The 259,332-nt window shown below is 37.8% G+C and overlaps 15 protein-coding genes and 3 long non-coding RNA genes across 47 annotated transcripts; 8 read left to right on the forward strand and 10 right to left on the reverse strand.

Moving 5' to 3' along the window:
- Positions 1-8,103: 8,103 nt before the first annotated feature.
- Positions 8,104-73,587, forward strand: LOC124300829 (choline O-acetyltransferase). The gene is made up of 12 exons (XM_046755241.1): positions 8,104-8,319; positions 27,745-27,833; positions 36,537-36,725; positions 60,381-60,553; positions 62,103-62,283; positions 63,128-63,302; positions 64,801-65,039; positions 65,641-65,852; positions 65,940-66,062; positions 66,139-66,322; positions 67,499-67,699; positions 68,954-73,587. Exons 1-12 carry the CDS (start codon positions 8,211-8,213, stop codon positions 69,158-69,160), a joined length of 2,082 nt encoding a protein of 693 aa, XP_046611197.1. The 5' UTR covers positions 8,104-8,210; the 3' UTR covers positions 69,161-73,587.
- On the reverse strand, positions 25,816-26,494 carry LOC124300832 (uncharacterized). Its single transcript, XR_006907340.1, has 3 exons — positions 26,458-26,494; positions 26,067-26,185; positions 25,816-25,826 (listed from the first exon to the last, which is right to left on the reverse strand). It is a non-coding gene; the product is annotated as an uncharacterized LOC124300832 (long non-coding RNA).
- An 864-nt stretch (positions 73,588-74,451) lies between the features above and the next one.
- On the reverse strand, positions 74,452-88,047 carry LOC124300828 (mitogen-activated protein kinase kinase kinase 4). Of its 7 annotated transcripts, none has more exons than XR_006907338.1 (19): positions 85,646-88,047; positions 83,718-83,852; positions 83,266-83,542; positions 82,920-83,108; positions 81,878-82,074; positions 81,377-81,790; positions 80,322-80,564; positions 80,027-80,251; positions 79,496-79,912; positions 79,027-79,134; positions 78,571-78,727; positions 77,954-78,407; positions 77,275-77,643; positions 76,977-77,164; positions 76,681-76,849; positions 76,438-76,560; positions 76,189-76,340; positions 74,695-75,953; positions 74,452-74,595 (listed from the first exon to the last, which is right to left on the reverse strand). XR_006907338.1 is itself a non-coding variant. In XM_046755236.1 (19 exons), the coding sequence occupies exons 1-18, from the start codon at positions 85,726-85,728 to the stop codon at positions 75,798-75,800; spliced, it is 4,056 nt and encodes a 1,351-aa protein (XP_046611192.1). In that variant the 5' UTR covers positions 85,729-88,047; the 3' UTR covers positions 74,452-75,177; positions 75,761-75,797. The 7 variants fall into 7 exon arrangements, 6 of the variants coding, with proteins under 6 accessions (XP_046611192.1, XP_046611193.1, XP_046611191.1 ...); XM_046755236.1 differs by having other exon boundaries at positions 74,452-75,177; positions 75,761-75,953; XM_046755237.1 differs by having other exon boundaries at positions 74,452-75,177; positions 75,752-75,953.
- A 714-nt stretch (positions 88,048-88,761) lies between these two features.
- LOC124300831 (moesin/ezrin/radixin homolog 1) lies at positions 88,762-121,343 on the reverse strand. 2 transcript variants are annotated; one of them, XM_046755246.1, is made up of 10 exons: positions 121,077-121,343; positions 118,134-118,190; positions 112,700-112,879; positions 96,723-96,845; positions 96,360-96,632; positions 95,939-96,268; positions 95,469-95,711; positions 94,130-94,305; positions 93,693-93,912; positions 88,762-93,265 (listed from the first exon to the last, which is right to left on the reverse strand). In XM_046755246.1, exons 2-10 carry the CDS (start codon positions 118,143-118,145, stop codon positions 93,101-93,103), a joined length of 1,722 nt encoding a protein of 573 aa, XP_046611202.1. In that variant the 5' UTR covers positions 118,146-118,190; positions 121,077-121,343; the 3' UTR covers positions 88,762-93,100. The 2 variants fall into 2 exon arrangements, with proteins under 2 accessions (XP_046611202.1, XP_046611201.1); XM_046755245.1 differs by lacking the exons at positions 118,134-118,190; positions 121,077-121,343 and adding an exon at positions 114,517-114,924.
- Positions 121,344-121,986: 643 nt separating this feature from the next.
- LOC124300950 (cyclic AMP-dependent transcription factor ATF-6 alpha) lies at positions 121,987-138,110 on the forward strand. Of its 3 annotated transcripts, none has more exons than XM_046755467.1 (8): positions 121,987-122,227; positions 132,777-133,001; positions 133,328-133,482; positions 133,674-133,884; positions 134,037-134,536; positions 134,640-134,794; positions 135,017-135,624; positions 135,786-138,110. In XM_046755467.1, exons 1-8 carry the CDS (start codon positions 122,149-122,151, stop codon positions 136,271-136,273), a joined length of 2,421 nt encoding a protein of 806 aa, XP_046611423.1. In that variant the 5' UTR covers positions 121,987-122,148; the 3' UTR covers positions 136,274-138,110. The 3 variants fall into 3 exon arrangements, with proteins under 3 accessions (XP_046611423.1, XP_046611424.1, XP_046611426.1); XM_046755468.1 differs by lacking the exon at positions 121,987-122,227 and adding an exon at positions 124,929-125,817; XM_046755470.1 differs by lacking the exon at positions 121,987-122,227 and adding an exon at positions 131,164-131,181.
- A 198-nt stretch (positions 138,111-138,308) lies between these two features.
- LOC124300956 (sulfiredoxin-1) lies at positions 138,309-139,471 on the reverse strand. Of its 3 annotated transcripts, none has more exons than XM_046755484.1 (3): positions 139,383-139,471; positions 138,704-138,907; positions 138,309-138,608 (listed from the first exon to the last, which is right to left on the reverse strand). In XM_046755484.1, exons 1-3 carry the CDS (start codon positions 139,441-139,443, stop codon positions 138,460-138,462), a joined length of 414 nt encoding a protein of 137 aa, XP_046611440.1. In that variant the 5' UTR covers positions 139,444-139,471; the 3' UTR covers positions 138,309-138,459. The 3 variants fall into 3 exon arrangements, with proteins under 3 accessions (XP_046611440.1, XP_046611442.1, XP_046611441.1); XM_046755486.1 differs by having other exon boundaries at positions 139,280-139,400; XM_046755485.1 differs by having other exon boundaries at positions 138,365-138,608; positions 138,678-138,907.
- A 530-nt stretch (positions 139,472-140,001) lies between these two features.
- Positions 140,002-142,134, reverse strand: LOC124300955 (iron-sulfur protein NUBPL). The gene is made up of 4 exons (XM_046755482.1): positions 142,060-142,134; positions 141,614-141,969; positions 140,719-141,092; positions 140,002-140,293 (listed from the first exon to the last, which is right to left on the reverse strand). Exons 1-4 carry the CDS (start codon positions 142,132-142,134, stop codon positions 140,124-140,126), a joined length of 975 nt encoding a protein of 324 aa, XP_046611438.1. The 3' UTR covers positions 140,002-140,123.
- Positions 140,288-141,064, forward strand: LOC124300957 (uncharacterized). Its single transcript, XR_006907370.1, has 2 exons — positions 140,288-140,642; positions 140,863-141,064. It is a non-coding gene; the product is annotated as an uncharacterized LOC124300957 (long non-coding RNA).
- A 277-nt stretch (positions 142,135-142,411) lies between the features above and the next one.
- Positions 142,412-150,979, forward strand: LOC124300949 (protein SMG7-like). Of its 3 annotated transcripts, XM_046755466.1 has the most exons (9): positions 142,412-142,552; positions 142,888-142,957; positions 143,635-143,973; positions 144,962-145,701; positions 145,842-145,985; positions 146,130-146,525; positions 146,628-147,610; positions 147,731-148,162; positions 148,340-150,979. In XM_046755466.1, the coding sequence occupies exons 2-9, from the start codon at positions 142,926-142,928 to the stop codon at positions 148,550-148,552; spliced, it is 3,279 nt and encodes a 1,092-aa protein (XP_046611422.1). In that variant the 5' UTR covers positions 142,412-142,552; positions 142,888-142,925; the 3' UTR covers positions 148,553-150,979. The 3 variants fall into 3 exon arrangements, with proteins under 3 accessions (XP_046611422.1, XP_046611420.1, XP_046611421.1); XM_046755464.1 differs by having other exon boundaries at positions 146,628-148,162; XM_046755465.1 differs by having other exon boundaries at positions 146,628-148,135.
- On the reverse strand, positions 150,888-153,256 carry LOC124299624 (E3 ubiquitin-protein ligase sina-like). Its single transcript, XM_046752890.1, has 5 exons — positions 153,233-153,256; positions 152,304-152,507; positions 151,884-152,117; positions 151,333-151,575; positions 150,888-151,025 (listed from the first exon to the last, which is right to left on the reverse strand). Exons 1-5 carry the CDS (start codon positions 153,254-153,256, stop codon positions 150,888-150,890), a joined length of 843 nt encoding a protein of 280 aa, XP_046608846.1.
- Positions 151,613-159,441, reverse strand: LOC124300953 (deoxyribonuclease-2-alpha). 6 transcript variants are annotated; one of them, XM_046755480.1, is made up of 9 exons: positions 158,321-158,659; positions 157,432-157,689; positions 156,124-156,301; positions 155,393-155,897; positions 154,851-154,953; positions 154,619-154,757; positions 154,345-154,451; positions 153,233-153,931; positions 151,613-152,117 (listed from the first exon to the last, which is right to left on the reverse strand). In XM_046755480.1, the coding sequence occupies exons 2-8, from the start codon at positions 157,539-157,541 to the stop codon at positions 153,925-153,927; spliced, it is 1,149 nt and encodes a 382-aa protein (XP_046611436.1). In that variant the 5' UTR covers positions 157,542-157,689; positions 158,321-158,659; the 3' UTR covers positions 151,613-152,117; positions 153,233-153,924. The 6 variants fall into 6 exon arrangements, with proteins under 6 accessions (XP_046611436.1, XP_046611433.1, XP_046611435.1 ...); XM_046755477.1 differs by having other exon boundaries at positions 153,233-153,433; positions 153,551-154,451; XM_046755479.1 differs by lacking the exon at positions 158,321-158,659 and adding an exon at positions 159,145-159,441 and having other exon boundaries at positions 153,233-154,451.
- A 1,357-nt stretch (positions 159,442-160,798) lies between these two features.
- Positions 160,799-168,681, forward strand: LOC124300951 (protein SDA1 homolog). 4 transcript variants are annotated; one of them, XM_046755472.1, is made up of 11 exons: positions 160,799-161,066; positions 162,413-162,630; positions 162,765-162,879; positions 162,964-163,068; positions 165,315-165,413; positions 165,484-165,999; positions 166,162-166,396; positions 166,493-166,628; positions 166,733-167,048; positions 167,150-167,716; positions 167,796-168,681. In XM_046755472.1, the coding sequence occupies exons 3-11, from the start codon at positions 162,793-162,795 to the stop codon at positions 167,994-167,996; spliced, it is 2,262 nt and encodes a 753-aa protein (XP_046611428.1). In that variant the 5' UTR covers positions 160,799-161,066; positions 162,413-162,630; positions 162,765-162,792; the 3' UTR covers positions 167,997-168,681. The 4 variants fall into 4 exon arrangements, with proteins under 4 accessions (XP_046611428.1, XP_046611429.1, XP_046611427.1 ...); XM_046755473.1 differs by lacking the exon at positions 160,799-161,066 and adding an exon at positions 162,135-162,300; XM_046755471.1 differs by lacking the exon at positions 160,799-161,066 and having other exon boundaries at positions 162,135-162,630.
- LOC124300952 (origin recognition complex subunit 5) lies at positions 162,962-165,066 on the forward strand. Its single transcript, XM_046755475.1, has 2 exons — positions 162,962-163,068; positions 163,510-165,066. Exon 2 carries the CDS (start codon positions 163,672-163,674, stop codon positions 164,983-164,985), a length of 1,314 nt encoding a protein of 437 aa, XP_046611431.1. The 5' UTR covers positions 162,962-163,068; positions 163,510-163,671; the 3' UTR covers positions 164,986-165,066.
- A 14,394-nt stretch (positions 168,682-183,075) lies between the features above and the next one.
- On the reverse strand, positions 183,076-189,061 carry LOC124300551 (uncharacterized). The gene is made up of 3 exons (XR_006907241.1): positions 188,970-189,061; positions 187,473-187,678; positions 183,076-184,159 (listed from the first exon to the last, which is right to left on the reverse strand). It is a non-coding gene; the product is annotated as an uncharacterized LOC124300551 (long non-coding RNA).
- On the forward strand, positions 189,059-194,850 carry LOC124300549 (nose resistant to fluoxetine protein 6-like). 2 transcript variants are annotated; one of them, XM_046754767.1, is made up of 13 exons: positions 189,059-189,713; positions 190,813-191,057; positions 191,145-191,338; positions 191,434-191,552; positions 191,678-191,905; positions 192,042-192,258; positions 192,518-192,683; positions 192,918-192,997; positions 193,115-193,210; positions 193,760-193,889; positions 194,095-194,269; positions 194,350-194,492; positions 194,626-194,850. In XM_046754767.1, the coding sequence occupies exons 1-13, from the start codon at positions 189,497-189,499 to the stop codon at positions 194,749-194,751; spliced, it is 2,136 nt and encodes a 711-aa protein (XP_046610723.1). In that variant the 5' UTR covers positions 189,059-189,496; the 3' UTR covers positions 194,752-194,850. The 2 variants fall into 2 exon arrangements, with proteins under 2 accessions (XP_046610723.1, XP_046610724.1); XM_046754768.1 differs by lacking the exon at positions 189,059-189,713 and adding an exon at positions 189,979-190,090.
- Positions 194,851-201,627: 6,777 nt separating this feature from the next.
- Positions 201,628-206,702, forward strand: LOC124300880 (nose resistant to fluoxetine protein 6-like). Its single transcript, XM_046755342.1, has 13 exons — positions 201,628-202,198; positions 202,688-202,932; positions 203,020-203,213; positions 203,309-203,424; positions 203,549-203,776; positions 203,913-204,129; positions 204,386-204,551; positions 204,786-204,865; positions 204,983-205,078; positions 205,598-205,727; positions 205,933-206,107; positions 206,188-206,330; positions 206,464-206,702. Exons 1-13 carry the CDS (start codon positions 201,982-201,984, stop codon positions 206,587-206,589), a joined length of 2,133 nt encoding a protein of 710 aa, XP_046611298.1. The 5' UTR covers positions 201,628-201,981; the 3' UTR covers positions 206,590-206,702.
- A 686-nt stretch (positions 206,703-207,388) lies between these two features.
- LOC124300883 (myotubularin-related protein 2) lies at positions 207,389-212,564 on the reverse strand. Of its 5 annotated transcripts, none has more exons than XM_046755351.1 (10): positions 212,360-212,564; positions 210,820-211,022; positions 210,475-210,591; positions 209,582-210,034; positions 209,047-209,494; positions 208,702-208,877; positions 208,500-208,607; positions 208,211-208,395; positions 207,908-208,112; positions 207,389-207,767 (listed from the first exon to the last, which is right to left on the reverse strand). In XM_046755351.1, exons 2-10 carry the CDS (start codon positions 210,943-210,945, stop codon positions 207,615-207,617), a joined length of 1,971 nt encoding a protein of 656 aa, XP_046611307.1. In that variant the 5' UTR covers positions 210,946-211,022; positions 212,360-212,564; the 3' UTR covers positions 207,389-207,614. The 5 variants fall into 5 exon arrangements, with proteins under 5 accessions (XP_046611307.1, XP_046611305.1, XP_046611306.1 ...); XM_046755349.1 differs by lacking the exon at positions 212,360-212,564 and adding an exon at positions 211,853-212,333; XM_046755350.1 differs by lacking the exon at positions 212,360-212,564 and adding an exon at positions 211,853-212,224 and having other exon boundaries at positions 210,820-211,067.
- A 923-nt stretch (positions 212,565-213,487) lies between these two features.
- Positions 213,488-251,092, reverse strand: LOC124300886 (uncharacterized). 4 transcript variants are annotated; one of them, XM_046755359.1, is made up of 5 exons: positions 250,950-251,092; positions 248,429-250,479; positions 218,356-218,530; positions 217,340-217,397; positions 213,488-216,950 (listed from the first exon to the last, which is right to left on the reverse strand). In XM_046755359.1, the coding sequence occupies exons 2-5, from the start codon at positions 248,502-248,504 to the stop codon at positions 216,210-216,212; spliced, it is 1,050 nt and encodes a 349-aa protein (XP_046611315.1). In that variant the 5' UTR covers positions 248,505-250,479; positions 250,950-251,092; the 3' UTR covers positions 213,488-216,209. The 4 variants fall into 4 exon arrangements, with proteins under 4 accessions (XP_046611315.1, XP_046611316.1, XP_046611314.1 ...); XM_046755360.1 differs by lacking the exon at positions 250,950-251,092 and adding an exon at positions 250,596-250,814; XM_046755358.1 differs by lacking the exon at positions 250,950-251,092 and having other exon boundaries at positions 248,429-250,814.
- Positions 251,093-259,332: the final 8,240 nt, after the last annotated feature.

Below are 259,332 nucleotides of genomic sequence, written 5' to 3' on the forward strand. Positions count from 1 at the left end.
CATCAACGCACGCCCGCAACAATTCCCGTTACGACTTTATCATTTACTTCCTTATGTGCCTACACAGCTACTCCGGTCTATTATATCTCGATTTGTCAGCACAGCCCGGAGGGGTCGGTCTTGTTCCGAAACAGGGGTGCTGCCTGGTCGCAGGGTGCGGTAGAAACAGGGGTGCAGAGGCGAATGGCGCGGCGAGGGGGGCGAAAAGGCAGCGGGAGAGGGAGGGGGTGAAATCCAAGAGGGGGCGTGAATAAGATATGAATGGTCGCTGATGGGTTTCCGGATAATTGTGGATTTTCCTCGAAATAAGCGAGCCTTGCGGGGCTTCATTCATAGAACATAACGCACAGGACTGCAGAACGTTGGCTGTTTTAGTGGCTGGATCGTGTCGTGTGTTCCAATTCGAGTAATGAGTGTCGGATGAGTATGTAGGGTGTGTTTTCCGGAGTACTCGTTAAGCTCACTTTCCCGAAAGCAGCTGCAACCAGAAGCTCTGCTATTCACGACTACGATCACACTAAATACGTACTTGTGCCATATCTTTTTTTAATATCGGCAATATTTGATGCGTTATTGTAACGACACTCGTTACATTAGAATTTTCTTTTAACTGTAATGCCTGAAATTTTGTTTACTAGTACGGCTATGTCGCGAGAAATGAAACCGGAGGACCGAGATTCTTAAAGTGTTCGAAAACTGTTTCAACCTGCTAAGCTTTGATTCTCGGTCGAGGCTACAAGTTTATACCAGCATTTGGGTCAAGGTGATGAAATTTAATCAAGGGTGCAGATTTAATTCCCATCATCCCTTTTAATTCTTCCTAACGCCTGTCTGGTATCTGCTCGTTCGCCTGGAAAGGCATGCCGGTAACACGTGCAGCTTTTGCTACTACTGCTAACCTCGCTTCACCCTGCTTAACTGTGTGCATACCACGTACGTTAGCACTGTACACACCCCGTGGCATTTTTGTATTCGTAGAAAGGAGCCTCTATATCTTGTCGATGATTACGCCAACTCGATATATGCTCGAAATTATTGTGCGAATTCAAAATTTAGTGAACAAGCGTTGCGGATATCTCAACACTAATATCGGATATGAAATAGAGATGATTTCAATACTGAAAGAGAATTATTATGACTTTGTGAGATTTCTTGATTCAATGAGCTATTACAAACTGGTAAAATTCAACACTTCAATAATGGTATTCGCAAACGAGACACTGTTTGAGAAATCATGAGTACATGTTTGCATTTTTATTTTCCGAATCTCTACATTGTCCGTAAAATAATGACGCGCTTAGTATTGTTCGACAAATAACTGGTAGTGAGTGAATCGCGGTAATTTCAAATGAAATCGAGCACCCAGTCACGCGTCACGCGAATACAATCCATCCGCATTTGTGCACGCTACACAAGCCGAAGGAAAGAACAGATGTATCCGTCTCAACAGCCACTGATGTTCACCCTTGCTGCCAATTTGTCACGTTCTTGCTCGTCCGCCTCCGTGTCGCGATAAGCTTGAATTTGATAAATCGTGCGATAGAAGCAGGACATTGTAGACCTTCCCCATAACGCCCCAAAATCACAAAGAACCGAGGGCAGCACTCAGTTCTTTTTCCTCTCCTTGGAGGATTGCATTTTTTTACACAACGCCGTGGTATTAATCACCCGAGAAATCCACCAACGATCTATACTTCAAGTTATAAGGTGAATTAAATAAGCTGACACGCGATTCTGAGTCGACAATCGAAGAAGAAAAAAAAGAAACTAGTAACCCAATTTCACGTTACGAATTTTTCTTTACCACTTCTACCGTTTTTCTCGCTTCCTTGATTTGATTTTTACGAATAGAATAACGACTCTTGGCGAGGCTCCGTTCGTAATGATTCTCAATTCTCCGCCGGGAAGAAAAAGTAGACCCTTGAGGGAAAAATCCCGAAAGACGAAGGGCTTACTTGACCGTGCAACGCCATGCAGACTCGGAACTGGAGATGGAGCGATCCCTTTTTCCCGGAGGCTCTGCCCTCGAGTCGGAGTATCCACCGTGCTTTATCTCGTACACACTGGCGTGGTGTTCGCATTAGCCGCCTCCGTGTAACGGGGCTTCGAGACCACGAGGGCTGAGGGGGTTCAGGAAGAACACGGACGAACGAGGACGAGGAGAGGCTGAGAGGAGGAATAAAACGAGAGCGCGCAAGGGAGGAAAAAAAATTACTACATCAACGATGGCTCCTGGAACACGATCCGAAGATGAAAGCGATGAGTGGTAGATTCGCCTCGGCTGATTTATTCTCCACTCAAGATATCTCGCTAACCCACCTACGGTATTTTCTTACTCACAACTTTCACGAGCATCCAATTCAACGAAGATTGCTATCAGCTCTTCGAACGTTATTGAAATGAACTGATCAGAAATGATAAGCTTTCGTTCATAGTCGAGTCAAATTGGCAGATTATTATCTACGAGTCGGTATAATCGCCAATCGACATTCTCCTCGTTAACGAGACACGTTTCGCACCTCTTTGACTTACGGACAATATCCCAATCCAGCGTCTTCAGATGTTCGCAAATCACGCGAAGAAGTAAGAAAGAATCGATGTGTTACGTCGGTCTCAGACCGCAACGACATTCCCCTATCCCATCACTCGGGTCTGATGTAACGAACGCGTATTTTCCTAGTAACCCCGGTACGGATGTACAAGTCGCAAAGTCGGGGAGCTCAACTGTAGAACCGTACAAAACGGAAGAGACCTGGCCTCTGGTGCAAAGGACAAGCCCCGTCTAAACCTTGATAAAAGAATGTAACGTGCCTCGGGGTTGAAGGGGGTTGAAGGAGGGTCGAGGCGGGGGATTCAGCGGGCTGCTCAGACAAAGGGCCGTTTGTAAAGTGGGCTGGCGAGCATTGTGACGCCCTTCCCAGGGGATGACCCAAGAGTCTGTGCGGAAACACTTGGGAACACGAAAAGGAAGCGAGCTTGTTACAAATTTCCTGTGCCGTTCGTCCGCACCTCCGTTCGTTCATTCGGGCGATCGTCTGGCCTGAAACGGCGCCGACCACTTAACGGAATTCGTCGGTGCACCGCAGCCATTAGCCGCTGGACCTTATCGGCGTCGAAGATCAAGGCGGACGATGAGCCGCAGGCCCGATGAATCTCGTGATATATTTTTTCATCGCGCAAAGGGGACACGTGTGCGCTCGAGTTGGTTCGAAGTTACGTCAGGAAGCTTTTAGGCAATTCGTCGCATCGGCATGGAAGTAAATAAGGAATGGATGCTCCATTTCTTGTCATTCTACCATTTTCTTTCGTTGATTGATTCGTGACGAAAATTCGATTTTTAGCAAGTTTTGGCCATCTCTATAATCGGAGTGTTACGTCGAATACAAACGCCTGTTAGATATAACCATATATATATATATATATATATAAGATATAAATATAAGATTATATCTAACAGGCGTTTATATTCGACGTAACACTCCGATTATAGAGATGGCCAAAATGTTGTTTTGCCTGAAATAAGAAAACTTACGTAGGTATCGTTTTCCATATATATAACATGTAATATGTAATCGGAGTGTTACGTGGAACATAAACGCCTATTGGATATAATCTTATCATCTAAATAGTAAATCCAACGCTTTGGTCACCTTAGTAGCTGCAATTGTGGCCAGATTGTGCCAGATATATATATGTATATATAAAAATAAATTTTTTTCTCTTTGGGCGGTGACAAGTGGGGTGCAGACGGCGTTCAGCACACACCTTCATTTTTATTCCATACGCAAACCCCGATGCAATATTTTCCGTCGCTAATACGTGGCTGACAACGGTAATACAGATTGATGGTCCAAGCAAAACGACATCCTTCCACCGGCTTACATGCACAGATACACGCGCGCTGCACCCTTGCAGCTTGTCATCGTACACAATGTCATTGTCCGGACACGTGGTTAAAGCGATTCGCGAGTAACGGAGGAATTCGCGAGGATAACTAGAGGTCGGTTTTTTGACGGCCTGCTAGTCGGGAGAGTCTGTCGTGCGCGTGAAAAGTGCATACATACCTGTTTGAAACCCGGATGGAAAAACGACCGGCGAGCAGAAAATACGTAATATAAGCTGATACTCGTAAATGTTGCGACGACGGTGCAAACGGACGAGGTTCCGATGCTCCATCATCTTCATCTCCCATCATGGCGCGAGGAGCCATTCGGCTAAGGTCTTGCGATATAAAGTTATCCCATCTTATGAATAAAGTAGCGAGATGACACCGGGACCAGTTCTGCACCGAACCCTCGCACCGCGTTATTACCACTTCTCGGGGGTACCATGTTGCGTTATGGGTATCTGTGTGCACATAAAACCGCATTAGCACGTCCCCCATATGCTGAGTTGGGACAATATATTTCAACTCCGTTTAGGGTGTGACGTAGCCGCTGCATGGGGATAAACTTTGCCAACTTATTTCCGTAACGGTGATGCTCAAGAAAATTGTTGCCGTGGGAATTGGCCTCGCGTTTCTTCTCCCTAACGCTCGTCCAGGATTATTACTAGCCCTGCAGTTACTCGGCTACCAAATTTAGCAACGCACTTTCTTTGCGTACCGCAGCCTCGAAATCTAGACAAGATCGCCGCTTGCGCTTCGGGCGAAAAAGGGAAAGAGCTGGCGCAAGATAAACGCAGGATTTATGGCTTAATTCGAGCGCCACGAACTCTTAATAAAACCATTTACGAGCTCTTAGCCCTTCCGGTGTCGCCTGATCCTCAAAGACTTAACGACGGACATTTCGGGGCCGCGAAATCAGGACGAGCCCTGTGCCTTGATTATCGAGGAACCAGCGCAGCCTCCGTTGTATTTCGTTCCTCGAAACCATCTCGACCTGTCGAAGTCACCGACAAATGTTTTCAGTCCTTCGAAAAGACTGACGAACAAACCCAACCGCCGCAGAGATGGGGACGAGGAAAGGAAGAAACTGAAGAACTTTCGACGCGGCAATTCGATCATGGTCCGAGGACGGAATGGCTTGATTAACTGACAACGCGTCGTTACACTGGCCACCCCAACCGTCTAAGCCACGGTCTGCAGGAGGGGTGAAGTAGAAGAATGGGATTGTGGCCGTGGCTGTGGCCTGCGGGGATACAACCGACTCTGTATCCCTGTGTGGGCACATACAGAGCGAGAACTAGGGGGTCGTTTTCCCGAGCAAGAAGAGAAACGGGGAAAGGCACCGTATTTTTTTTACCTAGTAGATGCAATCACGTCTGCCGTTCCATTCTTTTCTCTCTTTCTCTCTTTCCCTTTTTTCGGGGGTGGATCCCTTCCCATATTTAGATTCGTCCTAGGCGCGATAAGACATGTATTCGATGGTGTCAAAAAAGCTTTCATTCCGTAGATAGTAACACTTACGTACGTTTTGTGTTTACCTTTGAACTATTTAAACGAACCGCACTTGGAATAATACGGTCATCGGGCAGTGTGCAACGCATGAATATTCATCATATTCAGTGTTTGGAAAAATACTGTCGGCTCGGCAGGCTCGATTTTATTTGTTAACGTGTCGAAGCTTCCGTTAATGTGAATCATAATTATTTCCATTCGCTTTATTTTCGTCGGATACCTAAACACCAGAAAGTACAGTCCTCGGTGCAGAAATTTCCGCCTTTAGCCGAGGCTTGAAAGCGAAACAGCTATTTTGCGACACATCTCTGGCGTTTCTTTGTTCTGTAATTGAAATGTTAATCAGTGTAAATTATTAATTTTTTCTCCGCGAGGAGTTTTGCAAGTTTGTTGAAATTTTAAATTGAAATGCGACTTTAATACAACTTCCAAGCATCATTTAATTTCTTCGCTTTAATAAAACTCTTTGCATCGAGTCGCAATACCGAAGTAATTCTTTAACTTTTTCTTTCGTGTATTTCTTACAGGTTATTTTTCTCTGTTGAAATAATTTACTTAAAACTGTACAACAACTGATGCAATTTTCAAAAAACCGGCTTGCTTCACAGACTCATGTCGAAATTAAGAATACAATACTTTTCAAAACTCGTATCACGAATTATGTATTCACGATTAATTGCCTCTCTCAGTTAAATATCTATAATCGGAGTTATCTAAATCCTGATACGACGGTGAAAACTATTACAAATTATACCATTAGACGTTCACTGTTAGAGTGAATTTAGGTTCAATTGAAATGTCCACGGGCCTTGCTAGGCTAGCTTATGGTCAAGGGTGTGATGTCATCTAAAATTTCTACATTGTAATATATTTAGTATTTACGGCGTAATGAAGTAACCTTTGGCCTTGTCTCATGGGTGTGGCTGCATTTTCTGTAAATTTTTAATAGTCTTTACCAAGCCTTCAAAGTGTCAACAGCGCTCATTTAATTTTTCTGGTTGAATTTTTTAAATCATTCGAGGGGACATTTCAGTTAGACTCAAAATTTTGTCGATTGTTATGTGAAATTTTGAATAACATCAGAGTCTTATGAGACAAGTATTATTCTGCCTGTTTCGGTTGATTGAATTCAGTAAGTTCGTAGATATTGGCTCATACGACTTAAAAATTTGATGTTCTTCAAAAAGCTCCCAATTGCTTCCAATTATGATAGAGAACAAAAATTGGTATCTAATTTGCAATAGGATGATGAAATTGTTATTATTGAGATAAATTTTCAACTGAAAAATGTTTAATAGTCTAGAAAACAAGGTTAACCTTGGGAATAATTTTACTGCTACATTTCGAGATTTTTGTCATATTCTTTTCAATCCATTTTCGTTTTTTTGATGAACATCAATTGCTTACGCTATTCGTACCAATATATAAGAAACTCATTGAATACAATTTACTCAAACAAGCGAGAATATTCTTTTTTGGATAAATTTTACTTCTTCATTAACAGTTAGAATTTCGTGAAAATGAAAAAAGTTTGGTATTGCAATGATCTGACTCTTTAATTTAAAAGTATTCACAATTAAATATATTTATAAATATAAATTGCACAATTCAAGTGTGCAGTTGTGAAAAGCTGTGAGAGGAATGCAAAGACCAAGAAAATATTAAGTACGATGAAAAAATATGGATTTATTTCCTCAAACTTATCGAAAACCAAGTCTGCAGATTTGGCATGCACAATAGGGTGGTCTTTATATGAGGGTCGGAAAATTTTTCATCAAAAAACCCCCCAGATCTGTTCCAAATTATTGAAAATAAATCTGTGTAAAGTTTAAAGTCTCTCCGTTAACTGGAACACGTGCCGATAAGTTTTCAAAGTTTTAAATCTAAAATACATGTAGTTTTTATAACTACAGTTATTTTGTTTTCTATGACTTTGGTATGTATATTAAGAGACCGATTTGAAACTTGACAGAGTTGTTGATTACAATAAAAGGATAAATGCTGGTCAAGTTTGAAAAAAAGATCAAGAAATGTCCAGCAGTATTGATAGTTCAGGCTGAATTGCAAATTCGCACTTTGTGAGACTAGTCCAAGACAACGGACTTTTGACAATGGTTACGAGGCCGAGTGCTGCTGACTTAACAACTTTCGCAAGGAGTCTGCTTTTTCGCACGAGTATCACAAGTATGTAAAAAATGTATGCCTTTTGTAAAAAGTACAGAAAAAATATATCTTATGGTGTCCGTGAAGCGTGCGAAAAAGTAACTAGGTTGTTAAAATAGCGTGCAAAAACGTAACTAGTGGATTTATAAGAGACTGTAGTTGTTCTACGTAACTCGTGACCTCGTAAAAAGCGCCACTTCTCACACGCATTAGAGGCATCTAAAGAGGGCCTTATTAAGCCCATGTTATAAAAACATCATTCTCATGTTTTTCTACCTCGCAGTAATTTTCGACCGATCACGGTATTGGTCAACAAATTTCACGTACCGACTCAAGAATTGAACAACATATTATAACCATCCGGATCACGTTTCCCTATTGACTTTGAGTATAGTTGAAGGTCGAAAAGCAAAGTTATTAACGTTCGTTAGATCGTCATCGTCATGTGTGCGCGTATGGTGTAATTCGCGAACTGGTCACTGACAACGTTATGAAAAACTCGATACCGAACATTTGGCGAAATATAACCGGCTACGATCGACGGTGTGCGCGGTGAAGGAGGACCACAATATCCATCGAGTGGTTGCACCAATATTTCATTACGAATTGATTTTTAACAGTGGTAAAATAAAAATAGTATCTCGGTATCATGGCTGATTTTCGTTCACCAAAAAACAACAGCGAGTGTGAGAAGGCTTGGTTTTCGAAAAAAACTACCCCACGGATAACACCATACAGAGTGGATTTAACAAAATATGGTGAGTTCTTAATTGTTATTTGTAATACGCTGGCTGTTCCCATTCGCACGGTTAGTGTGGTGATTGCGAGAGATTGTCGCACGTCGTCCGTATTTTAAACCCTTGGGGCCAATAATTTTCTCAGAATACGAAGATACGGTTGTTCCGGTTAGCAAAAAAACAAAAACGATATTTTGTAAAACGTGTTGTGACGGGACGGAGTACAAAAATGCGAAAGATCAAAAGGTCGACGGGACAAAATTCCGAAAGTGAAAATACCGACAGTCAAAAATGTAGAAAGAACATAAATACGATAAGTTGTCTTGTATAAAAATAAAAATTGGGACCGCAAAAATGAACAAATAAATGACACCGAATTTTGTTTTGTTTTGAGAATGGGCAAGATTACCAAAAGCAAAATATTGAATTGCGAAAATACCGAACAGTCAAAATATCGACTTTTGAAATGTCGGACTCGTGCCGTTTTCGAAAATTTACGAATCCGAATTATTTTCCTTGTCCGCCCGTCTATTTACGGACCTTGCGACGGATCAAAGACTCGAAAGGTCAAAATCCCGAAACCGACTGAGACAGAATGGTCAAGATATCGAAAGGCTTGAAGCCGTCAAAAACACATTTATTCTTTCCAACGTCGCCAGTTTCAGATAATAGATAGCATTAGGCTTATGAAGTTACACAATGTTGCCTGTTCCTTTGCGCTCTAAATTTTTAATTTCAGAATTTTCATTTTTCTATATTTTCACATTCTGTGCTTTGTTCATTCGGAATGCAGACTCATCTGAACATACTTTTGCGGATAAAAGAACGTTCGGTTGAATGAACTTTCGGGAAAACGGTTATTCTATTGGATGATTTATCGAAAATCCCAATTTCGGCTTTTCGACCACTCGACTTTTTGGTTTTTCAGGATTTTGACCCCCACCCTTGCGACGATACGATAGAGACCGAACTTGTTCCAACTTCTAACTAGCTCTAGCGTGATGCGCACAGCGTTGTTCACCATAAAAATTGCATGTCCAAAAAGAGTCACTCTACCGTGTGAACGCAAACTGAACTTGTAATAACAGATATGGGTATAAAATGGTGTCTTATGTAGTGTTTCCCTATGCGAATTTATTTACATACAATAGATGCGTAATGCGTATACATGAATACATGTTTCATCGTCTCACCATCTTCCTAATTTTCGATGTTCAGATCATGGTTTTTCTACTTTTCGATGTGCGGATCACCCGCTGCATGTTTCGCGACGCGGTCGTGCAAACTATAGTTTTCGTAGTTTTCGATATCCAGATCATTCGTTTCACATTTTGTGATGTCGAAATGGGAACACATAAGACGGCTTTTCAGGTAACCAAGGTGGACATACGAGTCCTTTCCAGAGAAGAGGTAATTGTTTTCCTTCGTGTCTGTCGTATAATTAATCATGTACCGGGTGGTCACTTTTGATAATTCAAATGCTTCTAAGGTATGTCTTATTCATCGCCGAAGAATTTTCAGTCTATTCTGTCGCATAAATTTCATGGTTTTATTATGCGCCGTTCTAAAGACCGTGCATTACATATTTTTGAGTGAGTTTTTATATTCATCGCCATTTCACAAGCCGATGAGCTTTGTCTCGTTTATATATTTAATAAATCGATGCAAATAAAATTTAAGTTTTCACGCAGACGAGTGCCCGTTCGTCTTGGTAACCGGTTTGCCTTAAGCTCCATTGAAAATAAAGCTAATCTTGTTTGCAGCCAGTTTCCACTAAGTGGATTAAGTCACCAGCTATACCCATAGGCAAGGAGAAATCCGCCGTAGGCACCGTGCCCAAGACTCTGGGCAAATAAAAGGGCAATACCACCCCATGTAACAAAGCTTGTTCCTGCGGTCGTAAATTACACAGTCTCGCAAACTAGCTAGAAATTAAAAATCTCTCATTTTGCTACCTAGCTTTCACTAGCTAGGAATTTAAAAGCTTTCATCGCACGCATGCCTTGAAAAATACGGCCGCACATATGTGTGTGCTTTATAATGAGGATGAATGAGCCTTGCCGTCTGAACCAAAAGTTAAGAAAAGAAATAAAAACGTTAAAATATGTGTCCTGATAATGGTGGTCGTAAATAGGATCACATTCCTTGTACCGTGTGATAAAAATTGTTCGGAGCTAATTCGAATAACACGAGCTGAATATCAAAATTTTGAAGAAAGGTTTTATAATCATAACTCTAGTGTTTACTATATGACGTTAACATTTTTGGGTCTATTTTGGTTACTAAAGAGATCTTCAGAGGTCACCTGAAAAAAGTTTTACAAAATGGTTATCTTCAGAGTTACCATCTGATATTTTCTAAATTTAAAAAAATTAATTTCTGAGGATCCTTTTAGTGAACAAAATCAGCCCGAAAATATTAAAATTGAATCAAGAACACCTGAATTCTAATTATAAATCTATTTCCATGCATCTCAGCTCGTGTTATTCTAATTTGCTCAGCTTCATTTCCGTTACTATTACTGTCTGGGTTGTTGTTCCATTCGCATTCACCATGATTTGCACAATTAACACCATACCAAATTCTTCGAACCCAGTTTTCACTTCTTTTCTATCTTCTAATTTAGACGAAACTGCCTATCGATCCTTAAATGAGAATTTCAGAGGCTTTATCACGCGCATCCCAGTGTCCATTATACCTACAGTAAAAGTGATTTGAGTCGAAACAAGTGAAAGTAGTCATAGAATAGAGCGAGACCACAGAATACAGGCAGTTAGAGTTTTCGGGTACGTAGGTCAGAAGCCGTTCGGAATTTTCAATATAAATTGTATATATCGACACGCGCCCGAAATGAGAATGGGAATGTAGCTGTCGCACCCACGTGCGTTGCATGTGTTACTTACTTACGATAGGCGAAGCATCTCGCCCATACATATTTATCGTCATACTCCGGCTGTTACCCGCTAGAATTTAGAACGTGACTTTTAACCCTTCTTATGCTCTCACTTCACCTCACCTGCAACATTTCACGGCTTTAACGTCGCTACTCGATGGACGCGACGCGACGCGACGTGACGCTGCTCGTGAAACTTACACCGTGATTCATTGCACGGGTCGACATACGAGGTTCACCAAGCACGAAATTACTTGGTGTATTTGTTTTTTCTAGATTTTCTGACGCAATAGCCAAATCTGCTCGACAAAATCACTTGCACTTCTAGTTTTACGGCAGCTTTAATTAAAAGTCATAAAACACGCGATTTCAACGTTCTTTGACTTTATCTACACCGAGGTCGAAGTATTCCGAGCATTCTGAAACAGTGCTCGAAATCATCATACATCATACATCATACATCATACATAGTACATAGTATCAAAGTTCGAAACCAAAATTCGGATGTTCACAAAGTGACGTCACCCAAATTTTTTTTTCTCTTGACGTCATCGATCTATATAGACGAAAATCGGCTAGCCGAATTCCTCAGTCTGGAAACAACCGCGCAGTAGAGCGGACGGATGAAAATCGCGCTCCGCAGATTTCGTGTAACGAGTTCTCTACCTCCTGGATTCTACGCTCCGGGTCCGTTTCCTGGTGCAACTCAGGTTCCAGGACAAGCGCTCCGTAGTTTTGGCTATCCAGGTCCTTGACCTGATGACTTTTGACCTTCCGGACTAATTTAAAAGTTTACAAGTTTGATCGTTGAAAACGTCATTTTTTTGTACTATCAAACCAATATGCATACTTCAGATAACATTTTGAATCGGAAAAAAAACCGAACGACTAGGATCAATAAATTTTAATTTGATCACAAGATATTCGTTCATTGAGCATTTAGCAAAGTTATTACATTTGTAATATTTGTGAATTAAGAAGATCATCTTGAAAATTTTAAAATAGAAAATCTCAGAATTATAAACTAGAGCGCAGATATGGACGCTTCATTTCAAATCACTTCAAAATTGTTAAAAAAAAAAAAAAAACTAGAAGATCGTCCGATTGCACTTTACGGTGGCTCATTTTATTCAAAGGACTATTTTCTACAAATTTTCGTTTCTTATTCAGAAGTCAACTCAATATTGTTTTTTTTTCGAACATAATAAACATCGATATACTGTTGAATTAATCATTTAACAATGCCAACATGATGAGGAAAAAAGTGTTTTCGTAACTCTGTAGATAAAAGTCTCCTAAACAAGAAGCGATTTGAAATGAAGCATCGATATCTAAGATTTATACTTTTGCTTATAATTGCAGTGTTTTCTTTTTCTAAATATTCTAAAAGATTTCCATAGTTTTGAAATATAATGAATTGACAAATACTCAATGTACGACTATCCCGGAAGATGCTTGTTAAACGACGTTATCTGACAAGAAGTTTTTCCCACCTAGATTCAATCTCTCGAAAAAAGTAATTTCATTTTGCAGAGATGTTTATTTCGCTCGTGTTCGAAGCTCAGAGACAAAAGCAACTTTTTAAGTACCAGCCGTCATGATAAGCCTTCGGAAATAAATCGTGTTCGCATTGTTAAATTGCATCAGCGTGACGAGGATAGAAAGAGATAGGCGAGAAGAAACCTTGTCTTAACAATTGTCCCTTTTACTGGTGCCCCGAAGGCCCGAGGCCCTCCGACGCTTTTGGTATTGTTATTCAAATGCACCGCCACGAGGGTCAGGGAAGGAAGAGGGCTTTATAATTTCCGCCCTCCCGGCGTCGTCCGGCCCCCTTCAACGCCCCCACAACCCCCGTAATCCAACGGCTGAAAGCCTCGTTTAATATTTATGATTTATTTCGGTTTAATTTGACGCGCCGACGAGACTCCCAACCGGATTTATCGACGCGGATTTTCGGAAATACAATTTCATGTCACTCGGCAAACGGAGGTGTTTCGATTTACTGCGAAGCTACAAAGCTCAGAATTTCAATATAAATATTTAACGGATCTCTCTTTCGTCGTGTCGATGTTATTCCAGATTGGTTCTGAGAAAGGAAATCCGGTTTTCTTCGTTCTCCCAATCATGTGTCATGTCGTCTTTTCCATAATAAAGAATAAATGAAATTCGTAGTAATATATTTATGTGTTCATTGGGATCTTTCGTTAGGAGGCGACGTTTCTTCACACCCACCTAGAACGTTTGTTATACGTAGCAAAAAAGGGATCCTCATACAAGAATTAATTGTGATTAAATGTGTGTTGATTAAACTTGGATTAGGAAGATATCCCTTTGCAAGGATTCTGTTTTGTCTATTCGCCTACAATCAGATGAAAGTAAAAAAGAAATGTTGCTGCTAATTGAAAGACCTCAGTGCTGACACACAAAATTCGTGCACAGCTGACATGACTTTGGATTCTAAGAGCGATTTCTTTCTTCGTACCCAGGTAAAGCCGCAATTCCACATTACTTAACACCGTCGTTGATCACTTCGTGTTTCAAATAGAGACGAAAAAGAAACTGTCATCCAATTTTCTTGACAAGTGATAAATTTCGCTGTCAATTTAAGTAATTCGGTCACTATGGCAAACAATGCCGGACGATATTGGTTACGCGCGGAGGGCAGGGATTCTCTCTTACGACTCTCTTACCACGGTTACCATGTAGGACATTATGGCCGGGAATTAACTTCCATCCATCAGTGTCTGTCCCTGGACCCCTACACCGCCCAAATCTACTTCTATTTCTTTTCTTCTCGTCTCTATTTGCCGTTTCCCTCATTCCCTGCGTCCGGCTCAATCTTCCTAGCGATCTTTCAGATTGTGTCGTAGATTGGCTGCGATCCGCCTAAGCTGCGTTCGCGCAAAACGATCGACCAACACCAACTCGTCTGTGATCGCATCGAGAATGACAAGCATGATCTTCCTTAGAAAAAAAAAATTGAACATACGTATCTCTCTGTTCTTCATCCGGGAAATATAACGCTTTGAAGCATGAAAACTAGTGGATCATTCGTGCAGTTCAACAGCCTCTGCAGAGTAAGTCGTAATTCTTATTTTCGTTATTTCGTCCTACCTGATTAGTTTCGTAATGCTTATAAATTTTCATATTTAAAAAACTTTGATTTTGCCATTTTTACTAATTGCGAAATAATTTATTATCCATAAGATATGATTTTGGAATTTTGATGAAAACAATTTTTCGCCTTTTAGAAATTTGGTCCCCACCCTGAGAAGCAGCAACAACGATTCTCCCAGCCAATTCGGCACCCGGTTTTTAGCAGTATGTACGGAAGAGGGGAGATTTCGAGAAAGGGTCCGAGTTCCACAGAGTAGGTATAACATTACGGGGTGCGTGTGTGAGTTACATACACGTGGTTCATCAAACCACGATGATATAATCACGTAATTAAGTCAGTTTACGGATTTAACCGAATCAAGGCATGATCTGCATCCTCGGTCGTTACGTTACATCCACGCGCCACCCGAAGAAAGTTCCCCCCATCCGATGACCAGTTTATGATTTTCACTCGCGTGCATAATGATCAATCTCAACATCTACACGCGTTACGTATATTATATACTTATGTGAATAATTTACTAAAGTTTCGGGAGATTTGATCAGCCAAGTGCGACGATTTGCATATTATTCGTCAATTTCGAATCCCGGTCAACGTGAGCCTGCCATCAAATGTTCGCTAGAAAATCTAATATAATGCCACCCACGTAACTTCTGCATTAACGCGTGCCACGTGTGTCTTTCATACGAAGCTAGCTCTCACATGATGTCATAATCCACCTTTTGCATTGCTGATCAGTTCCTCCCAACCCCTTTCCAACTTCCCCAGATCTGATTAAATGCAGTTTTAGCTATAGAAAGATCCTTGGGTTCGCCAAAGAGCGTTCACGTCGCGTTTGCAACTCTCTTGGGCACGTGCAAAACCGGAAGCCCTTAACGGATAGAGATGAAACGATGTGGTCCAGCTCCGGTATATCCCCGTGCATAAGTCACGCTTCCACAATTACCACGAAAGTTAATTACCTTCGTTCATTACATTTTCATGAGTTAAAAGCGCTGCAAATGTTTCATCGCTTCCTGGGGTTAATTACCCGGGCTAGAACATTAACTCTCGTAATTGAGATTTATTAAAACGAAGGTTAGTATCCCACTGTACTCTCCGTGAAGCAATATCGTCACGGAGGGGTGCGGATCATGTGCTGTTCGCAGTGGTAAAAATTCCAGGGATATCCTTTTCACTTGGAGAGAGATCATTTGATGGTCGAAAATGCTTATTTTTTTCCGTTAACAAGCCTGTTCTCCGAAACTTAATTTATCTTTAGCCACGGCGAGAAATCATTCGAAATCACAAAGGTCAGTTTTATCGAAAATTTTTTACTTCAATTATTACAGTTCTACAATGTTTTGATTTTTATGGAAAAATACAGATCTGTGAGCATCAAATATTATTGGGAAGAATAATATTATGAGTCGGAGCCTTAGCTCCGACTGACGACGAGAGAGAGGGAATGTGACGAATGCGAGCGAAATGACGAGTGAGTTCGACGACAGGCCCCGTGCTGTAAACCTCGCCTAATAAAGTATCGATCATCTCTGACAAGAAATCTATTATTTCAAGCTCACCCTATCAACTCACATATAAAATAAACCCCATAGTTTTACCCTTATAGATCTTGGTACAAATAATGAAAATAGGTTTTGTAGCTGTACCCAGAAAACCCAGTATGTGTTAATGTTCATCATGTTTACGGTTACTCGTGTAATAAATTAATGTTAAGGCCTTATATTTAACTGAAACAATAGTAAAAGTCAAATGTACAAATTTAATGTTGCAATAACCAGAAAAATAAAATATTGTACCAAATTTCATTGTCATTCCATCAATACTTGAAACATCATTGTAACGATATCCATTTTACTAAAATTTTATAGTACCTACTATAACAATTGACATTTTTCACAATGAGAAGACCGCTATCAATTTAGAATCTTAAAATTATGAGAACATTTAAAATCAACTCTAAAGTGATAGTCATTTGTTCAGTTAAAATTTTGACTAGAATCCAAAGTAAATACAGACGCAGTTCTGTTGACAAACCGAAATGACATAACGAACAACGAATCTGGAATAATCTGTATGAAAGGGAAAATGAAGTGAAATGTTTTTCTGGTCATGCGTTGACTTTTCGGTATAAGCCGGCCAAGGCAACGAGACGATCTGTCAACGTGACGTTTAATAAGAAACCGCGTCGTAAGTCATGATTTGAGCTAGAAACGAAACAAAGTCTGGCTTAATCCACGGCCCATGGAGGCCGACGGTTGGAGGGGCTTGTCGGCAGCTTACCTCGTCACAACTTACCGCCCTAGTATAACATCGTTATACGAGAATGCCTTGTTCTCTGTAACCCTGTTATGACTGCCACAGCCAAGGTATGGAGCAATTCGATTCAATTTACGAGGTATTCCTACGCCTGTAGCCTCCGCACAGTTGTAATAATTATTAAAATAATCGATCCTTTTCATTGTTCAGCGGCTTTCCAATTCGATACATAATGTAACTCAAGTATACATCGTGTAAGAACAAAACTTTTAAAAGCAGAATTTCAAAAATTTTAATTAAATATTTATCTCCCTCCTGGCGTTGGATTTCAATCATCGAAAAGCTGAGTTTCGAACATGATTTCTTCTTTTATTCTGCCGGATAAGATGTGTGGGAACGGCTTCAGATGCGGACGACTGTGAACCGACCCCAAGCCCTGGGATACTTACACGTGTCCCGCAAACACTTATTTATCCAAGCATGGAACGTCCGCAATTATATCTGAAATATTCGCTGCGGATACATGGTGTGCCTTGAGAGATTGCAGTTAACATGCATGGAACTTTGGACAATAATTGAGACTCGGGAAGGTTTGATTCATATGGGAGTCGATCGTAGTGTAGATTCGCCTGTTCTTGCTTCTTAGCGGTTGAGCAACCCGATGCGTAATGACAGACAGGTTCTCGTTTTTTGGCTTTAACTGTAACTTCAGATGCGTTGATCGCAGCGTATTGGAACTGCGCCCAATCGATTTCTCTCGCAAAATTACGTCGGAAAAGTGAGTAAGAGAATTTATTTTGGCACTTTTGAAAATCGCGATAATTTTTGCCAAAAATGCGAAGGGGTTAGCCTTACTTTTTCTTCATTTGTGGAGCCAAAAATTTTTGGTCTCAGATTCGATTTGAATGACCCTTACCTGACTAATTGGACCCTCAGGAACTCAGAAAACGCAGCAAAAAGAGCGTGGGACCAAGAGGAGAGAAATGGCGAGCAAAAAAGCACCTGCTGAAAAATGTCGAAAACTCAGGTTCTCGTTTTTTGGCTGTAGCTTTCGATGCGTTGATCGCAGCGCATTGGGACTGCGCCCAATCAATTTCTCTCGCAAAATTACGTCCGAACAGTGCATCAAAGAATTGAGTCCAGCATTTTTTTAAATCGTTGAAATTTCCGTCAGAAGTCTAACGTGGTTAAGTTGAATTTCTTCCGTGATTTTCAGAGCAAAGAACATTTCGACTCGTTAGCTGACTCGTTAACTGAAGAATGAATCTTTGGTCCACGCCTGGCGATCGAAGGGCCAAGCCGCTTCAGTCTGCAATTAGCAGGAAAGATAAAGTGCGTATTTCTTGTCTGGAATGTGAGAACTGAAATCATTATACGTCATATCATATCATCATACATCATACATCATACATCATACAACGTACATCATACATCATCATACATAGTATTAAAGGTCGAAACCAAAGTTTGGATGTCGGATGTTCAGAAAGTGACGTCACCAATTCAAAATCAGCTAGCCGAATTCCTCAGTCGGGAAACAACCGCGCAGTAGAGCGGACGGATGAGAGTCGCGCTCCGCAAATTTCGAGTAACGGGTTCTCAACCTCCCGGATCCCGCGCTTCGGGTCCGCTACGTATTTCGAGTACCGGGTTCTCAACCTCCAGGATCCCGCGCTTCGGGTTCGCTACGCGGTGAAACTCGACTTCCAGGATAAGCGCTCCGTGGTTCCCGGTTCACGTTTACAATACATAATTTCAATTCGTTTTTCGCGCAACCCCAAATTCGGTAGCTGTCAGTCCGCTAATAAAATTTCTCGACTTCCAGGATAAGCGCTCCGTAGTTCCCGGTTCATGTTTACAACAAATAATTTCAATTCGTTTTTCGCGCAACCCCAAATTCGGTAGCTGTCAGTCCGCTAATAAAATTTCTCGACTTCCAGGATAAGCGCTCCGTAGTTCCCGGTTCATGTTTACAACAAATAATTTCAATTCGTTTTTCGCGCAACCCCAAATTCGGTAGCTGTCAGTCCGCTATTTAAATTTCTCGACTTCCAGGATAAGCGCTCCGTAGTTCCCGGTTCATGTTTACAACAAATAATTTCAATTCGTTTTTCGCGCAACCCCAAATTCCGTAGCTGTCAGTCCGCTATTTAAATTTCTCGACTTCCAGGATAAGCGCTCCGTAGTTCCCGGTTCATGTTTACAACAAATAATTTCAATTCGTTTTTCGCGCAACCCCAAATTCGGTAGCTGTCAGTCCGCTAATAAAATTTCTCGACTTCCAAGATAAGCGCTCCGTAGTTCCCGGTTCATGTTTACAACAAATAATTTCAATTCGTTTTTCGCGCAACCCCAAATTCCGTAGCTGTCAGTCCGCTATTTAAATTTCTCGACTTCCAGGATAAGCGCTCCGTAGTTCCCGGTTCATGTTTACAACAAATAATTTCAATTCGTTTTTCGCGCAACCCCAAATTCGGTAGCTGTCAGTCCGCTAATAAAATTTCTCGACTTCCAAGATAAGCGCTCCGTAGTTCCCGGTTCATGTTTACAACAAATAATTTCAATTCGTTTTTCGCGCAACCCCAAATTCGGTAGCTGTCAGTCCGCTAATAAAATTTCTCGACTTCCAAGATAAGCGCTCCGTAGTTCCCGGTTCATGTTTACAACAAATAATTTCAATTCGTTTTTCGCGCAACCCCAAATTCGGTAGCTGTCAGTCCGCTGATAAAATTTCTCGACTTCCAGGATAAGCGCTCCGTAGTTCCCGGTTCATGTTTACAATAAATAATTTCAATTCGTTTTTCGCGCAACCCCCAATTCCGTAGCTGTCAGTCCGCTATTAAAATTTCTCGACTTCCAGGATAAGCGCTCCGTAGTTCCCGGTTCATGTTTACAACAAATAATTTCAATTCGTTTTTCGCGCAACCCCAAATTCGGTAGCTGTCAGTCCGCTAATAAAATTTCTCGACTTCCAAGATAAGCGCTCCGTAGTTCCCGGTTCATGTTTACAACAAATAATTTCAATTCGTTTTTCGCGCAACCCCAAATTCGGTAGCTGTCAGTCCGCTGATAAAATTTCTCGACTTCCAGGATAAGCGCTCCGTAGTTCCCGGTTCATGTTTACAATAAATAATTTCAATTCGTTTTTCGCGCAACCCCCAATTCCGTAGCTGTCAGTCCGCTATTAAAATTTCTCGACTTCCAGGATAAACGCTCCGTAGTTCCTGGTTCATGTTTACAATAAATAATTTCAATTCGTTTTTCGCGCAACCCCAAATTCGGTAGCTGTCAGTCCGCTAATAAAATTTCTCGACTTCCATCAACCATTATCGATGGTTGTTCGAGGTGGTTGAAGGTGGTCGGAGGTGGACGAGGAGGAGGACGAGGAGGACGAGGATTTGTGCTGGGTGAGTAACACACTTTTATAATATTTGATGGCAATTGTACTTATATTTCATCTGAAATATTACAAACTTGTCACGTTTACAATAAATTATTTCAATTCATTTTTCGTGCAAGCACATATTCAGTAGCTATGAATAATCTTATACAATTTATTATATTACTAATTAGTCAAATAATATTCTTATAATATTTAATGGCAATTGTACTTATATTTCATCTGAAATATTACAAACTTGTCACGTTTACAATAAATTATTTCAATTCATTTTTCGTGCAAGCACATATTCAGTAGCTATGAATAATCGTATACAATTTATTATATTACTAATTAATCAAATAATATTCTTATAATATTTAATGGCAATTGTAATTATATTTCATCTGAAATATTACAAACTTGTCACATTTACAATGAATTATTTCAATTCATTTTTCGTGCAAGCACATATTTAGTAGCTATGAATAATCTTGTACAATTCATTATATTATTAATTACTTGATTAATTACATTAATCCTTACACAATATTTTTGATGTGTTCCTATACTAAAAATATTCATTACTATTCCAGGTATTACGCGAGGTGGTCGGAGGTGGACGAGGAGAAGGACCAGGTGGACGAGGTGGACGTGGAGGAGGCGGGGTGGGTCGTGGGAGAGGACCTCTCCTCTCCTCAGAGGAGGGGAGGGGGAGGGGCAGGGAAGGGGGAGGGGTAGGCGCGGAGGGGGAAGGGAAGGGAAGGAAAGGGATTGGGAGGGGGTGGGGAAGGGGAAGGGGAAGGGGGAGGGAGGGAGGGCGGGAGGGAGGGAGGGAGGGCGGGAGGGAGGGAGGGAGGGAGGGAAGGCGGGAGGGCGGGGGGGTGTACTGCTCTATTAACTCTAACGGGCTCGCATTGACATCCGTCCTCTACTCTCTCCCTCTCTCCCTCCCTCCCACCCTCCCTCCCGCCCTCCCTCCCTCCCTCTCTCCCTCCCCCTTCCCCTCCCCCTCCCCCTCCCCGTCCCTACCCTTCCCTTCCCTTCCCCCTCCGCGCCCACCTCTCCCCCTTCCCTGCCCCTCCCCCTCCCCTCCTCTGAGGAGAGGAGAGGTCCTCTCCCACGACCCACCCCGCCTCCTCCTCGTCCACCTCGTCCTCCTCCTCGTCCACCTGGTCCTCCTCCTCGTCCACCTGGTCCTCCTCCTCGTCCACCTCCGACCACCTCGCGTAATACCTGGAATAGTAATGAATATTTTTAGTATAGGAACACATCAAAAATATTGTGTAAGGATTAATGTAATTAATCAATTAATTAATAATATAATGAATTGTACAAGATTATTCATAGCTACTAAATATGTGCTTGCACGAAAAATGAATTGAAATAATTTATTGTAAACGTGACAAGTTTGTAATATTTCAGATGAAATATAAGTACAATTGCCATTAAATATTATAAGAATATTATTTGATTAATTAGTAATATAATAAATTGTATAAGATTATTCATAGCTACTGAATATGTGCTTGCACGAAAAATGAATTGAAATAATTTATTGTAAACGTGACAAGTTTGTAATATTTCAGATGAAATATAAGTACAATTGCCATTAAATATTATAAGAATATTATTTGATTAATTAGTAATATAATAAATTGTATAAGATTATTCATAGCTACTGAATATGTGCTTGCACGAAAAATGAATTGAAATAATTTATTGTAAACGTGACAAGTTTGTAATATTTCAGATGAAATATAAGTACAATTGCCATCAAATATTATAAAAGTGTTTTACTCACCCAGCACAAATCCTCGTCCTCCTCGTCCTCCTCCTCGTCCACCTCCGACCACCTTCAACCACCTCGAACAACCATCGATAATGGTTGATGGAAGTCGAGAAATTTTATTAGCGGACTGACAGCTACCGAATTTGGGGTTGCGCGAAAAACGAATTGAAATTATTTATTGTAAACATGAACCAGGAACTACGGAGCGCTTATCCTGGAAGTCGAGAAATTAAAATAGCGGACTGACAGCTACGGAATTTGGGGTTGCGCGAAAAACGAATTGAAATTATTTGTTGTAAACATGAACCGGGAACTACGGAGCGCTTATCTTGGAAGTCGAGAAATTTTATTAGCGGACTGACAGCTACCGAATTTGGGGTTGCGCGAAAAACGAATTGAAATTATTTGTTGTAAACATGAACCGGGAACTACGGAGCGCTTATCCTGGAAGTCGAGAAATTTAAATAGCGGACTGACAGCTACGGAATTTGGGGTTGCGCGAAAAACGAATTGAAATTATTTGTTGTAAACATGAACCGGGAACTACGGAGCGCTTATCTTGGAAGTCGAGAAATTTAAATAGCGGACTGACAGCTACGGAATTTGGGGTTGCGCGAAAAACGAATTGAAATTATTTGTTGTAAACATGAACCGGGAACTACGGAGCGCTTATCTTGGAAGTCGAGAAATTTTATTAGCGGACTGACAGCTACCGAATTTGGGGTTGCGCGAAAAACGAATTGAAATTATTTGTTGTAAACATGAACCGGGAACTACGGAGCGCTTATCCTGGAAGTCGAGAAATTTCATTAGCGGACTGACAGCTACCGAATTTGGGGTTGCGCAAAAAACGAATTGAAATTATTTGTTGTAAACATGAACCGGGAACTACGGAGCGCTTATCTTGGAAGTCGAGAAATTTTATTAGCGGACTGACAGCTACCGAATTTGGGGTTGCGCGAAAAACGAATTGAAATTATTTGTTGTAAACATGAACCGGGAACTACGGAGCGCTTATCCTGGAAGTCGAGAAATTTTATTAGCGGACTGACAGCTACCGAATTTGGGGTTGCGCAAAAAACGAATTGAAATTATTTGTTGTAAACATGAACCGGGAACTACGGAGCGCTTATCTTGGAAGTCGAGAAATTTTATTAGCGGACTGACAGCTACCGAATTTGGGGTTGCGCGAAAAACGAATTGAAATTATTTGTTGTAAACATGAACCGGGAACTACGGAGCGCTTATCCTGGAAGTCGAGAAATTTAAATAGCGGACTGACAGCTACGGAATTTGGGGTTGCGCGAAAAACGAATTGAAATTATTTGTTGTAAACATGAACCGGGAACTACGGAGCGCTTATCCTGGAAGTCGAGAAATTTTATTAGCGGACTGACAGCTACCGAATTTGGGGTTGCGCGAAAAACGAATTGAAATTATTTGTTGTAAACATGAACCGGGAACTACGGAGCGCTTATCCTGGAAGTCGAGAAATTTTATTAGCGGACTGACAGCTACCGAATTTGGGGTTGCGCAAAAAACGAATTGAAATTATTTGTTGTAAACATGAACCGGGAACTACGGAGCGCTTATCTTGGAAGTCGAGAAATTTAAATAGCGGACTGACAGCTACCGAATTTGGGGTTGCGCGAAAAACGAATTGAAATTATTTGTTGTAAACATGAACCGGGAACTACGGAGCGCTTATCCTGGAAGTCGAGAAATTTAAATAGCGGACTGACAGCTACCGAATTTGGGGTTGCGCGAAAAACGAATTGAAATTATTTGTTGTAAACATGAACCGGGAACTACGGAGCGCTTATCCTGGAAGTCGAGAAATTTTATTAGCGGACTGACAGCTACCGAATTTGGGGTTGCGCGAAAAACGAATTGAAATTATTTGTTGTAAACATGAACCGGGAACTACGGAGCGCTTATCCTGGAAGTCGAGAAATTTTATTAGCGGACTGACAGCTACCGAATTTGGGGTTGCGCGAAAAACGAATTGAAATTATGTATTGTAAACGTGAACCGGGAACCACGGAGCGCTTATCCTGGAAGTCGAGTTTCACCGCGTAGCGAACCCGAAGCGCGGGATCCTGGAGGTTGAGAACCCGGTACTCGAAATACGTAGCGGACCCGAAGCGCGGGATCCGGGAGGTTGAGAACCCGTTACTCGAAATTTGCGGAGCGCGACTCTCATCCGTCCGCTCTACTGCGCGGTTGTTTCCCGACTGAGGAATTCGGCTAGCTGATTTTGAATTGGTGACGTCACTTTCTGAACATCCGACATCCAAACTTTGGTTTCGACCTTTAATACTATGTATGATGATGTATGATGTACGTTGTATGATGTATGATGTATGATGTATGATGATATGATATGACGTATAATGATTTCAGTTCTCACATTCCAGACAAGAAATACGCACTTTATCTTTCCTGCTAATTGCAGACTGAAGCGGCTTGGCCCTTCGATCGCCAGGCGTGGACCAAAGATTCATTCTTCAGTTAACGAGTCAGCTAACGAGTCGAAATGTTCTTTGCTCTGAAAATCACGGAAGAAATTCAACTTAACCACGTTAGACTTCTGACGGAAATTTCAACGATTTAAAAAAATGCTGGACTCAATTCTTTGATGCACTGTTCGGACGTAATTTTGCGAGAGAAATTGATTGGGCGCAGTCCCAATGCGCTGCGATCAACGCATCGAAAGCTACAGCCAAAAAACGAGAACCTGAGTTTTCGACATTTTTCAGCAGGTGCTTTTTTGCTCGCCATTTCTTTCCTCTAGGTCCCACGCTCTTTTTGCTGCGTTCAGATATATTCTTCAGTGAACGGGTCGGCTAATAACGCTGCCGTTCTGCGACAGTTGGATGATGAAAAATTTCGCTCGTATCTTTCAAATGTGTGTTAAAATACACTTGAAGTGTTAAGAAGCGTCGTTCTTTCTCTCCCTATCACCTTTCTAGGTCTTTAAATCACTACGCAGCGTTAAATACCGTCTCATATACGAAGCATCCATTTCGTCTCGTTCAGAATTAGCGCATCCGTTATGTATTGCAGTTACTCTGAATTTTTTTCCATCCGAATACTTTTCGAAAAACAATTCCGCTCCTCCACCCAACGCAGATGCTTTACTTGCGACGAGCTAAAACAGCGTTTCGATTCTATGCCTATGAAAATTCAAGATCGAGAGAGCAAATGAAAAGTTGTTGGAATAATTATGAATACTGATGTTATGGAATACATTGAGCGCGCGTTGAATAGAATCCCATTTCGAAATGAATAATTCTTCTCTTTTCATATCATAGCTAATCTAGTAATATAGGTAAATAGGATGGTTGGAGGTGCTCGGAAATGGTAGGAGGTGGTCGGCGCTGGCAGAAGGTGATAGGGGGTGGTCGAAAGTGGCCATTGACGGTCAGAGGTGGCAGGGGGAGGTAGGAGGTGTTCGAAAATGGTAGGACATTTCAAAAGTTAAAGTCGACGATGATCCGGTGCATCAATTTTATCGTTACAGATTTTCTTTTCCCATGAGGCATAGAGTATTCAACAACGATAATGCAGTCCTTAAAATTCATCATTCATCTCTGTCTGGAAAGCTAATTCGCAGAGCGTGGTATTCTATTCTATTTGCATTATTAGAAAAATACCCGTACTCTACATACACTGTTTCTAAACTTTTGCTACATTTGGTTTAATCCCCATGCTTCCACAGCACGAATAGTCGGAAATGTTTTTGATTATCCATAATAAAATAAAAGAAGTAACAAAGCTTAAATTTATTGTTAAAGCTCTAATGAATACATCAAACTGCGGTCGAATCAATTTATTTATTATTTGCACATGACCTCTGTATATTTGATAAATTATTCCTAAATACATTGACACATACGTATTTATAATGAAATATCATGCAATGGGCTGTGTAAACTATAAACTATAATTTCTATCGAATAGCTGCTTTTATGTCAACAGGGCTTTGAGACTCAGTTCCGTTCGTCCTCCTCCTCGTCCACCTCCGACCACCTCCAACAATCGCCAACCACCTCCAACAACCACCGATAACCGTCTCGGGTTATACCTTGAATAGTAATAAATATTCTCAGTATAAGAACACATCAAAATTACTGTGTGAGGATTTATATAATTAATCAATTAATTAATAAAATAATGAATTTTATTAGCGCATTTATAGCTACTGAATTCGTGCTTACACGAAACATTAATTGAAATAATTTATTGTAAACATGACAAATTTAAAAAATTTTAGATAAAATATAATTAACATTGCCACCAAATATTATAAAAATGTTATACTCACCATGCACAAATCCTTGTCCTTCTCCTTGTCCTCCTCCTCGTCCTGCTCGATCAGCCGCAACCACCTCTAACCACCTCCGACCACCTCCAATGACCACCGCTAACCACCTCGGGTTATGTCTTGAATACAAATAAATATTTTTAGTATTAGAACACGTCAAAAATATTGTGTAAGGATTAATATCATTTTTTTATCGACAGATTTCACCAAGAAGATTATGAGAAAATTATAAAAAGTAATAGAACTTTTATTAGCGCATTAAAAGGTACCGAATTTGTGCTTGCGCGAAAAACGAAGTGAAATAATTTATTGTAAACATGACAAGTTTAAAAAATTTCAAATAAAACGTAATTACAATCGCCATTAAATATTATAAATGTGTTTTCCTCACCGTGCAGAAATCCTCGTTCTCCTCGTCTTCCTCGTCCTCGTCCTGGTCCACCTCGATCATCTCCAACCACCGCCAACCACCTCGGGTTATACTTTGAAGACTAATAAATATTTTCAGTATTAGCACACGTCAAAAATATTGTGTAAGGATTAATATAATTTATTTATCGACACATTTTACCAAGAAGTTTATGAGAAAATTATAAGAAATTATAGAAATTTCATTAGCGCATTGATAGCTACTGAATTTGTGCTTCTGCGAAAACTGAATTGAAATAATTCATTATGAACGTGACAAGTTTAATCAGAACTACGAAAAATTAGTCCTGAAGGTCAAAAGTCACCAGGTCAAAACTATCGGTTTGGCTTCAAAGTTAGGACTTTCACACCATCGTAAAATTGGGGTCGCTTCCAAACCTATAACGACAAAGGTTATTGAAAATGTGAGACGCAGGTTATCATAAGCGCAATTATTTATTCAGTGGAGGCTACAACGATTGACAACTTGCGTGATTATGTGTAAGTGCTTGAATAGATATGAATTGAAGTTGAAGATTATGTTTCTAATAAGTTTAAGGATGCCGTTATCACAATGAATGAAGTCTGATACTATTCTTTTTTCTACAAATTTCTGCTATTCCACAAGGTAAGAGCCATTCGGCGAAAAGCTTGCACCATAGCCAAGCCATTGATTTTACACCATAAGGATTTGAAAAAAACTGAGATCTCTTACAAGCCCTCATCGTGCACCTCATGTCAAAGCAACTCCTTGTCGTCGATAAAGAATTATTTCTATCTACAACCTAACTGTTCGCAAAATGAATCCTGTACACGTTGAATTGTGAACTTGTTCTTACGGATCCTCGGATGTTCTACATGCCTTTTTTGAATTCCAGATGATCTGCAATTAGTAGGAAGAGGCTCCAGCGAGTAGATTCTGAAACAGAAAGTTTTTACTCTTCAAAAAAACGCTAGAAACGAAGGTTAACTCGTTTGAATATTTTTTCGATTTCATATCCGATAATACCCATATTTCGCAAAATCTATATAACTTTATCTTACACCGTACAACGTAATTTACGATACTCAAGTGAACAAGATGTGTGTTATGCCAAGCTGTTGGTACAACTCGCGTTCGAAATGGAATAAGATTCACGATTACAGACAAGCCTCTTGCATACGACAGTTGCGTGAGTCAAAATGCACAATCGTTTAAATTCCCACATCACCGACGTATAGTTAAAAATGAAAACCATTCGTAAATCATAAGGTATCTCATTTGTTGCAGAGGGATGGCGAGATTCAGTGCTGGGGGCTCCGCGTCGACTTCTTGTGTCTCTTGGCAGCTTTTCAAGAACCGCGTCACCAAGCCCAGCGGTAAGAAATTTGCCCGTATAATAATTATTCATGAAAAGAAGATTGAATGAACTTTAGCGTATGAAAACGATCCGCGACATGCTCTGAATGGGCTTTGGGATACAGGAGAATGGAAAAGGTGCAGGCTACAAGACGCTAAGTTGTCAGGGAAACAAGAAATTCAATACTGCACCGATGCCAGTTCAACTCCATAAAACCTTCCCATACCCCTCTAAATTTTGGCCACACTATGGCCAACATCTTCAGTTACTTCATACCCACACCGAGCGTATTTCTACATGCACATACGTCTTCGCAGATACTTTGAAGGAAATTTCATTATAACCGTCTGAAATTCGCACCCCGACGTTATTCGAGTCATGTGTGTGGGGGGAAGGCTCAGCGGGAGTTCAGGAAGGTCTGAGGGGTCAGAGGGTTCTATCGAAACTCGCGAGGCTCTGGGATCTTTGGGGGCTCCAAAGTTTCGCGTTGGCAAAGCTAAAGCCAGCGTTAAGGCGAACCAACTCTGGTTTCGAACGAAGGCGGTTTATATCGCTCGAGTTTGATACATCGACGGGGAATTTTGTTCCTTTTATTTTTTTCCTGCTTGCTCAACTGCTTCTAGAAAGATTGTTCACCTGCTTCTCGACTCATAATTTATATGGGAAGCAAAAGTTGAGGCGGACAAAAAATAACTTTCAAGAATATGAATAATTTAGACTGGGAAAAAATTTGATATGGGGGTTCTTGATGGCACCCCGAATGTACGTCGTTTCCATATTCAACCCTCGAGCCAAACTATCTTAGATCTGACATTTCTAAATATCTTCATGCCCAAGGGCAAGAGACCCTTTTCGTGCATTTGCATGTACATCAGGGCCAGTTCTGCCCCAGGGGACTCTGCGAAGGGGAGACCCATTTAGCTATCATAAATTCGGTCTGAAAATAAAAAAAAAAAATGAAATAAAATAAAAAAAAAAAAAAACACGAATAGGTTAGCTTGGGTTATAGCCAGAGTTGTAAAACTTCATATCTTGCATCTAGGTAAAAGCATAGGTGATTGAGATGTGTCTATGTACAAGTGTTCGGGTACTTTATACACACCGAGAGTAGTATAAATAAAACGCGAATACGGATGAATAACGAATAAAAACAATGAGATTCCAAATAAAATGTTGCGAATTAACGTCAACTGAACAAATTTTGGTAATCATTTGCACTAATGTTGATGCTTCAAAAATTGACTGGCTGTGGTACCGTAAAACCCAAACTATATATGTACAAAGGGTACAGTTTCTCTCAAATCGTACCTACTTACCGGTAAAGGCGCTTATTGTTAAAATGTGCCTAGTTGTACAAAAAAGTTACTGTACAACTCTGGTTTCAGCATAATCGACTACTTACCGCGTCTCTATTTTCCCCAACTAGAGGGACAACTTATGCAGTGCCCGATGTAACTGCCATAGCAATAAACTGAAACTGAAACTGCAACTCAAAGGCAACTTGAGCCAAAGCTTATCTGATTATAAGACTGACAGTTCTGCTAAAAGTTATTTGAAAAAGTATTCTTTCCAAGAGATGGTAGGCATTGTCTTGTATGGGCATTAGGCACGGTTTGACGAGCAACGCGTTCACTTGTTCTAACCGAACGCCTCGAGGGTGTTCCCCCCTTGTTCGGACACCCATCGGGATAACTTAATCTAATCCAGCCTAATCTCACTCGAGTTCGCGGTCCAGAAAAGGGCGTTCGGTCTGCGATGCGTCGTTTTATAAACCCGTTCGACGGATGGTCTAGCAGCGTCATGATTCGACCATAAATAAGGCAATATCTCGACTTCTGATAGCGGCTAATTTATTTATGAAACGAAGGGTCGGTCGCGGCGTGAGTCACGTGCCATCTGCCGTTCTGCGTTCATTATGATACATGATTTGCTATCACAACACAGCGGGTCGGTTGGTACCGTATAGTCTCTACAGCCATTCCGAGTAATGACTGATGCTTTTTCTAAGTTACAACCCTCAGCTCATTAATTGCCTTATTGCGTGTTCGTTTACTCGAAAACTGATTGCGACAGAATAATGTTAAGTGTGACAGAAAATTGTCGAATCTTTTCACTGGTTTAACCAGTACTGAGCAGTCGCTATTGCTTATTAGGAATCCATTGATAAATGTTGAAGGTCTGATGTCGAATGAACGCTTGGTAATGCTTTATACCGATGTGAAAATTTTCAGCAGTGTTTAGTCGTTGTAATCGTTGCAAATTGCATTTCTTCATACAAGAAAATTAAAACTCTATGAAAATTAGACACGGTGGGCTGGACATGTGGGTATTTTCCCTTAGACTGTAACCTAATCACTAAATGGACCAGGGTTCAAATGGTTGCGGCAACTGACATATCCATACATTTGCAAAAGCGCGCGGCGCGCTTTGAAGTTACCCGTTGGTTCATCTCTTAGTGATATTTACCGAAGGGCGATGGGCGCGTGCAGAGCCTTGGATTACGTATAACGTTCAGGCAGCGCGTGTGCAATTACAGAGAGACATGGGGGGAGTCGGTACGTTCACTGTATCGGTTGACTTATTGGTTGGGTTAGGGTGAACGCGAGTTCATCGATGAAAATACATTTTTCGCTTGTTCACACAGGCGTTGGCTTTGGGAAATCCTCAGCAAAAATTCAGACTCTGCGGCATGCAGCATGGCGAGAGAATTTCTGTAAGATTGTTCAAGATCGTCTTCGTGAGTCAGAAACCTGGGATCCAGAATTCATGCACGAGAGGGTTCAGAGCCAGATCGAAACCGATTGTTAATGGTCGGTTAAATTCATCCCGCCCCTCGACCTCTTTTTCCTTAGCACGCACGTATTTCCCCCAGCATAATACGGAGGCCTCCGACACTTCCACATTCACACGTACAATGTACGTCAATGTACACATGTGAAGCGCGTGAGGAATCCCCGGAGAATAAAACGGAAGTGCAAGAAGTTGGGCAGTTGATTAGAGTTGCAGGTCACGCAACGGCCGATATTGATCACGAGAAATTTTGTCTAGATAGATCTCTAGCTCCAGATGAAACGAAGCAAGTGTATTTAGTGGTTCCGCAGCGATATATCTTCCGACCTTCCGCCGGTTTAACATTTTCCTCTTTCTGAAATGAATTTAATCTGACATCTGACACGATACAAAATTAACGTACACGTCCGACTAACTTCATTACTCACTGCTCTCTGCAATGCTCTCAGTCTCAAATGTGAAATAAAAGTGTAAGAATATTGAATAGAATTTCTTTTTTGCGTTATACAGTTGAATATTCGTAATTTTCAACTACGCAACATTTCCGCTATTATTTTGTTGGACGAACTCGTACTATCGTCGACACTACCCAATTCCTCAAGCAACAAGTTAAGTGAAAACTACGTTGGTACGTGAACCTAAACAAACCAGGAACGTGTAATAATTCTTCTTGATGGTGCATGAAATTCCATCTCCTCGGCAAAAGTTGTAAAGAACAAAGAGAAAGTTTCTGGTATAAGGTACCATCTGTATTCGTACAATTTTCAAAGGAGATGGAGAGATGATGAAAAGATATCAGGATAGCCTTGAAAATCCATTGTGTATTGATCAGCTAATTGTTACCAAAAGGGTATAATTTTCGATCGAATTGTGGATATCTAGCAATGACATTCATAAAAGGTTGACCCTTATTGCCAAGCAGGAAATCTCTATTGTTTCATATGTGCCCGGAAAACATTGAGTTGCCTTTACAGTGCTAAAATTAAAAGCAAGTTTACGCAAAGCATTGTTAGGTAAAATCGCCAGATAATAAACGCCAATCAGGAAATGATCGCAAGTTTGAAATATTAATATGTTGTAACGTTCAACTTACTGTACATTCATTCACAGTACTGTACGACGTCCGCTGTAATTGAACATTCATGAAGACTCAGACTTGCGTATGCCGGACCGGGGGGAAATCATTTCTAAAAACAAGAAACTTGTGAGAGATGAGTTTTACCAGACGAACGATTCAGTTGCCAGTCATAAAAGTGGAAGTGAAAGAATATACGAAATGAGAATATTTTTGGGCAGTATTATCTTTGCATAAGTATACAAATGTATCTGTTGAACCATCCGGTTCGGTTTACACCATTAGTAATCCGGCACCGAAACAGAAAGGAATCACTTTGTTTTCGTATCAGATTTCTATCCATTAACTTTTATTTCGTAACCTATACCATCTTTGTCGTGCACTAAATATTCAGCGAAACCTGCTGCTTCTGTAAAAATTAACTTTCATGTCAGTTTTCCACTTTTTAAATGTCATGTAATACGAATTAGATGCGATTTCAAGGGGTCACGAATTATCATCATTGCACACGTGATATGTATTTTCTCACCCCGAGATGTTCCCTGTGTTATGTGAAAAGCGGACACGACGAAATGACATTTTCAGAAGTCAAGTACTCGAACGTTGGTTGAACTTCAAGTATCACCGCAGAATCTCTCGAACCCATGGTTGAGGAGTTTAAAGGGGAAGATTCAGGATGCAAAGTGATTTCTCCCAGTCGACTTGAACTCAATTTGAGCACGAGCAGAGCAGCTCGACCGTCCAAAAAACGTTGGATTGAAAATGGAAAAATCTGTTATCCGAAATCATTTATTTAAGCCTAAGACTCAAGTTCCCTACGAACCGCAAGTTTACGCATCAAAATTTTAACCGTGAGTTCAGTTGACTCTCGAAATTAATTTCCTGCCATAAGTTGTTGATAAATTTTTTCTCCCGAAAGCTTCGACGCGACTAAGAGGGCAGCTTTTTTACACATCAAAAAAGAGCCTCGCCTCCAACATCAGCGGCCGGTAACAACGTCAAAGCTTTGCACCATCGATAGCGAATGATCCGGTGGTACAAAGAGGAGTTAGTTAACGTCAAAAAGTTGGAGTACGCGGACTTGAATAAATTGGCACACGGCCGGGTCAAGTTCTGGGTCGACTCATTAGGAACACGAGAAGGTGGTACGCCCGGGATGGATCGGCGCCCTCGCGAACCCGTGAACCCGGCCGCGAGTCCTGCTGCACCCCCTAGGCTCTCCAATTACGTTTGGCTGGTGCGGAGAAGCGGAGGCGCACCCTCCCTCAATCCTCCTCACCCTCCAGCGTCGATTCTCGCCCGCTCACCCGGGCCTTCCGATGTTTGCACAAAGAGTTAGCACGCTCCTGGGTTCCCAAACACAACCATAATTGCTTCGCTCCGCTGCACGTTACTAATGCACCCGACCGAGTTCGTTTGTCCGCCAGCGTCTCTTGCCGTTAGTTTATTTAGTTTACTCTCGTTTTCGCGTCCCGCTAGACGGCCTATCGTTCATCGCGTTTCGAAGAACTTTTCTTTGTTTCAAGCCGGACAAGAAACTCCGTTCGTGAAACTAAAATCTGAAAGGAAAATAATCCCGAAGAGCGAGGGTTGACGGTTCACTGTCACTTGTCAAACGGCGCGGGTAGAAATGCCGGGGGTATAGAATACAGGGTGGAAATCTCTGTAGGTTTTGCAAGTGTAAACGTAGTTTGATCACTCCACCTGGCGGCCGCAATTGCTTCGGGCTTTACGGCGAACTTTGTACTCTGGAAAATTAAGTTCTCCGCGCTTTTTGCAATTACCAGAAAATACCTTTCCCAGACTACCGAGAAGATTGTCGTCTCCGTACTCGAGTGTTTCGAGAGAAACATCGTGCACCACGACACTCGCCCCGAGAGTTTGCTCTCTGACAATGAGTCCCATAAATCTCACGATGGTACCCGTGTCTTTGGCGTACAAGGAAACATCCTTCCGGTTTTCGTATCACTTTGTTGGAAAACGCGATTTGAAACTCCGATTTTGACTCGAGTATATCTGGTATAGTAGCTCATGGGAAATTAGGTGCAATTTCATAGTGACTGGTATCCAAGTTTCATGGTGTAGAATTTTAGAATCGTTGTAAATAAAATTTGAGTCAATACGAATTACTGAAAAGATAAACCGGCATTAACCCTTGATACGTATACTGTAAGAAAAATGTGGTGCGTACTTCCGCAGACCATGTTATGATGTCAATCTGACACCACCTGATGTCGAATTAAAGATCTTACCGGAATAACTCACACCAGTCAATCTTGGACAATTTTACCACCACCATTTTTCCAAGTGTGCCGATCTAGGAAATAAACAGGAATTTACGGACTATTGGAAAAGATAGATTTTCCATCTACACCACAGTGACAGAGATGATGAATCTGCTTCCATCCCCATCCGTATATTTTTCGTTCACTTTATCCCATTGCCCGACACCTTGCTCGACAGAGACTCCCACCAGACCGCAGCGGTATGCAAACATTATAAGGGTGTGCAGACGGGGTTGGTGAAGACACGTTTGTAGATGGGGAATAGAGGGCTGAAGCTGGCAACGCTGGCGAGGCTAGCAGCGCCATCGAGAGGGTGGGCGGCTTGGAGTGTTACTAATTGGAGGGGTGCCGAGGGACAACCTTGTTATCTCTTAATTGCTACAAGCCCCGTATACTGTTTTGCATTGATAAGAACGATGCCGGTGTTCGTAAGCTTGCCTTATCTCTTATTGCGGTGGTCTGCAATCGCGTCGTCGGGGTGACATCTATTGCACAAAAATAAGTCCCGTTGTTTTCCCTGACCCATCCGTTCCGCCGGGCAAGTGCCTACCCGTGCAGGATAACATTCACGGCCCCTCCTTGAATGGCACCAGCGTAGACCAATAGCTCGTTTTTTCCCGACCAGGGGGTCGAAATGCCGCGTTCGGTGTTTATTTACCGTGTTTGTTTCACGTCCCCGGTGCCCGTACAGATGTTGTTTGAATTCATATTCCGAATGCATCGGTGGCTTTCGTCAAAGGCCCTCGTTTGCTTCATTCAATAATAATTAATTCGACGTCCGTCAACTCCATTCGGAATTACCGAATTCGAAGTAATTGCCCTCGACGACTGTGTGATTCCAAATGCGAAACGACTGCTCCATCGAAGCCCGACTAATTAGAAGAGGATGTCTTTTTTTCTCTCACTTTTGAATACAGCGAATTACACTTCATCTTTCTCCATTGTCCCATGCGCCATATCTATACACAGCTTCCGGCAGAAGATTTTGCAAAGTTTTTTCAGGAGTGTATTTGACACGCAAAGCACAACAGAAACGTAATAAAATTTGTTTTTTGAAAAAGGAGGTGCAAGTCGTTCCTTTCGTGGTATACCGAAAGATATTTGCAATAGAAAACTCGAAATAACATTCTGCATTTCGAATGTATATGATTAAAATGAAACCACTTCCAATGTTCCTCGATTCTCGTATCTGGACGCGGTTCGATTCGCAAGTGGTACGAAAAGGAGATCTGGAAGTGCGTTAGTGAACTCGAAAACTACCTTTCGGAGCAACGATACAACCGTAAAAGACTAAATCTCTCGCAGTGCTCGTCCTTCAGCCATCGCAACCCCCGTGCACGTTGCGGATACAGGCTGACATATACGCGTGCAAGTGTCGTGTCGATGTAAATCCACTGACGGAATGGATATAGGCTGGGCGTGCGAGAGGTCGTTAGCAAGTTTCGAGCGGTGCATAGCAATGAGCTCGAAACCTCTTGGGAACAGGGACACCCGGTAGGTTACTACGGATGTATGTATACCTATACCTGCACGTTACAGGGCGCAACAACGATAGGCCATGCCAAAAGAAATCGGAATGAAATCCACAATGCCGTCAGCTGACTCATGGCGGAAAAATCGAGATCACGGATTCGAATTGCGAGTTGAATTCGAATCGGGCGTAATCGGATTCTCAATTTCGGTTCAGCTTGGGAGTGAAAATTAATATAAACGAGAATTTATGAACATGCTTTCGTCGCAAAATGTCATAACGCTCTGCGGACAATGAGCTTAGCAAGTAAACTTGTAATTAAAATTTTATTTTTTTCACGTAATATGAATCAATGGAATATTAGAACGAAAGAATAACTGTTCCGTTACACGTTGACGAACACTCGGTGACTTCGCCCTTGTAGGACGTCCCTGTTGGTCTTGTTAGGTTGTCAGAGGGGGTTCTGATCAACCAAGCGCACCAACCCTCTCGGACACGCTTCGTTTCTCAATTGATTCTTTATTTTACAATTGACAGAGTCGGCTAAGGGCCAAGCTATAAAGAACGTTCACGAATATCGATTTCTTTCAAAACTGAATTTGAAATACGTAGAAAAAGCAGGAGCATTCTCCAAATCGTTTTTCACTCTTTTCGCCTAATTTTCTCTTCGAAACAGCGAAGTTCGTCAGGTTTTAAAAATTCTGTTCTATTTCTGCCTTCAGGTAAATCCAAGCAAACTCTAAACTTTCAAAAAATTCGTACAGTCTCGGTTGTGCAAATGTCAGTGCTCCCAATTACCGCACTTTCACTATCTACAGGATTCCCATTTCGCCAGTAGTTGGCGTGTAGAAGTTAACAGGTTTACCGTCACTAGCCTTTGAAGTCTCGTCTGAATATCCGGTTCATGCTCGAATAGGAAATTCCTGTGAGACCGAAGACGGAAATGGTTCTTTCTTCAGAGAATCGCTCTGATACCGCAGTAACTGGAAGACTTGAATAATTCAAGGACCCGGATAGACTCGTTACACGTTATACCTTCCCATACTCGAACGAAATGTGCATACACTCGTAATTCCATGCACATAATATAACTTGTTGCAGAAGGAAGATCTACCAAAGCTCCCGGTACCGGACCTCGAATCTACTATGCAAAAATACCTCGCCCAGGTCGAAGTGATCGCCCCGAAGTGTTGGGAGAAGACCCAATCTATAGTGAAAAGTTTTTTGGCAGGACCTGGTCCCAAGCTTCAGCAACGCCTGTTGGATCGTAGAGAGCAGACGATAAATTGGGTGAGTTTGAAACTACGTTACAGATACACTTTCATACCGCCGAACGGCTTGAATACATACATAATTCGTTCGTCCACGAATCCCCGTAACATTGAATTCAAGTTACCATTGAACGATATTCAATGGTTCCTTAAAAGATCACATGCTTAATTCCCGAATTGATTTTAACTCTTTCTAGTGCAGGTTCCGAGCTTTAAAATAGATCCTCAGGGCTGTTCATCTCTGTGATGAGTCTTGTTGTTGGAATTTGAAAGATGCTACTACCGGTGATTTTGAATTTGAAGTATGTCGAAAGTGATAATTTTCTAAACGTGAGCGTCACTGCTTGTGACGTATCTCGCTGCTAAGAGAGAAAAGATTAAATATTCAGGAAGAATTGAGATGGAACGGAATGAAAGAAAAAAATACGAGCTATGACTAAGTGGCACAACAGCATTTTCGTTTCAGCCGTTCCCAAGAGATTCTCCCGCCAGCCTCATCCACCTTGTCCTCCTGCCTCTTGCCTCCTGCCCCATGGCTGACTCCGGGACCCCCTCGCTCCCTCGGGATCTATGCTATGCATAGGGCACTATACGCCGTACGTCTCATCCCGTAAACCTCCGTTGAAGACATAAATAAATAAATAAATGGATTTAGTACGTGCACCGAGCGTTTCCCATTCGACGAACAAAGCGAGCTTGGAAAATAGGCGCGGTCTGAACTTTGATCCTTGGTAGGAAGCAGTCGCCGCATCAGAGATTACACGAGTAACGCGATTTCCTCAAAATTAGCAGAGTTTAATTGGACAGTTCACTCGCTTTGGAGGTAAGGTTGACGAAGTCAACCGGAAACATCCCTCAAATTTTACATCAACCGCATAACGCCGGCCTAGAGAACCTCTAAATACGTTACGTCCTGAGCTTTATCTTTAAGTTGAGAAGCTTTCCGTATTCACCGGGTATTTCTCTTTTTTGTTTTTTTGTTCTTGTTTTTTTTTTTTCTTGTTCAGCACTCGTAAAAATAGCTGTCGGTACAGGGCTGAGGAATAGCAGAAAATAAAATTGCAAGCGATTCAAGAAGTGTCAAGAGGGAAGGAAATATATTTTACGAAGATTGGCCCTGCCTTTGTGCCTCCGCTCAGTGGATTGCGGGGGCCGAATAGTCTGTCTGCCCGTGAAGCGAAGAGGCGAAAAAGTATTTCGATTTCCCGAGATCGAGGCGACAACCCGGACAACATCAACTCCAAGTTTACCCGTAGTTACACATGTATTGAACGAGTGTTGCAACGGAACGAAAATTTTTTATGTACTTTTCATCAAGTGGCTTTTCCTTCCAATATCGCTCGTTTGAAAATTTGGGGTGATCTCTTTTCGATCCGTTAAGTAGGTATAAAACGCTCGAAGCGATCAGGAAAACAGGGGTTTGAGGAGAGTATTTTTAGCTTATCTCGCGTTTTCGTATTTTAAATTTCGATCGCAAGTTTTAATTGCATTTCAAACGCAGAGGAAACCTCGAACAAAGTACGAATGAGATCAGAGCTGAATAATAGAGGCTTCAATGATATTTCCCACAGCGCCGCAGGGCACCGCAAAATTAACTTACCACCCAGCGGTGCGTATATCAGCCTTGTACAAAAAGAGCGCCTACCCAGCAGACTATATTAAACATCTCAACACAGTCGGGTATTTTACTTTAGCTTTTTACAGCGAACGAAGGAAAAGAGAACATTATTTTTCGATTTAGATCGTTATGCGAACTTGAAATAAAATATTTAAACACGCTATTTCTGAGTTAAAAAATAGCCCCACAAGTTTGAATTAACTTAGATTCGGAGTTTTGGACTTTTTCTCTTCACACTGTTCGGTATTGACGTTTTCAATGAAGAAAAAACAAGGGACAAGAGTCGGGACGCTTGTACTTACACTTTGATTACCTGAATAAAATTCTACGTATGTTCAGAATCGTTAATTATAACCACGAGTTTTTGGTAAGGATTTAAAAAAAAAAAGTGTTGCTTCGGTATGTATGTTCTTTCATTACAGACATTAATACCGATTACTTTCCTTTGGGGAACACATGTCATTGAAAATATTTAATTATACGTCAACTGAAACCATTCTTGATTACTGATTAAATTACCCAGAATGAATGCCGTGTCAAAATGAAAATTAAACAACCAACAATGTTAGTAGCTACTTTAATGAGGAGATGGCTCATCGCTCGCCAAAATCCGCGGATAACCGTGTAATAAATATTGAATAAAAAGCGAAGTTTCACCTGACAAAACCCCCTTAATAAGCTCACGGCCTCCATCGAACTGGATTCCATTGTCTCTCGCTTCAAAGAGAGTTATCTACCTCCTCGTACATTCGCGCTCGCTTATGGTATGTAGTATACGTGCGGATACGTGACAGCGGACACCCCCGTGGTGAAACAGCAGAGGGAGTGAGCCAATAAACCTTTACAGAGCTTACCAGAGGCGGGAGGCTGCAGGCGTTGCGCAAGCATTGTTGTCATTCTTGAAAGCTTCCTTTACTTTTTTGCAAAATAACTCAGCAGCTCGTCCCGGTTGCCGGTCCCGAGGAAAGTGTAGATAAAAATAGCCCGATGCACTTTCCGTTAAATTATTTCAACGAAGTCGGAGCACTCATCTTTACGGCTTATAAGGAAAGGTCGCGCGTTAGGACGGGTTGTTTTCAATAGAAAATGCTGACAAATTCTTCAGTAAGAATAAAGTGCGAACTTGTTTTCGACATTTTTTTCCTATTCTCTTTTCTTTTGAGCAAAGATTACGTCAAATGTTTTTTGTTGAAATCGGTGTATCCTATCGGGTGACCTCTCCTTGTTAGTCAGTCGCACTGCACCACACATAACTACCACCATGAACCAAGGCCTAACGTGATTCCGGATCGCAAGGCGATCCAATAACGAATTGGAGTCATCCTCGTCGGAGCCGAGGATCGGTCCAAGGCTAGGATCGAAGCGGCAAATCCAATAGAGCCATTCCTCTGGGGATTTACTCCTTGGACTCAAGTTCGTTTGCCGGAGCGATAGGGCCATGGGTAACTCCATAACGCGTTGCCAAACTTTCCTGACGGTTCCCCCGAGGACCCTTTCCCTCCTGTCCCTTTTCTAGCTCCCTTCGCTCCTTCGAGGATGCTCCTGCAAGGAACGCGGGACGGAACCGGAGGTGTCACAAAAGCGCGACGTGGCCTTCTCCTTTTTTAATGAAAACGCAGTTCGTTGACTGTAAACCTGAACCAGGAAGAACGGAACTTTACGGATGCCTGGACTCCTGGTCAGGGAATACATCCGCTTATCTAGTTCGAATCTGATTATGAACGATTCCATCGTTATTCAGCTGTCAATTCAACCTGCTTAAACAGTTACGTATACCACCATTTACGTGCCTACACAGTATTAAGTAACCTCTATTTATTAAGCGGCGAAATTTCCGTTGCGGCAGAGTCTCTACTCAAATAATGTAGTGTTTATACGGTATAACTAAGTATACGTACGTACGCATGTATGTAATTTCACCAAGGCGAGCACCTTGTGTGTGCCTTCGGATGTGTAATAACTGAGGTTCACCTCGGACGCTAATTTTGATCTCAAAATACAATTACAAACGCCACCGTACGGTCGTTGAACGTACAATGAATATGAAAAAACGATTGAGTTAGTACGAAAACGAGAAGAAAAATGGATTTTCGAAATAGGTTGTTCAGAATGTGTTATTCGGTATTAAGCTTTGCTTGGCGTTAAATTTATGTCATTCGCAACATTAAGATGGTGGAAATTGACACACTTGCGATTTAATTCACAGCGTATCATCAATTCCAGTGCTGAACAATTTTTAAACGGTACTCCAGACCAAAGAAAATGATGGCAAGAGTAGTTGATATCAACGATTTCATCTTCTATAAATGCTCGAAAACTAAGAATTCAGCCGTCTTTTAAACACGTGTTGCCTATGGTTAACTCATAAGACGTTAATCGATTACAAACCTTGACCGAGAACGCGTGTCTATTCTCTTTGTTTGCATTCCCCCCGTTTTCTTCCAGGTGGAAAGCCATAACTACACGCTTAGCGTCACCATGCAGTGAATCGATACCCTTGTCCGACGTGTGAAAAGAACTTTATTCTATCCTATTTTGCTCGGGCTTTTCTTCAAGAGCTTTCCGCTTTGTTGTCGGAGCAGCTCTTTTTAACGCTGCTATTTCGTTAGACTGGCTCGAATTGCGTACGTGGCGAATGCCCGACGCACAGACCCCTCTTGGCTTCGAAAGGCAGTCAAAGCAATTTTCAGAGAACCGAAGGGCGGCAAAGAAAACTCCGAAACTCAAGGGAAAAAAAAAGAGTGAAGAGAAGCGATGAAGAAAATAATAATAAATTTCGTCTTCCGCTTTGTTTATCCTGTGTACACCAATACATACGTGGAGTATACCAATTATAATTAACAGTCGTATGTTTTTATACGTAGGTTGTGTTTTAATGTCGAACGTTATATTTTGCTATATGAAATACGTGTAACAGAAATCTAATCAGCTTTATACTTACGATTTCGGCGATCAGCTATTCACACGGACGAAGCTGCATGCGACCGTATTTTACTGTTCCGTAATGAATTTCGATGTATACTCAAATTATAAAAAAGCTTTGGACTTTAAATGGTACCACATATAAATTTATTAAAAAACGCATTATGCAACCCAATATATATTATGATAGCAGTGAATATTTTGACCCAGTAATTTTGGGGTAAATGGGAACTAGCTAAGGCTGTTTTCGGTGTACGGATCGCTTTATCATTGACTACGATTCGAAAAGAGCGTGAACAATCGATGGAGTATTAGGCATTTGCATTTAGCGAGCAACGATCCAAGTACCAAATACTACAGGGCACATGTTAGAAAAACTCGGCGACAGAAGGAGCATACATTGTCAACGAAGTAAACGAAGTTTTACGACCCGGAGAAGAAATTAATCACGCACCGATGAAGAATTCATGCGGATCAAAAATAGAGGGTCATTTGGGGCTAACCTTGGAGCGTGCAAAATGTGAATCCCTCAGCCACGAGACAGTTTACTGATCACAAATTGAAAATAAAAAATAGATTTACATCGTCAAGTAAAGTTCGGATAATTGATACGAGATTTTCAAAACAATCTGCTGGCTGAAGCTCGGGTAAAAAAGCAATTGAAGTCTACCGTTGGAATTCGCGACCGAATCGAAAGTTAGGGAAAGAAAAAATCTCCACCAATGAACATGAATAAAACCACATTCCTACCATGTGATACATAATTTGAGCAAATTCAAATGATACAAGATAAAATACAAACAATTTGAGAAAAGTTTCATAAATAGAACGTTCCAAATCCTTAAACTCTGAAGCTTTCGATCCAATTCTAACATTTTTAGATCCATTTTGCTCGCTGACCAAAGCTTTGCGAATGAATGTCGATAGGGAGGTTCTTTCATTCGCGTTCACTATTATTGAGTAAAATAATGTCGATGGAGATTGTTTTTGACTCTTGAAACTTTTGATTCGTACACTACCGACTGGCATTGACGCCTGTGTTTTTGTACACAGTGGTCACACTGGATAATTCACGTGAGAGCCGCGTATTTTTTATGGATATATTTATTTTATTTTATACGTATATTATACTTCCTACTTTCGTTACGGAGATATCTTGTGACAATATAATATTATATTATGAACACGAAGATAACCAAGAAGACATACCGTAGCGTCAAAGTGACAGTAGAATGTGACACGTGATGGAGAATGTCGGATGAAGAAAATCCGTCAAGTCACGCACCGATGACTTTAATCCCAGATCATATCTCACCTCTTCCATCCTGTCTCCTTCAGTTGATACTAAATTTTTTTTCTTTTTTATGCGAGTGCTGCCAAAGGTTCATAATATGTTTTACAAGTAGAAGTAACAGTTATTTTTAACTAATCAAACATACCTTGGATTCTCATTTTTGGTTCAAGGATCAGGCGGTGCAAGTTTACCTTATACTTAGAGAATCTAGCGGGTGCTTGATCAACGCAAAGAAAATGGTAGTAACAATAGTTGAAAAGCGAAACGGACGTTGACCGAGTTACGCTGTACTAAAAAAAAATTATTTTTACCTGTAAAGAAAATAAAAAAGTGAAATTCAAACGAAGAAAGTTCAAATATTTGGTTGTTCTATAGAAAGATTATACCGTTGTTCTAATTTCTTTGAACCAGCACCGTATTGTTTATTGAGTTTTTACGGTTCAGGGCTTTTTCTTCTCGTGAATAAATTTTCTCAGAACTAGCCAACATGAATTTCAGTCAAGAAGGCAGAGCTTTGTTTGTTACAATCTGTAACGATTTCGCGATTAGGTAAAGTACTAAAAAAAAAAGGATTGTATGTGTGTGTGTTTTTAAATGTAAAAATGTGTTCATTAAAAATAAATAAAAATGATAATATCTTCGAGATTGGTTGAGGGATTTTATATGACATGTAATTACCAATATTCGACAACTTCAGGTTTACAATATCGAGGAAAACATTGTGTCAGTAAAAAATCAACACAGCCACTGTTGGACACACTTGTAATAACGTGTTCTTCTCCTCGTTGAGTTTCGGAGCTTGTTAAAAAATCAAATGTAATTTAATGACAAACAAAGTGGAGCTAGAGTAGCTGAAACATAATTTCACTGCCGGCCAAACCTGTAATAACTGTAAAGAATTCAGTGCATACATTTGTGCAGGCAAAAGGAAACCGGTAGATAGAAATGGACTTTAGAAAAGCCGTTAAAAAAATAACGAAACGACGCACTGACATCTTTTTCTCGTATTATCTGCACCTCTGCGGTAGTTTCCACCAGGAACAATTTCACGACACGGTATAACCGGGTAGGTATATTGCATACAATAACCGGGGGCTTGCAGGCGAACGACTCGAATAGATAGGCTTACTTGCAACCCTTCGGTTGTTTTGCGTATCAGCGACCAATCCAGCAGACAATCCAGAAGGCTTAAGCCTGTTTCAACAGGGGATTATGCTACGCGATATGCCATTCTACCCCTCCGACCTCGCCCTCGGGGACAAACATTTAAATTACTAAGATTACGCCGGGCACGCACACGAGACGCTACATGCACGGTCGCTGATGCGTTTCATCCTTGACTCTTGGACCCCGTTACAAGCCAACTTGGTAGTATACGATGACAGAAGACAAGGATTTTCACTCTCATGGTGGTTTTCGTTTTAACAACCCAAACTCACGGCGAACGGCCTGCATAGCATCCGCTGCTCGCTTCGAGGCACCTAGCGAATTATACCCAGGGGGGTTAAATAAGCGCGAAAAGGGGGGAGGGCGAGTGGCGAGTGCAAGGCGACTTCTCTCCTCGGGGTTCGGGGCAAGTTTCAGGTTTTCTCATAGAACATACACTAGCGTTTACGTTATCTCAATTTTTCGGCTCATGCTCATCTACCAAATTTCAAAACATACCTGGTGCACTTACCCGAGTGTTTAATTTCGGCAAAGACACTGCAACAGCAGCAGCGGATCAATTCCGCCCTCGATGCAGAGGGACCGAAGTGTGATTAATCGGTTATCTTAATTGGAGGGAAGGAGTCTCTCTTTGATCAAAGTTTACCTTCCGATGCTTTAATTGCAATTGGCTACTCAATGGTTCAAAGTAAACCCGTTCAGCATGGAGGGAACTGAATTTCCCTGCAGACTGGAAAGACGTGCTTGTATTTACACACCTGAGATCTCTGCGTGAGTCGGCAAATGCGTGGACAATTGGACATGTGTGAAACGGTATTTCGGGATCGCGAATAGCCAGAGGCAATACGGCTTGGGACTATAATAATTCGCCCACTGTATAACAGTCCATGGTGATTTAGCGACACTGGAAGGAGCAAATATTTACGGTACTCGTTGCTCGGTTCAGGCTCTGCTTTCATGAAAATTGGAAAATTTAAACCGACACAATGCCCGGCTGTACTTTTGGACGAAAAAGCTTTCTTCTACGCGCTGCGAAGGATTAACCTTTAATTTTATCCGCACCCCCTTATATTCCTCCCGATCCCTCGAGCAAGAAACCCCTCGGCTTGAAAGTGGTGGAAAAGGGCAGCACAGAAAGATACCGAAGGAATTGTGGGCCTTTCCTCATTCCACTTTCTTGCTTATTTGTATCATATGCCTGCTTTTTTTCTTATGCTTACGTAATCCATTTAGTTCTGCCTCTGAGTAAATTCTGAAGGTATTGCACCGCGTTCTCTATGTTTCGACGAAGAGGAAAAAATTGCGTGATCTGATGTGAGAATGTGAGAAACATTTATTTTTAATTTTTTTATCATTCTATCTACATACGTACCTTGAAGAGCGTTTGTGCTTAAGGTTAATGTTCTCACACTTCACAGTTTCAAGGTTACACTTAATTTACGAATGAAATACGAGAATATGAGTAAAAAAAAACACAATGTTACCTCGCGTCTATGCTATTTCTGTGACGATGATAATTATCAATGAGAACAAACGTGGGTGTAAAGCAATAATAAGCTTGGTGAATAATGAAAATAAAACGGTACAAAAGAAATAACCAACAGTTTCGCATCATCTAAAATTGGACAATCAATTACCCGCAGGAGAGGATATTCCCAACAAAGTGTTTACCGTTTCTGTTTAAATACGTATATGTCAAAGGTACGTGGCCGAAATCGAATAAAATTACGTAACACCAATATACGATGCGTTAAAAATAGAGTGTACGGATGTCCATATGTCCCGTTAAATAATTATCAGCTTTCATTGAAATGCTATCTGTCCCAGGGATATGAACGGAAATACTATACATCTATAAATATTTTCCTACGTCAGATCCAACCGCTACAAAAGGCATAAAGCTAGAGAAACCGCGAAAGGGAGACCAGGTGTGCTCGAACCAGTAACACAACACCGTAGCAAATTGGTAACCTGATTTCTGCCCGCTCTTACGCCCGAAGCTCTAGCCTCGGAGGGATGAAAATGGCAGAATTAGCCTTCGAATTGAATCGACATCGACGTCGAAACAACCGGATAAAAACTGTATCTACGTAAGCAAATTGAGACACAAAAGAGAAACGGATGAGTGCCGCGCAGGGCGGGCAGAAGTGCGAACCTCGTGCCCAGGTCAAGTGGATCGATGCAACCGCGGATACGCCACTCCGGTGGAAAAGGTGCTCTTGTGCCTACCTTGGATTACCAGGGTTTAACGGAGTTTCCCAGATAAGAGCAGTAGAAAATTATCATTCTATTGTTTCATTGCCGTTAGACTAATGGAAGGAATAGAATGAAACGAAATGCGTTCGAAATCTGAGAATTTCCGCTTTGAAATTAGCATTTTTTTAATTTTCTTAACTATGTTAAAAATTAAATCCTGTACGCTGCGTCAGTTCAAGTAGAGCACTGCGGAAAACAATAGGCAAAAACCAAGGTCTTTAGAACCGTCGATATATCCTCTAAGTTTTTGTGAAAGGGATTTGCGATTCGACCTTTCGTTTTTGAAAAATTGATAAAAACGTTCCCGAAGGTACAAAAAAAAAAATACACACCCAACCTGACGAAAAAAGTCGCAGCTAAATTTTAATTAAAAAAAAAATCCGTTCCACATGAGGTTCGAGGATATATTAACGATTCTAAAAAATCTTGGTTTTTGTATTTCGGATGGTCCGTTCATCTACAAACGTGGTTACCGATTTGCCATTCATTTTCTGCAGAGCTTTACTTGAACGAACGGACGGGAGTAATTTGTAAGATGATTCGAAAAAATTTTTTTGTGTCATAGAGAGAAAATCCACAACTTTCTAATGCGTTTTGAATCACTCTGTTCCGTCCATTAGTCCATTCACCATAAGCAATTAATTAAAATGTTAATTTTCTACTGAACTTAGCTTAAAGAAGAGTGAGAAGCTTTTTCGAACTAATCGGTGTACAAATTAATTTCACAGGTTTTATTTCACCGATTGTTAAAGTCGTTTTAAATTGGAAACTAGTGTAGCCACCCCTTTGTGGTTTTGAAGTGCTGACATCTATGCTTTCAAAACTGTATAATGGACAATAGTGGAGCAGACAACATGTGAAAATCACGAAAAGATCGGTAGATAATTTGATTTAAAATTGTTTCTATGATTGGCGAATGGAAAATCTAATAAGCCAAATTGTTTTCATCGGGGGAAAAAAGGCTCCCGTCCTCTTGCGCAAGACGATTTTCTTAAACACAAGCGATACCATCTTGCAGCTTGTAATATCAGCTGCACCATGGCTATTATTAGACACGTCTAGAAATCGATCAGCCAGGGGCATATGCTATCTTGTCTATTACTAGGACTTGATGTGAACCGAAATTTGATGAGCCACGTTACGTCACTGAAACCGGACAAATGGCTGGCAGTTTGTGGGAGAAAATTTAAGGTCAGATACATTCGGGGTGAACTCACTGAAACTGATACGAAATTTACGGATTTTGATGTTATAAATTGTCGAATTCTAAAAGCCTTTTCGTAACTTGTTGCGGTAAAAAAAAAACAATATTCCTTTTGGCGGAGCCCGCCGATACGTGAGACCACCAATCTAGACAGACGAAATAATTAATTTCATAATTAGATGTACGATCAACAGAGAGAAAAATATAGTTCATGCATGGTTGTGCACGGCTGAAACTTTTGATTGGTGTTCCGACTTACTAAAAGGGTGAGGGGTAAAATTACAGAAAGATAAAAAAAAATCGAAGAGCCACAATATCGAATTTTAAAAAATGCGGGAACGTAATTTATAGAATTTTGAAGTGTTAAAGGTCGAAGTATGCAGAAGTTAAAGAATAGAAAGGTGAGAACATAGAATACCAAACTAGAATCGTCAGAATTCCTCTCGATACGATAGTATCGTATACAGATTCTTGATTTTGCCGTTCTTTATTTTGACCTTTCTATATTCTGTCTTTCTGTATTTCAACTTTTGATATTTTCAATTTTCTATATTTGGACCTACCACATTTTTAAATTCTACGTCTATGAAAATTCGATATTCTGGTTTTCTTTTTAATCGGCAATTCGGCACAGTTGGCAAGAGTACGATTTCCGTGGTACCAAAATTTGATAGAGAATGTTGGGTTTTCGAGTCGAAACAAACAAAAGGTAAATAATGGTAACAGGTGATATTTCCATTATTTTAGGAGATAATTATTACTAAAAACACATTGTTATACGTAGTCGACCTACGTACTTGTGCTAACCTTTTTCGGACAAAAATCGTTGCATTTTGGCGTATTCCCAATCAATGATAAACGCGCTTATATCTCTTTAAGAGGGCCGAAACAGCATATTTTTTATTCTTGAAATTCTCATTATATCGTTAATACCAAAAATCAATAGTCAAAAATTGGCGCCACGGTTATGCCACTATCTCCGGCAATTCTAATTTTTTACCCCTACTTGGCTGAGGACTGATAACCGGTATCTTACAATGAAAAACCTAAATTATACCGCAAAAGATGTCTCGATCAACGTTTCCTCTGCACAACGGAGACGTGGTTCTGACTATTACTTTTCCGACAAACCTGAAGCTTTCCCTCTTGCTACACCGTCGAACAGTCTTCGAGCGTATAATTCCTTCTACAGGGAGCAAAAACCCAGGTTCCAAACGACGAATAGTGGCTGTCGACAGAGGCGTCGCATGCCGTCCGCCGGTTAAACCGCAATCTTGAGGCTACGGAGAGTTCAACAAAATCCCCCGGCGCAGGACGGAGTGGTGGGTAAAAAGCGACCTACAAAGGCAGGGTGGAAAAGTTTTTAGAAATAAGCCAAAGTTCGGGAGGGCAGTGGGACGAAGCCAAGTCGAGACACCTGGTGCGCAGGCTCTGAGCTAACGATTCCAAGGCTGGCTCGTACGGCAGGTGAGGCGGCGAGGAGAAGATGGGCAAACGCAGCAGGTACACCCTGTCTCCGTCAAAATGCCTCGTCGATTTGGGTCACGCCGTTGTCCCGTCCAAGGGTCGAGGGATTGTTAATCACCATGAGACCGTATTACAGGGTCAGCCGATTGCAATGTTGCGGTTACTCCCGACATCTCGATAATCATCCACTCGGGCAATTCTCTCGCCAGACGTACCTTGTACTCTTTGAAAACGCGTCTGAAAGTGGCGATCGAATTAGAACCCAACGCGGTTACTGATGGACTTCGGGGTGAGGGTACATTCGTACTTTATACTTACGTTATGAAACACGTCATTGATTGTATCTTTCAATTTTTATTGCAACGCAGTAATTTGATTTTTTTAAGAGATGCACGGTTCATACACGCCATCTTCGGTATCTCACCAGTTTTTTTTTTTAATTACTTTTTTGTCGACTCGTTCAACGCAACAATGTTGGAACGTAAACTCTGTACGCATTGACGACGATACAGGCATTGCGAACTGACTACCCCGATCTCCTACTGATTTCTATCCAAAAATCACCGCGACTGTTTCATTCAAGTTACCTTTGACCGTTTTGTCCCGGTTTCCCCAGTCATTTGACAGCTACACAGGCTTACCAGGGTTCAGGTGGAAGGAACATGCCAAGTGATCCTGTCTGCTGCTCGTGACTGTTGTACAGTGTCACGCGTTGCGCTCATTAACTTAGAGCGATTAGAAATGGGGTCATGTTCCAGTAAATTGGCGCACTTGACACGCGATTTGTTTATGTGATTATCGTTGTTATTTTTACACGCTGAGTATGGAAATAAAAATAATTACAGACGTGTAGAATAATTCTCTTCAAACCGCTATCGCTAATACCTGTCACAGGGTTTTCTATATATCATGAGAAATTATCACATTTTTCATTAAAGAATGTAAATTCCAGGGGACATAAAATATCTTCAGCGCGGTTATTTTTTTGCAATTTCAGTCCGAGGCGAGAGAAGACCGACTTCCAGCCTCTCCCTGTCTCGGGACTCTCTGGAGGGCAATTTAAATTTCAAGGACAATTTCACAATTTATCGTTACCAGCGAGATTCATCTTATTGTTGGTTAATTAAGGTGATTCTCATCGTACTTGCAAGTCTTTCTCGCATTTCACGATGCCTTGTAGAACGGGCTTAATAACGTCATATTCGCAACTTTAACGAAGGTAATTCTCGGTAAAATTCTGTCGAGCGATTCTGACAATCCAGAATACTCAATTTACGCATCGTGTGAAATATAAGGCCACGTTCGAAACGATAAGTAAATTGCGATTCCTCAGCCTCTGCTCATCCCTCCAGCAATCGGCGGGGATGCAGGTCGGATTACAAAGTTTCCGGTATTCAAGATTCAAAACGGACTTGACGACACCCACTTCTTTAACAAGTGTCGAGTTCAAAGCTACGGAGCTCCCGTCGTTTCATTTCGTGACTGAATTTCGGTATGAAACACTCGTCAAGAATCTGTTAGATAAAGCCAACTGGTTAAAGTTAAGATAACGAAGTGGGTTCAACATCGTCGATTCCTCCATGCATTACACATTGGCACTTAGAGTTTATGTAAACATAAGCCAGACGCAGCTGTTACGTCTATTGAATGTTATAATTTCTACAAGGTTATTGGCAACCTACATTGAATTACGCAACATAGCGGTATTGAAAACCGTAATAGTTCTTCAAAATTTACGCAACATCCAGTCCAATAAGGGACTCTGAATAAGGAGGTGCATTATGTAAATACCTACATACTTCAAGCAGCTTGAAACCAAAGGATTTCATACGAGACAACTATGCGAATATAGTAAAAAGAAGAAACAGGAAGAACGATAATGGGAACGTCCATCCAAAGAACTGCAGAACACACACGATACTGTCTTGTGCAATCGCTCAGAATTGTCTTATATATCCTGGGACCATCTGCTAATCTGTTTAACTATCTCTCTATAAAGAAGAACTGTCGTTCATAATACTCAAACATCTACAAATAATCAGATAGATTGACCAGAAAACTTGTGCTGCATCATAATGTTTAACATGTATTTTGTCACAGTTTCCGATATTGTTCAAATGCAGTTACATCCTCTGATCTAACTTTAACCCTGGATGATATACGTGAGTGCTCACTTTGAGCGACGTGATTTATTACTGTTTACGACACATCTCATGACAAGAAATACGTCAAGTAATCGTACCAATAGTCCCGTTTTAGGGAAAATGACGGTTATTTAATTGGGATGTCCAGCAACTTGCACAATTTAGGGTACAAAAAAATACAAAAATAAAAAATTAAACTGCATAATTGAGAGACTTACCGACTTGAGAATGTTTGTCTCTCGAAGATTACAGTGCACCACTTGCAAACAATTAACAGGGATCGTTCATTCGGCTCAAGTTTCATTGTCAGTTACGACTTGGTACCCGTCGGTGAGCGACTGCACCGAGGCAACGGAAACGGGGCTAGTCATTATTTTCCATCCCCCGATACGATACCAAGAGCGAGCTGAAATCTCAGAAGTCAGTGATGCGTAAAATCAGTGAGGAAATGCCTCATTTCGTGCGCAGGTCACATCATCGGGTCTAACTAACCGCACATCCAATTCTGCACCGCCAGAAGCGCTTCGTAGATACCAGCGTTGCATTAATGTGTGCTATATGCGCGATCACGTGTGTCTACGACGTAAATCTGATCGAAGTTTAACTTAGGCTGTTAGCAACGGTGTGTAAACTGGACGTTTCGATTTTCGTTAATTTGCGAAAAAAATTCACGGAACTCGTAAACTCAATTCCGCTGGCAAATACAACCCCAATTTCGGGTGATGAGCTACTCCTTTAATTTTCATCCCACGACGATGTGGTTGGAGGCCCGACAGTTTCCGTCCATTTATCCAGCGAATACGTTAATTAAGCCGTCCCGCGTCCAGGACAACTTTGTTCAACCTAGAGCGCCTCCGAGTCACTTCTTTCTCGGATTATAAGCTTCGCACCAACCCAATACAGGCGAATTAGGTTATCTGGTGAAGAAAAATTCAGAGGTATAAGTAATTACCATTCGACTTCTAAAAAAACTCTGAGGAAAAATTGCACGGTTTTATTCAATCGATATTTAAGATTCGTATGTTGATTTTCATTTCAAAGTACCAAAGACGACAAGTAGAACTTAACAAGCCGTGAGACTCGCTGATGGATTTACCACCGATTTCATCAGCATTGCAGTTAATAAGACACTAAAATCCGCCGTTAGCTAATTTGAGTAATGTGAGGTTGATGGTGCTATTTTATCATACATGGAAAGCAATTTTATCGCTTTGACGAAATTATACTCTTCTCGGAGTATACATGATACCACATTTTTGAAGTAACCTTCGAAACGAGCTTCTTAAATTAATACTTCTAGGCATCACTCGATGAAACTTTTATTTCCTATTTCGTTAACATTTCACAATGTTCAGTCAATTTATATTCACAGGTTAAGTTAGCGATTGGTTTTAAAGCTATTTGTTTACGTTTTCGAATTCTATGCAGGACTTACAAAATCAAACCATGAATCGTTGAGTTTGGTAATTCGTACGCGATCAATTCTTACGGAAAATTGAAAATTGTTAGAGACAATTTTTTTCAACGAGCAACGACAGTTCGTACCGAACGTACGTGAACTTTATTTACGAATTACTAATTTTTGTCAAAATGTATAACTTAACATGAAATATACATGACGCAATCGAAATAATCAAGAGGCGTGTTTGAAGAGTCTCTGTTTTGAGAATTCGATTAAAGCTCTAATCACAGAGCCGAAGTGCTGAGTTGAAAAAATTTTCGTTCGCCTGATTATTACAGACAGTCAACTTATTTGACTACATTGAGAGACGTGAAAAAAGAGTTCAAGCTGTTCAAGGGTTCATCGAAACACCGCGGCACCTGGTCTTGATACTTTGAAAATGATCTGGCCGAACAGGAGAAAATTATTGGCAGTGCAGCGAGAGCCCGGCTAATGAGTGAAAGTTTGAGTAATTCCAAACCGAAGAACCCCTGACGAAGGCCGCAGGGGGAAATGGAAATTCGGTTGTAACGGAGGTGCGTTCGCCGCAGGTAATCGGAGGTTCGATCTATCGGAGCAGCGTCGAATACTGCATTCGACACGCGAAACGGTTAAGCCCTTGGGGCGCGGGGATCCGCAGCGGAGGCCGCGTGGTCGATACGCCGGAGTTTGCGCCAAAACTGTAGAGCAAGCTGCAAGATCTCCGCTGGCGTGATCCGGCATTGTGTTGTAGCTTCTCTGTTGAAATCTCCGTAACTCGACACCGTTCTACAACCGTCTCGATGCCAACTCGCTTTAACTTGGCTGCGGTTGATGTCTCCGGGTGGGGGGAGGGGGGGAAACGTAAAAGGATTAGAAAATCGAAGTGTTGCGATAAAAAATTTTCAAAGCAAACAAGGTCGGAATGTAGAAAATTCGGAGTACGTGTACATACAGCCAGAATATAGAATCGTCGGAATTCTAGTTTCTAAATTTTGAGATTCTATGAAATAGATTTTTCCATTTTTAAAATTGGGTGTTGCAAACCTTTGATTTCTGTTGTTTCTACGTTTTCACCCAGACTTTGATGTTTCCTCTGACACTTGCTGCCCCCTGGGATTCACGAAAGATCCCGAGTCTTGTAGGATCGAAGAAATGCCCCAAAATTATGTCACCATTTTCTTTTTCCTTCAAGCTTTGTCACTTTGCGGTGACACTTTTCTTTGTCTCTTGTTCTTATCTTCTTTTTTACGACCGCAAGTTGATTGCACGAGTAATTACACTGGAACGCTTATTGCTCCAAATAAAAACTGATGAATTAAATTCACTCTCCATGACCTTGCGGCGAAGTGGTTATCAGGTTTGCTTATGATTGAAATAAACCACACGTGCAAGGCTTTTAGGTGCCCGTTTTTATTTCACAAATTTTATTTTCCTAATTTTCTTCGTATTCAAGTCGCATACGGCAAAAAACTCTTATACTTACGAATTAACTTGGAAAAATAGGGTAAATATTGAATAAGTTATTTTGTTTTCGGAAAAGCTTTGAATTGTGAAACTAATTCAAGAATATTGTAAAATGTGAATTCACGGTCAGACTCTCCGAAGTGCGTTTTAATATACTGATTATAATTATCAGCACTTGTTGAAAATTGAACAGAAATAAACGAATGATAGTTTCTGAGCAAATAGCTCAATTTCATAAGATTAAAAATTGATAACTAGTCGAAATTTTACCTGTTTGGATTTCCTCCACAACTATATAAGTATAAATCGTTTCTGAATCTTGGTAGAAGTATGTAGAAGAATATTGTTTGTTGATTGTTGTTTCTTGTAAAATGATTACTAGCTACCTGAGTTTTAAGTCGTGACCCACTCAAAATGTAACCTCGGAACGATTTATAGTATAATTTAGGTTGACCCCGTTGGGTTGACTAGCTATAATTTTAGGAATTCGAGAGTCGAGATAAAATCGCGCCAATAGTGTTATGCCGAAGGCCTTAAACCGGCGTTCCACGCACCCCAAGCAGTCTAAATAAAGCCTCCGTAGGAACAATTTGACCTTTTCCTGAGCACGGGGAAGGGCATGAAACCAGACTGCTAAATATTTCACGACGCGTTACTGGCTGCACGGCAGAACTGCGACCAACGGGAAGAACCTTAAAGGTGACGTTCGAAAAGCCGGCCCTGAATCTTCGATCCTGCAGTAATTTCAGTCTAACAAGGAGACGAATCAATAAGAGTAATTGAAAACACATCAAGAAGTAGTAACTTAAAAGGAGAGGTCAAGCAATAAGACGGGCTGATTTCAACCAGAATTTCTTAACGCGCTCTTGGGTCAATATAAAGAGAGCCGTATTTCGGTGTTTCACCGAACGGGTGTTTCTTCGCGAGAAAGAAAACATATAAAACGTGGTTCCGATGTCTACTGAATAATGTTCTCATGTATGAGTTACGTGCCTAAAAGACCAGCCGCATGTTTTGATAAGATTTTCAGGAAGATAGAACGTTCCTTAGATGAAATCGAAAACACGTTCCCAACTTTTTTTTCTTCATAATTAATGCCCGTTTCGTGAAACACCGAAACACGGGTCTCACATTATCATGGCGCAGCAGTGTGTAAAATTTTTTTGCCTCAGCTCAACCTATCAATTTCAATACGGCAGAGGATTTTGGCGCGCGAAAAGAGAAGCCGTGGCAGTGTTTAAATTTACCTTCGTTAGCGTCATCCTGTCGCAGAGAATGATAACAAATCGTCGAAACGTGCAGCCAGTCGCACTCGCGAGTCCCGACATTAACTGTCACGTTTGAAATCCGAATTCTGCAAACGATCCGATTACCTCAACCCGATCGACGAGGGTCGATACGGTACACGGGCTTCTGTGGTCTTTCGGAAACGCGATTCCAACGAAGCGACGCCTCGCGAATCCCGGGAGACGTTTAACCGTATAACCGATAAACTTTGCAGCCAATCGCACTTAGCTACAGGAAGCCAAAATATCACATGACGCCATCTGGCGTTAAAAAATATATGATTATTGAGGAGAGTTGTGTCTTTCCTGCTTCTCCATCTTTACATGCGTAATATATGTATGTAGCAAACTCAAAGTCGTTCTAACGTATATTCGGTACATAACTCCAAAGCTACAGAACCAATTTTGAGTCTTTTTTTCTGTCAATAGCTATAAAGTCTGTTCAGGTTTTAGGATATATTTTGCTACAACCAGATTGATAATTTTGGAGCATTAGCGATATTTGTAAGCCAAGACAGAACGAGATCACAAACTTATGCGAACGCTACTAAATTGTTATAGATAGAAGTTGGGTTAATTTCGGTACCAGGTTAGGTCGGATATTATCAGTCTTCATTCAAATATTCTTGACTTTAAGAAAAATTTTTTTCATCTCTATAGAATTTTTGGTTATAAAAATTTCTGCCATTTTATGATTTACTCTATTATACTCGCACAGAAAGGATTTCTTGAATTTATCAAATACGGTTATCAAACATGGCGAAGGAAATGTTTTTTTCTAATTCTAAGAAATGTCATTTGACTCGAGAAAAAAATGGTAGAACAATATTCAATGCCTGTTTAATCACGAGAAACCGCATTTGTTTGAATTGACAAACCGTTTCTTTCTCCATATATTTGCAGATGAATTCGACAATTTTTTAGTATATACGAACTCGCCACTTTTATCGAACAACAAGACTTTACAATCCAACCTTCCGTCTAATGATATTAATATTTGAACCAATTGAATGCGGCTTATAAATTCCATAGAAACGTGAATTGAAATCCATGTGCTTCTTGCAACCGTTCGCTAAAAATTTAAAGCAAGCGCCGAGCAACTGTGTGTGTACACTTTCCTTAGCACCTAGGCCATGTACTATTTTTATGCGAGTTTGCAGAGAAACCATTCATGACCAGAGTCGTTACGACGCGCTTGCGGCAGTTAAAACCAAAATTACTCCGTGCCAGGCTTCGAATGAAACTTCCCGACAGTTGGGTGATCAGCGATCGCTTTACATGATACAAACTTTTTCTTTTTTACTCGAGGTTGACTGGAAGCACTCGCATCGATAGGCAATAAGCTATAAAAAAAAAACACAGACACACACTGAGAAAACTGCAATTTCTTAAAGTTTTCATAAAAATCTAGTAAAATTAGTATTATTACAATTTGATATTACAGGAAAATGTGACACTAGTAACTATTTAATCTAATAATAGTTTTCAATGTGTTCTACAATTTCTGGTTATTGCAACGTTGACTCTGTTTGTACAGTTCACCACATTTATCCGGTTAAATAATGCCTGACCGTCAATTTCTTACAAGTTACATCAAAATATTCCACGAGTGACCGTAACTGAAAAGAATACTAACACATACCAGACTTTCTGGTTAGAGCTACAAAACTAATTTTCATTTTGTACCGGGAAGTGTATTTTTTGGTTACGGTAAGAAAAATCGAATTAGTTTTAAGGACTGTAGAGTAACCAAAGTTGGAAATTTCGCTGTCGTATTTCACACGCAACAATCAACGTGTCTATCATAGCTGTTATGTACACGAATGTTGAGACCCGATTTGCAACGCGTTCACGTCAAACCACCCAAGACTTACCTCCGGATTCAGTTTCATGTTCCTTTCCCAAGGATCGACTCTGCTCCTCGACAAGGATTCCCGTTTCTCCCACTTTACCGTAACATTAATCTCATCTCTCGCATACCGCGAATTGCGTTGTGAATCATCCTGCCCGATGTAAAACTATTTCGATTTTCGTAACTACGTATTTAATTCGTTATCCCGAAAAGTGTAATAGTCACCGATTTCATTTTATATTGATGCATGAACAAATCGTAATCAAAAATGTCTCGGAAAATATGCTGTCGAAGATTTTTTAACATTATAATTTAATCACGTTCTAATTTTCTAGATTGACGTGAACAAAAGGTTGTCATTTAGCAAATCGCGATGAGGAAGATTGCACGAGGAATATAGTACAAGCTGCGCTCTGATTAACTCGAAAATTCAATTGGGGTGTTTCAGAAAAATATAATTTACGATTTTTCTTTCGATTGTGTGAAAAGATGTGCGTTCCACGTTATGTGAAAGATCCCGCTCGCTTAATTTTTCTCTTGTTCTCACATTTTTTGAGTTTGCGAAAAAACATGTTGCGACAACTCCGTATTAAGTGAGAGAAATGAAAAAATCCAAAACTCATGAGACATCTGAGACACCGTAAAATTGAATTAGCCGATTACGGAACGATTTCGCAATTACTTAATACCCCAAGTGTTATGGATGTGAAAATTACCTGTAGTACGTGTCGTAATTAAACTTCTTTCGTTACACGAAACGAAACGTGTATCGGCATAAGCACGATCATTGCCTGATTGCATAAAAAATAATGTGATTACTCAGGAACAATATGATACGTGCGAATAAATGATTCCAGCTTTACGTAGGATTTTTCACTAAGGGCCTCGAAAATCCCGTCAAAAATTCCATCCCGATTCCCGTTCATTGATGGAACCTTACACAAATGTCAAAGTACTTCTTAAAAAGACATCGTGAAGCGGTTCGAATCACGTCGCTCAGAAAATGCATAACTCTTCGACCTTTGAATACCTCGGTGTTAGCTGCAGCGGTAGACACAAAATTACAACCGCAATGCATGTATGAGACATTATAAAATTGTCAACACAGCGATACGGATGAATAAACGCACGCAAAATATAATTTATATAAATTCCAATAACGAGATGGAATGAATTTGATTCGCGATTTCTTAGATAACAGTAAGCAGCGTCAACGGATACATCCGTTTATCACGAGCGGTGTAAATGCTGCATAATACGTTAAATTTCAGCATGTACAATTCTTAAGTAAGAGGGACGAGAACGTGCGTCTGTGCAATGAAGTGAAGAAATGCCTGCAATTTTACATCCAGCGACCCCCTTATACCCTGCATGAGAGCCTTAATGACCCTATAATCAAAGTGTTATTAATGTAGCCAACGTGATGCCCGGATCCTTTACAGATTCCCGAGTAACCTACACACTCGCAAAGTGCACTGTGCATTGAATGCGGAATCCACTGAACAGGTGTAGAGAATTCTGCTGCGGCTCGGAGTCTGAAGATTTTTATCCTCAGATTCGTGCCGCATTCGCGGATGTTCGAGACCCCCTCACTCGAATCCTTAATCCCCGTTGCTTTAACTGAGAAATATTCTTAATTATTGTAATCTGAGAAAACGTCGCCGCTTCCCTTCAACCAGATGTCAATCAGAGACCCTGAAATAACTCAATTACGGTACGGCTGGTAAGTCTTAGGGGATCAAAGGCGGCCCTGGAATAACTTACGATTGCCTACCCTGTCTCAAGCCCCCCTTTAATTCAAGCTCGTTTTCAAATTTTACTCACCTTCTTTAGAGAGAGAGAAAGGTAGAGAAAGAGAGTGTGAGGATTTTAACGACTATGGACAAATTTCCTCAGACGCATTACCGCGCGTATCTCTATGTATTAAACATCGAGGTACGCGAACATGTATTCACAGTTCGCAGATGTAAATCGCACGTCTCCGTTCCTACGGCGCAAAAATTAGGGACAAGAATTTATCGCTCTTGTAGAATTGATACTTCAAGTATCAAAGGAAGATGCGTCGCTTCGTCAAAGATTTGGTCGAATAAGAATTGTCCGATTCTGCGGAGTCTGCGAATTGAACTTAGAGAAAGCGTAATCGGTTTATAACAACCCGTAACATAACTGCTTACCGAAACGCAATGGCGATAAATAATCGTGTTAAAGAGCTTGACACTCTAGTCGTGGTGTTCTCAGGGGCAGAAGCGTATTTATTTTTTTTTTTTTTTCAATTTCCTAACTCTGATGACAGAGAAATTCAAGAAATTAGAATTTGTCCCTTTGCAAACGTTATGAGGAAGTGTGAAAATAACCATGGCTGTTTCCTTACGATTCAGCTTTTCGTCGAACATTAATAATTGCGTAATCTTATAATTATCTGTATTAATTCTGTGCATATATTAATATTATATCATCTTAACTCACGCAAATTCGCAGAGATATTTTAACTTCAGCGAGAGTTATAACGTCATTCGACATATGTATAGAACTTTACGGTGACCCAAATGCTGGGACGTAATAACTATCGATTGCCAAGAGTACCCTGCGGTATTCGGCGATGCTTGTATACTTCGTGCTGGAAATAGATACAATTCTGGAATATTTGATTTGGTCGATGTGCGACAATTTTGGAAAAATTCGAGTCATCGTTATTTTCTGAAAACTTGATTTTTCACCCTAACGAAGAAAATCGTCGCATAAATGTACAAAATTTCGCCTTTCGTATGTATATGTATATATATATGTATAAATACAACAGAGGTCAACAAAATTGAATTATGTGCAAGATTCTACGACTCGATTTTCATTTCATGTCAATTATTAGTGTTTATAACTCATCTGGAAGGAAGTAATTGTAATCTCATCGAGCGAGAATATTATTATCGATGAAATTATTTCTGTCACATTGTTTAGATAACGTTTGGTCATGTGTATATATACGATAGATCTCATGCTTTTGAAGACTAACAATTGGAACCAGAATACCGCACGCTGACGTCCAATGAACCCAAATAAACATGAATATTCCATTATTTGCCTGCTTATATTTATATGTCATTAAAACTTTCTACAATGTTATAAACAGATTAGTGAATAATAGAGAAAATATAAATCGAGAGGCATTAAGAGAGAATAAGCAATATTCAGTGGAATTCCATTGTCGTGGAGTCAATTTTCACAAAGAATCGAAGCTGAAGCTCCTTCCCTAATCGTAAGCTTCGTACTTACTCTTCGCTGTACGGGGCACGATGCGAGAGACACGCTCGAGTGAAAGATACACGTGAAAGTGAGAATTACTCGCGTCACATTACGCGCACGCAATGCGTAAAATCACAAATCGGAGAAATCATACACCTTGGATATTTTCATGTGTACCGATAGACCGCAGCATCGTTTGACGAACGTGCCGACGACGAGTATTCGGTAAACGATTTCGTCACTTACCAGTCGTGTAACAACGCCTGTCACCTGGATGCGAATTCATCAATCAAAGAGTCGTAAAATTGCACCGTTTTCTTTTTTTTCTTTATTGCAGGCAACAGACCTCTGGCTCAAAGACATGTACCTCTCCGTTCCTCTGCCACTGCCCATCAACAGCAATCCTGGACTGGTTCTTCAACCGAAGAAATTCACAAATCAACGAGAAGCCGCCTGCTTTTTAGCCAAATTTTTAAACGGACTATTCGACTATCAAGAACTAGCGGACAGGTGAGTTTACGAATTTTAAAGGAACGAGTTCTCTCGAAGAAAAAATGTATTCAGCGTTCTATTAGCCTAACGATGCAGAATTCACGCAAGTATTGTCGACATTTAGTTCTGAAATTTATATCTGCATACGTATACTCCGAGAGATAAAGTTTCATTAAATTTAATTGTGATTCGTGTTTCTTCGTCACTTGAAAATGAGATTCGGATTATCGGTTATACGGTTTTATAATCGCGACATCGAGATATCTCACATATTACCGTAGAGACTGGAATGATTTGAACTTGGTTATACATTTGATAAAGGGGAATCTTTTACGTTGACCCGATGTTAATTGGTTAAGGAATTTCCGACGTCAACTGCGCCGTAAGAGAAAGGAACATCTCTGATCGTGTGTCTCGAGTACAGAATTATGTAAAATTTTACCGTACACTCTGTAGTCTGCAGTAAATCGCTTTCAACCTATGCTCGCCGCATTTCCAGTCTGCGTGCATGATGCTGGTATATTTTATCCCATGGATAGGTACAAGTACCGTACCTATCAGCAGTCCTCTCATCCGTCGTTGGAGAAATTCCTCTTACGGGGAAGTTACGGGGCCAGAAGGATAGATTACACAATGTTCTCGCCGATGCGCAGAGAAGTACTGCAACAGCAAATCTCAACAGTCGCGACAAGTCTGCTTAATTGCTTTGTACGGAAACAGATAATGCTTTGATCGATCCAAAGCGGTACAACGTGAGGCGAACAATTGAAAAATTTTCAATTTCTGAACAAACGTGGGTTAGAATCTAGGGTTGTTTTACAAGGTTTGAAGGTTTGAACTTCTGGTCCAAATCGCGCGTCGTTCATAAAAACTTGTCGAAGAGATAAAACCAGTTAGCATTCGCTGCAAGCTCACGATCAGACCCCCGAATCTTTTGGCGGTGGCTGGTATGTAGGGTAAGAAAAACGATGGGGTGGGATTCGGAAACTCGTCACCCTCGTCTCGCGAAGATTTCGATTACTGACGCGCACAGCGCGGAGAAACACGAAACGAGCTTTCGCCAGAGGGGCAACCGAAGAAAATGGAAAAAATCGAGCACCTACATCTAACGTAATCTGCAGTCTGAAACCGGTCGTTAACTTCGTCTGTCTGGTTTCAATATTATACAAGCGGATATTGTAATTCGAGATTATCGCGTTGATAAGATTTTTTACCTACTATGCGAATTATTTATAGTTACGATAGCGAAATTCACGAACCTTTAAAACACGTCCAATGACGTCCTAATTTCTCGCGTCATTGAAATGCTAATAACACATGTTCAGCGAATATGGAATGTTTGCGAATCACTGCGTAGCCTGTGCAAATTCGAATTATTTAAACACCGCTGCGTACGTAACAAATGTCATAAAATCGATACTTATGAAATAGAAATCTACAATTTTTGCGATGACTTCAATGACTCGATTCTTTCTACTCAAAATGCGTTTGCTTGGTTTGAAGTTTATTGTCACTAAGTTTTTGGAATCGTTGATGAATCGTTGTGCATTTCTGAAACTACGAATAGGGACGAATTGCCAGTAGAGCGGCTGAGATCAACCGATGGAAAACCCGGACAACCTTTGTGCATGATGCAGCATTACAAGCTCTTTAGCAAATATCGTCGTCCAGGAAAAGAATTGGATGAGCAGCTGGTACTGGACAGAGCATCGTCCGGTAATCACGTCATCGTTGTAAATCACAATCAGGTAGGTTGCCCGATAACAAGTTTAATTGATACATACAGAAAATTGGAAACCCCTTGCTGTCTGTGATTCGAGTGAATGCATATCGAGCACCTTGGTTATATATAGGAGGAAATAATGCCGACGGAATATGAAATACGAGATTATCAGAGCCAAGTTTGAAGCCTTAAGCGCGCCGGCCATTCTCGGTCTTATAGTTTCGTTGAAGTCAAGTCAAGTCGCGAGCTAATTAAATAGCTGTCTTTTTTTACTATCTCTCCACGATCCAGCGCATATTGGAGAAACTCGACATCACCTTGGCTTCTCTGTTCTAAAAAGTTTTGTATGTAATACATTGGGCAGTGGCTGCAGTGGAAAATAATTGCGTTTGAACAAAATTAATAAAACATTTTTCTCATACATTCATTTGTGCTGTGAATAAACCGAAAACTTGATAAGTATCCGATGTATTTGAATAACGCTCATAATAACGTCGAATTTGAATCGTCTCGAAATGTTTCTGCCTTCGTTATTTCTGTAAGCCAAAAGTCAATTGCGGAGTATGTGCGAAAAAAATTGAAGCATATATTCAGGGGATGGAAAAGTAACACAAAATGACGTCATCCATGCTAAGGTGTATGATATACATCAGAAAATCAACAAATTTCAATTGCTCGTAATTTACAAATAACCGCAATTATATTCTTTGCCGGGCAATAAAAATAATGTAACCTGATTATTTTGTGTTTCTCTTCTTCATGCGGTACATAAGAATTGGATTTTTTTTTCATACAAATACCCAATGCTAAAACAGTGCATTCAAATTTAGCACATGATGTATTTCAATCATCGCGCTTCTTCCTCACAGTTTTACAGCGTTCCGGTAAGGGCTTCCGACAGAGGTCGTTTGACGGAGGCAGAATTGACCCAACAAATTTTAAAAATAATGGAAATACCAGCTGACCCGAGAACGCCGCCGGTTGGAGTATTGACAGCAGCAAGAAGGCCCTTTTGGGCAGCCGCAAGGGAGGAATTGGCCAAAAGTTAGTATCTCTTTTCACGTATCTGAGATGTAACACGCTGTCTTAAAATGTGTCTGGAAGACATGCTGTCCATTCGTCCAACGTCGAAACATTAAAAAAATCAAGAAAAATTTTTCAAAAAGTATTAAAATCTTTTCTTTACAACATTCTGGATAATAAATCTATATCTAGTTAATTTAATCAATATTAATCGTTTCACAATAATTTTTCAAACATGTTCGCAATCTTCTTTCTTCCGTGCCTACGTAAATGCATTTTTGCTTAAGCCGAAAAGATTCTTCAACCGACAAAGAGTTCCAATTACCGTGGGTTCGAATGGTCAAATTTTTACGACCGTAGATGGTAATTTTTGAATTACTATTGAGGACGTCGCAGTGTTGCCAACTTAATTTCAAATAAAAAAGAAATCGATACTTGAGGTAGCGTCTTTCCCCATCTCATGTTGAGACTGCAATTCTCGTAGTCTAGAGGAGATTCTTTCCTCCATCGGTCTCGAATGTTTTTATTTCTTCTTTTCTTGACATAGCGTAACTTGCGATTTCGGCAATTTTATCGTTCCGGTGCCGGGCCGTTCACCCGGTATATGGAATTTGCAACCCCCGCGCGTCTTCGTATCTCATAATTATCCTTCCATCCTCTTTCCTACCGATATTCGTAATAACTTTCATTAACTCCCTCACCCGTAACCCGACCTAACCCAAGCTACCCTAACGCAATCCTAGACCATCGGTTAAATCGAATCACTAATGCAATAACAAGTTAGCGTTGACGACCCTTTTCGAACACATGCGCAGGAATTAATATACACGTGTGCACGTATGTATAATAATTTCTAATTTGATGAAAAGTTTAAAAAATTAGGTATTACAATTTTTTCACGTGGCACATGATTATATAAGTGTAATTAATACTAATTTTTACATGAGATTAGCTATATTATACTTTCACCAAACTCGGTGGGTCGCAGTTTTAATATCGAAAGTATAAATGGCGGTTTGGCAATTTTTTTACCACGACTAATTTACCAGCTAATAATTTCTACGAATTTATTTCTCATCCGAAAGTCATTTGAATTTGATGATTTTCAAGTGGTTTCAACTTTTTGAAACCTACCTGTGAATGTAATACTGGAATAATGTAAAACAGTTATTTATCGGCTACCGTCAGAACGTTACCTACCAAATGTAACGGAAATTGATAAAATTACCTATTTCCCACATCTTCGGATATTCGTCGTTTTGTAGCCGAATTTCGCGATGTCTGCGCGAATAGTTGAATGCCTGAGCACTTTTTTCATCCGGTAGTTGATTTTTCAACGAAATATCAACCGAATCGATCAAATCCAGAAATGACATAGAGGGCAAATCTGTTTCGGAATTAAGACCAGCTTTTTTTGTTTGACTTAAAAAGATAAGACTGTGGTACGGAAAGAAGTGAGACGATAATTACTTCCGTATATATGATAATTAATTGAGCACGAGTTGGAATTTTTTCGCAGACGATTCAAACAGACGTAATCTGGAGCTGCTGGAGCGTTGCTTGTGCATCATTTGTCTCGACGATGACGTGCTTCCCACCACGTTCAATGACTCAATTGGTAAAAAAAGGGAGGTCGGGCACTGGATCGGTGACAGAGACGAAACGAACCTATTCCATCACGCGTTGCATGGCGGGGGCTCGAGACACCTGGGGGCCAATCGTTGGTACGACAAAACGCTACAATTCTTCTTGGGTAAGGTGAGTAGTAAGTTTTTTTAACGCTCAACCTATCAGGGAAGTACATCCTCGTTACCTTGACACGGATGACGCGTATATTGAAAAAACTTGCAGACATTAATGCAGAAAGAAAAGCCCCCGGGCTTAACTGTGCCGTGCATGCAGGCACGAATGCTGAGTTATCGCGGAACTTTTTGCTGTAATACTTAAATAGCGATCAGCGACCGCATTTTTCGATTATGGTGAAGCGAAACTAGTCAGGGACCGCGTAGTGACCATGACTAAAAAATTTCGCACGGTGTAAATTGTATGTATATGTGTATAATACTCACGTGTATAGTCGACATCCGTAGGATTTTGGGGAAGTTCAATCGTCCGGTTCGTCTGCAGATCGAAGTAACGCAGGTGGACCTGAAACAGAAAACAGAAATGATGAAGTAACCGTTCTGCGCTATGAAGAAAAAAAATTTCCGAGATTATTTATAAGATTAATTTCAAACGTGGCAGCCCAAAATCGTGTTGTTGAGTTATTTTCGATCTGCACGAATCGATGGACCAAAATTGTGCCTACACGTTACATTCTTGAACTGCGGTAGCAATATTTCCAATTTGTCACTGTCAGGATGGAGCTTGGGGAGTGAATTATGAACACTCAGCGGCCGAGGCACCGGCAGTATTTGGAATAATCGAAAGCATCGAGAGCCAGATAGCCGCGATGTCGCCACCGGATGAGAACACCATTCCCAGTCATCTTCCGGCTCCGGAAAAGCTGGAATGGCAGCTGTCCGAGCAAAGTTTGAATGACATCAGAGATGCGATGACTTCGTTCGACGCGTAAGTCGGAATTCCTGAGTATAGTTGTCCTGAATTTACCTGACCCATGCGTATAATTACATGATCTCTTTGATTCACCGCCAACAGAATGGTCGAAGACCTTGACCTCTGCGTCTTTCACTTTACGGAGTACAACAAGGACTTCATAAAGTCCTGCAAAGTCAGTCCGGACGTCTATATCCAGCTAGTTTTGCAGCTGACTTACTTCAGGTATGCAAACAGCGAGTGCTGTGAACGAACGGAGGAATATTCAAACGGTAATTGTGCAACTGGGACTGATTTTTAGACTGCATGGTACCTCGGTGGCAACTTACGAGAGCGCTGGGCTTCGGAGATTTGCCTTGGGGAGGGTTGATTGCATCCGATCAGCGAGTGTCGAAGCACTGGCTTGGGCCAAAGCGATGTGTCAAGGTGACCCTGGTGACCAACCTCCGCTATCCGCCGTGCAGCAAGAGGAAGGCGCCAAAAGAGTACAGTTCACCATTTACAGTGTAACTATTGGTTCATGCGAGGCAGTGACAAAAACGGCAACGATACCTCACTGGATGATAAAAATCTCTTTTTTTCCCACTTGCCCTCCATTTTTTGGTCCACTTTTGGGAAAATAACAATCTTAAATCAATTGCATTTTCGCTCATCGTTACAGCGTAAATATTTTCATATCTTCAGTGCCTGTCACACGATCATTAACCGGGTATCTAATGGTTCAGTTACCGTCACCGTTGATGTTTCTGGCTCCCTAACCCCCATCCAACTATCCATATAAATATAATCATGACTGTAGAATAGAAAATTCCTCGCGTATTTATGCCGTTGTATCTATAAATCGTCTCGTGCACGCTTGTTTAGCGGATACTGATTGCATATTGAGTCAGGAAAGAAGATGAAGAATTTTCGGAAAAGAATGTACCGTTTGTTTGAACCGTCTAATTGATTGGTGAAGTATAAGGTTGCCTCCGACAGCTGTAAGGCTTACTCGGATTTTTAAAATTTAAAAACTGAAAAAGTTGGAAGAGGTGCACGGTTGCGAAATGGTCCACGTCTTCAGATTTGAAGAATCTTTAAGAGAAGGCGGCAGGATCCTACAGTCTGAAAAGACCAACCAATTACTCTGTGGTATTATGACAGAAATGTTTACAGAATGCTTGACGATGTATCTTTTCGTAGCCGTTGGCAAATACTGGGGTGAACAAGGAGGATGAGTATATACGACGAATGCGGGGAGAACGAGGGGAGACGACGGTTTCCCATTTATTTTCTTATTTTCTTATTTTCCGCCTTAACCGCCCTGCGCCCATCCCTTAAGACTCTGTTGTTTCTCGATTACCATGCTGTTGTTTCAGCACACTACTTTTCCGCCTATCCATGTCCTGCGAAAACAACGCACCACGGCTCGTTGATACTCCGCCTATATATTTTTCCGCCTACGTTCTACCCCGAGCTGAAACAATAACAATCAAGAATTCGATTGCACCGTTCCCCGATAACGTTTCGTTTAATGATTCATATCAATTAATGACGCAAAACACAGTAATTCGTTAAAATTTCGCTTAACGATAAGACTAGGAGAGCATAGCGTAATGCTTTTAGTCGAGCTACGTAGGTACAATCTATAGGGATAAATTACTGATTTTAATTAATTTCAGGACCAAAAGATACGTCAGCTCTTTGAACTCGCTGTCAAACGCCAGACCAAGGAAATGAACGATAACGTTTCCGGTCATGGAATTGACAACCACCTTTTGGGGCTACGCGAGTCAGCAAAACAAGCCGGCGATCCAGTTCCGGAGTTGTTCACGGACGAGGCTTACCGAAGAATCAACCGTTTTGCACTGTCCACGTCACAAGTGAGTGTTCAACGCGATAGATCATTTTAACGCTTTTAGTAAATTTTTGTACTTGCAGAGTTGACTGCACTTTCCAACACCATTATAATTAGGTTCTCACGTTCCTTGACTTCGGATTCACACTTAAACGCTTCAAAAGTATTCATCGTACCTCTCCCATTGTGTATAATTGATGAAGATTGCCTGAATAATGATATTGAATACACCAATTTTTAACTCGGATGTACGCAGCGTTACTCCATACATTACAAACAATTGTGATCAACATACACTGTGATGCTGCGATTGTTTGGTATAAAACAAGATTGATAACAATTAATCGGTTCGCCTCAATCAATTCTTCTTTGCAGTCAAATGTCACTAATGGCGTAATATGTGCGATTTTAATTGGATTCTATTCTATAACCGACTGTTGTTGATTACATTAGCAAAGTTTGAGAGGTCTCGTTCGGAGTTTATGACCGATGTGCAGGTCAATTTAGCAAAATCTCATTCTAAATACGTATTCTTCGACATATTGTTCAATAAAATATCGTGCCCTTACTTTCTTGAAAGTCAAAAGAAGTTTGCTAACAAATTTGAAGTGGTTAAGAAACGTTGACTCAAAATTTTTATGTTTCCTGTTTGCATCAGAAATTGACCTTCGATGATAATTGTTTTCGAAAAAATCAACAGTGGCTATGGCTCTGAGTTTTTTCTTTTTTGTTTCGTTACCAAAAACAATAATAATTAATATTTTGGCGAATATGCATAGGTAGTTGTTTTAGACGAGAGAGGATTAATGACCACGATATAAAGATCCCTCAATTATCAAAGTAAGGGGAAAGGTAATCAAGCCCGAAGACAATCGCGCCGTGTCAAATTTCAGTTTGCCGTCAAACTGCACCCTCAATCCATTTCAATTTGGCAACAAAGGCAATTGCTTCAGTTTCCCGGTGCGTTAGAGGACCGGATGCAATTGTTCCGGGGGTTCCACCGCTCGGGTTCCCCGGGAATTCCGGTGAGTTCCCGAGGGGAAGGGCGGAAGTCATTTCACCCTGCAGAGATGAAAGCCAGACGAAGCTCAAGAGTCGGCGAAAGATTACGCGCGTAAAATGAAACCTAATTCTGTAAAATATGAGCGAAATCTCTCTAGCGCGTATTTTTCATAAAAATATAACTCGTATGCGGAGGAAACCTTCGCCTCGAACATCCGAAGCATCTTTTGCGAAGAGACTTTTTTTTACGACACAACGCGCTCTTCTTTGCTTTCAGATAACCACGCTGAACGATATAATGGCCGGATATGGACCGGTAGTTCCAGAGGGATACGGCTGCGCCTACAACTTCCGGAAAAATGGTGTATTATTTTACATCTCCGCTTTTCACAGCGACGGCCGTACAAGCACGTCTCGATTCGCTAAGGCTCTTGAATCTAGCCTGCGAGCAACAGCCGCCATGTTACAGGATTCCCCCAAGTAATTTAGCAGGAAGTTCAATAATTTCCATGTGCAAAAAAATGTATGCCGCGATTTCCAGGCTCATTCGGCATACGGAGTATGTTGTTCAATTGCGGATCGGTTGGAAATTGCCGAACTTGAAAAACCGTCTCTATGAACGGATACAAGGATAGTTATCTGAATTCAGGTTTTAGCTTTCTTTTTTAGTTAATGCAATTTTAAATGCAAGAAGAAGTACGAGAACAGATGTATATATATATATATATATATATATACACACAATATATATATATATATAATTCAGCTGTGGAATTGGACCTCGTATTCGTGACAATTGTAACAATGAAGTTGATAAATACCAATTTTCTTGGTTGGCTGATATTTTTCATTTTAGTTTAATATTGACGCATCGTCGTTATCCGAGGTAACCACGAGTATCTTCTCATCCTCGTATTGAAAGGCAACTGTGGAATAATATGTTTATCAGAACGTCAATTAATGTAATTTATAGCCAATCAACGATATCACTATTCATATTCACGCGTCGAGTTGTAGGGAACAGAAAATAAATGTTGTACGGTCTCCGTTCATAGCTGAGTGAACGCGTAATTATGCGAGAAACGCGGTTACATCTGATCAGCCGAGTGCGTATAAAGACGATCGTTAATTCACACAAGTTCCTTCCACGATCATTGGTGAAAACAGTATATTTCGTAACATTTCGTGGGTAGGTACATTACAAAAGGTATATCTACCGAATGAAATTGGAGTGTATATAAAAGCAAAGAAGAGAGAAACGAAAAACGGAACAAGAAGAACAAGCTTATTGTTAGACCAATATTATTGTAACCTGATACATATCAATGAAAGTATTTAATCTGAATAGAACTGAATAAGTATTAACGGATCTATAATATATTATTTATTTATTTCTTATGTAAAGATTGTTGGTGGAACAAACATTTATAATTATATAGAAATAATAGTAAATATACAGATATAATATATATATATATATATATATATATATACATATATATATACATATACAGATATATTTATATATATACGTTATATTATCGGCGATGCAAATTAATATAGTAGTCGCAGCGTGTAGCAGGCAATATAGGTTGATTGTTATTTTAGCTGTTATCTAGTCTTTCAAAAAAAACTTTCGAGCTCTCGAAATTCGCCGATCTATTGTAATGTCCGAGAAAAACGGTACGTAATTCCATCGAAACGAACGATGATACTCCGTGTAGATGTAATAAAAAAAATTACCTACAATCGGGATGTCTCAAGAGGTTTGAAAAAGACAAAAAATGCAAATGAAAAAAGGAGTTTCGTTTAGGCAGATATCACGTACTAATGGTTCGGTCGTAATTTCAAGAGCTCCAAGAGATCTTGTCTATTGCAGCAGCGTTAAGTGTAGCCAATTAACTTGATTGGCGCCCGCACAGTAAACTCTTGTCCAATTCTTAGGTAGGTTGGCAGATCGAATCTTATCCGTGATCGCGATCTCCGACGGTAGCACTATTCTCTGTCTATCACACTGTGTAAGCGTAAACGTATGTCACGTATCACTGTTCTTGTAAAGTTATACGAATTTACTCACTACTCAAGCCTGTAGGTCAACTGCAGTTAAGACGAATCGGTTCGATTATAACAAGTTGTTATTTAACCAGAATATTTGTGTCTCGTAAATAGGTGCTGCGGAATTTTACAATTAGATTAGGTTGTGTGATATTGCGAATTATATGACACAGGCGTGTTTCGAACGGTCGACGAATTACGTCATGTTTCGTAACTTTGTACGACGTTTACCTGTTAATTATGTTATCGATTGTATATTTAATTCTATACACATATATGTATATTTATATTTATATTTATATTACTGATTTGTTATGTAGGTGAAAAAAAAAAACACAACACATTATTCTATAACACGAAATTCTGTTCGTGCAGATTTAAATTTTACATACTGCATTGTTTACCCGTATCAAAACATTGTGGTAAATTTCGATTAGATACCTACATTGTACGTTCAGCTCGAGGGTCAAAATTACCGTTCTTATTTATTGGAGTATATTTAAAATCTGGATTTGTTTGAAAGAAACGTATACTGGGAATCTAGTGAGTGATTAAAGAATACGAATCTACCCTGAGCTATCAAAGACGTAGATAATATACCTCATCTATGTATCTGTTAATATTTGCGACGGACAGAAGCGAGATAATTTAAATGGTTTTTATCATATTGTGATTCTATCAAGATTGCTGTGACATTTTGTTGAATACCATTATCGCACAGCAAAACTTCGCGTTATAACGTAAAATGATACTGTTGATGATCTGTTTGAATTTACTGAAAAATATTAATTTATTCGACTGTTATATTTATTAGATATATCTGTCTAGAAAAAAAAAATTTATAAGACAAATGTTCCTCATATAATCGAACTATAAACGATTTGCTTGTATATCATGGCTGTATAATAGTTATGCAATATAGATTATAATATAATACACACTAATACACGGTGTATGCGGTAATATATCAGTAGGATAATGATGAGAAAGCTCTTATACTCTCGGACGAAGAGTGCGACAACGTGTACTTAAATTACATTGTGTAGATCGCAATGAAGGCTAGAAATCATGTATTGTCGTAACGGTTAAAGTAATCGATGTTCAAATATTACCCAGCTTTTTACATACATATCTAATATCGTGCCGTCGAATGCGCAGTAATAATTTGTGAACAGTCTGCATAAGCCTTGCATCTTCGTAAATTCTACATTTCGCCTGGCTGCAGTAATTTGTTGATCCTAGTCGCGGTGAAAAATGCTATAATACCAAATCACGATCGTGAAAATGAAAAACATTAATTCTATCATTAATAAATGATCCCGATTTTCTATACATCTATTTCTCACAGACTGCAGCTTGGCAGTTATGAATTAACATTGCGTTACGAATTCCACACACATTTCCGATTGTTGAACAAATATATTATAAACTTTCCACAGCACTGTGTTGAGATCCGACGTGAAACTCCTAAACGATAAGGTCTAATATGTGCGATGCACTAATTTCGGCCTGTATGACCGCACTGATTTGACATTTATTGCTAGTGCGAAAAATTTATACTGAAACGGTATTTCATCACCCGTCTAAAAAGTACCACACTTTTACAGATTCACGGTGGATTTTTCCAGAAATATTCCAGAAGTAAATTATAAAATTATACAAGGATGACTAATTTTATCAGTTTGATGAGCAAATTTATTTCAATGTCATTGTAATTTTTGGAAATTTTATTTATTTAGCTGTTTTTCGTTTTTTTTTTTTTTTCTAATTTTCCAAAGAAATTCACAAAATTTATAACGAAAGATTCGCTCAAATGTTCTCACGCTATAATAGAATTAATCATCTGCCGCTTCTTTACGTTCTTCTGCAACGTATTTGAAGTTTCAAAACATATTTCGGATTTCATACGGAAACGTGGAAAGAATTTTATTTTTATCTGGAATTTCGTTTGATCACGTGAATTGAAAAGCTACAGCGTTACATTGTAATTGTAACAGAAGCGCTGTAACGTATTACGAAAATGGTCAAGCCGTATATACGTAGATGTCTATAATAGCTAAGAGCATGAGCTCAGATAAAACGATAGTCCTTAAAAGAGATACCAAATACATATCGCTAATTATTATTGTAATCGCTTCGATGCGGCCAGGAATATCACGTACATATCAGGCGTAAAGCCGTTTCGTATCAGTGAATAATTCTATTACCTAGATTATACCAATTACCAATTAGAGTATAACTGTACGCTAATGTATTATTGTGATGAAAGGGAGTGTGAAATTCATATTCAAGTGAGGAAATCAACGCAACGTAAGTAGTACGTCAATTAAAAAAAGAAGAAAGAAAACGAACATCATTTCTTAAGTGAAATACACTTCAAGTGTGGCATTTGTTGCATGTGGAAAATCTGCAACTCACTGCAATACAGTACATTCAGAGTTCTTCGTTTAAATGTTTAGTATTTTCGCTTTTACAGGTTTCTAAGTCTTTTCATTTTCACACAAGACCGTCAATATTTTCGTAATAAATGAAGCTATGCAAAATATTTTCAGACCACACTCAAACACGCTATTAAATGATCATTGCACTATTGCACGAAAGATATTTCGTTGAACAGAAATAGTGATATTCGAAAAAGAGTTGCAAGATTTGTCGTTTTTTAAAGCGAACCCAACGCAGCTTCACCTTGTGATAAGTATCCGTACTGTATTCTCACTGAAATGTAACTCGCACGTAACCACTTCCTGTTTGTACAGAAAGTATACAAATCATACCTCTAAGAAGTAAAATATATGATATATACATATACATGAATGTACGCCTATAAATGTGAATAAAGTTTGTTGCAGTATTTAATTTGAGTAGAGATAAATAACATTTTATATCACGGACAAAAAGGGTGGCAGAGAGCGAAGGATTTGAAAAAGACGTTTGAAGAAAATTGCTTACATATTCAACTAGAATATTATTTAAAATATAGATTTTTATACATTTACTGAAACATGTACATTGCCTGAAACGTGAATAACTATAAGGTAAGTACAATCATGCACAATTTTTAGCTGTCTATTGTGGCGTGTTATCCGAACTGAGAATAACAGGAACGTGAGTTGCCCTCCGTAAAAACAGTCTGAACGGATTAAGTCTTGCACCGCTGGGTGATATTACCTAACGCGTACTGCACTTTCTAATCACTCGAGATCACCAAATTTAGCAGCTACCCATTTCAAATGCTGATATATTAATTATCAATCAATTTTTTGAGCTGCTCCACTTCATTTTATGAAGTAATTAATCACAAATATCTAAAATAAATAAATTAAAAAAAGTTGTTTTATAGCTGAAATGTGCGGAACATTTTTCAAAAATAATATTCAAAGAAGAAAATGTATGACGAGTGAATGATATTTTTTCCGCAAAGTAATTTCTGATAATTGAAACGCGAATCATAACGCACGATGATTTACAATAAAATAAAAATCCATACGCATTTAACTAATCTTGCTTACAGATTCGAATTCTAAAATAACTGACACAAATATACAACAATAAGTTAGAACAAAATGTTCTATTCAAATAATAAAACGCATTCAATTCTTGTTCGTTCATAATTTGTTCTGTTGTTATTTTGATCAGACGGAATTTCTTCTTATATTTGTTTTCGAAGATTATAATTTTGATGACATTATATTACAGCAGGTAATAATATAACGTATCAACTTCCTGCAGTTATTGCTTTTTATTTAAATATCCTGTAATTAATACTCTACATACCAAGTCGTTAAACAGGGTGGCCACTAAATCTCCATCACGAAATTCCCTGCCTTTTCCAGGTTTTCCAGACAAGAAATCTTATAATTTTTCCTGAACAATTTGAATAAATTCGTTATAACAAATTGAAAAAAAAATATACGTATTTTCTATACAATTTTTTTTTTTTTTTTTCTAGACGAAAGTACGAACCGTCACTTGGGTCACACTGTCCCATCTAGCCATCTAGCCGATGCACAGTCGTTTGTAAGGTAATATTTAGGAGTATTCAAAGTTTGAAGAGAACCTTCCGGTGATGGTAAGAAAATTCGTATTCGATCTAATTTATCTAAAGCTTAAAAAAAACTGTGGGACGTATTTGTATGAAAAAAGTATATAGTAAACGATTCCCTGATTATTCGAGAATTGCAGAATTCCATGACATTTCCAGGTTTTCCAGAATTCCCTGACCAGTGGTCATCCTGAAAAAGAATCGTCCAGTGATGGTAAAAAAAAATTCGTATTCTATCTAATTTATCTACAAGCTACAAAAAAAATTGCGGTGCGTGTTTATACGAAAAAAAATCAATTTCCCTGACTTTCCGCAAAACCCCCTGACTTTTCCTTGACTATTCCAGAATTTCGGAATTCCCTGACTTTTCCAGGTTTTCCAGTTTTCCCTGACCAGTGGCCACCCTGTCAAACAATAGCAAAATCATTTCAAATGAAACTATTACGTCAACATCTATTATCCATCAGGTGCTTGGATTCAACATCTCAACGTTGAATTTTGTTCGTTAAATCATAAGTGCAACATATCGAACTTAAGCAAACAATTTGTTCATGCCATGGTGCTAGTACAAGGCACTTGGTTTACTACTGTCATTCACTGAATAAAGAATAGGATTGCTTAAATTATGGACATGTTACACTTATGATTCAACGAATATAATTCAACATTATATACATATACCTATACATATATATCACATATGACAATAGCACATATATTATATACCGAAGAAAGAATTCTTTCCTTCTTTGTACTTTTACAATGAAATCATAACGATATTGGACACTTAAAAAATATGTAATCAGTAATGTATATGTAACGCATGCGAACATGTAGATACGTCACAAATACAAGATTGTATGCTCAGCATAACCCTTTCGCGCTAATACATCACTTGATGAATCATCAATAAAATGACTGAGTTCGAATAAAATAATTCAAAATACTTAGTACTGGTAAAATAATAGAAATACTAACAAAGCCTACCGTAGCGAACACTTTAGTCAGTGGGTTCTTTCGTTATTCACCTATCGTCGTCGCTTAACCGAGCAAACGTATCTGTGAGCAACACAGCCGCTGTTGGCCGTAGCTTTGAGTCATGCTGTAAGCATTTAGCAATAAACTCATGACCCTCCACTGACAGATGTCTAGGTGGTGTTGGACTTTCGCCCATACCAACCTAAAAAAATAATTAAATTTTTATGTCGGTTAAAAACTTTGCCAATGTATATATATTTTATTTTTATATAAAATTACCACAAACTTTGGACTAATTTTAAATTTCTCCAACAGCAGAATTATGTTGTAAAAGTATTTGGCAAGATAATTTATATGGATGTTTGATTTTGATAGTAAGAATAAGGTGTGAAACCAACAAACTGAAAGTCTTTGAAAAGGCTGATGTGGTGACTTACTTTGAACATAATTTGGTAATTTGAGTCATATTCTGCCCAAGGCCTTTTTCCACTGGACATTTCTACTACACAGCAGCCAACCGACCAAATATCGGCAGCTCGTCCATGTCCTTCGGATTCCGTTTTCATGAACACTTCTGGAGCCATATAAGCTAAAAAATTTAAATAGTTCATTTCTGTATAATGAACCAGGTGAGAAAATGATTTATTCTAGGCTGAAATAGTAGAAGCTTGTTAATGAACAGGTACCTTGAGTTCCAACAAATCCTTGGAGTTCACCTGGCATTGTCGTGTGTGCCTTTATTTTAACTGCTGAACCAAAATCACCTAGTTTCAGGCAATTCTCTTCGTCGGTCAAAAATATATTCGCAGCTGTAATTAAAATGCAGCATTCAGAGGGGAGATGTAAAACTGTAAGCCATTTCTGAAGAGTGCAATGTTTTTTTTTATAACGGAATTTCATATCAAAATTATTAGCATGCATTGACTTACTTTTGATATCTCTGTGTACAACACCATGCGAATGTAGTACTGAAACAGCCAATAGGAGTTGATGGGTATATTTTCTGACCAGTGGTTCAGGTAGTCCATTTCCACTGCCAGCCACCAAGCTTTCAAGTGTGCCTTCGGCACAAAATTCCATAAAAATGAGCATTTCTTCCTATTGGGTTAAAAAAATTATTGAAATTGAAAGTTGTGAGAAATTTGTACTCTTGAAATATATGTTAAATATCCTTGATTAACAAACAAGAGTTACTCAGGTCACATAAGACAGGCTCACAACGTACCCTATGAATTTCAATACCGTGGTAGCGAACCAAATGTTTATGTTGGATTCCTTCAAATATCTGCAATTCTTCAGCTACCCTTCTAATTGCTCTGTGATCGCCTGGCTGGAGCTGAACTTCTTTCATGGCAAGAAGCTCACCAGTTATATTATTTACAACGGTGTAAACTTTGCCAAATCGACCCTGACCTGAAAGAAAGTTTTTACTGCAAATACTTGGATAAAAATATTCTAAATTCCAGATTTATGTATCACAGTATCATTTAAAACGTTAATTTTAACAACTATTTGTTACTCACCAATTTTTATACCACGCTGCCAGGTAAAGGTAACACATCTCGATTTAATATGAACCCTATCAGCTGGCCGCCTCTCTGTCACGTGACCGATAACTTGTCTGTTTATCAAGTCCTCATCCAGTTTTTGTTCCAATTTTTTGACAGCAAGAGATACCCGCTGGTGTCTGGCTAGTAATTTGTGTTCAGGTACTATTAATGTTACAGCTGATACTCCATCTGTCAAACTGGACGAATTATTCTTTTGTGACACTGTTGCCGGGTCCGGAAATTCTAGATTCTCTCGATATTTTTGTACGCTGCTGCTGTTTGGTGTCCTGCTTTTTGGACGAGCTGGAGAAGCTGTTCTCGAACGCGGCAGTTTCCTCAAATCTATATTCGATAACGTTTAAACCATATCTATAACAATTTACGAACACCTCCACGTCACCTCCTCGACTAAGATAATATTTTGCCAAAAAGGTGTGTTCCAAGCAGAAATTGATTGAAATTAATGTAACAGAAATATGTAGACAACTCAACAAATTTAAACATAAAGTGCTTACGTTAGACTTTTCTGGAAAAATAAAGCTTCGAATCTCCTTTTGTTAACTTTGCTTGTAAGTCTTATGGCACTGTAATAATATCATGGTACAACTGTCTACACATAAATTTATGTAACAATAATCATGCATAAACTTACTTTCGACATCAGCAGGCGAAGTGGGAGTGGCTGTTCCAATGACATGTGAGATACAGCGGTCCATAGAAGTTTTCAGTTCCTCAAACTCTTGGTCCGTTAAATGTTTTGTGTTCAATGGTTCACAGACTGTCATAAGAAAGTCCAGTCCTTGATTTGCCCACCTCGGTCTTAGGCCACGGCCTCGGTCGCAGCAAGATCTAACAAAGTCCATCCATAAAAGAGCAAAGCTAACCAAGCCACGAACTAGCACCGATCTTTCCTCAGGTAAGAATAGCTTGCAAAGTTCCTTGTGGTATTCAAATCCCATCTTATAAGCTTGATGTAAGACTTCCCTTACTCTGGACCTCAAAGCCAGACGATCAGATTCTAATTTTGGTTCTTCTGCTTCATTTACTCCCATTTGCACATTTTCAATTGTCGATGTTATTTGGTGTCTCAGATCCATCACTGCGGTCTGTTTGGAAACAATTCTATAATTGAGGCTATAATATCGTATATGTTGGGCAATTTTTCTTATTCGATACGCTTGAGATTAGTCGTTACCATCCAGTCTGGAGAATTAGGTTCTTACTCAAAATACTAAGTACATCAAGAAAATATGTGTAGCCTGTACTTACTTTCAACTTATTGATCGACTCTGCAGTTTCAGGGCTATTTGAAAATTTTTGGATATCCCGTCTCAAGCATTTGATGAACGTAATATTTCTTATCACTTTGTCTTTAGCAATAACAAACATACCCTGCACTTCTCTGGCTGCAGTCATGATTTGGTTTCTGTACAAATGAATGAAAAATTATTATAATATTTCTTAAGACATTAAGATGTTTCAAAGAATGGATTTAAAAAAAAATCTCTTTGCTTTCTCATTTTCTTCCATTAATACGAGATTTGTGTTTCGTGAAAATAGGCAAAGTAATCGATGGACATACATCGCTGAAATTTATTCTATTTGGATATCTGATTTTTAAGTATATATAATAAAGCAATCAAATGATGAAAATTCTAGTAAAAATATACCCGTATTTGTAATAGTGTTATATAGTTGCAATAGCCGAATGAGTTTTATTCTTACTTCAACAACTTAACTTCGTCTTCCTCTGCCGTAGCTTCTTCCCAAATTTCAGTTGGCCGACTGGTTAAAAATTCTTTGGCTTGTTCTATCATGGTACATGCCATTTCACTAAAATGTAAAAAACAATACAATGAATACAGTACAAAACTTTGAGTAGTCAGGTGCGGTTCATCCAGAATGTGGATTAACCGGGCATGATGTGATATATGTATATTGTTTTTTTCCCTGAAAATCTGTTTAACCATTAATAGATTGACTACATATGATATGAAGAAATGCAACAAATAGTTATGATTAACGTACAAAAAAGTTAAGGACAGATCAAATTCGAATACTTTTTCAAGAAAAATGTCTAGATCAAATTCAGATTATCGGTGGATATATTGATATAATATATCATTACAGTAAATTACAGAAACGAATATGTGGATCACATTGGTAAATACTTTCAATTTAATAGATAACATACCAAAATTTTACGCTGGCTATATCGAATCCATCAGAGATATTACCAGCAATAGAAATGATGAACGACCATTCTTCTTCAATAAAATTCTTTTGAAAACTTTCGTGCTGCACCATATCAACCCATTGTTGCAAATAATTTAAGTACAGTTCAAATACCGCCTTTAAACTTTTGTCGAATTCTTGGATTTCTTCGTAAAAAAGTATTTCGCTAGTATTTTTATCAGCAGCAACAGCAGCCAGAGAGTGCTCTTCAAATCTCTGTCGATGTACACATGCGATTTTCAAACCTTCACGTAGTTCTCGCATCAATTGCCGAACGGATAGGGCACTAGGCTGCTCAGGCTTCTGTTCTAGTCTCATTCTCAGAAATTCGTGTACTACATCCAGCGGCACACGAGAAAGAAATACAAATGCTGCCCTGAAATCCAAATCCCCATCATTACTTGAGAGCTCGTTACATCAAAATTTGTCAATTTTTGTTAAAAGACATTTATGTAGCCACAGTTCACAATCAGTTTACGTGATCGGATACCTGTAAGATGGGAGATTCAGCTCTTTTGATTCAGGACTCCAAGCTCCATATCGTTTTAGTTCTGTATCGCCTTCATACTCTTCAGTAGCACTGCTATCCATATCACTGGCGTCATATTTTTCCAAAGTCAATCTGACTTTGCGCAAAACTGATGTATGTAGTCGTTCTAAAAACTGGAGACTTTTTCGAAGGCCTCGAATTTTTAATACATCTTCAATGTACTTTCTGAAACAAACGTATTTTTTTGTGTCACATGCGAAGGTTTTCTCGACGTTTGATTGTTTCTTTCATCTACCTGTAAGCATGCCGGTCTAATTCCATTAGATAAGAGTCAAGATGGTTTTTGTCGTCATCCGTAGGTGTAAGAATTCCTGATTCAGGGGTGGAGGGCCAAAAACGATGAAGTGATGACGTTTCTATAGACGATGTACTGGTGTTACTGTCGCTGGGACTTGTATTCTCTTCCGTCTGCGATAAATTAAAGCGAACCAAAGTTTGACGTGCATCTACAGAGTCTATTGTATCTGATGACCTCGAACTGTAAACCACATATTAACATCGAAACACAATATTTCTTCCCATCCCGTTTTTCAAATCTATAACAATCTACAAAGTAAAGAATGGTGCCACTCATAAACTAGGCATTAAGGGGGGTTTCTACTTCGTTAGATCGAAATAGGTTCGATTCGTTATCAGTTTGTTATGCAAAAAATATTAGATATAGAATGTTGATATTTGGCATGTTTACTAAGCGGTCTTTATTGAACATAACAATATTTCTTAAAGTTTGACAAAATATAGTCTGGGAATGTGAGGACCCACGTATGTCGGTGTGTTATTTTTAATATTTCTTTTTCATTCTTATACGCAATATCGTAAGAAGTAAAAATATGTTTGACGTTTTCGGCTGAGATCACCTGTCCCGGACTTATACTTTCATAAGCGAAGAATGTCATTGCCGGCGCACCAACATACATAGCTCCTCCCACACCCAATACCATGTTTTGTCAAACTTTAAAAAATATTATCACGTTCAATAAAGACCGTTTACTAAACATACCAAATAACAAGATTTTATATTTCATATATTTTGCATAATAAATTGATAGAAAAAAGAATATTTTTCTGCCCAGCAAAGTAGAAACCTCCCTTAAGAACTTTTCACCCGAGCCGATACAGTTCTTTTACTATACATGAGGAAATGTTATAATTCTTTAACTTGTGAAAAATTTTCAATTACATACATTCGAGCGTCAAGTGAATTCCCTACATACGTATAAGAATTCTAAACGAAGCAAACCATAAGGTTAAACAAACTTTTCATCAACTTTCACAAACGAAATCAATTACCTTGTGCCTGAATCAGCCGATTCTTCTTGTCTCTTTTTTGTATTCAAAAGAGTGAGAAGTTTGCCTAGGATCAACAATTTCAGTTTTTGATGCTTTGTCATATTGTACCAGAGGCACAATGCCTTGACTCTACCCATAAATTCTTGGCTTTTGTACATAGGATACTGAACAGCCAATGCATGTGATGATGGGTAAAGAGCTTCAGCTGCTTCCAATCTTCCCAAAAGATTTTCTACTTGCTTTAACGCCTCTGCTTGAGCACGTGTGCAGGCACGACAGTACATTGACAGGCAACCAGGACACAAACTCATGTCAGAATTTGCAGTCAAAACAGGATTTACAGCATCTTCAATTCCGCTGTCACCTGAAATTGTGGACAATGATCCAGTATCGGAGAGGCTAGTTGGATCAAATCTGTCAAAAATAAACAATCGTCATTTAAAGAACTAGAAAGCCTTTGTCCTAATACGAATGATACATAGCAAGTACTACTCCAATGACCTGAATTCCATAATTTCAGTCAATAATGATCCGACGGCTTCCCGCTGCCTGCACAGATATTCATCTTGTGCTGTTGGACTACGGTCTGCGTGATGAGCTTGTAATTCAAGCCATATCAAGTCTTTCAATTCGTTTTGCCACAATGTCTCTTCGTGACTCATTTGACGTCTACAATTTCGTTCTTTGTCGTTACTGCCCTATTTGATAGAAATACTTGCATATTGAGTTAAGTTTATAATGTAAGACAGTAAAACTAGGAACTTCTCGATTTTAAGAATATCATTTATTGATTTCATCGTAAAGTTTCTGACATATGAAAACCGTAGAATGTTATAGTCTGTAATCTTCACCATTTCTGAAAAACAAGTTAATTAGTTTCATCACTTATGCCAAATCGACTTTTGTCTTCGAACATTTTTTTAATAATTTGAAAGCTCTCTAATGATTATACAAATTTATTCATGATCCTATTTTCAGTTCACTCTGTAAATTTCAGGATATACCTTAAATGATTTACTTTTTGAAACAATAAAACAAAAACCATTTATTTTTTGGACCTTTGCATATACGTGACTCAAAGTCAAAAGAAGGTGTTTTTTGGCACTTCGTCAGAATCTATCTCAAAATGGATTTTGTATTCGGAAAGATCAGCTTTTTTCACAGGAATAACGCATTAGGTCCCATTTTTTTTACGAGGACAGGAAGTGTAAGAATTCGAAAATAAAAGTCCAATTCAAAAAAGTGATAAAATTGATCATCAACCTTTTTCTCGGATACTGTGAGGATTAGAGATGCGACAAATGGAGAAGTTTTAGATCTCAGTGTGTAGAATATCATATCCAAATTTCAGCCAACTCAACAATGTGACTTTGCAAAGCTGGTCGATCATTCGTGGATCAGTTCATACATCATAATTATTTTATATCGTTTTTACTTTGATTACTAACAAGTAGCAACTTCACTGTTATCCTTCGCATATACTTGGAATGAAACAAGATTTTACTCATGACTTATAACTCTAAACGAAGTTCAAGCTACTCACCAGTTTGATTAAAAACGAAAAGGTATCATGAAAAATTTCTCTTTCTTTTAAACTTAGAGATTTTGGAGTCTTAGCGGATAGAGCGTCTCTTTCTTTAAGAGTTGTTTCAAGTGTATCTGTTTCACTCTTTATTCCCTCAACATCCACTGGTTTTGAATGCAAACTACGAAATCGGTTTCTAGTCTCAACCTATAAAAGAAAAGTTTTCGTACAAACAATTACTAGCAGAAACAATAGCAAAAACCGATGAATCGAATGATATGAAGATAGTCTTGTTGTATGAATCTGTTCCAAATTCGACTCAGAATGAATGAAATACGGTCATTGAACATGTTCAATATCATACCCTAATAACAGGTGTTTTAACTAATGGTTTCTCTGCTTTTTTGCCATAACTAACAGCTGTAGAAACATCCAATTTTAGATCTCTTTCAGAACCTCGTGACAGCTTCCAATTCTTTTTATTTCTACGACTTCCCTCTTTCAGCACTTCGCCCTCAGTTTCTCTATCTCTATCTTTGTCAGCTTTATCACACATTTCATTAAACAACATAGTGTCGAATGTGTTACGTCTACTTATTTGTGGTTTGCTGTGCACTGACTTTGAAGTAGACTTGAGCTCTCTGCAACAGAAAAAAGGACATAATTGAGTATTGATGAACAATGCGGTGAGAAAGTTAGCAACCAGGAGGTCAACCAGGAAAAGATGTTGGAAAACATAAAGCCTGCCTCATTATTCTGCATGATGAAATAGTTCTTAATGTTTTACGCTTAGTTTACTGCATATTTTATACCTACGATTGAATGTCTTTCTGCTTTTTTTCCTTCTGCCGTCTGTTGAAGCGTGTTCTAGGAGGTGTTTGTCCATAAAGATCGGTCATGTCGTTAAGTGAGTCTTCAAATGCAGCATCTGGGCTTATGTCCTTTTTTTTACTGCAGAAATAGAAGAATTTATTTTTCATCATGCAGATTAATTTTTCAAATAATTCTGGTCATAATTTATTGCCTCCTCGATAAAAACAACAGATGAATCGATGCTGTTTGACAAGCAACACAATTCCGTTCCAACGTTCATATTGATTATAATACTATTATTTCACAGATCTACCGCGTGTGATTAATCAATTATTAGTATTATGTAATAACAAGAACAAAATTCTACACTTTTAAATTTAAACACATGTATTTCATTTCTTTAAATTTTGAATGCTCATTTATTAGCTGTAACGATATTCAATCTCTCTGATAATAGTTCATTAGAAAAACTGAACACTCTGCCGATTGTAACAACAGAGACTTAATAATGCATTCAACTGATAGGTACATTCTCTTATCACTCATATATCAAAGCTCTGTTGCGATATAAGCGAGCCAAGATAACGCTAAAAAAAAGTATCGTAAATGATTCACTTCTTTCCGCGTGAGTTGCGATGCTGTAAAATAAAAGGCTTGTTAGATTTAGGGACAGTCGTCAAGTTAGTTACGTAAATTGTGTCTGCGACAGTTCATTTAATTTAAAAAAAGATCAAGAGTATAAATGTAAGAAATCAATGATTATAGTCGCTCTGCAGAAGAAAAGATATAACGGCATTATGTACACACATTCCATAAATTGTAATTCGATTTAAAAAAAATTTGACACTTCATTTCATGTGCATTCTTTGAAAGTACTCACAAAATATTTGTTGAATCATATACGATTGATTAAACTTAACCAGCTTTTATTGTACACAGCTTTTTGACATACTTTCAATAGACTTGTAGATGGTTTTTTTAATCATGTGCATATGATATTTTTGCTTCAAAATTACAAGGCATTAAGAGAGAAAAAAAACTAAATTGTTTCATCCAGCAGGTTATTTAAGTTAAATATAATAAATATTTGATTCACACATATCCTATTCAATATTATTCAAAGTAGCCAAAATTTTATCTCATACTATAGAACCAAAAGTTCTGAGATACGAACCGAATGTTAGGAAATGCTGATTTCATACACCTAATTATATAACGTAAATTTTCTGTAACAATTACCTCTTGAGCTACACGTAACACTTTACTGTTGGAACGTTAGCTAATGTTTCAATTAATACATAACGAAACAGACTACAAGAATTTTTGCTACAAGTTCAGCAAAATAAAATTTCCAATTTTTTCAGTCATACGTACAAAACTTGTTTCAGTCTATAGGCTTAAAACTCGTAAATTAAAACATTTTATATCAAATCAAAACACTCAATTCCTGTGATTTTAATCTTGAAAAATCCGACGATACAACATAGATATTCACATATCAACACCGTGTAAAAATATAAAACAGCACTATCATTACCCGCCGACTTGCGACGCTGTTACACCATAGTTCAATTGTTTGTTTGAACTTGGCGTACTTTTCGAGTGACAATCGTACTTGAAACGTACCGTGTAAACATAAGCACACAAGTAAAGTGTAGTTTGAATATTTGGCGGAGTTTATCCGTCAAAAAATACTTCGAGAGTTGAATTTACTGCAGGTACTGTTAGGTTAGGCGACATCAGCTGAATACGAAGGTAGATGATAAGCTAAGCGCGACGTACTCAGCGCAAGAGGCTAGTTGACCATCAAGTATGCTGCTAAGTAAACACAGAAATTCTCGATGTGTGAATTGCTACATTTTTCCAGTTCTATTTATAATGAAGGTCTAATAGTCGCGTGAATTATTACTCGGCTGTTTGACGGAACCCACCTGTCGTCAGAATCATCCCCGTCTAAACTCTCGGCGCCTGTTGTACCGTCGAAACACATCATTAATCCCTCTTCAAACGACATCTTTTTCCCACTTGTTCCCACGTCAACGACAGACGAAATAAACTCGAACGCCGACTGTCTATCGTCTGAGCGCTTTTGTTCCCCTACTTACTCCCCAAGAGCGATGGAGTCGACCGCCCGACTATGCTGCATTCTCGCACGCAAAGTAAACACACTGCGACACCGACATATTCTCTTCGGCACTGAAAATTCCGACTTCGATGATGAGTGGCGACAATTACCCGAGTCGCTACCGCGAAATCAAGACTCGGTTCTTGGATCAACGTATGGAACAAACACTGCGCAAAATGGGTTTCTATTATTCCGTTGAACAGAACTTGTCGGATATGAATTGTGCGGATTTTCCCCAGGGCATTGTAAATTAACGACGAATTTCATGCTATTTGTTGAAACGAAGGATACGTGTTTGTCACGTAGGTATACATATGCATAATTGTTTCCACGTACGAACATAAAAGATGGTATAAGATGATCTCTGAATCCTATCTAGTGGCAAGTGGACGCAATGTAGCCAAAATATGCTGCGAAGTACGTTTTAATAATTAGTGGAAATATCGTATATACAGTAAATACATAAATAAAACAATAATTAAAATGGAGTTATTGAGTCATCATATCCTTTAAACTCCACCGAAGGAAATTCTTGAAAAAACCTCAAACGGGTTGTAGATTTTGTAATGAACGACATGCGAAAGCTCTGACGAAAGTGTTGGGTAAATTAATAAAATTAATGACTCATGCGCCTCGATAACATTCGCGGATCATACAGTTCAAAAGTCAGGGGCTTCAATTCGCTCGAACGTCAAGGCGTAAAAGCGATGCCAAATGATTCCAGAAACTTTCAACCTGATTTACTGTTAGTCTGATTTTACGAGATTTATGACCCAACCACCCCACCAATTATTTACAATAAAGTTGTAAAATGCAGTTTTAAATATTTTCTACCGATCGTGCACGAAGTTCAATTTCACAGCGGAAACATAGCGAAACTTCCCTGGTGAAAATTATTACTACTACGATTTTTTTGGCAGGAATTGGGCCATTCCGTATTATTTCGTACAAAATTGTAAACATGCATAGTTTTTCATGAAAAATTGTCAATTTTCTTTAGAAATCGTGGTGGCGTATCGATTTTTTACTGAAAAAATTCAAATTTTCACAAAAATCTACAAATTTTTATGAGAAAGTATGCTTATACACAATTTTGTAGGCAATGTCCCAACTTTCCACAAAAATTTGTAGAAAACCGTAAAAATCATTATCACCAGGGATATGAAAAAAGAATCATTTATGCTTTTGCAACGACTCTATAGGGAAAGATGAGTATAGAAATTTCGTTTTTCCCGTAAGTTACGGTTTACCGCATGACTGACGGTTTCAAGTTACAAAATAGCAATAAAATTACGCAGTTCCGGGTTTAGAGGGGGGCAACCGGGGCTGACACAATTTTTGGTAAAATTTGCTAGCAAATGGTATGTAAAATTACTCTTCTGACAAAAAAAAAATTTAGAGCTACATTCCCAAACGTTGAAATTACATTGAGAATGTATCTAGTGTTGATGGTGTCGAACTGCACTGGAGAGCGCTCATTTTCCAAAATGAAAATTATAAAAAATAGGTTACGAACTACTATAAGTCAAAGCCGTTAGTCAAAGTTATCCGTACTCAGCATTGAAAGTGATTTTCTCCGGGATTTTACCGATATCATTGATGACTTTGCGTCGAAAAAAGCTCGCAAAATTCCATTCGCCTAACGATGTAATTTAATGTGGCTCATTTCTTGTATTTTACAATATCGACATGTGTTAGTTGACATCATTGCATATGTCTCACAATAAATTATTGTTACACTATAAAAATGAAATTTTCCTATCTTGTTTGAAAAATAATTAGGGGCCTCCCACTTCTTTGTTGCCCTAGGGTTTCCACAACTATAAATCCGCAACTGACATTACGAATGAGATTATTAAATTCGACCTCATAATTTTACATAATTTCTAATCATTTAAAATGATTTCAGATCACGATTTCAAAGGCGTTTAATAACCGTTTTCCTGATTTCAAATTACTGCAAATCTGTCATAAACACATTTGCCGTACCTGAGATTTCCGAAGATGATTGAATATTGTCACCAAGTTATCTATATTTCGTTCATAAATTGATGGGTAATTAAATGGCTAATATCTCTGACTCAAAAGTCTTTTAGAAATATCCGTGTAACTTATTTCGTTAACGGATATTTACATATTTAGGAATATCCATACACTTATAGAGGATTGACTGCGCGATCTGTTCACCACTGTTCACCGAGCTGAAGCCGTAATTAGACAGAGAGAGAGCTCAGCTGGAACCGGATCTCTCTGTTGCATGATAGAAAGATCGGCGGGGGGGGGGGGAGGTACATGCGTACGAATTTATACCCTCCCCCCCGCCAAGTTTCGCAATCAGATTAGAGTGAGATATCCGGCTCCAGCTATTGCTATCTCTTTCTAATTACGAATTCAGCTCACAATCAGTGAACAGACCGCGCAGACTATCGGTATAAGTCTATGGGAGTATCTAACCTGGTCAATGATAATCACTTAGGTGATGGTTATTCAGCAAGTCTGAAGTACACAATTTTAAAAGCTTGTAAAGAACAGAGATAATATGTTACGCGTATAGGTGTAGGAAATATCGCGTAAGAGAAACAAAAATTTCTTTTTTTCTGTAAGATACGAATTTTATTTAAACAATCTCTATTTTTTTTTTTTTTCTTTTAGCAAGTACAGTAGTTTCCATATATCCTTGCACCAACGAATTCTATCTATCGATATACGATACCCATGTATATGTATATCATATTCAATGATTTACACAAAATTTCACATTTTCATATTTTAATACTGCTGGAAACCATTGCCTGGTAGAAAAAAAAAGGAAAAAAAAAATAATCAAACAAACTCAGTAAACAAAGATTGTACAGTTATTTTTCCATAGATAAAATATCTGTTATTTATAATAATTATAGACTGAACGTCGCGTCGGTGCAATGCTCGCACGTGAAGTACTATCGTATTATTAATTCTCGTTTTTTTCTTTTTTCTTTACATTTTCATGTTTTTTTTTTAGTGTAAAAATTGTATAACTCAGTGTTCTAGCACCTTGATTCATAATCAACGCAGTAAGAACAAAGACAAACTTTTTCTGTAAAGGGATAATAATTACTGAATATGTACCTAGATGTATTATTGTTTCTACAGAGCCCTTGATTAGATTAAGCAGATCATTGCTAAGGGGGATCGGGAGACCTATCGCTGCGTTTAAAAAATTAATAACAATATAAAAGGTATGGTTCTTCTCTTGCGTTTGCATAAGGGGTATGTAAATGGGGTATTAACACTTCTCATCAGCCTTACGAATAATTTAGCTTACGAGCATAAGAAACTCTACCTTATTACAGTAAAAGTGTTTCTTTTTTTTTTTTGTATATCGAATTTGAAACTTTCATTCAGCTTCTATAGCTGTGTAAATGTTCGTTATGATTTCGTGAATAAAGCATACTTAGAAATACATTGTACTTCATCTAAATGAGAAATCGGGGGGCTCGACGGCCTCTTTTCACTGAAATATGTTAAAATTCAACTTTTTTTTTCGCTCGTAAGGTGTTCATAGGACCTTGTGGATGAGAGTAGCGCAAAGACTTATATATGGTTATAGTCGACTAAAATACAATAACACGTAAAACTTTTGTGTTTTCTATATTTAGCTAAAACCATAAAGTTGAGAAAACATTTAAAACTCCGCACAGAACTAATTCGGGTCTTTCAGGATTGATACGCTTTTTCGAATCCAGGATTCCCCCAAGTACCCTGGTTTCTAGGTTTTCCCTGTGCGTATCGGCCCTGGCCTGTGTGCATCGAAAATAATTTCCAATTTTTATATGTGTATAAAGTAGAGAAATCTACAATAATTAGTTCCAATTTTTCATTAGCGTTACTAAAAGACAATTGCGATCGTTACATGCACCTGAACTTTATTGAGTTCGTAATATATAGAAATACCTTAGCATAGGTGTGGTCATATATTTTTTTTGGTTTTCAACATATGTGTTTGCTTCAATTTTTGTTCAATTGCAAGAAAAATAGAAACTTATTATTTTTATAATTATCTGCTTTATACACAATGACCAATACCTAAATTGCCTTACAATCCAATTGATTTACGCCTTATGATGTAAAATGTTTTTGTTTATATTCTATTTTTGTGTGATTTATTTGTTCTCGTATCTCTTCAAATGGTAAACTGAAAAATTGTCAAACGAACTTGGAATTACATGTGTTCTGTCAAGTTTTTAATATTCTGAAAATTTGAATAAAATAGTGCTGAGTAAGCAAGTCTACTGGTAAATATCGAATTTTTTTTACTGCAGAGCTTGGCATAATAATGAATAAAATTTCGATAATTCTTCAGATCGACGTACTCGCATTTCTACGCGATCTAAAAGACAATCAATTAAAGTAATTGTGGTTACATACTATGTGTGACTTTTAAGAAAAGCAAGAGTGACAAACTCAACTTAAGCTTTAGAAAAAAATGCTAATTTATATCTCCGGCATAATATTATATTTTAATTTCAATATTTAATCCGATATAATGATGGACGAACTTCATAAACGACTATTTTCGTCAAATTTTTGTGGAATGTCTTGCATTAATATTGCTATTAAATTTTGCGCCACGGATAAAAGCTGAAGCAATTGTTGAAAATAAAATAAAAAAAATATCAACTTGCTTCGTTCATTTTTATAGATAATTTTGCATAAATTATTTCTAATATACCATCTTGCTTCTCGTTCCGAATAGAAAAGGACAGCTATAAAATCCGTTGCTTTAGTATATTTCTAACATTAACTCGTAGTAATAATAGTAATAATAATAATATTAATAATATTAATAATAATAATAATATTAATAATAATAACGCTACTGAATTGTAAATATTAATATTAAATATATTCCAAAAATATCTATAATTATTCAATTATGCCTTATTATTTGTAGCAATAGTGGTGGTCTTGGTGATCTTTTTCTGTTTTCTTTTCTTTTTCTTTTTTTGTAGTGTGGCAATGGTAATACTAATAGGAATAGTGGTAGTAGAGACAATACTAATATTACACATTGAATGGTACATCAGATTTTCAGTCGTTTCTGTTAAGAATATCCAATTTCATTTAAGTTGAATAGAAATCGGCAGAGATTATTTTAAGATTTTCGACTTTTTAGTTCAATTTTTCTTTGTTTTTATTTTGTTTGAAAAGTTAGAAAACAAATATCTGACACGCAAAATCTCCGAATCTCTTACCATAAAAGTTGCAAGGTCAGACTTACGAAGACCGTGCAGTGTGTTTTAATGCAGTATAAAACAATACAAATGTTGCACACTTTTTTGTCTATAAGGTTTATATTGTCGTTAAAAATATTCACATGAGATTTTAAGGTAAGTGGATAGTATTATTTACTTCAATGTTTTTAGTTTTTCTTTATATATCGTTCAAGGCCACGAGTGTTCAATATAAAATTACTCAATAGTAATTGTACTCCGTTCGTATTAATCTGTAAATACCTTACAAGTAATCCGCAGGGCATTAATGTTAATAAAACGTTTTTCTTTTTTTTTCTTTTCTTTTTTTTTTCTTTTTTTTTTGATATCTGATATCACTTACTTAATGTAACCAGCATGTACATTGTCATTGGTTGTGTTCAATTTCAGTTATTACTGATATTACAGGATCTATGCATTCATAGACTTCGATAGCAAACATTTCAACAAACATATAATATTTACATATCCCTATATATGCTTCAACAATCTATCACCCTTCCGTTCACAATTCCAGAAATGAATTTTTTTTTCTTTAGAGAAAATTTAAAATGTATACTTTGAACGATTTTTTTTAAATAATGAGACATCTTCAAAATTGGAGCGCATCATTACATAATTTAGTTGTGTACATAAGAAGAACAGTTTTCAATAACACAATGAAAATACGATCTTGTTTGGGGATTCGAAGATTATCGTACAGAGTTCAATTTTCGACGAAAGCTGTTGTAAAATTACGTATAAAAGATAGCATGATCGTCATGATAGTACATTTGTGAAAATTTATCAAAACTCCATTTACAACTCAATGACATGCATTAATTTACTCAATCTATACGTGTAAATATCTTCTATAAAAATGATTTATAATGCATGTCGTGGAGCAGGGTGAACAACGCGATGAAAAATTATTCTCTTATAACCTTTCAGACAGTCAATAAAAATTAATGTCGAAATTTGAGAAAAAATTACTGCAAATAACAAGTGAAATTCTCTGTTCAAGTTGAAAATGGTCCGAGTAGAAGATAAAAAAAAAAAACAACAACTACAACCAATGTCAGTGTATTTGGATAAACACGCATTTTGTAACGTAATATTTAAATATCGGGGTAGAAGCCTATGATTATTAAGAACCGAAAGGGCGATATATGGACAGCGAATAAGGTGGCAGACGAGACAGGTATAAGAAAAAAAGTATACACGTCGTTATTATTTAATGGCCGGCAAGGCGTATCAGCCATAATGGTTTTTATCAGAAAAAATAAATTTTACAAGAAATACAGCTGTTCCTTGCAGTATTCTAACAATTTTATAAAAATCTGTAGGTAACGGATTACATCGTAATAGATCTTGTTAGAGCTATTGCGATGTATAGATGATGGGGAAAAAAGCAAACAGATTGTGTTTCGATGTTTACATGTAGTGAGTAAATTAGAAGCATTGGCCATCCATAGAGCCGGAGTAAGAAAAAAATTATGGATGTGTAATGTATGGCCATTTTGGAAGAGTGAGAGTTTAAAAAATAAATACGGCATCAAACGAAATAAGATGAGAGCACGGCTTATTGTATGGTACACAAACTTAAGATTCGAAAGAAACCGCTGAAAAAATAATTATCTGCCGAAAGTTGATGACATGAGAATACGTAAATCATTAGCTATTGAGAAATTTCTATAAGAAAGTGGAATTTAATAACAAGTGAAGTATAATCATAACGAACGAAAGTATCACCTACTACGCTTAGAAAGCCGTTCAGGTTGTAATCTGCCACTATACACTATACAAAATACACCACAAACTAATCACTTATACAAAATGGCCGACAAAACTGATTTCACAAGCACTGCTTTTTTACAAACTTTAGCGATGCAACGAAAAAAAACAACGCTGAATTGTAAAATCCTAAGTTTTGTTTTAGTGTACGTGAAATAAAAGTAAATCGTAAGGATGGAAGTTCATAATAACATAGATATTAGGGGGTGTAATTAAGAGAAAAGATTAGGTATAATCTACATGTTCTCAAACTGGTCAACACGACGTTTAGTATTGCCCTTGCGAATCTCACGTAGCGTTTTGTATTTATCACGTCCTTGGCGTACGTTTTCCCTGTGAATTTTGTCCATTGCAGTTTCCTTGGTTTCGTCACGAGACTGAGCCAAGTCCTGTTTCAAAGCCTATTGAAGAAAAGATTATAATCAAGATGTAAAATTCATTTCGACTTGATTTACATTCTTGGAAGATACACAATATATTATACTTAAGGACTCATCCCTTCAAGTGCAATGCATACATGGAATAACAACTGAATAGCATTTCAATAAAGCACAATTCACTACATTATAATGTTGATAGAGGTCATCAAAGTCCTAGCAGCCAATTTAAAAGTGAAAGTAAGAAGGTGAATTTGGGGAAAGCATATTTCACAAGCAGGTATCTGCTATTGTAAAAGGTGACAGGTACCCGTGGATGGTCAGAAATTAATACAGAGAAATCCAGCATTTCCTTAAACGAAAGTTAGTATATTATCATTATTCTTGGCCAAGTTTCTCCAAAATATTTTAATGGTGATTATCTAGAACAGCAGAGTAGAAAAATATTTACCTTCAATTGATCGTGCAGTCGTTCATTTCTTTCTGCCAAAGTACGTCGCTCTTCAACTGGATCGATAATCGATTCGTCAGTAGCAAGATCTTTAGTAACTTGACCCTGAGGCGATTCATCTTCTCCCTCTTCCTCTCCCTCTTCTTCGTTTTCTTCAACATGATGATGCTGGGGAGTCGAACTGGCTTGGAATGCCCTATCAGCCTCCTCTTGTCGTATTCTGTACAGTAACGTCGATTCACGTATTTGTTTTATGTAAATTATGTTATCATAATACAATCGATCAACTGCATTTGAGATACGATTTTTTTACCATTCAAACTAAAGCCAAATATTCTAGCAACTTTCATACTAATTCGAATATCATATTTATATTTTAGTTTCAACTATATTTTACATTCTACAATAAAATAATAACTTTGGTATTGAAAAATCACCTGGCTGCCTCTACTTCTTCTTGAAGTCTTCGAGCCTCCGCATCTTTCATTTCAACTTCAGATTGAATGCGTTGAACCTCCTCCTGCTTCGCTCTAATTTCCTGTTCCAGCTTCATACGTTCAGCAAGTTCCATTTCTTGCGAGCGTTCTAGTTTCTCCATCATCACCGTCAGTTCCTAAGAGTATCATCAAATCAGTTTTAAATTACAAGACAATACAATTACTCTATGACGCAATTGACAATCTATTTGCATATTCAACTAGACAAAAAAAATCTGAAATTTGCAATCCTTCACGTAAAAAAACCCTTCTAGTCACATCTGCTTTACATGATTTTGTTGTGTTTGTATTCATTCTATTTAATCAAGTTCATCAAACAAAGTATGTCAAAAATTGTTCAGTAAGTAGAGTATGTGAAAGTCCATAACACACGGTAATAGCTGAATATACTCAATACAAAAACAGCAGTCGATATAAAAAAAAGTTTTGTCACTCGGAAGAGACTTGCGACCCAATTTTCAAGTGACCATTAGCATATCACTTATAACAATAACGTGTGATCCAAATCTACGATAAAAAGAAAGCAAAACGAAAAAAAGTAGCTACACGAACAGTCATTCGTATAGGCAATTGAACTCTAGTAAATCAATAATTTGTCCAATTAATTGCTATGTAATTATAGTCTATTCTTATTGTGAATTGTATGGTTGTGGTAAAGAATTCTCGTTAAAATAACAAATCTTTTTTACAAATCAGATTCTACTTGAAAATCATCACTAGGTAATTTCGATACAAAGTGTATTTTTGTGGCGCAAAAAAAACGCAAATAATTATATAAAAGTTATCGAATATAGCCAAGACAAGCTTGATGATTTTGGTCATGCATTATATACAAAAATATATGGATTAAAAATGATTCATTCAACTAAACTCACTCCCGAAGTAAACTTATAATACATATTTTTTTTCAAACTAAAACAATAACCACACTGGTAAAAATTTGTGAGTCAAACATTATAAGTGAAGTTACAAAAAATAATATCATGAAACGAAATTGAAAGAGAAACATCTAGAATGGAAACTGGTGTCTCACCAATAAATATTTGGAATAACGTGCTAGCACTGCATTGGTAAGACATGCATGCGCTATTGCCATGATTTGCAAAATCGCCTAGAATTTTAAACCCTATTTTAAAAGTGTGTCAGTACGCGAGGGCAATATTTTCGAATGAATTTCAATTATTCCCTATAATTAGTTTGACAGAGTTAAATTGTTTTTATCGAAAAACATCATATGTGTAAGATCATCTTTGGCGAGGCAAATTGTAGCTAAATTTACCTTCTGACGATCTTCAAGCTCTTCTTTAGCGGCTTGAAGCTGTTTCAACTGTTCCTCTAAACGTCTAATCATTTCCTGAGCTTCTGATAATTCAGCTTGCCGTCTCTCCATCTCTTCAGCCATACTCCTCAGCCTTTCCTCGTACTCCTGCTGTTTCTTTTCAGCTCGTTCTCTCGCAGCTATCTCCAACTGAAGCTTTTCTCTCTGCTGTTGCTTAGCAATTTTCTCCTCACGGGCTTGTGCCTGTGATAAACGATCAGTTAGTCGATTCACGAAAAATTATAAGGTATCAAAGATACAAGGATTCAGAAAAAAAAAAGAAAAACAGGAAGAAACAGTTTTTATTTACCGCCCTCAGGTAATAATTCACATCATGGCAATCAAGAGTAGCAAATACAAAAGTAAACATCATAGGGCGGTAGAAACTATAATCATCCATAGTATTGATAAATGTATAAAATTCAACGCACCTTCATTTGTTGAACATCAATGGTATCGGGCTTACGTCTTCGCATGTACAAATCGTGATTGCCCATACATAGTGCCAAAATTCTCTTGTTAATCCTAACTCTAGGTGCAAAGAATACGAAGTCTGGAGCTTTCTTATCGATTGGTTTAATGATAAACTTTCTATCATTGAAGGAAATATTGCGGATCTCTGACCACGGAAAGCCGATTTTCGGCGTCAGTTTGTCATCTTTTTCATAAATATTTAGACCAAGAGCGTCGACACCGAGCCAAAGTTCGGTACCCTTCTTGTTGCGAATTTCGAAGTAATTCACTCCGTACATTTCCAAATCCTGAATACAGAAGAATAATACAATTTTGAACCACTTGTAAAGTCGAAATTAATGCTAAATCGTTAATCAATAGCTCTGACGTTTCCAATACCTGAGCGATCTTGAGATACTCCATCATTGCATCTTCACGAAGCATTCCCCGGTGTTCCTGCCACCAAGTTGTGACGGATCCTTCCCATTCATCCTGGCTCATTTTGTGCTGATCCATAACACGTTGCGGTAACAAACGATCATTTGCCAAAAATCCAGAACTATGAGTACTCTTTACAAAGTCACCGTGACGAGCTTGAACCGCGTACGACGCCAAAAGTACCGACGTCTCCGGTGGGCAGTAAATTTCGTCCGTCAAGATCGTATTTTTCACCTAAAACACGGAAAGAATAATTCAAACGAATACCTACGTGAAGTAACTTTGGCTTGATATTCAATTTTGAAACTTTGTTTCAGCCACTACCTGAAGGTAGAAGAGACGAAGCGTGATGTCCTGAATAATTTCCTCGGCAACATCTTCTGGGTAGAATTTGGCACGGAATTTGAATTGCAGCGGGTTCTCCTTCTTCACGTCTTGATTCATCACCTATAACCCAAGATTCAACGACATTATCGTCATGTGCTGTTCAGGCAGCCTGCATCAACGACAGAGCTGCAGTTCAAATGACAATTTTATACGAAAACAAGTTTCTATAAAACGAACTTTGACTTTAATCCAAGACAATTGGAAACCATGCACAATGAGAAACCATTTGTAATTACTGTGAAAAAAATTCAACGATTAAACAATTAATATCTAACCATGTATGAAGATAATCAGAAAAAACATACTTCATATTAATAAAGTGTGATGAAATCAAACATTTGTAATATTTGTTTTTGAACAAACAGAATAGCAAATCATTCGTGCCTTTGATGTTGTAAATTTATTAATAACATGCGTAGTGACAAACAAGTCGATTTTAATACTCTGCCAACAAAAAAAGTCAACCATTGGTCGTCATGCACAAGACAAATCTATTTTTCATGCCATTTAATCCCTACAATGCATTCGTGAAAATTAACCGATAACAATATGTGAGCTATTTTTTCCTGGTGGCAAATAATTGAAATTATAATATCCTGCATATAAAAATGATTAGAAAAAAGAAAAAGTAAAACATACTGATATCAAGTGCAGATTTTGCGATTTGACTATTGAGGCAGCGATAATTTGTTTAATTGACGTCACGCGGATGAAAGATAAAAATTTGAAGATTTAATTTGAAAAATATTAATAGCACGCGAGTAATTTCTAATCCGATTTTAGATAAAGGTGGATTTAGAAAATGATAGGACGTGAAAAAAATTTTGTGCCACTAGAAAGCTTTTAATGCAGTAACACGTTTGACAAATACAACAAATCGAATTGGTTAATTTATCTTACGTGCCAAATTTTTCGATGATTGAACAAACCCACCTGTAATAATTATACGCCAATGATACACTGCATACTCAGCCTTTAGTAAATGGTAATTTGATTTTCATTCACATTATTCAATGTGTGTAATATATCGATATAAGAAAATTTATTACGTCTATGCAAAAACAATATAGGTATTAGATCTTTTTTCGTTATTGCATTAGAAATATAACGTCAAAGAATATGATTATAACCATAATAATGATGATTGATGTGAGAAATCGGGAGAAGTAGAGTCGGATAATGTATTACATGAAAAAAAGTAAAATAATTATACGCTCTTACTTTAATTCAATATCTATAATTATATATCTAGAATTGTACGTTTTCATTTGGAATCGGTGTAATCATATAACAAGTTACTATCATTGTTGCACGTATAATTGCATTACACTTGTTCACAACAAAAGCTGCAGATGATCTTATAACATGGAAATTGCAAACTTTGAAAAATGTAGAATACGAAAGCATCGAGAATAAAACGTACACGCGAAATAACCGTACGCAAATGTATTGTATGTACCATATTTATATTAATACGTCATTATTTGTTTTTATTTGGACGTTAATCTTACCGAATTTTTATTTGTCGACGGTAAATAATTTTCGGTAGATAATTATGAAACTTTCAATATGTGACTTTCCCGTTACGTTTCAATTAAATATTACATAAGCTGTTAAATGCGAAAACACCCGGAGGAAAAATCCACGTATAAATAAAATTAAAACGCACTAAAGTTACGATCTATACACAACTTACCAAGATTCAATATCTTTCCAAAATGCTACTAGGCAATCATGCGTCAATTATTTATAGATCCAAATATACTTCAGAACTATTGTATAAATGGTGCTTTTGGATTAACGTTATTCTGCTTACCCTAGACAAGAATGAAAGTCCGGTCTGGTAGTTCATCATTTTAGTTAGCATGCGTTTCGAAAATAGAAAGACATAGTAAAATTAAAGCATTAGGTACAGAGTACAGTACGAAATGATTATAATAACAAGTTTGAAGTTTCTAACGTTTGTGCAACAAACACGATAGACGAAAGAAATCCCGTTACTGCGACCATTGAAGCTTTACGAGATGGCGAAAGGTCACGAATATACAATTGTTATTTGAATATTCGTTCGTTTTTAAAGAATATTATTTGTCTCACGAACGGAATTTTTTTTTTCATTAGATTGCCTTTATTTTATGTTGTAATTTCATCGCGCAAACTATGCGAACTTCAACCTCATTTATAAAACGATGCTTATCATACGATAAAATTAATTCTCTTCTCATCGACTTTTTTTTCGAATCAAAAACTTCCGAACCGATTAAAATTACCTAAACTATATATTATGTCAATATCGTTATACGGAATAATATCTTCTCTTACCACACGTGGTCTGAAAACGATATAAATCACGATACTGGCAGACATGCACGAGGTTGAAGTTAGTAACTTTACTGTAACAATGCATGTTTAGGAAAAATCGATACTTCGCACTTTTAGGATTGTCTGATGTTCGGTAAATCCTAATAAACAAAACACAAAAACTCGACTCCTAGAAAGTCATTCTTGAATTGCGCAATAATAATTTATTCCTGACGTTTCGTTACGTTAGCGTTACGAACTTCAACCTGATAAAACTGCCTAGAAGGGTGAATCGCAATTTGCAATTAATAATATCAATCAAAATTAATTTGCAATTAATAAATACAATTTTCATTCCATTTCAATTGAATTAAAAAGTACAATTATAATTTTTGCATCACGTGCCTCCGACAATAAATGATATGTATATTTTGTAATTTATAAAATATGACGAACAACTATTTTGTCCCTCGCCGTTTCCGTGCATCAAGACGGGAGGAATGTACAACCCCTCAATAATATCGTAGTAAAATCTCTAATCGTAAGATTACGTGCGGTATCGGACCTAACGAAGCGATCTGTCCTAGGTATCTGCTCGGAGTGTTAAATTACGTCATACGCCGAAGCTTAAAATCGATAAGATTATTCGTAGGGCATTACACGCACAAACACACACACACACACATTAAAAATAATCGCGTATTATCGATTCACGTGAACGGCAAGTTTTCTCCGTCGTCAAGCCATGGTCGTCAAATCGTCCGTTCACGTGTCTGGCGCCTTCGACAAGACAAGAATCAATTACGTCATTGAATGCCGCTATTCCGACATGGTATAGATATCGGTGCAGGTATGCTTGGATTTTCGATGTTAGTTAGTTTTAACCGTAACTGTCTCGCCAAAAGTCGCCAACCTTCTCGATGACCCAGAAATTATCTACCTACGACTAAAAGTTGCATCGCGTCGCCTGCATAGCCATGCAGGTACAACACCGTTCGATGCATTACTGATTTCATCGAACTCGTTCCTATTACCCGGATCCCGTTTCAGATCCGCTCATTAGCCATTCTGCGTCGAGTGCATGATATTTGCTTCTATCAAGCTCGATTGAAAAATCAATTTTTCACCTACGCCGAAATGTTACTAAATGTTCAGAGTCGTACTCTTCAAGACCTTTTTGTCAGAGTTTGCATCAAGCTTGATCCATAGAAACGAAACTTCAAATACATGAAGTCTGTATTCTTTATTTTCTGTTTTTTTTTTTTTTTCTTCATCAGGAAGGATTTTTTTAAACCACGGAGAAAAGAGTAAAATAACAAACGTTCATCGACCAAGATCATAAGCTTATGTTGTCGCGACAAGTGTTGTAAAAGCGGAACTGTGAATCGTGACGTGGGATTTAAAATACTCATTTTACAATTCGTCGTTACAGATTATTACTACACACGGCTATAATCACACGGCGAGATTATCGTAAGCCAATCCAATAACTTTCGAATGTCATCTAACGTTTGATCGATAACGACCGAAATACCAAATTCTATCAAGATAGATACCTATATCTTGCTCGACGTTTTAAACGATAAAAAGAATCCCATCGTCGTATAACTTTGTTGATGTGTGTCAGAGAAATAATTATATTACCGATGATTATGTACATATACTTATACTTTGCAGGGACACGTGTTCGATGCTGCTTCGATAAAGCCAGTTGAAACAAAAATAATAATATGTAAAAACCTTGACACGAAATGTAATCAATATTCAAATTGTATCTGACTCTTCTGTAAATTTTCTAGTACAATTTAACATAACCTGCTGTTTACTTGAGAATTTAAAACGTTAAACTGCGATTTTTTCGTCATACTTTTGATGCGTAATATAGATATGAAAGACCAAATGAGGTGTGGAAAAGTACGATGATGAAAAAAAAAAAAGAAAAAGAAAAAAATTGACCGATTTAATTGGAATAAATCCTTTCTTATCTACAAGGAAGTGGAATAAAATAAAGAAATTGAGCGGAAAATTAATTAGCCCGCAATAGTGCGGAATATTCTTGAATTCTTTAGTAAAATGGCAGCGGCTGTTTTTTTTTCCATATCAAGTCCCGGAAGGGTGGTCGTCTCTCGATAAGATAAACGTTACCGTTGATTCCGTTATTTTACCACGACAAAGGAAACGAGAGGTAGAAATCGGAGGAAGCGGCTCCCCCTCCGGATTCAAATATCTTGGCCGGACCTGCAACTCGAGTTATCGTCTTGCTTCTTCTCGTCTCTTCACAATCAGCGTTTGGTTTTACCCAACGTGTGTGTCACGAAACCAGCTAGGCGTCTAATAAAGAAGCGTCGAGTGAAATAAAAAGGCAAGCCCCTGCAGGCGGAGTACTCGACATCATCATCATCATCATCATCATCATCATCATCATCATCATCCACTCGTGGGATTTAACTTGTTATACCGCGTTTCATTTCGTGGTAAATTCGGTGAAGTAATCGCAGAGTCAGGCTGCTGTTTACCAGACGAGTTAAATATGATGAATCGGTCTCAATGAAAATTTAGGGAGCGAAGTAAAAACGGTTTAAAAAAAAAAAAAAGAAACAAAAACTACACCTACAATTTGTTAGAAATAAATTTGTGCAAGTTAGAATAACACTAAGAACCAAAAGGGAGTAATCCACTGTCTTTTTATTTTAATTTATCGGACCCGCTAAAAAATTTTCAAGCAGTTTGTCCGGTCAATTCAACCTCAAATCGTCGAGATTGGAAAAATTTCTCAACGATCAGGAAACTGGTTTTGCTAATTTTTTCTTTTCTCCTTCCTTTTTATTCACCAAGTAATTCTCTTTTCATTTTGTCGTCACAACGGAAGACTCCAATCGCATCACCGTTCTTTTTATTCTCTACACCGAAGAATTTCATTCTACCGTTCGACCTAATCGGAGTTTGCAGCTGCAACAGGTTCGGAGTTGCTTTTTTTTCCCTTCTTTTTATCGCAGTTTCCGGTTCTCAGACGGAAAATATGTACACAATAGCAGTTCTACTTTCTAGAAAATTCCAATGAATGTTTCGAGATCTAATTCAATTGTTATACACCTCGATGCTTTATCTTATTTCTTAGTGAATTGGTTGGTGGTGTAAAAAACTTGTTAAATATAGAAGAAACGGTGAGTTTACAAATTTTCGCGAGTTTCCTTGTCAAGGTCAAGTCATGGTTGAAGCTTAAATCTCACGTATTTATAAGGTTAAAGTTAGTAACGTTATCGTGAGAATACAACTGTGGAAAAAAAAATTGATCGGGCAATTTTAGAATTGCACGAAACTTATTATTAGTAAACCACAAAAAAGGGAAATATAGATACTCATGTTTCGACAATTTGACTTCTTTAAAGTGTCATAATTTATACAAATGTACCGCATGTTAAAAACGATTAAAACCAACAATGAATCCGACGTCATTTCCGGATTTAATTTAACAGCGCTTCAAACGATGAATATTATCACACAATGTACAATTGCAGGGCGATGAAATTGGAAAATAATAAAATAATGAGACTTTAATTACAGATCGAGTCAGCTATCTATTTTCCAAAAAATTCCCGTTCATCAGCTTTCATTTCTCGTGTAGGAAAGATAACGCAAAGAAAACTGAAAAGGAAGTTTGAAGAATATTCCCGGCGTTGATCATGACTTTAGAAAAGTATAATATGTGCAGATTTCTCGAATGAATGATCTTGAACGACCTTCGAACGGAAATCATTCGACAATGTCACTGACTTACATGACTAACAACATGAAAGAAGTTTTCTTCTTCTTCGTAATGGCGGACGGCCCGTTAACATGACAAAAATACTGCATAAAATTAAAAAAAAAAAAAAAAGTTTTCTTTTACGCTCGCAAAAATGATCCACGACAATATCGTCTAGATTTGCATTCTACCTGTTGCTTCAAATCTCGACATTATAGACGAATCTGCACGCGTGTAGATAATTGAAGTATCGGTATGTGTGATATAAGGGATAGAGAGGGGGAGAATTGTAAAGAGAGAAGAGGAAGACCGACTCGATTACGTCACACGGTCGAAAAATGACGTCGGCATGTGATATATGAGTCACGAGACGGGCGTATCTACACGCACAAATGTGCGAATTAGCGAATCACACATGCGACGATCACATTCGGCTTTAAATCCATACAAAATATGGTATTTTCTTAGCGCAAGAAGCTCGAGAAGTGGATTTTTATTTTATGTTACATGGTTTATTACACATTGCCAGTACTAAACCCTTAAAAATTGCGCGTATGTAATTATTTGGCGGAATGATCTTTCGTCAAAGTGAGCAAACAACTTGAGTATATGATGTACAGATTTACTCAGGCTAATAAATTATTTCCTAAAGAAAAAGACTGCATTTTTATCACTTTTAGACGAATGTACAATATCAAGTGAGATAAGAGTGAAGGTTTGGGTCTTCAAAAACCCTCTTCGGCTAATTTCTATATATAATAATCTAATGAAAAAATTACAAGGTAACGAAAAACTGAAAAATGTATAAATTCTCTAGATTCCTAGTGAAAATTCCTAGTTGTGTAGTTATTACCCAAAACCCTAACATGTGTGCGTGTGCGTGTGTGTGTTCGAAGGAAAAAAAAAATTTTTTAAATGTTTTGTTTAAATTAAAAAATTTAAAAAAAAATGGAATTTCTTTTCAGTAGAGCTTCTGTCTCTGGAAAACAGCGAGAATCCCTCCTTCCTAACTCCATCCAACAAAGGATAGACACATGGACAACAAACGGCAACGCCCTGCGTCGGTCGTCGCGTCGACTCGGCACACATTTATCATGTATATACATACATATTCATACATGTATATGTATATACATGGATATATATATATAGACTTTGCACAGGTAAACCACGAGAGTAACACGCTTACGTAAAAGGCAACCGCGGTATTCCGGATAACCGAGCTTCGAGTCTGTCTCTGAGGGAAAGAAGGGCGGGGGCGGGGGGGGGGGGGGGGGGGGCAGAGAGGATAGAAGCTGCTGCGGTTACAGGTGGAAGACACCTGTGGCCTTGGAGCTAATTATACCGGGGCCTTCCATATCTATACGTTATGCATATATTACCGTAGCCTGATTACACACGGTGGTACATATGGTGTACGCCATTTACGGAAAATCGATGACCATTGGCGTGGAAATTTCTTAATCGCATGTTCATAGGGATGTGACAAACGGAGGTAGGTAAATAAATAAATAAATAAATAAATAAATAAATAAATAGATGTCACAGCATTTGTGAATTTGTGATGCAAAAAGGGTTTTTTTTTTTTTGTATTTCTTTTTTCAGCATTTTCAATTTTTACAATCCGATCTTGAGAAAATTTTAACCGATTAATCATCTCCCCCCCCTTTTATTTTACTCTTTTTCTTGTTCGTCGGACTGTATCTGAATGAAATTTTATAAGCGAAAATGATTACGCTTATACTTTCGTCAGATAATTGAAGGCTTGTGTATACTATTTGAATACAAGTAGACAAATAGTAAAATATGGGTATAATATAATCACGTGTTATCGTACGCTGGATATCTGCGAGACATTCTAATTATACTTTTACACGTGAAATTAATGGCAATGTCAATAACGCGGTGACAACGGTTTTCGTTCGTTAGGAATTATTGCCACTCTAATTACGCAATACTTGAAATTTTTAAGAACGAATAGCTCTGGTAGAACATAGAGGAAGTATTAAAGCTCCTTTTTATAAGTGTAAAATATTTCAGGATAAAATGTCTCGTATTTTAAGCGAGATCTTAATTTCTAAAATACACTCGAGTCGTTGTTAATGCGATTCCTTAGTTCGCTGCAGAACTGCTTTTACTTCGATGGTATATAAAAAAAAAAACTTTATATCCGTGAGAGGTGACATCTCATGGATTCCTGTTAAACTACTTTCACACGATTCTAGTTCAGAAGACCAACGAACTTTGCGTATAATAATAAAATTGCAATGCGCCTATTCCTGGCAAAAATAGCAATGAAGAAATTCACTTGCAGTGAATGGAAAGATAGCGGTTGTTGAATCGGCCCGATTTACTCGGTTGAAAAAATTCTACCTTCATTCTTCTTCTTCGGAGAATGCTGAAGTAACGACGAAATGCTCGCAACTAATACCGACTTACCAAATCGTCCTCGAAATCGTCATCGTCGTCGTCCGAATCGGAACACCCACGAAGTCTGCGCACCTTTTTCTTAACCTCCTTTTTGACGACCCTAGTAATCATGCTTTCTGGCTGCGTGAAATTAACACAAGAAGAACACAATGGAACAAGTAGAGAATAATATCCTGTCACGAAAGTTGGTAGACGGATATCGATAAATTTCTACAAGTACCTACCACCTTACAGCAATTTTCAAAATACTAACGGATCGAATCTAGCCATCAGGTTACTATACTACACGATTCAACGATACTCTGGAATCGGAATGAAATCTAAGGGATGTATTTACAAGTGCTGCCGCTAGAAATACTGATCGTGATTACGAGGTTGAAGTTAGTAACTTTATCGTAACGAAACATTGGACAAAGAGAAGTTTTTTAATTTTAAAATGACCGAAGGCGCTCAATTTTATAAATATTAGAATGTCTTGCTTTATTATACGGTTTAATGAATTTCAGACGGTTAAAAATTCGCGAAATCGAAGTTTTTCTTCAATATGCATCGGTTTACAATAACGTTACTAACTTCAACGTGATTCGTGTTTCACGTTTTTCTATTATACAGTTTCAAACACTGCATCAAATTTGGATACTATTTTTAAGTACTGCAGTTTACTTTCACATTAGATTTGTGTTTATTGCATGGTAATTAAAAGGTTCAAATAATTCCGAGTGATTTCAAATGCGATTTATTACTAACAACGAACTAAGCATTAATTGTAGACAAGCGCCGGACTGTTAATTCAATCATTCGACATGATTTTCGATGACGGAAAGATTTTTAAAAAAAATGTATATCAAGGCTTGATCAATTTCATATGATACTACGATGTCATAAAATTTCAAGAGATACATCAATGATATAATCGACGATTAAAAATCTTCAAGCCCATCGTGACTGTATGAATTTCAACGATCTTAGACGATTCTTAACGATTACGAGTGACGTAATTCTGATTACGTATAAGGAATGGCCAGACGCGCCCCTCGGATTATTTGATTCCAAAGAGGTGCGAAGCCTCGTTATTGTCATAATTATTATCATTGTTAAAAATCACAGTAAACAATAACGCGACGAGAGAAGAAGAAAATTATTATCGGTTTAAAATTCAACCAGCTTTCAATGTGTTCCACAGAACGCATTGAATTGTCTGAAATTTTTCGGTTCGAGAAGCGTGAAAATGCGTCCAGCGGTTAAACATTCTCCTACACTGTTGTATAACAATATCCAGCGAACATGATTATTAATGTACTCGAAAAGTCATTAGGAAGCTAAAAGTTCTGTCTAATCCAACTGACGCTTATAAACAGGTATATGTATAACTTGACCGCCATATATGATTAGGTTGAAAAAATTCTTTGCCGGATTATTTTAACGTTTGAACAACGTGTTCGCGTTCAATGAGACCGAGTCATTGGGCGCATTTGTCAGAATATAATTTTATCGCGTATATACTAGAATCATGCGTATGCCTATCGTAACAATTCAATCTCCTCGTTGCGGGACTTGCCGCAAAATTAAGGAGGTCAACTAATTAACTCTAATAACTAAACACACCACGCATAACAGTCATTACACGTAGTTAACTATACAATGGTTTGGGTTTGCACACGAGTAGCTCATTTTTACTTTCAAATATTAGTCTTAAGTTATAATTTTATACCGTTATAGACTATATAATCATTTCGTACAAATTCAATGTCTCTTCTTTGTTATCTATATTTATACTGATATTATAAAGAGGTAAAATCGTTTGCGTGTAAGTGAATCGCTGAAGCTAAACCGATTTTAAAAATTCTTTTACTTCTTGAAAAGCTAAACTATCCCTGGGCAACGTAAGCTATAATTCATTCTGATAAAAATGAGTTTTTAGTTTGAATTCTCACTATTTGTAAATTAAGTCGGAAGAAAATTTTTATTAGCGTTTCGAAGAATCATCAGGCTTTTAAAATTATACATGCATAAACGAAGTTCATCCGATGTACCTTACGTTACAAACGAGTTTATCGTTATTCTTTTCAGGGGGGAAAAAAATTGCTGGAATAAATTTGCATACATGAATAAAAATTAAAAACCGAGAAACAAACAAAACTCAGAAAACAAGTCGGTAAGTTTTCCAACTGCATTTTGTTGAATACATGGAATTGTTATTGATCCAAAGTCACGGCCAGTATAATATCCTCCGCATATAAACCACAAAAATTATTCTAAAGATCTAAAAGGATTGTAAATACAGGTGAGGCCAAGCCGTGAGTCATGAGCCACGAATTAACAAACTGTAAGTGAATGGAGTTTTATTTTAAAAGATGAGCCTCGAGGATCGCGAGATAAAGAGATATTACACATGTTCTCGTTATATGCGTATACATATGTTTTTTACACGAATAACGAGGTACTGCATCGGTTTCATCTTACGAAACTATTTCGAATTTATAGCCGATTATATACTAGTTAATTTCTTGTTTTTTCTCCACTTCCACCACACGTATTTTTAAGGTAAAATCGAAGAGTGATAACAATCTAGAAGAATTTTTCTTAGATTTATTACACGACTTACGTTACTGTTGTACAGATTATACAGAAATGTACGAGTTATTTATCAATTTCTAATATATCTTGATCGATCGTCGCCTTAAATCCAACGCTGATGAATTGAAAATATTTATTCTCGCAAAATATGATTGAAAATTTACTATACTCGGCAGGCTGAATAGTTCGTTCTGTTTCTGTTGTAGCATGTGGATATAGAAAAAAAAATAAAATAAATATCGCAGATGAATAACCGACGCACAAAATTGCAAAGATGGAGGTAATTTGAAAATAGTAAAAATACGCAATAAAAGTATAAAGAATTGTTATACTGCGGTAACAATAACTCTATAAATTCATGGAAATTAATATTATTGTTACGTGACGAGATAAATAATTGTCACCATGGAGCAGAAAATACTGAATTCCGTCGTTTAATCCAATTTGCATATCTTCCGCGTATTATAGGTATGTGAACAAAACGGTCGTATACAATTATACATCCATATCGAGAAAAACAGAACAGATCAAATGAGTTACATACGTTATAAGTTATTTACGTAACTCCACCTGTTTGCATAATTACACCGACTACTAGTGCTACTGCTTATACTACTACTACTGAAAACGGGGCATTTGACTGTGTAGTTGATCGAACTTTGATCAAAGTATTAATTAGAGACAAATATGTTTCATTATTATAAGTGTGGAAGGCTAAATGAGGCAGATTGGTGTCGCAAATTGCTCGTTGCGTAATTTAGAAACAAAAACGACATGACGCTGTTACGATGCCGACTTGAAAATGCAGGTAAAAATGCAAAATCTAGTTACCTGATTTAAATAGATTCCCTGTATTTGGATAGAATAATACGTCGAATATGTACAATAAAGTCTCGGGAATTTTAGTTCGATCTCTTGTTCATTTATATTATTGTTCGTTCAAATTTTAAGATTAGAAAAAAAGTAAGAACAGTGAGGTCGAATTGACGCAGAATGCCCCGTACATAAAATCTGCGTCACTTTATTGTAAATTATAATTCTTATATAGCAGCTGAGATAAATAAATTCAAAAAACTTGTAGTAAGAAGTGAAGAATTTTTTTGTCGTCCATTTTCCGTTTTCCTTTTACCCATTACCGCAAGATAATTGTGTGTACTTAATTGAAAAATGCGGTGAAGTAGGTAAAGGAAGGGAAAAAAAACCGTTACGCTCGATGCGCGCGCAGATGAATATGGAAGTAGAAATGAACACAGAACCAGTGAAATCGAAGCAAGATTTAAAGAACTGATAAAGAATATCTTTAATCTGCATAGATGCAAATTTGCATATTATAAAAAGGTATATATATATATATATATATATATATATATATATATTTCATGCTTGTTACAACCATCGTGACATATTGAATAAAATTTAATTTCTCGTCGACGATCAGGATCTTACGTAATTAATAGGTCAAATGTGTGTAGCGTACCTACAACGAGAGAAATTTTTACTTGTGGCAACCGCACAGTTTTGAACTATTTTCATTTTTAACCATAAAATTGAAAATAAAAAAAATCCATTCTTTGGTACAAAATAAAAATAAGTTTTGGGACCGTAACCAGAGAATTTAATATGCATAAAGTATTCTTTTGGATCACGAATAATCGTACTCGTTTTTTTAAATTTTTTATTTTTATAACTATTGAAACGATTTGATGTTGGCGAAGGAATAAATCCGTATTTAGCTGAATGTGGTATAATGAACTAACAGATTTAACGTCAGCATAACAAGAAAATTTAGTATCGACAATTTTAATCGCACTAAATACATACTCGTATCAAATTTTCCTGTAACGCCAACGATATTCAAACCGTTATTACAACGATATTCGTTCTACTAACATTTTTTTTTGGTAATTATAAAACGTCACCGTTTTCTGTTAGTGATACGAGGCATAACGTGCACATAAGCTTTTCGAAGAGTAGCGAATAAACCGACAATCATCGCTACAATCGCGACTGTGTCAAGGTGAAGGTGCGTTGCGAGTGAAAGCCGCCAACCATGACGACTACCGACCGACATTCGCGTGCAACTAGGGATTCGCGATTGTTTAATCTTGTTCCGAATCGAAACTCGAAACGGTCGTTAAGAAAAAAACACAAAAAGTTGGGCAGCTAAATTGCGATCGAGAGATATCACGTAATATGAAAGAACCGTGAAAATTTTGCATAAAAATCTAGCACTTCGGCTTGAAGCGAATAAAACACGGAAACAACATTTATTATACAGCAAGATGTGTGGTTTTTTACTGTTTTTTTTTTCTTTTTTTTTGCAGTAGATACGTACTCGTGTACAATTTTACATTTTAATCGTTTCAACAGAGTCTAGGAATAATCACGAGTTACGTGAAATCACCGACTGAAGTTCGATCGAATTGAGGTGAAAAATCTCACAGTCAACGGATCGTACAATTTGTTTATAACGAATAACATTATTGGCTATATGGGACATTTCGCGCGTCGACTGATCGAATAATTGTTTAACAGCCTGTATAACTTATACTTGATCCGAGTTATTTTCACGTTTTTTGTTACCACGCAATTATTAATTCAAGAATCCTTTGAACTTACAAAAACGTACGTCAGTTAAAAACACTTTTTTTTTTTTTTGGCTGCTACATTTATTGCTGTACCGTCTTTGATGAACGTTAATCAGTAAAATACATTTTAAAGAAAGGTTCAAACCGTTCAACAATTCATAAGTATCAGGAAAAAAAGACCTGAGTGATAATTAGTCGAGTTCTGAAAAACTGCGAAAAAAAAGTTTCAAGAAAAATTTTTATGAAATTTGGTCTCATCTTAGAATTAGACAAGTATCAGAATTTTTTTTCTCATTAATAGCAAAACTCATGGACAAAAATACCCGGCGTCAAACTGACATGGAAAATGGCCTACTTATCCGAGATTTTCTTTCGTCGCAGTTAGGCGACTACACTTTGCGGCGCGTATGGTTATAGAAGTTCAGGACATGAGGCAATCTGGGCTGAGGACTGCGGAGAGATAAGGTAAAGTGGATATGTATAATGTATATACCTTATACATATATGTATAGTTACGCACGTATCCGGCGAGAATGGCGGTGACATCACAAAGTGTCCCACACGTGTTATTTGTCATTTCTTTTTTTCTGATTTTTCCCTCTCTCTCTCTCTCTCTCTCCTTCCTTGCATACGTACATTTTTTTCCTTATCGCGGCGGAGAAGAGTGGTTCATCTCAAGAAACCCCAACGGCAGAGACGAGGACTCGTTCGACTTTTTCTCGCCTTCTTTATAAATATATCCACACACACGATGCGTGTTACGTCTACACGTATAGAGGTATACAATATATAAGGTTACAAATTTATGTGGCAAAGTGGCGTCCATGTAATCACATAATACAAGGTGTAAAGTGGACTATTTTTTGTTTTTTCATCCTGAATATAAAGATAAATTAATATCGTTAATTATCGTCTAAAAATTTCCAACAGTTTGAAAAAGCGAGGATAATAGGCTTCGCATTTGGATCCTAAGGACGGTACGTGTACGTACAAGCGGTAAATCCCACGTGACATGGACCGGTTTTGTGGCCGATGCAGTCTCGCCGCGCTCACATATTTCATTAGGTACCTACTCGTCAAGAGAATATTTTTTCACCGAATGTACAGGCGAGCCGAAACTTTTACCACCAACTTTTGCAGCCGATGTAGAATAAGTTTCGTTTCGTGTTGAGGTGACCATTACAAACTTAATAAAGTTTTCGTATAAACAATTAACAGCTCTTTGCAGCTGGTTATGGAAATAAAAAAAGTTATTGAAAATCTTCCAATTTTTGCTGTTTTAAGTTTTTTTTACATACCCATTATGTATTATTCCAACTAAGAGGAAAATTTCAAAGCTAAATTTATCTTTTCGTACTGTATACCTATTATATGTAATACGTAAACTATTATTGCAAAGAGCAACGCTGCGGGCAAACGTTGTTTGTCAATCGCGTTACGTAGAGATGTTAATCGAAACGACGTTTGGGTTATCGATAATTAATCGTCGATATTGAAACGGTCGGTCGTGCGGTTGAAAAAATCCCTCAACTTTTCCTGCACTCGCAGGCACCAGACCATAACAAAGTTCATGTACACAACATTATCCTATAATGTATGATACTACCGTACAATTACGCTACGCCGTAAAATTACATCATTTTCGAGCTCTACGCGTTGTAACTTCGAGGTCTATATCACAAACGCATACATACAAAGAAACAATAATTGTCATCAAAATTGATGATGTATAAACGTGGGATTTGGAATTTGACAATTATACACATTAGTAGCAGGTTGGTATCGAAGCGGATTGATTAATTACCGATTAAGCCGAGTGACAAGCTCGTATTTTTTTCCTAGCATACATTGAATACCGAAAGAGAGTTGTCAGTAAAAACACTGCACAAGCTCGAGTACGTTCACTCACAAAAAATATTACTCAAACCCTGGAAGATGAAAACACTGTGTGTATCCGCGTGTAATATATTTTTCAATCATTCAAAACACAAACGAAGCAAACAGTGCGCTGACACAAGATCAAGATGGCGGCCTTTGCGGTACACGCTTGCGATCGTATTTCGGCTCTAACATTATTTTCAACGCTCGTCCGTCGCGAAACGTTCATTCACGCCAGAGAATACGATGGCAAGCGTAGTTTTAGCCAGTGAATTTCATCTCCGAGAGACTTCCAAGTATATAATTGATGAACGAAAATTCACTCAGGATCGTTGTAATGGGTTCAATCTCAAATCAACAGCTTCGTTATTATACATCTTATTACTCGGTCTTACCTTTTTGTAGAGCTTAATCCACGTGAGATCGCCCTTGCTGTCTGTGTACTGCAGACCGAAAAACCAGACCTCCCTTAGACCGATGGTCTTGACAACCTGGTCGAAGAGTTGTTTCCCTGTCGTCGTCTGCTGGATCGCGAACTCGAGTTCCGCGTCCATCGTCGTCACCCTCACGTTCGTCTGTTCCCAACGAACAAAAAGAAAATCGATTATACTTTTTTCAATTTTCCCCCACGTTCGTCTTAAAACGTATTTAATACAGTTTTATTGGTAACGACATATACTACAGTAATAATGCATAACGTGAAGTATTACAGTTGTAAAAATAAATTGAAATCGATCAAATATTTTTTCAAAAAACTTCTTATAACTCACGAAAGAAATGTAAAGTTTTTAATATGTTACGATGTCGAGAATACATATCTCTATATCTATATATATATATATATATATTATTATTATAAACAGTAAGAACTAAAGAGCAAGAAGAAGAAGAAGAGAATTCTCGGAGTACAACAGGTGGCCTTCGGGGCGAGAAGCTAAAGCCACAGCGGTATAGCCACAAGGTAATACCTATACATATAATATAACCACACGATTGTTAATCGTAAGATTTCAATGCTGCTGGCGGGTATAATACGGGACTCGTATATAACAGCTATTACGAAATGCATCTTGGCGAATAATTGGAAATTATTATACGTTACGCAACGATCTGCTATACAGAAATACACGCATCTAATTATATCTACATCGGCGAATAAAAAAACTAATATAAGTATACCGCATATATAGGTAAGTTTTGACCATCGTCATGCAGCCATTTACACGCGATTGCATTTTTATACATCTTCGAACCTTGATTGCTGTTATTACCTGCGTTTTTTTTTCTTTTTTTTTTTAATTCATTTCTTACGTCTAACGCGGAAGTAAATGGCATCCCAGATTTTATGTCCAAGTAGTTAATGTGGACGCCTCGGCTAATTGTCGCCAAGAAAATATATGTTAATAGGCGCAAAGCGATATTAAATTCTTGATAATACGATGGAAAGGCGTTACACATATGATATATATGTACGTTACATATGAAACTTGAGTGGACTTTACGCCGAACAAAATGAAAGAAGCAGTTCTACGTTGGTATGTTATAGCTTGAAGCTGCCGTGAGAACGAAATTGAGGCTTCTTTTGTTCCTCGAGACTATAAAGGTGTATATAACACGCACCTTTATGCACCATACTGATTTTCTCACGCAGGAATTCTTTCTTTTTTCCCCGATTCATGATGCGTGGTACCAACAATGAATTCCTAGGTCGTTAATAATTACAATAGTCTGATTCGTGGATATCGAATTTCATTTCGTCCCGTATTAATACGAATATTGTTGAAAATTTGGAAAAGAAAAGTGACTAAATTTCCGAGTAAATTTTATTTGCAGCATATTGTAATTCGATCAGAATTGCCGTTTCGTTTGTCAAAATCATGCAAATAATATTTTCTTCCGCACCATTATCGACGAAAAAAAGTTAAACACCTGTATAATTATCGATTCGATAATTCCCTGGTCATACAAAACTGACTAACTGTGTACAGCATTCCTTATACATCCGGTAGAAACGAGTGGCATTAATTGCGCTCCAAATAACGCCGCCCGTTTGTTTAACAATCAGGCATTAATTGCGTGTAACGGAAGAATGCAAGCTCGATGAGTAATCAGGTAAACCGAATTTTAAAGATTACCTTATTACAGAGTAATCGATTAAACTGATTTAATTTTTTTCTTTCATAAATATGTATATGGTTTCGTTGAATCGTACCATTTTAGCACCGGCCACCATTGTAGACGAGATCCCGAAGGAGAAGCAAACGGATCGACGACGCTACGCCACAGGTATCAAAACGAGGAGTAAAAATTTGAAGAGACCGATATCCGTCGATTGTCAGATGTTATAATTATCCAGGGATGCACGAGTTTGAAATTATCCACACAAAAAAAAAAAAAACCGAACAACCACTTTTATTGAACACTCTCGCTTTTAGTTCCTTCTCCGGCACCTTGTCCTCTTTCGAAAAAAGAAGCAAAATCCAGGAACGCGAAATTCACCCCCCCACACTTGATAAAACCCGCGACAATGATAAGATTTGAGAAAAAAAAAAAAACTATTTGAAAACGAAACTGCAGTGAGAGCAAAAGGCTTGATCAATCGTTCGGATGAGGTGAACACAAACTGCGCCCAACTTCTCGCCGTTCGAACACGAAGAAAGAAGACTTTGATCACGTGACGACGCCGGTTAACCGCCGGCTTTTTTTCTCTCCGGTCGAGGTGGGGATAGGAGTGATGCAGGTTGGCCAATCCCCTCGACCGTCGACGTTCGTTTGTTCGTTGAGAACGACGAGCGCCTCTTGAAATTTAAGAAGAAACGACGGAGTACGTACGACGTCAAAGATGCGTCTCCACCCCGGAAGATAAGAAAAAGAATCTAAAGCGGACGTGATTAGTTTCAAGTTCCGAATTTGATGCAACGATCAAATTTGAGTTATCGACAGAATTGCAATTGCAATTACAAAAACACGCGCCACCTGTTTGATTTGCCTACACTGTTCGATTCTAGTCTTTTTTTTTCCCCCCCCCATTATGTTGACGATACTGTCGCGGATTATTTTTTTTTAAATGTCAATTTTGAGAATCTGACTACCGTCGGAACGTTAAGGCACGGGTTAGTTTCAGTTCAGACCAATTGAAGTGGTGGATTTTTTTACAGTACATGCGGATTACAACTTAAATATCGTCCTTAGACGACTTTTCTGGATCATGAGGTTGAAATTTGTAACGATAACGAAACGATGCATTCGTGCGAAAAATCGTTTGAGATTCTGTGAACTATAACAATATTATATTACTGACAATTCTCATATTGTAGAATAACATTTTCTCAAAAAATGCATCGTTATATTAACGTCACGAACTTCAATAATCATATAACGGCAGCTATCTCAAATCTCTGCCGGCGTTTGAATTAGATTATCAGATGTATTTTAAAAAAATCATTTTTATTTATGGATCTCTACAAGTTTAGTTCACGGAGCTTGTACGTTTCCAATTGACTCGATCCATTATTCTAAGTCAAACATATCGATCTGAGTAAACATCCCTGCATCACAAGTAAAAATATTCTTCTCGATTGTATATTCAAGAAAAAAAAAATAAATAAATAAAAATCAATATGCGTAGATCCGATTTTTTAAAATAACCGTATTATTTTCCGTCACAAAACCCTGCACTGTCCCGTTGGAATAGGAGCATTGTACCGATGCTTATATACATATAATGATTCGAATTTAATGTCAAGATCTAGACCCCGGATTCTACAAACTGTTAAAAATCGCGTCATGGACATTACTAAACGTCATTATGTATACTACCTATATAGCTGTGTAGACACGAAATGAGTTATCGTCATATGTATTTAATTCAGCTCATGACTCTCCAGCGAATTGAGTATAGATCTGATACGCGAATGATTCACACCATAGCAGCGGGATAAGGTGTCACCGTTAAATGCGGCATCTCGTCTTGAAAAGGAAACTGTAGCCTGTTTCCATTAACTTCTCGCGTGTGTTATTATTATACATTATACACATATCCGTATGCGAAATGAAAGTATAAATGTATTATACTTATGGATACAACGCATCTATAATGCGAGTTTAACCTGGCGTTATGCCATTACAGATCTGATACAGTATACGACGAAGTTAAATTTCAAAATTTCTGTCACCAACTATTGAATTGTCTGATCTCAACCAATCCAGCTAACGGCCAATAAACTGTCGGCGGTCTCTGTCTCTTCGTAGTACATAAGTAAATGGTGCTGCAACGTACGTGCTTCGATTATGATGCATACGTCACAACATTTGCAAAACTCACGACGTTGCCCAGCTTTGAAACTTGCTACACAAACGCCTGCAACGAGCTGGCGAAAAGGCAAGAGAACCGATAAGGCTTGCGAGAAATTCGTAATATAACAAAAAAAAAATAGTCAACATGCGGATACATTTCATTCATCATTTGCAAAGAATTCCGATGAAATTCCTTCGCTTAGTGGCCGGTGGCAAGATGACGAATTCTGAGTCACTTGCAGATAATGTACATGTCAGAAATGAGTCGATTTATGCGGAAGGTAAATGGATTATTGGCCTAACGAACAATCGCGGGGAAAACTTTAAACAAATTCATTCTTTCCTGTCGTACTTTGATAAATCTGCTTATAATTAATTTCATCAAAGAAGAAGAACGGTTGCCGTCAACTCTGCGATATCTTATCTCAGGTAGAAACCGCCCGCTTTTGCCTTCAAAGTGTCTCACACCTCAGAAAATATAATATACGTCTTGTAGTAATATGTATACATATTTTTTTTATTTATCAAACTAGGTTATTGCAACGAAATACGTGTAACGATGATATACAGCGAGACATTATTATCGTCATCGTCCAAGCGGATGATGATTTTTCCCATTGTTATAAAAATACAAGACAATTTGAAACAGAATTTACAAATACGATATGTATTATAAATATCTGCAAGATTCAGTTACCGACGCGGTATAAAGATAAAATGCATTGATTAAACATTTGCAAACATCGATTGAAATTGAAAACCTGCAACGATGACGATCAGCTAAGTAGGTGAGAAGGGAAAAAAATCTTCATACGATAAAACGAGAATCGCTTCGATCAGATTGTCCTTGTCGTCTGTTTTATGTGTAGGTTATACATATTATTACAGAACCGATTGGACAGGAAATGAAAACCCAATTACAAACCTGTGTGCAATAAGGTTTCGCGGCCTAACATCTTGCTGGAGTAAAAAAAAACAACGTATATTACAGAATCGGAAGTGTGGAAAATCTCGGTAATTTTATACGAGTATAATACTTATTAATTAATTACTGCTGCCTAAGAATAATAAAAAAACGCCCTTGTTTCTAATACTGTAATTCTTCACGTGGAAAAAACAACGCTCGTCTAAATAGTACCTATTACAAAAAGGACTTGTATTACAATTAGTAAAGCTGATTGGTTCAGACATTTGTCCTCGTATTTTCTCGAGTATACCATTGCAAACAAACTTTCGTAGCACACAGCATTCGAATGGATTGACACGGTAAAAAATCAAAAAAAAAAAAAAAATCATTTTAAAACAGAAATGGAAATGAGAATATAGGTATAAGCGATTGACGTCCTTGTCCCGACAGAGATAACGAGATTATTTCGTAATTAGTGCGAGGAAGGAAATCGTCGTCGAGGAGGTGATTTTACAGCGCGATAAAATGGCCTAATTCTAGTACCCTGAACACCTAACATTGATAATAACAATGGCAAAGAGTAGTGGACGCGTTATCTGGTCTCCGTTATTCTACCACACACTTACCGACTTCGGCATCTTGGCAGCTGTGCTGGGCTCGTTCTAGGCAGTGAAACTGTCAGCCTGAAACAGATAAATTATTAGCACTGTTGCAGAGTTACATCACAGACTGGATAACAAACATAGTCGAACAACAATCACGCGGCAGGCAAGTACAGGTTGCCGATGCTTGATGCAGGAGAAGAAATAATTACCGATGAACCGCAGGGATCGGAATCCGCTCGCACGCGATACAAATTTCAGTTATGTTCCGCTCGGTTCGTCCCTGTGCACGGGAATGACTCTTCACTATTGAACGTCAATCTCATTGTCGGACATCCCGAGCGATTCGCAACGTTTTTACTTCCCTTCTATTTTTATTTATTTATGCTAATTTTTTTTTTTACCACAAGTACGTATCGTACAGTTTCACCGTGTTTTCATCTCGGCAATTTTCATATTCTATTTCCAACTATAAAATTGGATCATGCCCGAGGTGATTTTCGATATATGAAAATGGTCTTCTACCCCGTTGAACATTCATCGATTAATTGATTTTGAAAATGGGAGAGACTTATGGAAAAATATAATTTGCTGTTTAAAAGCAAGGACCATTTTACACGATGCCTCGAAAATTTTCTGTCAAATTATTAAGTTGAAAGCATTATCCGATCGACAAGTTTTCGGTCAGTAATTTATTGTATTGTTTTTTCCCCTCAAAGGATTAGGCACGTCGTATAAGATAACAGATGCAAGGCTGCTGAATAATCACGATTATTTGTGATTGCAGTATTAAAAAGTTTTGCTGTGAATTGAGTATTTCAATGAAATTTTTTTATTTCATATTCTTGTAGATTGGAAAAAAATATTTTGGACGTATTTTATATTCTTTTGATTGAATCAAAATTGCCATTAATATAACAGATTGAAAACTATAACATTGTGACGTCACCCATGTTAAGATATATCTATATATATATATATATTAAAATCAATGAAATTCAATCACCTACAACATGAAAAATTATCATTCTTAACGAAAAACAAAAAGCACGTCCTCGTTATTTTGGCTTGAACTGCATTATGCACCCCTAAAAATGGAAAAAAAAATTTCATTCAAACACTCAATTATGCCGAACGAAATAATTCGGTCACTGTGCTGCGCCGCATCTTTTCGGAGCGGCTCGACCGAGTCGTCGTCGTAGTTTTGAATTTTATAAATGCAAATCCGTGTGACCGAGATCCAAGGTATATTATATATGTATACAGCGGGACGACGAAGGCCCCTTCCTACGTGTCTCGAAGGCTTATCTGTGCCCCACTGCGTTCAGTGAACCGGGTTTCAGCGTACACATAGGCAATTAGGTACGTTTCTTCGATTACAAATTTCGAAAACTCTTTTCGTACCGTTCGCTGCTCGCGCGCGTTAGAATCCTCGATTTCCTCTCTCTAATCGTTAAGGCTGCATACACGCGATACATGCACGTTATACACTAATGTAAGCGCGGTTCTTACCAACCAACCGGTATTTGTCAGGTGTGCCCGTTTCATCTCTCTAATACACGATGAAAAACCCGTTGTATTTGCAAATTCAATTCCCGCAAAATAGCATGTTTTTCTATCTCGGTTTCGTTGCTCCAACGTTACCAACTTCAATAATCATTAGTCCGTAAAAGTATTTCGTTAAAAATATATAATTTTTTAAATAAATTTTAACGCGGCATGTGTTTCCGCAGGGTCTATTTTTCAACTCAACGTCACAGGTACAGACCCTTAGATTCATTCCGGCACATTCAAGGCCACCGGTATGATCCGCTACCACTCGTTTAACATGGGAAACTAATACTACCGGTGGTCTCGAATATGTCAGATTCGATGTAATTGTAAGGGTCCGTTCAGGCACAGCGGAAGCTCTTCTAGTCACACACATTATACCTATATTGTTTACTTACAATAATATATACATATAATCGTCTTCGGCTTTTTCGTATGAGGGGGATACGGATTATCCTACGCTTTCGGCACAAGTGCGTGTAACATGGGCTCTCGGATCACCTATCTACAGCAGCAGGTAAGCTCTCAGCGGCCAAAAGGTCACGGAATATGAATCACGACATTAGGAGAAAGAAACAGCAAAAGGCGGTTCGGCTCGGATCAATGAAGGCGAAATAGAGAAGAGGAAGAGAACTGCACGGGATTGGAGAAGCTACGCCGATGTTATACCTACGTGATCGAAGTACCAATTGGTTCCCGTAGGACTTGAGCGAGTGGAAAACCACCTCGGAATACAGCGTTGTGCCTTTTTAGGTCATCGACTGCCGATGAAATCGGACCTGAATATCGCCGATGGGCAAAATTGAGCGCGGACGTTTCTAATCCTCGTCCGAGAGTCACGGAAACTAGTGAAACGACTCGACTGCCTGTCATTTGCAAATACTGCGAGATGAGGTGCGTAGGCGAGCGGTTAATAAAGGGGTTTTTTTTTATTTACACTAGCATGAGTAACGCTGGGTAACACCTATCTATACCTGCGAATGAATGTTCGTGCGAAAATTAACTTGCTTCTGGAATCGCGCGCGAAGCCGTCGACGACGCTGTTCGATCAAAAATCTCGAATCATTTCCAGCCAAGGTATATTGATGCCGAATCATATTTCACGTAACGCACCGCTCTGTCGACCAGGAATTTACATATTTCTGTAATAAGCGGGCGGGCAGGTTGGTAGGGAGGTGCAAATTCCAATCTTGCTCTGAGAAGGCGTCGAAATTCATTCGTTGATAATAATTACAAGGATATTTATTTTATCCGGCATTTGTATCGTGCGCGATTCGGACATTCGCGAGGGTCTGGTTATCATTCAAACCGCGGATAGAACAACCGGTATCGGGATAATCGGCGGTGAAATACGGCCAGGGAGAGGTCTATTAACGCCGCCTCGGTAATATTCGTATAAAATATGATTGTACTCACTTTGATTTTATCGATATGAAATATCTCTCCACTCCTTAACACCACATTTACTGGGGTTAGAGGCACACACTTTTCCCGGGACAAATCCGTGCAATCCACACCCAAAAAAAAAACCGTCACGTTGAGCAAATACTGACACCTCACTGATAATATGGCCGCCGCCCGCCTTTGAGGTGGGGTGTTAGCACCATGCACGTACTCTGGAGGACTTTCGACGTACTGAATTTTCGCTCGCGAACACAGATGAGCGTCTGAACTCTACGGCCGCAACCGAACTACTGACTAACTAGTAGCGACGGATCGAGCCGAGCGTTCTTGCGGGAATTTTCGGAATTACTCGCCAGTTTTTATTTTGAAACCGTTCGGAAAGTGAGACCGGGACACCTGCTCCGTTGCGTTTACTGAAGAATATAGTAAACGTATCCTATTTGGCGGAAAGTCGTTAACTCGAACCGTGATTCAAACTCGCGCCTGGCACCGCGGACAACGGAAATTGTGTACCAGCAGCGGAACGCATTCTGCGCATTCACTGTGCGCAGCTGTGACGTGACTAGCGCATGTAATTCATTCAATACCACTAAATTTGTTAATAATAACGATCTATAGACCTGTATTTTTTCATGCAATTTTAATAATTTTCAGATCAAGTTCGTACGTGTGCATGCACGCATATCAACGTAAACGTTCTAAACGAGTTGTTTCAAATAACTAGAACCTATTCAGGAATGTTTCAGTAAGCATGCTACGGTAAGCTCGGCATTACCTACTGTTTTCGTGATGGTAAGTTACTGACGTGCGCTTACCTGCCGAAAATTAGTTCCGCTAGACTATTTCGTCCCAGAGGGCGTTAGTAGTTTACGGCAGCCCACCGATAGCAGCCAGATCTACGTCGCTATTTATTTTCGGTCGTAACGTCAACCGCAGTCGGCGTAGCCGAAAGCGGAGTGTCTAAGTTTACTGACATATATCGCGTGCCGTGAGGTGGTTCCGAATTTTTAGACACAATTTCTCTAGTTAAACAGTACTCGGCGTGGTAATGTTAGTGAACATCTAACCAAAGTAAAAAATTGACATGTTAATAAAGGAAGACCCGCAGTGGAACAATCTCATGGATCTGGATTTTCAGATGTTTCCAGAGCTCGGCAGTCTCGGTATGTAATACGAAAATTTGTATTTTCCACGTCGCAGTTAAGCAGCGATTGAATCAAAATACGTTTATTCCAATTGTAGGTTTTTATTTGCATAGAAAGTACACACCCCGTAGTTGTAGGATAAGTAAATAAGTGTTAGTCTTGATAAATAAAAACACGTCCACGGGGAGGCGTGACTCGGCGGTACAGTCCGCGATGAAATTCGGTTGATTGTCAACTCGTAGAGCACGTGTAGAGCCGTTTGATGTTTTTATTTGCTTTTTCGTTTGCACTCTTCCTTTTTGCACCTTTTATTATTTTACCCTCTGTCACAAAACTCGTACTGCCACAATAAGCTGTTGAACAATTATTATTCATACACTTCACCGGTTTCTCTTGCTTTTATCACAATAAATAATCGCAACCATATGTCTCGCCGTTCGCGCCGGCCGTTATCAGAATTCAGATATTCGTCAACGACATTGGATAAAAATAATGGTTTCGTTTTCTTTCGACAGATGTTTAAAAATTATTTTCCACAAAACTCGAGTTATTTATCCGATGTACATCTTTGCTTTCTGTTTGTTATTTTCCTTTTGTCCATAACTCACTCGCCACGTGCTACCAACTATCATCATCTTTACCACCGGCATCTGTTCAAATGCCTCGTCACGCAATGTATTCATCAATACTCTAGACATATACACTATATACGAACGAAAAAAAAACAGTAGATCAGTTACGAAATGCGAAACCCTTTATCTCGTTATGTAATTGGAAAATCTGTTATCCTCCAATCGTTATGCATTCGTGGAAAACTGTTCAGCAAGTCGAAACGGCGCGCATCAATTACTTTTGTATTTATTAATATTTGTGTAAAAGAAGGCTTTTACGGTTATTTATAATTACAACGTATTTATCCTGGACGCGTGTACGGCAAGGCCGCTGTTCCTCCTCGAAGTATGTCTATTTTCATGCTTGTACACAATTCTACTTGTGGAAAGAAAAACTGTATATATGTGAATTTCTTTGTCTCGTGCGCGCGAGCTGAATTTATTAGCCGCATAACCCCGTGAATGGTGAAACGTTAAATTTTTGTAGCGCTCATGGTTAGTTTGACTACTTTATTGCAGTACACACCACAGGAAACCAGCTGGACCTCGTTATCTCAATTATACGTTTAGTCGTGTGCGCAGCGCATCGTGCAAGCACTTGTACTAGCCGTATTCTAGCAAGCAATTCGGACACTTTAAAAGTCCGTATACATATATGCTCGATGAACTAATGGGTGGTTCAAAACGAGTGCGTGATATTGCGTGCGTTGCAGCTGAAAAAACGCTGCTGTTTTTAAAATCAATAGGGCGGAATGCGCAAAGTCTAAATATTTATTGATGATCGAAAAGTCCTTGATACCATACATATTTTTCTGCTTTTCTTGCGAGTATTTCATTCTCAGTCGCAATCTTCTTTTCAAGTGCTCGCCAATTCTGAGCTAAAACGCTATCACGATTCTTGAATGTTTAAATCACCCCGGAGAACAACTTGTGTAGCAATACCGTGTTATCATGAATTCTTATAATATTTCGTAAAAGCATCATACACCATGATGATGATTCCATGTGCACCGAATTTGTGCCGACGGCTCGAAGCCAATGTGACCCTCCCCCCCCCCCCCTCTCTCTCTCTCTCTTTTTATCAAAACCCTGAACAAGCCTTTATCGCGGAGGTTGGTTACCAATGGCACGTATTTGTAAGACCGGTTTATCGTCTCATATGTGTTCCTTCCTATTTTTACAGCTTATGCTTGGATTTTACGCTCTGTACTTTCTCACAAATTTATGCACTAGCTGCGATCATTGTACGTAATATTTTTAAACCATCTTTACGTAATAGATACTCGATACAACTTTGTGTGATGTTTATTAGCGCTTCACCTAAATTTTGACCTGACCTGTATATATTTTCCGTGTTTCAAGATTACAATCCCCTCCCATCGCGGTGTCAATAATTAAAAAAATTATTATTATAACTCGGACGCTTAATTACTGTATGAAATCTGTAAAGTGGATACGTATACAAACGATACTCATAGGTGCATGTTTAGCCATACACCACCTATGTATAATCGCACAAAGTGCGTTTCAGGTCCAAGGCCTGACACCTCGTAATCCAAAATAACGATATAGTTTACTGCCAATGTACTGTACAGTCCACGATCACATGTGTTCGCATTAACGAAGTCACGGACATGTGTAGTTCACAATATACAATTGTCTGTATAGCACAATCTCGCAAATCGAAGAATAATTCACTGTTGCAGGGAAACAAAATTTACAAGCCAAAGTATTGTCGTACGTAATTTGCACGACGATGGAAAGGAGGTGGGTAAAAATGTGGTTTGATAATTCAGCACAGCCGGAAGTCAAACCACCATGTGTACAAAACTTCGCAGTTGGCACTTAAAGTATTTGGCATTGCTTTTGAATTTGAAACGGTGACTTTGTACGAAGTTTCGCTCGACTTTTATCTATAATTGCTGAACGAAACGGTAAAACGACGGCTAGCGCTCTCATATTCTACCTTATCTAGGGATCGTGAGCATATTCGAAGCTTCGAGGTTGAAGAACTATTGGCCGCAATAAGTTAATCTGGAATTGCACGTATATCACATACATATGTATTGCGTTGACTACCCGATGTGCTGACTTAACGGAGTCGCGATTTCAGGCTGCAGTCCCTGAAGTTTACAACAGCTTGCGTGTAGGCATAGCTTCCATATCGCACCTCTTTTACGGTACATCCCCACTTCTTGTCTCCCGGCAATGTCGACGGCACTTGCCGGCTTCTAGCAGTAGAATCGAGTATATTGAAATTCATTCCCTTCCGAAGAGTGACACGTTACGTTCTAAAAATTACGTCCAAAAATTTTTATAACGATATAAACAATTTTTCCGCATCACGCCAGGCGTGTTTCAAAAGTGTATAAATATTACATGTGAAATGAAACCGTTTGTAAACTAGGCGAATAATATTTTACCTACCGTTCACGTACAATATTGTAACAATGTGCATGCTTACTGAACAGTCTGTGCAGTGATATACGGTGCTTTGAATGACAAAAAGTTCATACTTGAAATAATTTTGTTGCAATTGAAATGTTTGCGGATGTGTAATAATAACCATGTGCAATAATTTTGTCGAAATAAACTTAATTTAAAAAAAAAAAAAAAAAATTATTAACGATACCTTGAAGTGTGCATCGATACAGTACTACCATGTCTTATCGTCGGTCCCACAATATTTGAATCATTGCTTCAATGAAAGAGCTGTTACTTTCTGCGCACAATCACTCTGATTTTACGTTCGATTAATCATTATCACGATACTCTAAATATAAATTGGCGAATAATGTTCGCGACTTAATAGTGTGATAACGTTTACAAAACGTACCTGCTTTGTACATACCAGTAATAATTTACGTATCGTATCATAACTTTCACGTGGTAGTGAAGTTTACCTTTTCGAACTTGGTGGGGTTCGTATTATGAGGGGAATGACGGATCACTGCATTTTGGATATAATGGACTTCGACGACAATAACTGGTCGTTGGGTAATTAAATTTACATTATATACTCTTCCGCATATATTATACATTTTTATGTTACTCCCGACTTTGCTGCAGCAAGCAATAAAATCCCACGAAGCGCACCAGCGCATTATTACATGCCACCTTTATGTAAAGATTATTTGCGGGAAACGTGCTCAATGCACGAGCATGTAACGTTCATCGCTGCACAATCCTTGGCTCACTTTCAGAGAGCCACCGCAGGTTAACAGTAAGCAAAAATGATTGATCAGCTAATATAAATTTAAAATTGATCCGAGGAATGATTATAGAATTCTGTAACAACACCGTGGCGTTTATAATAAGATTTTTCGTTGCTTTGTTTCACGTTGTAAATAACTAATGGCGATACATATACCTACATCGATTTCAGCTGTAATTAACATAATTTGTTTAACCATCAAAAAAATCAAGTATTTTTTTTTTTTTTTGATCCGACACACGAAAACTAGTTCCTAGGTACCTTTATAAAGTACTCACCAAGTGTGAGCTCTTAATATTAACGGGAAGATTATGCTCATCATAGTTTTCCATTTTCAAATTAGTATCATATAAAAATGGTCATATCTTATCAACAATAGATCTTTTAACCAATCGCAAAATCAATATTTATAGGAAATTGAACGCTCTACAAAAATGGTCTCTTATACTTTTTTCATTAATCCAACCATTTAAAAGATATTCAAGGTCAAAGATTGAAGTATTTTAAGGAAAATAAATTTTTTGTTTTGAATTTTGTAACTTGATAAAAAATAATTATTGTCAAATGAGTTTCAATTATTTCTATAGGAAATTGAACGCTATACAAAAAAGGTCTCTTGTGGTTAATCGATTACTCTAGCCATTCAAAAGATATTCGCAGTAGAATTCCAATCCCTACTGATTTTAATAGTTTTTCAATAAATATTTCCAATTTATCCATTTAATTTGTGAATTTTGTAATAATTTATGTTCTATTTCAGGAAAAGAAGGTTTTTATTTAAGAAATATCATTTAACATGTCAGCAGAAAAAAAATCTATGTAGAGCGTTCAATTTCCTATAAATATTGACTATAAACAAGCTCAAAAGTTCCATTCAAGTATAAAAATCCGCCTGTTAAAATTTGAGTTCTTAATGTTAACATCAGAGAGTTTGCGTATCGCACTTTTCTAATTCCCGTAAGAACAACGCGGGAAAAAAGATTTTTGCTCCTTCTGATTTTTACAATTAGCTAACGATGCGTCGTGCAGAAAATTCACAGATATATTTTTGTCGAGAATGGAACCCTCTACAAAAAAGGTCTTTTATCATTTTATGATAAATCTAATCTTTAAGGCCCTTAAATAACTTTTGACCTTAAATAACTTTTTACGAGTGATTTTATCACAAAATAATAACAAACCTTTCTTGAAGAACGTTCAATTCTCGACAAAAATATGTCTGTAAATTTTCTCTACCACGCATCGTTAGCTAGATATAAAAATCAGAATGAGCACATATCATTTTTCCCATGTTTTTCGTCCGAAAAATAGAAAAGTGATTGCACCTCACGCAACCTCTTAATGTTGATATTAAGAGCTCAAATTTTATCAGGTGTATTTTTATACTTTAATTGAATTTTTGAAGTTGTTTTGAAGAAAAAAAAAACATTTTTTTTTTTTTAAACAACCCTACGTATACATACATATACCGGGCAACAATCTCACAGATAAGACTCGTATCGCTGAAACGCCCTTTTGAGTCTGGTTTACAGATAAAACGGTACCAATATTTATCTCTAATTTCCGGGCGGAGTTCGTCCCTGTAAGAATTCTTCGTTTATACCAATATGCGCAAACATAACTAATGTATGGACGATTATTTTGAGATAATAAAACAATCGGAGAATAACACAATATAAAGAAACCAATGCAGGGATACGGCTTAAAAATTAACATTTAAAGATGTAACACGGCATTATAGTATCAATGCATATCAAATCAGGTTACACGTAAGAGAGCAGTCGTTAAAATTAGTCGGTTATAAATTTGAATTGAAATATTTTCGTTGATAGAATTTCACAGCTCGATCGTATAGCATCGGTTTTTTAAAATCGAGTTTTATGTAATGCGCATTCTCTTAATAAATTAATATCCGTCCGACCAGCGAATTAGGGAAGAGTCACTGACGTTAAAAAGGTTGTCGATCGCTTCTCAGGAGCAGGCGGCGAGAGGGGCAAACCTATTGCTTATACATAGGCCCAACCGATGGTTCTCAAGTAATAAAATTTTTTAAAAACTTGCTAGCAAAGCTTTTCGACAAATGACTAATGTAATATGCATAGCTCGTCTGCTAATCACTTTTTCCAAATAAACTGAAATGTATTTCGTATAATATACAATTCCGAAAAAGTATTTTATGCGCATTCCTTGTGCAAAGCACTTCGTATTTTTTACTATTACTCGCAAACGACGCGGACAAAGGTCTTCATACATTACGAACATCTTCTTAAGAGTACCATTTACATAGTTTTTCATTGAGAAGCCTACATTTTTTTGTCTCTGATTTTGACGACGAGCGATATGTCGCCGGTGTATAAAAAGTACAACTTCAACCGTTAATTACTCGAAATCTATGTAGACCATCCGTATGAGATTTTGCGTAGTGAGCTAATTAATCAATATTGTGTAAAAACGAGTCGCGTACCTAAATTCCAATTTTTCTCACCAACCTCTTGCAAGTTTTACTATGTAACAGTCCTCGATAGAATTGATACCGATCGCGTATCTATTTTCAACAGCGATGTTCATGATTGGGAAACTCTACGGTTAATACTGTTATCATAGAACACATGGCGTGGTACACGTGGATGATAATAGTGTTGTGAAATGAGAAAAATGTGCACGGTGTATTGCTCTGTAATACTTGAATGATTCTCCGTAAAATAAAAATACAACACGATGATCGTTTTCAGGAATAATTAGGCTTTACGACAAATATTCCTCTTTATTTATATTTCTGTGTGATGACTATTGGTAAAATTTTTCGTATTGATTGCGCTTTCCATTTTACATTACGAAAAAGAATCGGCACGCTGACATACGATCCGTACTTTAAATTTTACATCCTTTATAATACTTATCGCAAGTAACTTCGAACAATAGTATAGGATATGGTAGATGCCTATATGTATAGCATCCACACAATTCCGGTTAACCTATTAGTGACTTTATCCGTGAGTTTCGTCGGGTCTGCGGATCAAGTATAACTAATTCGTTGATACATCACGACGTTTTCACAGTTATATATCTATATTCATGCTACTTTCCGAAAAGCAAACAATAGACGAACAATGTTTTATGCGCTTCCTGTGAAAGTCGCTTTTTCCGCTGTAAGTATGTACAAATATAATGTCACTGCCGCAATTTGTCTATACTCGCGATATTGCCGTACAGGCACAGTGATTCGTTATTCTGAAAGCAAACATCGTAGCCTATATTTAACTTATTGTTCACTGATTTTTTTCACTGCATCTATACCGCGCGAATATATGATAATTATAAAAATAGTCGGTGCGACTGATGTTCTTGCTTTTTTCTTTCAATCTTATTGTTAAATAAATGAAAAATGCATCCCGATTTATTGTTCGTTGTAGTCTCTGTGACTATTTATTGAAAAAAATTTTTTTATTTTTATCGTAAATCGGTAGAAATTATGAAATTGTTTATTTAATTTGTGTAAGTTGCCCGAATTTTCCTTCAAACGATCGTTCGGAACTTTCAACACGTGATTCTACTAGAAAATAAAACTTTTTCAGTAATAATGACGATGTATCTGAATGTCTGTACCTGTAATAAGTACAATATAGAAATGATTTACTGAAATTAAGTTGGCAATTGCACCGTTAGGATATCTCGTTCGAGGTAAAACAATAAAAAGCAACTTTCACCCGTCAACGACGTCATTCTTCTAATTTTAAGTCAAATTATACGTATATCTACATATACCCACATGTGATTATGTATTTATCTCTACAGTTTCCGAATGATCGAATATGCTTTACGTAGAATCGTGGAACATTGCAGGTATATAACCGTCGGACACTTCGTCGTTAACTGTAAAGTAAAACTGAAGTACGTGTGTAACAAAAAGTGACACACATACAGCATGTATGTACAATCCGAAGTCACATACTCCTGAAATCTTCGACCTACGGTGTCTCAGCCAACCCGCGCAGTGCCTCGCCTACGATATTTTGCACCTGATGGAACTTCTATGGCTGCACGTTTATATTCATGATTGCGGTAGAAACATACTTCGCAGATTTATCAAAATCGGTCGATCCGAATCTCCTTGTCAAATTATTCCATCTACTGTTATGCAATAACATATTACAAGGTTACAGATATTCGTGCTTTGCAGATATCAAAGGCGACAAGAATCTCTACACCGTCGTACAATTTCTTACAATGCCTATTGGGATATAGGCCAGATATACCTATATGTATATATATATATAGGCGATACGGTATTGACGCGGAATAAAAATAGCGAGCGGCAGAATTTGACGATGCGATGAATAATGAATGAGATGGAGTTTCAGATAATTGTGCATCGTCGAAGAAATTTCAACCGCGGTTTTACGGATGCTCGTGAACTTTCGCCGGTGTTATTATTTATATTGTCCTCTCAACATGCAATTACATCATAACAATTTAAAAAATGAATGAATCCTCAAGATCGACTCTTGATAAAAAAAATTGATAGCAGTAATCGAGTTTGCAAATGGAGTATAAAAAATGTGATATATATTAAATGCATCAAAAGCAGCTAAAGACGAAGGAATCAACGTACATCGATAGTAACAATTTCCTTGCCAATCATCCGTAAGCAAAGTTTTCCTTTGCATTCTTCAATTCTGTTGTGTTTTTTTTTTTTTCGTCTAATTTCGGAAAGAAAGTCGTTCCCTGATCCAGGCCTAGATTCGCCACTGCTGATCGCAACTCCGAATTCTAGAGAGTGGAACCGTAGTTCGGAGATACGTGTTATACCTATAGAGGTACAGCATGACGAGAAAAAGAGGATAAACTCGCTTGCCAGTCTGCAGGATGGTATGCCTAGAGTCTAGAGTATAGAGTCTGGTCACGAGGAGATTGTTGTTGAACTTCCATTTGGATCTCGTCATGCGTACGGTCGGCTGACTCAAGGAAGCAACCGAACAACCGGCTGACCAGCCGGCGTAGAGTTCATTGACTGCCGAGTTCGCCGGTTCACCTTACCTTACCTTAGCGGACAATTATCAACTCTTCCGAATAACTCGGAACGTGCCGGAATGGGGGAAGAAAAAGAAGAAACAACGACGGGAACTTTGCACGCTAATTTATCGAAGGTGCCATCTGTAAATTTTAATTTAATTGTCGCTTGATAATTTTATTTTCACGTATTATATGTATGCACATGTACATGTATCTTGCGTATTAGGGTGTATAATCGACTCTTTTCATCGATCACGATGACGAATATTTTTATTGTCAATTATATATATATGTATATAAATATGTGAATATTTTTTAACAGATGATGCTATATTTGGCACGTGATGAAAGTACATGTCAAAATTACGTGCAAACAACAATTCTGTTGACTAATTTTTATCTTCTAACGGATGAGTGTGGGTTTTGGAAATTGGAAAGGTCAAATATTTCGAATGGCTGATACATCGAAATTTCAAACGTGGGAAAATGAAATAACGAAATATTTCGAGCAATTCATCTTTTGTCATTTTATTTACGCGTGTTATACAGATCGAAATATTGAAATTTCATGTTACATGAAATATTTTTTCACTCTTGTAACCTTCAAATTCAAGATCCATGAATGTTTAAAAGATATAATTTTTTTATATTAGTCAACGCGATGTTAAAAATTGAACAGAACACCGTGAGAAATACTGTTTTTAGTGTTCTTTATTAATTTTACGATTGAAAGCATTACATTGTACCGTCGTAGATTGATAGATAAATTCGAAATTATTCAACTGTTACTCACGTCGAGTATAAAATTTCCCGTTCGTTTCGTTCGGTTTTCGAGTGAAAGACATTTCTAAGGAATACTACGTTCCTACAAGTTTGCAAGTTTCCCTGAAGTTGACTCAGCAATTGCGCATGGCGTTATTTATTCCGAAACAAATATTCATGCATGCATAATAATTAACACTTTTTCCGCAACCGACGAAGAATTCTTCGGTAAATTGCAAAAGTCCGATTTTAGCCACTCTGATGTATCAACTCGTGACATTTGATGGGTTCAATTTGAATACCTCTCGATACCCACGTATTATATGACGCGCAACTGAATAGAGTTGAATTTCTCGTCTTTTTACCCTAAAAATACAGGCAAGCAGCCAACAAATCGTTCTCTTGTATCCCGCATTGTCTACCGTTAATTGGCTTAGTCGATTTTTTATTGCTTCATACACTCTTCGAGCTGGCTAGTTTTCCAAATCGTTACTTCGAAGCGAATAAAAGCGGGCTTGTGTTAAAAGTCACATATCAATTATTACGAGGAGGAAGGATTAGACTTTTTCTGCCGAGGATCATCCGATCCCGTATTCCGAAGTTTATAACTTGTATGCATCAAATTTAGCAGAGATTTTATCAGCTTCTCGTTTGACTGTATTATTCGGTATGTGATATATCGTATAGTCTCAGGCGAGCGGAGCATATCAATGAACGGCCTTGGCCTTGCATAATTTACATGATTATGTTATACTTGCCCGACTTGCAATGTCGTGTTGGGAATTATAAATTTTTGCATCACTCGAGCGATGCTATACTGGCTGTGTTGAAAATTCCTGTACAGCGTTTTGTAATTAAAAATTATGATAACTAAAAATTTTTTCGTTTACTTTCTTTTTCTCCCGATTACATAATAAATTTGTGTGATAAATATCACGTTTTTTTATTTTTTTCTTCATTTTTACAGATGGGGAATGTCTAATGGCGCCAGACGATGATTTCCTGCAAGCACTGAGCTCGGAATTGGAGATACCTTCACTTTTAGGCGGTGAAGGATCTCCGAGTCATGATGAAACTCCCGATGAAATAATGAAGGACGCAGTGTTGCAGGAAAACTTGCCTATTCTTGACGAACTCGGAGTTGACCCCATGCAATGGGGTCCAGATGCCTTTCCTAATCTTTCTGCTGCTGGTATGATAAGACTTCTCTCGAAAGCACTAACTATAAGCGGTCTCGTCTCAAGAGATAAAATTCTTATTTAAATACTCACGAATTAGTAAATGTACATGTCTCCTGTTTACTTATATTGTTCGTTCTCTTTTCCTTGCAATCATCAATTGATTTTTTATTTATTTTTTTTTTTTTGTAATTCCATACACTAAGATTTGTTTTTACAAATTTTACATCCACGATCAGAGATGATTGTTATTATTATGTGACGCTATCATTGTTCACGTTCGATGATGTGTGGTATGCGATTGTGGTACAATAAATTTAATTTTTTATGATTCTCAAAGGTTTGGATATAAAGAATGAAGTCAAAGATGAAATTAAAACTGAGCCGGGAAGTCCACATTCTCAACTGCCGCCGTCGCCTAGTCCAAGCAATTCAGACTCGAGTGGGTCCGAATGGCAAAATGATAATTCTACTAATTCATCTACAGACTTTAAAGTACAAATATTTTTCAATTATAAATTAGTGACTATATTCTATATACTATCCAATCGTGATGGCAAATAATGTGCAAACATTAAACCGTGCAGTCTTCACTTGTGTTTTATACCAAAGCCTAGTTGAAACTCGTTAAAATATAAGTAGATCTAGAATGTGTGAGTTGTATACTGATTTCCCATGTGTTTCAGTGTACTTTAGAAACGCCGCCAATATCACCACCACAAAACGATTCACCTCCAACATCTCCGAAGCCAGGTTTGAACCCCTCTCTTTTACAGCCAATTAAATTGGTTTCCATAAACAGTCCCAATCCTGCAAATTTCGTATTATCCAAAGGAAATTCTGCAAAGAGAGTTTGCATTCAGCCAAAGCTGAATACGACATTGAATGTCGGAGAAGGTGAGCAAGTACAAGTAAAACTGTCAATATCTCGAATGTAATGTAAACCTTTGGTCAAGTTTATCTTCAGATGTTTGTTGGATATTTTGCTGAATGTTTATTTAAAATAAAAATATTGGTTGTACAAATGTATTTAATCTTATGGGTTTTAGATGCGCCTAGGAAAACAATAGTTCTTAGTGCTCAGGATTTCGCTGCTCTTACGCAGAAGGTGAAGCAAAACAATACTGGCCAGCCATTAAAAATCCAATCTGTAGCACCACTGAAGCTACCGCCAAATGCACAGATAAAAATTCAGAATCCTAGAAATGTTCAATCCACACCACAAATAAAAACGGAATCAAATACAATTAAAATCACATCATCGAGTCAAGTTAAAATCCTAAATTCAATTCCAAATGTCCAAATTCAAAATACCGAGCCGCTTGTTTCCATGCCTAATGGTTGCACACAGATAATGATAAAAAATGAACCAGAGCTGATGAATCTGAGTGGCAAACAAGAATGTGAAATAAAAGCATTAAAAAGGCAACAAAGAATGATAAAAAATCGAGAATCTGCTTGTTTGTCACGGAAAAAGAAGAAAGAATATGTGACTTCATTGGAAAAACAAATTGCAGATTTGCAGGATGAAAATGCACAGTTGAAAATGGTAAGGTATATACTGTAGTCATTTTAGCAGGGCAATTAAAACATGGTGAAAATTAAATCTAGAAAATAAATAACAATCACGCATTATATTTTTATTCAAAAAGGAAAATATTGCATTGAGAGAAAGATTGTGTGCCACTGAGGAAATGACTGGAACAAGTAAAAAATTAGGAAGCCTAAATCTTGGAGCCAACAGAAAAAATACAGCAATCTTACTTGCCATGGTTTTTATGGTTTCTTTGAATGTTGGAAGCTTAGGGTAAGTTTTTTGATTACGATATATGAAGGACGTTAAAATTAATATTCTATCTAATTATTACTCTCAATATGATGAGTCACGTGTATTTTTATTGACGGCAAATTTGGCAAATCTTATTCATACAAATATTATTTATGTTAAGTACTATTTGGCATGCTAATAACCTACAATATCATATGAGAATTATATTTATCATTCAACTTGTTTAAATCTAATTTTTAGGGGATTATTTTCACAAAACAAACGACTAGATTCAATGTCGAATCACTTACCCGTCTCCGTGCCTAATGTTAGACATGGCAGATCACTGCTTTGGACAGACATAGATAAGCAGGACAGTGGAGAACATAAGGAACAGTTTAATCAAACAACATCTATCCATCACCCAATGTGTCCTATGTATATTAATCAAACAGAATCTATCAGACTGGATAGTGAACTGAGACGTTGGATTGGAGGAGACCCGGATAAGGATAACTGGACCAAATCATCCGAAACAGATTTAGGAACTAATTCTTTGGGAGAATTACTTTTGTCAAAACCGTCACTTGTAAGACAACGGTTGAACAGCAAACCGAAATTACCCCCTCAGAAAAAGATGGAGCCAAAACCAAAGACCGACAATATTGCCACATCGAATAGCAATGCTGTTGAAGTGTTTTCACCGACTCTTACAGAACATGCTTCGTTGTTTGATGCTTTGAGAAGACGCGACGACACTTTTTATGTCGTCTGGTTTAGCGGTGAACATTTACTCTTACCTGCGTCAAGACAAAACAAAACAGCAAGGCCTAGAATGTCCCTTGTTCTACCTGCTGTACCTGTCAACGGTAATAGATGGTTTTTCCTACTGCATCTACTAATAAAATTTCATCAGACTAAAGCCTGTATCAATTTTAGATTTTACAAAGAGCCATCTACTGATTGATAGAATTTATTCATTTCTAGCTTTTAATCAGTCAAAATTCAAACAATTTTTCCATATTCTTAGGTACATTTTCCACTCCTGCTAATCACGTGACCATGATGCAAATAGATTGCGAGGTAATGAATACACAGTTGCTACACTTGAAGGAGTCTGTTATTCCCGAGCATCTGCGTCGCAACCAGCAATCTACAGATCATACCTCTAAAAATGATAATGATCATGTGCCGACAGCTGCAAATGGTACGAAAACTTATAAACCCTATTTTGTTAAAGAAAATATTACGGCGACCGATTTTAATGATAAAAATTATAAAAATCCTTACATGATGAAAGCTGAGGATGCTTATCATCCTAAAGAACCATCATACTTACTTCGAAGCAAGTTTATACCAAATTTTGGCCTAGAAAACTCAAAAGATAATTCTTATGATGTGAAATCTCAAGATGACGCAAAATCAGAAATTTTCACTCCTGGTATTGATAGTTCAAAGACGCCGTATTCTCAAACAGGCAGAAAATTGAGACGGAGACGAAATCTACTAAATTCTTGAATTATTTTTAAATTATAATGCTTTGTAAATAGTTATTATTTTTTTTGTTAACTCTTGGTGCATTAATCACCAAAGCACAATTGAATCCTGCGTGTAATAAGTTTGACAAATTTGTGTAACAATTAATATATAGAAAAGTTTTATGTGAGATGGAAAAAATTGTTTAACAATTTTCTTCACTCAAGGTACAATTGTATGTACCTTTGTGAATTACTATTGCACTAGTTATTATTACGGTAACACTTGTTGTACAATTACTGGAAAACTACATCTATGTTTACTTAGCATTAAGTAAGAAATTGATACTATAGTACATGATATTTGATATTCAGTATTTCCTAATCAATGTGTCAGCATGTATAACTGATTGATAGGGTCATCAGTTCCGATCTGATGATCGACGAGACAAACTTATTAACTAAGTATACCGAATTTAATTTAGTACTTCGATTCGTCTTAAAAATGCATTTTATATCACGAATTCATAGCAGTTACTTCAATTGCAAGGTAATCAAGTTTTTTACCCCACGTACAATATCCAGTAGATAATATTGTTGTTTTGGATTTAACATATGTGAGACTTAGTAAAGGTTAAAAGTTATCGAATTACTTAAGCCACATGAAAAATACATTTGTAAATAATGGAAAGTAATGAGAATAAACTACGCAAGAATGTATACATAGTCTAAGTGACACATCTACAATTATACATAATATGTATACTAATCAATTTCACAGAATGTAATATATTAAAGGGATTATTTCTCGTATCTATCGACATCTTTATAGTATCACTTTCACAGAAAATAAGATTTAAATTTTCATGGTAGTAGTCGATTTCAATGGTATATGTTACGTACATAGTTCAGTATCAACTGCAATATTTCTAATGACTAAATTTGTGCTAAAGAAAAAGTCGCCGAAGTGCGGAAAAAAATTTGGTAATATTATCACTTGCCTACTTACTGCAATTTGGATATATTATTTACTTCCAAAGTCTTTTGGGTTGTTTATACTCATGCACTTTTCGTACGTAATCAACTACGCGTTCCATGCAATACGGAAATATCGACGTAGCATGTGATTATTATAAATGTGAAAATATGTTTGTCCAGTAGCCCAGCCGTAACAGATTGTTTTTCTCTTGGAATTTGAGAAACATTTCATGAATACATTATCTGCAAAGTGCCAACGTGCACTTTAAATGTATACTTCTTTAACACTTGGTAGTCTATAAGAATGCCTGGTCTAACAGCATTACGTTTGAATTGAATATCTTTTTCGCATCACACGTGATGTATGAAATTAAATCTTCCTCGTACAAAATGATATAAAGAAAATGTCTACAACGAGGACAGTGCGTGTTCAATCCACAGCGTAACTTCTGTGATATAGTAGTTTAATAGTAACAATATGAGCAAACATTTGAATTTACATACTAATAATTAGTGTCACCAAAAATACCTCTATCGATAGCATCAGTTTGATTATTATACAAATACGTAGATTAGGTAAAATTTTATTTACAAATACAAACCAAATACTATTATGCGAAATACCGCATAAATGCAAGTATACATACGCCAAGCCCAGCTTTCACTATTATACTGAATTAATGTGATCGGATCAACAATGTAAAATACAACTCGGTATCATACAAATTACGAAAACATCCTGTGACTTAGTTATCACAGAGAATGTCATGAAAATATATACATATAACTTATCACCTTTATAACAATAGAAGTTTTCATTATTTCATCAGCATTTTAATCAAGTCCTTTAAATATTTAATTCGATGCACAGTGTAAATATGTATGAACATGCAGATTCTTGTTGCATGGAACAAAAAAGAAAACAAAGCACTTATTTGCCTTTTTAAATATGCTCAGTAATTCTATAAATAAGTATACTGGAGAAACCAGTTTTATCCGAATAAACAACACAGTGTACTTTTGATTGGAACAAAAATTTTAAGCATATTCGATTTAAATCTCGTCGATATTAATTTCCTACATCGAATTGTGTAATGTGGATATCATTGATTGATTCACTGTATATATTATAAGGATGGAATTCTATCAATCACTGATATTTTTTATACTTTTTTTTTTTTGTGATATTCAGTTGGGCAAACTGATAAAGTACTAATGATAAGATATTATTTCTCACATGTTAGTCCGTCATTATATGAGATCAGGAGTGGAGCTTCCAAGATAACTGCGCAAGTCATTTATCGTTGACTTGACTAATTTAGCTTTTATTGTTTCCTTCCCAAGTCTCTGATGTGCCGTATACCGGTGACATCCTCCAAAAGAATAATAGTAATCTCCTCCTGAAGGAAACAAGTTTTTACAATTAATCTGTATCAAACCTTATATAATTTAAGATATGATTTACAAACATTTCGACTGCGGCATGGTGAGTTACCTTCTCTTCCTTTGATCCATAAAATATCGACAGGTGGTACTAATGACTCTCTATCGGGATCAGTCAATGTATCCATCAAACTTTTCACCTTTTCTTCATTAACTTCCGGAGGGAACGGTCTTGTCACAACTCGCATAGGGACTTCGTGAATCTCTGTGATGTTTCCGGCATGTATGCTCGTTAATTCGTAACTCATTGTTGGGTCTAAATGCATATTTTATCCATTCAAATTTGAAAACTTTTATATTATCTATTCTTATGATGTTATAATATGTTAACAAGAGTGTAATTCTAATCCACCCTTCATCAGCGAACAGAAACAGGAAAAATGTTTTTTTTTTATCGTGAACTTGGGATCATCTTACATTGAAAAACAAAAATAAGTACAGATACCGTTGAAAATTTCTTATGTCAAACTAGTATCAGTATGATTTGAAATAGTTTGATAATTGTACCTAATCTCAGTTCTGCAAAACAATGAATGGCAACTTGGTGAGCATTGATATCGCAGAAAATAAAATCTAGTTAACAATTACATCATTCCAGTTGTAACTTTCTAAACATTAAACGTCTTACTTAAGTGCTATTTTCGGTCGTATGATATTCTATCCATGCTATGCAGTGTATCAGTTGTAACTTAGGTTTCAACAAAATTTAGGACACCACATGTTTTACTCACAGAGACTTTGAAATGCTGTTGACATCAACGCCTTGTACTGTCTCTTTGGTTGCAACGACATTACTGACAGAAATTGTTGCCTCACAGCTACGTGAAACTGATGAGTCATTTCTTTCCCCACCCTTTCACCTGTCTTTCCATACGTTTAAGTTTGAAACTTATGAAGACAATGCTGAACCTGATTATTTTATTTTCATTCTACTTATTACATCAATGATAGTTAAAATTCTATAATTAATGTGAAGCAAATTTTATGCGCGATACCATTTTTGTTTCCAACCGTATTTTTTAAAAGTCGCAAATAAAACCAAGTTAGATATAGAAAATGAAGTTCTCGACCTTCCTAGGGTAAGGATTGGATTTTTTTCGTATCGCGGGGTTTATTCTTACCTACGACACTAAAAAATTTTAACCAAAACCAAATTACCTTTGATTTGACTAGATTGTTGATCTGTACAGCATCCCAAACACTAGAGCGGAGACAGGATAGTTTTATTTTTGGATAACACCTCATGTGCGAGGGCAAATTGATTATTGCCATTTCTATAATCAATTAAATAATTGTAGTTGCCCCTTGAGTATATGTATGACATAGGTAAACGTATATGGATTCAATGAATAATCGTAACATGTATTTATTACATAGTAATTTTATTACAAATTATATATATACAACCTATTTTACCAAATAATTCTAAATCACAGAGGGTAGAGTACAGATTTCGATAATTAATTATTACGCTATGTATTATTAATTGGTTGTTTCTTTAGGAATTCTATCACTGTATGTGCAAGCCTGTAATAAGCATTTGCAATCAAGCTTTGCGGCATTGATAAAACTATTGGTGTTCCATTATCACAATACTTCGATATTTGGCTGTCCATTGGAATTTTTTCCAAGAAATCTATATCTGTGAAAGAAAACATATTGTATCGTCAAGCATTTGAACATATTTTTGTCTAGATACGGATTTTCAGGCTTGGGAATACTTTGGTATAATAATGATAATGTAGTTAAAATTCTATTATCAATAATAATAATAATCATAATCATTGTCGTTTCCCGCCATACCCGGTAGAGTATGTCCCCAGAAGTCTACAGAAGACTTGTGCGGGGCAAGGGAAGGGATGGATTAGTGACCATCATCATGCGACTGCAACCGTCTAAAGATGTTCAATAGAGACACCCGCATTTGCACATGGGACAAGGAAAACTGTAGAAAACCTTTCCTAGGTGTAGCTGAACCGAGTTTGAACCAAGTATGTATTTCAACTTGAATTTAATCCCCCATGCAAATTTTTATCCTAGAGTATGATTACGAAGTGTAATAATTACCGAGTTCTTCGGCTAAGCTCTCCGTTCCATCGCCGAAAAGTTGTACTTGGTGCGAACACACAGGGCAGGTTACACTGCTCATATTTTCAACAATTCCAGCGACGGGAACTTTCATTTTTTGAAACATAACTGCTCCTCTTCTAGCTACTTGAAGGGCTGCAGACTGTGGAGTGGTAACTATTATAACTCCAGACAATGGAAGATTCTGGATTAATGATAAATGAGTATCGCCTGTCCCAGGAGGAGTATCTACTATAAGGTAGTCCAGTGGCATCCAGGCTGTCTGACGGATTAATTTGTCAAGAGCACTCATCACCATCAGACCTCGCCATATAACGGGAGATTTTTCGTCAATCAAAAATCCCATTGACATACTGTGTACAAAAAATGTCATCATAGTCTTAAAATATTGGCATAATTGTATTCATTGAAGCCAGCTAGTACTTTCAAGCTCAAGATATCCGAGACCTGACTCGTGAAATTTATTACTGAACCATTTATAATGAATCGGTGTAAAACTATTGTGGCAAGTCAATTTACCTAATTAATTATACCTGTAGTCTGTAGGATTAGACGCATGTCTGACAATTGCGTTGTGTAGAGGAAAAGTTTCTTCGCATGACAAAGCATTCCGAATACTAAAAACTAGCAGGCCAGAAAATGGATATGTTAAACTAATGCAGGATAAAAATATATTTGTTAGGTTGCTCTTAAATGTTTTTAACTTTGGTCAAGTAAAATAGTATTAGCCGGAAAGAGGATGTAATCTTTTGTTTTTTCAAATATTTTCATGCATTATCTTGGAAGTATGGACCAGGACACTAATTATTCAATGACATAAGTCCAAATACTTCAACTCAAGCGGCAAGGTCTAAGACACAACATAGACAGTTACCATTTAACACCATAATTGAGGAGTGGTTCCATTAGATTTTCTTGATTCAGAATCGGAGTGTCGTGTAAGTTCATCATTAACGGTATGGATGGACCAAATACATCTGCATCTAATAATCCCACAGACTTATTTGGCTCAACGGCTTTAATAGCAGTAGATAAATTAACAGCGGTTGTCGACTTTCCGACTCCCCCTTTACCAGAAGCAACAAGTAAAATTTGCTTTACACCTGGGATTGCTTTTTGCTTCGGCAAACCACGGGCCATGATCTCCTTGCGTCTGGCATCTATTTCCTCCTTTTTTTTATTATCATATTCAGCAGATGACGCTGATGACGATGATGATGATGTATGAATCTATAAAGCGAAGAATCCGCATAACTTATACGTGTTTACTACTTTTTTGGGTGGCTTTTAATTTGGATTTATCATTCGTCCTTCACTTACTTTTTTCAAGCTTTGGCATACATATCTGCGAGTGACAAATCTTACCGAAACAAACGTCATTTTAAATTGTGACATATGTTTTTAAACCTGCGGAAAATAAATTGATTCTAACCTGAAACTGTACGTCACGACACCTCAGTAATGGAGCGCTGTGTCGCGTACTTACTTAGGACAATAATAATATCTCTAAATTCTTGATATATGGTAGAAATGTTCTATTTGATGTTTTTTTTTTTTCTTTATAATTATTGGAATAATTAAACGATTCAGGAAACGCGTGACTTGTGTATTTATGTTGTACAGAGACCTATTCGTTGAGAAAAAGTTTTGGGATTATACAATTTGTATTATTTCTCTTGTGTTCTTCGACTGCCGCCTCCACCTACGCACTGGCCAGACGTTTTTCGATAGTTAAAGAGCCAGCCGTCCGTCCGTCGTTTAATGTGTTTTCACAAGTTCCCGTAACTTTGAGCCCCGAAATAAATATGTGACAGTACGTTTTTAAACTGATATTAACTACCTAGAAATCAGCTTCAACAATTTTGACATAGCGTTTACCTTATTTTAATAAAGTTTCCTACGTTCTTTCAACCATTTACATCATTGTATCCGACGAACGTACCGGACCTAACCTAAAGCATTCATTGGATTACGTGTGTCGAAAATTTTTTTTACCTTTTAATTAATATTGCGTCTATTTTTCGCGATCCGATCAATTTTCGTAGGTTCATAAAGAGAAATCGAATGTTCTTGAACATTTTTGTCCCTCAGAAAATTAATCTAATTGTCACAGTTAAGCATTTATTCTTAAACCTTTCCTTACCGCAGGTCGGCCACATCGCGCATAAACGCGGCTGACGCAGAATATGGGCCTGAAAGCAGCTGTCCAAGCACTAAAGTGAGTATAAACTTTCAATTTATTAATTTATAGAACGTTAACAATGGCAAAAACCTCTGGGGGCCCCGAAGTCGTGCATTGAAACTCTTCTTATTTAAAATTGGTCTGCTCATTTATCCTCCAAGATGAATACTTGGATAAACGTCTCGACAGTGTGTTATGATGTTTAACTGAGTGGAACTAAGAACTATTACTCCAAAAATGAGACCTGCCCGAAACAGCGCAGTCAGAGTTTTGTATCATTCTGGGTATTTCGAGATGAATGTTTTGTAGTCAGGGGCCAAAAACTATAATCTAAACAAAATATTGTATGCTGTCGGGATCAAGGAATTTCTAGTGCTTTTTGATAAATTTCACTGTAAAGATATTCTAAAAAAATTCTCTGTTTCAAATCCTGTCTCATAACAATTATTAACAGTAAATGCAACTAATCTTCATCCATAAATACGCAAAATTGTAACAGTAGCCCCATGTACACATCTCAAGCATTAAGTTTGTTGATAACGAGTGCTCTTTGTTTTCTGGTTTTTTTAAAACGTTTCTGTATTATTGGTTTATTTTTGCTCAAAGGGGACTTGATCTCTACTTAAAACATTGAGAATGGTAGTTGCTCGATTGTTATTCTTTGCGATCAGCATGTATGTGTTGATAATTCATAACTTTTCTTTTGACTTCAGGAAGGCAGAACCGTTAAAGGATAAAGTTCAACAGTGCAAGGATCTTCTAAATGACAACGATGCATGGGTCTGCCAGCAGCAACTTCAAAAGATTTATCAACAGGTCCTTATCTTGGATCTCGAATATGCACTTGACCGCAAAGTCGAACAAGAACTCTGGAACCTTGGATTTAAGAATTACATAGCCACTCTACAAACACAAGCAAAAGATCGAAAAAATCCAAAACGGGGTGAATCCCAGGCTATGTTGAGTTGGTGTCTCGAAGCAGCAAGTGGTTTCTATTTAACTCTTCTGCAAGAAATATGTACTGCCTTTGATTTGGATCTACCATTCAGACGGTGAGTTTTTACTCTTAATAATTCTATTCATATCGGATCTGGTGGTAACTTCATATTTTTGTTGAACATCTCTTCGGTGAATGGCAAAATATGGACTAGTGCTGACTCATTAAAACGATATCATTGAAATTATTATTGTTATCATAATAAATATACGTATTTGCAACTATGTTTTAAAAAAATTATTTAGTTTGCTGTCAAAATGTGCCTACTGTAAATGCTGGTAATTTAGTCTTCATTTTCTTCTCTGCAAATATGTGTGGAGCAACAAACTTTTCTACGTTATTAGGAAAGTTGCTTTTATGAAAAAATGAGAGCGGTTTTGGGTCTGCAAATTACAATGGAATGCACAGTTAAAGACTTGTACAAATTTCCTTGTAAACTTATTTTTGAAAAACATCGCCGTGGTAATTCCCATTCATAGGAAACCTTGTTTCATTTTTCAGTCCCAGCACTGTCCCGTAAGCTTTCTTGCAATAACTTGAATTACACGCTGAATCTGTAAATGTATGTAGTGTAAATAATATATTGTAGTACAGACTGTATTGTAGTCGACATCTCAGCGCAAGTATGCTGGACTAAAGATACAGCAAAAGGCTGGTATCTACAACTGTGTTCGATTTGGCTGATCAACCTCGATTTCCGAGCACCCGGTCATCCAAAAGATATACTTAATAAATCATTCAGTAAACCAGATAATGTGTACCATCCTGGTTACTATTCTTCACTACTCTGTACTATATATCACATACAACACTTTGGCATCAGTATCAACGGAAAGAAGTGCAGGCGAAATTTACAAGAAGTCATACTAGAAATACTCCATCTGAGAATTGAATTACTCCTGCCAGAAGATGCCTGAGAACATCTGTCGCATCACTAGAGCACTAGTGATCCACATTTCTTCAATTGCAATTTTTGTTATTTTCATAGTATTAGATAATTTCTTGAACTATATTTTCTTATTGTTAATTCTTATGTATTACAGCAAGAGCTATGTATATGGATGTACCTCACCATGGAAGGCAGTAGAAAAGTTATCAGCACCACATAAATCTTCCTGTTTCTACGTGTGCCAATATTGTCTTGTTCACTTGGGAGATATAGCTCGTTATAGGAACGAAAATAGACAAGCAGAACTGTTCTATCGACATGCAGTATCCTTGTCACCATCTAGTGGCCAACCATACAATCAGTTAGCATTATTGGAAGCATCTCGCGGTGATAAATTGGGCACGGTTTTTCACTATGTGCGATCGGTAGCTGTTAAACATCCATTTCCTGTTGCGACAGCAAATCTAGCAAAGACCTTATCTTCTGCCCTGAATGACAAATCGTTCAATACTGAAGGGAAGACTAAACTAACGTCTCAAGAATACATAAGTGTTTTTTTGAAGCTGCATGGCGTACTGCACAATCTAGGAGAAGTGAGTGTGGCTGCAAAGTATGTGACCATTCTTACTGAAACTATGACTGCTCTTGTAGCAACGGAAAGCTTTAGCTCTTGGCGATTGGTACAAATGCTGTCAATCAATTTATACGCACTACAACACGCTGTTGGAAATATAACTGATAGTGCAGACATTTTGAATACAGAACAGTTGAGTTCGGATGAAAAAATTGCGAGAAACTGTGTGTTGGATTTAATAGCTGGAAGTCTATCAGCTTTACTTTTACCTGTTTACACAATTAAAGGAGCTGTGATGGACTACTTTGCATTACCGACAAGTGAGTTTTGACAGTATTATTGAATTCTGTAAATGGTGAAACAGATACACTACTGTGCGATATAAGTGTGACTCAGAAGTATTTTGTTTCAAATAATTTCAAGGTGCTATATTACTTCAATTATTTGATAATATTTGCAGTAAAATTGTGCCTTGAGTGGATTCGTCTGAAACCAAGAATTCTGGAAGAAACAGCTTTTGCATCTAGATTGCAGATTTGGCCCAGTCTTTGTTTACTTTTAAATGGACTACAACAAAGCATTGGCGACTTCAAATCTGATCACTGTAAGTTCGTGGATTTTTTTAACAATGTGATTCAGTGATGGCCGATATTCATTTCAGTTCTCAGAGTTGTATAATTCTTTGACCTTTTATCAATAAATTTACCTAATAACAACATTTATTTACGTGACAATTTTTTTGTCACAGATGGAAAAGTCCCTTTACCAGAGGATCGTGATTTACAAGGCTTCTTGCCTCTGGAGAAAGCCTTTGAGGCTCTTCGATTCACTAACACAGATTTCGATGGTGATATTGTATCTTTGAACAAATTACGTGCTATACGTATCTTAGATTTGGGTCATCAGTTGACAGAACAACAAGTGAATGGCACAGCGTTGATATCCATTGTAAAAGGTGACCTGGATGTACAAGAGAAATTTACAGCAGGAAATGAAACAGCCGGACTTAGTAAAGAATTGTGGAAAGAGTTGGAAGAGCTGAGCCTAAACAAAGACAAACAACCACTAGTAAATACCAGTCCAGTTCCGTCAGAGTCAGCTAGCAGCAAGGGGTCATGGGAAGCAGATATTCCTGAATTGACAGGTGAGTCAAACTTGAAAATTTATTACCTTAAAATGTTAAAATAAAAGTCAAGCATTTTAAATTAATCTAGCTGATGCAACTAATATATTTTGTTATTTATAGTTGAGAAACGGATAGGTATACTAAAGCCGCAAGGTTCCCTAGAACGCAGTAGGGATTCTGCAGTGACTGGCACTGAAGGTAGCAATTCAGAAACCAACTCGATACCGTCAATCAGAAAGCCAAGACAAAATGTGGCTATGCAGGCAATAATGCGTCGTGCAGAAACTGAGCAGAAGCAAGTGACGTTCAAGAATGTATCACCAGTAATAATTGAGGAGGAGGATGTCAAGGCTAAGCCAACACCTACTTCACCGACTAAAAATGGGGTCAATAAAATTGTCCAGATGAATTTACAATCATCGAATCAAAATGGTCTCCTGAATTCAAATCAGGTCACAAGTGGACAAATTCACTCGATACCCCTTATAAGTAGAGTGGCTAGTGCAAAGAATAGTACGCCAGTACAAAACCAAGCTACATCAATTTCAAATCAATTAAAATTGAAATTAGATATACCACAACCATCACAAGTTAATCAGCATCCGCCAAATGAGCCTCCTCACAACATGACGCAATTTGGTTTTCAAAATCATGTTTCTGGGCAGACTGCGTACCAAAATCAGCCCTTTAATGTACAAAATCCTCAATTCGGTAAAAATTTCATGACTGGACATATGCAGAATTTTCCACAATACCAGGTCCCAGGGCAATTCAATATGCCTCAAAATATTACAATGTCTCATGGTGTAAATCAGAATCAACTAGCTCATCAGAGAATGGGCCAAAATGCGCCTCAGAGTGGAACGTTACAGCAAAATGTTGGACCAAATTCAGTTCCTCAACAAAGTTTTGGAACCAACATTTCCCAAAGTGCTGCTCTGCAGCAAACTATGATTCAGAATGCCGGAATGCATCAAACGATGGGAATCCAAGAGCAGGGTATAGTCCAAACTAATTTGAGGCCAAATGGTCCTAATTTGCAGGGTCAAATGAAGTTACCAATGGCTGGTATGACTAACGGAATGCAAGGATTACAAAATATGGCAAGTTATCAAAACACTTTTCAACAAAATGTAACATTGCCAAGTATTCCGAACGCCACAATAAATCCAACAAATTTATCAAACGTCCAGAGTATTAATTACAATCCTAATTTTGGACAGAATGCGTTCAATCAGATGTATCAGAAACAAATGTCTCCAGCAGCCTACACTAAGGCAACGGGTCAATTCACGTTTCCGACTCAGGCCACTACCAGCAAAGGTCAACAATCTTCAAATAATTATCAAAGATTCTCTAGTTACGAAAACAAAGACTTCAACTTGTGGAAGGATAACCAGCCGCCACAACCACCAGTTACTTGGTGGGGAAATACAAGAGCATCTCAAATCCCATGCAAGGATATGACAGGTGATGTGTTCCAAAATTGGCCAACAGCAAGTCCTCCTGGATCAGCAAACATATTTCCTACAGTACCACTCACACCAGGAAATAATTATCACCAAAATCCGATGCTAGGCAGACAGCCGTATAGCAGAAACAGTTTTGACGAAGCTAGGTCGTATGAGGTGCGAAGTTTCCCAACAAATATTCAAGTAAACTTAAATATTGAGATTAATGAGTTATCCAATTGTGAAGCATAATAACATTATTTACGTTAAAGTCAATTGCCGCTCTTATTTTTTTTGTTTTTCGTATTATCAACTTACAGAGACATGTACATAAATATAAATATTTAAGAACATAATGTATATCAATTTACTTATTTTCAGATAGAACAAAAACAGCCACAGTCACCAGGTGCTGGAAATACATATTCTCTATTTAGTGGTAACACATGGGGAGCAGCACCTCAACAAAACCCATCTAATCAGGATCAAGTGAAGAACAGACTTAGCCAGCAATCTCTTTGGTCAGGTCCTGGCCCTTCACCTTTGGAAAGACTTCTAGAACAGCAAAAATCGCTTCGTGAGGGTGGTACTTGAAGGAACGTGTTGAACGCTAACGCAACATGGAACAAACTTATCCTCTTACCCAACACGCGGGCTAAGTAACTAGACATAATCACAGCAAAAGCTATGATAACGTAAGTTACAGAATGAAAAAAATTTCACACACTAATAAATCCCCTCCAAAGAGAAAGAAAAAACAAGTCAACAAACAAAAACCACCAATTGACAGGAATATCGGATGGAATAATAGATTACCCAAAACTTAGCATGAAGTATGGTGAGATCCACTGGGAACATTGATATTCGTTAATAAAGGTTAAAAAAACACGCATAATGGTCGAATCTGGGTATGAATATTATTACCAGAAACAGAACATGGACAGTACTTCTCTATCACTATTACCAAGTTGTTACAGAAATTCGAAAGTATACTATTTGAGTAGGGACTATACCCTGGATATGGCGATAGATTTTCGTACGTCAGGATCTTTAGAATTAGTAGCACGACTTGGGTCCTGATTACTATTCGATGCGACATGGTTCCATTAAAGCCAAAATTATTTGGAACTTAAGTAAACACAAGTTTAGGCTTGTCAGTAATTACCTAAATAACAATAAGCATGAATGGTTTTAGGGAGTCCATCATGCAGCCTTGATGTTATCATAGCGTTGAATTAAAATCTATATCCAAAGTATTATAAGCAAGGAAACTTCAATAAATAGAGTTTTGCTAATACATTTAGGGCGAGCATTATTTAAATTCTCTGTCGTGAAGATCTATTTTCAACTGATTATAGGTACGACAGCATAATGTATTTTAGTATGATAAAAGAAGAAACGGCTACCCTCATCAATAATATACTTGGATTCTAATATTTGTTTCAGGTGAATTACAAACTAAATAAATTTTATAACATAACAACAGCTAGAGTAGCTGGAGACTGATTCATTAATTATATCCCAAGCTTGAATAGCAACACAAAAAGTAAGAAAAGGTAAAAAAAAAGCACTGTCGTCATGAAGGCATATGTAGACTAATGAAATATTCATAAAAACTCAAAACTGATATCTTAAAGATTATGTTTTAATGGTTAAAATATAGAAATTTATAGAAATATTGAATTACCTGCAAATATATTATGTTAAATATGCAAAACTGATATTGTTTTAAACCTATCAATATAGTAATTACAAATTTTCCAATAATTTGTAACAATTTGATTTCATTAGTAATTGAAGTTATAGTAGTATTAAACATTAAAAACATGCATATAGTCCGTGAACGTCATTAAGTGGCATCGCGCAGGTACTCGCCCAACCGCAATTTCTTGAAGAAATGCAAATCTTTCTATTCATTGATAGCGTAGTTCTATTGGAAAATCGAATTCCTTTGGAAGAAAGAGTAGGAATGATTGGAGTTTGGGTAATGCAATTGCATTCACTATGGGCAGTTTTATGTTCAGAAAAAATATATTTCGTTGTAAAATTATGTTCCAAAACTACAAGGATGTAAAATTACGTAGGCAAGTTTGCCACGGATACAAAGGCACTTTAGGTAGTTGCATTATTCATTATAGTGGGCCATAAAAAGTAAACTTACCAATTATACGCAATAAAGGTTGCGAGGAACTGTCTTAACATATTTTGAAGTGCTGAACGTTATTTTAATTGAGTACAGGGTAATTAACCCAACCAGCCGTAATTCTTAACACTTCGATTTCTAAGTATACATATGTCATTTTGGCACTCTACACATAAGTAACAAAAATGTTTATTATTCGATGTAGTGCAAAGAGTATTAAAATATATTTGGTAGTTCGTCCTGGGGAGATTTATATGCTTATTACTATATGTATTACCAAACTTAAGGTTACAGGTACAAAGTCAGAGCAATATTTGCGTCATTCGATAGCTTGCCTCATACAGTGAATTTGATTCCAGAACACTTTTTCATAGATAAGTGAAATATCCCTTATAATTAAATCACCGCATTTCTTAAAATAATTCGAAAACTTAAAGTAGTCATCAATGTTCATCTTAGTTTATTAATGAATAGAATATGAGCTTATTTTCTTATACATTTTCATCACAATCATTTAAATGTCATTAGAGTGACAGGTAAAAAAGTAACAATTTAAGCCTACGGTAACCATCTTTGAATCATTTTGAAATTCGCATTTGATCATTTCAAGTCTCCCACTACGATGCTGGCTTCAATGTATGCTATTTTAAGATGGATCTTTGATTGATGATTATGAAAATTTACACATACTTCTAGTGTGATCAGCAATTTGTATTAAAATTTCCATTAGTATGCATCCACGACCATCATTGGAACGAGTGAAATTATTGAAGTTTTGGCAACGGTTTATGGCAGACGAGTCAAAATCATGATACATGTGAAGGTATCGCTGCCAGCTATCATGCGAGTCATGTCCTTATGGTTAATGGACAGGCAGTCTATGTTTTCAAAAAGGGACATCGGACTTGTAACACAGGAGCGTACCTAGAGAAAGTAAATACAAACGATATAATAGTACTGACGCAGAAAGAAATTATAATTGGGTTATATATATATATATATATATATATATATATATATATATATATATATATATATACAGCAGTCAAGAAATGCTGCATAATTTTATACGAGTTGAAATCATTAGAAAAATTTCACTTCGAAATTCGTGTAGGTACCAATTTATCAATGTTTCTAAAATTGTTCCCTGTATTTTATAGCTGATAAATATTCGTTCCCCGAAACATTAATATCTGTTAATAATTTTTTTTTATGTACAGTACTGACTCACTTTGTCTTTGAAGATGCTTATTCTTTTGCTACTCATAATCTTGAGTTCATAATTAAACTCTTTGCCGATATAATTAGTGCCCACGATCTGTACAACTCCAAACAAATCACCATTGTCGTCTATCTTGATGTGCATGAAGAATAATCCCATCTCCGCAACTCGAATAGCCAAGTCATACTTTACATTTTTATAATACTCCATTTCCCATACTTGCTGATACATGTTTTCAGAAGTGCAGTTAGACTTCATAGAGAATATGAAAAAAGTTCAAATTGAATGATTACTAATTCTTATGTCTAATTTAATATATTATTTCTCAACATTACATAAGTATTTTAGAATTAAGAAAACTAGAAAAATATTTTCCAGATCTTGATTAAAAAGACCTATGACAATTGGTAATGCATATTCAAATCCGTAGCACATATTTTTGACTTAAAATTTCATTGATTTTCAACATTCAAATTGTAAAACTATTGTGGCATCTCATTATCTAAATTAAGCAAAAATTGCAACTGGAACAAGTAAAACACACTGTTATCGGTTATCACCTCATGAAATTTATTTTTGTGATAAAAACGAATGTGTGGAATCATTCGACCATGTGGCAATGTTTCTACACAGGTTCCGATGCGACATGGAAACTTTCCCTTGGGAGCTTCGGGAGGAGCTCGCTTGGTTATCTTGGATCCATTTTTTGCAATTACCACATTGGTTTCAGTTTGTGATCCTACACTGTTTCGACCTCTGTTGTTGAGGCTATGCATTGGATGTAGCAATGAAAGCTGCAAAATTAAGTAAACAAGTTTGAAGTCATTAGTTCGTTAATCGATTATGATAAATTTCATTAGACTTCGAATAGTTCAGTTTTATATCAAGCGCAAGGTAGTACAGAAGTCAATTTTGATTTGGTTTGTGCATGACAGCAGCATTATAAATAGTATAATCAAATACCACTTATAGACCGTTACCTTTATGTCATCAAGTTTTATTGATAATTCTTCAGCAAGATAGCTTCTGGCATTTGAGAATCTAGATTTGCACAAAGGACATTCCGTTATTAAGTCTTTGCAGACGTTGCAAATATGATGTCCGCGTTCACATTGTTTAACTGGAGACTCGGGTCGTTCAAAACAAACAGGACATTGAAGTAGCTCCTCTAAATCTTCACACCACTGAAGAACAATAAACGTTACTGGTAATATGAGAATTTATAATGAAAACACGTATTTGTCTTACAATTTGTTCATACTTCTGTACATTTTTCACAACGTACAAGATATAGCTAGTATACGAGCGTTGCTACTATTATTTCATTGTGTCTAGTTGCACTACAGAGTGAACTTACATAGGGTATTCGACATGTGCCAAATGTTGGCATGTCACAAATTTTTCGACAAAAATTGGAGTGTCCAAAGGAGTTTTCAGGTGAAGAGAACTTTTCGGATCATTCCTGAGGGTGAGACATTTGCCACGTAGTTCGTATCTCTGTGCTGTATTATCGTTTGGGATAGTGAAAGATACGATCATTTATCAAAACTCAAGAATAACTATCGACACTCTAATTTTTTGCTAATAATTCGAAACATTCATTTGGTATATCTGAAGTGACCCGTCAAGGTACACTCTGTACTGCGAATAGACAATTCGTTATTATTTTCAACGATGAACCCAAAGAATTATCTACTTTGTTGCGATTTATATTACCGTCCAAACGACGTGAATATCGCACTGTATCAAGTAAGTCTACATAGGTATGTAGCTATTTAATACGGCGTCATAACGTCACATCGTGAAGAAGTTTCAAAAATAGGCAACGGATTTTGAATTGGCTGGTAATGCTAGTATGACGTTTAAAGCCTAACCGATCATAACAAATATATAATTGCAAACTTAGTACCTTTGCTCTCATTTCCTCAACCATGTTGACTCGGTACAAGGATACTAAATTAGAGATGGATGCCTTGATCCCATAAGTGCAATGTTAACGGTCGAGCTCAGTGGTGGGGGTAGATTGAATATTACGTTAGACCGTCGTGGATCCGATAGATGTGGTTTTTGACGGTTTTTCATCATTTTTATCATGATGACTCCATTATAACTAAATTATTCAATGGATTACGTTAAAACAATGTTCTGTTATGATGTAAACTTTTGCTAGTGCCATATGTTTCGAGTAAATGTACTCGTGACAACAGTGATTCGAAGTTAACCGTACACATTTTCTAGTAGCAGCAGCGATGACCACCAGGGCTTTCGTAATTCGAATTACCTTGAAGGAGAAACAGCAAGCGACGCAATGGTCTTATCATTTTTTTTCCCGGATATGTGAAAAGGATTAAATCTAATCTTTTGATGTGACCACGACGTGATCACGATGTGAGGTAACTGTGGACATGGTGTAAACTGTCAATGGTATGAAAGAACGGTTTTTCAGTAATTTTTTTATTCTATAATATTTATTTCTCAAATGCAGGTATGCAGAAGTAATATTAAATCATTATATACTAATCTTGAATACTATTGTCTAGACATAAATGTGTTATTGACTTACTTTTTACCACAAAAGTTTCGTACTGATTTGAGATTCGCCTACAACCTGGAAAATAATATGGTCCGACTCCAATTTCATTCATTAATGACGCTGTGATACATGCATTTTTTACTGAATTTGACCAGAGGTAGATTTAGTAAGTTAAATACAGTATTTCCTCCGAATATGGCCCTTCTGAATAGAGCTACTTCTCGTAATCTTTGCTCGAGCGCTTTCGTCACTATATATTTCTGTTAATGAGTGTTTAGATATTTACATATGTAAAGAGACACGCACTCCTATTCAGAGGTAAAGCCAGCTGAGTCAAGTCATGGCTCGACATATTGGTAGGGGAAGTAACTTCTAAGAATCATATTCCCCTCACCGCCTTCGAGCGGCCTTATTTGGAAGTAATACTGTAAGTCAAAATTATATCTATTTCTTAAATTAATCTAGATATCGAGTTCTAGAAACGAGACCATTTTTTGGGGCATGCTTCCACGTCGTTTACAATATGACGATAACTTGTCCATAAATTCTGTGAATTTAAGCACACCGTTCCACCCCCTCGCTCCAATTGTGAACTCTGAAATGTGAATAATTTTATTAAAACGAAGTATCGTTTATCACGTATTGTAACGGCAGAAAAATAAAAATTATCACGAGGTGGCACTTTCCTCGTACAAGATATAAAAGGAAAAGAAGTTCAGTGACAAGTGTGAGAACCTGAAAATATGAGTTTAGAATACTCACAGCTCTGTTAATGTCACCTATGCATACCCAATTGTGATTTTTGTTAGCACTATTAGATACAGCCCATTTTGAATGATCCTGTAATGATGTAAACATCACATTTGCCTCGGGAAAATTAATGGACTTGATGTTCATCACTCTGCAATAATCGACAACAATATTGTACTGCACGTTTGTAAGATAAATATGTTTATGAACTGTGCGTATCTAATAGGTATGTGCCAAAACTTACTTTGTACCACTACAATCTGATGGCAATATGCCAGGACCATGTACCCATGTCTCAGCCAAAAGATCTGCTCCAAGTTGCGGTGCAACAAATTCATCATACAGGTCTGCAATTACATATAAAATTAAAATTGTGAAGATTAACTACACGGTACTGTTTTGTAGCAATATATATATGTGTATATATATATATATATAAGTATAAATATATATATATAAGTATAAAAATCCAAAGACAGTAAGTATTCAAGCTATTGAACGATTCAAGGAATGCCATTGAAAGCCTGGTTATTAGGTTTCATATTAATAATAAGAAGTTGTTCATGTCATAATTAGTAAATCGTTTTGTTTTGTTGTAAAACCGAAGCAGAACCGGAGTAATTTTAATTGTTCTTTGATCATTCGCAGCCACTAATTGTATTTAGAATTAACATTTCCATCATACATTGCTAACAATTTTCGTCAAAAAAGCATTGTCAAAGTAAAGCCTAATCTGCAATTCCTACGGAAAAGAAACATTGAAGCTGAGAATAAAACATTCTTTACCCTTTTCCCACTTGTCACTTTTGGCAAATGATATAAATTCAGTTCCACTCAAAGACTGAATTGATGTTTTATGGTTGTACGGAGCATTTTTGATGCGAATCCTGTTAGCTGCTTTTGTCAGAACCGGGTATTGCTGAGTAAGGTCTTCTGGCAAATTATTCTTGTATGTAATAATTTCATTGTACATCAATTGCATGCCTATAAGATCAAACTGATCTTTATCTACAGAAATGCACAAGAAGCTTTGTCCATACAGTTGTCCAGTTTTAGGATAGCTGTAACCTGCATCTGAAAGTGATTTTACATCCACAGATCTTTCTTTGCGAGCTCTTAGTGGAGGCTCAGTGCCATGATCGGGTGCTGGAGGATATCGAGGCACACTGTGAATCAACCAGAAACCTTGGTGGGTGTCTGCTATCACTACACCTTTGGAATGCCCATACTTTACCGTAGCAGTCTTATTGGGCGCGTGGTCGTTATATAAAGTCCAAAGAATTGAGTTGTTCTAATGATTATAAAATAAATGTTAATTTCAACTTTTTCAACCCATTTTAAGGTATTTCTGCAATTTGCAGAGATCAAATGGCTTACTAATTCTTTTTCATATAATATGTTCTAAATTAATATTGCATATAATGTTGTGTATAATTTTGGCACCAATTTCAACATTCGTGAGGGAACAATATTTTATTAGTTATAATGATATTTTAAATGATAATGCAAATACTTACTTGGTGATACAAAGGTTCTAAAGTTCGGCCGGGAATCGAGGATTCTAATCCGATCGATTTTTTGGATAATTTCCACCCATCGATTATCGTATTACTTGTCATGTAAACATATGCCAGACCTTTCCTTATTAAATCGTTGCTACTTTGCGATATTTTGGGAAGTTTGTACATAACAAACCTGAAATATTGTACACCATATGTGAAGCATAAGATTTATAAAACAAATCAACGTCATATAAAAGTTATACCCTTAAAAGTAAAAGTGTTCATTCTCCGAATAGAGATGTATTTTAATTAATTTGTACTTGATCATTGATAGTTGAAATCTAGTTTTGGATAGGTCCTCAGCATCAGCTGAAAACCATGTTTTCCATTGAAATGCTGTTTTTTAAGCACCCGCAAATGAAAAAATTGTCTTAGTAATTTGATCGAAATACTAGAAATTTTTATCTATAAGAGTTTCATATTTTCAAAGTGGGATATCCATGAAATTGCCGGTACCGCTCAAACGCATGGATTGATAGCGAATTCCACTCACAGGAAACGTGCGTACTAATAATGAGTCCATCTCATATCTTTCTTGTTAGTTTTCTTCTGTGTACATTGATTAAAAACTAGGAAATATGCGCTAAGTGAGCACGTTTTTTGCAAGTTGAATTACGTCACTTATATCCGCGTTACTTTACTTCGCTTAGGAGTTACCCGAAAACCGATTAAATATGCGGAAAGATAGAACAATTTTACACAGAAAACGCGTTGTGTCATTTTTTTCACATGCAGTGCTGAAAAATAAGGCAAACTTTTCTAGAAATATTAATCAACGTGTTTCGCGTAAACGAAAAAGTAAAAGGGGAGGCTGAGAAATTTCAAATTTGAAAATATTTTCGATACTTGATCGTTTACTTATGACGAATTCGATTTACAGCCAAAGTGCGCACTAATTATGAGTGCGGTTTTCATTAGTTTTCTAGCCTTTTCAGTGCTTGAAAACCAGGAAATCTGCACTCGGTGCGCACTTTTATGACAATTGACACAATTACTCAATAAAATTAGCCCACCTTAAATCAGATTTAACCAGTCATACCGCTTTGTCTCTAAGATCTACAGCTGAACATTACTAACGAAGTTTTAAAAAAAAATGTTCGTACGCAAGTATATGGCGATGGAATATGATGCATATGCGTTAAACGCCGAGAGAAATAGATTATAGATCTTATGATACAAGTATGTATCATACAATTGGCTTCTGACTCCGAGAGTGAACAACGAATCAAGCACAAAGCAAACGAGATATGGCAAGTCACTTACCAGTCCACTGGCAGATTTCTTTCATCCTTACATTGCAACTGCGTGTTTACTCCGATTAAAAGTTTACTGACAATAAAAACGAAGAACACGACACACGTTCGCATCAACATATCGATGTCTAATGTTTCCGAAGAAACGATTTTGGTGCTATAATTACGGCAGTTATCCACTGGAACTGCCCGTTCGGTTACTGAAAGACACTGCCAACCACCGTTGTGTATTAACGCGTGGTCGTTAGAAGCTTATGTGCGACCCTGTCTGAAAAGTTACAGGAAATTGTGGTATATGTGAAAATGAGGACGACGATAGCGCGATCTATGTATAATACACGATCTGATATCATCCTAACTAATTAGGCATTATAAGCTAATTTTGAGAGTGAAAATATTTTGTTTCGCGATGCGGTAATAATTACTAGGCGAAGACAAATGGATAAAGATGTGAAGAACAATAAGTAATTACAAAACGATCATATATGATGAAGGCTTGAAGGAACGCATACCCAATTATTCAAAGGTGCAAGCTTTACAAAATATGGGGACAACTTCGACAGTTTACCGAAATATTTTCAATACAGAATGATTTTTGCATCGTGACATTTGAACCAGCAAAGCCGAGGGTAAAGCACATTCTATACGAGAATCGGAAATGAATTTGCGATGTTACAGCGTTTTATCTGCAATAAAAAGTTTGTGCTTTCTCATTTTTATTAGACATTTATCATTACTTTTTTTTTTAACTAAAATATATCTTAATGCTCAAAAACATCCGGTTACATACGACCTTTTGCCTTTAGTTTTTCAAATTGCTTATTTGAATTATGTATCTATGTTGTTCTCAAGTTTGATTATTTTAACAAGTTTAGTGTAGTAATAAGAAATTATACGACCTTTTGTCATCAAAATATTTATGTTTGCCGCTCACGACCTCATTCCATTAGACACATGAGATATACATATTATAATATCTCAAAACACTAGTCGCGTCACTCTAGTCGATAGGCCATCGTTTTAATCGCTAATGGTTGTATCTTTGAATTTATCGCTGATATTATGTCGGTCTCGTAACGTAGTCTGGTCTACGGTTAAATCGAATCCACTACGTGTAATGAAATGTACAGATATTTTTGACTCAACTGTATAATAAAATTAATGCTGTCTCGATTAAATTACTGTACGAAATAAAATTCTTCGAAGGACAGAGAGACAAACTTAATCGACGAACCGGTAACGTGACAAGGAAACGAGACGACTGGCAAGTGTCAGTACCAGTGTTAAATGAAGAATTACGACTTCAATCCATTCTCAAATGGCGTTGGCAACACAGGAATTTTCATTGCCTGGGTGCGGTAATTCCACTCTGAATAGCTCGAGATCGTTACTGCGTATATATTTTACAGTTTGAAAATTCATATAGCATCGAGTAAATCGAATAAACAGATATCAATTGTCAAACTAATCTATTATGTTATGGTTAGAGTAATTGCAATTCCCAAATCCATAGTTGGTTGAACCTAAGGCTATGGATATATACACACAAGAACATTGCCATTGTTGCAAGTAACGACAAATTCTGCCTGAGGTACGCCATGGACGTTCAGATAGGCTTCTACGCGTTTGTCACGAAGTAATACTTTCGTGTTGTTTGTGCACCGAGCTGAAGCCGTCATTAGAAAAAGAGAGCAACATGTACATGTAATTGCATGAGGATCACCTCAAAGAATAAATCGCAACTATTATCTGTAAAGAAATTGGCCCACTTTCACAAGCCGAGTTTGATATCCCTGATTTTATTTTCAGGCCGGTATTCTTCAATAGAATGTGTTGATGAATAACTAAGAAATAAAAGTCTCTTAAATTCTTCTTTCATTGCAGCTGAATCTCAGTAGAGCAGGCGTTGACTGAAGAATATAAAGACAGTTGCCCTAATGGGCTTTGGTGTGACAAACGAAAATTGTCGTGCGCTTGCGCTTCCTGAGATGTTCCAACCACAGTGGTTCCAACATACATGTCAGTGGTTCCAACGGTAGAGTTGAGAACTTATTGCAGAACATCAGAGTGGTACTTACCGACTTGTCGGCGATACGAGAAATTAATAATGAAAATAAATTTGTTCCAAAATTCGTAATAAAACAGTGATTTAATTAAATTATAGGTACCCGAGAGAAGAATGTATAAATAGATCATAAATAATAATAGATCAGATGTAATAATGATGCAGAGACCAAAAAGTATATATGTATAATGTATATGCGGTCCATGTAAGATATTAATAAGTATGTATATGATCCATTTACGATTAATATGTGATGCATACTATAAATTTTATAATTTTCCATGAGATAAACTAGATTACCTACAATAATACCGCTATAATATGGAAATAGAAGAATTATTCATTTCGAAATGGGATTCTATTAGACAAGCGCTCGATGTATTCCATAACATTAATATTCATAATTATTCCAACAACTTTTCATTTGCTCTCTCGATCTTGAAGTTTCGTAGGCATAGAATCGAAACGCTGATTTAGCTAGTCGCAAGTGAAGTATTTCCGTTGGGTAGAGAAGACGAATTGTTTTTCGAAAAGTGTTCGTATGGAAAAAAATTCAAAGTAACTGTATTACATCACGGATGCGCTAATTTTGATTGAGATGAAATGGATGTTCCGTATATGAGACAGTCTTTAACACAATGTCCTGATTTAAAGACCTAAAAAGGTGATCATCGGCCATTAAATTTTTTTATGAGGAGAGAAAGAACGAAGATTCTTAAAACTTCGAGTATATGTTAACTCACATTTGAAAGGTACGAGTAAAAATTTTTATCATCCAACTGTTGCAGAACGGCAGCGTTATTAGCTGACCCGTTAACTGGAGAATACATCTTTAGTAGACGGCTGACCATCGAAGGGCTTAGCCGCTTGAGTCTGGAATCGGCAGGAAAAATAAAGTGCGTATTTCTTGTCTGAAATGTAAAAACTAAAATCATTATACATTATATCGTATCATCATACATCATACATCATACATAGTATTAAAGTTCGAAACCAAAGTTCGGATGTTCAGAAAGTGACGTCACCCAAAATTTTTTTTTCTCTTGACGTCATCGATCTATAGTAATCAGCTAGCCAAATTCCTCAGTCTGGAAACAACCGCGCACTAGAGCGGACGGATGAGAGTCGCGCTCCGCAAATTTCGAGTACCGGATTCTCAACCTCCCGGATCCCGCGCTTGAGGTCCGCTACGCGGCGAAACTCGACTTCCAGGATAAGCGCTCCGTGGTTCCTGGTTCATGTTTACAATAAATTATTTCAATTCGTTTTTCGCGCAACCCCAAATTCGGTAGCTGTCAGTCCGCTAATAAAATTTCTCGACTTCCAGGATAAGCGCTCCGTGGTTCCTACGCTCCAGGTCCGCTACCTGGTGAAACTCGATCTCCAGGACGAACGCTCCCTAGTTTTGGCTGTCGAGGTCCTTGACCTGATGACGTTTAACTTTCCGGACTAATTTTCAAGTTTACAAATTTGATTATTGAAACATCATGTTTTGTCCTATCAAACCAATATGCATGCTTCAGATAACATTGTGAATCGGAAAAAAAAACCGAACGACCAGGATCAACAAATTGCAATTGGTGAGTGGTTGGCATTGTATACATAGGAATACGTGACAATAACGTCGTACAATTAGAGCTAAAATTGCTGTGTGTGGTGTGTCAAATCAGTTAGCACTTAGCTGATTGTTCTGTGGTATTTTTTGACGAAATTTATTGTCTTAAAATCACAATACGTTATACTTACGTGCATGTGTAAACGTGATTTGTAGCATTATATAGACAAAATCTTACGGGCAGATTCGGTTTGCGCCACATGCACAAAGACAGTGTTTATTCTGTATACTGTGAAGCAAATACCAGAATTTTTTCCAATATACCTAACATACCTAACATAAGTAGAAACATAACTAAGAAGTAAAGACGCCTAACTCTGACTGTGAGCCAACCCACTTGCTTTCGAAACTGTGTGACACGCTCATCACGCCGCAGAGTAAAAATAAATCTAATTGTATTATTAAGCAATCACTAGAGATAAGAGTTAAGCTCACCAGTCAGATCATTATGTACCAAGTAGCAATAATCGAATAAGGGAAAGATTAGTGCAGTAATAAGTTTAGCCCTAAGTTTGCACGATAGCGCATTTCGATGATGTTTGAGCCACGATACAGGGAGAAATTAACTTTTTTGGAAATTTGCATAACATGTTTACGCCAGGACAAATTAGATTGCATAATAACTCCGAGGTTGCGAACCTCGTGAACATAAGGAAGCACTGTACCATTAACCGAGATAGGGGGCAGATCCTCCAGATCGATACGATTCAGATGCGTGCCACTCCCCGTAACAAAAACCTTGGACTTATTAAGATTGTGCTTGAGGTAGTTTTCAGCCGCATAATCGGCTATGACGCCAACATCGTGTGCGATCATGGCTTAACCTTCTCCTAAATCAGATGGGTGGCAGGTTAGATAAATTTTAGTATCATCAGCAAAAATAATTTGCTTCGAATGAGCAAGCTTAGCGCCGATATCATTGATGAATAATGAGAATAGCAGAGGCCCAAGAACGGACCCCTGGGGAAGGTGGTCGAAGGTGGAAGGAGGTGGTAGGAGTTGGTAGGGGGTGGTTGGAGGTGTTAGGAAGTAGTTGGGGGTGGTTGGCGGTGGACGTGGTTACGCGTCTTTTCGCGGGGATAATTGAGTTGATCGACATTTCTAAGTGGACATCAGGTACTCACTCTGTACCGACTCAATCTCAAGCTTCCATTCGGACACTACTTTGGCTGCTACGAATGTCGGTGCGAGCCCGTTAGGTAGAGTCGATAGAGAGACCTTCCTACGCTCCCAGGCCCATCTGCGGCCACTTGCCCGCCGAAAATTGGTCACAAAAATTTACACAGGGGTATCCGTCTTTATGTTCTTCAGTTAACGTCTGTGTGTTTGATGATGGTTTGATGCGGGACTCCGTCATCTTTCATCTTTGGATGCCTATGGCGGGAACGTCGTTCGGTTTTGCAATCAGCGTCACAGACAATTTGTAGGTTATGTTTAGCGCTGGTTAGCACAACGACGCATCAAACGTGCACGTGCTATTTCAAAACGTCTAGATATCGTTTGGATGGTTGCAAATAAATAATAAACTTGTAAGTACTCAGAAATGAACGACTTTCCATGCATATGTGGAAACAGTGTACACATTTGGGTGAATCATCGACTCAACTCTGAATATTCTGTTTGGTTAAAGATATGATTATAACCTCCAAATAATAATTTTCAGTATTTTGTTAATTTTTCCGCAATAAAAAATGGTACGACACAACAATCAACTACCGGACAATCTTCCTCAACTGCAAAATTTAATCAAGCGTGATCCGGAGTCATACAAAGACGAGGTAAGCTGGTATATAATATTTTGCATTGAAATAAATATATTATGCATAATAGTCTGAGATAACAATGAATGCTTGATAATCTAGTTCTTGCAACAACACCGTCATTACAAATCAACTTTGGAAGTCTTCCGACTAACGCCTGATACATTCAACAAAAGTCTCGATGAATTGGTGATTTTTCTTGCACAGGTAAGGCTGATGTTTATAGCAATCTCTACTGTAAGTCCGTCCTGTTCGCATTTTTACTACTTAAACTAGAACTTAGCTTTACACTTTAATGCTTATAAATTTATAATAAATAGTAACTATTCTCATAAGCAAAGCTTTATTAACAGCAATTATGCAGAACCACTTCTTATTACACAAAAAGACATTATTGCCCTAGACTAGTGCAATTTTCATTTGCGATAGGTGGTGTTAGGTACAACAGAACGATGTTGTTTCGAATTGGCTACATTGTAAACAGCCAAAGTCTGCACTTTATTTCTCTTAAGCAGCGGTCTGATTTTTCGATGTAGCTTGACAGAACACGTTTAATTTCAATCAGAAGGATATCATTTTTTCAATTGGCATAATTATTCTCAACACCACGAAAGATAATAAACAGAATCTATTGTTATTTTCTTTCAGGTCTGAGCAGCGTTTTGTCAAGTTGCATTGGGATCAGCAGTGTTGTATTTTGAGTTGATAAAGCATAAAGACTGTTGCCGAAAGCTTTAATAGATAGTTGGAGAGTATAATTTGTACTCTTTCAATTGTTTAATAAGTGTGCTTGGACTATTAATATTAACAATGAAGAAAACTATGGAAAAATGCCTGAAATCTCTCGGACAGAAAATAATATGCAGAGACAATCTTATAAAATGCTTGTTTTCTCTAATTGGTTTTTCAGATGAGGAAATGGTGCAAAGCATTTTTGTATATGGCCATACAGCAAGTGGCAAGTCTCTGGTTATTGAATCTCTGTTGGCTTACCTTAAATATAATGTTTGCATCATCAACTGCGTTGAATGTTACAGCAGTAAACTCATCTATGAACACATTTTAAATGACTTGTCTCTGCATGAAATGAATTCGAAAAATAATTTCACAGTTTACCAGAAATGCGATAACATGATGGACTTTATTACTTACCTACAAATTGCAGTACAAAACGATAAGCGTCGTATAGTTATTGTGTTTGACAAATGTGATCGGCTGCGCGATATGGATGTGAATTTATTGCCTGCGCTTGTGAGGTTGCGAGAACTGACTGGTTTGGATCTTTGCACAATCTTTGTCAGTGACATTGTTTGGGAAAAGTATTACTCAAAAAATGGTTTATTGAATCCTATTAAAATTCACTTTCCACAGTACACACGGGAGGACATGTTGAAAGTATTATTTTTATACAAGCCTAAGGATTACGAGGATGGATTTTACGTGAATTACTTAAATTTATTTTTATCTGTGTTTCTTAGATGTTGTAGAGATTGTAATGAGCTACGGTACATGGCTAAAATAAATTTTGATAAATATGTTGAACCTGTTGAATCGGGTAAAATTGATAAGAATGATGTACGCTCTTTGTGGCGGAATATATCTGGAATTTTAAAATCAAATTTAGAAGTTGTTTATCTTAGAGTGTCTACTGATGATTCTGAGCAACGTACTAAATTGTGTCAAGAGATTGAATCTACAACAAAATTGGCTTTGAGCTTTGAACTGCCGTTCTATGCAAAGTACATGCTCATAGCTGCTTACTTGGCTTCTTATAATCCAGCCAAAGATGACAAACGCTTATTTGTCAAACGTAGTAGTAAAAAGAAAAGGCGAAACACTGTGACTAAAAAACCTGCCAAACTTAACACACAGTTAGGGCCAAAGGCATTTACTTTGGACAGAATGCTCGCGATATTCTACGCGATTCTTGACGAAAAAGTAGGATTGACTGCCAATCTATTGGCACAAATACCCACCATGTGTCAGTTAAGACTATTGAGCATAGTAGGTGATAATAATTTAGATGGTCCCAAATATAAGTGTTGCGTCAGCTATGATTTCATCGTTATCATTTCTAAGACAGTTGGGTTCAATGTTAGGAATTATTTGTATGATTTCATTTAATGTATGTATTTAATGTGGACTTGCCAGTTTTCATGTTTCTTTTAACTATTTTCTATGATTAGTGGGAACATAATATTGCTGTTAAGAATATTTATTTCCATTCAATTATTTCTTTAGTTGTATTACTGTAGTAGTATCTTTGTATTTCTTTTTTTTTTTTTTGCTATAAATAAATGTGAAATAAGATAAAGACAAAATCCTTGGAACACTTAGTTAATGATCTGACCGTTCACGCAAGAGTATCCAAAGTATGTAACTTCAGTTCATTACTCAAAACTCATTCATTCAGAATTCGTCGTATTATGTTTGCCTTGTTTCTATCATTGTAGGTAGCTCATTGCTATTCGGAAGAGTTGACAACTTTTCCTCAAGAGCTTGTGGATATTCTGCAAACACAAAACACTGTTCTGGACACTGGAATGAGAATGGTGACCAAAGAGTATTGATGTTTGGTGTACAGGTGTGGAAGATTGCAAATTAACGCATTTCATTTTACAGACGTTCTGCAGGGCACTAATATTACTTCGAAATAAAGGACTTCTGGAGCCAACTGCACTCTTGAGCTTGTTTTTTCAGCTACTGAGATGCCAGGATAAAGCTTTAAGACAATTCCTCGAAAACCACATTATAACAGACATCAAGAATGTTAATTCCAAGCACAAGAATGCAAAAATTAATACTACGTTGCAAAATTTCATGTTCACCATGTTGAAAGACAGCAATGCACGAGCTGCAAAAATGTCTATAGATATAATGATTGAACTGTATAAAAAAAATGTCTGGAATGATGCTAAAACTGTAAATGTCATTTCAACTGGATGCTTTTCCAAAGTAACCAAAGTCATGGTCGCTAGCCTCAAGTTCTTCTTAGGATCTGATCCAAGTGAAGCTAATAGCGACGACAGCGACAGTGATGATGAACCAAACGTAAAAGAAGTAATGATGGCTAATAAAGTCAATAAGAAATCAAAGAAGAGAGAAAAGCAGCTGAAAAAAGTGAAACAGCTGTATGTGGTATGTTGCATTTGTATGTTTAAAAACGAAATACTGGATCAGCTTGTAAACTGGCTCGTATTTATTTTAACGTAATCAAAACAGATGACGAATACCAGATTTTCAATATTAATCTGTCACGGATAGATCACAGTATTTTGATATATTTATATGCTCTTATAGAAATCGAAAAAGAAGAAGTCACAAGCACCACAGTTCAACTTTTCAGCGCTACATTTAATTCATGACCCACAAGGCTTTGCAGAAAAGTTATTCAAGCAGATGGAAAAAAATAATGATAGATTTGAAGTGAAGCTAATGACCTTAGATGTCATATCCAGACTCATAGGCTTGCACAGTTTATTCTTGTTCAACTATTATCCATATTTGCAGAGATTTTTACAGCCGCATCAAAGAGGTAATACAAATTTTTCGCACTAATTCAATATAAGTTTAGAATATTTTATGTGATACGTGTTTATGTAATAATTTCTTGAAAACAATATTATTGCAGAGGTAACAAAACTACTGCAATTTGTTGCACAAGCATCTCATGACTTAGTGCCTCCAGATGTGCTAGAACCAGTTGTAAAGACACTTGTTAATAATTTTGTCACTGAGCGAAATTCTGCAGACGTAATGGCCATTGGGTAATTACTCAATCTCAACTATGAAACTATAATTTAAATGAATTGAAAACTAATAATTGTCTCTGATTTAAATTTTCCTCAAATAAACCATTAACATTTTGCAGATTAAATGCGTGTCGTGAAATATGTTCACGCTGCCCCTTAGTCATGAATGAAGATTTACTGCGAGATTTAACTCAATATAAAAATTATCGCGAGCGAAGTGTCATGATGGCGGCTCGATCTTTAATATCTCTGTTCAGAAATACAATGCCAGATCTACTGCACAAAAAAGATCGAGGCAGACCGACAGAAGCTACAGCTGAATTACATACCTTAAAGTATGGAGAAGTAAATGCCAAAGGATTTGTACCAGGTGCCGAGGTTTTACTTGATAAAAGTCATAGTAACACAATAGAAATAGATAGTGAAAACAGTGAGGTTAGTGCAAAAATGTTTTAACTGACAAAAAATTATACAATCATTGTGATTTCATTTTCGTATTACTTTTGTCTCTCACTTTATTTATTTTTTTTGTAAAGGATGAAAATGAATGGTGTGATGTAAAACATAGCAGTGATGAAGAAAACGGTGGGGAATGGGTAACCGATGATGAGGAAGAAGATGAGGAAGATGGTGATTCAGAAGAAGACAGTGGAGGGAACAGCGAAACAGAGGATGACGAAAGTGGCAGTGAAGATGAGGAAGAGCATGAAGGTGAAACTGAAGATACTAAAATCACAAATGATAAGAAGGATAAGAAGGCTAAAACAGAAGGAGCTGATATCACACCTATAAAATCGAAAATAGATAAGAAGAGAGAAAAATTGGCAAAAAAATCACAGATGAAAGCTGATAAGAGAAAGGAATTAACGGCAGAGAAGAAAGCAAAAGCATCCCAAATTTCGGTAGAACGGCTTCTTGGTGATGAAGATTTTCGAAAAATTGATGCAGAACTTGTTAAACAACAGGTGACTCACTTTAAACGGGGTATCAAACGACCACTTGAAGTGGATCCCAACAAAGGAGAGTTGGTAAAACTGGCAGATATTGAAAACATTTATAAAAAACGTAAACATGATAAGCAATCCAGGATGGAAAGCATAAAGGTTTGTTTAATATTATTACTACATTCAATTGTTCTAACAATGAATAAATTTTATGTTGCTCCGTAACTGTTTATTGCAGAAAGGTCAAGATGGAAGAGAAAAATTCGGCTACAAAGACGGAAGGCAGAATCCACTATGCAGCAAAACAAATCGCGAGAAGAAAAAGACGAAAGCTTTCCAGATGGTCAAGCACAAAGTACTTGGTAAAGTCAAGAGATCGTTTAAAGCTAAACAGATCGCGTTGCGGAATCACTTGATAAAGCAAAAAAGGATGAAATAGTTACATACTTAAAATACAGTGTATTACGACAGCGAGGTATTTTAATGTCGATAAATAGATCTATTTTTATGCTGAATCAATTCTCTTAGAAACATTTACTACTAACAGTTGGTACGATTGACGTAAAAAGTAAACGGTGTATACCGATCAATTTCCTACATCAAAAACGGCGTATAAACTTCACAGCTAATTCAATACTAATCAGTAATGTTTCTGGTGATGGTGCAGACGGAAATCCGGAGTGGCGTATCTGAACTGTTACAAAGTAAAAAGAGAACACATGAGAAATACCGTAATTTCACCGTACCATGTAGGATGGTAATTGTGTTTCAATAATGATTTCTGATTTATTCTGAATATATTGGCTAATTGTAGCAAATTGATATCAACTTAACTTTTAATTTCACTATTTCGGTAATGTCACTCAAGTTTGGAAAAAAACTATCGCGAAGATTGTTTGTAGTGTATTAGCGGTAGAATGATAAAGTGGAAAACAAAATTCAACGATAAAGAAGACACTGCTTTCAGTACCAACCGAAATGATATTATTTGCAGTATTGAACTGTGAATAGGATTGCCTTGACTTTTTATTTCTTCTATTGAAGCTCTGCCGTTGAAGCAAATAGGAGGTGGCAATGTGATTTGGCTTTTATTGTAATATTGAATAAAAGTCTGTGCACGAGAATAACATCAAAATCCTTCATTGCACCCAAGTAAATATAGATTTTATTCGTTCTTACTTTGCACCTGTCGTAGTACTGCCAAACACTGTGTATTTTAAAAACTAAATAAATTTTTGTGACCCGGTTTCGGCGGGCGAGTGGGCCCAGGTGGGTCTAGGTGCGTACGAGGGTTCTGCTTCATATCGACTCTAACTGACGGGCTCACACCGACATTCGTAGCAGCCAAAGTAGTGTCGGTATGAAAGCTTGAGATTGAGTCGGTAGAAAGTGAGTACCTGAGACTACTTAGAAATGTCGATCAGCTCCATCATCCCCGTGAGAAGGAGCGTAACCGCGTCCACTGCCAACCGCCTCCGTCAACCACCTCCCGCCTTTGTCCTCCTCGTCCACCTCGACGACCGCCGATCACCTCCAGCCACCACCAAACACTTTCTACCCCCTGCAACCAATACCAAACACCTCCGGCCACCTCCAAACACCTCGTACCATCTCCGACCACCTACCACCCCCTGCCACCTCTTGCCAGCGCCTACCACCTCCTACCATTACCAATCACCGCCAAAACCTCCTACGTTGACTGTTGAATACATATAATGACAGTTGCCCTAATGGGCTTTAGTGTGACAACCGAAAATCGTCGTGCGTTTGCACTCCGTGAGATGTTCCAACGGTAGAGTTGAGAATTTGCTGCAGAACATCAGAGAGTTACCGATTTCCACATGATGCTGGCTGCATTCACGTTCCCAGTAACACAATCTTCGCAATGGTAAGCCCAAGCCAGTATTTACAATTAGCCTGTCTACTTATCGACTTGTCGGCGATACAAGAAATTGATAATGAGAATAAATTTCTTCCAAAATTCGTAGCAAAACAGTGATTTAATTAAAGTATAGATACCTACCCGAGAGAAGAATGTATACATCGATCATAAATGACAATAGATCAGATGTAATAATGATGCAGAGACCAAAAAGTATATATGTATATGATCCATTTACGATTAATATGTGATGCATACTATAAATTTTATAATTTTCCAGGAGATAAACTAGATTACTTACAATAATACGACTATAATATGAAAATAGAAGAATTATTCATTTCGAAATGGGATTCTATTCGACACGCGCTCGATGTATAACATTAATGTTTCAACAACTTTTCATTGGCTCTCTCGATCTTGAATTTTCGTAGGCATAGAATCTAAACGCTGATTTAGCTAGTCGCAGGTGAAGTATTTACGTTGGGTAGAGAAGCAGAATTGTTTTTCGAAAAGCGTTCGTATGGAAAAAAATTCAGAGTAACTGTAATAAGTCGTGGATGCGCTAATTTTGATGAAGATGAAATGGATGCTCCGTATATGAGACAGTATTTAAAGCAGTGTCCTGATTTAAAGACCTGAAAAGGTGATTGTCGGCGATTTTTTTTTTTTTATGGGGAGAGAAAGAACGAAGCTTCTTAAAACTTCGAGTATATTTTAACTCACATTTGAACGGTACAAGCAAAAATTTTTATCATCCAACTGTCGCAGAACGGCAGCGTTATTAGCTGACCCGTCAACTGGAGAATACATCTTTAGTCAAAAGCTGACCATCGAAGGGCCTAGCCGCTTGAGTCTGGAATCGGCAGGAAAGATACAGTGCGTATTTCTTGTATGAAATGTAAAAAATAAAATCATTATACATTATATCATATCATCATACATCATACATAGTATTAAAGTTCGAAACCAAAGTTCGGATGTTCAGAAAGTGACGCCGCCTAAATTTTTTTTTCTCTTGACGTCATCGATCTGTAGTAATCAGCTAGCCAAATTCCTCAGTCTGGAAACAATCGCGGAGTACAGCGGACGGATGTGAACTGCGCTCCGAAGATTTTGAGTAACGGGATCTGTACTTCCTGGATCCTACGCTTAAGGTCCGCTACCTGGTGAAACTTAACTTCCAGGACAAGCGCTCCGTGGTTTCTGCGCGCAAAGGCCACTACCTGGTGAATCTGATCTACCAGGAAAAGCGCTTCGTGGTTCGTGCGAAGCAGGTACGCTACCTGGTGAAACTCGAGTTCCGGGACAAGCGCTCCGTAGTTTCTATGCTCCAGGTCCGCTATCTGGTGAAACTTGACTTTCAGGACTAGCACTCCGTGGTTCTTGCGCTGCACGTCCGCTACCTGGTGACACTCGACTTCAGGGACAAGCGCTCCGTGGTTCTGGCTGTCCAAGTCCTTGACCTAGTGACTTTTGACCTTCGGAACTAATTTTCCGTAGTTCTGGTTAAACTTGTCATGTTCATAATAAATTATTTCAATTCATTTTTCACTCGAGCACAAATTCAGTAGATATCAATGCGCTAATGAAATTTCTATAATTTCTTATAATTTTCTCGTAAACTTCTTGGTAAAATGTGTCGATAAAAAATTATATTAATACTTACACAATATTTTTGACGTGTTCTAATACTAAAAATATTTATTTGTGTTCAAGACATAACCCGAGGTGGTTAGCGGTGGTCGTTGGAGGTGGTTGGCGGTGGTTGGAGGTGTTCGGGGGTGGACGAGGAGGATAACGAGGAAGACGAGGAGAACAAGGTGGACGAGGAGGACGAGGATTTGTGCACTGTGAGTATGTCATTCTAAAGTATTGAATAGAGTAGGAGTTGGAGCGTGAGTAGGATCAGGAGTAGTATGAGGAGTAGAATCAGGAGTGGGAGTAGGAGTAGGAGTAAAATCAGGAGTAGGAGTAGAAATAGGAATAGGCCCTACGCTACCTTTTTTTTTTTTTTAGCGGCGAAGGGGAAATCTTCGAAAGACACCCGGATTTTCTTGAATTGGCTAAAACCCCTCCGCCGCTCCTCACCCAGGACGGAGCGGACCCGCTCTCGCATTACTGCACTTCGTCCCTGTGGCCGGCCGTTCTCTTGGCCTCTCTCTCCCGCTTACCTCGACGTGGCGTTGACCATCTCGGCCAGACTGTCGCGCCTCGGTCAGCTTTCCTTTTCCTCCACTCTACTTGCCTCAGTTAGTTAGTTCTTGCCGTGTCACTAGTACCCTACCCTACCCTACGCTACCCTACCGCCGATTATAGTAGATAATCTAGTATGTTTTCTAGAAAATTATAAAATTTATAGTTTGCATCACGTATTAATCATAAATGAATCATATATATCGATGTCGTACATGGACCGCATATACGTTTATACTTTTTGGTCTCTGCATCATTATTACATCTCGTCTATTTTTATTCATGATCTATGTATACATTCTTCTCTCGGGTACCTATACTCTAATTAAATCATTGTTCTGCTACGAATTTGGAAAGATATTTATTCTCATTATTAACTTCTTGTATCGCCGACAAGTAGGTAAGTACACTCAGGCCAAGTACTGGCTTGGGCTTACCATTGCGAAGACTGTGTTACTCAGAAGGTGAATGCAGCCAGCATCATGTCGAAATCGGAAACTCTCTGATGTTCTGCAATAAGTTCTCAACTATACCGTTGGAATACCTCACAAAGCAGTTTTCGGTTGTCACGTTAAAGCCCATGAGAGCGACTGTGTTTATATTCTTCATCCAATGGTGAGGCTAACCCCTTTGTATTTTTGGCGAAAATTTCCGCGATTTTGAGAAGTGCCGGAATAAATTCTTTCATGCACTATTCCGTCGTGATTTTGCGAGAGAAATCGATTGAGCGCAGTTCCAATTTGCTGCGATCAACGCATCGAAAGTTACAGCCAAAAAACAAAACCTGTGGTTATATGAATCCTTACGCAATGTTTTTGATGTGTTCTTATACTGAAAATATTTATTGCTATTCCAGGTACAACCCGATGTGGTTATCGGTGGTTGTTCGAGGTGGTTGGCGATTGTTGGAGGTGGTCGGAGGTGGACGAGGAGGAGGACGAACGGAACTGAGTCTCAAAGCCCTGTTGACATAAAAGCAGCTATTCGATAGTAATTATAGTTAATAGTTTACACAGCCCATTGCATGATATTTAATTATAAATACGTATGTGTCAATGTATTTAGGAATAATTTATCAAATATACAGAGGTCATGTGCAAATAATAAATGAATTGATTCGACCGCAGTTTGATGTATTCATTAGAGCTTTAACAATAAATTTAAACTTTGTTACTTCTTTTATTTTATTATGGATAATCGAAAACATTTCCGACTATTCGTGCTGTGGAAGCATGGGGATTAAACCAAATGTAGCAAAAGATTAGAAACAGTGTATGTAGAGTACGGGTATTTTTCTAATAATGCAAATAGAATAGAATACCACGCCTTGCGAATTAGCTTTCCAGACAGAGATGAATGATGAATTTTAAGGACTGCATTATCGTTGTTGAATACTCTATGCCTCATGGCAAACGTGTAACATGAAAATCTGTAACGATAAAATTGATGCACCGGATCATCGTCGACTTTAACTTTTGAAATGTCCTACCATTTTCGAACACCTCCAACCATCCTATTTACCTATATTACTAGTTTAGCTATGATATGAAAAGAGAAGAATTATTCATTTCGAAATGGGATTCTATTCGACGCGCGCTCGATGTATTCCATAACATCAGTATTCATAATTATTCCAACAACTTTTCATTTGCTCTCTCGATCTTGAATTTTCATAGGCATAGAATCGAAACGCTGTTTTAGCTGGTCGCAAGTGAAGCATCTGCGTTGGGCGGAGGAGCGGAATTGTTTTTCGAAAAGTATTCGGATGGAAAAAAATTAAGAGTAACTGCAATACATAACGGATGCGCTAATTCTGAACGAGATGAAATGGATGCTTCGTATATGAGACAGTATTTAACGCTGCGTAGTGATTTGAAGACCTAGAAGGGTGATAGGGAGAGAAAGAACGACGCTTCTTAACACTTCGAGTGTATTTTAAGACACATTTGAAAGATACGAGCGAAATTTTTCATCATCCAACTGTCGCAGAACGACAGCGTTATTAGCCGACCCGTTCACTGAAGAATATATCTTCAGTCAACGGCTGACCATCGAAGGGCATGGCCGCTTGAGTCTGGAATCGGCAGGAGCGATAAAGTATGTATTTCTTGTATGAAATGTGAAACCTAAACTCATTATACATCATATCATATCATCATACATCATACATCATACATCATACATCATACACCATCATACATAGTATTAAAGGTCGAAACCAAAGTTTGGATGTCGGATGTTCAGAAAGTTACGTCACCAATTCAAAATCAGCTAGCCGAATTCCTCAGTCTGGAAACAACCGCGCAGTAGAGCGGACGGATGAGAGTCGCGCTCCGCAAATTTCGAGTAAGGGTTCTCAACCTCTCGGATCTCGCGCTTCGGGTCCGCTACGTATTTCGAGTACCGGGTTCTCAACCTCCCAGATCTCGCGCTTCGGGTCCGCTACGCGGTGAAACTCGACTTCCAGGATAAGCGCTCCGTGGTTCCTGGTTCATGTTTACAATAAATTATTTCAATTCGTTTTTCGCGCAACCCCAAATTCCGTAGCTGTCAGTCCGCTAATAAAATTTCTCGACTTCCAGGATAAGCGCTCCGTGGTTCCCGGTTCATGTTTACAATAAATTATTTCAATTCGTTTTTCGCGCAACCCCAAATTCCGTAGCTGTCAGTCCGCTAATAAAATTTCTCGACTTCCAGGATAAGCGCTCCGTGGTTCCCGGTTCATGTTTACAATAAATAATTTCAACTCGTTTTTCGCGCAACCCCAAATTCCGTAGCTGTCAGTCCGCTAATAAAATTTCTCGACTTCCAGGATAAGCGCTCCGTGGTTCCTGGTTCATGTTTACAATAAATAATTTCAATTCGTTTTTCGCGCAACCCCAAATTCCGTAGCTGTCAGTCCGCTAATAAAATTTCTCGACTTCCAGGATAAGCGCTCCGTGGTTCCCGGTTCATGTTTACAATAAATAATTTCAATTCGTTTTTCGCGCAACCCCAAATTCCGTAGCTGTCAGTCCGCTAATAAAATTTCTCGACTTCCAGGATAAGCGCTCCGTGGTTCCTGGTTCATGTTTACAATAAATAATTTCAATTCGTTTTTCGCGCAACCCCAAATTCCGTAGCTGTCAGTCCGCTAATAAAATTTCTCGACTTCCAGGATAAGCGCTCCGTGGTTCCCGGTTCATGTTTACAATAAATAATTTCAATTCGTTTTTCGCGCAACCCCAAATTCCGTAGCTGTCAGTCCGCTAATAAAATTTCTCGACTTCCAGGATAAGCGCTCCGTGGTTCCCGGTTCATGTTTACAATAAATAATTTCAATTCGTTTTTCGCGCAACCCCAAATTCCGTAGCTGTCAGTCCGCTAATAAAATTTCTCGACTTCCAGGATAAGCGCTCCGTGGTTCCCGGTTCATGTTTACAATAAATAATTTCAATTCGTTTTTCGCGCAACCCCAAATTCCGTAGCTGTCAGTCCGCTAATAAAATTTCTCGACTTCCAGGATAAGCGCTCCGTGGTTCCCGGTTCATGTTTACAATAAATAATTTCAACTCGTTTTTCGCGCAACCCCAAATTCCGTAGCTGTCAGTCCGCTAATAAAATTTCTCGACTTCCAGGATAAGCGCTCCGTGGTTCCTGGTTCATGTTTACAATAAATAATTTCAATTCGTTTTTCGCGCAACCCCAAATTCCGTAGCTGTCAGTCCGCTAATAAAATTTCTCGACTTCCAGGATAAGCGCTCCGTGGTTCCCGGTTCATGTTTACAATAAATAATTTCAATTCGTTTTTCGCGCAACCCCAAATTCCGTAGCTGTCAGTCCGCTAATAAAATTTCTCGACTTCCAGGATAAGCGCTCCGTGGTTCCTGGTTCATGTTTACAATAAATAATTTCAATTCGTTTTTCGCGCAACCCCAAATTCCGTAGCTGTCAGTCCGCTAATAAAATTTCTCGACTTCCAGGATAAGCGCTCCGTGGTTCCCGGTTCATGTTTACAATAAATAATTTCAATTCGTTTTTCGCGCAACCCCAAATTCCGTAGCTGTCAGTCCGCTAATAAAATTTCTCGACTTCCAGGATAAGCGCTCCGTGGTTCCCGGTTCATGTTTACAATAAATAATTTCAATTCGTTTTTCGCGCAACCCCAAATTCCGTAGCTGTCAGTCCGCTAATAAAATTTCTCGACTTCCAGGATAAGCGCTCCGTGGTTCCCGGTTCATGTTTACAATAAATAATTTCAATTCGTTTTTCTCGCAACCCCAAATTCCGTAGCTGTCAGTCCGCTAATAAAATTTCTCGACTTCCAGGGTAAGCGCTCCGTGGTTCCCGGTTCATGTTTACAATAAATAATTTCAATTCGTTTTTCGCGCAACCCCGAATTCTGTAGTTGTCAGTCCGCTAATAAAATTTCTCGACTTCCAGGATAAGCGCTCCGTGGTTCCCGGTTCATGTTTACAATAAATAATTTCAATTCGTTTTTCGCGCAACCCCAAATTCGGTAGCTGTCAGTCCGCTAATAAAATTTCTCGACTTCCATCAACCATTATCGATGGTTGTTCGAGGTGGTTGAAGGTGGTCGGAGGTGGACGAGGAGGAAGACGAGGAGGACGAGGATTTGTGCTGGGTGAGTAAAACACTTTTATAATATTTGATGGCAATTGTACTTATATTTCATCTGAAATATTACAAACTTGTCACGTTTACAATAAATTATTTCAATTCATTATTCGTGCTAGCACATATTCAGTAGCTATGAATAATCTCATACAATTTATTATATTATTAATTAATCAATTAATATTCTTATAATATTTAATGGCAATTGTAATTATATTTCATCTGAAATATTACAAACTTGTCACGTTTACAATAAATTATTTCAATTCATTTTTCGTGCTAGCACATATTCAGTAGCTATGAATAATCTCATACAATTTATTATATTGTTAATTAATCAATTAATATTCTTATAATATTTCATGGCAATTGTACTTATATTTCATCTGAAATATTACAAACTTGTCACGTTTACAATAAATTATTTCAATTCATTTTTCGTGCAAGCACATATTCAGTAGCTATGAATAATCTTGTACAATTTATTACATTATTAATTAATTGAATAATTACAATAATCCTTACACAATATTTTTGATGTGTTCCTATACTAACAATATTCATTAATATTCCAGGTATCACCCGAGGTGGTCGGAGGTGGACGAGGAGGAGGACCAGCTGGACGAGGCGGAGGACCAGGTGGACGAGGAGGAGGCGGGGTGGGTCGTGGGAGAGGACCTCTCCTCTCCTCAGAGGAGGGGAGGGGGAGGGGCCGGGAAGGGGGAGAGGTGGGCGGGGAGGGGGAAGGGACGGGACGGGAAGGGAAGGGAAGGGGCGGGGGAGGGGAGGGGAGGGGTGGGGGGGCGGGAGGGAGGGAGGGCGGGAGGGAGGGAGGGAGGGAGGGAGGGATGGCGGGAGGGCGGGAGGGCGCGGGGGAGGGAGGGTGGGCGGGCGGGGGGGTGTACTGCTCTATTAACTCTAACGGGCTCGCATCAACATCCGTCCTCCACTCTCTACCTCCCTCCCTCCCTCCCTCCCTCCCTCCCTCCCTCCCGCCCTCCCGCCCTCCCTCCCTCCCTCCCTCCCTCCCCACCCCGCCCCTCCCCACCCCCACCCCTTCCCGTCCCGTCCCTTCCCCCTCCCCGCCCACCCCACCCCCTTCCCGGCCCCTCCCCCTCTCCTCCTCTGAGGAGAGGAGAGGTCCTCTCCCACGACCCACCCCGCCTCCTCCTCGTCCACCTCGTCCTCCTCCTCGTCCAGCTGGTCCTCCTCCTCGTCCACCTCCGACCACCTCGGGTGATACCTGGAATATTAATGAATATTTTTAGTATAGGAACACATCAAAAATATTGTGTAAGGATTATTGTAATTATTCAATTAATTAATAATGTAATAAATTGTACAAGATTATTCATAGCTACTGAATATGTGCTAGCACGAAAAATGAATTGAAATAATTTATTGTAAACGTGACAAGTTTGTAATATTTCAGATGAAATATAATTACAATTGCCATTAAATATTATAAGAATATTAATTGATTAATTAATAATATAATAAATTGTATGAGATTATTCATAGCTACTGAATATGTGCTTGCACGAAAAAAGAATTGAAATAATTTATTGTAAACGTGACAAGTTTGTAATATTTCAGATGAAATATAAGTACAATTGCCATGAAATATTATAAGAATATTAATTGATTAATTAACAATATAATAAATTGTATGAGATTATTCATAGCTACTGAATATGTGCTTGCACGAAAAAAGAATTGAAATAATTTATTGTAAACGTGACAAGTTTGTAATATTTCAGATGAAATATAAGTACAATTGCCATGAAATATTATAAGAATATTAATTGATTAATTAACAATATAATAAATTGTATGAGATTATTCATAGCTACTGAATATGTGCTAGCACGAAAAATGAATTGAAATAATTTATTGTAAACGTGACAAGTTTGTAATATTTCAGATGAAATATAATTACAATTGCCATTAAATATTATAAGAATATTAATTGATTAATTAATAATATAATAAATTGTATGAGATTATTCATAGCTACTGAATATGTGCTAGCACGAAAAATGAATTGAAATAATTTATTGTAAACATGACAAGTTTGTAATATTTCAGATGAAATATAAGTACAATTGCCATCAAATATTATAAAAGTGTTTTACTCACCCAGCACAAATCCACGTCCTCCTCGTCCTCCTCCTCGTCCACCTCCGACCACCTTCAACCACCTCGAACAACCATCGATAATGGTTGATGGAAGTCGAGAAATTTTATTAGCGGACTGACAGCTACGGAATTTGGGGTTGCGCGAAAAACGAATTGAAATTATTTATTGTAAACATGAACCGGGAACCACGGAGCGCTTATCCTGGAAGTCGAGAAATTTTATTAGCGGACTGACAGCTACAGAATTCGGGGTTGCGCGAAAAACGAATTGAAATTATTTATTGTAAACATGAACCGGGAACCACGGAGCGCTTATCCTGGAAGTCGAGAAATTTTATTAGCGGACTGACAGCTACGGAATTTGGGGTTGCGAGAAAAACGAATTGAAATTATTTATTGTAAACATGAACCGGGAACCACGGAGCGCTTATCCTGGAAGTCGAGAAATTTTATTAGCGGACTGACAGCTACGGAATTTGGGGTTGCGCGAAAAACGAATTGAAATTATTTATTGTAAACATGAACCGGGAACCACGGAGCGCTTATCCTGGAAGTCGAGAAATTTTATTATCGGACTGACAGCTACGGAATTTGGGGTTGCGTGAAAAACGAATTGAAATTATTTAATGTAAACATGAACCGGGAACCACGGAGCGCTTATCCTGGAAGTCGAGAAATTTTATTAGCGGACTGACAGCTACGGAATTTGGGGTTGCGAGAAAAACGAATTGAAATTATTTATTGTAAACATGAACCGGGAACCACGGAGCGCTTATCCTGGAAGTCGAGAAATTTTATTAGCGGACTGACAGCTACGGAATTTGGGGTTGCGCGAAAAACGAATTGAAATTATTTATTGTAAACATGAACCGGGAACCACGGAGCGCTTATCCTGGAAGTCGAGAAATTTTATTAGCGGACTGACAGCTACGGAATTTGGGGTTGCGCGAAAAACGAATTGAAATTATTTATTGTAAACATGAACCGGGAACCACGGAGCGCTTATCCTGGAAGTTGAGAAATTTTATTAGCGGACTGACAGCTACGGAATTTGGGGTTGCGCGAAAAACGAATTGAAATTATTTATTGTAAACATGAACCAGGAACCATGGAGCGCTTATCCTGGAAGTCGAGTTTCACCGCGTAGCGGACCCGAAGCGCGAGATCTGGGAGGTTGAGAACCCGGTACTCGAAATACGTAGCGGACCCGAAGCGCGAGATCCGAGAGGTTGAGAACCCTTACTCGAAATTTGCGGAGCGCGACTCTCATCCGTCCGCTCTACTGCGCGGTTGTTTCCCGACTGAGGAATTCGGCTAGCTGATTTTGAATTGGTGACGTAACTTTCTGAACATCCGACATCCAAACTTTGGTTTCGACCTTTAATACTATGTATGATGATGTATGATGTACGATGTATGATGTATGATGTATGATGTGTGATGATATGATATGAGGTATAATGATTTCGGTTCTCACATTCCAGACAAGAAATACGCACTTTATCTTTCCTGCCAATTGCAGACTGAAGCGGCTCGGCCCTTCGATCGTCAGGCGTGGACCAAAGATTCATTCTTCAGTTAACGAGTCAGCTAACGAGTCGAAATGTTCTTTGCTCTGAAAATCACGAAAGAAATTCAACTAAACCACCTTAGACTTCTGACGGAAATTTCAACGATTTAAAAAAATGCTGGACTCAATTCTTCCATGCACTGTTCCGACGTAATTTTGCGAGAGAAGTCGATTGGGCGCAGTCCCAATGCGCTGCGATCAACGCATCGAAAGTTACAGCCGAAAAACAAAACCTGTGTTTTCGACATTTTTCAGCAGGTGCTTTTTCGGTCGCCATTTCTCTCCTGTTGGTCCTACGCTCTTTTCGCTGCGTTTTTCGAGTTCCTGAGGGTCCAATTAGTCAGGTAAGGGTCATTCAAATCGAATCTGAGACCAAAAATTTTCGGCTCCAAAAATGAAAAAAAAGTAAGGCTAACCCTTTGCATTTTTGGCGAAAATTTTCGCGTTTTTGAAAAATGCTGGAATGAAGTCTTTCATGCACCATTCCGACGTAATTTTGCGAGAAAAATCGATTGGGCGCAGTCCCAATACGCTGCGATCAACTCATCTGAAATTACAGCCAAAAAACGAGACCCTGTGTTTTCGACATTTTTCAGCAGGTGCTTCTGGACTATTGTTGACTATAAGATACCTGAAAATATCGCAACTCCACTATAAAGGGAGTAATTCGGTCCAAAGTTCTGGATTCCGGGCTTAAAATAAAAAACAATAGGCATATCTTTACAATCCTTTTTTTCACAGAAATTTGGCCCTAGGGGTATAAGCATAGTGAATTTGCCCTTGAAAGATATGAGCACGATACTGAGAGGATTCTTAGGTACTAATAAGATAATCAGATCCTGAAAGTTTCAGATCTCTAACCCAATTGGTTATTGAGAAAAAGCAAAATGTATGAAAATCGGAAAAAATGAATATTCTCAGGAACGCGTGAATCGATTGATTTGAATTTTTGATATGTTTTGGGGGCTGATGTTAGCTTTGAGGAAAAAAAATGTAAACTATATCGGTTAATAAGAACCTCAAAAATAATGGCACTTTTGTTTTAATTTTGATTTTTCATTATGATGCGATTCTGGTACAATTACGGAACCATTTTTTTCGAATTCCTCATCCATTTTTCTACGAGTATACGAACTTTCAAGATGTTAAACAAAGGTACGCCATATTACAAAAAAATAAAAATCATTTTTTATGCAAATATTTACTTTATTTGTGTATTTTAAGCTTGAATCTTTATTTTCCTCGCTAACATATATTTTCGTAATTCATTTGAAATTGTCATTTCTAAATGAAGAATTAAATCATTAAATATGAATGAAAATAAACGAAAATATGATAAACATTTCACACTTATAACATAAGAAACAGATTTTAGTTCGTAAATTATAAATAAATAACAACAAATGTTTGAAAGATATATCTTTAATATATAAAAAACAATGCTATGTCTTATTTTATCAGTCTTCATCACTATCATCTTCAATCACAGGTGAAACATTGTCTGTATCAAATAATTTTCTTAGTGTTTCAGCAGACCTCAGAATCTTTGTCAAATATCTTCCGTGTGACAAATAATAAACAATAGCAGCAACGTGAGAGCAACATCCAATTGTTCTAAGACCATTTGCACACTCACAACTATGCCTCAATATTCATCCGAAACAGAAAAACACCGAGTCTTCTTGATTAGTAATAATGTTGCTACAGCCCGTACCAAGAAGAGAAAGAAAAATTACGAAAAGCCCACTGTTCAACGGTTTTGAGATAAACGCGCTTAAAGTTTAACGTTTTGACCCCGATTTTGAGGCTTATTTCTAAGTCAGCTGCGCGATCTTCTGTCGCATTCGCAGCTTTCGTATAGGCCGATTTTTCTAGCCTCGAGGCCGAGCGATCGTACATTATTTCACTCAAGTACTTTCTTCATTTTTGTAAATTTGTCGTCAGGTTGAAGCCAAAATATTCGTAAAAGATGTAGCTATAATAGTACGCAAAAAAAAACAAACAAATCAGTTTCTCCAAATTTCTAGACCAGAATACCCCCTTAAAGGCCTAGGAAAAATTATCCACTCTGCAGTATTTCAGTATATTCGCACAACAGTGCATTGCCTTCAAATAAGATATATGTAATTAAAATGAAGCTGTATGTGCAGTTTCAATTTATTCTGTACATTACATAACGTACATGTTAGCGCACACAGAACAAACGCAAGGAGTGAAATGATAATTTTGCTATGTATAATTGCGACAAGTATAGTTCTTATTTGTTATAGAATATTAAAACGATGTACCGGTTACTTCGTAATATTCCTATATGGTAGAAAATATCACCTGGTTTCCATTGAATACCAATTTATTCCAATACCAGCCGACTTTCTTCGATTACGTCCAATGTAGTGCTCACCTTAAGCGAAACGTAATCATGCTAACATTACCTTACTTGAAATACACGTATAGTACGCGGCAATGTAGTGCATCCGAGCGATTATACAATTCGCTACAGTATACTTTAATTTGAGAAGTAAGAACCATGGAAATAATTGATGATAATACTAATTTCGAATTGGCATGATGCTATCACTTCGCTAATACGAATTCCTGAAATAAATAACGTTAATGCAATCTCAACGAAAAAGCTTCGAAAATTGAAGTGTAGCGAAGCGAACCCCATACGAATATTTCAAGTTATATTACGACATAGTTTATAAACTACGATGATATACGCTTATCAAAGTGCAATTGTTAATCAGAATAATAAATTCAATATATTATTAGTAACATATTTGCGTATATTTATTTACGATTTGTGTCTCGTTATTGCTATTTCTATTACACCAGCAAAGCCATTACTAGCACATCTCGGTGAATGTTTGGAAGCGAGTAAAATGTATGACACGATTGTGATTAGGAATATTTGAGTACGTATTTTGGAAGGAATAACAGTCCAAGGTTTAATTACTGGTTCTTAATTGAAATGACTACATGTTTTGAAGGAATCCGGATTCAATCATACAGTAGGAAATGTATGCATTGTTGGGAAATAATACCGTATATGACTCGTTGTAACTCGAAGGGTTTGAAGAATGGAGTAACTGGAAAATCTCCTTTCTCTGTTGCAATTGTGTCTTGTGTATTACAAAATAGCCGAATCGAAACGTACCTACCATTTTTTTTTTATAGGAGGAGCAAAATAAAGACCCAGGTGGAAGAACGACTTAACATTTTGTCGAAATGGAAATTTACAAAGTAACCGTTACGGTTAACGCCAATCAAAACAAGTAGAATAATACAAGTTTTGATAGAGAAATTATAATCGGAAGTTAAAATTAGGTTGTCTTAGCTCGAAAGAACTGAGTTTCACCATTATTGTACAAAAATCAAGTAAATTCTTTCTAACATGCCAATGTACATTAAATACTGAGATAAGTACCAATTAAGTTCAGTAAATGATTTCATCTTTGAATCGCATATGAAGGAAAATAGCTGAAATCAAAGTAACGACTATTACACCTATCTTTAAATAGCTTTAATGATTTCATATATGGATTTATGTGTTCATTTTCCATAGTTCTTAGAAATTGCAAAATTTCGTCGCATGTTAGAATTTTCCAGTATGGGCAAATAACATGGATTTATATTATTAGAATAATAAAAGTATGAAGAAAATTTGAACTAAATGAAAAATAGCTTGTCAAAATCCTTGCGTTGAGTTACATGATGTAAGAATAATAGCGCCAGTAGTGTCAGTACTGAAGTATAACAGTTCTCCAGCTCGTCACCATGTATCAAAGCGTTATTATCGTATATGCGCCGAAAATTTGATTTTCGATATCTGTAATACGGGCCTAAAACAGCGGTGTGCAAAGCTGTTGTGGAGCATGAACCGTATAAAGCACTATGCACTGTTGCGCGTGCGCACTTTGTCGTATTGAGCACTGCGTGCTGTTGCGCACGCGCATTAAAAAGCACTGTGCACCACTACACATGCGCACTCGAAGCGAACTGCGTAACAGTAGAGTCTGATCAGGAAGAAGAGATAAGGAGAGGAATCTCCGTCGTGCTGGTCTGCAAAAAGTGATTCACGTTTCGAAGTACTGGTAGTGCTGATGCCTCATCTTTGTATTCTGAGTAGGTGTGGCTAGTGAGCGCGTGTTGTCATCGTCCCCATTTACATGTTGACACAAACAATATCACAACATTCCTGAAACATAATCAACAACTGTTATTATATAACGTTATTATATTCAGATATCTTATTCGAGGATGGATATGGAATAGAGATTTGATTTAAATTTGTTACATGATTGCGTATTCGGTAAGATTATAGTTTCGTTGAACAAGAATTTCCAGCAAAAGATGTCGAAACAAACGAAGAACAGCGGTTTTGTACGTCCTTAAGGTGTACGGTACAACTCCTGTGCCCACAAGGCCAACAGCAGAACAAAACCACAATTTTTTCCCCATACAGGGTAATGGACTTTCTAGGGATAGACCCACGTACACGCATGTGACATATTTGTAATATATCTGTATGTAACCGCAAATGTTTTCGATACTTATTGGAAGATTTTGCTATGCGACAATTCCGACAGTCGAGTACTTTCACCAACCCCCACTCAGATACTATGCATCAGGATGAAATGATGTCCGGTATCTGATGCCGGAGCTGTTATAGTATGATGACATTTTAATGTATTCACAAGTAATCTGAAGAGATAAAAAAGATAAATAACTTTCACAACAGGAATCGATAACGCGGACTATCAGTCTACTTGGGAAAGGTATTTCTCGTGAAATGCACTTCCTGAAGAGACAGAAAAATGTTTATTTGCACTGGGACGAGTCCCCTCAGGCGGTATATAGAACATGCGTCATATAAATATAAAATGTGTATAAGCACAAAATACAATAAAACCAACAACAGAATTCAAACTAAAGTTGAAAAAGAATAACAAAAGAAGAGAGATAAAAATGGATTGGACTAAAATGAGCAGTAAATAAAGATGAAATAAATAAATAAGAAAATAGATAAAAGTTAAAATAACATGAGTCAAGACAGAAGAAATTTGATAAAAGAATTGGTACAGGTGTAAAAAATAAGAATTAATCTAAAAAAAAAATGTTGAGGTAAAAATTAAAAATAAATATTAGTTTAAAGAGTAGAAGAAAAATGCGGAGTGAATTCGCGGCGACAAAACAGAGAAGACGACGTAAAAACTAAGACATACCGTAAGTATTTGAGCATAACAACTCGGGGAACGTAAGAAAATATATGAGTAAATAAGTAGATGACTAAATAAATAAACAAATAGAGCCAGGGCGAAAATTAACTCGTGACAATGGCAAAGAGAGGACTAGTAAAGTAGGGAACAATAAATAGAATAAATATAAAAATAAAGATGATAAAATGAAATAAAATGAAATAAAATAGCCACGAAATGACGAAGAAGGAACACAACTACTGCAGAGAATTGAATCTTTGCTGTTCGAGGTGTACGTAATATGTACAAAGCTTGGCCTTGGATGTAGCTAACGTATCACTGTCAACAATAACCGATGGAAGTGAATTCCGCAAGTTGAAGGTAGAAATTATAAATGACTTTTGAAAACAGACAGCGTGGCAAGGCGGAATCCAAAGCCGAGCAGTAGCACCCACATTAGCAACAATACGTTGCAACCACACATCAGCTAGATAAGCTGGCCTACCAGAGCGTAAAATAGTAAAAAGATAAGAAACAATTGAGTATAAACTCCTACATCGCTGAGTTAGCCAACCCAGCTCAAGTCGGAATCCCATAATGTGTTCATTCTCCTCGCAACACACGAGATAAATCTAACACAGACTTTAATAAGTCGTTCGAGCTTGATATCGAATGCACCAGGTAGGTTGGTATAAACTGCTGAACAATAGTCGAGGTGAGGAAATATAAGAGCCGCAATCAATCATTTACGAAGAGGATCCAGAAAACAGTTCATTGTTGGTCTTCAAATGATACGAAACCCTGTTCACCCTGCCACATAGGTATATGCCAGATCAACGTGTTCGTTACGTCATGCTAGTGTCGGAGTCATAATTATAGATCAAGATTCCGGAATTTATTAAATTATTGATTGTACGATTTCCGATAGTAATCAGTGGGCGCTGAAAAGAATCTAGCCTGTTAATGAACTTGGAACTACCGCAAAACATTCCCTTGATCTGTTGAAAATTAATTCTCAAGCAATTGTTACCGGCACAATAATTAGTCGCTCTTACATCAGGTGGGACTTTACTAACGCCGTCGGCAATATTCGATCGCAGGAATGTAATGTTAATTTGAAGTTCATCAGCATGTCAAACATGTTACTGAATCGTGTCGACGAGGGAAAATCGTTAACAAGAATGAAAATAAGTTAATAGGTATCTATTAGGATAGAATTATGAGTAAACCTAGGGATGATTATAAGTACTAGGCAGGCACGCATAGAAATAAATTAGAGTAGGTAAATACGTGAAAATTCAATAACAATAAATAAAGTAATGCAGTACACTCAAAAAAAATGTGAAAAAAGAGAAAAGTGAAATGAGCGCAATGTTTCACATAGCGTAGAACGCTGATCTTTTTGACAGAATCACTCTTTTGGCCTAAAAAATTTTTCAAGAGGGTGCCACGGTAGAAAAGCGCAAGTTATTTTCTTCTGTAACACCCTAATCACCCTACATCCTTGTTACGAGCGAGCAATGCAGTTCATGAGCGCATGATTCGCACTCACTGATTTGACTGGTTGTTTTCTGACCGTCAAGTCAATTATTGGTTTATTTTCATGAATGAGTGTAGATTATTTCTTTAGTGTGAGGTTTGGACTGACGACGGCCACTAACAATAAGCTAAAAATAATTGATGCATCGATTAATCGAGTCCAAAAAAATCGAATATGACTCGATTGAATCGATAAAGACGAATCGATTAAACGATTATTTTGAATTTTTGTGAAACGGTGCATCTGAAACCAAAATTTCGCAAATTTTATTGAACAATATATACTGCTTTCGAAGATACGGCATCGTGAAACAAGCAAGAAGTTAGGACGGATAAATAGTTCTTGGCGTTGATTCGCTAGCGTGAATCTTAATTCGATATGTTTCTCGTTCGGATTTCTACAGGCACTTTTATGACGGAATTATACCTTTTCGCAGAAGCTCTATAATCAGTAATTTCGTATGTGAAATAATAGGACAGTCGATCTGCCTCTTTCTGCAATGAACCAACGGATCTTGAATCGACTCTACAGAGTGAAGTAAATACGTATAATATAATTGAAGAGAAAATTTATTGTGTAACAGGCAGGATGCGTTGCGTGATAGATGCCTTATTGCGTAAATTCGAGGACTCTAAAAATATCATACTGAGGATTTCAAACTCGGTACTTTCAATGTACTTGTGATATTTCTTAATTTCGATTGTTTAAACTTCGATCACCTACAATGGACAATAATTGTCCATTCAAAAGCATATTCAAATTTGGGACAGTACCTTTGCTGTAATGCTGAATTCTTTTCCTTGCCAACTCCCGTTTTCTTTCATCCGTGAACAGTCTCAGAGCGTACAGAGATCATTCTCCTGTAATGATGCTACTCTGGTGTCAGTTCCAACTCGCTTGACCTCGTACTCAAGCTCGTCAATATCTGTCATGTTTTTTGCCGGTTTGCACCGTTGTCTCGACACTCCTTCCCACTGGACTTTAGTAATCAGCGATCACCACCTTTCAAATTGAAAACAAAGGATTAGAATTCAACAGACTTTACGTGCTGTGATGAAAACAGTAACTTCCCTATTCATTGAATATTTTCAACTTTCTTAGCGGAATTTGGAAATTGGCAAGACATAATGGTACTTAATAACCTTAGAAACAATGACCAAACTTGCGCGCAGGCTTATTATAAGCAGAGTCAGCAGAAGTTATTAGTAGAAATTGTCCGGAATACTTGGAAAAAGCTAGAATCCGGAAAAGTCCGTATTTTTTTATGTCTTGCGGTATTGTTTCTCAAATCTGCCGCCTTATAGGCCTTGGTCTACTCGTCTTATTGATAAATCTGATACCGAATCGCTTTATAGCTGAGTCACTTCAGAAGTACAAGATTCCTCTAGGTTTCAAATTACTGCAGTTTTATCAATATAAATTACAGAATAAAATTTTCTTCCTCATCCATTCGCAATCACCTGTCGTTGCAATATATACACTGGGAGAAATGAATATTGAAGCAATTCATTTAATTGTTGAATAATATTAATAGAGGGCAGAAGAACGTGTCTACCTAATATTTACCGTAGTACTGCTTGGTTTAAAGAACAGCAATAAATGTAGGAAGCTATTCGCGGCTTGGGGTCAAGTGTAAAACCAACAATACCATGAATTCATTTCGAAGACTACCGTATGCAGTCTGCATTTGATAAAATTGATACGCAAGCTTGGCACAACCGTTGAGTAAAATAACATCGTTATGCTTACTATAAATTTAGAAAGTTGTATGTGTGTTTCAGCTGCAATAAAATTGTGAGTACACGAAGCCGCGAATATAATGATGAGTTTTCTTCATGCTCACTATAAATCGGAGAATATGATATTGCTGCAACAACTATTTTCCTCAAAGTTGAATTTCGCAAGTTACACGACGTTGCCGTGGTGAAAAATATCCAAGAACCCTCAGAGAATAATGTCATTACAGTGAATGCAAGACCGAGCTAATTGGCTTTAATATAAATTTCCACTCGACCGTGTAACCATATAATTTTAATGTCGAGGTCCGAGTATTTTTTTCATAATTCATACATTCGTGGGTATAAATGGAAGAGTATGATTGGTATATTATGGAATTCAGGTGATTGACGATAAGATACCAAAATCGAATTAACAATAAGTGAGGAGAAGTGGGAATCAAATTTATCGTGCACAGTCCTGTAACTACAAATGAAGTGGTCGTAAATTACTAAGCGACTCCTGTCACGGATTACGTAAATATATAAACGTACGAGCCCCGAGTGAGGAACAGTGTTGACCCCACCAGATCTCGGCGCTGTTTTCTCTTGGATTCTGCAAAGAATTCTGCGGCACCAGTCCTTGCTTAGACGCCCGGCACCTTGGCCGTATTTCGCGGTTTTTTTTCTCCTCTGTGTTGGGGTCTGCAATCGAGTGAATTATTCCGACAATAGAAACGATCGGAAAGGTTCATTTTTCGCGCTCCAGTTCACCTCTAGAACGCTATGAATCAACTTGTGGTAAATTTTCCTGCGCGGGATGGTTTTTGAATATTATTTAAATTCGTAGCACAAGTGAAACTTCTTAAGATCGCGAGTCGACGTTTTATCTCTCATAATTTTAGGAAGTAAACCTCCGTGATTAATTCAAGAATCGTTACTGACATCCCCGCTTATCGATTATTTTACAACACAGATTGATCACTAAACAAAGCTCTCTTTCATCGTGTCTTTAGCGACAAATCTAACCCTCGTGAAATTGTAAACGAAAAATAAAATACTCGCTCCGTTAGTAAGCCAACATGGCACTGTTAAATATGTGCAGTATCGCGTTGTATTTAACACTTTTAACCACCATGTGCGTCGAAAACATATCAGCGACATCGGAAACAATGGAGCGAACGCTTCCGGCTTACGCCATCGCGCTGAAAGGCAGCTTGCTAAATTCCAGCTTGTGTCATGAAGAACTGGAAATCTTCAGGACAGCCGTTGATCAACGCAAGCTATGGGCGCTGAAAAGTTAGTATAATCAATTCTATGTGATATGAAATCCAGGTATGCGACAAATGAGTATGGGCACTTATCTTCAAAGACCATAACGCGCTATAGTAGCTGGACTAGAATGTTATGTGATTTTCTGTTTATATTGTAAATGCGAAAATTGATCATCTCTTGTACCGTTAGTAACATTCGAGAGCGAATTAGGATATGATTCGGTTTTAAGGAGAAAGCTTTCGTAACATAATGACGGCAGTCTGCGCGTGAGTTTGTTTGAACAGGGTAAGCTGGTCGAATGACCGCGAGGTCGTCGAGATTTGTTGACAGAGTTGAAAGTGAGACGATGGAACGAGAATTTCGGAAAGTGGGATTCTACGAAGTATTACATCCGATTGTAGGTAAAATCCGGAAATCAAGTACAATAAATCGGAAATGTCATCATCATTAGCTACTCAAACATCCTAAGAATTCCAGCATCGGTATTGGGATTCAGTTAATACAGATCAACTTTCACGCCTTGTGCGGTTACGCAAGTAACTTGTTTTGCCAGGACGATAGAAAAGTACACGATACCTTATTCACCGTATTTTTGTTTTCATGCAAACGTCAAAACGGGATCTTTAAAGGGAAAGAGAGAGTAAAAGAGACTCGACAAATGTAGAATGCGCGTAGGAAAGTGAATGCATACCTGTAGTTGCATAATCGGTTTGATTCGTAAACAAATGACCCGGACGTAATACGTTGAGTTTCACATAATAACACAGCCCGCGGTGTCTCGTAACGCACTCAGCTTCATCTACCCGGCTCTATACGGAATACCGTTGAATTTTCTTTGCCTCGCAATACTAAATCATTTCTTTCACTACGTATACCTGTACAATATTATACATGTACTATAATATCATACATGCATGCGCCTGAATCACTTTCATTTCATGCAATCACTCAACCAATTCTCATACCTGGACATTCAAATTTTGGTCGGTTGATAAAATCTGGAAGTGTCGTCGTAGTTAAATTTCTACAAATATGGTTGTAGATTCAGTCAGAAGTATGGTGTACCGAGTAACGTGAATAATAATTGAAAAACAAGTAACAGAAATGACAATTTGACACACAGTGCTGGACTCCAGCGGGGCGGCCAAACCAGGTTTCATTTACGGCAATAATTATTGGCTGGGAAGCAGAAGCCAGTGCGAAGATGCGTCCAATACGAATCCGTTGATCATCGCGGACGAGGAACTTCGAAATAACTCCAAGTACCGCGATCCGGAACAGGAATATCCACCGTTTCCGCTAAACTACTTTGTCACACATTTCCGCCACAACAGCACTCTTCAGTATCACGTCAGATTGCCAAACGAAGTAAGTACCTTAATTTGTTCCGAACCACAAAATACACCAACCAATTTGTTTCTCTTACGGTCCGCGTTCATCCGTTTCTTCTTCCAGGATCTAATCACGTTGGGACTGTGTCTGCCGGCGTCTTGTTCGTCGAAAGAGTTGAGTCTGATTTTGAAGAAGATATTCCAAGAAAGAACGCTTCTGGCTGGAAATCTGTACTCTGCCGATTTCAAGTTGGCGGAAGTCAGAGATCTCAATGACGATCATCAATGGCTGGTGGATGGAAAAATAATTCTTGTTGCGTGAGTACCATTTTCTAACAGTCACGCACTTCGCGATGGATTTCCGTATTGTAGTGATAAAAGTACTGTAATTTTTCACAAGTTTCCCTTCTCAGAATACTTCTAGTCCTCACTATTGGAATGGTAATTGTCGGAACAACTTACGATGTTCTCGTCCGTCAAAAGCAGATTCAGGCCCAAAAAATATCTTTGCATAACAACAACGAGTGCTGCTGTGAGTCGATTTCCACGTATGCTACCAATATGGCCATGTATTTAAATGCAAGAGTTTCTGCCTGCGCCGTGGAGCCACGAATATTCTCACTCGAAATATCTATTTATTTCAAACCCATGTTACAGACGTGAAAAAAACGGCGAACACGACAGAGTCTGCGGTTGTTCTTCCAGAATTCAAACAGACTACCATAGCAAAATTTATACTGTGCTTTTCGTGTTATACCAACACAAAGATCATACTTGATACAAAATTGAGCTCTGAAGCCGTACCTGTGATTCATGGTCTTAGATTTTTGGGAATGATGTGGATTATCATGATACACACGATTTTTTACATGGCTGATTACGTCGGTGAGTCGTTCTTCCATCCCTTTATATCATCAGAATTAGATGCGATTCGTGTTTCAAGGCAATTTACCAGATAACATGATTTTTCATTCCATTTGTATCCAACGACGATCCAGATCTGTAAGCTTGTTAATTATAGATAATAAGCCGTGGGCATGGCGGAAGGCTGAAGGATTTGCAGTCCAGGTAATAGGCAACTCAACTTTGTCAGTTGACACGTTCTTCTTCATGAGTGGATTTTTAGTCTCTTACTTGTATTTGAACTCCAACAAAGGCAAGAAAGAGGATAACAAGTCGGTCGATTGTGTTGGCAAGGTAAATGAGTTTGCCCTCACAGTTCTCAGAAGATTCATTAGGTAAGCATTCGTACGTAATATTTTCTCCATGAAAGGAGAACATACGGATTGTGAACTGTAAGCTTAGGTTTCCTTTCACGAATATACAAGCGAGCCTTTTTTTTGTTTTTCGTATCAGCGCGTCTTGGAATATTAGAGGGCAAACAATTTTGAATGCTGAAAAAAAATAAACCTGAATTGACTATACCGGTTTTGTTAAATAAATTTGGATATTCCCGTTATCATTGACATTAAATAATTGTAAGATGAAACCTTGCAGGCTGACTCCAGCATACATGATGGTATTAGGTTTATTACAAATAAATGCTGGTTGGTACGGAAAGACATCACAATTCTACATGACGGAAAGACCGCAAGAAGTTTGCGACAAGTATTGGTGGCGAAATATCCTGTACATCAACAATCTTTTCGGCAGAGAAGCAATGGTATGAAATAAGCACGCTTAGATATTATTCCGCACCCATTATAGTCTCTTGTAAAGAATTGATCATGATACGTGATTAAATTTCGCATTAGCCGATGCAAAACTAAACGTAAAATTTGTATCTTAATTTTTATTACCTTTCTGCTCACGCTTGGTAATTCGAAGGTACTTTATCCATCGGGTAATACCGTTTATGGTTTTCAATTACACATTCTTAAAAATTTTTATGTCACAGTGCATGACATGGAGCTGGTACTTGTCGAATGACATGCAGTTTTTCATCATTGCAACGTTCACGTTGATTTTATCGTCAGTGTAAGTGGTATAAATAATGTATTTTTCAAGATAAATAATCTGGATGAAAATGCTTTGTTAGATCAGTATAAATGTTACACTTTGCTTTCAAAATAATTTGCATCATTCACGTTACAGATTTTTCTACACGGCAGTTGGCGTGCTGATATCTCTTCTGATTTCCTCCACAGTTTTAACCGGATACATTTCATATATTTACGGATATGTACCAACGTAAGTGTATATCTGACTCAAACAAGATCGTTTTCCGTTGACTTCATAAATATACGTTCCCATCCGGTCACAAGACCGGATAAGCTTAGATTTAATAGTTTCATAATACAAATAAACTGTAACTGCTCGCTGGGTAAAATTTCCGTGTATCACACGTAAAACAGTGTCGTTCAATTACGGTGACACTAAACAGAAGTCCATAAAACACTTATAAACCAGCGGAATCAAAATGCGGAAGTTAGCTATGAATTCGTGGTATTGTACAGGTTCAAATGTACATTAATTTTCGACCAACTAGTTTAACTGAAAAAAAAGTGAAGAAACCGATCAGCACAATTTTACTTGTCCTTAGGAACTAAAATTTGTCGTAGCCGACGACGACGCAATTTAGGTTTCAATTCAAGTTTTTGAGCCCCGTTTTATTCGATATGAGAAACAGGTTTGGTGAACGAAAAATGTGAAAATATTCAATATTTAGTATTTCTTGAAAAAACATCAATCGGAAAAGCTCCACAACTTCCACTGGAAAATGAGAATTTTTTTTTACAGAATGGACGCGCAGTTTAACATGTTAGAAATTTTATATGATCCACCTTGGACGAGAATCGGACCTCACATAATCGGAGTTGCGACGGCATATATATTGATAAAATTGAACAAGAAACTGGACGTGAAGAGGGTGAGTTTTGAGCAAAGCCGTACAGATAGGATGATTCCGGGTGAGATGGCCATAGTTTACACCTCACCTATGGCCATCTCACCCGGAATTAATGCGTTAATGTTCGTTACCTCGAGTATTCAGCATTCGAGTATTACTCGTCGTTACACCAGATGATCCGAGAAGTGACACGATGGGTAATGAACACTAAACTTAAAACTTGCAGAGAAACATCGTCCTGGGCTGGTGCCTTGGCAGTTCGTGCAACATTTTAGTCCTCTTTGGTTTGTGGGAGAGACACATTTCCGTCCTAACGTCAGCCTTTTACGTTGCCCTGAGCAGAACCGTATGGGCCGTAGGGATTGCATGGCTTGTAATAGCCTGCAGCACGAATCATGGCGGTAACTACGTCAAATCAATCGAACGTAGAGTTGAACGATTTAGATATAGCAACGTAACTCTGAATTTTTGTTTTTGTTAGGAATCGTCAACAAAATCCTTTCATACAAGGGTTTTGTACCGCTGAGCAGGCTGACATACTGCGCATATCTCTTAAATCCATTTCTCATCAATTCGGTGTATCTTCATGCAGAAACGCCGATACACGTGGATTTTCTGCCTATCGTGAGTAGACGTGTGATTCAGTTCTAGGAAAAAGTGTATCTAAAAAAAATAAGTTATCTCACACAAGTAGATCTGGGTAATAATGGATACGGAAAATCTATTCAATTTGCAACATTGTGATTTGTTTTTCAAGGCTACGCTGTTCTTCGGGAACTTCGTCATCACGTACTTCTGTGCTTATGCATTGTCATTGCTGTTTGAAACTCCCATTGTGCTGTTGATGAGAATGCTAACCGCATTTATGAAGCAAAAAAGATGAGACTCCTATTGCTGTCTTGTTTTATGTACATTGTATAATTTAATGTTAAATATTATTATTTTTACGAAAATCTGTGAATTTTTAGTCGGATGCTGGATTGTTTGATAGTAAAACATTGAAAAAAAATTAACAGTATACAAAATTTATCAAAAATTATTCTACCAATATTAAAATAATTCAGAAGGGTGAATGCTGATATCCAGGCGCAATCGTAACACGGATCACCTATTGTATTAACACTGCGAAAAACCTCACCTTGCAAAAAAAAATTCCCCTCTACTTCAAAACACGTTTCACCATACACGCGACTGTTGCCCGTCATTTTCCAGCATGCGTGTGTGCTTGTGTGTGCGAACGCAGAAAATGTCATATCACGAATTCCGGGAAAACGCTTTCATGGGTTAGGATGAAAGTTCGTTCTAGCTTGAAAAAAATTCATAATTTTCCTAGAATTTGGTACGTAATATTTCATTTTCAATTTTGAGGTTACTCTAAATTGACATATACAGGATTTTATATTTTCAGTGAAATGGTCAAACATCTCGAGAATAGCATATTGCACCGAAGAATATTTTAGACAAGTCTTGTAGGGTTTCGGGGGGGGGGCCATGAAAAAGCTCCATTTACAAACTTGTTTTTTATGCGTACTTTTTTCTGTCTCGGTATTGTTTATCACTTTGAAATTTTTTGCGTACAACAGTTAGCCCCGGTCTCTTCGGTTCAAACACCTACCAAACCAAACCGAGCCGAATGAATTCATTATAAACGCACTTGTCCTTCCTGCCAGAACTCGCAGAAATTTTTCCATGTTAAACAACGTTCGAATAGCTACAGTTTATCACTTATTAACGCGTACTTTATACAGAGTTAGAGGCCATGGTTGAATTTAAAGATTAAAGATTGGCAATATGCGTATCAGTCGAAGTGGTAGTTCCATGTGTGTATCGCATACCATTGTGTGCAGAGATTCAGTATTTCACGAAGAAAACAGTCAATTAATTAAAGCACTATAGGTACGAATGACAGTGACAAATGCGAAAAAATAGAAATTGTTACCATTACCTGTTGAATAGGAAGGTACCGAATCTACATGAGTGAAGACGGTTGGTATGGTAATTAAAGTGCTCGTTGAATTGAAATGAATCAGGAAATTGCTGAGCTATTTGCCAAACGCAGTCTATGAACTGTAGAAATACCGGAGACCTGCCGGCATCACTGTAATGCTCGGCTCCATGACCGATTCTCTCTAAAAAACAGGAAAGATATCGTAGCAGGGGAATAGGACGGATGAATATTTAAAGGACGTTCAGATACTTAATATGTACTGGTGTCTTTTTTTCAAATCTTCACGTTTCTAATCCGCACATCACCTGGGCGGTTAAGAATACAACAGGCGCGTTTGAGCATTCGCGTCCATTATAAGTTAAGTGCGATGCCTTATCCCAACATTCCTATAGTCGTAAAACGCACCGTACTTTGTATACTCAATTTCATTGTGACAAAGTCAGGCAAAAATCGAAATTCAAAATACAAGTATCAAAATTTTTTCAGTTTAGACTAAAAGTATAAATATATACACCGTTACAGTTTTTTTCACATTCATTCGTTTCTACCAATGTTTTGTTTCATATGCGGCATCTATTTGTTCGTTACATTTAGCAATCTTATCCGTGAATGGATATGGAAGAGAAACAAACCAAGTTCAAAACTACAGGCGATATTTGGGGATCCGTGCCAGCCACAGACGTCTGATATCCGTCAAATAAAGCCACAAGTACACCTTGAACGGCCAGATCTTGTACCCGATTAGTCTACTATAAAATCAGAACCACTTTTGTTGTGTCGAGATTCCTTTCCTCACCTCTTACTTCCTGGGTCTGATGCACAGTCGGCGTTGCAGGTCATTTCAGGCTCTTGTTACGGGCATCAAAACTTGTTTTTAACGCATTAATGATAAAAAATGTTGCATGTAATCGAGGTCGAAACCGGGAAACGGTGACTCACATGCGAGCTCCGGACTTGTCCCCGGCTCGCGCGCACATTTATCGCCATTCCCTGGCTTACGTTACTTGATGCGTAAAGTACTAGTAGAAAGAGTACAATTTCGAAAATCTTCAGGTGAGTTGAAAAATTAAGGACGGAGCCAGGGATCGAACCTGGTATCTAGAGATGCTTTACCGGGGCCTTACTCCACTAGACCACCTAGCCGCCCTGACTACAGTGTCATTAATTTCTCTCATCGCCTGTATTCGAAATTGTTTTGTTTTCGTGTGCCTTGAATATCTACATGTTCATATATTTGTATATATTTATTGTAGATTTTAATAAAATTTACTAACCAAGCTCATTCGTGCGGGATATCCAATCTTGGAAAATTTATTGGAAAATGTTCACTGGTTCTGGAGATACTACACCATGGAACAAACAAAAAGCTGGGCCAAATAAATAGTTCTTGGCGGTGATTCGTTAGCATGAATCTTGATTCGATATGTTTCTCGTTCGGATTTCTACAGGCACTTTTATGACGGAATTATACCTTTTCGCAGAAGCTCTATAATCAGTAATTTCGTATGTGAAATAATAGGACAGTCGATCTGCCTCTTTCTGCAATGAACCAACGGATCTTGAATCGACTCTACAGAGTGAAGTAAATACGTATAATATAATTGAAGAGAAAATTTATTGTGTAACAGGCAGGATGCGTTGCGTGATAGATGCCTTATTGCGTAAATTCGAGGATTCTAAAAATATCATACTGAGGATTTCAAACTCGGTACTTTCAATGTACTTGTGATATTTCTTAATTTCGATTGTTTAAACTTCGATCACCAACAATTGATGATAGTTGTCCATTCGAAAGTATACTCAAAATTCGGACAGTACCTTCGCTGTTATGCTGGAAGTATTCCTTTCCTCGCATACTCGCGTTTTCTTTCATCCGTGAACAGACTCGGAGCGTACAAAGATCGTTCTCAGATCAGTTCTCGCTCACAATCAGTTCTCAGTTTCAAATCGCTTGAAGTCGTACTTAAAAATTGAAAACAGGATTAGAATTCAGCGAATTTTACATTCTGTCACATTTACTTCTGTTTCTGCAATTTGTTGAAAGTTTTTATTGACTGAAACACAAATGGATGGATAGCAAAGTTAACGTTCTACCCTTTAGGCTCATTCGTACCCTCTTCTACCAACAATTATACGTAATATACATATAGTAGATAAATTGATCAGACAGTCTACATTTTTATTGATCACACGGAATGCAGCTAGATTAGAAGATTTATCTAATTCAGCCATTATTAACATAAAATAATAGAGTTACGTATATACTGTATTAATTATCATATTGACATTTAAGAGAAATTATGTACCTACCATCTAAAAAGCGCGCTTAAAAAACTTGTGGAGAATGAAAATTTGCAAAGATATTTGAGGAAAAAATATCTAAAATTTCGAACAATGTTACGATGAAACACGAACGTGGAGAAGTTTGTAATGACTTTTTTCGTGTGTTTCATCAAAATACATTATATATGCATGCCTTTTTGTCGAAGACTAGACGGAAACTATAAGTGGTCCGTGAGCTGTTATGGTAAAATAGAATTCGAATAGGAGACAAAAAATTTTGATGCATTGGGTAATGATACGGACGGAGACCTGTTCGATTTATGTGTATATTTTTTTGGCAAATTTTCTTTCAACGTGTAAAACACTGCATTCAAAGTTATTTGCATTCCAAAAAGTGCTGTCCATATAAATACAGTGGCGCGCCTAGACATAAAAGTTTTTTTTTTGCAATGTAGCATTCACTGCAGTGACGGATTAACAGATTTCTTAGGAGTAGGCCGATAAATTTTTGCTCGTCCAAACGAAACAAAATTGGGCAAGATAAAATAAGTAACGTGTATTAACGAAATAATGCACAGACAGAAAAGAAAACACATATGTTTTTATTGCATTGCAAAATCAAAGTTCCTCTTTCATATTATTTCAGTACCACCATGAGGATATTGAGTTAAAATTGAAAATCTGGAAAACGGTTGACTCTGTCTGCCAGCCTAAAAACTTTCTGCTGCTTTTGAGCTTATAGAGTTCGATGATATTATTTTTAATTCATCTTCGACGTCTCCGACTCGAAAATACTTCCTTGTACACTGGTATTTTCGAGGTCATCGAGTATAAAAAATGGTTTTTTCTGACTCAGAAATGAAAAAATCCAAAAAATTGAAATTAATTAACAAGTAAGCAATTCTCCGATTTACATTCCAGATCAGTCTTGGTAGAATAAAATAATTAATATAAGAAGGCCATGAAAACAGGTTTTTTGGAAAAAAATTTGCATGAATTTTATTCGATCTGACTGTGAGGTGATGGAATATTCGAGAAAAACGGTTGTTTTTTAAATTCTTCACTGACGATAAAGATTTTTTATAATTTTCCAATCAGTTGGATGCGTACCTATATTATAAATTATTCGGGAAAATTGATCATTATGTTATTTTCTAAATTTCACACCAAATTTTACCGCAATTGACATGGTTTTCTCAAGTTTTGTAGAGTAGTTATCCAGAATAATCAAAAAAACTCTCTTTGCGCAATTTTGTTTTGAAAATAACTCGAAATATCCTTAACCGATTGATTTCAAATTTCTACAAATATAAGTTTTAGTTAGCCCTTCAAAATGCTGCAAAGCAGATCTGAATATGTAAATTCGTACGAGTCATAAAGTATTTACACACACGCTTAACCACACACAAACAGATAGTCAGGCACTAAGGCATTGCCTTGAAAATAGTCAGAATAGCTCTATAAGGACTTAAGAAATTGATGCCTGATGGAAACTCAATTTTCAAAAATGTGATTAAAATCTATAACTATTTCTTATTCATGGAAAATATTGAACTTTCTTAGCGGAATTAGAAAATTGACAAGACAAACGGTAATTAATAACCTCAGAAACAATGTCCAATCTCGCATACACGTATATTATGAGCAGAGTTAGAAGAAGTAATTCAAAAATGAAAAGGTACATAAGAGAAAAGATGTAACTTGTACACTCTACTATAATTTGATCTATTCGATAGTAAATTAGGTTTTCATAATGCCAATATAATCGAAGAAATTTGCGATTCCATTCATTCAAATGAATCTTTGAATTGTTTTTTTTCCGAGATCAGGATTATTTCAAAAGTATGAGATTCCTCTAAGTTGCGAACTACTGTAGTTTTATAAAAATTAATTACGAACTAAAATTTTGTTCCTCATCCATGCGCAGTCACTTGACGTTGCAATACATACACTGGGAGAAATGAGTATTGAAGCATTTTATTTAGTTGTTTTGAAATGCTAATAAAATGCGGAAAACGTGTCTACGTTTGTTTACCGTAATCCAACTTGGTTTAAAAAACAGCAATAAATGTAGGAAGCTATTCGCGGCTTAAGGTCAAGTGTAAAACCAACAATACCAGTAATTCATTTTGAAGACTACCGTATGCAGTCTGCATTTGATAAAATTGATACGCAAGCTTGGCACAACCGTTGAGTAAAATAACATCGTTATGCTTACTATAAATTTAGAAAGTTGTATGTGTGTTTCAGCTGCAATAAAATTGTGAGTACACGAAGCCGCAAATATAATGATGAGTTTTCTTCATGCTTACTATAAATCTAATACAAAGATACCAAAATCGAATTAAGCGAGAAGAAGTGGGAATCGAATTTATCGTGTAGAGTTGCGTAATTAGGGAACCTGGGATGGAACGCGGTTCCGAATGTTTCAAGCTATACGATGGTTCTGACATGGAAAAAACTTGACGATCTCTTAGAAAAAGGATTTCTCGTTATTTTGATAAACACGTCACACGGCATATGGAGTATTTATCGATAGGACCTTTTTGGCATACCGTTAATGGATAAAAGAGCGTTTACCCCGTTCCGCCTCATATGCGTGGCCAAACGGGGTTTACTGTTTGATATTAATTGAAATAGGCTAGATGTGGTGAATTGATTCGGATTCGTCATCTTCGCTGCCCACACCTACGCATGAGTTGTGGGACCAACTTTTGGCACTAAGAACAAGAAATCCAGCATTCATCAGAAGTCGAATATACCCTGGGAAAAATTTTCTACGCCAAGCTACGAAAGCGTTCCAAATGACGCAGAAAACGATCACGACCAAAGTTTTTTACGTCAGTTGGAACATTTTCGTAGTTTGGCGCAGAAAATTTTCGCCAAAGTAGCCCTTCACAGAAGGCCCTTCGCCCCTCGCCGTTCCACCACGGCGCGCGCTTTTAGCTTATTTATTTAAAAAGCGGTACGGTTGGAATGAATGGTCGGAATAATGATGTGATAAGATTGTTGAGACCCTCTATATTGAATATATTGACTATTTGAAATTATTTCGTATACGAAATATCACTTATCTTTAAACAAAGGTCACGTGTTTCATACGAGGTTGGTGCATGAATGTAGGAAATTTTCGGTACCGACTTGTAACGTAAGACTGAATATGAAACAATGGATGCTTACGTTACCTAGTAAGTAACAAACAAAATTAGTGACGGTTCTGATAAATGAAGGTGTTTTACTAAGAAGATAAGAGGGGTATCCCGTTCTGCCCCGGGTTACCCTACAAATAAACAGTGTTTGGAAATTACTAAACCACTTCTTTCGAGGATGACGCAAATATATAAACGTACGCGCCCCGAGTGAGGACCAGTGTTGACCCCACCAGATCTCGGCGCTGTTTTCTCTTGGATTCTGCAAAGAATTCTGCGGCATCAGTCCTTGCTTAGACGCTCGGTACCTTGGCCGAATTTCGTGGGTTTCTTTCTCACACCTCTGTAGTTAGGGTCTGCAATCGAGTGAATACTTCCGACAATAGAAACGATCGGAAAGGTTCATTTTTCGCGCTCTAGTTCGCCGCTATAACGCTATATTTCAACTGATGGTAAATTTTCCTGCGCGGGATGGTTTTTGAATATTATTTAAATTCGTAGCACAAGTGAAACTTCTTAAGATCGCGAGTTGACGTGTTATCTCTTATAATTTTAGGAAGTAAACCTCCGTGATTAATTCAAGAATCGTTACTGACATCCCCGTTTATCGATTATTTTACAACACAAATTGATCACTAAACAAAGCTCTCTTTCACCGTGTCTTTGGCGACAAATCGAACCCTCGTAAAATAGTAAACGAAAAATAAAATACTCGCTCCGTTAGTAAGCCAACATGGCACTGTTAAATATGTGCAGTATCGCGTTGTATTTAACGCTTTTAACCACCATGTGCGTCGAAAACATATCAGCGACATCGGAAACAATGAAGCGAACGCTTCCGGCTTACGCCATCGCGCTGAAAGGTAGCTTGCTAAATTCCAGCTTGTGTTATGAAGAACTGGAAATCTTCAGGACAGCCGTTGATCAACGCAAGCTATGGGCGCTGAAAAGTTAGTATAATCAATTCTATGTGACATGAAATCCAGATACCTTGCCAGGACGAGAGCAAAATCATAATCAGCTTGATTCGTAAACAAATGAGCCAGACGTAATACGTTGAATTTCACATAATAACACAGCCCGCGGTGTCTCGTAACGCACTCATTGTCAGCTTCATCTACCCGGCTCTATACGGAATGCCGTTGAATTTTCTTTGCCTCGCAATACTAAATCATTTCTTTCACTACGTATACTTATAATATTACACATATAGTATAATATCATAGATGCACACGCCTGAATTACTTTCATTTCATGCAATCACTCAACCAATTCTCATACCTGGACATTCAAGTGTTGGTCGTTTGATAAAATCTCGGAGTGTCATCGTAGTTAAATTTCTACAAATATGGTTGTAGATTCAGTCAGAAGTATGGTGTACCGAGTAACGTGAATAATAATTGAAAAACAAGTAACAGAAATGACAATTTGACACACAGTGCTGGACTCCAGCGGGGCGGCCAAACCAGGTTTCATTTACGGCAATAATTATTGGCTGGGAAGCAGAAGCCAGTGCGAAGATGCGTCCAATACGAATCCGTTGATCATCGCGGACGAGGAACTTCGAAATAACTCCAAGTACCGCGATCCGGAACAGGAATATCCACCGTTTCCGCTCAACTACTTTGTCACACATTTCCGCCACAACAGCACTCTTCAGTATCACGTCAGATTGCCAAACGAAGTAAGTACCTTAATTTGTTCCGAACCACAAAATACACCAACCAATTTGTTTCTCTTACGGTCCGCGTTCATCCGTTTCTTCTTCCAGGATCTAATCACGTTGGGACTGTGTCTGCCGGCGTCTTGTTCGTCGAAAGAGTTGAGTCTGATTTTGAAGAAGATATTCCAAGAAAGAACGCTTCTGGCTGGAAATCTGTACTCTGCCGATTTCAAGTTGGCGGAAGTCAGAGATCTCAATGACGATCATCAATGGCTGGTGGATGGAAAAATAATTCTTGTTGCGTGAGTAGCATTTTCTAACAGTCACGCACTTCGCGATGGATTTCCGTATTGTAGTGATAAAAGTACTGTAATTTTTCACGAGTTTCCCTTCTCAGAATACTTCTAGTCCTTACTATTGGAATGGTGATTGTCGGAACAACTTACGATGTACTCGTCCATCAAAAGCAGATTCAGGCCCAAAAAATATCTTTGCATAACAACGAGTGCTGCTGTAAGTCGATTTCCACGTATGCTACCAATATGGCCATGTATTTAAATGCAAGAATTCTTCCTGCGCCGTGGAGCCACGAATATTCTCACTCGAAATATCTATTTATTTCAAACCTGTGTTACAGATGAGAAAAAAACGGTAAACACGACAGAGTCTGCGGTTGTTCTTCCAGAATTCAAACAGACTACCATAGCAAAAGGTATACTGTGCTTTTCGTGTTATACCAACACAAAGATCATACTTGATACAAAATTGCGCTCTGAAGCCGTACCTGTGATTCATGGTCTTAGATTTTTGGGAATGATGTGGATTATCATGATACACACGATTTTTTACATGGCTGATTACGCCGGTGAGTCGTTCTTCCGTCACTTTATATCATCAGAATTAGATGCGATTCGTGTTTCAAGGCAATTTACAAGATAACATGATTTTTCATTCCATTTGCATCCAACGACGATCCATATCTGTAAGCTTGTTAATTATAGATAATAAGCCGTGGGCATGGCGGAAGGCTGAAGGATTTGCAGTCCAGGTAATAAGCAACTCAACTTTGTCAGTTGACACGTTCTTCTTCATGAGTGGATTTTTAGTCTCTTACTTGTATTTGAACTCCAACAAAGGCAAGAAAGCGGATGACAAGTCGGTCGTTCATGTAGGCAAAGTGAATCAGTTTGTCCTTATTATTCTGAAAAGATTCATTAGGTGAGCATTCGTAAGTAATATTTTCTGCATGAACGGAGAACATACGGATTGTGAACTGTAAGATTAGATTCCCTTTCACGAATATACAAGCGAGCCTTTTTTTTGTTTTTCGTATCGGCGCGTCTTGGAAAACCATAGTGTAAATAATTTTGAATGCTGAAAAAAAAACTTGAATTGACTATACCGGTTTTGTTAAATAAATTTGGATATTCCCGTTATCATTGACATTAAATAATTGTAAGATGAAACCTTGCAGGCTGACTCCAGCATACATGATGGTATTAGGTTTATTACAAATAAATGCTGGTTGGTACGGAAAGACATCACAATTCTACATGACGGAAAGGCCGCAAGAAGTTTGCGCCAAGTATTGGTGGCGAAATATCCTGTACATCAACAATCTTTTCGGCAGAGAAGCAATGGTATGAAATAAGCACGCTTAGATATTATTCCGCACCCATTATAGTCTCTTGTAAAGAATTGATCATGATACGTGATTAAATTTCGCATTAGCCGATGCAAAACTAAACGTAAAATTTGTATCTTAATTTTTATCACCTTTCTGCTCACGCTTGGTAATTCGAAGGTACTTTATTTATCAGGTAATACCGTTTATGGTTTTCAATTACACATTCTTAAAAATTTTTATGTCACAGTGCATGTCATGGAGCTGGTACTTGTCGAATGACATGCAGTTTTTCATCATTGCAACGTTCACGTTGATTTTATCGTCAGTGTAAGTGGTATAAATAATGTATTTTTCAAGATAAATAATCTGGATGAAAATGCTTTGTTAGAGCAGTATAAATGTTACACTTTGGTTTGAAAATAATGAGCATCATTTACGTTACAGATTTTTTTACACGGCAGTTGGCGTGCTGATATGTCTTCTGATTTCCTCCACAGTTTTAACCGGATACATTTCATATATTCACGAATATGTGCCAACGTAAGTGTACACCTGACTCAACAAGATCGTTTTTCGTTTACTCCATAAATATATGTTCCCATGTGATCAGGAGACCGTTTAAGCTTCAATTTAATAGTATGATAATACAAATAAACTGTAGCATATCGCTGGGTAAAAGTTTCGTGTATCACACGTAAAACCGTGTCGTTCAATCACGGTGATACTAAACAGACGTCCATAAAATACTTATGAATCAGCGAAAATAAAATTCGGTAGTTAGCTATGAATTCGTGGTGTTATACAGGTTCGAATATACATTAATTTTTGACCAACTACTTTAACTGATAAAAAAAGTGACGAAACCGATCAGCACAATTTTATTTGTTTTAATTACGTTTCAATTCAAATTTTTGAGCCTCGTTTTATTCGATATGAAAAACAGGTTTGGTAAACGAAAAATATGAAAATATTCAATATTTTAGTATCTCTTGAATAAACAGCAATCGAAAAAGCTCCAAAACTTCCCCTGGAAAATGAGATTTTTTTTTGTTTGTACAGAATGGACGCGCAGTTTAACACGTTAGAAATTTTATATGATCCACCTTGGACGAGAATCGGACCTCACATAATCGGAGTTGCGACGGCATATATATTGATAAAATTGAACAAGAAACTGGACGTGAAGAGGGTGAGTTTTGAGCAAAGCCGTACAGATAGGATGATTCCGGGTGAGATGGCCATAGTTTACACCTCACCTATGGCCATCTCACCCGGAATTAATGCGTTAATGTTCGTTACCTCGAGTATTCAGCATTCGAGTATTACTCGTCGTTACACCAGATGATCCGAGAAGTGACACGATGGGTAATGAACACTAAACTTAAAACTTGCAGAGAAACATCGTCCTGGGCTGGTGCCTTGGCAGTTCGTGCAACATTTTAGTCCTCTTTGGTTTGTGGGAGAGACACATTTCCGTCCTAACGTCAGCCTTTTACGTTGCCCTGAGCAGAACCGTATGGGCCGTAGGGATTGCATGGATTGTAATAGCCTGCAGCACGAATCATGGCGGTAACTACGTCAAATCAATCGAACGTAGAGTTGAACGATTTAGATATAGCAACGTAACTCTGAATTTTTGTTTTTGTTAGGAATCGTCAACAAAATCCTTTCATACAAGGGTTTTGTACCGCTGAGCAGGCTGACATACTGCGCATATCTCTTAAATCCATTTCTCATCAATTCGGTGTATCTTCATGCAGAAACGCCGATACACGTGGATTTTCTGCCTATCGTGAGTAGACGTGTGATTCAGTTCTAGGAAAAAGTGTATCTAAAAAAAATAAGTTATCTCACACAAGTAGATCTGGGTAATAATGGATACGGAAAATCTATTCAATTTGCAACATTGTGATTTGTTTTTCAAGGCTACGCTGTTGTTCGGGAACTTCGTCATCACGTACTTCTGTGCTTATGCATTGTCATTGCTGTTTGAAACTCCCATTGTGCTATTGATGAGAATGCTAACCGCATTTATGGTACGAAAAAGATGACAATTCTATCGTTGGCTTTTGTTTTATGTACATACATTGTATAATTTAATGTTAAATATTATTATTTTTATGAAAGTCCAATTTTTCGTCGGATGCTAGATTGTTTATAATAAAAAATTGAAAAAAAACCAACATTATGCAAGATCTATAAACATCATTGTACCAAGATTGAAATAATCCGGAAGGGTAAACAATAATATTTAGGCACAATCCTAAAACGGACCACCTATTGTATTTATCACTGCGAAAAACTTCACCTTGCAAAAAAAATTCTCTTTTATTTCAAAACACGTTTCATCACACATAAACGACTATTGCTTAGCATTTTCCAACATGCGTTTATGTTTGTATGCAGAAAATTTTGTATTATGAATACCGGGAAAACGTCTTGACGGGTTAGGATGAAAGTTGGTTCTAGCTTGAAAAAAATTCATAATTTTCCTAGAATTGGTACGCAATATTTCATTTTCAATTTTGACGCCATTCTAAATTCGTATGTATTCAAGTACAGGATATTGTATCTCAAGTGAAACGGTTGAACATCTTAGACAAATGTTGTAGAGTTTCGGGGGTATCGTGAAAAAGTTCCATCTACAAACTTATTTCTTATATGTATCTTTTTCTACCTAGGTGTTGTTTACCACTTCGAAATTTTTCGTGTTCGCCATCCAGCCCCAGTCTCTCCTATGCGAACACCTACCGAATTAAATTGGTTTTGGGCTGAATGGATTCATCATAGACACACATATTCCTCCTGTTGGAACTCGCTGAAATATTGCGATGTTATAAAACGTTTGAATAGCTACAATTTATTATTTATTAACGCGTACTTTATACAAAGTTAGATGGCAGAGTTGAATTTGAAGATTGAAAATTGGCCACTATGGGTATCAGTCAAAGTGGTAGTTCCATGTGTATATCTCACACCATTGTGTGCAGAGGTTCAGTATTTCATGAAGAAGGTAGTTGAAGCGTAAGAATCGTTTAAAAAATTGTGATGGAGGAAAGGAAAGTTAGGTGGTGGATTATGAGTGAACTGGAGAATGTATTCTTGGAGGTGCTGGTGATGTGAGCGATCTATTCGCCCGTGTCGCATGTTCACGACGACATTCTTCCACCTTCTTTTCGAGTTGCTCTTTTAGGACGAGAAGTTCCCGCGTGCGTTGATATACAGGGTCCTAAAGATTTGTACAAGATATTAAAATCGCATTTTATCTAGACCTTAAGAACTATAGGTTGATCTTTCAAACTTCCGCAATACGGACAAGAAAAAGACATATAATTTACTCATCGATTAATTGCCAATGCTTGAAATTACCTGTTGCCTCATACTGGGATTCCACCTGCAGTAAAGACGTTTCCATAATTTGATATGCCTCATACTGGCAATTGGCATTAGTACTAACTGATGCAGTGGACCTGCCCAGTACAGTGGATTTTGGTATAAAGATAGTTGACTGTTAGTGTACGACCAGAGTGATACTGTTCTTTGTTTTAGCTGCTCTTGAACCCTTTCTCGATCGCTGTAAAGAGTCAATCACAATAATCTCGGTCAATCAAAGTGTAATGTAGGTACGAATGACCGTGACACATGTGAAGAAACACAAATATCTACAGTTACCTGTTGAAAAGGAAGGTACCGAATCTACATGAGTAAAGATGGTCCAGTATGGTAATTAAAAAGTGTTCATTGAATTGAAATGCATTAGGAAATTGCTGAGATATTTGCCAGACGCAGTCTATGAACTGTAGAAATACTGGAGACCTATCGGCATCACTGTGATGCTCGTCTCCATGGCCAATTCTCTAAAAAAGTAAAAGAAGAAAACAGAATAGGGGAATAGGACGGTTGCATATTTAAGAGATGTTCAGATATTTGTTCCAGTAATTTACGGAATAAAAATACCTACTTGTTGAAACTTGTGTCCAAAGCTAAGCCATTCCTTTTCTACGAGGACTTCAAAGCCTCGAATTGTTCGGTAGTATGGATCCAGCATCAACATTGCTAATGCCGTAAGCTGTGACATGAAATAAAGTAAATTACAGTAGCAGAAATTTAATATGAACTGGTGTATTTTTTTTTAATCTTCATGCATCTAATAGGCACATTACCTGGGCAGTTCTATCCCAACCATCAGAACAGTGGACCAATACTGACGTTTTGTGATTTTCTACTTTGTCAACTATCCGCAAAGCTCCAGCTAATATGCATTTAATGTGTTTCAGCCAATACGTCGATTCTATACCAGAGAGCCATCTCGTTTCGTCAATTACCGGAAAACACAATTCTGAAAAGTAACAAGTATTGCTAGATTATTACATGAATGTCTAGGAAAAATTGCAGGTTATGAGGAGTAATGAATTTTAAATTCGAATAATTATTTAGAGGTACGTTTGGAAATGTTTTATCAGCAAAATGTTTTACACAGCACAAGAAATCAATACGTGTAAACAGACCCTTCAACTTTCGCAAACTCTCCCTCATTACGTGAATGTTGTGTATGTCTAGAAAGACAAGCTCTGCATTTTGGTACGCATCTTCGCTTTCGTAACCGCCCCCCTTTGCCTTGTTGGCGATTGCATTGGCACTAGGCCGGGCATCCATGATAAAAAGTTTATGACTTTGAGCATTCGCGTCCATTATAAGTTGAACGTATCTTTCATCCTCACGGCTCCTTTTTCCACCAACGCCGACTAGAGGTTGCGCACACCGTGTTATAGTAGCTTGACTCTCCGGATGAATCCAAGAAAGAACGGGCAATCTACCACGGCTACGAAATGCCGCAGCAGCCTGCAAATCTTCGTCCGTTGCCGCAGCTGGTACTGCCCATACGGCTGGGTAGCTATCGCACAACGAATAGGTGTCATTTATTTTTGATATTTTCCACATATCGTTGTTAACTCCCTGAAACATTGTATATTACCGAAAAGAATATCAGAATATTTTCTTTCTCCTGTAATTCAACAAATGCAAAAAACATGACGACGTTACCATTCTCTTGAGTTCGGCGATTGGTTCGTAAACGTTCCAGCCATTTTCTGAAAATGTCTCGGAATACTGGAAAGCAAAAAGTGGCAGCTTGTGCGAAAGCGGAAACGAGTACTGTTGCAATTTCTCAAATACATTTCGTCTGGAGTGATTTTCCTGCTTGTGCGCAAACTTCAGGTTTCTCATATCTTTACAGAAGACTTCAATCCCATAGGAATTTTCTCCTCTACTGGACGCCCCTCCAACTTTTTCGATTCGACTGACAACACCCAAAGGTACTTCGACCACGTAAGGCGTTTCTCGATCTATACTTTTAAAATATAACTTGTAATTCGTTACACTAAGTATACCTCTCGCAGGACCTGAATATGGGCAAAGGTATGTAACTTCTCGTGCTTGCCCATGCACGTGTTCCCCACTGAACAGCGGTGGTCCCGTGTCGCTACCAGACAAATTCTGAAAAAATTATGGTAATTTAGATATCTGACAGAAGATGTCCCGATAAATATCAATTCAAGTCTACTTGAAAATGAAAGCTTACACCGTTACACGGAAAATTTGTCTACCTACTTTCAAAAAAAACGAACAAATGAATTGAATTTTATACAGCTTGATATAAATGTGATGGAAAAAATAGTATAATTCCATTACTAGTCTTAATTTTATCATCCCCAAGACGTCGCAAGGAATAATAACGAAATACAGAAGAAATTGAAATTATATTGCAATAATGATATCATGCGTTACTCAAATGAAAAACACGTGAACAATGACATTATTGACGGACGACTGAGTAATAAAGAGATTTGTAGAAAAAATTAAATTGCTTCTTGCACAATGTGCAACATCAATGAAAAGCATTCATTAGCACGGATATCAACTATCTGTATCAATACCTCACTCCGTTGCTCTTGAGTTTCTTTCTTTGTTTCTAAAGCAGAAACGATATTATTATCTGTTGACGTCGAGCTTGTTGAAAAGCTTTTTGAGTGCGATGCCTTATCCCAACATTCCTATAGTCGCAAAAGGCATCGTACTTTGTATACTCAATTTCATTGCGACAAAGTCAGGCAAAAATCGAAATTCAAAATACAAGTATCAAATTTTTTTCAATTTAGACTAAAAGTAGAAATATATACACAGTTGCAGTTTTTTCACATTAATTCATTGCCATCAACATTTTGATTCATATGCGGCATCTATTTGTTCATTACAATAAAATGGTAATGCGAATGTCTTACCGACTCTTGTCCAATTTTGGAGTTGAGTGAGCTGCTTTTACTGTCCGAATTAAGAGAATCTGAACTTGCATTCTTTGAATTGTTTTTTTCAATATTCAAGAGCTCGGCACTACTTCTTTTTTCCATGCTTGTAGCAAGTATGGCATCCACTATCTCCAAAATAATAGAACTGATGTTAGGTGCATCTAAGGTGTCCCTCAAATCTGTAGGGGCAGTGATATCAGTTAATTTTTGAATATCGTCAGCATCTGTAAAAGATTGATCTTCTTGTATCGTTTCGAGGGAGATGGAAGGAAGTATGTGTTCAAGAGTCTCTGATGACGGGGGATCGGGAGAAGGCTCTCCAACTTTTGGGTATTGGACTCTGATTTGTGGAGAAGTTGTAGTCGCATGAAGTTTTGAGACTTGAAATTGTGTTGAATTTTCATTGAATGTGCAATATTGATGAGCGAGTTTTTCGTACATATTTTTTGATTCTTCTACAGGCGTTACAATGTTTTCACGTTCCATTGTGAACAATGCAATGTTCTTTACAGGCCAAGAGTCTCGTCTGTAAAAACTATTTTAGTGAATTTCACTGATTTTACACAAAACTAATATTGTTACGAAAGACTAACAGAAGTGGTTTTAGATAATACACAGCATTATATCTAGAAACTTAAAAATCTAGCGCGCAAGATTCTCTACCGCGGTAAGCAGTATTCTAATATCTGATTCGAGTAACGTTAGGATCTCTTCAAGTATGAGAATTGTTTAGTATTGCCAATATGAATGAATTGTCTGAGAAAAATTTAACATATGTTAAACGTTACCGATATCGCATGTGTGAATTGTCATAAATTATATAGTCGAAAACATTAAACGTCTGAATCAGTCAAGCATTGCTCACATGACGAGTGAGGCGCGGGTATTTATACTATTATTATCGGCAAAAGCCACACCCACAATAATTAACAGGTATTCGTGGTTCATAATGGAAAATAGTAAAGAGTTTTAACAAAACGGTTAAAAACTGCATCACGATAGAACTAACCTCCACAAAGCGTGGTCACATCGACAATTTTTATGGTGAATCGGCCTGACAGTTCGATTTGTGTTTGACAGAAGCGGCCATGCTGGAATTTAGGTTCACGCCAAAATGCAGATGGCGACACCTGCTAAACTGTATTCCATGCGCAATTCACTGATGTATTCAAATATATTCAAATTTGTTTCAAGCACGGTTAAAGTTTGAAAAAGTATGCTTTGCTGTGTCAACGTTTTCAAACAATCAGCAGTCTTGCGGTTTATTTGTGTGGATATTGATTCCAATCTTTTGACAATTCGGGTTGAAGTTGTGTTCCGAAATAACTTAGTTTTTGGAATTGAAAAATATAAGGAATACTTCAGACTTTCTGAAACCAGTCTAAATCAATTAAAAAATCTCATTTATCAGGAGAATCATTCGGTTGTAAAACAGTTTAAAATTGAAAGATTGTGCATATTTTAATCGTTACGAACACTATCTTTTAATAAGCAATTAAGAATATTTCGATATGACCTTTGTCTTACGTAATTGTGCTTTGAGAAACCTTCAGATTTGTTCACAATTCCGACTGTTCATGTATATACTTTGTACTGCAGAGGCTCAATTAGTTTTGCTAAGCCTAATGATCCGAAAAGTTTATATTAGACGAAGATGCATTTTTAAACCGACTAATCTTGCCAAAAAAAAAAAAACGAATAATCCAGAATTTCTACTACAAAATTCTCGGAAATTTTGATGATCAATAAAATAAATTAAATTAATTAAAATTCGTAATAATTTCATTAGTTTATAACAAATTAATTTTATGCGAAAGTAATAACATGATTGAACCTGTTTTCAAAATTCATAAGTAACAGTGTAGGTTCAATATTGGAACAGATACACCTATTTTAAATTGTTAAGCGCGGATCACCGGTCATTAGACTATCGCATACAATTTCCGCGATCTTTGACACCTCTGAACGTTACAGAATGTATAGATTACACTGGAAATTCTAAATATGAATAGTGATATTATGTATACGTATGGCGGCGACGTATATTAATATCCGTAGCTATACGTATACATATGCAGATTTTGGTTACAAAGGTGATGGATCATGTTATACAACGTGAGATATATTATATTCTAATTTCTAAGAACCAAGGGAATTTGAATATGTATTACTTCAACGAACAATGGGATTGTGATTCTATTCTAAGCCGTCCGCGCGGGGTATCGCAAAAACGCGACTCAGTATCTCGGAGATCACCTTGACAAAAAGAATACATTACTTCCGCGGCAGGATTATACTTTCAGAAATATTCTGCTTGTACCACGCGGAAGTGGATAAGCATGTTATAAGCTCCAACGCTATGAACAATTAACTGTGATAGTTAATCCGCCGTCCTGTCTGCAATCGTACACAGTATATCACGTGTCGTGATTATTTTTGAAATGTACAAAGTTGATTTTCAACGTCTACTTTCAGTTAAATGACTACACGGAGTCAGTTTAAAATGGGTATTGCCGCTATCACGAAATATTACCAGAAACCACACAGGACACGACAGCATGCAAAATAAAATTTCTTCTTTCTTCACATTAAATCTAGGGTGATAAAATGCCATTAAAGAAAATTTAAGAAATATGCTCATATATATTTTTGTTTCGGAAGCCTTTGAAACTGCTCTGTGTTTATTCGTTCGAAAAATAACAGCCTAGATTGACTTACACAATTGTACCAGCGAATCGCTGCATGACAGATGCTGACCGGTTTAGAAGTACATACATACAATTTGACATATAAAAATGGAGTAAAACGCGGCTTGATTGAGCCATGACCCGTTTCTGGTCGTAATACAACATTCTTATACATAGCGATTTCCGCCGATGTGCACATTGTACATGTATGTACATCAAGCCGGTACCAAATGCGATTAGGTCAGTATTGTAGGGGTTCCCCTCCACCCGGATCTCGTTAGCACTACCTATCTCAAATCGGCTTATAGTCGAGACTGCTCACCGCCTCACGTGCTCACAATCTTCTCACGCCACAGGTACTACATACAGAATTGCGAATCGGGCGAATCAGAGTATCTCCAAACGGTGGAATTGATCGATGTTTGAATTATTTCTATTATATGATTTATATATCCATTCCCATCGAGCGCATCGCGTGTACCTAATCCACACACTGACGAAATATTTTTGAAAAATTAATTTCACCTTGGGTATTATTGCAAAATATTTTTGCCAATTGAAAAATCCCTATTAACAATTTAAAGATGTTAGGTCCAACCGAATAAATGACTTATCACACAAGGAGTCAAACAAAAATAAATTGTTAGAGATGCGAATTTTTTTGAGAAGAAATTGATTCATTGTAGTATTATATTTTCGTAGCAATGAGAGATGAGATGAATTTACACAACGTAAGGTCGATTTTTTTATTCGTAATAAGAAAGGTAATATATAGTCATTTAAAAAAAAATGATTCAACGGAACAGAATAAATAGACACTGTGTTGGATAGCGTGAAGTGTCACGTGCGAATGTCTTAAGTTCCGCACATTTCAACGTGAAATATAAAATTGTTTTATATCATCAACCATACATATACTATATATGTGTGTATATATATATATATATACTGATACATATATATGAATATATATCAATATATGCATCAATATATATATATATATATATATTGATAGATTAATAAAATTGATAGTCAACATACGAATATACAATCGACTATGAGTGTGTATACTATATATTTATATAAAGTCAATATTTATAACATGCAGTATTTAATAATATAATCTATGCATTATACTGCACATTGTGTTATAATAATAAAGTATATAATATTATATATTATAACTTTATACTGTAGATCTTTCAGTTTTCTTTTTTTCTCTATACAATGACGATATAACTTAGTTTCCGGCTATACCTGATTTGTTTTGTTTCACAAACATTTATACAAAAGTTTATTACCGTCTACTAGATATATTAGATTTGATTTTGACATTAAGGTGTGTCACTGTGGTGGCCCTGATAGGTATATGTTGTATGTTTTAATTGTATTTTTTTCAGTTCAAATGAAGTTTGCTATACATCATACATCTAGTGAATTTGAAAACCGTCTTTTTACAGTAATTCACATTATACATATTTATACAGAGTCAGGGAAAGTGATGTGATTTTTTTTACCCTTTACTTTTTTTAAAACCCTTTCCTATTTCTTTTCTACTCTGTTGTTCTCATTAAACATTTTAGGTTAACATTCAGATTGCTTACTGGTGAAGTTTATTTATTTTGGCACTTATCAAAATACTCTTATGCGATTTTAAACGGTACGGCATACAGCTAGCTTTCTGACATGTGACGTATTACATGAGATATTAGAGTCAATTAAGCTTGGACACGTTAGGCCACATGCCGTATATTTTGTTCTTCTTCATTTTCGAATTCAGCCTATCTTTTATTATATTTCACCGTCCCGCCTACCACTTTGCATTTCTTATCTGCCAGTGGAAAGCGTTTTACATTACTGAACAAAAGAAAATACCAAGATGGATACGTTCCGTATTCGCGATTGCATTTTAAAGAAATGATGCATCTTTATGACGAATTCCTCATTACCATATTTGGTAACCCTGTCAGACGCTTCGTCATTGGCATTCGTATGGTGAATATTTTCTCATACACAGGGGATACCCAGATTTGAATTTTATGTTATCCCTCGCATTATTATACGCCGGTTCGCAATCCCATTTCTCAAGAGTATCTCACGAATATCTGCAGACAGAGATGTTACGTCCGACGTTTTTAAGAATCATCCAGCATTTACTGTCTCAATCCGAATATATTATATCATTCGGCCTTGTCGCTGTTGTATCGTTACTGTTAAGATATATTTTATTCCATCGTAAAAATCTCTCTTTCATCACGTTTGCAAAATATTAGATTCGAGGTTGTAAAATAATCAGCAACATGTAAATGCGCGTAGGTAAAACGTCTTGCACTCAACATACATGGGGTGCAAAATTGATGCCACGAACGAAGAGGGTTTGATTTTTCATCTCCTCTCCTCTCCTCTCCTCTCCTCTCTCTCTCCTTCTGCATTAGATTGTCGCCTGATTTATCGATCGCAAGCTGTCATCGGCGAACCGGGATCGAGACGCCGTGTCATCATAATAATTGTCTTAAACGTCTTATAAAACAATTGTCGTGCAATGATTTTCCTTATGTATACCTCCATTTATTCATCATTATAATCAGTCTTTATTCGCCGCCAAACAAATTCGTTCTGATTCCGAATAGTCGGACGTACGATCGTCCGTCATTCGATACCCTTGCAGCCGACTTCTAGTCACGTCATTTGGGCAGCATTGAATCCCCGCTTTCGCGGCGAGCCGAAATGTTCCGTTTGATTGATCTGATACTGCTGTACGTAAGGATTACTCCTGATAACGCTGTTTCCCGAACCAGCTGAGAACTGGTTGTTGTTAGGCATCGTAATGATTCCAGTCTGTTGGAGGTACTGCTCGCGATAAAGCTGATGCGGCGTTGTTATAAATTCGGCGCCGTTGCCGCTCGCCGCTGATCCTTTGTACTGAAGCTTGGCGCCGATCTTCTCCGTCAGATGATGATGTTGATGTTGATGCTGATGATGATGAACCGGCGGCGACTGATTTCCGGCGTTGTAATCACCGTAACGAAAACACGTAGGCGATGTGCCCGGCGGCGTGTTCTTCTGACTCTGAGTAGGACTCTGGGATATCGACTCGAGCACGTGCCTCGGCATATTCGGCGACGGGCAATGAGTATCTTGGAGACCGTCGACGCGATTTGCGTTCCTTACGAATATCGGAGCGCTCTCTGGACGGCCACCGATTATATTTCGCATTCCTTCGCGGTCCTTAGCGCTCAGACTTTGCCGGGAATTGCTCAAGGACGAACGACGACCCCCCCTCTGATGCATCGTCGACGGCGAGGCGTTCAGCTCCGAGACCGAGGACCAGGTTACGCTAGCCAGTTCCCAACGACGCAGCAGACTCGAGACCCGCTCCACCCTCGCAGCAGCATCCGAACTCTCGTCGTAGTCTGGACCCTGGAATTTATTGTGAGGAATAAAGGGAAGAAAAAAAAAAAAAAAAAAAAAACATCCAACGTGAGAAATGCAAAACTTTGTTATATATAACGCCAGAGGGCGTGGAATGGAAATTTTACGTTACGTACATCATGTTACCGTGTACGGCGGATATAAATGCTATGCAATTTCATGCCTTTTTCAATCTCTCATATAGACAGTGGTCTAAAAATTACCTCTAACGTTTTAAATGTTTTTCTTTGTTTCTATCTGTCATCTGAAACGAGTTGCCAACGCCGGTTAGCAAGTTAAGAATGTATAATGTTGCCAAACTTCACGACGACTGACAATCCGTTTCAGAGTCCGTCTACGATGAATTTTTAAGATGCGAAGAAAATGTTCCAACTTACGTTCTCTATTTTCTCGTCCAGCATCTTGAAGAAGTCTACCTGGCTGGATGATACTTCTCTGTAACATGAAGATGCAGAAAGGGTTAAGGATAGTTATACCTCGGTGGAGTGATTCAGGAGGCGACAAGCAGGAAAATAAACCTATGCAAATATTTTTAATAATTAAACTGCTAATCTTCAATTTTTGCTTAGTCAGGCTGGGTTTTTTTCATTTCAACCAATCTTTGAACAATATCAAGAACACGTGAATTATAACGCATATACGACTGATTACTGTAGCAGCAAAAAGAATGACGACGAAAAAGAAAAGTATTCCCGCAGAATTAATAACGAAAGAAAAACGAAATGAAATTTGGGCAATATAAACAGGTCTTTGAAGAGTAAAGTCGAATTTGCATACATATCCCTGGCTCGTCTTGAGCAAACGAGAGAAGATCCGTCGAGTGGTGAAAAATTAAGACTGGATTGAATATTCCAGGTTTCGTCGTTCCGGCAACCGAGCACTGATTAAATAAAACAAGACCATGAAGCATGTAAATCGGGATCATCTTGCTCGCTCTTACACAAGCTTACACTCGGGTATTTATACAATACAACTTTTACTCGGCATACGGAGGAGAAAAATAAAATGAAAATAAAAACGCCCACCGCGATGATATTAAGCCGGTTCAACGAACGTAAAATAAATATTCTCGACTTTAATTTAACTAGTATACACGCCACGAAAAAATACTGCGTCGATATGTAGGAGATAAGTGAAACTCTTGCAGGATGACAAGGGAAAACATTTTTCCAACAAGGTGATGTAGGTTATATTTTCCTCCTCAGTACACACATACACAGTTCAATTTCCTATTCGTTATTTGGATATCGGCGTATTGTGATACAACTTTTAACATATATGTATAAAAATGTACGCGACGTTATTAGATCAATACTAAACCGATTGTATCAGGGGGGAAAAAAATCTGGAAAATAAAACGCAGATCAAGAAATAAGATAAAACTGAAACTCACGCTTGGTGCAGCAGAGGGCCGGTTCCCGGAGTAGCGGGTTTCTTCTTGGCTTGAGTTTTGATATCAATGGGTCCATTCTGTTCTTCGTTTCTGTTAACCTCGATCCCGTTGTTGTTGGTCTTGCTGCTGCCTTTGGTATTTCCATTTCCGTTTTTCTGCTCAATTGACGCCGAACCTGAAAACCGATGATCACTTAAATGTAGAGACAAACAGGTTCGTATATTTAGTTTCTCTTTGAAATTCGGTGAAATATATACAGGAAGTGTATTGTATAGGTACGTATACAATTGTACGTTTTATTTACTGTATCGTGTATACGTCGGCAAATTAAGCGGTAAAAACACGACAGTTCATTTCTTATTATACTTTCAACCCACATATATACAACATCTTTTTTGTTTATACGGAGTTAATTAGCTAGAGTTTAATTGGCGCTGAATCGCCGCAATGAATATCTCTCTTTTCCCGATCGACTGGTGCTTATTTTTAGGAAGAGAAGAAAAAAGGAAGAACAAAGCAGGGAAGGAAAAGAAAGAGATCAGAAGAAAGAAGTCGGTATATCGATGTGACCTGCAATTACGAGACTAGCGATACACATAAAATTATGTTCAAGTCAAGACAAAAAAAAAAAAATAAAGAAAGAGAAATGAAAAAAACTATCTTAATTTTCTAGGACCTTCCTATGATATTAAGCAATCTATGAAAATTCGCTGGCGAAATGAAATGTTTCTGACCAATTTTAGTTGTGCACTAAGTTTTGTGATTCCACTGCATTCATCTTGAATCGCCAAAGTTATTTCTACACCGCCTCAAATCCTGGGACTGACAAATTTCATGATACGAAGACAGGAACTGGCATTAACTGCACTGAAAGAGATTGCAGATAATAATTTCTATACAAAGGTTCATTGTAAAGAATCGCACGAGTTATGAATTTTAAAAAACCTGAGTGGCCGCCATATTTTCCGAGTAGAATTCTTGACAGACTAAAAGCTTTTCTCTGGAAAATCTCTGTCGACAGCTTTCATCATAATTGGTATAAACATTCGCTCCTTGAGGAGTTCAGAATGTAAGGTGAAAAGAAAATGATATCCTTTGTTCAGAGCGTCGTTTATAACACATAAAGACAAAACTAAAAACAATTCCGTAATTTCGATCGTGACGAACTATGTAAGCAAAGAGAGTTTAAAAATTCCAACATAAACATCCGATAAATCACGAAGTTAATTTTTGCAATCGACCGAAACATATACCGTAAATTGACCTTAAAACGAATAAATTTCAACAATCTATCAATGACACGAATAACCGCTTTCCATCTCTAAAATATCCCTACATTTATCGCCAAAGCCGCTCTTATTAGGAACATAATGTCGGGGTGACCGATTGAGGCATCCGCCGGCTTAATTAACACCGAGCAAAGTTAGAGCCGCTGCACACGGTTTAGTTTTGCACATACGAGGATAAATATAGAATGATGCGCATCGGGCAGCAATCAGTAGCAGCTCTCACCAGCGGAATAACTACGCGTGCAGTGTTTTGAACCCTAAGCGCATGCGGTCCGATTTGCTTAGGCAGGCGAAACGCAGTTTGTTGCAAATCGGATTGTTATACATATACCATTCGTAGCAAGTGTGCGAGTGTGAGAGTGCGTGAGCCTTGATACATCCCGCGAAAGTACACGTGTACTCGCGTCACTCTACGAGACGTACGTTGTATAGCTAATGGACTTGTTTATTTATGTCCCATTGTAATCAAGAGTTCATTCTACTTTGCACCAAGCATCTGAGCACGCGACTCGCCGAGTCGCCAATGAATGAATGAATGAATGAATGAATGAATGAATGAATGGACGAATGAATGATCGAGTGAATGAATGAGTGAACGAACCAACGAACGAAACTAAAAAGAAATATACAATACTGGCGGTAAGCTTTTTGGGTCAAATTATACATACATATATGTATACATATATGTATGTATAATTATATATACAATATATATAATACAGCGTGCGTATAAAATGGTTCGAGAATAACTTGCAGAGAAATGACTCAATACCTAGATGCAGAGTCGATAGATGCTGATTGTGACGTATGCTATACGTGTACATGCATGCATCATCATCTGGAATAGTGGATACCTAACTAGAATCCCGAAACGGGACGGCTGATTCATCCACGCCATATACGATTGCCAATTAATTTACAATCAGGTCTCAGCCCTCAGAGGTGATTAAACCCGGTTTCAATGTTTCGGAGCAAATTTATACAGAGTAATTAAGATAAGTACGATCAATTCGCAACGCTTGAAATTAGTTACATATTCTTTCCGTCTTTACGTACACGCCTATATGGCTATAAAATTTATATGCATTGAGTCATAGAATGAGTAAGAATTTAAAATCGCAGTAGTATTATATAAAGACGAAATAAAAAATAATGAAAATACATCAGTACAGTAGTTATTGTAATTGTGTATTTTAGATTGTTTTACAAATCGACAAGATTTTGGCCGCGAATAAATTGCTCGAGTGTTCGCCTCGGTTATCTCGTTTTTTTTTTTTTTTTTAATTTTTTTTTCAGATTTACGAGTCTATCGAATCCCTCGATTTGAAGGTCCAGTACGTATAAGCCTCGGAATTTGAACGTTATATAAATATTTTACAAGTTGGTGTACCCTTTTCGAGGATGCTGGAAAAGCAGCGATGCACTTTAGTTAATGTCGTATCGTAGAGGTCGTAAAATTTCACGAAAGGCGTGTTCACTCCGTTAGATCCATTAGACCCGCAAGACCATCATCCCATGTTTTTGGCGATACGGTATCCCCGGCATCAGTGTCGCTCATCCGTGTCAAGCGGAATTACAAATTTCAAGTGTTTTTTCCCGCACCTTGATCAAGATTTCATGACGTCGTGTCTCAGTGTCAAAGTTTCGAAAGTGTTAAAAGAGGCAGTAGGTCAAAAGGAAGCCAAGGTCAGACAATATCTCGAAGCGAGCAAGAAGATCGCGTTATAATTTGAATTGATGAGGGAATAGAAACATTGTTTTTTGTTTCGATTTTCGTATCGATTTTCAGCTAAAATAAGAAAGAACGCAACGGGTAATATCCTTGTTCTAGATTTGCGAAACCGCAACGAAATTCTTTGGTAACTTAAACAAACTTTTCGTTTCCTATTTCTCTGTCTTCTTTTTTGTTTTTTGTTTTTTTTTTTCTGTGCTAAATAAATATTATTATTATACAGGCCTGATTATTTTATTCACGGATTATATTGTAAACAATTTGTTGTAACTTTAAATAAGAAAAAATTTACCTCCGTCTCTGGCGTTCAGTATTTATCAGGTTGCAATTACTTTTACCGCAATTTTAGTTCATACTCGCTAAGCAAAAATACTACGGCTGTGCAATGTGTTATTGATTTTTTCGGTGTTTTCATCTTCTTTCGGGAGTATACGATAGTTTTTTTTTTTCCAATACAAAGATAGAAACTCGGCAATGAACCCTCGGGAATACATAAGAAAACTGGTCTAAAAAAAAATCTCCTACGCCGCACGAATCAGGGTTTCGAATAAAAATTGGCAGAAGCTGGTAGTTCGATCGAATTATTGTTTTCCCAATCAAATACATAACAAATAATGCGAATCAATTTATACAAGTAGTTACTTTTTTCTACAGCAAAAGGTTGTTAGAAAACATGATCAAAAATGCACAGCATCGATGGTAGATTTGAAATTCCCTTTCAAATATTGACAGAGTATAGAGTTTTTGACCGTATTCGATGATTTCAAATTTTTGACCACTATATTGGATCCGCGACAACGACGTTTTCAAATTTGATTTCATTTTTGTAGTCGACGATTCCGAAAACCACTACATAGAGTTTTTTTTGACCAGATTTGACTAAATTCGGAATTTTTATCCGCCACATTGGATCCACCATCTGGAATTTTGGAAAAGCTAATTTCAGATTCGCAATCAGCGAGCCCAAAAACCACAGAATACTGTTTTGTTATAAAAGTTTACTCGGCACAATAATGTGTGACTCAAAGGGTTGATCTTCTAAGTGCGAAAAAGTTTCGAGGTACGTGTAACACAGGTGCAAATCATCTAATTACAAGTTTTTGCAAGGAATCCTGTTGCAAATACCTACCACCTAAATGCACGGAATATATCATTATTTATTATTTATTAACGGGCAATCACACTTGACCGTTATAATGAAAAAACGTGTTCGCCAACGATTTGTCAACGTCTTACGGTGAGAAATAAAATCCGGAGAGGTTTCAAGTGCTATCGAAGAATGACAAGACCCGGGGTGCGTTATACGTTCAGAAGGAGAAATTGAAAGCCAGGTACGTTTGACCCTGGTTGTGAAGCCGTAGCCTTTAAACTATTTATATAACCAAAGAAACTAACCAGGACGGATGTCGGTATGCGACGACGACTTATATAGTGACTGTGCAGAAACCAACGATCACTCTTGCTAAACCGCCAGCGGTGGCGGCGTCAAATCAAACATTTTCATCGCATCTAGGAATGCGCTGGACGACGGCTTGTTCCTAAAGGTTGGTTGGTCAAAATACGATCAACAAACGGCATCGTTGCACCGACCACTCAAACAAAATCTGTTTTGGTCACATCATAGAAAATAGATGTATAAAAAATTGTCTTTGAAATGAAATGAAACATTTTAGAACGAAATCCTCGGAAACAGTCAGATTTTTTGAATAACTTTGTAACAATTTGAAGAGAAATATCAGTGTGACAGGCTGAAAAATGAGGTATTACTTGGGAATTTTTTTTTTTTGAAAAAAAGGCTAGATCGAATTATTTGGGATTTTGTGTATTTATTATTGAAGCATTGAAGTATGCAAGGAAATGTTCTTTTTATTTCTGGTACATTTTATAAAGCAGAGGAGCGGTCGCAAAATGGCTTCTCAAAAAAAAAAACTTTCCGACGGTTGACTACATAAGTGTACAATTTTACACAAAAAATTTGCAGTAAATTATGAATAAAAAAAAAAAAAAAAAGTAAACAATTTAAAAAAAAAACTCTACGATGCGACGATAGCGATAAGTTTTCTGAAGAGAATCCTTTTTGAATGAAGTCGATTGGACAAAATTTGACAGAGTTATGCTGTCAACCAGGTCAAAAAACATGGTTTCGAGAAAAACGCGTTTAAAGTTTCGAGAGGATAAAATTGAATGATGCAACTTAAATGTTGATATAAAACAATCGTCGACGCTTGGTGCAAATTTCGAATACTTCTAAGCCGAATATTGTTTTAAAAATTTGTAGGCATATTCTTAAAGGTCAAAACTATCTATTTAAGGAAAAAAAAAATAAAAAATCGATTTTTTTTCACACTGATACTCTCCCTTAACACGAAACATCGGTACCTCAGCTTTTGTTTACGATACCAGTGTTTTTGTATTTTTATATTTTTCGTATCGATCTCGTAATCAATTTTACAAAGAGTATCGATTTTCAGTCATCCAACCAGGAGTGGAAAAATTCTTCCTTGAAAACACGACCCGAGAAACTTGATCGAGGTTCCTTTTGCAAGGTAAAATCATACAAGGCTTGAATCGAGTGGTTCTTTTTTTTTTTTTAACATTACTGCACAGCAGATCACGAGCGGATGCAGGCTAGATGCTGAAGTTTGCATATCTTACCTCCGCGTCTGACGACGCGAAAATGAATCACTTTCTTGGCAAAGTATCTGTCATCGAGTGCTTCGCAAAGTCTGAAGTCTAGTGGCTGAATGACAGAATGACCATTCGTCGGATTCGAGAATAGCAGGAAAAAAAAATAATTATCGTTTCTTTTATCGTATGATATTTACATGGTTATAGATTTGACCGACTGCTGGAGTAATTGGGTATTTAAAAATTGAATTAACGACTTGGATTTATTTTACCGTGATACCGCGTATAATTGATTTGACGACATTGAAAACGGACGCGAATTACTTCATCTTAGATTCATTTTTTCTGCCTTTTTTTTTTCTCTCTCTTCGAATAATCAATTGACAGTGAGTGATACATCACTCATGTCAAAGTAATAAATTGCGTATTCGATACCGAATGTACCGAATGAAATGTATTAATCTATTTATCGATGCCTCATAGTACTATGTAATATCAAATTTCCAATTTTTTCTTTTTTTCTTTTTTTTTTACATTCGAATGTCGTCAGCGTGCGAGATAGGCAACAAGAATCGTAAGCGACGATACGTCAGATTTTTTTCGTGCAACGGTCCAAATTGATCGGCATAAAACCATCGGTTACAATTCGTAATTTCAATCATCGATGAGGTATAGCCGTTTATTGCTATTCCGCTATATAAGGTCTACTTCTATTCAGGCTTCCCGATCATGCGCAGACCGATTCAACCTAGCCAAAAACACCTTTCTCCTCACCGTTCGTATGCCTGTGTTTTGCACGTGCGATAAACGAGTGACAGGTACAGAGAGCAATGCGATATCATCGAACGAACTGCACGAAAAACTGATTGTGTCAAAAGACTTGTTACTGTGGGATGTATTTGTAACGCGGTAAGAAAATTCGATCCGCATTTCTTACGTACATGTATAACATTCGTCGGTGATCGTATACACGAGGAGACCGATATTACATGTATGTATGTGTATATTACTTTGGATTTATACGCAATTGTCAATGAAAAGCAAATGAAAAATAACGCGAAGGTCGATAGGTATTTTAGCATAAGTCTCTTTTTACCACTAAATTACAACCAAAACAGGATTACACGCTCGGTATAGTGTTTATTTTTCATCAACTCTGCCTCGTCAGGCCTTCCTTGTTATTTTACTTCTTTTTTTTATCCTTATTTCGCTTCGCATGTCTTTCCATCAAATGTATGTTATGCCTCCCCACTCCTGCCTATGTAGCCAATTTCTCACCGGTATGGCTGATTCGACACGACGCAATAAACTCGATTATCACCCTGACGAACAAAAAGCAAAAAAGTATAAGAAAAATAAATGAAAGAAAAAAAATTTTTAAAATAAGAAAAGTGGAGGGAACAAAAAAAAAAAAATCAAACAGCGCCGGCTGAAGCGAACAGTTTTACAATTGGATTAAAAAGACGCCAATCAGATCACCATTATGAACGGATGAAATTTCACTATGACGTAATTTGATTTGACGCCTCACTCTGCTGCACAATTTGCATGTAAATTGTTAAATGATTCATGAATTATATCGTGCAATGTTTTACGCCGATGGAAATACACCGATTTCGTTTTAACGACGATTACATTCAACCCTTCGAAGCCGTTTAATTATTAGCGACCCAAACATTCTCGGAGTATCGGATCTCGTGTTAACGATTAATTATTCAACGTTCGAAGAATTTCCTCAAGTCACAGTTTCACGTATATAACGTAAGTACGTAAGTCGCACGCTTAAATACGTTATACCGTAGATTTCTGTACATCTCCATCACGATTATGCAGAACTATATAATACGCGGTGTGCGGTATGACCTGGCGGAAGATAACAAAAGTCATAATTACAATATGAAATGGCACGTACAGATTGGTTAGCCTGAGAAAATATTCCAGTTACTTAATGTGCGATAGAGGAATCGGCGCATAATCGTTATGACGTAATTATCGGCAAGATCGTTCGATCCTCGCATCGTCTTAGAATCTTCGCGATACGGACATTTCAATTAAACAAATAACCTTCCACCTCCATCGAGCAACAAGTTAAGTAACAAAGCAACGATATTAGGAAACTGGCTGTCGGTTGGTGATATGAGAAATAATAATCAAATTGTTTGTCGAACCCTTCAGCGTGTCCCTCTGCAGTTTAAACAACCACCTTTTGTCTTAAGCAGCCCCACCCTCAAAGTCTCGAATTCCTGAACCACGTAAGGAGAGGTGGTGCGGAGCAATTCTACCTTACGACACAGTCCCAAGTGTCGGGGCGTAGGTAACACAAGGGCGAGAGAATACGAGAACGGGGTTCCCGTCTACGTATAAGGGTGCGAAGTGCTTCTACGTAGGGTCTGCATAAACCATTCCGCGATAATGCTGCTCAATTTGGAATCAGAGGCAGGCAGGTTCGTCCCCTCGTGAAATGCGGGGAGTTGAAAAATAAGACGGTACGATGTCGCATAGACTACGGTTCCACCCAACAGTCGACTACCAATGCCCGAGGGACGAAGCTGAAGAGGAAGAGAGAACTCACGATCAGACGGCGGCAGAGCCGAGACCCTTCTATTGATCCACGAACAGAAGGGAGACAAACTCCTGTCCGAACAGGAAGGAAACCCGAGAACGAAAAGGCTCGCGTAATTATACTTCGTGCAAGTGTGTTTATACGTGTAAGCCTAATTTGTCCGACGCATTAAACCGTGATATTACATACGTGATATTGTAATTGTTACGATTAAAAAAAAAAAAAAAAAAAAAAGAAACGAAACGAATAAAAAACACAATACAAGTAACATATCGTCGACGAATGACGAATTTCTGCAAAGAAGAGGTGTAATTGGATAATCGTAGATGAGTCCCAAAATTTTCGCAATGATCGACGATACCGACAGTTGAAATGTCTAATGAGAAATTGGCGTTTTTATTCATCTAGCATGCGTAACCGTAGGTACTTTTACAGAGGTATATGTATATATATGCGAGATCGAAGAAGCGGCAATCTCTGGGACTGATTTCAAATCCTTTCTTGTTTCAACGTCTTGACTATTAATACGGCCATCGAGTAATCGGTCAAAGCAATTTCATACTGCGGGTAATTTCATCTCTTGCCGCTGCGAAAAATAATTATGAAGCACGTCAAAGTCTCGCGGATAATTTCTAATTAACTTAAACAGATTGACTATAACAGCCTCCAACGAACCTGAGGGGGTATAGTTTCCACAGGTACCTATATATTATAACGCGTATACCTAGACACGAAACAACTTCGCAGTTCAAGATTAAAATTTGACATTGATTTCGAGGATGGATATCGTATCGTTCATTCCTCCAACGAGCAAAAAAATTAATTTCCTCCCCCGTGTTAAATCACGATTCAATTCATTCCAACCTAATCGCGCGAATAAGAGTTAAGTAGTTTGAACGAGTTTTTTATTTTTATTTTTTTTTTCAATTAAAATATGTATACAATACAAACTCATTATGCATATCGTATGAGAAAATGATCGTGCCTGACGTTATGCAGCGAGAGAGGATTTACGGAGTGACGGGAATAGAACAGCTATAGGTTTGGATTAGATTCGTTGGACTAGCTGCTGGTTGCATTTAAAATACGGAAATTTGGCAAGCTGACAAAGCTGCGATGAAAATAATAACCTGGAGTGAAGAGAAAAAAAAAAAAATTAAATATAGATTTCATGCTAAAATTAAATTCTTCGGTGTACAGCTAAGTATACTTGTGATAATAGATAACAGATAGTGTTTCGTGGAAAAAAAACCGCGAATGGATTACTTTAAACCCTTATGAATCCATCGACATATCGCACTAAATTATGCAAGACAATTGCTTTTTTCATCAGCTAATATAACAAATCGAAAGGACTAACTGCAGAGGAGAATATCGAGGCAGATCGTGAAGAAATTTGTTTTTCTTTTTTATTCAATACCCGCAGTGTGGATAAAAATTCATTTTTATAATAAACAGCAGCAGCAGAAACAACCATCAACACGGCGCGAAAGAAAATAATCGTCGCCTCACATTTTTTATGGCCTTATCCAAGCTTTATACCCGCGTAACATAGATTACACGTTACACTTGTAACAAAGATTTAGCTGTAACAGCTGACAAGCGTCGTTAAATCATCTTAAAGCTCGAAAAAAGTAAAATCGTACCAAAAAAATAAACAAAAGCGTTATTAAGTACAGCAAGAAGAGGTTAAAAACTAACTCTGTTATCTCACGGCTGATTAATAAACGCTGTATTGAAGTCTAAAGGGAGAGAAAACAATTTGCGTTTGCCTTGAACGTCGTGCAGAGCAGACGCACGTATTTGGTCTACGTGACTGTAACCACGCGACGTATTACAATTCCGACAGTTTATTATGATATAATGGTTACTGTCCGCTTTTGAAATAACAATCCTTTACTCTATCAACGAGCGCATCTTCACAATGACAATATTTTTTAGCCGTAGGTAAAATAAACGTCCCCGCAACCTAATCCTCTACTCCTAACAATTATAATTACAACGATATTTAAATTATCACGGTAACGATTGTACAAACTTTATCAAGGAATTTTCATCGGCAACCGTGTAACGAATGTAATTAACATTTCTCTGTGTGGAATCGTAGACCACTGCAGGTCATGTTATTTCGCATCATCCGCACGGTAATGAACTACTTACTCCTACTTTGGTGGTATGGTGCGTGGGCCAAGAGAATTGTCGAGACTGTCGCACAATCATCGTCTATTGCCGAATCTATACCATATCTCTGATCGTTAAATAATATTAAAAATAGATTTATCTACGCAGCTTTCTGTAGTATTTATGATACGCGAATAAAGCGAAACGAAATGACGAGATTATAACCTTCTTAAAAAATGAAGAAGAAAAACTTTTAATTAAATAAGAATTATTTTTTACTTCTTTGTACAAGCTTTGCATATTCGAATTTGGAAGGTTCGAATCCGTAAGCATGAAATTTAACATTGTCGTTGTTTAAAAATTGGCTGTCACAGATCAGAGAACAACAGGCAAATTCCGTAAGCACGCGAGGCTTTTTTACCCACAGTTATTTGTTTCTACTGAAAAATGACAATTTTTCATTTGTCACTCTCGTCGCCGCGGTGCGATATGACAAGTTAACGCGTATTTTTCCCCGTCGAATAATCCTCGCCAGACTGTAATAAAAGTGTCAAATAACAGAAACGGACATTGGATCAAACGGCCTCTCAGCATTGACCCAATTGCCTGCAGTAGACGTGTTAATTACTTCCTGCTTTTACGCGACGTACGAGTTAAATGATGTCTCAACATTATACCATCTCACCTACAAGATAACAATTTCCGAAAATGTAGAGAATGCGGTATAGCATAAAACCGCAGGTTTAGTGTGAAAAAAAAAGTTATTACGCAATCAACAATGAGAGTAAAGAAATTTTCCGACATAATTAATTGATTAAACGGTTTAAAAATTTCCGCCAACGACTCTGTTTTTCTGCTTCAAATTGTATATGTATACGTGGGCGTGCCTTGTGACCTTCCCGCTTCGTAATGCGCGGGCATCGACGCGACGTGATTTTATTCATTATTGCTTTTTTTCGCATGCAGGGCGCGGTGAGTCAAACCCCGCATGAGTAAGTGCTAATGAATGTAAAAGATACATCAACCATGTATCCGTGTACATTTACACACCCGTTACGCACATACATGCAAAGCCGCGAATTCGTGCACGGTATAAGTTATAACTCGTGGCACAAATTTCCGCCAACGTACCCGCAGCTGCGTATATCAGGTGTGACTATCGTCAACACTGTGGATTTTGGCTTCTAGCTTCACACTGAGAGAAATTTTTAGTTTCGGTTACCGCTCAGTCCTTGACTAATTTCATTTTTTACCATAATCGAAAAATATACTTCTAGGTAGAAAGTGAAAATTACTTTTCCAGCTGTTACCGGATAGTCTGGTACCCGTTACTATTCTTTCTCATTACGATCACTGTTACTACATTTTCTCGTAACCGTTGCGAAAATTTAACGCTTGTGCAACAATAAATTCACGTTAAAACCGTATTTAACTAAAAAAGTAGAGTAAACCGAACAAAATGATTTTGCGTTGCAATTGTCAAAAAAGGATCGACGATAGCGCAAAATGGTTAGGCGTACCTCGTTTTTCGTAATTCCAACAATATTCAAACAGTTTTTTTAACGACACCTGTTTTACTGAATTTTTCTAGTCACTCTAACAAATGAAATTTTTCTCAGTGCACGTGGCAATTAATGAAATTTCAGGTAAACAGCAGAGATTCGTGAAACAGAAATCTAATATCTCGGCTAAACGGGATGGAAGAGGAAGAAGAAAATTATCGCGAATCATAAAGTGCGAATCATCGGGAGAACGCGAACTCGTAGAAGCTGCTTTCTTTTTTTTGATTTTAATTTCTTTTTTCACTTTCGTGTGCAACAAATTTCGTTCGATTGACCGCAAAGTTCGACGAAAATAATCACTTTACACCTGTAGAATGAACCTGTCGCATAGTATATATAAATATACATGCCTGTATAAGCGGGGATAAACTTTGTACTTTAATTCGGTTAGTGACGCGTCACAAGTTTTAGGACAATTTTCTACCTGTTGATCACTGACCACATACATCTACGTATAGCTGTATCTAGTTACCTACAGACATAGGCATGACTTGCGCGCAGTTTTATTAAAGAGACACTTTAATCCACCAAGTTTATATAGGGGAATAATTGTATTACAAGCTCAATCGAACTCTGATGTTACTCGAATTACCAGACTGAGAATATACCCAAGGTATAATATAAATTGTAGCAACAGGTTATGTATTCATATGTACGAGCTCGCTTTTGAATAATTTATCAATATATAAAACTATATATGTAATAATATGCAAAGGTCTTTGTGCATGTGACGCAAACCGGATCTGCCCGTAAGATTTTTTCTATATAATGCTACAAATCACGTTTACGCATGCACGTAAGTACAACGTATTATCATTTTATGACAATAAATTTCGTCAAAAAATACCACAGAACAATCAGCTAAGTGCTGACAGATTTGAAACACTACGCACAGCAATTTTAGCTCTAATCGAACGACGCTATCGTCACGTATTCCTATGTACACAATGCCAACCACTCACCAATTGCAATTTGTTGATCCTAGTCGTTCGGTTTTTTTTCCGATTCAAAATATTAGCTGAAGCATGCATATTGGTTTGATAGTACGAAACATGACGTTTTCAATAATCGAACTTGTAAACTTGACAATTAGTCCGGAAGGTCAAAAGTCATCAGGTCAAGGACCTGGATAGCCAGAACTACGGAAAATTATTCCTGGAGGTCAAAAGTCACCAGGTCAAGGACCTGGACAGCCAGAACTACGGAGCGCTTGTTCTGGAAGTTAAGTTTCACCAGGTACTGGACCTGGAGCAGAGAAACTACGGAGCGCTTGTCCTGGAACTCGAGTTCCACCAGGTAGCGGACCCGGAGCGCGGGATCCAGGAGGTAGAAAAACCGGTACTCGAAATCTGCGGAGCGAGATTCTCATCCGTCCGCTCTATTCCGCGGTTGTTTCCAGACTGAGAAATTCGGCGATAAGCTGATTTTGGTCGTGACGGTTACTATAGCTCGATGACTTCGAGAGTGAAAAAAAATTTTGGACGACGTCACTTTCTGAACGTCCGAACAACCGACATCCAAACTTTGGTTTCGAACTTTAATACTACGTATGAATGTATGAATGTATGAATGTATGATTTATGATTTTAGATGGATAATTTCAAGATAATAATAATTCGTATAGAAATACTACGATCTCCTATTATCGTAGGAATATTATTATTATTATTATTATATTTATGAATATTCAGAATTTGTAACACATTTAAAAAAATGCCAATTTTTAGTTGGGTTTGCAGGGTTGGCGTTGAGTAATCATAAAAAATTAACGGTTGGAGGGAAAAAAATCCAAGGAAAATCGTGAAGCGAATCGACAACCGTGAGGGGAAATATTTGGTCCAGTTGACATGGAATACCCCATGTATACAATGCCTCGATTATACCAGAGTTCGTACATTTCACTGGAATTACGAATAAGCAATGAAAGACTCCCTCCGTGTAGAGATACGAATCTAGCCGAAGAGTGTAAAAGTTTAACAAACGCGCGTCTGCAAGCTGATCGCCAAAGTAACTCGTCCACCTTTGTTCGTTAACGCCCACATATTATATTCGCGGTTTCGTCAAAGCCGCAGCGACTTCCGCTTACTAAAATATAGCCAGGATAGGCTTGGTCGCTGTTCGTTAATTAAGAAAAATCAATCATCTTCTAATTAAAAATCCATAATCATAACAACTATTGATTGGCTTCCCAGAGATTAAAATTTTTAACGTTATCATTCATGCAGCACCAATTGATCTTGCTAAATTATACATAATAGGCGTATAATTTTCTTCTTTTCATTGAGACCGGTATTCTTCTTTTTATTATAGTTTATTTCATTATTTTATTTCTTATTATTTAATCTTGAAACAACACGAATCGATTTACTTCGTTTTCGTAGATATTCGCGATATTTGATTAACGCGCAAATCAGTGAATATGATATGTAGTTCATACCTTTAATCCGTTTTGATTGACAGCAAAGAATTTAGATTTGGATCATTCGCTTCTTTTCTTACACGCGTGATTTAGCGATACGCACATCAGTTGTTAGTTTTCCTCTCTTTTTTCTTCTTCCTTCTTTTTGACAAGTATCCATCGATCTCTCATCTTTCATAGATAATTAGAAGATATATACGTCACATTGTAAGGTTAAATGTGTTTTTGTTACGTAAGGTTAAGATTATCAATCTGGAATCGAAGAACCGCGAAGCAGCCGCTGTTACCATTTTATGATAAATCTATTCTTCCAAAAGTTATTTATGGACCCTTTTTGTAGAACGTTTCATTTCCTACAAAAATGCGTTCTGGTCTTAGCAGTAAATTAATGAGTTGACGAGTTATAAGATTCCAAAGCTAAACAAAAAAAAGAATATTTCCAATGTAATTTAAATGGGAAATAGAAAATCGCGACGATACACCTCTTGATATTAAAATTAAGAGCTCAAACTTTGATAGCATTTTTTTTCATCATTTGGAACAATATTTTTTATTTGAATTTTGAAAAACAAAATAGTCGAATTTTTCGATACAGTCAAATCCAATGAATGATTTCACGAAGATTATCTGAAAAACATTACCAATTTATAAAATATACTCCGATTATTTTTATTTTTATTTTTCCCTTCGCAGTCCAACGTTCATGAATACGTTCAACCAAATCTCCGAAAATCATCGGTCAGTTCGCCTTTTAAACCGCCAAATTTCGGTATTATATTGTAACGATTTAGGCGTTACGTTAATAAATTATGGATCCGCGAGTTTACTTATTATCAAATCAAAGGCGTGAACAAAAATATCGTGATAAATGCTTTTAATGCAATATACGTGTTTCTTGTTTAAAGTCTGAAACAAGACTGTTTTTACAATAATGTTGGTTGGCGCAGCAACCTTATTCTTTTTAAAGACATAAGAAGTTTATAAACGTCTTTTATCTATGCCGACTACTAGATCATTAAAGAGGGGGCAAAAGGGGTGATTTCACCCTTTGTAACAATATCAATTGATAAAAGAAAAAATCCAAACATCATGTACGTAAAACGGTTTGGATTTAAGAATGAGTAAGACATCATCAAATTTCGGCGAATCTCGTCTGAAGTTTTTTCAGTCAGAAATTAAAACTATCCTAACAAATGTGTGTGTGTGTGTGTAGTAGTGAACTTTCACGTAATTCTCGCAAAAGCTACATGTATCATGATTCAAGATTTCAGTGAGGCTTTTTTACAGTACGCATCTAGCAAATACAAACGACTCAAGATACTTCCAATTATTTTGCTTCGCCTTATAATTGAGGAGAAATACGTAAGTAATTTAAAATTACTCGCGTAACCTTTCAGCCGAATATATACGAATGGCTCGTGAATAAATAAGAACGTATAATTAACCTTCCGAGATAACAAAATTATAAACGACGTCTAAATACGTAGAAAAAAACTCAAAACATCGAAAATCATTCGTTATTGTTTGTCATGCAGGAAAGAGGCGTGCCATTTATACCACTGTGGAACGGACTTTACCTTTTATCCATAGAGCGATGCCTACATACATACATATATATATATGTGTGTATAAAATGACGCAGAAATAATTAAGAAGGTTGTAATAATTATAATAGGCAGATGCCTGCAGTGTTATCTAGGTTTACGAACAAACTTTAATGTCGAGATGAGAAGATAAGACAAACATTTCGCGTCAATGACAACGATAATAACAGTAATAGCAACAACAACACAGGTTAACAAGAAAAAAAAATTTCGTGTGTATATTTAAGTGAATAAATTTTGATTCTATACATCGAATAATAACCAAAATCTGCATTTACTACTTATAAAGTTTGCTTTTGCATTTTTCACGTTGATAAACAATTCTTCAAGTTTTGGTTGACAGTATAAGCAGCAGGTAACAGCACGTCGAAATAAAAAGCAAACTTTATCTAATAAAGCTATTTTTCATTTCATTAGTTACGTGGAAGAAATCGAAAATTTGACACCAGTTTCTATCGCGGTTTGCCTATTAAAATTCAGTTCAATCCTCGCGACCCTTGCACGCGATAATTTGAGTGTGAAAAGTAAGTAAATTAGCGACGTCATTTTTTTTTACCACTTCATTACACGTAAACATATTTTGCTATTACATTTATTTTGACGAGTGCGCAGCTTCCTTTTACAGCGCATGATCTTGATTTCCTCCCGTCCGCGACATGATGTCACAAGTGTCTTTATGCATGCCTTGAGTAATACCGATGCGCGAGTTTGACATTAGAATCGTATTCAAGCTTCTATTCGATTGCCAAAGAGCGACAGGTGTGCACGTGTAAGCATGCATTTTACACACGTTACTTAAGGTATAACAGAATGAGGCGTAGTACGAGTTCGTCGTGATATCACACGGTCCGCGGATAAAGTACCTCTATTTACTTGTAATAAGTAAAAAGTACGTCGAAAAAGGGAAAAAGCAAGCGGACGTGAATTTTTTTAAAAATTTTTTAAAAAATTTTTTTTAAAAGCACAGAAGATTAAGTACAAACAGAAGAGAGCGGCTGCAATAACGACGAAAAGAAGACGAAAAGAGGACGGTAGAGAGGAAAAAGTATAATATATTAAAACTTGAAAAGAGCGCGCAGGTAAATGGATCAGATGCTGTGCGTGTTAGAAATCCCACATCATATTATCGCGCGATGATGAGAATACCGATATTGAATCCTATACCCATCATTTCATTAACACCGCTTTAAAACAACAGACATATACGTATAAGTTATATAAATTTTAAATATACAGTATGTATAATACCTTGGTCATAAGTTATCCGACAAGTACACAAAGCTGTACAGCTGTGAATACAACGTGTGAACGAAGAGACTGGATTTGTTCAATATGTCGTACGATTGTAAAATGCGTGCAGTATCGTGCGGTTGTTTGAAAATAAGAACTTGCCGTGGTGAGATAAATATCGAAACGTTGTTCATCAGAAATAGAAAAGTTATAGATAAGTGTACACTCTTCGTGAAAAAAACATATTTTTCATATTTTATGACAAACAAGTCGTGGTGTACTATTACTGGACACCTATAACCTATTGTACGAATAGCCACCGTCGAATGATTAATAGACGATACGATACAATGCCGGATCTAAAAAAGCTCCCTGCGAAATTTAAGCAACGCAGAAATAAACTGAAGTTGAGAGAAAAATGAGTCCAGCCGAAATGATAAAGGCGAAACGGAATGTATATATTGTACATGTTACGTACGTAGCTACGTGGAGGGGTACAGACGATGATAACAACGCCGTCAGTTCGTGTTTGAATCTGCAGGACGATTAGGTATACGCTGTACGATGCGTGTGTAAAAAACTAGCGAACGACCTTATCTGCACATTTAATTAAGAAAGGACGTCGATTGGCCAAATATCGATACTTGTCACTAATTTTCTTTCTTGTATATTCGTATTTATAGGTAAGGTCTGGGCATTTATCGAATTGTTATATAAATAGATAAATGGAGGAAATACTAGAATTATAAAAAACATTCGTCAATACTGACGCTTCGTTTTAAGTCTATTCTTTGTTGTATATTGCTATACACAGTCGGTTCAATATACTGCCATTTTTTTTTTTTTTTTACGGTAATCGAGGTCGTTGCGATATCCTACAATTAAATATTGAACGGTGCTAACGTGATTAAAAAATAGAATAAAAAAAAAAACATGTTCGAGTGAAGTCGTAGGAAAAAAATCATGTGAATAAAAGAACGAGTTGGTAGAGTGAAATCGAATGAATCACTTGATTTCTAACAATTCCAAAGCGATTCGAAACAACGCACGGACATTTAAGATTTTATTTATTTTTTATTCTTATCAAACAGAAATCTTTCCTACAATATGAGAATATAAAAATTTCACGGATAATTGCAGTAAAGTGATTAATCACGATCGATTTTTGACCGGCTAAAATTTTCGTAAACAACGACAAAACACGATTAATGTTATCTAACGATAAATCGGGTCCGGACGGGATTGTTTGTATACTTGAAACGGGACCGGGTTAAAGAACGATATCGGATCTGTTTGGAATAGAGAGAAAAAACATGACAGAAGCGCAAGAAGCGGAGAAGGTATAACAATGTACATATGATGAGTGAATTTGCGTCACGTGCGACGAAATGATCGCGGTTTCGCACGTGCTTCGAGTTCCATGTCTCCGATTTGGAATTATCGTCAACGAAAGCCCAATTCCGCCGCAGATATATTTATACACATGGCATCCTTTATACATACAGTATATTACAAGAAATTCGTTATGGTAATGATAACTATAGCTATTTTGATTGGAAGACTTCGTTATTGTATCGGAATTTTAGAATTTTTATAACTAGGGCATAACAAACAATTAACAAGGTCGTATTTTATAAATTTCCACTCCCTCTGCAATGGTTGAAGGCAAAGTTGCTGTTGTTGTGAAATGCATCGCAGTTCCTTTCTTTTTCTCTTTTTCAGTTATACTATATTCTTCTTTCACTTATCGCCAGAGTTTCTATAAACGGTATGGAAACAAGCTGTACGCGGTAAATGATGTGTGCGATAAACTGCCACACTACGTAAATGGATAATACGAAGTTAACTCGATCTGCATATAAGGCATAAATTCCTGTATTCGCACAGTTTGTTTTCCAATTTCAAAATGAACGCGCGTAAGGCATTATGTTGTTTATATTTATTGTTGCAACCTGTACAGGGTACGATAATATAACGCGTGTGGCGAAAGAGGGAAAGAGATAGAAGTACGAGCAGGAATATCTATTTTTTCACTTCACAAATTCAACGTTCATTAATTTTCGTGCATACACAAATATCTCTCAATCTATAATAATTATAATATAATTACAACGGTATAGAACGAGTTACGATTTGATTGCTTTCTAAGAAAATATTTTTCCCTTTCCAATAACACTATTCATCTATTATTAGAAATTTTCTGAATGTGTCACAAGTTTTCGAAATTTCAGTTAATTACGAAAATATCGGCCCTAGAAAGTTTACCGAAACGAATAAATTGTTTGGAAATAATTCAAATTCAACCTTCTCCATGCTCACCAGACAGCATTTATTTAAACAATGTACATATATGTATGCATGTACGTATATCGCGCGCAATTTCACGAGTCGAATGTACAATAATTTTAAACAAATATTGAAACTCGAACTTATATATAGCTTCCAGTATATTACACAGCTAGAAGCGATATGCGCATAAGAGATCCGTGTGCAAATAAAGCGGTTCAATCGTGTGAGTGAGATGATAATGTAGTTCCTACATCGTGTATTTCGTCTAAACGGTGAGAAAAAGAAAAAGGAAATGAAAAAAGACGACACAACAACATAATTAGCGCCAATTTTCTATGGATATGTGCAGTTGTACCGTTGAAAATTTTTCACCCCACAAGAAGAAACGAGCTGAGGGGAAATTGCGTAGTGGAGAAGCAGCTGCAGAGTAAATAGTATATATATATTATATACATACAAGAAGGGGGAGAGCAGCTAGGAGCATCTGTTGGGTGCATTAAGAGTGTGTAATTTGAAAACAGAAAAACCGTTGGCCGCGAATCTCGCGGTATTGAGAATCGTTCGAACAGTTGATCGTACACCTTTAAAAACCTCGACTTTCACCTAAATACGAGAAGAAAAAAATTCTCAAAGACCGTCTAAATAACCGAAGCACCGGTCTCGCATAGCCGTTTATTTGTTCAAGGGCGATCGAAGCAGTTTCCATTCGAGCCTGGCAGAGGGAATAATATAATCTTGAGAGATTTGCAAATCGGTGTGTATTTATAAAAAGATTAGGCGATGATCGTGAGGATCAAAAATAAAGAATGAACGAGGGGGGGATGGATTTGGAAGTGTGACGCGATATACTTCGAGTCAGATATTATAACCACGAGGTTGAAGTTAGTAAGGTTAACGTATCGAAACGTCCAAACCAAAATATCTATTTTGTATCTTTGGAACAAATAAAAAAGTTGAATTTACAAAACCTTTTCAGGTATCATCCGAATGTTGCAAGATAACGACTTGTCCCAAATATGCAACAGCACGCTAACGTTACAAGCTTCAGCCCGATTTATAATCGTAATAACAATTTTGAGGTCGGTTCAGAGACGCTGCTACGACCTGAATTTAGGTACGGATGGTAGCTTTCGCAGTCCACACATCTTTCCGTTACTTCCTCGACAGAGGATAATAAATAAATATGATAACAATTCCCACTGATTTATAGGTAAATCTATCTTTATAAAACGACACGCGATGCTCGGAGTTGCGTAATAATTGCCCGAGGCGTGTTTGAGCGTAAATATTCCCAAGAAAAGACGCGCGGCTGCGACGCGACGCGAAGTTGGATGATACAGAGAGAAACGCGTCCTGCTGATACGCGGGGTGTTCATTCGCGTTTATACACATGCAGACCTACCAACCTGAAACCACTCGAAATTGTCGAGGACCGAGTTTCAAAGAGAAAGGGAAGAGAGGTGGAAAATAAAAAATTTTGTTCAACTACAAACACCGTGTTACGTAACAAGCCTACCAAATATACGACAAAGCTACGTCGCGCACGTTTATAACAATTCATACGATACACCTAATTTACTCGAGCATCGCGTTCTTCTCATTTTCATTTCTCTTCTCGTCAGTATTTTTCTTTCTCAATCCTGAAACCATTCCTGATGGATCATAAATCAAAGGATCAACGTTACCTTTGGCCCTGCGCGCCAGCTGGGATAAATTCTGCCTCAAGACCTTAAGCCACATGTTTCTTCGTCGGTTTTTAAACACCTTCGACACTTCTGCCAATTTTATTTTGTATATACAGTATATTATCACCGTGAAGCACTGTAACACAGCACGTCAAGTTCCTCAACGTCCGAAACGAACGATATTTTCAGACGGTAAAAGTGCGTCGTTCCCGAGTATCGATCGAGTTACAACAAGATATTTCTGATTGTTTTAAATTGACGTTCGTAAATGAAATTAAACTCGTTTCAGCGAGATAACGTCCAGATACGAAGGGTGCAATGTAAAAGATACGTTTGTGTATATACACAACACACATACACGTATATACATTAACGCGTGAAACGATGAGGATTTGTAAATTGTCGAGAAAGTTTAGTGCGACAAACAACAAGTTACACACCACCGGCGGCACCAGCAGCACGAGTTGTTAAAACTATGTTTCGTCGATTCAACGAGTGATGCATAAAGAAGTACTTGGTATATTTACGCACTTATCGCGAAGCGGATCGATGCACACGCTGTGACTGCGCTCTTGCGACTGAGGAACGAGCTTCTGTAGCCAGCTCAGGCAGCGACAATCCGGCGAACCGGCAAATGAAATCGGTAGTGGGCAGAGCTGCGTAAACAATCCGGGTTATACGGGGACAGCATCACGTAGCATCGCGTAGCGCGGCGCCAACCGAACTCGAGATTTATCGGGCATTCGCTTCGTTCTTCCTTCGACTTCCGAGGCCGGGAACGATTGTTTTTCTTTTTATTATTTTAACACGAGATGACCGTAAATAACGATCATTGTTTGATCGTGAACGACGGAGATCTCGTGGATTCGTTCGATTTCATTCTACAAATTTGCGGGAATACGTTGTTTTTTTTCTTATCTTACGGGCACCGTTGAATATTCAATTTTAAATACGTTACACAGAGATCGATTAATATCAAGGAATGACGGTATGTAATCCACTGTTAATGGAAAAAAAAAACTGTTTCGGTTACTTCGTGGATAATAGTCTACCGACGATGAGGCTGAAGTTGGTAACGTTGAGGTAAAGGATCGTTAGAGAAGAAATTATTGTTTCTCAATTTTAGAACGACTTTGAAAGAAGTTGGCTTTTCAAAATAGCGAGTATATTCTCTTTGTCATGGTTTACTGAAATTTCGCGATGAAAACCACGCGGTGAAATTGATAAAAACAGTATCGACTTTTGACTGATAAACCACCTTCTGGCCACTGTGATATGCTTTGAGCAAGCTTCGAGCTTCAAGTCCTCCGAGTGTAACAGCCATAAACAATGATTGGTATAGTAGGTTTATTTGCGCGGTTAACTCGACTCGTATACTGTAACGCGGGTAAACACATCGCGTCGTAGTTCCTCGTCAGATTTATTCTGATTCCACGAAAGAACGCCAACCGAGCGCCGCTCTTTCTCTCTTTTAACGGCCTCGGCGTGTAGGTGAGATTGTTTAATTGTTCCCCGGATTAATTGCTGGGAGAGAACGGAACGCAGCTGGAGATAAGTGGAACGAAAAACAGGGGAAAAATAAAGGGTGTATCTAAGAACTGAACGAAACGTCAACGGAATATCGCGGGCGGGAAGCTCGCGCTGCTTTTTACGCGACCTTCACCTCAGCTGCTCTGCAGTTCCCTTTTCCACCGATCCGAGCCTACGACTTGAACGATGAAACGTGTCCTATTGCGGCTTCTGAGCGATCGTTGTAGTAGCGGGGTTGAGAGATAAAAACGTGACAGACAACTTGTAGGCGTGCTCATTTATACATAGGTCTGTATACACATCTGTCAAATTATCAACGATTTTCCTTAGAGCACGTTGAAGCGACGATTATAGATTGTTGTGAGAAACCGAGGAAGACGACCTAAATCCAGTAGATTTGTTGTTACAAGATTCGCGTGGGTGGCGAAAATCCTTAAAAATAATGGAATCGCTTTCTCTTCAGGAATAGTCGTTGGCGTCGCATGTGTACGTAAATATATATGTATATATATATATATAAATGTATTGTGTGTATATATATATATATGTATTAGGGTGGTCCTTATATGGAGTTGAAATAAGAAAAAAAATACACGATGAAACGTGTCAAATCGGTTCCAAATGGAGAAAAATAAATTCCACAATTTTTTTAGATTTTCATTTCATATCCATATTCTGGAATGTTCAGTGGGATTCATTTTCTTTTCAGTGAAAAATTAAAATCATAAATGGGGTATTCCATGAGAAACGTGAGCTACATTAATTAGATTTTTTTTCAAGATGTCAAATGATCAGATTAGGTAAAAAAATAGCCTCGGTATTTGCATATCATCGATTGTGACATGACGTAGTGTTGACACGTGGGTTTTCCATCAAAGTGCCGACTAAACGAATGCTAGTGTTTGGTTTCATTTTTTTTTTTTTTTTTCACGTCAGATTACGTTTGATTAACAAAACGATATTTTTATTCATTGACAAGAAGACGAAGCTCACCGAACATACGGGATTATGAATTTTTTTGCCTGCGAATAACTTTGAAATAAAATTTAGTACAAAATATAGCGAGTGAGCATATTTTTGAATAGTTTGAAACTTTTCGCTTAAAAGGGGAGACTATAGGAGAATGAAATAGAAGTCTAAAAAAATTACGGAATTTTTCTTTCTACCGTTTGGAACCGATCTAATAGGCTCCATGATGAATTTTTATTTCTGACCCCATATAAGAACCACCCTAATATATATGGTTCGAATCGTACGGGGAAGTACAAACTGCATCGTCCTATTGCAGCATTGTAGTACTTCCTGCAGTATTTCCCTGCGGAAAAAAAAATAATTGCAAAATCATTCGGCGATAGAAAGAGGCGTGTATTACCGGCGGATTCACAGTATTGCAGAGTTCGATGACGTAAAACTGGTTTCAACTATCCATATTCCTACAGCCACGTATCTTATCGTGGAATTTAATTTATTCATCGGAATGTCCGTTCGCTTTTTATCGCAGTACTGTATACACGTATATTTTTGTACCTGTGTACGTATATACTTACAATAAGCAAACACGATGCGCAGATGCTAATTTTTCGAAACAAGAATAAGTATCAGTTATTCGAATTCGTCCATACGTCGTTAAAGATCGGCTTTTCCCGAAATTACAGTAGTCACAAATGCTGGCGTACGATGACAAATTTTGTTGCTCCAAAATCAACAAACAGAACTGACGTTGGACATTTATCGTTGACTGAAATTTCAGCTTTCGATTGACCTGACTTTTCATATACATTCGAATCTTATGGATATCAATCGCATACCGTTTCATACACTTATAGAATTTTACTTGCTTCGTCAAACTTCTGAAGTGAAAGCCCCCCCCCCCCCCCCCCCTCCGCCGCATCTTATTTTCTAATAATATTTGTTAATCGAAAAAAAATCCACGTATGATTGTAAGCAATGATTCGTAAAACTTTGGGATCGGTGTGACGGCAAAATACCACATTATAATAGTTGAGTCGTCATTAAACGGAAAACGTTATCTTATTTTCCGTTTCTTGATCAAATTGCCTTACGAGTGACTGCGAGACTTTCCTCTGACTTTCCGCTCTCTTCCAGACATGCGATAGCCCTGAAATTACGACGTTACGTACGACTCGCGACCGGAGGAAATGCACGAAATGACGCACATGCGAATTTATGATATACGAGTGTATCGCCTGGATGCAAATGTGCAAATTTAAAAACAGGTTTGCGAAGTTGAAGAAAAACATGGTTCAACCAACATTTTCAAGTCTTTAACAATTCTTTAATGGAATTCCTGGACCCACGTAGGAAACACAAGTGACGGATGTAAAGTTTTTTCGCAAATTTTCGTCTTGTATAACTTACGAACTGTCAGGTAGAGTGAACAATCTCCAATTGTTAAAAGAATCCTCTTTCATGACCTTCGGTCTAACCAAGCAGACATCGAAGTGAGGAAGAGGCTCGAATCGAGGCGAAGCCTTGTAAGGAGAGATTCGAAGTAATACGAGGTCTCGTTACGTTTGAAAGAAGAAGAGAAAAAAAATGTGCGCAAACATTTTGCACCGGGAAGCGAAGATCACTCTTGATCAGAATATAGGAAGCGGTGGGCTCGTTAAATAGAAGGCGAACGTTAGGCACATTGATTTACTTTACTGGACTTGTGTGCACAACGCGATTGTCGTACGTGCAAAAATTCGCACCAAATCAAAGTATAATGCGACACCGCGGTACAGATGTCGAGGTGAGTTATTCCGGGTTTGAAGACATAGAGATGAAAAGATAGATAGAGAGCGAGAGAGCGAGAGAGAGAGCGAGAGAGAAGGAAGTGCGAGTCATTCGAGAATGGATCAAGAGTTTTGTAGCATTATAGCCGTGAGGCGAATCTCGCACAAGTATAACGCAAAGATTCAACCTTCGCGTTAGAACGCAAATTGTCAAGCTAGAAATCAAACGCTGCAGGCAAACGGTATTATTACCTACATGACAATTCATTCGCGATATAACATCACTGACTGCGAGAACAACTTCATTTGATTATATTTGATACGTAGGAAATTCGACCAAGATGGGTATCGTTACATGATAAATGTTTGAATCCTCAAGAAAATGTGATGAAAGTATAATTGCTTCATTACGTGATTATAGCTGTTAATAGCGGAACCATCTGGTTATAGCAGCTTTAGTTTCCTGCGGTTTGTTAGTTAAATATGTTCTCAGGATCAATTTATTGCTACACCAACATCGAATTATCGCAACATTTACGAGAAAATATATAGTACGAGTGACCGTTATAAAAAACAATATTAACGCATAGAAGATTTTTTTAGTTACAGCTACAAAACTTATTTCCATTTTGTAACCAAAACAATAATATATTTTTTTTATTGTGGTAAAAAAATTAAAAAAGGTGTTAAGCACGTGTAAGATACGGAAGAACTTCTCGGTGGAAAATACCACAAAATTTTTAACACCCGTCTGCACTGCACCTGTTCCATTTCCCCGCGATGCGCATCCGCCACGTCCGTTTTCCCATCTGGGTGTTTTTACGTAAGTAAGACAGAGTTCGTCTCCGGATCTTCTTCCTCACATTTTTTCCCTTCTATATAAATTATTTTTTTCCAACCGTATGCGATACGCAATGAAGTTGTTGTCACTTGTGAAATTTGTCGATAAAGCGAATGACAATGACCCAGATCGAAATTATTATATGGAATTCTTCAGTCAACGGCGATTTGCGAAATTCTAAACTTGCTGTTTATATTCATCGGTATTTGTTTCGGTGATTGGAAGAGAAAGTATCGTATTTTTTCTTACGAGACGTAACTAACATCACTGCAGTTATCGCACTGAAACGCAATCACGCGTAGTTGCAATGCTAGAAAAGCATGTATTTAAACAGAATCATATTATAACGTACGGTGCAGAAAATTACTATTTTGTGTAAGCATACTTGTTTCAACACTGTGTGTTATCACATTCTAATCGTAATGATACCGTAATTATTGCGGCAATTCGTTCGTCGATCCATTTATTAGTGAAGTTTTGCTATTCTGTACGCTTTGTCCCGCGATGCATTTTGAATGGAACGAGGATGATTTTTTCTTGAAATTAATTAATCAATCGAGATTGCAAAACTATAACTATATATTCGCAGCTTGTGTTTGATAGATATGATTACAATTTTACTTGGTTAGATAAGATTTTGTCTGTTGAGTTATGTATTGATCGAAGTTTGATTAGAGTTTCGAATAGATTTTTGATTGGTTATAAGATTATTAGATCGTTGAGAATTATTAGATAGTTGAGACATATGTGACGGTTAGTCAGATAGTTGTTGACGGTTCGAAAGATCGGTACGTCCTGACTTTCGTTAATTGATCAAAGAAAGAATTTGAGAGTGTTTTGGAAAACTGGAAGGGCGAAGAGGCGTGTGGCATAGGTGATTTTAGTATTTCGGATTAGTTGAAGAAATTTTTTATTGGAAACAGTGCAGCAGTGATCGGAGAAGTTTTTCGCGCGTCTCTTATAATCATTAAAAAGTCAAACAATTATCAAAAACCTAATAGTCAAAATAGTTTTACACAAATTTTTACACGCATATTTTACAATCTTTGAAAATACGAATGGTCAGCTCAGAAGTGTGGTTAAAAATTCAGAGCGCTTTCCTATAAAAAACCACCCGCTCTTTTACAATCCAAATCCGCGCAGATACACTGAGAAAAATTACACATGTTACAGTGACTAGAAAAATTTAGCAAAACAGGTATCGTTAAAAAAAACTGTTTGGATATTGTTGGAATTACGAAAAACGAGGTACGCCTAACGATTTTGCGCTATCCTCGATCCTTTTTTGGTTATTGCAACGCAAAATTAGTTTGTGAGGTTTACTCTACTTTTTTAGTTAACTTTAGGCTTTAACATGAATTTATTGTTGCACAAGCATTCAATTTCCGCAACAGTTACAAGAAAATATAGTAACAGTGTTCGTAACGAGAAAGAATAGTAACGGATACTAGAGTTTCCGGTAACAGCTGGAAAACTAATTTTCATTTTGAACCTGGAACTATATTTTTCGACTGTGGTAAAAATTGAAAATAGTTAAGGACCGAGTGGTAACCGGAACTAAAAATTTCTCTCAGCGTATAATTGATTAATTACAAAAAGGCCGGTCATTATGGTAAATTTTTGAATGCCGCGTTATGCAACCGCATCGGTTGACCTTTGCGTTTAATTATCCGCAAGCTTTGCAAGTTTCTGTTACAATTAAGGAGAAAAATAAATAAATAAGTATCAACACTTCCGATGAGATCGCCGGACTGTTCAACGAGGGTTATACGGCTGTAACGGCTGAAGCCAGAATTGACGAGTAAAACCCAATATGTGAAAGAAATTCGAAACCATCATTCATTCGCGTCAAGTCCGATGCGCACAACCATATGTCATTATTTCTATATCGGTGGACAAATATAACCAAAATGGCCGTATAGTATAAATATGCGATACGAGGGTTGGTCGGTAGGGTTTTCATAATCGCAAAACGCCGTAACGTGACGGATACATAAGTGGCTGAAACGAGATACGAATCTCTTGTTTACTCTATCAGCCGGCACATACGCTAAAAATTAGTTAAATTTAACTCCGTCGAAAGCATTATGCGCGTTCGTAAAGAAGACTCGCAGAGAACTCGAGGCTGAACTTTGACCGTTGTATCCCACAAGGCATCGCGCGTATTAACATTTCCCAGTTGCAGCATCTGCATATAATTCCAGGGTTTCGCATAAGCGGTGAGAATGAATCACGTAGATATTATAATTGTTGCTATATCTAAATGCGTCGTAAAAATGACCATTTTAAAACCAACAACCCATGTATGTATATCCCACGGTTCGACGCTTATCCACGTGTCACGCAACTAACGTAACGACTACTTGTACATATAATATACAAGTCCTATACGGGTGTAATGATGCCACTGCGCTGAAACCGGCGCGGCGAGTGTATTTCTTCAATCAATGAGCCTAAGAGTTAACGATTATCTATTTGATATTGCCTGTGCTGTAACGTTATAATAATCACTCTCGTAAAGCGAGGCAAGTAACCATAAAAAGAGCTATTCGGGGTTTAATTAAAAACGTGTGTTGTGGCGAAAATTTCGTCCCCTTTTCTCTGTGGAAAGGGAGAGAATTTAAGGGGTTCGTGGTTGTTTTAATCCATATTTCAGTCCAACGAACAAGAAGGTGAAAAAATGAAAAATAAAAAAAAAAAAAAAAACACTAGTACATGAACAAAGCAACGGGATTGATGAATCTCACTTCAGTTCATTGATCGTCAATAACTGACTACGTAGAAACGAAGAAGTATATACATATAGACAATTTTTTTTGTCAGTGACCCGATTGTCGTAACGTTCAGAGTTCATCAATGGTCTGTATGACCGATTCAATTGTCGTGCAGGCCATCAAATATTCAGGAAGGAAGCCTGTGTCGTAAAACAAAAGAGAGAGAGAGAGAGAGAGAGATCGAAAGAAGAAAATTCTGTGTAAAATCGAAAATAGTTCTTAAATCGGAGTATTTCTAAGTTGACCAAATTAATTTCAACCAGCCCCTTTTAAACGTTTCCGTGGAAGAACCGTTTCGAAAATCATCGTCAAAATTTCGCACACGTGTCGACGCCTCTTACGAAAAGTAGCACGATTCAAAACTAGAGTGGGAATGTTTGTCGAACCGAAACTACTTCTACATTGCGACGTTTCATCATTCTTTGACTGTATACTCTAAAATGTACAATTGACGCATTGGTCGTTTCGACTATCGCACAACGCTGAAATCTTCAAGAAATCCTTGTTGCATTAACGGAGACATGCATCTTTCCGTAAAAGGTCTCGTTATTATCTCTACGCCATTGCCGTTTATACAGACCGGAGTTATTATAACGACATTATTATTCACGCGGCTTTTATCATACGCCAGACTTTGAACGCAATATGCATGTGTTGCTATTCGTAGGAATAACAACACCGACTTTTGCACCCTGAAGTATTATACTTATCGTCAACCGAGAGAAACTATTTACGGCATGGCTAACATGCCACGGTTGTATCACGTCTGCCGGTAAATTCAAAATCCGTAGATTTCGGTTGCAGATAACACGACAGATACGCGGAATGGAGGGAACGGTATATCGAATCTGTCTGTCATATCTGCGATGTGAATCTTATAACAGGCACGCGAAATTATCCCCTCAGATCGTTCGCCCAGACAACGCCACTTTATGTGGTAAGTATCTTGTGTGACACAGTTTGCCATGGAATACGTCGATATTTCGACAGTCATTTATTTACACGCGTCTGCATACACGACGATACGCGTACGGTAAACAGGGAAGGGAAAAATATTTAAGCACTCACCATTTTTCTTCGAGCTGGTTTTGTTCTTTTTATTTTTCGGATAGATGTTGCCGATTTTACTCTGTCCGCAACCCATCCTGACCGATACGGTCTCCTGGAGGTTAAAAGTTCCGTCCTCGACTTTTCCTCCTTTTGGAGAATTACATTTCTCAAATTGTTGACCGATTCACGTTCTTGCACGAAATATCATTCGACGACACTTTCTTGCCAAAACAACGTTCATTCATCTGGTCGCGAAGTCACTGGCTCGAAGAGATGTCCGTTGGCGAATGGTTGGGTGAGATGTTTTTCAAAACAAATACGATCTTCGGTCCGTTTGTGATATGCAGCTTCTGATTGGTCCACGGGATGAACGATTGCCAAAAATGATTTGTCTCCAAGCGACGAGTATAAGAATGTTTCTACGGGCTTGGGGAAGATATGTACTTTAATTTCGCTCACAATCAGTTTAGAATATAGTTGGAAATGAGGATTTCTCGATCGAATGACTATCCTCGTTCCAGCGCCGATTTCTCTTGGCTACCTGAACAGCCGAGGTGGCCAATCCATGTTCATCGTCACAGAGAGCCGACCGTTAACATTCTCGATGCATCAACTGTCCGTCATCGATTCGCACGAGAGAAGCGGTATACCATCGCCTCTAATTTTCGCCGAGTATAACATTTGCCAGGACGTTTATAATATGTCACCGGAGCTGTTTCCCAGTTTCTTAAAGGTTGTCCAAAAGTCAGCGGTGCCGCGTTATTCACCCGACACAAGAGAAAGATGACCTCCTTTTTCGCAACAGTCCGGCACAAGATAACTCCACCACGTTAATTATAACCTGTCCACCACGCAGGGCGAAAACGTGGAAGCCTCTTTTCAACACCGGCACAGAATTGACAACGCGATTGCTGTTCCACGGGCAGTTCTCAGGCACAACAATCGGGGAGATTTATCTTCGATCGACAAAAGAGCAAGGCGCTATACGTATACCTCGCCTATCAACTTGACGAACTTATTCGGTTTATCGCCGAACTGATAGATACGGATAAATCGATCAATCCGTCAACGTTACATCAACGTTGTACAACATTCCGCTGGTTACGAATTCACACCGACGAACGACGTCGAGCGTTACGTCAATCTCTTCGACTACGGTAAACGAATCACGAGGTTTCCTCATCACCGACGCCGTGCCCGTTACAGTTCCGACAGAAAGCAGAACTCGAGGTTTCACTTTTCCGTTAACTATTCCTCGTTACACCGTCCGTTGCCTCGACACTCCGTTAACGATCATTCCGTTCAGTCGCTCCTCGTTACCTCTGCGACTTTCGTCCTTAAACATCGTGCGAGAAGAATACCGATCGTTGCCGTTTCGACGCTCGGGATTGACCGAGTCACGGATACTAATCTCGTTGATTAGATATTCGGCGATAAGTCAGATCTCCGGATTATACGAGTTAAGAATATATCTGTCGTGAATTCGGTTTGCGTATGCGAAGGATGCAAAATATTTTTAAACAAGAAAAATAAAATCAGGATCAATATCGGTCAAAAGAAAACGGCTCAACGTTCTTCGGTCGGATACATGTATAACGTATACACAGATCCTATTTCTTTAGGCCCACCGTGAGAAAGTCCTCGTATAATCCATTACGCGTCAGCCTCTATTCGTCATTTACGGAGTCGGCTGGTTAGGATACGATGAAAAAATAACAATAACACTAAGGTGTCACATAATTCTGCACTGTCTGATACAATCCTGGCAACGTGTGTGCGGCGGGTAAAGGTTCCCTCTACACTCCTGGAATCGATTCGTATAACGGTGTGAAGTTTAGGTCCTCGGGTCACGGTGTCTCACGGGTCTTTCACTCTCCATGCTCGAATACCACACAACGGCCGAATATTCTTCCCGATCCCCGTAACGAGGTATGAGGTAGGTATTCCCCGGTTATAACGGACGTTGCGGATCAAAGCGTCCGAGTAAACGACACTTTTCTTCCTTCGCAATCCTCCAATCCCATCAATTATTATTGTTTCTTCCAACGAGAGACGATTCTGATCTATGACTAAATTATTGTCGATCAATACTTGAAGTAAAATCGTAACGTAGAAAAAGTTTCGAGTCGGACGAGTGTTTGTTTGCGTGTATGAATGTGTGTGTGTCTGTCTGTGAGTAATTCACTTTTCAAAAGTCATTCCTCAAATCGAAGCCTCCCCCTTTTCGCGATAGTTGTGCATCGGTGCAGAATTTTTCCACATTCGGACTCGTGTAAAAGTCGACATTTGCGGTTGTAGGAACAGTGTTAGTTGTTGCATCGAGTCGCTATAGAAAATCGTGGCATGTGAATAACGATAACAATAACAACAATGATAATAATAATTATTATTACAATAATAACAACAGCAACGATAATGGTACTTGTAATAATAATAATAGTAACAACAACAACAACACCAAAAATAATAATAATAACGTGTGGGTGTGTGTGTGTGTGTGTGTGTTTCACGGTTGTAAATGGCTGTATAAAATTAATACGTGTGGAACAACATCGATGCTTGCACTTCGGAATTCCAACATCGACTGGCTGTGGCGCCGGCCGAAGTAACGCCTGCGCATTTCACTCTCAGGGCTCACCGTACACGCCGTGCCTATATATATAAATACATTTATTGTTAGTGGCGTTCGCTGGTTTCAGAGCGGGCTGTGGGAAACCGGGAACTCGGCCCTGCGATGCTCCCTCGACTCGTAAACTGGCTTTACTTCGAGTCTCTGTGCGCGGACCCTGTTATTCCTCCCTCCCGCCCCCACCCTGAAAGGTGTCGAACCTTATGGCCTGCCTTGGTCATACGCGAGGCTATCGAGTTACCGGTTAATTGAAAATTTACACTCGATTTAGCGACCAGAAACCGCTGCTCTTTGACGCAGGGTTATTTTCATCTTTTCATCAAAGACTCACTCGGGGTAATTCGTTCGATAAACTTATAGGTAGGTCAAAATAATACTCATTTGTTCGGGCCGATTGTCGGTGTCAGTTTTTTATAATCGATTTTTAGCAATTCGATGCGAAAGAGTCGAGGTTTTTAAATTCTGTCAAGTGTGAGCATTGGTGGAAATATATTAATAGTTATATTTGGTGTTAAATTTTAGAGAGACACCCTACAGCATTTTGATAAATTACCATTTTCTTACCAACAGAAATTTGCTGGAAACATTGTTGCGGAATGGAATGAGTAATCGCGTGGATCCAGATTCCTGACGATTGTCAAATAACCTACATGCGCGCATGCGGTGCAAAACACTTTGCATTTATCAATCAGAAAATTCGAGTTACGGAGTGAAAAAAGAAACGTGTCGTAAATGCAGATAAGCCGATTAATTAACTAGCCGTGTGTAATCGACGTAGAAATATTCGTATAGATAAATGCGATTTTTATTTTTTCATTCGCTCACGGGGCGTTTTGCATATTTGTTATGCCTGAATTGTTTATCCGTACACTATAGGTTCGCTGCAGAGGAGAGCATGTATGCCAGAGAGAAAAAACTTTTCTTAAAACTACAGAGTGAACGCGAATAAAATGGAATTCTTATCTCGTAAATGCGAGACTTTTGTGATGCAGTAATAAGTGCGTACGTATACACATGTAATTAACGGTCAGCAGCTTGATAAACGGCGATCTTAGCACGGAAGGAACAACTTATCATGAAAAGATGGTTGGAACCCAGACCGGAGAGAATAGTATCGAGGGAAAATACAGGGAGGAAGTGGCCCCGCCTGTATAAAGAACGATAAGCCTCCGTGAACGGCAAATATTAATTATCATTATTGCGGTGGGTGTTTAATGTTATTATTTACTGACGCCATTCGGTAAGTATGCGGTATACATACGTACGTAATTACGAACGTGCAATGAAAGCTGTAACTCGTATTACATCGACGACTCTGGGGCACATAAAAAACAAGGAAACACCGATTGAACCCAAAGAATACTTTACGCTGAGTTACTAATACTTTTATAGCTGAGTTCGCAATCTCCCGAGTTATTCACCGAAGATTAACAATTTTCTCTCGCATTTCGCTCTCCGTAATTTTTCATCACGTTCTCATCCTGCATTTTGGTTCGCTATCCGCGTGTAAAGCTTATTCTTAGTACAGCTATTCTTCATCCGTATATTCTGCATACCGTTTACGAGAAAAAATGATCAACGAAATCCTGAACAAGAATTTGCAATTTTCAGCACATAACGGGCATAGCAGAAAATTACCGTCACAGCGAATTGTGAATACATCATGGATTTCCATCTCTGTTGTGATTTTTTCTCTTCATAACAAAGTACAGCTGTTCTTGTTTTTCTTTTAATATTCCTACTGTTAAAAAAAAATATATATTGCAATAAATTATTAAATTTCATCGCATACCCAGCTAAAATTCTGATAATTGCATCAAATCGTATCTAGTCAAACGATTGCGCCTCTCCGAATGCGTGAAATGATTCATATTCAACGCTGTGACGATTAAAAAAAACATCAAACTCATCCCAACTATCGTCGGATCAATGGAGCGAAATTTTTACTCAAGGAAACACGTGAACACGGCAGATAAGCTGTGTAGGCATACCTTTATGGACACGTAAATAGGGGTTTCCAGCTCCCCGTCTAGAAGATAAACTAATTTTCGGAAAGATCGAAACTTCGGTGTGACGCTCGGAGGCATCGACGTCGAGTTATAACGTCACGAGCCGGGTGAAGAAGGAATTAGATCCCCCGCTAAAGTTTAAAGCTAAATTATATTCACCGCTCTATAATAATTGGCGAGACTAACCCAACCATGGCGGGAAATCAGACAGTGAAATTATCGGAATCGGAAAAGAAAAAGCTCGCTATCCACCGTCAGTTGTGACGAATGGGGGTAAAAAGAGTATAAAAAGAGGAAGAAGAGGAAGAAAAAAAAAAAATATTACGCACCCCGAGCACCAGGGAAGGTTGTAAATTACTAATCGATACTCCGAGTAGGTAGGTTATACATTATAGAATAATTCGAACCGCAACGCGATGGCACTAAGCGATCCAATCTTGCCAATTATTCAAGCACCGATAGTGTTTCAAAAATGTCACCGTTGGATCCATGATAGATACCCTTCACCAGTGTTCACTGTGTCGAAAACAATGCCTTCGAGCAGTACCGTCAGATTAATTTTTCACGACTATATCCGACAGGCAAAATGACCCACGATCAAAGCACTTGTTGAACTCATTTCTGCGGAGCGACTTCAACCGCGACGTGTAGATACGATTCGGATACGGTATAAACGTACCTATACGTCCTGGATAATGCTATGGCATTTACCCACACACACGCTGATTAGGTCGTTCCGAACCGGCAGCTGAGCCTCGTTATCGCGAGTCTATAGTTTTCCTACACCGGCGGATTTTCATCGTGAAATTACTTAGCGCCTTGAATTTCGACGTTTGGACATTGAGAAAAAGCACCGCTTTATACCGTGTGAACAAAAACCGGGGGAAGCCCGTGTTTGTTTCGTGACTATTGTACCCACGCGGCAGCTTATCAGACAAATCTGATTATACTTATGCATAGATGGTTTCTGTACATGAGGCATTCCGCACAAAACTCACCTACGTGTGACCCTCGTCGTCGGCGATTTTATTTATTCTTTAGGTGCAAAGAGTATAAAAAAAAAAAAAAACACCTGTAGCCGGATTTCAGATTTTTGGAACGATTGGTGTGATTTTCAATGCTCCCAAAAACACGAGACCCCAATTTTCGAGTGCATAGCTCCGATCGATTGACTTCAAATTTTTCTCATGAATTCTTTGTTGAAAGACGATATTTTCAAGACCAAGATAGAAGTGGGCATGGTTTTGGTTTAGAAGCTAAAGGAAAAAAGTAATTAAAAAGTGAGCAAAATCAAATTCAATAAAAATTTTAAAAAATCCAAATTCATACGTAACGCGATTTTTGCAACTATTGCACTGTTAGCTTAAAAGCTCCAGGGGAAACAAGTAATTGAAAAGTGAGAAAAGAAGTATAAAATATGAAATTGTATTTTGAAACTTACACATTCAATTAGATTTTCATCACTTTTTAATTGTCCTTTTCGCCTGTAGCTTCTGAACCAAAAGCTTGCTCACTTCCGTCTTGGTCTCAAAATTTTCAATCTTTAACAGAGAATTCAAAAGTAAAATTTAGAGTCAATACGAAAATTAGGTTGTCGTATTTTCGAGAGCAGTAAAAATCAAATCCGTGGCCCGAAAGTCTAAGACTCAATGTAAGACGATCGTTTTTTACTCTCTACATCGTACTTGAAAATAAATAAACAAAATCGCAGATGGTGAGGGTAAGACGTAGGTCGACTTGGAGTGGAACGTCTCACGTACAAGTTCGCGAAGTGCTTCGCTAGAGACAAAGTGAAAGATAAAAAAATACGAGTATACAACAATATACATTGTTGATAAAGGTGTACAGCGAAGATGTGTGTAATTAGGCATTGTTTACTGGGATCCGCGATTACGAGCTGATGCGATTGCGATTACGATGCGAGCTCAAGCCGATATCATTTTTCTCCGTATCAGGTTCAATGCATGTCTGTAATGAAAGTTTACAACGCGTACAATTAGTACCCTAAATTTGAAACACACCGCCGATGAATCGTATCAGGTTGTCGTTGCGCTGCACGGTAGCAAATTCACGACACGCGTATAAAGCGATCGCGATCCGAATTCGTTATCGGTTAGAATAGTCGAATGGTTTAGAAAATTTCAAACTTCCTTTCTATTTCTGTCGTCCAAGAAAATCACTCGCATATTCATTAGATTGAAACCGTTACACGAATACTTATGGACGGTTTACCGTCTTTCGTTGCATCCTCAGCCACGTGCGTTCCATTTCGTATAAGTGAAACATGCATTTTTCTTGCAGCAGAAAAATTCTAAACGGTTGTGAAATGCCGTGTGCTCGGATTTATTTGAATTCTAGGACTTGTATTGACGATGGAAATGGAAAGAAAAAATTGGAGTATTATAATACAACATCAGGTGTCGAGTTTCTCTTTTTATTTCAGTCACACTGCTTTGACAATTGACTCAAGGTGAATGCAGGGTTACTCGTGGATTATGCAACGGTATCGTAAATCGTTGAATTTATGCGGAAAAATTTTCACGAGTTGTAAGGAGGAGGACGGTATTGCAGCAAAGGTGATCTCGACGCTGTTATAACGTACAGAAATATGTACTTTAAGCCTGTGATGTATGCAACTGGACAAACACACGAGCCACCGGAGTCTTTATCAACGCTGCTTGGTTTCGAAGGCGCATTTGTCGATCACGCGTCTGACGCAAATGGAAAGAAAAGAAATTGCTGGCACGAGTGAAAAAATCACCTCACCGGATACATGACACAGTTCGCAAATCGATATTATCACCGGACTACAGAAATTTTCTCGACACATGTAAGGTACTACGCTAGGGTGTTTGAGAAAAAAATAAATTGCCATTTTCCACCGTGGCATTCCCTAAAAAGTTTGTTCAAGTTAACAGAAAGGTTCTGTCAAGGGATGAGCGTTCTACGTTATGTGGGTTATATATATATAATCATACTACACCTTACGATAAAAAAAGCCCACGCCACAAAGGAGGAAAAGGTATAATCGCGTTCTGTGTTCTTATCGAACAAAGATGTTTGTCCGATGTTTACACTCGTATTATTAGTCCTGCTTTTCACTATCAAAGAGTTAAAACGTAGAGCGAGAAATTGTATTCGGAGATGAAATTGCGCGTCGGGAATTTATCGAATTCTCGACGGCTTGATGGGATGCCGCAGTATCGCGTTTACTAATCGGCTGCGACTGTAACAGCGCGTGATAAAGGAAGTGCGCCTGTACCGCGTGTATCCAGATACCAAACGTTTACCTAGTAGAAATTAGACCGGTATACATGAATAATACATGATATACACGATGTGGGGAATTCCGTTTTGACCATGATAAAAAGAAATAAGGCGAAACAATCCGCATACGCTTTAGTTGAACCCATCAGAAAACATATCCAAGGTGATTTCGTACAGGCTTGATATTTTGTCCTACAGTGTTTGTATTATTATTTTTGCGACTTTTGGCCGCACAAACTGGCATTTTCAGCAAACAGAATGTACGGTAATAAATAAGTAACCTCAAGCAACCTAATCACGTAATTTCTGTGACGTTATATTGGATATGCACAAATTGAGCGAAAATCGGTCTTCATTTCTGACACATGTTATTTTCTACCATCGTGGTTTCGACTAGATTTTCCACCGATTATCACCTAGACAGATCTTTTCAATGCGTCAATAAGTACGTTGTACTTGCACTCAGCGTCTCGTGTTGCAATTTTTGCAACTGCGATTAAAAACAGCGGTTCAAGTTTATCGTACCAAAGCAAACAGTGTAACACACGAAACCAGATACGTGAAAATTGTCGCACGACCGATTTTGAGAAGCTCTGTACGTCTTGCCAACTGGATGAATAAATTGAAGATGGCAAAGGTCGAGTTGACGTGGCATTCGAAGCATGTAGAAGTGTCCAGCTACTCACGTGAACATTGGTCTACGTATGTATGGGAGTACCAATAGTGCGTAAATCAATCGAACGGTCGGTTGAGTAAACGTTAGCGGTTGAAGCTGTTCGAATTGCGTCCAAATCACGAGAAATCTGTTCTCGTTAGAAGAGTTCCGTCATCTGTTTTCCGTATCATTTTATTTTATTTCATTCCCACTTTTTCATATCGATCAAATTAGCGAACACCGCGAACTCGCAGGCTGTATGTACACGTATAGGGCTGCAGGGAGTATAACATGTATAATGTTTAAGTTTAGCGACGGCATAAAAACCTGTATTTTTAACCCTAGCATAAACAAACGCCTGGAATATCACAGAGTTCCCTTTTAAAGTCGCGACGTTGATTCGCCGTGAGTGCAGATCACTCGAGGAATTAGACTGCAATAAAGTTTTATAATATGATTATATACGGTGTTTCGTCGTCGTTAAGATAATCGTATACGTAGAGCTGCGAATTATTCGATTGTTGACCGTCAAAGAGGGCGGATTAAGCATTGGTTTATTCGTGAGCCGAAGAACAATGCCGCGTCAAGTCGCTCAATCCAGAGAAATGGCACGTATCCTAATGAAAGATTTGCGTTAACGTCGATATAAGCCGCGTCGATAGCGGTTGAGGAAAACACGAGAAACCCGCGCTGGGTTATTAATACATGCACGCTCGTTTGCGTAACACATCCAATTATACAGTTAATACCAGTGCGATCAGTAAACAGAATATATGCGCGTATCATTATTTAAGATACGTTCCACGTACAAAGAAAAATTGAACTTATCGGGATTCACGCGGTGCTGAACTATTGCGCTTCAGAAATTATAGGTCAACAGTATCCGTGTGATAACCATATGAATATTTGAAATATTGGCAAAATAAGGAAAAAAAAAAATAAAGAGAGAAGAGGAAGTTGAAAACGATTATTTACTCACCACGAGCTGCTTGGACTGACTGGACGTGTCATTTCTGCACCAACGTTATGCAATACCCTGCAATGTTTGTAAAATAAATGTTTCAAGTGCATGAATAATTTCAACTGTATATTAAGAAAGTTTTCAAGTGAAATGAAAATTTATTTCACACTCGGTTGTTTTCATTATTAATCCCAACCCGAGTGTATTTGTAAATAACGTTTCTTCAATAAATTCTTCAGTATTGCACATTGTGTATGCCTCTACGCCCATTATTAATCTTGCCCAAGTTAAATTTCACCCGATTACCTGGATACAAATGCTTCTGGCGTTGGTACGCTTGGTGTGACTTAACCACCAGTCGTAGTAGAAACTGACAAAAAGAACGAATCGACTGAAACATTGTGAAAATCTATGAGCCTTCAGCTCAATTTATTTATACCTTGCCCCGCGCACGAAACGTCAATCAATTACACACTATAGCTGAAAGCGATGTTTGGAGATACGATCGAATAAAATGGACAATCCGACACCCCTTTGGGCGTATAGCACTGGCATCGACGATTGCACGTACGAGACACTCTGACTGCCAAAGTCCGTGAAATTGTTATATTCATGAAATTTGTGCGACCAACAATCACGCGAGAAAGAGTTTTTTCACTGGATATTAATAATCCTTCTTTCGCACTTAATTGGGAAAACTTCAAATTGTTTATCGCGAGCGACAATCAACCCCTGACAGCACGTTTGCTGTTGTTCTTCCCGAAGTTATCAGTTTCACAGCACTAATAGCTCACCGTCGTTTGCAAAATGAATCATGGTGTTTTTCTTAAACGGACAGTCGCATTCGGCAATTTTATCGCAAAAATGACTCAGCTTATACTACCTTCCATTAAGTGGGTGGTGATGAACTTACTGATCAAATATAGATTTGTCATAAATACTCTGACCTCAATTCTTCAGACCTTGGTCGTCTGAAATTGTTTCCAAAATCAAGGTTCGAGAGTAACGACGTTAGTCGACACCTTAAAAGAAGACAGGCGAACGCTGCAAGTTTGCTCAATTGAAATTCGTTGTATCCGACAAATGCTTAAAAACTCTGAACGAAAACTCTCGACTGAAGTTTGAAACTCGACCGAAATTCTCCAACCAAATCAAAAGAACAGTCGGAAAGAAATCCGAACACTCGTTGTTAGAGTCTTTTTTCTTTCGCGAAGATCAACCCGTTATTCGATTCCGGTAACTTCGTTATAACGACTTTTCGCAATTGGCACGAAAACTCTTCGAGGAAATATTTTCACCTAATGATATGTCACTATAGGTATAGCGTAATATCGGCTAACGGAGAAGTTGTCCCGACACTATGCTCGGGGTCTAAGAAGACTATTATTAGTCATGGGTTAA

The sequence above is a fragment of the Neodiprion virginianus genome, chromosome 3 (assembly GCF_021901495.1).
Source record: "Neodiprion virginianus isolate iyNeoVirg1 chromosome 3, iyNeoVirg1.1, whole genome shotgun sequence".
Taxonomy (NCBI): domain Eukaryota; kingdom Metazoa; phylum Arthropoda; class Insecta; order Hymenoptera; family Diprionidae; genus Neodiprion; species Neodiprion virginianus.

Bases quoted from the DNA above. Each gene is read 5' to 3' on its own strand.
- LOC124300950 (XM_046755467.1), top strand. From the start codon at position 122,149: ATGTTAATAAAGGAAGACCCGCAGTGGAACAATCTCATGGATCTGGAT. The intron at 133,483-133,673 runs GTACAAATATTT...CATGTGTTTCAG, and splicing joins ATTCATCTACAGACTTTAAA to TGTACTTTAGAAACGCCGCC. The intron at 134,795-135,016 runs GTAAGTTTTTTG...TCTAATTTTTAG, and splicing joins TTGAATGTTGGAAGCTTAGG to GGGATTATTTTCACAAAACA.
- LOC124300829 (XM_046755241.1), top strand. From the start codon at position 8,211: ATGGCTGATTTTCGTTCACCAAAAAACAACAGCGAGTGTGAGAAGGCT. The intron at 36,726-60,380 runs GTGAGTTTGAAA...TCTTTATTGCAG, and splicing joins GAGAGCAGACGATAAATTGG to GCAACAGACCTCTGGCTCAA. The intron at 67,700-68,953 runs GTGAGTGTTCAA...CTTTGCTTTCAG, and splicing joins TTGCACTGTCCACGTCACAA to ATAACCACGCTGAACGATAT.
- LOC124300886 (XM_046755359.1), bottom strand. From the start codon at position 248,504: ATGGGTTGCGGACAGAGTAAAATCGGCAACATCTATCCGAAAAATAAA. The intron at 217,398-218,355 runs GTGAGTTTCAGT...TTCATGTTACAG, and splicing joins GGCCCTCTGCTGCACCAAGC to AGAAGTATCATCCAGCCAGG. The intron at 216,951-217,339 runs GTAAGTTGGAAC...AATAAATTCCAG, and splicing joins TGGACGAGAAAATAGAGAAC to GGTCCAGACTACGACGAGAG.
- LOC124300831 (XM_046755245.1), bottom strand. From the start codon at position 114,537: ATGGTGGCCGGTGCTAAAATG. The intron at 96,269-96,359 runs GTATTGGAAACG...TTCTGTATTCAG, and splicing joins AGTATCTCAAGATCGCTCAG to GATTTGGAAATGTACGGAGT. The intron at 93,913-94,129 runs GTGATTTTTCAA...GTTACTGTACAG, and splicing joins GAAGAAGTAGAGGCAGCCAG to AATACGACAAGAGGAGGCTG.
- LOC124300549 (XM_046754767.1), top strand. From the start codon at position 189,497: ATGGCACTGTTAAATATGTGCAGTATCGCGTTGTATTTAACACTTTTA. The intron at 192,998-193,114 runs GTAAGTGGTATA...TTCACGTTACAG, and splicing joins ACGTTGATTTTATCGTCAGT to ATTTTTCTACACGGCAGTTG. The intron at 194,493-194,625 runs GTGAGTAGACGT...TTGTTTTTCAAG, and splicing joins ACGTGGATTTTCTGCCTATC to GCTACGCTGTTCTTCGGGAA.
- LOC124300953 (XM_046755479.1), bottom strand. From the start codon at position 157,541: ATGTTGATGCGAACGTGTGTCGTGTTCTTCGTTTTTATTGTCAGTAAA. The intron at 154,758-154,850 runs GTAAGTTTTGGC...CGATTATTGCAG, and splicing joins TCAGATTGTAGTGGTACAAA to AGTGATGAACATCAAGTCCA. The intron at 154,452-154,618 runs GTGAGTATTCTA...TTCACATTTCAG, and splicing joins TAGGTGACATTAACAGAGCT to AGTTCACAATTGGAGCGAGG.
- LOC124300952 (XM_046755475.1), top strand. From the start codon at position 163,672: ATGAAGAAAACTATGGAAAAATGCCTGAAATCTCTCGGACAGAAAATA.
- LOC124300949 (XM_046755464.1), top strand. From the start codon at position 142,926: ATGGGCCTGAAAGCAGCTGTCCAAGCACTAAA. The intron at 143,974-144,961 runs GTGAGTTTTTAC...TATGTATTACAG, and splicing joins TTGGATCTACCATTCAGACG to CAAGAGCTATGTATATGGAT. The intron at 146,526-146,627 runs GTGAGTCAAACT...TGTTATTTATAG, and splicing joins AGATATTCCTGAATTGACAG to TTGAGAAACGGATAGGTATA.
- LOC124300828 (XM_046755236.1), bottom strand. From the start codon at position 85,728: ATGTCGTTTGAAGAGGGATTAATGATGTGTTTCGACGGTACAACAGGC. The intron at 77,644-77,953 runs GTAAGTTTATGC...TATCGAATATAG, and splicing joins TTCGCCTGCTGATGTCGAAA to ATTTGAGGAAACTGCCGCGT. The intron at 76,561-76,680 runs GTAAGTCAATGC...TTTTAATTACAG, and splicing joins TGTACACAGAGATATCAAAA to CTGCGAATATATTTTTGACC.
- LOC124300883 (XM_046755348.1), bottom strand. From the start codon at position 211,656: ATGACAATTCACACATGCGATATCG. The intron at 210,035-210,474 runs GTATTGATACAG...TAATTTTTTCAG, and splicing joins CTCAAGAGCAACGGAGTGAG to AATTTGTCTGGTAGCGACAC. The intron at 208,608-208,701 runs GTAATGTGCCTA...TTCATGTCACAG, and splicing joins GTTGGGATAGAACTGCCCAG to CTTACGGCATTAGCAATGTT.
- LOC124300956 (XM_046755484.1), bottom strand. From the start codon at position 139,443: ATGTCGTTGCAACCAAAGAGACAGTACAAGGCGTTGATGTCAACAGCA. The intron at 138,908-139,382 runs GTGAGTAAAACA...ATATGCATTTAG, and splicing joins AACAGCATTTCAAAGTCTCT to ACCCAACAATGAGTTACGAA. The intron at 138,609-138,703 runs GTAACTCACCAT...TGTTTCCTTCAG, and splicing joins ATGGATCAAAGGAAGAGAAG to GAGGAGATTACTATTATTCT.
- LOC124299624 (XM_046752890.1), bottom strand. From the start codon at position 153,256: ATGGTTGAGGAAATGAGAGCAAAG. The intron at 152,508-153,232 runs GTACTAAGTTTG...ATTGTTCTTCAG, and splicing joins TTGAGGAAATGAGAGCAAAG to TGGTGTGAAGATTTAGAGGA. The intron at 151,026-151,332 runs GTGAGTCAGTAC...TACTTTCTCTAG, and splicing joins TAAGCATCTTCAAAGACAAA to GTACGCTCCTGTGTTACAAG.
- LOC124300955 (XM_046755482.1), bottom strand. From the start codon at position 142,134: ATGTCACAATTTAAAATGACGTTTGTTTCGGTAAGATTTGTCACTCGC. The intron at 141,970-142,059 runs GTAAGTGAAGGA...TTCGCTTTATAG, and splicing joins TATGCCAAAGCTTGAAAAAA to ATTCATACATCATCATCATC. The intron at 140,294-140,718 runs GTAATTATTACA...TTTCTTTCACAG, and splicing joins GAGCTTAGCCGAAGAACTCG to ATATAGATTTCTTGGAAAAA.
- LOC124300951 (XM_046755472.1), top strand. From the start codon at position 162,793: ATGGTACGACACAACAATCAACTACCGGACAATCTTCCTCAACTGCAA. The intron at 165,414-165,483 runs GTGACCAAAGAG...TTCATTTTACAG, and splicing joins TGGACACTGGAATGAGAATG to ACGTTCTGCAGGGCACTAAT. The intron at 166,629-166,732 runs GTAATTACTCAA...AACATTTTGCAG, and splicing joins GCAGACGTAATGGCCATTGG to ATTAAATGCGTGTCGTGAAA.
- LOC124300880 (XM_046755342.1), top strand. From the start codon at position 201,982: ATGGCACTGTTAAATATGTGCAGTATCGCGTTGTATTTAACGCTTTTA. The intron at 203,777-203,912 runs GTGAGTCGTTCT...TGTTAATTATAG, and splicing joins TTACATGGCTGATTACGCCG to ATAATAAGCCGTGGGCATGG. The intron at 205,079-205,597 runs GTAAGTGTACAC...TTGTTTGTACAG, and splicing joins ATTCACGAATATGTGCCAAC to AATGGACGCGCAGTTTAACA.